General features: G+C 43.4%; 3 protein-coding genes across 3 annotated transcripts in view; 2 read left to right on the top strand and 1 right to left on the bottom strand.

Annotated features, from left to right (window-relative positions):
• Nucleotides 1–1,724, top strand: part of REC8 (REC8 meiotic recombination protein) — a 241,705-nt gene extending 239,981 nt beyond the window's left edge. Inside the window, exon 19 of the mRNA XM_075828870.1 lies at nucleotides 1,389–1,724. Coding sequence (XP_075684985.1) covers nucleotides 1,389–1,480 — 92 coding nt within the window. The 3' untranslated portion in view covers nucleotides 1,481–1,724. The remainder of the gene's footprint in view (nucleotides 1–1,388) is intronic.
• A 52,249-nt stretch (nucleotides 1,725–53,973) lies between these two features.
• On the bottom strand, nucleotides 53,974–266,738 carry IPO4 (importin 4). Its single transcript, XM_075828866.1, has 30 exons — nucleotides 266,562–266,738; nucleotides 250,261–250,347; nucleotides 227,011–227,090; nucleotides 218,677–218,718; nucleotides 213,373–213,502; nucleotides 212,781–212,960; nucleotides 212,616–212,681; nucleotides 181,834–181,935; nucleotides 170,381–170,464; nucleotides 167,698–167,862; nucleotides 161,050–161,103; nucleotides 139,608–139,717; nucleotides 123,227–123,335; nucleotides 121,379–121,508; nucleotides 119,680–119,793; nucleotides 119,359–119,472; nucleotides 119,075–119,198; nucleotides 118,421–118,532; nucleotides 114,393–114,499; nucleotides 108,699–108,776; nucleotides 108,249–108,306; nucleotides 107,781–107,886; nucleotides 107,112–107,305; nucleotides 106,998–107,036; nucleotides 66,318–66,443; nucleotides 65,280–65,488; nucleotides 58,703–58,835; nucleotides 58,166–58,270; nucleotides 57,113–57,182; nucleotides 53,974–54,225 (listed from the first exon to the last, which is right to left on the bottom strand). Exons 1-30 carry the CDS (start codon nucleotides 266,625–266,627, stop codon nucleotides 54,095–54,097), a joined length of 3,225 nt encoding a protein of 1,074 aa, XP_075684981.1. The 5' UTR covers nucleotides 266,628–266,738; the 3' UTR covers nucleotides 53,974–54,094.
• On the top strand, nucleotides 88,405–106,685 carry LOC142653773 (uncharacterized). The gene is made up of 2 exons (XM_075828868.1): nucleotides 88,405–88,885; nucleotides 105,251–106,685. Exons 1-2 carry the CDS (start codon nucleotides 88,741–88,743, stop codon nucleotides 106,012–106,014), a joined length of 909 nt encoding a protein of 302 aa, XP_075684983.1. The 5' UTR covers nucleotides 88,405–88,740; the 3' UTR covers nucleotides 106,015–106,685.
• Nucleotides 266,739–288,358: the final 21,620 nt, after the last annotated feature.

The raw sequence follows: 288,358 nt of genomic DNA, 5'->3' as shown, positions 1-288,358 counted from the left end.
AAGAAGGACACTTTCACCCCATTAAAGGAGATGTCTTGACGTTCTCTAGCTTTCCTCAGGATCTTGTCTCTATCTTTATAATGTAGAATCTTTATCAGCACTGGTCTCGGCGGCCTTCCCGGAGGGCCAGGTCTGGTCGGCACCCTGTGCGCTCTCTCCACCGCAAATAAAGGGGTCAATTCCTCTCTGCCAAATGTGTCTATCAGCCACTTTTCAAAGAAGTCATCCGGATTCGTTCCCTCCACTCTCTCCGGAACCCCCACAAGGTGCACGTTATTCCGTCTCAGCCGATTTTCCATATCGTCTGTCTTAGCCAGCAATGTCGCCACTGCCTGCGAGTGTGCCTGCACATCCTGCTTTATGTGAGGAATCGCATCCTCCATGTCTGAGACTCTCCCTTCCACGGCAGTGGTGCGTTCCGCAACTTTCTGCAAATCATTCCTGAGCAGCAAAATGTCCTCCTTCAATCCACCCATCTGGCATGCTAAGGTATTAAGGACCATAGAATTTTGCTTCACCGCTGCCAAAATGTCCTTTAGGGAGGGTTCCTCCTTCCTCACTCCACTTTTCCCTCCAGCACCTGGCTGATCCTGCATGGCGCCACTCATCTCCTCCTCCTCCTCCTCCTCCTCACTTCTCATGTCCCCCGCCAAAGGAGAGTACCTGGATCCATAAGATGGGCCTCCAACTGCCTGTTCTCCAACCGACTTTCGTTGCTGTGCAGCCGCCCCCCCTGCTCTCGGCGTGCGGGCGAACCTCTCCAGCTTTTCCACAACTTCCTGCCGGAGGCCTCTATTGCGGCCTTCCTTCTCCTCGGTGCCATTTTGAGCGCGGGACCCGGGACTCGCTGGCGGCGACTTCTGCTTCTTGGAGCGCGTCATTATGGCCGGGTACTCGTGCTCCTCCACCTCCAGCCTCTGGTAAGACCCTGGGGAAGCTATTTTCCCCGAATTTTACGGGATATATGGACCTTATAGGATGAGTACAGCAGGAGCTCCGGTCACACACGTCCTCTCACATTCACCGCTAGGCCACGCCCCCTGTAATGAATCTATATAATATATGAGCTTCACTTTTTGAATTGAATTACTGAAATAAATTAACTTTTTGAATATATATTATATATATCAGACAAAGTATGCCCTGCCTTGATGTCAGTTATAGTTAATTGGATTCTTATGCCTTGATTCTTGGTGAGTTGGCAGGTTTACCTGCCATGGTCTTGTCTTGTAAATTAATAACAGCATCAGAGTTTCACAGATATGCTGTTTTGTCATAAATGGGAATTTTAATAAATGGGTCTAGTAAAGAAAAATGCCAGGACCTGCTAAAATTACATTTATGAATAATTATTCTCTAGTATTACATATGCAGTTTTCTTTTCATAGTGCTCCACACACAGCAAGTTATCCACCTGGAGCAAACCGAATCATATGGACGAATAGTCATCACACCAGGAAAAAACTATTCACAGGACTGAGGATACAGTTTTATCAACTGATTCAGTTTTTTTTAATGCTTTATCTAATATGAACTAGTTTATATGATGCATTCTTTTATAGGACAGTTATAAAGTTTTAAACAAAAATAAAGAAATGGCCTTGCATTTCAATTTGACATAATGGTGTGAATGGTCCAGTTTATTTCAGCCTTGAATTTAGACTCTTCCCCTTTCCTATTTACTATGTCTTCACCAGATCTTCTAATTAAAAAAGACTTTAAGTAACTAAGTTATAAAATAATGATGTTATTCAAGACAGACATGAAAACTTACAAAATGAGGAATTTAGCTGTGGCAGAAGCAGGTTCAGGAAATGATTATTGTAGCTGTTTTCAAAGAACTTACAGACTAAAGTGTGCGCACACATCTATCCTATGTACTGTGTAACTGTGAACGCTACTGAGCCACTAAGGTAATATTAGGATGCAGGAAACGCAAGTTCATGGCCAAATCGGAAAGGTATGGTTATATAGCACAATGTTCCAACCCATTAGGGCACCTACTGTCAGGGCTGCTTTAACCATGGGGCAAACGATGCACTTTCACTGGGCCCCTTTGGCAGCGGCACCCTTTTCAAATGTATCCGCATCCTCAGGACGGGGATACAGTTGAAAACTATGGTGGAGCAGGGAGCCTCGCCATTCTCGACGGGACACAGTGCTGGGAATACAATGAGTAAGGAAGGAGCCATCAGCTCCCTGCTCCATAATTTACCCTGTGATGCCTGCCATAAGAAGCTTGGCGCAGACAAGTGTGAAGCAGTGACATCTTGACACCTTTCTGCGCCAAGCCACACACAGGACAGACCGGAAGAGACCTCTAAGAGGGATCTCTTCTATTCGTCGTGGGAACAGGGCTAGATGAGTATTTATTTTATTATCTTTTGGAGGCAGTATAAGGGTGCTTTACATACTGTGTGTGGGAGGCACTATGGGGGCATGATACTGTGTGAGGGGGCACTACGAGGGCATGATACGGATGTAGCCATCTTCATCTTGACTCTTAACGCATTAAATACACAGTGGCAAGAAACTTTAACTTGACTTTTTCAATGGCTTTTGTTGTTATATCACGCCACAGCAAGTTATCAGAGTCAAGATAAACTTGGCTACATCTCATACCTCCCAACTTTTCAGTTTCGTAAAGAGGGACAATGGAAGCAGCGCGCATACCAAATTTTTCCCATTAGGCCACACCTCTAACCCTGCCCATTCAGCCCACACAGTACAATGCTCCCATAGAACCCCCTACACAGTATAATGCCCCTATAGCTGACCCCCCACACTGTATAATACCCCAGTGCCTTCCACACAATATAATGCCCCCATTGCTGCCCCGACACAGTATAATACTGTGTGGGACTAATGCCCCCATAGTTCCTCCCATACAGTAGAATACCCCATAGCTGCCCCCACACAATATAATGCCCTCATATTTTCACCAGTACAGTATAATGCCCACACAGATGCCCCAATACAGTATAATACCCCCATAGCTGCAGTGAATCGCTGGCCTCAGCGGTCACGTGCCGTTCATGGCAGCATCACCGCTAAGGCCAGCAATTGCCTGCAGCGGCACGTGACCAGTTAAGGATCTGAAACATCATATATTACAAATTAAAGGGGTTTTCCCCACAAACACATGTATCCCTAATCCACAGGATAAGGGGTTAAATGTGTGATCGCTGGGGGTCCAGCCACTGGGGCACCTAGCGATGAGGAAAACCGGGGGACCAAAATTCCACTGAAGTGCTACATAAGAATGGAGAGCTGGTGCTCATGCTCAGCCAGCGCTCCATTAATGGTCGAGCATGCGCACTAGCGCTCCATTCTAATGGAGCACTTCGAGGGACTTTCGGTTCCCCGTTCTCCTCATCGCTGGGGGTCCCAGTGGCCAGACCCCCAGCGATCACACATGTATCCTCTACCTTGTGGATTAGGGATACATGTTTGTGAGAAACTCCCTTTAACTCCATATGGGGCATGATCCACTCAGGCCTTTTTAAATTTAATATAATAACCTATATATATATATATATATATATATATACTCATAGCCAATTCATTAGATTCAAGATGTCACATAATCCATGTATATTAAACCGAAAAGAAAAATCTCGACATAATAATATTATATCAAAATATTTTTATTTTTACTTTATTACACATCAATAAATACAAAACATACAAAATTAACCCCCCTCCCAAGTATATACTATAGACATATAAAATATAATTAAAAGAATGTATACCAGTTCACAAAATACAATATCAAAAATTATATATAGAGAAATAATTCCTCCCAATAGAGACTCACATCCCAGGTAAGTAATAGCTTATATCATATGTATGAGTATCAGACTGACAGGTCCCCTCCAATCAATAAAGTATAGCAACCATGCTTATGATAATGGAGACCTAATCAGAGACAAGCTATAGGCAGTTAGAAATAGAACACAATACCTGTTGAGGACATGATACTGGTGGGATAGGACACCTGGACACCAAGCACCTCCACGCGCGTTTCGCAACCTTCGTCAGGAGGTGTAGTAACTACTCTGAAGACTCAAGTTTAAATACGGTGTTAGAGGAAAGTCATAGACCAATAGTGTGCACCAAGCTGCTCACACCCCCTGACGTTCAATCATCAAAGTCATGGCACGCATCGCTGCGTGTCAAACACATTAGCGATGCGCGTCAAGCCAATCAGGGTCGCAGGCCACTCACACCCCCTGACATCTGGTCTAAAAAATCATGACACGCATCGCTGCGTGTCAAGCACATTAGCGATGTGTGTCAAAGGCATCAGCAAAACAAAAAAGTTTAACTGGATTAATCCCGGCCAGGGAGTAGTGAATATCACAGTGCACAGAACTTAAACCTATGGTGTATAGCAGGCCATTCACACCCCCTGACATCTAGTCACGTATCGCTGCGTGTCAAGCACATTAACGATGCGTGTCAAAGGCATCAGCAAAGCAAAAGAAGTTTAACTGGATAAATCCCGGTCAGGAAATAGTGAGTATCGCATTACACATAAACAATGTTACCCAAAAACACTCAGTAAGTTAAGTAACTGAACTGAATCATTTATCATAAATAAAACAAATTCATATCACGAACATAATTCAACAGAAACCAGACATCAATCCACATCTCCTTCGCGCCATAAATACCCGCACAATACATTTGCACACAAAGAAATATATTAACAAATACCCATATAACCAATATCCAGTAAAAAACATATATATATATATATATATATATATATATATATATATATATATATATATACATTTAAGCTCATGCTCAGCCAGCGCTCCATTAATGGTCGAGCATGCGCACTAGCGCTCCATTCTAATGGAGCACTTCGAGGGACTTTCGGTTCCCCGTTCTCCTCATCGCTGGGGGTCCCAGTGGCCAGACCCCCAGCGATCACACATGTATCCTCTACCTTGTGGATTTGGGATACATGTTTGTGAGAAACTCCCTTTAACTCCATATGGGGCATGATCCACTCAGGCCTTTTTAAATTTAAGAAGCCAGTGCCTGGAAAAAATAGCGTTTCTTAAATCATAAAATAAATGTCATTCATTTTATGATTTTAGAAACACTAGTGTCTCTAGGAACTCTGTGCTTTTTTTTTTTTACAGCACTTGTCACACCTTTTCTCTACTCACAGTAGTATGTCTGTTTTTTAGTGACTGGTGGCTCGGTGCCGTGCTGCCTGTTGAGCGCAAGTCCCGCTCCCTCACTTCGGGCACACAATGCTGTTGCGCCGAGCGACGTACTCACGCTGGGCGCAGGCAGCTGACGAGTCACGGTCTGTCCACAGTCAAATCATGACTCATGAGCTGCCTGCAGTAAGGAAGGTCAATGTAAGCTAATTCAATTTGCTTTACATTGAGGGCCTATTCTAGCTTTTCTGCTGCCTGAGGCGAAAATTTAAATGGCAACCCCCCAGGCTGTTCTACATCACTAGCATCCACCTCATACCGATGCGCCATTGCCTTATACTTCCCTGGCATGCGCAGTGCAGCAATGAAGTCGGGCAAAAAAATGCCTCACTGCACAGTGCATGCCCATGCAATGGCGCATCTGGGAAAGTTAGAGGATACTGGTAGTGATGTAGAACAGCCAGGGGGATGTCAATCAAGCATGGAAAGGTGGGTTTGGAGTCAGGACTGTGTGACTCTTCAGGATAGCGGCACCAACCCATGACCCTTTAAAGAGTAATTAGCAAATGGTATGCGTTGTTTTAATCAGATGATTTGATATAATCTGCTGCATCTGAAAAAAAACATACAGGGTAATTTTTGGAAATATTGTCAGGTCATCTATTACTGCATGGTGGAGGGGATAAAACTACTTGACAGGTTCCCATTAAATATACAATGAATTGAAAACAATTCCATCTGCTCTGCAATTTTGTTATTAGAAATATATCCCATATAATTACAGCACCAGAACCAAGCTTATATATATATATATATATATATATATACAGCACTAGAACCAAGCTCAGTACATATATACAGTACCAGAACAAAGCTCAGTACATATATACAGCACCAGAACCAAGCTCAGTACATAAATACAGCTTCAGAGCAAAGCTCAGTGTATATGTATATATATATATATATATATATATATATATATATATATTTATATATATATATATATATATATATATATATCAGCCTAAATACAGCTCAGTACAGAGATCATTTGCAAATTCAGTTTAATCCCTGCCGTATAGGTTTGTACGGCGTAAAATTACAGCTCCCAACGTGGCCTGAACAATGGTAAGGATATGGTGGGAGATGCGGTTTCACAAAAAAATTATAATGCCACCCATCATCTCGCTGCAGATTTAACAGTGACTACAGTACTGATTAGAGGAAGAATATACATTTACATTGACTGACTCACAGGTGACGACTTCTCGGATTCTAGCCATTCTTTTTCTCTTATCTTCGAAAATACACACACAGTGCCCCCTGTAAGGTACATACCCAGTAGTAACATGTGATATAGATACTAGGTACTACTTTAATATACAACAAATCTCTAAGAATCAAAGGATAACAAAATTAGAGTATAAATATCTGTATTACTAATCCATTAAAAACAAGAACAGTTGTACACAGACAATTCAAATCAACAGGGTAGTAGGACAATGGGGTACACAGCAGGTTTGATATGTATGAATACAATGCCTGGGAGCAGTATATACTGACACAAATACAAAAAAAGATATATAACCCAAATATTATAGTACAAAGAAGAAGAGTAGGATTTAGGCTATACACATGTATATAATAATACTCAAAAATTAATCATCACTCACAAATGTGTACCTTTTTAGGTAGGTCACTAAATGAATTTTTTCTTGGAAACAAAAGTTCTGCAGACTGCCCTTTTGCTTCCATAAAAAAAAAAACAACGAAAACCTAGCAAACGGAAAGCAACTGAAACAAAAGAATTACCATTGAAATCAATGGAAATTCTAACGGAACCAATGCTTTCCGTTTAATGTTTTGATCCTCTCTTCCACTGATGGAAGAGAGGCAAACTGATACTAACGCTAGTGTTAAAGGGAATGTGTCGCGAATTAAACCTTTTTTTTCTTTGTAGATATCTACAGGGGGGCTGTATGGCGTTATCTACAGGGGGGCTGTATGGCGTTATCTACAGGGGGCTGTATGGAGCTATCTACAGAGGGGGGATGTATAGCGCTATCTACAGAGGGGGGCTGTATGGCGTTATCTACAGGGGGGCTGTATGGCGTTATCTACAGAGGGGGGATGTATGGCGCTATCTACAGGGGGGGCTGTATGGCGTTATCTACAGGGGGATTTATGGCGTTATCTACAGAGGGGCTGTATGGCGATATCTACAGGGGGGGCTGTAAAAAAGGCATTATCTACAAGGGGGGTTGTGTGACACCCAGGGGAGGGGGGGCCCCAGTCAAAAGTTTGCTATGGGACCCAGTCTTTCCTAGTTACGCCCCTGGCCGCAGCCATGGATCGGTGAGCGCTGGTCCGCATCTCCTCCTCAGGAGACGCCAGCGCTTACTTCCGCTTCACTCTGGTGTGTCCCGTAGGGTGCGCGCGCAGGCTAGTGCTCGGTCTTAAAGGGCCAGCGTGTAGACCTAAATCTGTTACCAAATTTGCCCATGATCCTGGACTATAAGAAGTGCCCTGCCCCTTCCTGCCTTGCCTGAGCGTTGTGGTCGTTTACCTATGTTCGTCTCTGCAAATGGTCCCTAAAGTGTTTTCCAGTTCCCAGTGTTCCCGTTCCTGCTACCTGTATGCCGTGCTATCCTGTTCCAAGTGCTATTTAGAGATGGAGTCGTGTTGTGCGGAATACTACGCCTGCCTTGTCACAACACGCCTGGTGTCTGCCTGCTGCCAAGGTCCCATCCAAGCCTATCTTGCTACTGTCTGAAGTTATCACAGGTACACCTATTCGAACTATAGACTTTGCTGGAATGGTTTTTGGGTGCCATTTCACATTTGCAGACTCCCAGGGGTACCAGAACAATGGAAACCCACCAGAAGTGACCCAATTTTGGAAACTCCACCCCTTTAGAAATTCATCTATGGTTGTGTATCATTTTGACCCCACAGGTATTTCACAGAATTTGAATTGGGCTGTAAAATAAATAAAAATAATTTTCCCAATAAAATCTCATTTTGACTTAAAGGGGTTGTCCACTACCGGACAACTGATGACCTATCCACCGGATAGGTCATTAGTATATCATCGGTGCGGGTCCGACACCCGGACCGATCAGCCGCTCCGGTGGCCTGTGGGCACCGGATGTTATGGCACATTATGCTATGTATGGGAGTCGGAAGCAGTTGGCTCCGTACATAACATAGCGGTCGTGCGGCAGAACTCCAGCTCTGCTCCTATGCACTTGAATAGGAGCAGAGCTGCAGCTCAGCCGCTATTCTGTGGCTGGAGGCCACTGCTTACGGCATGTACTTCCGGTGGCAGCCAGTGGCTTAACGGTGCAGAGTCTGGTTGTCGGACCCCCACAGATCATGTACGGATGACAAATCCGGTGGATAGGCAGTGGACAACCCATTTAACATTTTTATTTTTGACAGAGAATAAAAAAGCCCCTTTTGTTATGCCATTTAGGACCGCCATTTAGCTTTTGGAGCTCAGATTTTGCTGGAATGGTTTTCGGGTGCCATGCCATGTTTTAAAAGCCCTTGAGGTGCCAGTATAGTAGAGACCCCTGAGAAGTGAACCCATTTTGGAAACTACACCCCTCAGAGAATCAATCTAGGGGTGTAGTGAGCATTTGGACCCTGCAGTTTTTTCACAGAATTTATTAGCGTTGGGCCAAGAAAATAAAAAATTACATATTTTTCTCAAAATATGTAGCTCTACCTCAAACATTTTCCTTTTTACAAGGAACAAAAGAGAAAAGGCACAACACTATTTATTAACCAATTTCTCCCGGGTACAGCAACACCCCACATATGGACCTTATCTGCTGCCTAGTCACACGGCAAGACTCAGAAGGGAAACAGCACCGTGCAACATTTGAGGCCTACTATGGTTACATTTACTGCATTGTGCCATGATTACAGAGGCAGAGGTGTTGAAATAATAAAAAAAAAAAAAAGAAATGACCCCATTTTGATGTGTTTAGGGCGCACTTGATTGTGAAGAGTAAAAATTTCAATTTGTGCTCAGCTTGTGCTACCACCAAATTTTAGATGACTCCAAAAATACCAGCAACATTTCAATTAGCGGAATATTGTATTGTGTTTTTTTAAATTATGAATATAAAACAGGCTAATGAGGAAACAAGGTTTCCATAAATTTGAAGTATGGAGAAGGCCTACATTAGTAAATTGTAAACTATTTGCAAATCTGTAACAAGGGTGTATAAATGGGAGTGGGACTAAAGAAGACGTGTAGAATATTGTTAGTACCAAAATAATCACTTTCAGTCTAATAGTATTTTTTCCTTTGGTTATATATCTGTGACATAAAATAAAAAAGTGTCTTTATTTACGTGACTGGCTTTATATTTCACAGTGACACAAAAGATCAAAAAGAAAAGGTATTAAAAATGATGCACTGTGTGGTAGATTTTATAGCATTCAGATACATAGAGCTGGCTTTGAAGGGCAGTGTGGACAAAAATAGCGAAAGTCACTTCTTTTGCCCCTCTTGGAGCACACACGGCATGCTCTATGGGGATATCTTCTTGTCTCTCTGTGAGTCTTTTAGCATCTTCACAATCTACTGGATGTGAGGGGATTTTTTTTTTTAAACAAGAGGTCCTCAATAACTTTCTCTTGGTAAGTGAGGAATGTGTCAGTAGCGCCAGACTTTTTGCGCAGCACAAAGGAAATGTACCTGGCTACTTGAAAAAGGTAGATGTCCATTTTTTTTATACCAAGCGTATGACTTTCTATTACTAGGTACGGCTGGATAGCTTGGTCGGCCAGATCCACACCACCCATGTACTTGTTATAATCTAAAATACAAACAGGTTTTTGCTACTGACTGGTGGATCCCCTTTCTGTTACTCCCAGGGTGGCAACTGAGTGTACATTACTTAAAACAAAAACATATTTTATGTCTTTGTACCTGGCTACAAGAAGCTCACCACTGCGGAGGCAACTTGACTCCACTTTTTTAATTTAAGGCTGCCAAGTGTTTGTGGGAACCCCAGATGATTTTTTCAGACTTTTAAAAAGGGGTATATTAGTATAAAAATTGTCAGTGTACAGTTTATACACCTTTTGCAGAAATGGGATGATTAGCTCCCACACAATTTTGCCATTTGTCCCCATGTATGGAAGGCAACCCAGTGGACTTAGATTTCGATCCTTGCCCTCATAGATCCTAAAAGCAGATGTATAGCCGGATGAGCTTTCGCACATTTTATATAATTTTACTCCGTATCGAGCCCTCTTTCCAGGGAGATATGTTTGAAATGAAGCCTCCCTTTGAATTTCACCAGGAATTCGTCTCTTGAGATGTTTTGTGTGGGAGTATAGAGGGTCAAATATTTATCTGAAAACATGCTGAGAAGAGGTCTGATTTTATAGAGCCGGTCAAAGTCTGCAGCATTGTTTTGTGGGCAATTTGGGTATGTTCACACGGCAACGTCAAATACGTCTGATATTTCAGGCGAAAACAGCTCCTGAATTTCAGACGTCTTGACACGTGCACGCATCTTTCGCTGAGTCTTTTATGGACGTAATTGGACCTGTTTTTCAATGCAGTCAATAAAAAACGGCTCCAATTACGTCCCAAGAAGTGACATGAACTTCTTTGAGGCGGGCATCTTTTGACAGCGGTGCGTAAAAAAAAAGCCGGTCTGCACAGAACACTGTAAGACCCATTGAATTCAATGGGCAGACGTTTGCAGACGGTATGGAGCCGTTTTTTCGGGAGTAATTTGAGGCGTAAAACGCCTGAATTATGTCTGTAAATAGGGCGTGTGAACATACCCTAACTATTATAGATGAAAGAAATGAAAATGCGGCACTCACCCGTTTGCAAATCTTCTCAACTTTATTGTGTCACCTTGGCGAGGGTAAAAGCATTACAGGGAGGACAGCTGGTTGTAGCTGTAACCTACAACTAGCTGTCCTCCCTGTAATGCTTTTACCCTCGCCAAGGTGACACAATAAAGTTGAGAAGATTTGCAAACGGGTGAGTGCCGCATTTTCATTTCTTTCATCTATATTATACTACAAGACCGTCTGTTTTTATGCTGAGCACCGCCCGAAGTTTGCTTAAATGAGAAAAACCCTGATTCCACTTGCATCTATCTGCCTGTTCCATGCTGTGAGGATTGAGAGTGGTGCCGACTTCCTTCTACTGTGCTTGATACCCTATTATCGTTAAAATGGAGAAATCTCAAAAGGATTTCATAGCCATTTCAGCTCATTACTGTAGAAAAGGTGGGAGTACAGTGCACAGATCATGAGGCCCAGTATGATCGGATGGTCGATTTTCTGACAAGACCCATTGACAGCGTTTTTTTCATTAATATTTGTTGGGGTCCACGCATTTCGTCTGGCATAAGATGAGTGAGGTTTTTATTCTAAATACTGACTGGCATATATGTTTGTGTGAAAACCAGTGTCCTCTAATAAATCATTGCTTATAAAGAGCTGAAAAAAATCAATTGGGCCAAAACCCTCCACATTGGCATTTATTCCAGGGACGGCATTACAATCTGGCACAAATGGGGTGGCAGAATTTTGAGGGTCTCATCTGGGAGATGCTACGATGCTATTTCTGAGGGAATAATAATTTGGCCTAGTAGATCGTGTGAAATGTCTTGCACTCCCTCACTTGTACTTGGCATGTAAGACATGTTAATATCCTGATGTGCATGGCTACTAGTTCATTGTGGCGATGTGTGGTCACTGCATCTCAGATTTTTAACGGATGGACCAGATTCCCCATCGCTTTCAGTGCTGTCTGTGCCACTGTCGTCTAAACCCTGGAAGGGACTATCATCATCTGATACAGCACTTTCATAGCCAGAATACAAGAGAGAAAAATAAAAAAAATTTAATGTATTTTTTTAACTTTTTTTGGGTAAAAATTTAAATAAAAGTAACAGAAAGAAAAAAGTCCACTAATCAATTGATCAATAAATTTATGAACGACCCTAGCAATTAATTAGTTAGGATCTAGAATTAATAGAAGTGTAAAATATAAGAAATAATTTTATCTAAATGTGTATATATGTATAAACTAAATAAGACATGTATGTATGTATATATATATATATCAATTGAATCTTTACAGCTAATCAGTTGAATGACTAATAATTACTTAATGAACGACCCTAGCAATCAATTATTTGATAGGTGGAATTAATAAAATTATTAATTTACATAAATGTGTGTATATATACATGAGCAAATATCTATACCACATTTTATATATATATATATATATATATATATAATTAATTAAATGATCACAACTTAAATGATGAACAACTCTAATAAGTAATACATTTATGAACGCCCCTAACAATGAATCAATATATGAAGAAATTTATATAAGTGTATGTGTATACGTATATATTACATGTACGTATATATATATATATATATATATATATATTATGTTATAGATATATAACGTCCCTAATACTTATTTAGTATTAATAGAAATTTAAAATATGTCTATATATTACATATATATATACATGCATATACACACACATATATGTATATATATACACACACACACACACACACACACACACACACACACACACACAGGGCCGGACTTAGGTTGGATGGCGCCCTGTGCGGCACTCTCTATTGCTGTCCCCTACATAAACAAAAAATTAACCACATATATAGTACAGATAATGTAGTAGATGTTACCTGCAGTCCTATGTAACACCACAGATAACACACACAGTGATAACTCTCTCAGTACAGATAAAGTTGTAGGTTTCACGTGCAGCCCTATATAACACCACAGATAACACACAGTAATAACAGAGCAGATAATGTAGTAGACGTTACCTGCAGTCCTATGTAACATCGCTGATAACACACAGTGATAACTCTGAGTACAGATAATGTCGTAGATGATAACTATACCTACAGCCACATATAAACACACACACAGAGGCATATATAGAAGGGCAGCAGGGTTTATAAGGAGCAGCAGGTTAAATAAGGGGCAGCAGGGTATATAGGGGGCAGCAGGCTATCTTGGTTTTATCTGTTCTACTTTAATATTGAAGACATACTTTTACAAAGAGACAAACACATGCATGCATGCGTACGTACGTACGTACGTACGTACGTACGTACACACACTAACATATACACATACAAACACAGAGACACATGCTGTATACACACAGAGACACATACTGTATACAAACAGACACATACTGTATACACTAGGGATGCACGATGCATCGAAACTTCGATACGGTTTCGATACTCTGCATCCCCAAACGGTTCGATACCGTAATTTCATGTATTTCGATACTTAGCTGTGCGTCCGCACAGCTCAGTATAGTAATACATGAATGTATGTGAGAGTGGGGCTGCGGCTGTGTAATGCAGTCATTCTCCCGCTCCTGAGTCCTGACATGTGCACGCCATCAGGATGATTTGATGCGGCCAGCGCTGCACTAATGAGCGGCGGCACTGAAGACAGAACATGGCGGGCGCATTGCAAAACACCCTCCTGTTCTGTCCTCGCTGCCTCTACCGTCGGCGGCGGCTGCATCACCTCATGCTGACCGCGCGCATTCGTTGTCAGGAGCGGGGCAATGGCTGTATTACACAGCCGCAGCCCCGCTCTGTAACGGCGGAAATCAGAGAAATCTCTCATCTCCGCCGCTATTTCCCTGAATGCTGCAATCAAAGCTGACTGCAGCGTTCAAGAGGAAGTGAGAAGGGGGGATGCTCCTGGATCGCGTCACAGAAATTCCCTGTGACGCGATTAAGGGACATACCATATATGGGCAGACAGCCCAGGGTCCATTAAAGGACCACAGGGCTGTCTTACCATATTTCCTGTTAGGACATACTTAGGTATGTCCTAACAACTGCCTGTGTACTATCAGTACACAGGCTAATGTACTGGCATATAGATATATACCAGTACATTAAAGTTTAAAAATAAAGTAAAAACAAAGTTATGTTAAATTTAAAAAAAATACACCTTTTTTACAATAAACGTTAAAATAAGTGTCAATACATAAAATATTCACATATTGGGTATTGGCGCGGCCGTAATAACCTGCACAACAGATTTTTTGCATCATTTATGTGTACGCTGTAAAAAAATAAAATAAAAACTGCTTTCTATCACTTATTGTGGGGTACTAGGTGTGATGAATTTAACCTCCATGTGCCTCACATTAATAGTAATTAACCCCGTCATGTACCTTACACATTAACTCATTATGATTGAGAAACATAATTGGGAATAATTACTATTAATGTGAGGCACATGGAGGTTAAATTCATCAAACCACACGCCTCACATCAGAAAACGGAAGAACTTTTTTTTTTTATTACTGTTGGCAAAGTATCGAAATCGCAATACTAAACGAAGTATCGGTATCGAAGTCCAAATTCTGGTATCGTGACATCCCTAGTATACACACACATACTCACTCTCTCTCCTTGCTGACAGGATCACAGGCTTTATGCAGGACGGCTTGTGGGTGGAGCTCCCGCCTCATCTCTTGCTCTTCTATACTCCGTGTGTAACTAAAAACAGAGCACAGAGTAGAGGCAGAGCCCAGTGGCGCCCCCTACATGCTGGGAGGGTGCAGCGCTCGGTGTGCTCGCACACCCCTAAGGCCGGCCCTGTACACACACAGTGTATCTATATTATTTTATAGATATAGATACACATTAGAAGCCCTAATTGATTAATAATTAACTGATAAATTATCCTAATCTGAACTATGTACTAGCTAAAATTTCTACCTAACTAAAGGGGGTTTTACACAGGGCAATAATCGGGCACACGATCGTTCATAGAACGCTCGTTGCCGATAATTGCCCTGTGTAAACAGGGCAACGATCAGCAGATGAACGAGCAAATGCTCGTTCATCTGCTGATCGTATGTTTTTAAAAAACTGAAATATTATCGTTGTGGGCAGCACTTCTCCTTGTGTAACCGCATACATGGCTCCTTGTGACAGAAGCAGACAAGCGCCGATTAACGAGCTGCCGTGTAACAGGCCTTTAAAACTACCTGCCTACACTAAACTATGTACAGTATGTGGGGTTTTTTGACGGTTTTTGTGTCTTTATATTAGGCACACAGAAGCACGCTCGTCACAGTGCTTCTTCTCCCTCACTGTCCGACAACCATTTGACAGGCAGGGAGGAGAAAAATTGGAACTAGCAGTGCAAAAGTTTGTTGCTGCAACAAACTTTCATGTGATCACCATGATTGGTTTATCATGGTGATCATGTCATCGGGACTGGCACCAATCCGGTCCAGATGTCTTCCCTTAGTACTAAGGCTGCTAAGTAGCAGCCTGTACTGAGAGACTTAGGGCATAGGTAAAGTGCTGTGCATAGATTAACGGGCTGCAGGCACAATGACCAGAGCTGCAGCCCGTTAATTTACGTAGGCTGGTCGGGAAGGGGTTAAAGTGACTCGTTAAAAGGTACGATGTTAATGGATACTATAAAAGAGTACCTCAATATGGGGGAATAGTAACTTGGGAGATGATTATTTCCTCAAACCCCTTAATACAGAAGGTATATGAAACCTTAAAGACCAAGCTATACCAGTAAAAATACTTTTTTTTTCAAAATTATTTGTTTTTGTGCCGCCATATGTCAATGCTGTCTGTGTCACAGTCCCTTCCAGGGTTTTGACGACCATTATCATGTGATACAGTACTTTCACAGTCAGAATACAAGAGAGTAAATGTCTCTTCAGTAGTATATAACTTGCGTGCCAATTTTTTAATGTATTTTTTTTTTACAAAAAATGTAAATGAAGAGTAACAGAAAGAAAAAAGTCCCCTAATCCATTGTTCAATAAATTTATGACAAACTAACAATGAATCAATTAGTATCTAGAATTAATAGAAGTGTAAAATATAAGAAATTATTTTATCTTAATGTGTGTACACCGCATTCCAAATTATTATGCAAATTTTATTTTTCCCTGATTTTCCTAAATAGTTGATGCAAATGACAGTCAGTATAATCTTCAAGCCATCAACCGTTGGAGTATAATGCAAATTTTATTGAACAAATCTCCTAATGATAACAGATTTTTTTTTAGAAGTAAAAAAACTCAAAATGCACTGTTTCAAATTATTATGCACAACAGAGATCAAAACATTTTAAAGGTTGTAAAGAGAACTAAAATGGTAATTTGTTGAATTTGCAACATCAGGAGGTCATATTTACAGAAATCAAAAGCTCTTTCAATAAAAAAAAACTTAACAGGCCAAGTTACATGTTAACATAGGATCCCTTCTTTGATATCACCTTCACAATTCTTGCATCCATTGAATTTGTGAGTATTTGGACAGTTTATGCTTGAATATCTTTGCAGGATGTCAGAATAGCCTCACAGAGCTTCTGTTTTGATGTCAACTGCCTCCCCCCTCATAGATATATTGCTTGAGAATGCTCGAAATGTTCTCAATAGGGTTGAGGTCAGGGGAACATGGGGGCCACACCATGAGTTTCTCTCCTATTATGCCCAGCCAATGACACAGAGGTATTCTTTGCAGCATGAGATGATGCATTGTCATGCATGAAGATCATTTTGCTACGGAAGGCACGGTTCTTCTTTTTGTACCACGGAAGAAAGTGGTCAGTCATAAACTCTACGTACTTTTCAGAGGTCATTTTCACACCGTCCGGCACCCTAAAGGGGCCTACCAGCTCTCTCCCCATGATTCCAGCCCAAAACATGACTCCGCCACCTCCTTGCTGCTGTCGCAGAATTGTTGGGACATGGTTGCCATTCACCAACCATCCACTACTCCAACCATCTGGACCATCCAGGGTTGCACGGCACTCATCAGTAAACAACACGGTTTGAAAATTAGTCTTCATGTATTTCTGAGCCCACTGCAACCGTTTCTGCTTGTGAGCATTGTTTAGGGATGGCCGAATAATAGTTTATGCACACTTGCAAACCTCTGGAGGATCCTACACCTTGAGGTTCGCGGGACTCCAGAGGCACCAGCGGCTTCAAATACCTGTTTGCTGCTTTGCAATGGCATTTTAGCAGCTGCTCTTCTAATCCTATTAATTTGTCTGGCAGAAACCTTTCTCATTATGCCTTTATCTGAACGAACCCGTCTGTGCTCTGAATCAGCCACAAATCTTTTCACAGTACGATGATCACGCTTAAGTTTTCTTGAAATATCTAATATTTTCATACCTTGTCCAAGGTATTGCACTATTTCACGCTTTTCGGCAGCAGAGAGATACTTTCTCTTTCCCATATTGCTTGAAACCTGTGGCCTGTTTAATAATGTGGAACGTTCGTCTTAAGTAGTTTTCCTTTGATTGGGCACACCTGGCAAACTAATTATCACAGGTGTCTGAGATTGATTCCAATGATCCAAAGACCCCTAAGACACAATACCATCCATGAGTTTAATTGAAAAACGAATAATTAAATGTTTATTACACTTAAATCCAATGTGCATAATAATTTGGAACACGGTGTATATGTATAACTTTTTTATTTTTCTTCTGACGCACAGACGTAGCCAAGTTTAACTTGACTGATAACTTGTTGCAGCGTGATATCACACAACAAAAGCCATTGAAAAAGTAATGTTAAAATTTCTTGCCAATGTGCATTTAATGCATTAAAAATCAAGATAAATATGGCTACATCTGTAGCTGTATGAGGACTTTTTTTTGCGGGACGACTTGTAACAGAAGAAATGTTCCCCTCGGGCCTGCACATCTGCATATTTTTTTCTTTCTTGAATTATGGGAGCCATAACTTATTTTATTTTTTCATAGATATAGTGCTATATGGGATGGTTCTGCGGGACGACTTGGAGATTTTATTGTAACCATTTTGGAGTACATGAGACTTTTTATCAAAAATTTTTGAAGGCATGGGGGCGTGGCTTGGACATGGCGCTGACCAGACGTGCTGCTTGAGAGCTCCGTTCCTGCACTTCCCTAACCCGAACATAAGCACATTAAACCGCTAAATTTCACTTACCTGATGGTCAGGAAATCCAAGGCCACCACTGGGACTCTTTACTGTACGAGGCAGATGTCTTCAGCCGGCTCCATTCAGCGTTTCCTCACGGACGCTGCTGCTGGAGTGCCTTCCAAGATGGCGCCGCTGAAGGGGAGACGAGATGGCGCCGGGACTCCGCTTGCAGAGGGGATTTAATCTGCGGCCGCCGCTGCTGCATCAGGTACCGGCTGTACCCTCTCCTCTGCTTCTGGTCCTCTGGGGCAGTTTCCTTCCCTGCTGGCTGGGGAAGAGATGTGTTCTTCTGGGGCTGTCATGGCGCCTCCTGCTTTGGACCGCTCGCCATGTGGTGCCTGTCATAGCGTCCTGGTCTCCCCTTCTTGCTCCCCTCGTGTGCTGGGGCCTGCATTGCTGCCTACCATCTCTCCCAGGGATCAGGATGCCCATTTATCTCACCATCTAGCTGGATCTGCTGTCCTTGGGGATGATTTACAGGGCTTGAGACAACAGCTATCTGCACTGCCCACTAAACAGGACATGGAGCGTTATGTAAACCGCCTGGAGACAACTTATAAATCAGAGATACAATCTCTCACTACTAATCACTCAATTGTCTGATCAAGTGCAGCGTATAGAAGGAGATATTTCAACTGTTTCACTACAGCAGGTTTCACATGCAGATCGTTTGGATCAACACTCCCATCAGATTCATATGCTCTTTAATTTGGCTGAGGATCATGAAAATCGGAATCGCCGTAATAATATTCGGCTTCGGGGCATTCCCGAGGATATTTCTCCTGGGCAACTCAAACCCGCTTTACAGTCGGTTTAACTCCTTGCTGGAGCGCCCTGCTGGTGATCCTCTGGAGCTGGATAGAGCTCACAGGACTCTTGGTCCTCGTAATCCGGATCCTGACAGGCCTAGAAATGTTCTATGCCGTGTTCGTTTTCTTTTCTCTCAAAGAGAAGATCATCAGGAAAGCACGTGATAAAGGTGAAGTTTTATTGAATGGTGTCAAGATTCAACTGCTGTCGGACTTGTCCAGGATGACTTTGGACAAACACTGAGTGCTGCGTCTTTTTCTGGACTTACTGAGAGAGCATGAGATTTCTTATTCGTGGGGTCACCCCTTTCAGTTGCAGGTTCACAAGGATGGAGTGTTGCTGATTGTTAGAGACCCGGGGGATGTTCCGGATTTTTGCGCTGCTCTCCATTTGCCTAGGATTTCTCTTCCTGATTGGCCTTATGTTCCTCCTCCACCTCCACGATCACGCAGGCGTGGTCGATCTCCTGCATCTCCTATGGGGCGTCATGGTGATCCGGTGTGATACCTTCCCGATGTCTCCTCTGCGGCCTACTGTTGGACTTTATTTTTTGCATCAATCATATGAGGCTGTTGTCTGCTGTGTTCAAATGTAGAGAATGCCGCCTGTTCTTTTCTTTTGTTCTAGGTGGATACTTCTGGATAACAGGTTGGCCACTTGCTAGTGGTCGATTGCTGCTGATGGGCTATAGGATCTACTTCAACGTGAATGTTTAATTTTTTTTATTTTTATATGCCTGTATGTACATTTATGCTGACAATGAATGTATTTAGGGTGGTTCTTTGTTGGGGTTTCTCTATGTTCCTGATAATGCCATATACCATTTGTCATTTATCTCGGGATATAATTCCAAATACCTTGGTTTCTTTTCCTTTTTTATTTTATATCTTTATTTAGCTATGTTTTATATTATTGCTGGGTTGGGGGGTGCGGGGCGCTGGCTAGACCTTGTCCTGACACTTCTCCTCCTAGGAACTCACTGGTTGTATCCGGTGTATATTGGATTGTTTCTCCTTGATTAGATCAAGGAGTGGGTGATTGTTTCGCCCGTTTGTTTGTCTTTGTTGTCGTGGTTCCCCTTCCTTGTCTGTCTTGTCTTTTTCTTCGCTGCTTTAGTGCATCTTATTGGCTTGATCATTCTGATTGCGGTGGAGATAGCACAGTTGAAAGTTTGTACCTTTAATGTTAGAGGGCTTAATGTCCCTGAAAAACGCTCGCAGGTACTGTATAACATGCACAAAGAGCGGGTACATATCTTGTTCTTACAAGAGACTCATTTTCAGGTGGGCCATACACCAGCTTACTAATCGCTATTATCCAGTCTTGTTCCACAGTGCCAACCCGGAATCCAAGTCTAAGGGTGCTAGTATTTGTATACACAAATCGCTTTCTCACAAGACCATAGATGTCCTTGTTGACCCGGGTGGTCGGTATGTTTTTCTTAAACTGTCCATTAGGAATAAGATCTTCACTTTGGCTAATTTCTACCTTCCTAATCAGGATCAGGCTCGGGTGTGCCGATTGTTTTTGAGAAAATTAGAGGAGTTTTCGGAGGGTGTTTTAACCCCTTAATGACCGGGCCATTTTGCACGTTAATGACCAAGGATTATTTTTTGTTTTTTCATGGTCGCATTCCAAGAGTCGTAACTGTTTTTGTATTCCGTCGACATAGCCGTATAAGGGCTTGTTTTTTGCGGGACGAGTTGTATTTTGTAATTGTACCATTTTTAGATGCTTATAATATATCGATTAACTTTTATTAACTTTATTTTAGGAGAGAATTTAAAATAAGCAACTATTCTAGCTGTAAAGGGAAGTGTCCATATATATGTATATATATATATATATATATAGCAGAAGAAAATTTGCAGCACTCCAACATGAAAAAAATGGTGGTTTATTCAATCCAAACTAACATGTTTGGATTGAATAAACCACCATTTTTTTCATGTTGGAGTGCTGCAAATTTTCTTCTGCTATATATCGTTATACGTCCTAGGATCGGGACGTTTTGCTGGGCACCTGGTCGATTATTCATTAGTGAGTGCTGCTGTCTTCTTGTGTGCTATATATATATATATATATATATATAATGTAGTATGTATGTATACAGTGTGTGTGTATATATATATATACACATATATATAATATATATGTGTATGTATAGTACATATAATGTATCATGAGCCAGGGCTGTAACTACAGCAGCCCTAGTCATGAATACGGTTGGAAGCAGAGCAGGACAATTAGCATGTCCCTGCTTTGTTAGGAAACCATGGAGACAAGGGATAGTTATCCCCTGTCTCCATTTCAAGTCTCCCGCGCGCACGGACTGTCTGGTGCGGGCTCTCATGAGTCGGCTGGTGATACATTATCACCATGCCGACCCATGCTAGCCTGGGGCAAGCGCCACACTCCCCGCTGCAAGCGTACCGACAGGGTTAAATAGCCCTGCATCGGTACGCTCAGGAGCGAGCTCAGGAGCCGAAGCTGAAGAAGATCAGCTGTGAGCTGCCTTCACCAACCATCGACGGCTCACCTCTCTCTCTCCTCCAAAGACCTGGGTTCCTGCTGCTGCCTCTGCTGCTCCAAAGTCACGCTAAGTATCAAGTGTAGCAGCAGCTACACTTAACCCTGTCTCTCCCTGTCTCCTCCTGCTGTAACCCTTGCTTCCCTGAGTTAACCCCTTGATCTCCCTGAGTACTGTCCCTGAGTTAACCCTTGCTTCCCTGAGTTAACCCCTTGCTCTTCCTGAGTCCCTACTGTCCCAGAGTTAACCCTTGCTTCCCTACTGTCCCAGAGTTAACCCTTGCTTCCCTGAGTTAACCCCTTGATCTCCCTGATTACTGTCCCTGAGTTAACCCTTGCTGTCCCAGAGTCCCTGAGTTAACCCTTGCTGTCAGAGTCCCTGAGTTAACCCTTGCTGTCCCAGAGTCCCTGAGTTAACCCCTTGCTGTCCCAGAGTCTGTCCCAGAGTCCCTGAGTTAACCCTTGCTTCCCTGAGTTAACCCTTGCTTCCCTGAGTTAACCCCTTGCTCTCCCTGAGTAAGTTAACCCCTTGCTCTCCCTGAGTAAGTTAACCCCTTGCTCCCCCCAAGTTAACCCTTGCTGTCCCAGAGTCCCAGAGTTAACCCTTGCTGTCCCAGAGTCCCTGAGTTAACCCTTGCTGTCCCAGAGTCCCTGAGTTAACCCTTGCTGTCCCAGAGTCCCTGAGTTAACCCTTGCTGTCTGTTTTACACAGTAACCCATTCCCCTTGTTCCTCCTTATCCCGTATTAACCCTTAGTGTATAGGGAAAGTTATATTAGGAGGGAGTGGGATAGAGATAGAGAGCGTGTGAGAATCACAAGTAACTTATGTTTATTGTGTTGTAACGTAACTGTATTCTGTGTATGTTTATGTAAGTGGGTGGCGGTATAATATCTTGATACCGTGTTTATACTGTACGGTGATTAGTTACTGTATTATACATATGAGAGTGATTACTGTATGTTAATAAATATTACCTTTATTTACTATACGGTCTTATTCCCTTGAGTAGCCGCTAAAGCAATTAGATCGACGTTAGTATAAGGAAAAGGTAGGGGAACTAGGCATAACCCTAGTGACCCTAATTATAAAGGCGGTAGTAATAGTGGGTGCCACTAACCAGTGAATCCCGCTATTACTCCATCCCCTTTAACATTGGCGAGCCAGCCAGGAGGCTATATGTGTATATATATATATATATGTATATGTATATATATGTATATATATTTTATATATAGCCCCTTTAACATTGGCGAGCCAGCCCATACTGCTTTCAATTGTTTCTGTCTTTTGTACAATAAAGTTGTGTTAAAACGTGAACTGCAGATAGGCGGCGAGGCGTGGACAGGTAACGTACATACACGGTGTAGTGTTGGGTTATACTGTGCGCCTAGACCTTTTTGAAGTTCAGACGAGTAACACAATTTTATTTAAGGCTTGATACAGGATATAATTGATCAGCGAACCTATTGTTTTTTGTTTTATTTTCTGAGGTATTAACGTCTTTTATTTTGCTTTGCGGCATGCTGCTCTACGGCGACGAATCGTCGGGCGAGCGAGCAACTTATACAAAGGTGTTTGCAGAAGTTTTAACGTCGGTGTTCTTCCGGTGAAGTCCAGCTGATCGGGAAAAGGCGTTCCGGAAGAAAAGGACCTTTTTCAAAACAGCGGGTGACAAGGAGGACAACGCAGACGGAGATGACTTCTGGAACAGTGAGTATGGACTTCTCCACACTTAAACACCTCGCCAAAAACAGTAAATTTAAACCAGTAACACCCACGACATACAAGTCAGCAGGAATGCTGTGGTCCACTCTGCTGGACGAGGCTTATGCACATGATAAGTTGTGTATTAGCAAGAGGAGTGTTCTTAACAAAACCTCCAAACGTCTCCACATGCTCGCTAAATTAATCTGTGTGTATGAGGAGACGTGGAAGCCTGATAACTCAGAAATGAAGAGTGATTCCCCAAATCTTCACTGCCATTGTTGTGCCAACAATGTGAAGCAGGTTTGTGATTTGCAGACACAACTGGCAGAGAATGTCCAATGTAGAGATCAGCAAATTTGCATGCTGGAATCGCAGGTGATAGATTTGAGAAATCATGGTGATGATATTGATGCACAGCTGACTGGGTCTTATGCTGTGATCAATGCGTTTAAGGATAAGGCGGCCTCTACGGATGCCATCATTGCCAAGTTGAATGATGAGCTTGCTGCTAGGTCACAATTGGTTGCCAGTATGCAAAACATCATAAAAGATTTCTCAAAAATGTTACCGGCCTTGTCTTTTTCAAGGCCTGATTCTGCTGTAAGTTTGCCCTCTACAGGGCAAAAAGGGGGGAGTAATAAGAGTGATGGATCAGATGTCACAAATCGTGATCCCATCCGGAATCCTGAAGGTAACATTGTTACGAAAGTGTTACGCAGATGTAAGCGTACGATATTTAGAAGTGCGTCCTTAGCCATGCAGAACTTTAAGAGATCATGCACTGCTGACTGCCCTAAGTCCAGCAGAGCATGTACTGTTAAATGTTTTGCATGTGCCGGATCAGGCCACATTGCGAAGTACTGCGAGTCTTTGAGTACTAAGAAATGTGGTCCTGTTAAATGCTTTAAATGTGGTCATGTGGGACATATTGCGAGGAACTGCCACGGCATAAGCAACCATGGAAAGCCCAGTGAAATTGCAATAGAAAATGGCCACGTCAGAACAAAACGTGGATTTAGACAAAATGGCTGCACAAGAGTCTCCTTACAGCCTTATGTGCTCCGCCACGTGCTCAAGGGTCTAAATGACCAACCACAACCAGGGAGGTGTTTAGGAAGTTGGCCATAAATTGCATGTTCAGTCTGGTGTTACGTCTGTAATGGTTGTTTATGGTCTGTTGTGTTTGTCCCCAGTTGTCCGTTTGTTTTCATTTGTGTTTTTATTTTGTGGTTCTTTCACATATTCTATTGTGGTATATCCCTGGTTATCAGTAATATGTATTTATACTATATGGGTGTTGCCTGTATTTATAATGCATAATTAGAAAACCACTCCAGGAAAACAACTGGAGAATCAACCATTGGATAGGGGTGTATTTGCGCCCAATGTTTTAATTGCTCTCTATTAGGATAACGTTGAAGTTGTTATTATACTGTGAACTCAGGTTGGGCGGTGCGGACAGGTAACATAAGTTCACGGTGTAGTGTTTTATGTTATTCTGTGCACCTAGACCTGGGGGGGTTCAGACAGGTAACACAACTTCATCTGAGGCCTAATGCGAGTGCAATTAAATACAGCGAATAACAGTATGGCTCATTCTTTTGTGTTTAACTGGAGTTAGGAAACTTTGTACAGGGGGAGGTAACCCTGGCATTACACCCATATCTTGATTTTAAGATAATGGGTTTGCTAAGACAGGGATATAGTTCTACAAACCTGAGAATTGTGAGGAACCACAAAAACAGTGCTTCATCCACAGCTCCCTTCGGATATCCTGACCTACACCAGTGTTGGGATACCGAGGGGTCCTGTGATATGAAGGCTAATCCAATGCCCTCCTCAAGACATGGGTCAAGGATATTGGTGCTGGTATCTAATGCAGAATGCCACGCGACTAACTGCACCGAAAGAGGCATACTCCTCCCAGGAGCATACTGTACCCTTAATCCCGTATTAGGCGTTGATGTGGCGGATCAGAAGGGAAGAACTCCAGTGACACCTGAAAAAAAGGCTCGACATCCGTCCAGACACCCCTGTGAGACTCCAGACGATTCCTCTTGGGTTTGGCATCGAACTAAGAAATCTCCTGCTAGACTTCAATGAGGAAGAGGATATCGTGGAGAAACTGAAAGATTCCCAACACCAAGCCACTATTCAGTTGGAACATGACACTAAAAAGATCACAGGAATTGTGAACAACCTTGACGCGGACGCGGAAGTGTCTTGGTGGGAGAGCTTGTTTGGATATAGTCCCAAGGCCACTTCCTTCTTCAACTTGCTCATCCACCCAGTGATAATCCTTCTCACTCTTGTGGCGATTATGTACGTTGGACTGTTCTGCGTGTACTGACGAATGAAAGGACTGGTTGAGCAAATACAACGAGGTCAAGCAGAAAGCCACGAATACATTCGTAGACAGGGTCTAAGGACATAGTGATACAGTCCTGCGACCCAGAATTGTTTATTATTGTATGTGTATATATATATTTGTAAAGTGTAAATCTTAATCAATGGGTCGTACAAACTTTTCAAGGTGTACATATAGACATTCTAGGTGTTGATATATGTCCGCAACATAGGCATACTCAGTGAGGACGTGCCCGTCCCACAGCGAGTATGTACAAGGAGGCGGGCATATATTTACAGCCTGTTGTAGTAGTGTGAGATGCTGTTTGAGCATGAATCTCTATATGTACATATACCTATGGTTGGTAGGGGAATATTTTTGTATGTTTGGTTATTTTTCACTTTGTTTGTATGATTGGGTAGTGTGTAGGAACCCTTAGGGACAGGTAAGGTATTCACACACCCTTGTAGGTATTTGCCACCTCAACCTGAGAACTGGTATGGTCAATATGATGATGGATTGAATGTCAGAGGGGAAATGGAAGGCGATGCTCCACCCCACAGTAGATTCCTGGGTACCAAGACCTCACCTCCTCCTCGGGGATGATAACCTGCCATGATGAAGACCTGGATATCGGCCCACAAAGATTGTTTCGTCTTCAATCAAGATGCTGGGAAAAGTTGGAAAAGTAATGGATCACGTACAAAAGGTTGTTGAAAGGCGGACTAAGCCATTCCAAGGCTGACCATATGAGGGCACAAGTAGCCTTACACGGGTCGGCATGCTAAAATTGGATCGGCCACTGGAAAGACCTGCTGACGCCACTTAAGAGGAAGAAACTCCAAGCAAGAAAGAACAAGAAATCTGCGGTTCATGGACTTTGAGATTTTCAAATGAGCTTTGTTCGTTTGATGAGCTTTGAGGCTTCATTCTATGGACTGTGAGTTTATTTTCAACTTCGTCTGATGAGCTTCGAGGCTTCGTTCTATGGACTATGAAGGTTTCTTCGTTCTATGGACTATGAAGGTTTCATTTCAACTTCGTCTGATGAGCTTCGAGGCTTCGTTCTATGGACTATGAAGGTTTCTTCGTTCTATGGACTATGAAGGTTTCATTTCAACTTCGTCTGATGAGCTTCGAGGCTTCGTTCTATGGACTATGAAGGTTTCTTCGTTCTATGGACTATGAAGGTTTCATTTCAACTTCGTCTATGGACTATGAAGGTTTCTTCGTTCTATGGACTATGAAGGTTTCTTCGTTCTATGGACTATGAAGGTTTCATTTCAACTTCGTCTGATGAGCTTCGAGGCTTCGTTCTATGGACTGTGAGTTTTATCTCAACTTCGTTCTATGGACTAGGAGATTTAATTTCATCTTCATTCTGTGAACTTTGAGGTTTCGTTTCTTTGGAGACTCCAGAGTCAGAGGACTGGCGGGAAGGTGTCCTTGAGGAGATAGCTGATCTCGAATATCTAGGTCTAATAGTATACTTCCTTCCATCTCAGACCATTACCAGTAACCGGGGAGGTTGAGGGGGTAAATAGAACCCCACAAACACTTCCCCAAATTGCATTGTCGAGTCCCTGACAACAGGGGGATTGTAAAGGGAAGTGTCCATATATATGTATATATATATATAATGTAGTATGTATGTATACAGTGTGTGTGTATATATATATATATATATACACATATATATAATATATATGTGTATGTATAGTACATATAATGTATCATGAGCCAGGGCTGTAACTACAGCAGCCCTAGTCATGAATACGGTTGGAAGCAGAGCAGGACAATTAGCATGTCCCTGCTTTGTTAGGAAACCATGGAGACAAGGGATAGTTATCCCCTGTCTCCATTTCAAGTCTCCCGCGCGCACGGACTGTCTGGTGCGGGCTCTCATGAGTCGGCTGGTGATACATTATCACCATGCCGACCCATGCTAGCCTGGGGCAAGCGCCACACTCCCCGCTGCAAGCGTACCGACAGGGTTAAATAGCCCTGCATCGGTACGCTCAGGAGCCGAGCTCAGGAGCCGAAGCTGAAGAAGATCAGCTGTGAGCTGCCTTCACCAACCATCGACGGCTCACCTCTCTCTCTCCTCCAAAGACCTGGGTTCCTGCTGCTGCCTCTGCTGCTCCAAAGTCACGCTAAGTATCAAGTGTAGCAGCAGCTACACTTAACCCTGTCTCTCCCTGTCTCCTCCTGCTGTAACCCTTGCTTCCCTGAGTTAACCCCTTGATCTCCCTGAGTACTGTCCCTGAGTTAACCCTTGCTTCCCTGAGTTAACCCCTTGCTCTTCCTGAGTCCCTACTGTCCCAGAGTTAACCCTTGCTTCCCTACTGTCCCAGAGTTAACCCTTGCTTCCCTGAGTTAACCCCTTGATCTCCCTGATTACTGTCCCTGAGTTAACCCTTGCTGTCCCAGAGTCCCTGAGTTAACCCTTGCTGTCAGAGTCCCTGAGTTAACCCTTGCTGTCCCAGAGTCCCTGAGTTAACCCCTTGCTGTCCCAGAGTCTGTCCCAGAGTCCCTGAGTTAACCCTTGCTTCCCTGAGTTAACCCTTGCTTCCCTGAGTTAACCCCTTGCTCTCCCTGAGTAAGTTAACCCCTTGCTCTCCCTGAGTAAGTTAACCCCTTGCTCCCCCCAAGTTAACCCTTGCTGTCCCAGAGTCCCAGAGTTAACCCTTGCTGTCCCAGAGTCCCTGAGTTAACCCTTGCTGTCCCAGAGTCCCTGAGTTAACCCTTGCTGTCCCAGAGTCCCTGAGTTAACCCTTGCTGTCTGTTTTACACAGTAACCCATTCCCCTTGTTCCTCCTTATCCCGTATTAACCCTTAGTGTATAGGGAAAGTTATATTAGGAGGGAGTGGGATAGAGATAGAGAGCGTGTGAGAATCACAAGTAACTTATGTTTATTGTGTTGTAACGTAACTGTATTCTGTGTATGTTTATGTAAGTGGGTGGCGGTATAATATCTTGATACCGTGTTTATACTGTACGGTGATTAGTTACTGTATTATACATATGAGAGTGATTACTGTATGTTAATAAATATTACCTTTATTTACTATACGGTCTTATTCCCTTGAGTAGCCGCTAAAGCAATTAGATCGACGTTAGTATAAGGAAAAGGTAGGGGAACTAGGCATAACCCTAGTGACCCTAATTATAAAGGCGGTAGTAATAGTGGGTGCCACTAACCAGTGAATCCCGCTATTACTCCATCCCCTTTAACATTGGCGAGCCAGCCAGGAGGCTATATGTGTATATATATATATATATGTATATGTATATATATGTATATATATTTTATATATAGCCCCTTTAACATTGGCGAGCCAGCCCATACTGCTTTCAATTGTTTCTGTCTTTTGTACAATAAAGTTGTGTTAAAACGTGAACTGCAGATAGGCGGCGAGGCGTGGACAGGTAACGTACATACACGGTGTAGTGTTGGGTTATACTGTGCGCCTAGACCTTTTTGAAGTTCAGACGAGTAACACAATTTTATTTAAGGCTTGATACAGGATATAATTGATCAGCGAACCTATTGTTTTTTGTTTTATTTTCTGAGGTATTAACGTCTTTTATTTTGCTTTGCGGCATGCTGCTCTACGGCGACGAATCGTCGGGCGAGCGAGCAACTTATACAAAGGTGTTTGCAGAAGTTTTAACGTCGGTGTTCTTCCGGTGAAGTCCAGCTGATCGGGAAAAGGCGTTCCGGAAGAAAAGGACCTTTTTCAAAACAGCGGGTGACAAGGAGGACAACGCAGACGGAGATGACTTCTGGAACAGTGAGTATGGACTTCTCCACACTTAAACACCTCGCCAAAAACAGTAAATTTAAACCAGTAACACCCACGACATACAAGTCAGCAGGAATGCTGTGGTCCACTCTGCTGGACGAGGCTTATGCACATGATAAGTTGTGTATTAGCAAGAGGAGTGTTCTTAACAAAACCTCCAAACGTCTCCACATGCTCGCTAAATTAATCTGTGTGTATGAGGAGACGTGGAAGCCTGATAACTCAGAAATGAAGAGTGATTCCCCAAATCTTCACTGCCATTGTTGTGCCAACAATGTGAAGCAGGTTTGTGATTTGCAGACACAACTGGCAGAGAATGTCCAATGTAGAGATCAGCAAATTTGCATGCTGGAATCGCAGGTGATAGATTTGAGAAATCATGGTGATGATATTGATGCACAGCTGACTGGGTCTTATGCTGTGATCAATGCGTTTAAGGATAAGGCGGCCTCTACGGATGCCATCATTGCCAAGTTGAATGATGAGCTTGCTGCTAGGTCACAATTGGTTGCCAGTATGCAAAACATCATAAAAGATTTCTCAAAAATGTTACCGGCCTTGTCTTTTTCAAGGCCTGATTCTGCTGTAAGTTTGCCCTCTACAGGGCAAAAAGGGGGGAGTAATAAGAGTGATGGATCAGATGTCACAAATCGTGATCCCATCCGGAATCCTGAAGGTAACATTGTTACGAAAGTGTTACGCAGATGTAAGCGTACGATATTTAGAAGTGCGTCCTTAGCCATGCAGAACTTTAAGAGATCATGCACTGCTGACTGCCCTAAGTCCAGCAGAGCATGTACTGTTAAATGTTTTGCATGTGCCGGATCAGGCCACATTGCGAAGTACTGCGAGTCTTTGAGTACTAAGAAATGTGGTCCTGTTAAATGCTTTAAATGTGGTCATGTGGGACATATTGCGAGGAACTGCCACGGCATAAGCAACCATGGAAAGCCCAGTGAAATTGCAATAGAAAATGGCCACGTCAGAACAAAACGTGGATTTAGACAAAATGGCTGCACAAGAGTCTCCTTACAGCCTTATGTGCTCCGCCACGTGCTCAAGGGTCTAAATGACCAACCACAACCAGGGAGGTGTTTAGGAAGTTGGCCATAAATTGCATGTTCAGTCTGGTGTTACGTCTGTAATGGTTGTTTATGGTCTGTTGTGTTTGTCCCCAGTTGTCCGTTTGTTTTCATTTGTGTTTTTATTTTGTGGTTCTTTCACATATTCTATTGTGGTATATCCCTGGTTATCAGTAATATGTATTTATACTATATGGGTGTTGCCTGTATTTATAATGCATAATTAGAAAACCACTCCAGGAAAACAACTGGAGAATCAACCATTGGATAGGGGTGTATTTGCGCCCAATGTTTTAATTGCTCTCTATTAGGATAACGTTGAAGTTGTTATTATACTGTGAACTCAGGTTGGGCGGTGCGGACAGGTAACATAAGTTCACGGTGTAGTGTTTTATGTTATTCTGTGCACCTAGACCTGGGGGGGTTCAGACAGGTAACACAACTTCATCTGAGGCCTAATGCGAGTGCAATTAAATACAGCGAATAACAGTATGGCTCATTCTTTTGTGTTTAACTGGAGTTAGGAAACTTTGTACAGGGGGAGGTAACCCTGGCATTACACCCATATCTTGATTTTAAGATAATGGGTTTGCTAAGACAGGGATATAGTTCTACAAACCTGAGAATTGTGAGGAACCACAAAAACAGTGCTTCATCCACAGCTCCCTTCGGATATCCTGACCTACACCAGTGTTGGGATACCGAGGGGTCCTGTGATATGAAGGCTAATCCAATGCCCTCCTCAAGACATGGGTCAAGGATATTGGTGCTGGTATCTAATGCAGAATGCCACGCGACTAACTGCACCGAAAGAGGCATACTCCTCCCAGGAGCATACTGTACCCTTAATCCCGTATTAGGCGTTGATGTGGCGGATCAGAAGGGAAGAACTCCAGTGACACCTGAAAAAAAGGCTCGACATCCGTCCAGACACCCCTGTGAGACTCCAGACGATTCCTCTTGGGTTTGGCATCGAACTAAGAAATCTCCTGCTAGACTTCAATGAGGAAGAGGATATCGTGGAGAAACTGAAAGATTCCCAACACCAAGCCACTATTCAGTTGGAACATGACACTAAAAAGATCACAGGAATTGTGAACAACCTTGACGCGGACGCGGAAGTGTCTTGGTGGGAGAGCTTGTTTGGATATAGTCCCAAGGCCACTTCCTTCTTCAACTTGCTCATCCACCCAGTGATAATCCTTCTCACTCTTGTGGCGATTATGTACGTTGGACTGTTCTGCGTGTACTGACGAATGAAAGGACTGGTTGAGCAAATACAACGAGGTCAAGCAGAAAGCCACGAATACATTCGTAGACAGGGTCTAAGGACATAGTGATACAGTCCTGCGACCCAGAATTGTTTATTATTGTATGTGTATATATATATTTGTAAAGTGTAAATCTTAATCAATGGGTCGTACAAACTTTTCAAGGTGTACATATAGACATTCTAGGTGTTGATATATGTCCGCAACATAGGCATACTCAGTGAGGACGTGCCCGTCCCACAGCGAGTATGTACAAGGAGGCGGGCATATATTTACAGCCTGTTGTAGTAGTGTGAGATGCTGTTTGAGCATGAATCTCTATATGTACATATACCTATGGTTGGTGGGGGAATATTTTTGTATGTTTGGTTATTTTTCACTTTGTTTGTATGATTGGGTAGTGTGTAGGAACCCTTAGGGACAGGTAAGGTATTCACACACCCTTGTAGGTATTTGCCACCTCAACCTGAGAACTGGTATGGTCAATATGATGATGGATTGAATGTCAGAGGGGAAATGGAAGGCGATGCTCCACCCCACAGTAGATTCCTGGGTACCAAGACCTCACCTCCTCCTCGGGGATGATAACCTGCCATGATGAAGACCTGGATATCGGCCCACAAAGATTGTTTCGTCTTCAATCAAGATGCTGGGAAAAGTTGGAAAAGTAATGGATCACGTACAAAAGGTTGTTGAAAGGCGGACTAAGCCATTCCAAGGCTGACCATATGAGGGCACAAGTAGCCTTACACGGGTCGGCATGCTAAAATTGGATCGGCCACTGGAAAGACCTGCTGACGCCACTTAAGAGGAAGAAACTCCAAGCAAGAAAGAACAAGAAATCTGCGGTTCATGGACTTTGAGATTTTCAAATGAGCTTTGTTCGTTTGATGAGCTGAGGCTTCATTCTATGGACTGTGAGTTTATTTTCAACTTCGTCTGATGAGCTTCGAGGCTTCGTTCTATGGACTATGAAGGTTTCTTCGTTCTATGGACTATGAAGGTTTCATTTCAACTTCGTCTGATGAGCTTCGAGGCTTCGTTCTATGGACTATGAAGGTTTCTTCGTTCTATGGACTATGAAGGTTTCATTTCAACTTCGTCTGATGAGCTTCGAGGCTTCGTTCTATGGACTATGAAGGTTTCTTCGTTCTATGGACTATGAAGGTTTCATTTCAACTTCGTCTATGGACTATGAAGGTTTCTTCGTTCTATGGACTATGAAGGTTTCTTCGTTCTATGGACTATGAAGGTTTCATTTCAACTTCGTCTGATGAGCTTCGAGGCTTCGTTCTATGGACTGTGAGTTTTATCTCAACTTCGTTCTATGGACTAGGAGATTTAATTTCATCTTCATTCTGTGAACTTTGAGGTTTCGTTTCTTTGGAGACTCCAGAGTCAGAGGACTGGCGGGAAGGTGTCCTTGAGGAGATAGCTGATCTCGAATATCTAGGTCTAATAGTATACTTCCTTCCATCTCAGACCATTACCAGTAACCGGGGAGGTTGAGGGGGTAAATAGAACCCCACAAACACTTCCCCAAATTGCATTGTCGAGTCCCTGACAACAGGGGGATTGTAAAGGGAAGTGTCCATATATATGTATATATATATATAATGTAGTATGTATGTATACAGTGTGTGTGTATATATATATATATATATACACATATATATAATATATATGTGTATGTATAGTACATATAATGTATCATGAGCCAGGGCTGTAACTACAGCAGCCCTAGTCATGAATACGGTTGGAAGCAGAGCAGGACAATTAGCATGTCCCTGCTTTGTTAGGAAACCATGGAGACAAGGGATAGTTATCCCCTGTCTCCATTTCAAGTCTCCCGCGCGCACGGACTGTCTGGTGCGGGCTCTCATGAGTCGGCTGGTGATACATTATCACCATGCCGACCCATGCTAGCCTGGGGCAAGCGCCACACTCCCCGCTGCAAGCGTACCGACAGGGTTAAATAGCCCTGCATCGGTACGCTCAGGAGCGAGCTCAGGAGCCGAAGCTGAAGAAGATCAGCTGTGAGCTGCCTTCACCAACCATCGACGGCTCACCTCTCTCTCTCCTCCAAAGACCTGGGTTCCTGCTGCTGCCTCTGCTGCTCCAAAGTCACGCTAAGTATCAAGTGTAGCAGCAGCTACACTTAACCCTGTCTCTCCCTGTCTCCTCCTGCTGTAACCCTTGCTTCCCTGAGTTAACCCCTTGATCTCCCTGAGTACTGTCCCTGAGTTAACCCTTGCTTCCCTGAGTTAACCCCTTGCTCTTCCTGAGTCCCTACTGTCCCAGAGTTAACCCTTGCTTCCCTACTGTCCCAGAGTTAACCCTTGCTTCCCTGAGTTAACCCCTTGATCTCCCTGATTACTGTCCCTGAGTTAACCCTTGCTGTCCCAGAGTCCCTGAGTTAACCCTTGCTGTCAGAGTCCCTGAGTTAACCCTTGCTGTCCCAGAGTCCCTGAGTTAACCCCTTGCTGTCCCAGAGTCTGTCCCAGAGTCCCTGAGTTAACCCTTGCTTCCCTGAGTTAACCCTTGCTTCCCTGAGTTAACCCCTTGCTCTCCCTGAGTAAGTTAACCCCTTGCTCTCCCTGAGTAAGTTAACCCCTTGCTCCCCCCAAGTTAACCCTTGCTGTCCCAGAGTCCCAGAGTTAACCCTTGCTGTCCCAGAGTCCCTGAGTTAACCCTTGCTGTCCCAGAGTCCCTGAGTTAACCCTTGCTGTCCCAGAGTCCCTGAGTTAACCTTTGCTGTCCCAGAGTCCCTGAGTTAACCCTTGCTGTCTGTTTTACACAGTAACCCATTCCCCTTGTTCCTCCTTATCCCGTATTAACCCTTAGTGTATAGGGAAAGTTATATTAGGAGGGAGTGGGATAGAGATAGAGAGCGTGTGAGAATCACAAGTAACTTATGTTTATTGTGTTGTAACGTAACTGTATTCTGTGTATGTTTATGTAAGTGGGTGGCGGTATAATATCTTGATACCGTGTTTATACTGTACGGTGATTAGTTACTGTATTATACATATGAGAGTGATTACTGTATGTTAATAAATATTACCTTTATTTACTATACGGTCTTATTCCCTTGAGTAGCCGCTAAAGCAATTAGATCGACGTTAGTATAAGGAAAAGGTAGGGGAACTAGGCATAACCCTAGTGACCCTAATTATAAAGGCGGTAGTAATAGTGGGTGCCACTAACCAGTGAATCCCGCTATTACCCCTCCCCCTTTAACACTAGCATTGATTTTCACGTTACAAATTTACGCTGTTTACTATGCAGCGTAAATAACATGTTCACTTTATTCTATGGGTCGGCACAAATACGGGGATACCAAATATGTAAGGGTTTTATATGTTTTCCTACGTTTGCACAATAAAAAGCCTTTTAGAAAAAAATTACTTGTTTTTGCATCGCCGCATTCCAAGAGCCGTAACGTTTTTATTTTTCCGTCAATGTGGCCGTATTGGGGCTTGATTTTTGCGGGCCAATGTGTAGTTTTCATTAGTACTATTTTGGGGTACATAGGACTTATAGATTCATTTTTATTTAATTTTTTATGTGGGGAATTTGAGAAAAGAGAGAATTTTGCCATTGTTTTTTGCGTTTTTTTTGGACGCCGTTCATCCGGCGGTTTAATTAATGTGTTCATTTTATTGTTCACGTTGTTACGATCGCGTGGATACCATATATGTGTATGTGTGATTTGTTTTGACACTTTTACTAAATAAAACCACTTTTTGGGCAAAAAAAGTCGTTTTATTTGATTTTCACTGTAATTATTATTTTATTTTTTTTCACCAACTTTATTTAACCGATTGCCATTTTTTTTTTTAGTCCCACCAGGGGACTTCACTATGCGATGTGCCGATCGCATATATAATGCTTTGGTATACTTAGTATACCAAAGCATTATTGCCTGTCAGTGTAAAACTGACAGGCAATCTGTTAGGCGATGCCTCCGACATCGCCTAACAGGCAGATGCTGAAGGCAGACCTGGGGGTCTTTGTTAGACCCCCCGCTGCCATGGAAACCCGACGGCGACCCGCGATTTGCTTGCGGGGGCGCCGATGGGGTGACAGAGGGAGCTCCCTCCCTCTGTCAAACACATTAGATGCCGCAGTCACTATTGACAGCGGCATTTAATGGGTTAAACTGCCGGAATCGGAGCGCACTTAGATTCCGGCAGTTGCCAGGCTGTGTATAACAGCCGTGCTCCTGCCGCTGATCACATGGGTACAGTGACAGTACCCGCGCCATCAAAGGACGGATATATCCGTCCTCCTGCACGAACTAGCAGCTGCTGAGGACGGATATATCCGTCCTTCGGCGTTAAGAGGTTAATTGTAGGAGGTGATTTCAATTTGACATTTGACTCCAGGCTTGATACCTCCTCGGGCAGGTCTGCTGTTCCTAAGTCGCAGTTGCTGGCCCTGATAACTACGATGCACTCCATGCAATTGATTGACGTGTGGAGGATTCGATATCCTCAGGTACGAGAGTATATTTATTTCTCCCCCTTACAGAATATGTACAGTCGATTAGATGCCTTTCTCGTTAGCCACCACTTGCTTACATGGCACCCTACTTCTAAGGTGGGTCCTATGTTTTGGTCGGATCATGCTCCAGTCTTTTTGTCACTTACCTTTCCTAATTCGGTGCCCAATTTCCAGTCTTGGAAGATTAATGACAATCTATTCTGCGACGCGGTATGTGTGTCAGCTCTTAATGACACGCTTGAATTTTTTTTTTTATGTACACACGCGTGACTACTCCTCTACCACTCCAGTGGGAGGCATTGAAGTGTGTGGTTAGAGATGTCCTGATACAGCAGGGGGCACGATTAAAGCAGGAAAAAGGGGTAGCTATTGCGCGGCTCCTTACTCAGATACAGGATTTAGAATCCTGTCATAAACGCGTTCCTTCCTCACAGGTTTTTTCGTACCTTACTACAGCGAGAGAATCATTGCGTTCTCTGCTAGACCAGTCACATGCTAGGTTTCGGGATCGGATGCGGAAGCATTCTTACGAATTTGCGGACAAATGTGGCAGGTCTTTGGCAAGGATTTTACATCCCCGTACACAAGTGTCATACATTCCTAAAATTACATCTCCCACTGGCGGTGAGGTTCATGATCCGGTCGGCATTACTGACTGTTTCAGACAATATTACTCTGCCTTGTACAATCTCAAAGGACATTTTCATGATATGCAGGCTGATGCGTTACGGGACAAAATTGACCATTATGTACAGGACACTGCTTTGCCGTCCTTGGGGGATTGGAGGCTTTGGGACTTGAGGAGGATTTTTTTGGAGTCGGAAGTGGACTGTGCAATTGGGGACTCTCCCTTGGGCAAAAGTCCAGGACCTGATGGATTTAATAATAGATTTTATAAGACATTTAAAGATCAACTTGCTCCATTTTTGACGAAAGTCTTTAATTCTGTGTCTTCCTCTTTCCCTTTGCGCCTCAGTCCCTCGAGCTCATATTACCCTTTTACCAAAACCGGGTAAGGATCCAACGACATGTGCAAACTTCAGGCCCATCTCATTGATTAATGTCAATGTGAAGCGTTTTGCAAAATTGATTGCTTCTCGCCTCTCTCCGTTATTACCTGACTTGATCATGGATGATCAGGTGGGATTTGTACGTGGTAGAGAATCTCGGGATAATACTAACAAAACCCTTCTTTTAACATCATATTGCCATGCATGCAAGATACCGATTTGTTTTTAGTCTTGGTCGATGCCGAAAAGGCTTGATAGGGTGCACTGGGTGTTTCTCCGTAGTGTCTTGACTCAGGTTGGCCTTGGCACCACTATGGTGGATAGGATTATGGCATTATACCACGGGCCTACAGCTCGAGTTTGAGTTAATGGTCTTTTGTCTGACTCTGTCTATTACAAATGGCACGAGACAGGGGTGCTCACTCTCGCCTCTGTTATATGTTTTGGTCATGGAACACCTGGCCGTGGCACTGCGGAGAAACCCTAGCATCAATGGCATATGTGTTGGTGCACAACATCACAAACTAGCACTCTACGCTGATGATCTTCTCTTGTACATCACGACTCCTATGATTTCCTTGCCATCTTTGACTGGGGAGTTTGAGCGATTTGGTCATTTGAGTAATTTTAAAGTTAATTACTCTAAATTGGAGGCGTTGAATATATCTTTAGACGCCCCTCTTGCTGCTCATCTCGCTCGGGTTTTCCCGTTTAAGTGGCAATCCATGTCCTTAAAATACTTGGATACATATCCCCACACATTTGTCTGACTTGTTTGCCTTGAATTACACAACTATCCTACAGCGTACCTTACGGGAATTGGTGGCGTATGGAGGGAGCCACATGTCGTGGTTTGGGCGTATTAACGCTGTTAAAATGGATATATTGCCCAAATTTCTGTACATTTTTCAGATCGTCCCTATTGTAGTGCCAGCGGTTTTCTTCTGGACCTTACATAGGGCCATAACTAAATTTGTGTGGGGCTCTTCTAAGCCTCTCATTCGATTTTCTGTCCTTAGCCGGCCGAAAGTGGAGGGGGGCACGCGTTTGCCGGACTTTAAACGTTACCATCAAGCTGCGATCCTCATGAGATTGGTGGACTGGTTCCGCTCAGATGCGGGTAAGCAATGGGTGCGCATTGAAAAGGGTATGTCTTCCCTTGCATTGTCCTCTTTGCCTTGGTTGACTGGCTCCCAGCGACCAACATCTTCTCTGCCTTTCCTCACACGTCAGTTTCTTGTAGTTTGGGAACGGATCATTGGTACTCTGGATCTTGCTCATCGTCCGGGTCCTTTGACTCCTCTTTTTGTGCAACATGTAGAAATGAAAAATGGTTGGAACTGCCTTAGCTTGCAATGACAGTCTTTGTCTGGCGGTGCTCAGTGCATGTTGAAGTTAGTTTCAGCAAATGACATGTAGAAAAGGAGACAGCACGGCACTCACCATTTCCAAAAGGTTTCTCTTTATTCCAAGATTGAGGCAGGCAATACGGGATTCAAAAGACAACAGAGCCAACTGTTTCACGTCCTTCAGACGCTTTATCAAGGCATACTGGGATTCAGTGCACACACACTTAAATAACCACAACTTGTCTCATCATAGCACTTCCTCTACTCACAGTAATACTGTAAAGGATCTGCCAGGTACAGCTTCTGTGTCAACGCCCATAGGTAATCAGTCTGCACCTGCTTCTATGTCTGTGAGACTGACTCCATCTTCCACCACTCAGGATGGCAGGCTTAGTAGTGGGAGAGCCTATCACAGCCTGGCCAGACGGAGCTAGCTCCCACCCTCTGTCTATTTATACCTGCCTTTCCTGTTCCTCCTTGCTTGTGATTCTTCTTGTTTGGTTTCCTGGCCCTGCTGCAGCTTCTGAACGATTTGACCCTGCTTCATATTGACCCTGGCTTACTGACTACTCTCCTGCTCTGCGTTTGGTACCTCGTAAACTCCTGGTTTGACTCGGCTCGTTCACCACTCTTGTTGCTCACGGTGTTGCCGTGGGCAACTGCCCCATTTCCCTTAGCTTCTTTGTACCCTTGTCCGTTTGTCTGTCGTGCACTTATTGAGCGTAGGGACCGTCGCCCAGTTGTACCCCGCCGCCTAGGGCGGGTCATTGCAAGTAGGCAGGGACTGAGTGGCGGGTAGATTAGGGCTCACTTGTCTGTTTCCCTACACCCATCATTACATAATCACAAGCCCATATACCTAGTCTACCCTGGTCCCTCACACTACTATGGACCCCCTTGAGACCCTGGCTCAGCAAATGCAGGGTCTCTCCCTACAGGTCCAGGCCCTGGCTCAGAGGGTCAACCAGCCTGATGCTACCATGGTAGCGCTTAAGTGATCATCGGGGAGGTCACTTGGGCGCACAGGTATTTCCCGTAAATATGAAACGTAATAAAATTTTGCTTCCCTTTCAGGTCTCTTTTGGTGGTAGGTCTGCTACCGGCAGTGCCTTCATGGATTCAGGGTCTTCTGCTAATATCATGTCTGTGGAATTTGCTATGTCTCTAGCTATGCCTTTGATTGATTTGCCTAAACCTGTCCCGGTAGTGGGTATCGACTCCACTCCTCTTGCTAATGGTTATTTTACACAGCATACCCCTGTTTTTGAACTCCTTGTTGGCTCCATGCATTTGGAGCAGTGCTCTGTACTGTTGATGCAGGGATTATCGTCCGATTTGGTTTTAGGCCTTCCCTGGTTGCAGTTGCATAATCCCACGTTTGACTGGAATACTGGGGAGCTTACCAAATGGGGTAATGAATGCTTGACGTCATGTTTTTCTGTTAATTCTATTTCTCCCCCTGAGGAGGTGAACACGCTACCTGAGTTTGTTCAGGACTTCGCTGATGTTTTCTCTAAGGAGGCCTCCGAAGTGTTACCTCCTCATAGAGAATACGATTGCGCTATCGATTTGGTACCAGGAGCTAAGCTCCCTAAGGGTAGGATATTTAATCTCTCTTGTCCCGAACGTGAAGCCATGAGAGCGTATATCCAGGAATGGCCAAGGGTTACATTCGCCCCTCTACTTCTCCGGAAGGTGCTGGCTTCTTCTTCGTAGGGAAGAAGGATGGTGGTCTTAGGCCATGCATTGACTACCGTAACTTGAATAAGGTCACTGTAAGGAACCAATATCCCCTTCCTTTGATTCCTGATCTCTTTAATCAGGTTCAGGGGGCCCAATGGTTCTCTAAGTTTGATCTACGGGGGGCGTATAACCTTATCCGCATCAAAGAGGGGGATGAGTGGAAGACTGCGTTTAACACGCCCGAAGGTCATTTCGAATACCTCGTCATGCCCTTTGGGTTGTGTAATGCTCCCGCGGTCTTCCAGAATTTCATAAATGAGATTTTAAGAGATTACCTGGGGGTATTTCTTGTAGTGTACCTTGATGACATACTTGTGTTTTCCAAGGACTGGTCCTCCCACATTGAGCATGTCAGGAAGGTGCTCCAGGTCCTTCGGGGAAAAAAACTGTTTGCGAAGACCGAAAAATGTGTGTTTGGGGTGCAGGAGATACCATTTTTGGGTCAAATCCTCACTCCTCATGAATTCCGCATGGACCCCGCCAAGGTCCAGGCTGTGGCAGAATGGGTCCAACCTGCCTCCCTGAAGGCATTACAGTGCTTCTTTGGGTTCGCTAATTATTACAGGAGATTTATTGCTAACTTCTCGGTCATCGCTAAGCCTCTTACGGACCTCACTCGCAAAGGTGCTGATCTCCTCCACTGGCCTCCTGAGGCTGTCCAGGCTTTTGAGGTCCTTAAGAAGTGCTTTATCTCGGCCCCGGTGCTGGTTCAGCCCAACCAAATGGAGCCATTTATCGTGGAGGTTGACGCGTCCGAGGTGGGAGTGGGGGCTGTCTTGTCCCAGGGTACCAGGTCCCTCACCCATCTCCGTCCCTGTGCCTACTTCTCCAGGAAGTTTTTGCCCACTGAGAGTAACTATGATATTGGCAACCGCGAACTCTTAGCCATTAAATGGGCATTTGAAGAGTGGCGCCACTTCCTGGAGGGGGCTAGGCACCAGGTAACGGTCCTTACTGACCACAAGAATCTGGTTTTCCTAGAATCTGCCCGGAGGCTAAACCCGAGACAAGCTCGATGGGCGTTATTTTTTACCAGATTCAACTTTTTGGTTACCTATAGGGCTGGGTCTAAAAATATTAAGGCTGATGCACTGTCGCGTAGCTTCATGGCCAGCCCTCCTTCGGAGGAAGATCCTGCTTGTATTTTGCCTCCAGGTATAATCATTTCCTCTATTGATTCTGATTTATTCTCTGAAATTGAGGCTGATCAAGGTTCAGCTCCCGGGAACCTTCCTGAGAACAAGCTGTTTGTTCCCCTGCAATTCCGGCTAAGCGTACTTAGGGAAAATCATGACTCCGCACTATCTGGTCATCCAGGCATCCTGGGTACCAAGCACCTCATTGCCAGAAACTATTGGTGGCCTGGGTTGCCTAAAGACGTTAAGGCCTACGTCACCGCTTGTGAGGTTTGTGCTAGGTCCAAGACTCCCAGGTCCCGACCAGCGGGCTTACTACGTTCTTTGGCTATTCCCCAGAGACCTTGGAACCATATCTCCATGGATTTTATCACCGATTTGCCTCCATCTCAAGGCAAGTCGGTGGTGTGGGTTGTAGTAGACCGCTTCAGTAAGATGTGCCACTTTGTGCCCCTCAAGAAACTACCCAATGCTAAGACGTTAGCTACCTTGTTTGTCAAACACATCCTGCGCCTCCATGGGGTCCCTGTCAATATTGTTTCTGACAGAGGGGTACAATTTGTTTCATTGTTTTGGAGAGCCTTCTGTAAAAAGTTGGAGATTGATCGGTCCTTCTCCTCGGCCTTCCATCCTGAAACTAATGGCCAAACTGAGAGGACTAATCAGTCTCTAGAACAATATTTAAGGTGTTTTATCTCTGACTGTCAATATGATTGGGTCTCATTCATTCCCCTCGCCGAATTTTCCCTTAATAACCGGGTCAGTAACTCGTCAGGGGTCTCCCCCTTTTTCTGTAATTTTGGGTTTAATCCACGGTTCTCTTCCGTTTCACCTGGTAGTTCCAACAATCCCGAGGTAGAGGTCGTTCATCAAGAACTGTGCACAGTCTGGGCTCAGGTTCAGAAGAACCTAGAGGCGTCCCAGAGCATACAAAAAACTCAGGCAGATAGAAGACGTTCTGCTAACCCCTTGTTTATGGTCGGGGATCTGGTGTGGCTATCGTCAAGGAACTTGCGCCTTAAAGTCCCGTCCAAGAAGTTTGCTCCCAGGTTTATAGGGCCGTACAAGGTCATTGAAGTCCTCAATCCTGTCTCCTTCCGACTGGAGTTGCCCCCATCTTTTCGAGTACACGACGTGTTTCATGCCTCCCTCCTTAAACGCTGCTCCCCGTCCTTGGCTCCCTCGAGGAAACCTCCTGTCCCCGTTCTCACCCCTGAGGGGGTGGAATTCGAGGTGGCCAAGATTGTGGACAGCAAGATGGTCCAAGGCTCCCTCCCGTACCTGGTCCATTGGAGAGGATACGGGCCTGAGGAGAGGACTTGGGTACCCGCCCGGGATGTTCACGCTGGGGTATTGGTCAGGAGGTTCCACCTTCGTTTCCCCAATAAACCAGGTCCACCTAGAAAGGGTCCGGTGGCCCCTCATAAAAGGGGGGTACTGTAAAGGATCTGCCAGGTACAGCTTCTGTGTCAACGCCCATAGGTAATCAGTCTGCACCTGCTTCTATGTCTGTGAGACTGACTCCATCTTCCACCACTCAGGATGGCAGGCTTAGGAGTGGGAGAGCCTATCACAGCCTGGCCAGACAGAGCTAGCTCCCACCCTCTGTCTATTTATACCTGCCTTTCTTGTTCCTCCTTGCTTGTGATTCTTCTCGTTTGGTTTCCTGGCCCTGCTGCAGCTTCTGAACGATTTGACCCTGCTTCATATTGACCCTGGCTTACTGACTACTCTCCTGCTCCCTTGCGTTTGGTACCTCGTACACTCCTGGTTTGACTCGGCTTGTTCACTACTCTCCTGCTCTGCGTTTGGTACCTCGTACACTCCTGGTTTGACTCGGCTCGTTCACCACTCTTGTTGCTCACGGTGTTGCCGTGGGCAACTGCCCCATTTCCCTTAGCTTCTGTGTACCCTTGTCCGTCGTGCACTTATTGAGCGTAGGGACCGTCGCCCAGTTGTACCCCGTCGCCTAGGGCGGGTCGTTGCAAGTAGGCAGGGACTGAGTGGCGGGTAGATTAGGGCTCACTTGTATGTTTCCCTACACCCATCATTACAAATAAAAACATCAAATATTTATAGGAACACATACACGTTACATGTAACATGTATGTGTTCCTATAAATATTTGATGTTTTTATTTGTATTACTGTGAGAAGAGGAAGTGCTATGATGAGACAAGGTGTGGTTATTTAAGTGTTTGTGCACTGAATCCCAGTATGCCTTGATAAAGTGTCTGAGGGACGTGAAACAGTTGGCTCTGTTGTCTTTTTAATCCCGTGTTGCCTGCCTCAATCTTGGAATAAAGAGAAACCTTTTGCAAATGGTGAGTACCGTGCGGTCTCCTTTTCTACATGTTGTCATTGACTCCTCTTTTTGATAACCCTTCCTTCCCTCCGGCAGTGGGTGTGGACACATTCCTCTGTTGGGGGGAGACAGGACGGTGGATATTTGGCTCAGACCCTTACACCTGATTGTGCAATTTTGTCGCTTACTGCTGTCTCTGAGGCCTGCCCGGGGAGACTATCAATATGGTGGTCCTATTTTTCAGTTGCGTTCATATCTCTCTTCCATGGGTGATTGTCTGGTGTTGTTACAGGATAAGACTCCTTTGGAACATTATCGGTCTTTGACTTTTGCTCCTTCGCATGTGCTGTCCTATTTACATGGAATCCTCCACCCTGGATACTCTTATTCTCAGTTGATATTCACCACAGCTTGGGATGAGGACATGGGGGTTCGACACTCTGAGGAGGACTTGTTTCTTCTTGGCTCTTAAGTTACCGACTTCTTGTTTTGCTCAGGAGAAAAACTATAAAATACTTACCAGATGGTACCGCTGTCCTTCCTTTTTACATAAGATATTTCCTGATGTGTCTGCCGATTGTTGGAGGTGTGGGGAGGCTCCTGGAACTATGTTGCACATTTGGTGGGATTGCCCTAAGCTCCGTCCCTTTTGGGAAAAAATGTTTGATTTGGGAATAAGCTTTTTGACACGGACGTTCCTACCTCGCCTTCTATTGGATTGCTTTGCATGGTTCCTGGATCACTTCCACACCTCAAAAAGGGTGTCTTTAGGCATTTTCTGACGGCAGCTAGAAGTGTAATCCCACGTCATTGGAAGTCTAGTACGGTGCCTTCTTTACAGGAATGGGTAACGGAAATTAATGGGATTATGAGAATGGGGGAGTTGATGTCTGCTGATCGGGGTAAATCCGAGATCTTTGTTCAAACGTGGTCAGTATGGTCCATATTCCGGGGTGGTGCGGACTTGCCTCTCTGGTTGGATGGCCTCTTTTGAACCCTCATTTCGCCAATTTTGTGTGCTTTTGTCCATTTGTGTTTCCCTTTGTTGTCTTGTGTTTATGTAACTTTGTGTTGAATTCACACTTCACTACTCGTTTCTGGGACTGGTTTCCCTAAATATTGCACTACTTTTGCTGTGGTTCTGGTACTGTTACTTACCATTAGATTTTATTATTTACTTCCTTTTGATTTGGATGTTTGGGAGGCTACCTCCTACCATTGTTCATATGTCTATGTAACATTTTCTACAGTTTGAATTTATTGCACTGCGTGCAAACTTTTGAAATTTTGTGAGATGTTTTATATGCTCTGTTTTATCTTCTAATAAAATTCTTGATAAAGTAAAAAAAAATTTTTTGGAAGGCAAGGTGAACAGAAAACACCAATTCTGGCATTGTTTTTTTATTTTATTTTTTAAGTTTTACCTTGCGGGTTAGATAATGTAATCGTTTTATAGTTGGGGTTGTTACGGACGCATGGATACCAAATATGTGTAATTTTTTTTCATACTAAAGCATTTTGTAAGGGGAAAAATTGGGTTTTTCGTTTTGTTTTTTTTACTTGGGATTTTTATTTATTCTAAACGTTTTTTTAACTTTTTTTTAGTCCCACTAGGGGACTACACTATGCAATCATTTGAGCGCTTTTATAATACACTGCAATACTTCTGTATTGCAGTGTATTTTGCCTGTCAGTGTAAAACGGACAGGCGTCTGTTAGGCCATGCCTCAGGCATTTACTAAAGGCAGACATGGGTGCCTTTGTTAGGCCCGCGGCTGCCATAAAACCCATTGGCGCATCAGGGGTGCCGATCAGGTGAGAGAGGGAGACCCCTCCCTCTAAAACCACTCAGATGCCGAATCTGAGGGGTTAAACGGGCTCACACGACCGGGGACCACTGCTATTGGTCTCCGATCGTTGCCCTGAAGCCTGAGCCTGTTAGCAACAGCCTGGGCTTCAGATGCAGGGCGCCCAATTCGGGGGAAAAACTGTTAACTTGTGAAAAAGCAACGCTTCATTAAAACTATCCTGAGCGGACACCGTAAAAACACTATACGGCGGTCGTTAAGGGGTTAAAGAGTACAAGTTTCAGAAACAAAGAGGTATCAATGAACTGGGACAGATATATAGGGAGGGAACTATAAAAATATTCCAAGACCTATGTATGAAATATGGAATTAAGGATAAAAAAATACTACAGTATTTACAACTTAAGCATGCTCTGGGGAATAAATGGAGGAAAAATTATTATGAACAAAATGAGGATCCACTCGTATAAATGGGGATTGAAAAATATGGAAAAAAACTGTCAACTGTCAAGAAAATATTAACCCATAGCCGCACCACTCCGTAACTATAAGTCGTCGCGGGAGGTTACTGAGCCTCTGGCTGGTCCTCATAGGCTTGTTCACAGAGTGACTGTGACGTCACACTGACAGTTGGAATACATTACACTTCTAGGTAGTGTAATGTATTCTAGCTGCGATCAGAGCTGCAGGTCAAAAAAGAAAGTGTAAAAAGTAAAAAAAGTTAATAAAAATGTTTTAGACAAGTGTAAAAATAAACGTTTTTCTTTTTCCTATAAGAAGTCTTTTATTATAGGAAAAAACCCTGAAAACTTTAAAAAAAAGTACACATATTTGGTATCACCGCATTCGTAACGACCCAAACTATAATGTTATTTTTCCCGCATGGTGAACACCGCAAAAAAAATAAACGAGAAACTATGCCAACATCATTATTTTTTGGTCACCACCCCTCCCAAGATATAGAATAAAAAGTGATCAAGAAGTCGCATGTACCCCAAAATAGTACCAATAAAAACTACAACCCGTCCCGCAAAAAACAAGCCTTTACACAGCTTTCTTGACTGAAAAATAAAAGTGGTATGGCTCTCAGATTATGGTGACAAAAAAGAAATAAATGTTATAAAAATTAGATTTTATTGTGCAAACGCTGCAAAACATAAAAAAAACAATATACATATGGTATTGCCGCAATCGTACGGACTTGCAAAATAAAAACATAATTTATTGCGCACGCGTCAAGAAGTTGTATGTACCACAAAGTGGTGCCAATAAACTCTACAGCTCGTCCTGCCAAAAATAAGCCCTCATACCGCTCAATCGACCAAAAAATTAAAAAAAAGTTATGCCTCTCAAAATGTGAGTATACAAAAATATTTTTTTTTTTCAACGAATAGTCTTTTCTTTGTAAAGGTAGTAAAATATATAAAAAAAAACAATATAAATTTGGGATCACCATAATCGTATTGATATGCAAAATAAAATTAACCGCACGGTGAAAGACGTAAAAACAAAACCCCAAAAACAATGGAGGAATCAGTTTTTTTCCAATTTCAGCCCGCAAAGAATTTTTTTTCCCAGTACATCATATGCTACTTTAAATGGTGTAAATAGAAACTACAATTCCTCCTGCAAAAATTAAGCCCTCACACCGCCCTATTGATGGAAAAATAAAAAAAGTTATGGCTCTTGAAAGGCGGGGAGTGAAAAACGAAAAAGCAAAAAAGGATCAGTTCTGCAAGGGTTAATTAATTTCGAATAAAAAACCATTTATGACTACATATGGAGTATTGCCGTACTCGGGAGAAATTGCTTTACAAATGTTGGGGTTCTTTTTCTTTTTTATCCCGTGTGGAAATTAAAAAATGCAACATTTTAGTGGGAAAAAATGTCGATATTCATTTTCACGGCCTAATTCCACTAACGTCTGCAAAAAAACCTGTGGGATCAAAATGCTAACTATACCCCTAGAAAAATTCTGTGAGGGGTGTAGTTTCCAAAATGGGGTTACTTTTGGGGGGTTTCCACTGTTTTGGTCCCTCCAGGGCATTGCAAATGCGACATGGCACCGAAAACCATTCCAAACAAATCTGCGCTCCAAAATCCAAAAGGCGCTCCTTCCCGGCACTGCAGTGGGTCAAAACATCAGTTTATGACCACATATGGGGTATTGCCGTAATCGGGAGAAATTGCTTTACAAATCTTAAGGTGCTTTTTCTACTTTATTCCTTGTAAAAATGAAAAAAATTCTATGTTTTAGCAGAGAAAAAGTAGATTTTCATCTTCACAGACTAATATATCTGCAAAAAAAACCTGTGGGGTCAAAATGCTAACTAGACCACTAGAAAAACCCCTTGAGGGGTGTAGTTTCACAAATGGGGACACTTTTATTTATTTTTTCACTGTTTAGGCACCATAAGACCACTTCAAACCTGACATGGTGTCTAAAATATATCCTAAAAAACAAAAGGCCCCAAAATTTACTAGGTGGTCCTTTGCTTCTGTGAGCGATGCTTCAGTCCATTACCACACTAGGGCCACATGTGGGATATTTCTAAAAACTGCAGAATCTGGGCAATAAATATTGAGTTGCGTTTCTCTGGTAAAACCTTCTGTGTTACAGAAAAAAAATGTATTACAAATAAATTTCAGCAAAAAAAATGTAATTTGTAAATTTCACCTCTACTTTGCTTTAATTCCTGTGAAACGCCTAAGGGGTTAAAATACTTTATGAATGTTGTTTTGAAAACTTTGAGGGGTGCAGTTTTTAAAATGGGGTGATTTATGAGGACTTTCTAATATATAAGGCCCTCAAACCCACTTCAGAACTGAACTGGTCCCCGAAAAAATAGCCTTTTGAAATTTTCTTGAAAATGTGAGAAATTGCTGCTAATGTTCTAAGCCTTGTATCGTCCTAGAAAAATAAAAGGACATGAAAAAAACGATGCAAACAAAGTAGACATATGGGAAATGTTAACTAGTAACTATTTTGTGTAGTATTACTATCTGTTTTACAAGTAGATACATTTCAATCTAAAATTTGTCGTTTTTCACAAATAAATATTGAATTTATCGGCCAAATTATTTCACTAACATAAAGTACAATATGTCTCGAGAAAACAATCTCAGAATCGCTTGGATAGGTTAAAGCATTCCAAAGTTATTACCACATAAAGCGACACGTCAGATTTGAAAAAAATCATCTGTGTCCACAAGGCAATAACAGACTGCGTCCTAAAGGGATTAAAGGTAATGTGTCGCTAGAAAAATTTTTTTATTTTTTTTTAGTTAAACAGTTAGTGTATAAGTGATTAAACACTGTTCTAATTTTTTCACGAGTCAGGCAATATTATAAATTAGATTCTAATTTATAACATTTCCCAGTGCTGGTCACTAGATGGAGCAATTCCCAAAATTGCAGCATTGGCATGTGGTAAAGCAACCACATTGCTTTATGCTGCAAAATTTGAGAATACACACTCGCTCTAGCGTCCTCAAACAATCCCCACTCCTTTGTCCTGGCTAGTGCCAGGAGAAAGGAGGGGATTGAACGGTCAAACCTCCTACACTGTGTGTCGCCATTTTTTGAGCTAACACACAGTGTAGTAGGTTTACATACAGTAGTAATCACACATTAAAACACGTACATACACAGACCTAACTTACCTGCTCCTGCCGCCGCCGCTCCCTCCGGTCCGTCCGCTCCGTCTGCTCACTCCACTCCAAGTGCACAAGTCCGGAAGCCGCGACCGGAAGTAGTAATCTTACTGTCTGGCAGCGGCTTCCGGTCCACAAGAAAATGGCGCTGGACGTCGCTCGGCCAAAGACCTTCAATTTGGACTGTGTGGGAGCGGCGCATGCGCCGTTCCCACACAGACGGCGTACAGCATAGTGGATGGAACGGGCCCCGTTCGCATTCACTATGGGGCTGAATTTGCCGTATTCCATGTTTGTATGTGTCGTTAATCGACACATACAGAGATGGAAAAAAAATGGCAGCCCCCATAATTCTATTGAATGTTCCGAAGGTTTCCTTTGGGCCGCAATTTACGGTACTCAATTATGTATTGTTAATAGGGCACATTATTCTCCATATAGATTGGCAATTGGGGTGAGATGCACTATGCCCAAAATGTGGGGGAAAAAAAGGTGATTTAACCCCTTAGTGACCAACAATACGCCTTTTCACGTTCGTCACTACGGGGCCTTAGGCTAGGCTGACGCCTTTTTACGTGAGCCTAGTCTAAGTTCTGCACGGGTCTCCCGTGCAGGCTGGAGCCGGGGCTCAGCTGTCTTATGACAGCTGAGCTCCTGCTCCAACGCCCGCGATCAAAGTTTACTTAGATCGCAGCTGTTTAACCCGTTAAATGTCGCCGTCAATAGCGACCGCGGCATTTAACTTGTTTACAGAGGGAGTGAGCTCCCTCTTTCACCCATCGGCGGCCCACAAATGCAATCGCGGGTCTCCGATGGGTTGTCATGGCAGCCGGGGGTTGATAAAAGCCCCCAGGTCTGCCCTGGACATATGCCTATTAGGACGCGCTGGAGGCACGACCTAATAGATTGCCTGTTATGATTTACACTGACAGGCAAAAATGCTCTGGTATACGAAGTATACCAAAGCATTATAGCAGCGATCTGAAGATCGCACAGTAAAGTCCCCTAGTGGGACTAATGAAATAAATAATAAATGTGAAAGATTATTAATAAAAATTACAGTAAAAAAATAAATAAAACCATTTTTTTTCCATAGAAAGTGGTTTTATTTAGTAAAAGTGTAAAAAATAAATAAAAGTACACATATATGGTATCGCCGCGACCGTAATGACTCCATTAATAAAGTTAATATGTAAATTAAACCGCAAGGTGAACACCGTAAAAAAAAACCCGCAAAAAACAATGGCGAAATTGCAATTTTTTTCCATTGCCCCCCAAAAAAGTCAGAATAAAAATGAATCAATAAGTCCCATGCACCCCATAACAGTACCAATCAAAACTATGTCTCGTCCCGCAGAAAACAAGCCCAAAAAAATCGCTACATTGATGAAAAATAAAAAAGTTACGGCTCTTGGAAAGCAACGATTCAAAAACAAATAATTTTAGTTCAAAAGTGTTTTTATTGTGCAAAAGTCGTAAAACATAAAAAACCTCTACATATGTGGTATCGGCGTAATCGTAACGACCCATAGAATAAAGGTAACATGTTATTTATGCCGCACAGTGAACGGCGTCAATTTAAAAACGCATAGAACAATGGTGGAATTTCAGTTTTTTTTTTATAATCCCCGCAAAAATAGTTAATAAAAAAATTAGATGTACCCTAAAATGGTGCTATTAAAAAGTACAACTAATCCCGCAAAAAACAAGTCCTCATACAGCTATGTAGACGAAAAAATTACAAATTTATAGCTCTTTGATTGCAACTAAAGAAAAACGAATAAAATAGCTTGGTCATTAGGGCCTAAAATGGGCTGGTCACTAAGGGGTTAATACATATGATGTGGTTATGTCCACAAATAAAGATTTTTTTGGGAGGAAATGATATTCTAGAGAACTATAAAATTGAAATACCATTGGATCAAGTTATGTGTGTATTAGGGCATGATGGATTTAAGACCCAGAAAACAATAAATGGATAATAATGAAACCTATATACTGGGAACGCAAGACAATTATGACCAAATGGATTGAAAAAGAACCCCCTACTAATGGTTTGTGGAAGCTGTATGTAGAGAGGATGTTGCAGTATGAAAAAATAGACTATAGGCAATGCTCACACACGGCGGATTTGTTGCGTAACAGTACACAGCCTAGCCCAGGGGTCTCAAGCACGTGGCCCGCGGGCCGCATGCGGCCCCTGGGGCTGTCATCTGCGGCCCGCGGGACACAGAGCCGCTAGTATCGGCTCTGCTCCGAGACTCTGGAATTCCCTGACATCGCTGTCCACATATGAACAGCGATGTCTGGGGCTTCCCCAGAGCCGGAGTCCCGAGAAGAGCGCTGGTGTCGGCTCTGCTCCGGGACTCTGTGGAATTCCCTAACATCGCTGTCCACATATGAACAGCGATGTCTGGGGCTTCCCCAGAGCCAGAGTCCCGGGCAGAGCGCTAGTACAGGCTCTGCTCCGGGACTCTGTGGAATTCCCTGACATCGCTGCCCATATATGGACAGTGTGTCAGGGTCTTGCCCAGAGCGGAGCAGAGCGCTGGTGTCGGCTCTGCTCCTGGACTCTGTGGAATTCCCTGACATCGCTGTCCACATATGAACAGCGATGTCTGGGGCTTCTCCAGAGCCGGAGTCCCGAGCAGAGCGCTGGTGTCGGCTCTGCTCCGGGACTCTGTGGAATTCCCTGACATCGCTGCCCATATATGGACAGTGTGTCAGGGTCTTCCCCAGAGCGGAGTCCCGGGCAGAGCGCTATTATCAGCTCTGCTCCGGGACTCTGGGGAAGCCTCTGACATCACTGTCCATACATCAACAATGATGTCAGGGGCTTCCCCAGAGCAGGAGTCCCAGTGATGTCAGGAGCACAGCTGAAGTCCCAGGAAGAGCCTACTAGCGCTCTGCCTGGGACTCCAGCTCTGGGCAAGCCCCTGACATCACTGGGGCAGCCTCTACAGAGGGCACTGGGGCAGCCTCTACAGAGGGCACTGGGGCAGCCTCTACAGAGGGCACTGGGGCAGCCTCTACAGAGGGCACTGGGGCAGCCTCTACAGAGGGCACTGGGGCAGCCTTTACAGAGGGCACTGGGGCAGCCTCTACAGAGGGCACTGGGGCAGCCTCTACAGAGGGCACTGTGGCCTTATCTACAGAGGGCACTGTGGCCTTATCTACAGAGGGCACTGTGGCCTTATCTACAGAGGGCACTGTGGCCTTTTCTACAGAGGGCACTGTGGCCTTTTCTGCAGAGGGCACTGTGGCCTTTTCTACAGATGGCACTGTGGCCTTTTCTACAGATGGCACTGTGGCCTTATCTACAGAGGGCACTGTGGCCTTATCTAGGGGTGTGTTGCATTATCCACAGAGGGCACTGCAGCAGCATCCACAGAGGGCACTGCGGCAGCATCCACAGAGGGCACTGCGGCACTATCTAAAAAGGGGCTGCCCAATCTTGGCATGTGTGCTAACTGAGCCGCCGGACTGCATTTAGCGACACTTAAACTGGAAAGCTGGATTGTTGAAATAAGCACGTGGAGAAATATCTCACATTTTAAACCTAGCGGTATTATTATAGTAATGTAGTATTATTATTCTAGTAATATAGTGTTCTAGTAGTTCAAATAACTAATTGATTAACAATAATTTTGTATTGTATCAAATTTGAAAGTAATGCGGCCCGTCAACTTCCCATTTTTTCTATATGCGGCCCACTTACCCGGCCGAGTTTGAGACCCCTGGCCTAGCCTATCTGGAACCCGCAGAGTTGTGGTGCAGTTTCTAGGCCGAAATGTCCCCTGCAGAAAAAAAAGCGGTAAAAAAAGCCAAACCAACGTGATTGGCTGCAGCAGTCACATGGGATGAAAAGTCATCCCAGGAGGCCAGCCTGGACGGAAAAGTATAGAGATCTGGGTAAGTCTAAGTTTTTTTTTGTTTTTTTTCTAAGTTGTGATATTTGCAGCAGAATCGCAGCTTTTCGGGCGCAAAAATCTCACCATTTGCGATTTGTTGCGGGTTTTACCACCACACTGAAATTAATCTGGAAAACTCCGCTGACTGACTAAGGATTAAAAATCCTGAAAAACAACAGTGCCAGATCAAATGAACCTAGCCAAAGTCTCGGTTGGATATTATTTGGATTCGGATTGCTGTCACAAACAAATTACATCTCAAATAAAATTCAGTCAGTTGTTCTACTAGCCCTGCATCACTTTATTATACCATGATTCCGCTTCCTAAAACTGGAAAAGCCCTATAAATATACCCCGATTTCTTTGATTTAATGGTAAGTGGTATCTCACCAGGCAAATTTTTATTTTTTTGGTTTGCCATTGGTTCTGCTACGACATTCTTTTGTTGTAATTTGTTTTTTAGAGATCTTTCGAAAACAGTTGTGAAAGACGTGGACTCCAAGAATAGTGTGGAAGTCTTTTATGATCAGAACAAAAAAAAATAAAAAAAATTTAATTGCTTTAGTTTCAACAGCAAAAGCAGAGCTTCTTTGGCAAAAATTTATTACATTCAGACCTCCATATTGATGTACAGAACCTTGACACTCGCGCCTCTCAACAAACACTTCTGATGAGTAGGTGACATACTGTCTTCTAGGTCCAAGCTGTAAACTATCTACTGCAACTTGAACATAACTGGAAACCATACTCCCCATTTCTCCGGAGGTCAAGAGACACATGTTGGCATTGCAGGATTTATTGAGGAACGATTACAAAATCAGAATGAGAAGTTTATTTGAAACAACAAATAGTTTGTTTGCGTCTGTCACAATATCAAGGCAGACTTACTGAAACATGCTCCTTAGTCTTGGCTAAGAGCTGTACGAAGCTTGGAAGACATTTCATCAGGAAGAGACATCACAGCATTCTGCAATTCCTGGGGGAAACGCTGGGCTAGATTCCTCAATAAAATAACTAAGGTCTGCTCCGTGTCTGCAAATGTCATATGAATGAGAAAAAACAACAAAAAAGCAGATATGAATTTATACTGTGAAGCAGGACAAAAAAATTATAATACCTGACGAACATGTACCACACTTTGATTACGGGGTCAGTTAATCCTATGTTGCCAACTTTTAAAAGTACAGCCCTTTACAACCCTTTTCCATATGCCCTATTACAGTACATGGAAGTAATGGAGGGGTGCTCCGCTCAGGAACCTCCTCTATAAGCCACAGTGGATTAACAAATGCTGACTCTTGCTTTGGTGGACCATGTCCATCCATTAATATGTGGATGGCCATTCATTTGAACTGCCGCATGTAATACTATATTTTGTCACCCACTGCAAGCGAAATAAGCAGCCAACTGGAACTTTTAGAGTCAAAATCAACTTTTTGCAACAGCTGAACTCCTGACCAGGGATGGATTTTGGCGAGTGTGGGGACCTAAACTACCCAGCCATTTTTTTTAAAATTTGGATTTGATTTGCATTCAGCGATGCAAATCATATTCCATATACTGTGTAACACCTGGCTTGAAATACCGCTCCTTGCCTAAGAAAACCGGTAAGTAAATACATAAAAGGCTCTGAATGGATTTTTATTCTTTTGATCTGGTGTGGGGTCTGAATTAATTTTGTGGTCTAGTCTGAGGGCTGGATTTATTTTAGGGTCTGATGTGGAGTCTTAATTTATTTACGGGTCTGGTTAATTAATTTTCGATTATCAATCTTTTAAACTGCTCAGGAAGAGCGCATAATGCAGCTAAATTGAGAATTTAAAATAGTTACGCAAGGTGTACACAGGGTGGGTGCCCAACAGAGCGTAGACACACCAAGCACTAATCTATTTTCCTCCTGTCACAAATGCATTGTTAAAAGCAATGACATGTACTGCTTTAAATTCATTATATGGATCAGTGATTTTGTATTTCACCTGAGACACACACACAATATATAAATATACATACAAACATACAGTATGTAATCTGTGGTTTTAACGGATACAGGATGGGATCTACAAATGTTTAGTGTGTTCGCATATTTCAAGGAAAATTGTGCCTGCAGAAAAGGATTGACATATATAGGGCGACAGAATCTTAACCCCTTAGTGACCACCGCTTTTCTAATGACAGCCGGGCTCCTGCTCCAACAGCCGCGATCGAAACTTACTTTGATCGGGGCCGTTTAACCAGTTAAATGCTGCGGTCAATAGCGGGCGCGGCATTTAAATAATTTACAGGAGGGAGGGAGCTCCCTCTCTCACCCATCGGCAGCCCACAAATGCAGTCGTGGCCATCCGATGTGGTGCCATTGCAGCCGGGAGCCTGATAAAGACCCCCAGGTCTGCCCTGGGTATATGCCTATTATGACGTGCCAGAGATTGCCTGTCAGTTTTAGGCTTCGTTCACGTCTGTGCTAGGACTCCATTCCGACGTTCCGTCTGAACGGAGGCCTGACAGACACATTTATTTCAATGGTGACGGGTTCAGTGCCAACAGTTTCCATTTGTCTCAGTTGCGCAAGGGTTCCGTCGCTTTGACAGAATCAATACCGTAGTTGACTATGCTATTGATTCCGTCAAAATGACTGAACCCTTGCACAACGGAGACGAATTAAAACCGTTGGCACCGGATCAGTCACCATTGATCCAATGGTGATGGAAATGGAAACCTATGGTTTCTGTTTGTGTCAGTGAGGGCTCTGTTCCGAAGGAAAGCTCGGACGGAACGGACCCCTAGCGCAGATGTGAACGAAGCCTAACACTAACAGGAAATAATGGTTTGTATACTAAGTATACCAAAGCATTATAGCAGTGATCTAAAGATTGCATAGTAAAGCCCCCTAGTGGGACAAAAAAATAAAAAATAAATGTGAAATAAAAATTATTAATAAAAATTACAGTAAAAAAATTATTTTTTTTCCATAGAAAGTGGTTTTATTTAGTAAAAGTGTAAAAAATAAATAAAAGTACACATATATGGTATCACCGTGACAGTAATGACACAAAAGTTAATATGTCATTTAAACCGCAAGGTGAACACCGTAAAAAAAAACAGCAAAAACCAATGGCGATATTGCTATTTTTTCCACTGCCCCCCAAAAAAGTCATAATAAAAGTTATTCAATAAGACCCATGTACCCCAACACAGTACCAATCAAAACTACATCTCGTCCCGCAAAAAAACAAGCCCACATATCACTACATTGACGGAAAAATAAAAAAAATTACGGCTCTTGGAAATATATTTTTATATAAAATAATTTTAGTTCAAGAGTTTTTATTGTGCAAAAGACGTAATGTGTTGTTTATGCCGCACGGTGAACGGCGTGAATTTAAAACACATAGTACAGGGTTTTTTTCTATTCCCCCCGCAAAAAAAGTTAATCAAAAAATTATATGTACCCAAAAATGGTGCCATTAAAAAGTACAACTAATCCCACAAAAAACAAATCATCATACAGCTATGTAGACGGGAAAATATGAAGTTTATAGCGGTTTGAATGCGACTATAGAAAAAGGAAAAAAATCATTAGGGCATTAGGTCATTAGGGCCTAAAATAGGCTGGTCACTAAGGGGTTAAAAAACATTTTCAATATATATTCAAACACTGCTTGTCCTGTTTTTGTCCCTCACATCACTAATGGCTAGGATGGAATTCGTATATATAACTAAGTGGCTCTGGGGCTTTTCTCAAAACTGTATGCCGCACTCTAAATTGCAAAAGTAAGGACTGGTGGATAAAGCAACGATGTAATGGAATATTTCAGAATCTACACATGAAGAGTTATGTCAATTATCTAATCACCTACCAATGTCCAGAACATATTGTTTTATAACAGAAAAAAAAGCAACCAATAAATGTTTACAGTCGTACCTGGCTTAATTTCCTTTGTTCCCAAGACATGACCAAAAATTCGAGCAATGTCCTTCATGTGTGCGGCAACCTGTATTGAAGAATCATTGGTCATAAAAGAGAAGGCAAGCATTTTGTATGCACAATATCGGAGCTAAACATGCTAACTCTTTTCTCTTCTCATGCTGCAGACATATCGTTTCAACAAGTGACTGTTAACATGCTCCTCGCTGCAGGTGAAATAAACACCACAGCTTCTGGTGGCACCAGTTAGACAGGTATTTTGTCACCCAAGAATCAACACCACCAATTTGCTGTAACTACACGAGAGAATCAGGTTAGGTTGTGTTCACATCAGCGTTCGTTTCCGCTGAGGGTTTCCGTCGGGTTAACCCCTCAGCGGAAAGGCAGACGAAAACCTCAGCTTCTGTTTCCCTCACCATTGAAACCTAGCTAATGGGTTCCGTCATTTAGGACGGAATCAAATAGCTCTATGGGTTCCGTCCCAAACTAGGGAAACCAGTCGTTTTGGATGGAACCAATCACACCGTAGTTTTCAGCAGCAAAGCGCCTATTAGATTAGTTAGGAGATCGGGAATTAATAAACTGGTGAAAGAATCCCTTTAACAGGTTCATGGTTTCTATGTAGCTTACCAACATTACCTACATCAACAGCTCATGTAATATAAATAGAGACTTTTCACATCACACCTATGTGTCATAAGAAACGTATGCAATGCAATTCACAGTTACCTAGAATTTAGGAGGAAAGTCAGGGGTCTAAGTCAAGCAGCTGATCTTAGCATGTTACCGGTCAACTGCATCAGCCGATTTAGGTTTTATTTCCACAGTAGCAGAATTGACCTGTTTGAGGAACTGATCAAGGCAGAAGTTCTATAAATGGGTCCCGCACATTCAATGAAATGTTTTTAGGAAGCCTGATGTAGAATCAGATACAAGTTGAGAAGAGCTGATTGGAGTATTGAACGTAAACTACTGTAGTGTTCCCATTTTATAAGGTGTGATAAAGGTGTATTCATGTGGTTATGGCTTCCATTGATGTATGTAATATACCTGTGAAGGGTTTTTCTCATACAAGAATGCTATACATTTAAACACTGTACAGTTTTCCTCAAAATCTTCCTTCAGTGGCATTGATCGAAGTAACACTGGAAACACCTAAAAGGGCAGAGGTAAAGAAAAAGCATTAAATGGATCAATGAGTAAATTATAAAGCCCAGCTCTTGTTACTGTGTCAGTAGTTAAGTTTGAATTAAAGACCATTTGTCTTATATGGCAAAAATAACAGTACTGTAAAAAAAAACAAAAAAAAACAGGTCTCTTGTCAATGAAGCTCTAGACAGAAAACTAAGCAGAGAAATATGTCTAGGACTCTGTACCAGTAGTGTCTGTTGCCAGTATTCTTCTGATGCCTAGCAAGTACATTGTAGGCAGGGATTATAGTCTGGGGGACTAATATTCATTCATATGTTGACAGGGAGAGAAAACAGACACCAGTGAAAGATTATGTGATCTTTCAGCATATTCCCAAATATCATTTCTCAGGACGGGAAAGGGAATAATAAGAATTCAACGTTTAGAAACCCTTACCTGTCCCACAGGAACACCTTCTGGGTTTCTCAGTATCATACGACTTACTGCCCCACACACATTGTCCTGGGTTCGTGCATTCTTCTCAGTGCTGATTATAGAGGATAATATAGAAAGCAGCTTTGGGAAATTTCTTAAGATGTGTCAAGGAATAAACAATTATTATAGGTCAAGAATAGAGACACATCAAAATGTAAAAATCTGAGGTTCTTATCCTATGGTAAGTAAGATACCACTCCTAATATTACCAGACCAAGCATGTGATGTCTTCATGTAGCGCCACCCATGATATCACTACATACAGCAATAAAGTATGCTACCAGACAGCTGACTGGTTGATCTACTGTATGTCAATATTTTAAATTAGGAATTGAGATTATATAGTAAAAGTAGGTTGTAAAAGGTCTGACCATGAACTACCACAGGACATTTTAAGTGCAAAAGATCATGGATAGTAAGTGTCCAATGTTTCCAAGTCTGTCCTCAGTTTAGAAAACTGTGCTAAGTTGCCCTTTGAAATCCTTTAAAGTAAACCTCATTCTATTACAGAGGCGAAATGTTAAAAATGATCAAATAGTCAGTATGGGAGCCAGAAGAAGCAGAAAACATATTGAGAAAACTTGATCTACACCAATAAAATGTATCACTTCTTCGTGCCTTTACAGCTTTGGGGAATAATTGCACTGGTTTTCCAGAAAGCCTGGTGTTGGCGATATATATATATATATATACACACACACACACATACAACACAATTACTCAACTGGGACGTCCTTCATATGCAGCTTAACCAATTAACCTACTTAAAGAGCCAATGTGTCATCATACAAATGTTTAAATCAAATTAAAGTTACCTTCATTTCATGTTAAATGCTATGTAAACCTTTGAAAGTGATTTTTTTTTTTTTTTAAATAAATATGTCAACTGTGTGTTTGGTGCAACTTTCAAATTGGTTTTTATTAAAAAAATAATTTTTACTTTTTGAAGTACAGCTGCTCTGTATCCTGTATACAGAGCAGCTGTATTTTACGCTGAATCCTGTAGCCGTCATGTCCTCGGGACGGACGGGTTCAGTGAAAGCGGGTCCTGCGTGTCTTTGACATGCAGGATCCACTTGTTATCCATCACATCTAAGTTCATAACTAAGATGTGATAGATTACAGATGGACCCTGCATGTCAGAGATATGCAGAACCCATTGACACTGAACCCGTCAGGTCTGCAGGACTGACGGATTCAGGTCTCAGCAAAAGATACAACTGCTCTGCATACAGTATAGAAGCAGCTGTATTTCAAAAAGTAAAAATAATTTTTAATAAAAACTAATTTGAAAGTTGCACCAAACACGCTGACTGAAAATTATATTAAAAAATAAAATTTAAAAAAAAATCACTTTCAAAGGTTTAAGCAATTTATAGAACGTTAAAAGTAAAAAAAAAAAAAAATCTGTTGCCCTTCAAAAAGTGGCATGAAGCAAAGGGGGCCACACAGCAAAAATCAAAATTGAAGCCTCGCTAGTTCATGCCATTACACCTCACTATTCTGGTACAGGACAGCCCAGTGCTTTTTGTCTGACCCTATCCATCTCTTGTAGAAAAAAAGGCAGTATTATTTGCGGTTTGTTTTCCATTAGCAGTAATTGTGAAGTTCACAAAATCCATAGGAAAGATATAGGGCAAGCTTGAGCTTGGCCCCATCTTTTAATAGGCTCTGCGATGTACGCCCTTGCCTTCATGAACCCTGGTATAATGTGCTGTGCAGTTGGGCAGATGCCAAGTTTAATATATTTTCACTGTGTGAATAGTAAATAGTCATTTTTAATTCTTTAGCGTATGATGTATTATGTGTATACATTAGTGTTCGGTTCCATCGTTTGTTTTTGCTGGTGTTACATCACGATTGACAAAATTTACATATGTCACTCAAGCACCTTCTCTCCAGTCTAAAATGGAGGACAAGATGGCTGTCACTCACCAGTGCTGGAATAAGGGTAACTTTGTATGTCTAAAGGAATCTCTGCATGTTTGGGGGAGGAGGGAGAGTGATCTCTTCAATTTCTTTACAGGGATTGTTGGGAGAGATAAGTAAGGCTAAGTTCACACTAGCGATAATATACATTTCCCTCTCTTCTGTCAGAAGAAGAGAGGATCAAAACATTAAACAGAAAGCAATGGTTTCGTTAGAATTACCATTGATTTCAATAGCAATTCTTTTGTTTCAGTTGTTTTCCGTTTGTCTCTGTTCGCTAGGTTTCCGTCTTTTGAACATAAACAAAAGTGCAGTCTGCAGAACTTTTGTTTTTATTCAAAAAGAACGGAAACCTAGCGAACGGAGACAAACGGAAAGCAACTGAAACAAAAGAATTACCATTGAAATCAATGGTAATTCTAACGGAACCGTTGCTTTCCGTTTAATGTTTCAATCCTCTCTTCCTCTGACGGAAGAGAGCGAAACGTATATTAACGCTAGTGTGAAAGAAGCCTAAGTTCATACTACCGTCATCTTTCGTTTAGCTCATTTCCGTCAAAGGAAGAGATGACCGAAAGCTTAAACGGAATGCATCATATCCGTTTGAATTACCATTGATTTCAATAGGATTTTTTTTGTTTCAGTGGCATTCAGTTTGCTTCCGTTCGCAGACTGTACTTTTGCTTCAGTGAAAAAAAACGGAAACCTAGCGAACGGAGGCAAACAAAATGCTACTAAAACAAAAGAATTACCATTGAAATCAATAGTAATGCAAACGGAAGCTTTGGTCTCCGTTTGGCTTTCCGTTCATCGGTTCCTCCGACGGAGAGGTCAAAAGGAACCCATGAATGGAAGCCCGACGAAGTAGTGAACACACCCTTAAGCTTTCGGTCATCTCTTCCTCTGATGGAAGAGAGTAAAGCAGAAGATGAAAGTAGTGTGAACTTAGCTCTCAAGATTGCTCTCATTGCAATATTAAAAAGTATTATTTTTTTAGCTAAAAAGTGTATTAATACATGAATGATATGTACAAGGCATTCAGAAAGTCTTTAGACCCTTTCACTTTTTGTTATGTTGAGGTCTTGTGCTAAAATAAAAAAAAATTCCCCATCATTCTGCACGCAATACCCTATAATGTCAACGTGAAAACAGAATTTCATAAATTTTTGCAAGTTTATTAAAAATGAAAAACTCAATTTCACATGGACATATGTATTCAGACCCTTTGCTATGACACTTATTTAGCTCTGGGGGCCTCCCATATCTTTAGATCACCTTTGAAATGTTTCTACACCTTGATTGGAGTCCACGTGTGGACATGATTTGGAAGGACACCCCCGTCTATATAAGGTCTTACAACTGACAATGCATATCAGAGCAAAAACCAAGGCTATGAGGAGGAAAGAACTGCCTGTAGAGCTCACAGACAGGATTGTGTGGAGGCACAGATCTGGAGAAGGGTAGAAAAACATTTCTGCTGCGCTGAAAGATCCCAAGAGCACAGTGGCCTCCATAATTCTTAAATGGGAGAAGTTTGGAAAAACCAGGACTCTTCCTAGAGCTGGCCGCCCCACCAAACTAAGTAATCTGGGGAGAAGGGCCTTGGTAAGAGAGGTGACCAAGAACCCAATGGTCACTCTGGCTGAGCTGCAAAAATCCTGTGTGCAGATGGGAGAAACTTTCAGAAGGTCAACCATCACTGCAGCACTCCACCAATCTGGGCTTCATGGCAGAGTAGGCAGAAAGAAGCCTCTCGTCAGTAAAATACACATTAAAGCCAGCCTGAAGTTTGCAAAAAAGCACCTGAATGACTCTCAGACTGTAAGAAATAATATTCTGTGGTCTGATAAAATCAAGATTGAACTTTTTGGCCTCAATTCTAAGCGTCATGGAGGAAACCAGGCACTGCTCATCACCTGCCCAATACTTTCCCTACAGTGAAGCATGGTGATGGCAGCATTATGCTGTGGGGGTGTTTTTCAGCGGCTGGAACAGGGAGACTGGTCAGGGTTGAAGAAAAAACTGAATGGAGCAAAGAACAGATATATTCTTAATATAATCATGATCCAGAGTGCTTTGGACCTCAGCCTGGGCCGAACGTTCACCTTCCACAAAGACAATGACCCTAAAGCATACAGCCAAGACAACACAGGAGTGGTTAGAGACAACTCTGTGAATGTCCTTGAGTGGCCCAGCCAAAACCCTGACTTGAACCCAATCGAACATCTCTGGAGACCTGAAAATGGCTGCTCACCAACGGTCCCCATCCAACCTGACAGAGCTTGAGAGGATCTGCAGAGAAGAATGGCAGAAAATCCCCAAATCCAGGTGTGCAAACCTTGTGGCAGCATACCCAAGAAGACTGGAGGCTGTTATCGCTGCCAAAGGTGCTTCAACGAAGTACTGAGTAAAGGGTCTGAGTACTTATGTCAATGCAATATTTTAGTTTTCCCTTTTCAATAAATTAGCAAAGATTACTAACATTCTGTCTTCACTTTATCACTATGGCGTATTGAGTGCAGAATAAATGGGGATAAACTTGGTATTTTTTTTTTTTAATTCAAATTTAAGCACAAGCCCTCAACATAACAAAATGTGAAAAAATGTAAAGGGTCTGAAGACTTTCTAAATGCACTGTACATATCAGTCTTTTGCTAAAATGTGCCTCCAGTTGTACTGTCCCGCCTGAACATCGGTCATGGAGAGACGATTCTGCATGCTGGGCGGTAGAGTTGCTGTGGCAGCAGTAAGATTATCAGAGGGTATCGTGCACGGGTCTAATTATAAGAAAGCGTAAACAATACGCCCTGGGCGTCGTGCGGTTGCCACAGCAACTGTAGCACCCAGTGTGCAAGAGCATCTCAACGCCCGATGTCAGATCATGTGGGAGAGTCTACCTGGAGGGACACTAACTACACAGGATTTGTGAGAATCTGGACTTTCAGATAAGTTCCTCTGTAATAAAGAAGATATGAACACATTAATAGCCATTTACTGTACACAAAAATCTCTATGTACGTAGCATATCCATACGCAAAGCATCATGTATGCGCATATGTACACAAAAACACATCCATACAGCAACGATCACATTGATCTCAGCTTATGAGACTGGATTTCAACTAAATGTAAATTAAAAAGATTACAATACTTTCATTGTTAGAACAAAGAGCAGCTGTAAGTGAATCACAGAGGACTCGTGTGAAACTTAGTGAGTAGTCATTAAATGATTGATATATCCCATATGATGCATCTGCAAAGAGAATGATGTCACTTTGGTTAGAACATTATATCAATAGACAAAGAAATCAAAGGAGGAATATGGCATAGTAGAAATCAAATTCTATTTTAGTCAGCTAGATCCGCCTGTTATTTGATGTTAGACTGTAATTGTTAGAACGCATTACCTAATAACCAGTCCGCCCCAATAGTAGGAGTACTTAGGAGCCTAGTCTGCCCCCAGACAAATAAGATTTAATCCTCATTGAACATTTGCTTTACACTTAGCTTCTTAAATGTTACCCAGTGATGCGTGTTTCTTCTACTACAACTGACAGAGTTTTGAATAGATGGTCCCAGGCTATGATGATCCTGCCCTCTATTTCTACGGAGGATCATGCGGAAATGCTGGGTGCCTTGGGTAGTCCATTGATGTCCGCAAGAGATCGACTAATTCAAATGAAATTATTTCACCAAATTTACTACAACCCTTCTAAATTGTTTCGGATGGGGAAGCTCCCTTCTCCTACATGCCCAAGGTGCCAGAGGAAGGTTCCTTCCTTCACATGTTTTGGGAGTGCCCGATTATCTCGGCCTTCTGGTCCGAAGTGTTAGAATTTATTGAATCCAAAGATGGACTTCCCCGTATATTAGACCCTAAAGTCTGTTTACTTTTACTGGTAGAAGATCTTATTCATGCTGTTCCCTGCAGATCCCTTATGATGTTATTATTGTCCCAAAAAGGTCATACTCCTGAACTGGAAACATCCTGAAGTCCCTACGTTACAGGCATGGACCCAATTAATTAACTCCAATCTCCCTATTTTCAAACTTACTTATGAAGTGCGTAACTGTCTGGATAAATTCCTGAAAATCTGGCAGCCCTGGATTGCCAACCTACTTCCTAAATATCATTAGTGCGTCTAAGGTATCTCTCACTTTTTTCTTCACTGACCACCTTGTATGCATTGTTTTTCACTGGCTGTTACTTTCCCCTTTCTGTAAACTGATGGAAACAGTTTTGTTTTTAGTTTCTTACTGTATGTTGTACGCTTAAAAAAAGATGTATCATAATGTATAGGTTGTTGCATCATTGTATTTAAGCATGTTCTGTGCGCTATCTTTTTTTCTCCTTGTAAGAACCTATGTCAGTATTCCTATGTTTTCAATAAAATGTATCTTTAAAAAAAAATTAAATGTTAATCCAGTAGTACAGATGGCATCTTTTGTACCGATTTGCAGGAATTAAGACTTCCTGTGTACCCCACATTTTAAATCTGATGCATCACGAAGAACAGAACTTTTTATCACAGGACAATCTGAAAATGCATGTACACTTTAAGACAATGCAAACATTAGGCAACAGCAGACATATATAAACTAAGGATACTTAAGCATGGCTGCACCACCATGTTCTGCTAGGACCCCAATTCCAAACACTGAATTACTTCGAACTTCATTATCTTCATCCTGTGCTCCAGCAATGAAAGCAGGTAGTAACTGTGCTACAAACTGAACAGTCGCCTCTCCCAAGCTTTCAATTGATTCAGCAAGAGTACCCACGGAAAAGGACTTCTCTGCAGGAGAGCAAGTGGACTTCTGTATTGAGAGGAAAATTCACGGGTGTTCAAGTGTTATGTCATGAGACGATCCCTTTTAGTTGAAAGGGAAATTATTTAAAATAAATAAATTGCAAGTTGCTATACATTCAAATATATATATCTATATACACTCACGCACGCGACGGACACCATTGACTATAATGGGCTCCGTCGGGTTTCCGTGGTTTACTGGAAACAATAGTCAGGCCAGATCTGTGACGCAGGTCCCTAATGGAGTCTCCAAACGCAGATGTGAACTAGGCCTAAGACTGACTACAGCGTTTACAACAAATTATATCCCTAAGGGGGGGCCACATTAACTATCCTGAAAAATAGAATACACCTGTCAGGGGCCCTTGTCAACACTCCTTCCCCCAGGGTGTTCAGTGCTCACCAGCATTTTTCATCCTCATCTTCTGCATGCTTAGTCTTCTTTTCTACTCGTCACCTTATTCCTCTCTCCAGCAGCGAGTGTGCTGATAGAGCCCTGCCAGAGCCAGCGTGGGACTGCCATCGAGCTGCTAATGACGTCGCACAGGTGCAACAAGAGCCGATGACATTAGGAGCCACCTGGCGGTGCTGCAGTGTGAGAGTGTAAAGCATCACATAAAAAGAGGTTTTAAGAACCGCATTTTATGCACTTATTATACCTCTCATACTGAACCACGAGCACTGTCCTCCCACACGATGTGAAATCAGTCTCATGCGTAAAAAAATACGCATGGGACTGATTTCAAAGCTTTCAGGAGCCTTTTTCAGTAGAGGCGTTATTGCCACCTCTGATATAATTAATATATAGATATAGTCATATACAGCTCAGTACTTACAGTTTTATTAAGAAGTAGTGGAAGAAAACCTGCAAAGTATGGAGCGAATGTCACACCACCAACTGTAGCAGCGACCAAAGGAATTCCCTCTCCTGCATATTCCATCAACATTGCATCCATCTCTGCCTGAAAGTAAAAAGACAAGATATCGCTTTCTGCCCTTTACTTACAACATAGGCTTCGTTCACATCTGCATTGGGACTCCGTTCAAGGGTTCGGTCTGAGCTTTTCATCAGTGGAACCCCTGAACAGAACCCAAACTAAAACAAACGGAAACCATAGGTTTCCGTTTGCATCACCATTTGCACCGGATCCGTCACCATTGAAATCAATGGTGATACAAGCCGAAACCTATGGTTTCCGTGTGTTTTAGTTTGGATTCCGTTCATGGGTTCCCCTGACGGAAAGCTCAGACGGAACCTATGGAAGGAATCCCAACGCAGACGTGAACGAAGCCTTATAGGTACACAATTTCCTGCACGTTGGATATTTACTTCTGGGCACTTCGAGGTACTGATCAACTAATGTTGTGGCAAACATAATATATATGTATATATATATAAATATATATATATATATATATATAGAAGCATAGAACACAGCAACGGCACCAGGACTTCAGAGTAGATGAAAGCAAAAAGTGGATTTTATTCACCTCAATACAGCAACGTTTCGGTTCAACAGGAACCTTTCTCAAGCCATAATGAACTAACAGAGTGTCAAATATTTATAGGAGGAGCATACATAAATCAGCAATAAAACAATTACATGTATATTTCCATCAAAACATAAAGAATAAAATATCTCAATCTTGTGACAATGCATTCAAAAAGTGCACAAAGTTCCTCTACTATAGATCATATAGGAGCTATACAGTATACATAACAGGTGCACTAGTAATCATATAAAACACTGTAAACCAAGGCAATTGGAAATGATTGGAAGCAGGCAGAAGCTAATTATAATTAGGCATAATTAAGCAAAGAAGTACTTACTGTACAGCGTTCAGTCTTGCAGGAAATAGGAAAATGCGCCTGACACACTCGTGTGTGTCTACTGCGCATGTCTCAAGATGGCGCCCATACCGGATATTAAATCCGGTGGAACGCATCAGGAGTCACATCGCCACCGCGCATGCGCCACGATGGAGCTTGCGTTCCACCCCTACTGCGCACGCGCTGGCCGGGATATGTTACAAAAATAGAGCAGAGGGATAATTTACTATGGCATCAAATAGATGTTTAAACACACTCTCCATGATGTAGTGGATCACAAGAGCGATCCCCCCCGAGAATTATATAGGTTTTAAACCAAATTCTCAAACATCGGGAGGTTAGATCCAAAGTCATACAGACAGATTATTGTAAATGTAGTATAGCACCCCCTAGTGGTAAAAATGTAGATATATGTCATGATAACTCATCTAATTTGTCTGTAGACATCAATAGGGCAGAGTAGAGATATTATACATAAAGGAAAAATGAATATTCCAAAAAGGATATCAAACATTCATATTTGTATGCATGGCAAAAGAATGCAATTCCCAAGATAAGGCTGCATATATAAATGTCAATGCTAACTAACGGCCCATACTAGAAAGAAGACCATAATGGACATACATAAACATGACCAAAGAGGAAGTGCTAACATCCACAACAAAAAAAAAACTGCTTTGGTCTAAATACACATTTTCGGATAGATGCTATTTTTTAATCAGTTATCTCATAGAGGCTTAATGAATATAAATTCTCTCCAAGCGTGACATGAACGTTTTTTGAACATGAAGACTTCTGCCGCTTTCCAATACCATTCCAAAATTGCTTGACATGTGGTTTTGTGTCTAAAACATACGAAAAAAATGTGACAAGAGAAAAAGGGGGCGTCTTCAATCACCCACAAACTGGCCAGCCAATTAACATAAAAGGTTTTTTCACGTGTCAATCCTCTTATGTCATTTATTTGTTGAGTTGCCCATGTGGTCTTCACTATGTGGGTGAGACCACTACAGAGGTACGTCTCAGGATGAGAAATCATAAATCAAATATTAATACCAAGAGGCAAGATCTACCGGTGTCAAGACACTTTGTTGAGAAAAAACATAGCTTATCACAATTGAGATTTAGAGTGATTGATTCGGTGCCTCAGTTGAGACGTGGTGGGGATAGGGGTCTGATACTCAAAAGAAAAGAGCTCGAGTGGATTTTTAAATTGGAGACTATGTCTCCTAAGGGGTTGAATATCGAATATCCCTGTGGCCCACATATCTGAGATAGGGATGGGACAACTAGTCTCTTCAAAAGATCCATTGAGATAGGATTGGTTGACGTTCTCGAAGGTGTAATTTGTGTGTATGATGTGTGTTTCAACTGAGGTCTTATTTTGACCTTTTTTTGAACATACAGATCTTTTATTCTGTTTTTATATTTCACATATTATGTATATTAACATATTTTCCTTTTTCTCTTGTCACATTTTTTTCGTATGTTTTAGACACAAAACCACATGTCAAGCAATTTTGGAATGGTATTGGAAAGCGGCAGAAGTCTTCATGTTCAAAAAACGTTCATGTCACGCTTGGAGAGAATTTATATTCATTAAGCCTCTATGAGATAACTGATTAAAAAATAGCATCTATCCGAAAATGTGTATTTAGACCAAAGCAGTTTTTTTTTTTGTTGTGGATGTTAGCACTTCCTCTTTGGTCATGTTTATGTATGTCCATTATGGTCTTCTTTCTAGTATGGGCCGTTAGTTAGCATTGACATTTATATATGCAGCCTTATCTTGGGAATTGCATTCTTTTGCCATGCATACAAATATGAATGTTTGATATCCTTTTTGGAATATTCATTTTTCCTTTATGTATAATATCTCTACTCTGCCCTATTGATGTCTACAGACAAATTAGATGAGTTATCATGACATATATCTACATTTTTACCACTAGGGGGTGCTATACTACATTTACAATAATCTGTCTGTATGACTTTGGATCTAACCTCCCGATGTTTGAGAATTTGGTTTAAAACCTATATAATTCTCGGGGGGATCGCTCTTGTGATCCACTACATCATGGAGAGTGTGTTTAAACATCTATTTGATGCCATAGTAAATTATCCCTCTGCTCTATTTTTGTAACATATCCCGGCCAGCGCGTGCGCAGTAGGGGTGGAACGCAAGCTCCATCGTGGCGCATGCGCGGTGGCGATGTGACTCCTGATGCGTTCCACCGGATTTAATATCCGGTATGGGCGCCATCTTGAGACATGCGCAGTAGACACACACGAGTGTGTCAGGCGCATTTTCCTATTTCCTGCAAGACTGAACGCTGTACAGTAAGTACTTCTTTGCTTAATTATGCCTAATTATAATTAGCTTCTGCCTGCTTCCAATCATTTCCAATTGCCTTGGTTTACAGTGTTTTATATGATTACTAGTGCACCTGTTATGTATACTGTATAGCTCCTATATGATCTATAGTAGAGGAACTTTGTGCACTTTTTGAATGCATTGTCACAAGATTGAGATATTTTATTCTTTATGTTTTGATGGAAATATACATGTAATTGTTTTATTGCTGATTTATGTATGCTCCTCCTATAAATATTTGACACTCTGTTAGTTCATTATGGCTTGAGAAAGGTTCCTGTTGAACCGAAACGTTGCTGTATTGAGGTGAATAAAATCCACTTTTTGCTTTCATCTACTCTGAAGTCCTGGTGCCGTTGCTGTGTTCTATGCTTCTGTCTATCTCTTTGGGGAATTGATTCAACCCCAGGTAACGAGCACATGGCCTGATCTCCTGGAAACCATTGGAGTGCTGTGTTCATCTACCTTTGGACTGTATATATATATATAGAGAGAAAAGCAGAGGAATGGAGCAGCACTATGAACAAATGCCTGACTAGGCTGGTGCAAAGCTTCAAAAATAAAGGAGTGACCTCTCCTTATGTGTTAGATATCCAAAAAAAGAGAACGTGACGCAGCACTCAAATAAAGTGAATTTATTCATCCAACATGGAACCACCACGTTTCACCTCCTCTATGAAGGCATTGACTTGAAAACACACACACACACATACACTACCGTTCAAAAGTTTATGGTCACTTAGAAATTTCCTTATTTTTCAATGAAGATAACATTAAATTAATCATAAATACAGTCTATACATTGTTAATGTGCTAAATGACTATTCTAGCTGCAAACGTCTGGTTTTTAATGCAATATCTACATAGGTGTATACAGGGCCATTTCCAGCAACCATCACTCCAGTGTTCTAATGGTACATTGTGTTTGCTAACTGTGTTAGAAGTCTAATGGATGATTAGAAAACATTTGAAAACCCTTGTGCAATTATGTTAGCACCGCTGTAAACAGTTTTGCTGTTTAGAGGAGCTATAAAACTGACCTTCCTTTGAGCTAGTTGAGAATCTGGAGCATTACATTTGTGGGTTCGATTAAACTCTCAAAATGGCTAGAAAAAGAGAGCTTTCATGTGAAACTCGACAGTCTATTCTTGTTCTTAGAAATGAAGGCTATTCCATGCGACAAATTGCCAAGAAACTGAAGATTTCCTACAACGGTGTGTACTACTCCCTTCAGAGGACAGCACAAACAGGCTCTAACCAGAGTAGAAAGAGAAGTGGGAGGCCCCGCTGCACAACTGAGCAACAAGACAAGTACATTAGAGTCTCTAGTTTGAGAAATAGACGCCTCACAGGTCCTCAACTGGCAGCTTCATTAAATAGTACCCGAAAAACGCCAGTGTCAACGTCTACACTGAAGAGGCGACTCCGGGATGCTGGCCTTCAGGGCAGAGTGGCAAAGAAATAGCCATATCTGAGACTGGCTAATAAAAGGAAAAGATTAATATGGGCAAAAGCACACAGACATTGGACAGAGGAAGATTGGAAAAAAGTGTTATGGACAGACAAATCGAAGTTTGAGGTGTTTGGATCACACAGAAGACCATTTGTGAGACGCAGAACAACTGAAAAGATGCTAGAAGAGTGCCTGACGACATCTGTCAAGCATGGTGGAGGTAATGTGATGGTCTGGGGTTGCTTTGGTGCTGGTAAAGTGGGAGATTTGTACAAGGTAAAAGGGATTTTGAATAAGGAAGGCTATCACTCCATTTTGCAACGCCATGCCATACCCTGTGAACAGCGCTTGATTGGAGCCAATTTCATCCTACAACAGGACAATGACCCAAAGCACACCTCCAAATTATGCAAGAACTATTTAGGTAAGAAGCAGGCAGCTGGTATTCTATCTGTAATGGAGTGGCCAGCGCAGTCACCAGACCTCAACCCCATAGAGCTGTTGTGGGAGCAGCTTGACCGAATGGTACGCAAGAAGTGCCCATCAAGCCAATCCAACTTGTGGGAGGGGCTTCTAGTAGCATGGGTGAAATTTCTCCTGATTACCTCAACAAATTAATTGCTGCAAATGGATCATTCTTTGACGAAAGCAAGTTTGAAGGAGAAAATTATTATTTCAAATAAAAATCATTATCTCTAACCTTGTCAATGTCTTGACTATATTTTCTAGTCATTTTACAACTCATTTGATAAATATAAGTGTGAGTTTTCATGGAAAACACAAAATTGTCTGGGTGACCCCAAACATTTGAACGGTAGTGTACATATACGCACGCACACACACACACACACACACACTTTTCAATGAATTGGTGAATTGGAATATCATCAAAAAGTTAATTTATTTCAGTAATTCAATTCAAAAAGTGAAACTCCTATATTATATAGATTCATTACACACAGAGTGATCTATTTCCAGCAACTAGGCTATGTTACATCTGGAGCAAAGTTTTAGTTTGGTGCTCATCCCCCGCAAAGTAATACATCCATATCCCTGTATACGGACATGCATACATGGATTTATAGTTCAGTGGCTCAATTATCATCCTATCCTGGCACTGCTGCTGGTGGGTGTCAGACAGACTCTTCTCCATCATGCAAAGTGAGCCCCTCCCCTAACTCCATGCACATGGCCGAATTATGGCTTTGTGCATAAGATGTATATTTAGACGGGATCGAAACCATGTAAAACCAAGAAAGCCTTTCTTGAAGAAATACTCTGCCCCCGTTCCCGTGAATGTGATGTAGTGCAAAATAGTCATGTATACTGGCTAACTTGGTACTGTTTTTTACGGGAAGCCACTCCGTTCCGGGCCGCCTTTTGGTAATGTGATCTCCATTCTGGCTCCCTAAATCAGAAACTTGCATTGAGAGTGACCTCCGGTTCCTACAGCAGACACTGTGGGATTCAAGAATGGAGCAGCTACCCGTGAATTAATACACATGACTACCTTGCACTACATCAGGGGTCTCAAGCACACGGGCCGCATGCGGCCCCTGGGGCTGTCATCTGCAGCCCGCGGGACACAGAGCCGCTAGTATCGGCTCTGCTCCGAGACTCTGGAATTCCCTGACATCGCTGTCCACATATGAACAGCGATGTCTGGGGCTTCCCCAGAGCCGGAGTCCCGGGCAGAGCGCTATTACAGGCTCTGCTCCGAGACTCTGTGGAATTCCCTGACATCGCTGCCCATATATGGACAGTGTGTCAGGGTCTTGCCCAGAGCGGAGCAGAACGCTGGTGTCGGCTCTGCTCCTGGACTCTGTGGAATTCCCTGACATCGCTGTCCACATATGAACAGCGATGTCTGGGGCTTCCCCAGAGCCGGAGTCCCGAGCAGAGCGCTGGTGTCGGCTCTGCTCCTGGACTCTGTGGAATTCCCTGACATCGCTGTCCACATATGAACAGCGATGTCTGGGGCTTCCCCAGAGCCGGAGTCCCGAGCAGAGCGCTATTACAGGCTCTGCTCCGAGACTCTGTGGAATTCCCTGACATCGCTGCCCATATATGGACAGTGTGTCAGGGTCTTGCCCAGAGCGGAGCAGAACGCTGGTGTCGGCTCTGCTCCTGGACTCTGTGGAATTCCCTGACATCGCTGTCCACATATGAACAGCGATGTCTGGGGCTTCCCCAGAGCCGGAGTCCCGAGCAGAGCGCTGGTGTCGGCTCTGCTCCGGGACTCTGTGGAATTCCCTGACATCGCTGTCCACATATGAACAGCGATGTCTGGGGCTTCCCCAGAGCCGGAGTCCCAGGCAGAGCACTAGTACAGGCTCTGCTCCGAGACTCTGTGGAATTCCCTGACATCGCTGCCCATATATGGACAGTGTGTCAGGGTCTTGCCCAGAGCGGAGCAGAGCGCAGGTGTCGGCTCTGCTCCTGGACTCTGTGGAATTCCCTGACATCGCTGTCCACATATGAACAGCGATGTCTGGGGCTTCCCCAGAGCCGGAGTCCCGAGCAGAGCGCTGGTTTCGGCTCTGCTCCGGGACTCTGTGGAATTCCCTGACATTGCTGTCCACATATGAACAGCGATGTCTGGGGCTTCCCCGGAGCCGGAGTCCCGGGCAGAGCACTAGTACAGGCTCTGCTCCGAGACTCTGTGGAATTCCCTATCGCTGCCCATATATGGACAGTGTGACAGGGTCTTGCCCAGAGCGGAGCAGAGCGCAGGTGTCGGCTCTGCTCCTGGACTCTGTGGAATTCCCTGACATCGCTGTCCACATATGAACAGCGATGTCTGGGGCTTCCCCAGAGACGGAGTCCCGAGCAGAGCGCTGGTGTCGGCTCTGCTCCGGGACTCTGTGGAATTCCCTGACATCGCTGTCCACATATGAACAGCGATGTCTGGGGCTTCCCCAGAGCCGGAGTCCCGAGCAGATCGCTGGTGTCGGCTCTGCTCCGGGACTCTGTGGAATTCCCTGACATCGCTGCCCATATATGGACAGTGTGTCAGGGTCTTCCCCAGAGCGGAGTCCCGGGCAGAGCGCTATTATCGGCTCTGCTCCGGGACTCTGGGGAAGCCTCTGACATCGCTGTCCATACATCGACAATGATGTTAGGGGCTTCCCCAGAGCAGGAGTCCCAGTGATGTCAGGAGCACAGCTGGAGTCCCGAGAAGAGCCTACTAGCGCTATGCCTGGGACTCCAGCTCTGGGGTTGCCCCTGACATCCCTGTCCATATATGGACAGTGATGTCAGGAGCAGAGCTGGAATCCCAGGCAGAGTGTCAGAAGCGGCTCTGCTCCGGGACTCCAGATCTGGGCAAGCCCCTGACATCACTGGGGCAGCCTCTACAGAGGGCACTGGGGCAGCCTCTACAGAGGGCACTGGGGCAGGCACTACAGAGGGCACTGTGGCAGCCTCTACAGAGGGCACTGTGGCAGCCTCTACAGAGGGCACTGTGGCAGTCTCTACAGAGGGCATTGTGGCAGCCTCTACAGAGGGCACTGCGGCAGCCTCTACAGAGGGCACTGTGGCAGCCTCTACAAGTGGGTGTGTGGCAGTATCTGAAGAGGACACTGGCATTATCTATGGGTGTGTGGCCTTATCTACAGAGGGCACTGTGGCCTTATCTACAGAGGGCACTGTGGCCTTATCTACAGAGGGCACTGTGGCCTTATCTACAGAGGGCACTGTGGCCTTATCTACAGAGGGCACTGTGGCCTTATCTACAGAGGGCACTGTGGCCTTATCTAGGGGTGTGTTGCATTATCCACAGAGGGCACTGCGGCAGCATCCACAGAGGGCACTGCGGCAGCATCCACAGAGGGCACTGCGGCAGCATCCACAGAGGGCACTGCGGCAGCATCCACAGAGGGCACTGCGGCACTATCTAAAAAGGGGCTGCCCAATCTTGACATGTGTGCTAACTGAGCAGCCGGACTGCATTTAGCGACACAAACTGGAAAGCTGGATTGTTGAAATAAGCACGTGGAGAAATATCTCACATTTTAAACCTAGTGCTATTATTATAGTAATGTAGTATTATTATTCTAGTAATATAGTGTTCTAGTAGTTCAAATAACTAATTGATTAACAATAATTTTGTATTGTATCAAATTTGAAAGTAATGCGGCCCGTCAACTTCCCATTTTTTCTATATGCGGCCCACTTACCCGGCCGAGTTTGAGACCCCTGCACTACATCATATTCGCAAATGCCGGAGTGCATATTTTTAAAGCCTTCTTTGGTAAAAAAAAAAAATAAAAAAAAAAAAAAAAAATGATTTTACATTACAGGAAACAATAATAATAATAAAAACCAATAACTACATGATAAAATGAAAAAACCATTAACATATATGAGCACTTTATGTCTGTGAATCAGGACACTGTCAGGTGCATTTTAACAAGCGCATGACACATCTTTGCAAATAAGAATCGCACTTCTTTGCATGCTTAAGTGACTAAATAACACTTTAACCTATAGTTGTATTCTGTTGTTTTAGGTAGTTTTAGGATTAGGGGATTTTTTGAGAACTCACTGTAAAATCCTTTTCTCATCCAGTCCATTGGAGGGACACAGACCGTGGGTTTATGATGTTGCCACTAGGAGGCATGACATGAAGAATAAAAAAAAAACCTCCTACAGTATATGCCCTTCCTACAGGAACTGAGCTAGTCAGTGTGTACAGAAGCAGTAGAAGAAGAACAACACAAGGTTATACAAACAATAACATTAGAACCAAATAAGAGAACCATCTCTGAAGGACGACCTAATCAACTTCATAACAAAAGGGTGGTTACTGTGTCCCCCAACGGACTGGATAACAAAAGGATTTTACGGTGAGTAGCCAAAAAAATTCCCTTTTCTCGTTGGTCTTATTGGGGGACACAGACCGTGGGACATCACAAAGCAGTCCACATGGGTGGGAACCAACGAAGAAAGGACACACGTATATGTTTTACATATGCCTGCTTTACTTTGCGACCAATGAAAGCATCCACAGAGGCAGAAGTGTGTACCCTGTAGAATCTGGTAAATGTGTTCAGAGATGACCAGGTAGCCGCCTTGCACAGTTGAAGCTCAGAATCCTTTTGGTGCGGAGCCCAGGAAAAACCAACTTCCTGGTGGAATGGGCCGTAATCCAGAACGAGGGTTCGTTCCCCTTGACCCGGTAGACCTCGCAAATATCCAACCGCAGCCATTGAGCTATTGTAGTCTTAGCGTAGTCTTAGGGGTCACCAAACCATCACGAACAAGGAGTTGGATTTACGGAAAGAGGTGTGGTGCAAAAAAAAGACCTGCAAGACGCAAAAAAAACAAACATCTAAATTGTAAAGAGAGCGTTCCGTAGGGTGGAGTTTTAGGATGACAAAATAGAGCTTCAGCTCAGAAACCCTACGGATGGAAGTCACAACCACAAGGAACACACACCACCTTCCAAGTGCGCAGACGCAACAAAATTTCTTGAAGCGGTTAAATCGGAGCCAACTGCATGGCAGAAAGAGTCCATAGGGGGGCACCGCGTGTGAAACCCTTCTAAGAAAGTCTGGACATTGGATTTAGACATTAAAAGAATGGACAATACAAAAACTTGCTGCTTTAGAGAGGGGAGGGCAAGACCACGATCTAACCCCTCCTGGAGGAATGGCAGAAACCTAGGCAAGGAGAAAACCATGAGAGGAAATTGCAGATCTTTACACTATTGCAAATATGTTTGCCAAGTGCAGTGATAAATATGAACCGAAAGTTTCAGAGTCTTCAACATGGTGTGGATCAACCACTGCGATAAGCCTCATGCCATCAGCACTGCGGCTTCAGAAGTCACGCCATTAAAAATAGCTACTGTAAATTTGGGAGGAAAAGAGGAGACCAACAATGATGCGGCCAATCCAAAAGACAAGGATGGCTGGAATCCCGTGTCTTAATCCTTCTGAGGAGCTTGGGAAGAAGAGGCAGATGGGGATACAGGGAAATTAGGCTGAATGAATTCCATGGGGCCACGAGAGCGTCTACTGCATATGCCCTGGCATAACGATACTGGAAACTGAAGAGGGGATCCTGGCAATTACCAACAAGTCCATGTCCAGCGTGCCCCATCTGAAAGAAATTTGGTTGAATACCTCGTGATGAAGGGTTCATTCCACTGGTACCTGTCAGTGACTGAGATAATCCGTGACCCAATTGTCGGCCCCGGGAATGTAGACTGCCGATTGAGCAGAAACGTGAAGCTCTGCCACTCCAGTATCTTGGATGCTTCCATCATTGCCACATAACTCTGCGTCCTGCCTTGGTGATTGAGGTAGGCGACTCCCGCCATACACAAGAGTGACTGAGACAGAGGAAATACTAAGTACCAAAATGTTGATGAAGACTGGATTCCAGGAGCACCTGCCAGCGGAGAAGGAAAAATGAGAGGCCCTGAGGGAATTGCTGGGCAGGAGAGCAATCATTAGAGAGACCTACGCACAGTCTGTTGAAGTCTGATTTGACGGTCCAGGGACTGGTTCCACCGGGAGAGGATCACCCACTGAAGTGGGTGAGTGTGAAACTGGGCAAAGGGAATGGCCACCATGGTGCCAAGAGCCTTCTTGCAAATGTAGAGAGAAGTACGAGCGCACTGCCGAAGAGATCAGACTACCTGCTGAAGGGTGAACAGTTTCTCTGGTGAAAAGGACACCCAAGTTGAGTCGGTGTTGAAGACGATTAGAATGATATGTTTCCAACAAAGAGTCAGACAGGACTTGGACTGGTTCACAATCTATCTGAAGAATGCCATGGTATTCAAAGTTATTTGCAGACCGGCCAGATTGTCCTCCAGTTTGGGGACAACCAAAAACACTTGTAAACGAAGAAATGCCATTACCACTGATAGAAATTTAGTGAAAACCTGCAGGGCCAACGACAGGCTGAATAGGAGCTCTACAAACTTGTAGTGATGAGAGAGAACTGCAAAGCGCAGGAAGCGCTGGTGGGACAGGCAAGTGGAGACGTGTAGGTACGCATCCCTGATGCTCACGGAGGATAGAAAGGTTGGCAAATACAGTGGGACTCCATGCAAAAATTACAGATCTTGGTAAAGGCGTTCAATTATTTGAGGTCCAGGATGGGATGAAATAATATGTCCTTCTGGACTACAAAAAGATTTGAGTAAAGAGCGAGTCTATTGCCTTAAAAAAGGCGACTGTCCTTGCAGGTGACGGTGGTGGTGTGGACTAGAAGAACCTATTGGGTGGAAGGTGTACCAATGCAATCTCGTACCCTGAGGAGACTGCTTCTCACACCCAGGCGTCCCAGATGTGAGAGAACCAGATGTCCTTGATAAGTAGAAGTCTGTTTCCCCATCCGAGACCCGGGGTCTCAACGTTAGGTGGAACTGGTCTTACCCTTACCCGCTGCAGGTTGAGAAGCCTGAGGGCGGAGGCGCCAAAAGGAACGGGTTTGAAGGATAGTTTATTTTTTTGAGTCATGGTAGGATGTTGCCCGGATGCCCATGGACCGAGGAATCTGCGAAAGGGGCAAAAACGAGGACCTAGTTTCCTGGCAGCACGAGAAATCTTCATTTGAGGCAGGTGAGTGCTCTATCCACCTGTTGCTTCCGAGATTATTTCGCCCAAACGAGTTCCAAAGAGATAGGAGCCAGCGAAGGGAAGAGCAGTCTATGAGCGATTAGAAGCAGTGTTAAAGGACCAGAAGTTTGGAACACAGTGACAATGGAAAAGGAGCCACAAGGTGACCTGCATCCAGGGAGGCTTCACACTGATACTCGTTAGCGCTAGACAGCTGGTGAGAGGTTTACTAGATATTCAGTGGGTGCTCCAGAGTGGAGGCAGTGACGGAGTTGGCGAGCCCATTCAGTAGAGGCTCTACTCACCCATGCAAAAGCGAAAATCGCCAAGGGATTGTGAAATGAGGCGAAGTCCACCTTTAAAAGAGTAGTGGTCTTGGCCAGACGAGAGACAGGAGGCTCCACGGCAGGAGGCTTTGCCCATTTTGAGGAAATATCCTCCAGAAAAGGATAAATAAGAACCAGACGAGAGGTCTGTGCAAATTTCTTGCCAGAATGTTTCCACTTCCTGTTCAGACTCTGAGTGAGGGGGAAAAGGTCTATGAGATTGTCTGGAATGGAGGAAAGCAATCATCTCTATGAGGGGAGACAGGTCTGCATTCCTGAGATGTAAGGTGTCTATGACCGCAGTGATGAGACTGTCCACCATAGAGGACAACTTGGGAGGATTGCACTTCATCCAGTTCTTCTATGAGGGTGCCAGATTGGTACCCTAGAGGGGGAGGGGAGACTTATGGGGCAAAGGATACAGAGAGTGGATGAAACCACGCAGATCTGACCCGTTTGGGAGGCCTGCCAGCTGAGGAAGATGTGAACAAGGAGTCCCCCGAGGCTGGTTGTAAAGGTGGACCAAGATACCCATCATGGACTGGGTGACATTAGAGGGGTCACCAACGACCCTGCCAAGGGAACACGTTCATTGCGGTTCGGCCTGTTCAGCACTAGGCCTGGGTAATGCTGGGGCTGAGATGGCTGGGATACAGGGTGGGCATCCACAAATGCTGGTCTGGAGGCTGGCATGCAACACACAGAGGGGTAGTGAGACACACAAGGTACCTATCAGGTTCCTTACTAATAACTGGGGGAAAAAAAAATAGTGACTGAGCCAACTTAAGATACTACAAGAGGCAAGGCCATAAACGCCTTTGAAATTATGTAATGGCCGCCTGAGGTTACCTAGAATGTTCTAGGTATATGTCCCTCTGCTTTAGTTCACTGGCTCAATGTCTGAGAGGGGACTAGAAAAGGAGGGGATACCAAAGGCTGATTTTACCCCCTTTGCAGAGTGTTCCTAGCACCAACAGCTGCATACAAGCGGTCCTGTGTGCAGTTTCCTTGAGAAGCAGAAAGGGGGAGAAAAGGATCCGCCTTTTCTTCATACAGATATTGGTTGTCAGAGGTTACATGACGGCCGTGTACTAATCACTGGCTAAGAGCAGAAGCGCAACAGAGAGCTGGAAAATGGCCGTCCGCTGATGAAAACGATGGGCGGTACACGTCGGGACATAGAGGACTGTGTCCCCACCTAAATATCCAAATGAGGAGCCATGCGGCCCACCTTTAGCAGCAATAGAAGAAAAAAAGTGGTGTAAGGGGAGGTGCACCAGAAAGATGTGCTAGAAATCACCACTTAGTGGGGTGGGGGGAGAGAGGTAATACTCACCTGTCCTGAAGTTCAATTTACTCTTAAATATGTAGGACCTGCAGGTAAGTCCCTTCTGTGTGCTAGCTGCGGTGAGGTGGGAAACAAAGGGTAACAACCCTGAGGCGGGCGGGCGACGGAAAAACTTGCACTCTTGTCTTCAGTGTGGACACAGTTCTCACACCAGAAGTCGGGGAAAGTAGGGGGACAGCATTGCCCTGGTTTCCCCGCTAGAAGGAAAAGAAATAAACATGCATTAAAAAAAAAAAAAAGGCACGATACAGCCTGCTGTACAAATAGGGATGTCTGCCTCCTACCGATACTAAGCTAAGACTGACTAGCTCAGCCTCAGTGCCTGTAGGAGAGGTATATACTGTAGAGGAGGCCAAAACCTTTTTTATTTTCAGACTGGCCATAGATTATAGATAGCTTTCGGTCAACAGCTATTCCTCCCGACTCCCCCATACAAATGCATGCTCAGCCGACCGTGCATGCGTTATCAAAAGGAGTAAAGCCGTTGTCAGACGCCTCTGGCAGTAGCTTATCTGCTTGCAAACAAAAGGATAGGGCATGTTGGAATTCAACACACTTGCTCCTCTCCCCCGACATCTGCCGTGAGGAAAGATTATATGATCGGCCAGTTCCACCAAAATTGGCTGGTTCGGCCGACATGTTTATGGGAACGTTTAGGCCCAATGCACACAACCATAATTTTAATCCGTAATTACGGAATCCATAATTACGGATGAAATTGCGGGCCCATTAATTTCTATTGGCCACGGACACCTTTCCGTATATTTACAGATAGGTGTCCGGGCTGTAGAAATGTTCCGCAAAATATAGAACATGTTCTATTCTTGTCTGCAATTGCGGCACAGACTCGCCTATAGAAGTCTATGGCCACTTCTGCAACTTGCGGACGGCTACGAATGTGTATTCTTAGCTGTCAGATCTGTATTTGTGGAGAGTAAAAACCATCACGGTCGTGTGCACGAGGCCTTAGTGTCCCACCTCCTAGTGGTAACAACATATACCCACAGGCTGTGTCCCCCCAATGAGACGAACGAGAGAAAAATGTTTCTATAGTAATCCCTTCGAGTACCAGGGCCACCATTGCAGTTGTCACTATGAACCCCTGAACATATGTATATTACAGCTTTGAGAACCATACAACAGAGTGATTTCTCTTTAAATGGTAAAAGTGACGGGGGCGTGGCCTGGACATGGCGCTGGTGAGACGCGTGGTGTAAGAGCTCCTGTTCCCTGACCGTTCCCAAGCCCGATTAACAGCGTCTATTTGCGACACACATCGCACTAATGCGAAGGGGATCACGCACCAAACCCCCGACACCCGCGAGAAGCGACCAGACAAGGAGGAGGAGGAGTGGCATACCTCATTATTTCTCGGACCCGGGCCTGCCTGCATCTCCGGCCCGTCTCTCCAACATGGCGGACCGTACCGGCGCCTCAGAGACACCGCCTCAAGGAAAGACAACTCCTCCAGCCCAGCCGCAGGATAGCTCGTCGGAGCCTCTGAGGGTTGAGTTAGCCTCTAACCCGGCATCAGCACTTATTATGGGCCCTGAGCTACAGGCACTTACGGCACAAATGGCGGCCATACCCACTAAATGGGACATGGAGGGTTATATTTCCCGCCTTGAAGCAGTTTGCAAGAATGAGATCCGCTCCTTGAAAGAGGACATTACCCATATTAATGGATCTGTGGAAGCCATTGAGGTGCAAACACAGGAGCTCCAGCAGCATCAGGCCTCCCAGCAAATTTTATTGGATCAACACTCTGCACATATACAAATGCTGTTTGATATGACGGATGATGCAGAGAACAGAAATAGGAGGAACATCAGGGTCAGGGGTATCCCAGAAGCCACGGGGCCCCAGGACCTCGTTCACACATTACAGGGTATATTTAACATGTTGCTGGAAAGACCTGCGGATTCCCCAGTGGAAATTGACAGCGCTCACCGCACCCTGGGTCCAAAAAGCACAGATTTGGCCAGGCCGCGAGACGTGGTGTGTAGAATCCACTTTTTTCAACTTAAAGAATCTATAATGAGGCAAGCTCGTAACAGGGGTACACTGGACTTTGATGGGGCTCCGATGCAATTACTGGCGGATCTATCTCGTTCCACTCTGGCAAAAAGGAGAGCCTTACGACCCCTACTTGTCGCACTTAGGGAAAAAGATATCCCGTATTCATGGGGGTACCCTTTCCAACTACAAGTTCGCCGTGGATCCTCCATGTATTCTGTCTATTCTCCGGAAGATATCCCTGATTTCCTCGCTGCCCTGGATCTCCCACAGATTTTCATCTCAGATTGGCCGTATTTCCCTCCTATGCCGCAGCGTACGCCAAGACGTAATTATCAGATGGATCATTCCTTGACCCCTGCGAGACGCAGAAGAGTGCAGGGCCCGGGGGCTCCCGCTCATGAATCTTGAGGTTGCTCCTTTGTTGCGCCGCCGGTTGTCTCCCTGCCTCCATAGTGCCTTACTGAGCTATGCAGCGGTCATGATAGCCATGGTCGCATATGTTGGACTCGGTTCCTCGGGTCCCGAGATGTGACCTCTCTGTCAGGTATATTACAGGACTTGCCTGCCCCGCGGAACTGTCTATGGTGACGCACAGATGGCTGCTACCTCGATATCGGCTGCGGCCAGGTCAAGATTGCTGGAATAAGATGTTGGGACATTCTGCTTCGCCGATAATGAGTGGTTTGGGGTTACTCTTTTTTGTCCTAATATGCTGCATTGGGGATGGGGGGGGGGGGGAAGGGGAATACATTGTGGATTTATGTTTTATTCATTACAGATTAGGGTGGGCTCCTAAATCGGGATCATGGGTACAAACCTCCTCCCATGCAATTGGCCAGGTGGGCTTATATAGACCACCTCACATCATGTCTGCAGACTCTTTGGATATGGTGGGAGGGAGATGGCAGAGCTTATGGTCTACGTGTAGTCCCTATAGACATTTCCCCCCCCCCCCCCCCGGGTAGGACCCCAGACAATAGCCAGGTACGGGCTGTTTCTGACCATTATTGTTTGACGATGTGATAATTTAAATGTGTGTCTATACAAGGCTTCGGGCATTTGGGAGTTGGTTGGGAGCTTCCTTCTTCTATAGTCCAGTCAAACCCACACTTAGGGCGTGTTCGGTTGAACACTTTACATTAACTTCTTTCCCCTAAAGAGTAGTTTTGGGGCTGGATCACTGTCTGTAGTGAATCCATTAGTACACGGATTCTTTCTTTCTCCTGTTCCCTCTTACCCTTCTCCTTCCTAGATGGAATCCTTAAAATGTTGCTCATTAAATGTTAGGGGATTTAATACCCCGCAAAAACGTGCTCAAATTCTATATCATATGCACAAACAACGTGTTCAGATTTTACTTTTGAAGGAGACTCATTTCAGGACCGACCATGTGCCCACTCTGAAACATCGACACTATACGCAGTGGTTCCATAGTACCAACCCTGATGCGAAATCCAGAGGAGTGAGTATCGCTATACATAAATCTCTTCCGGTCTCTGTTGTTGCTACCCAATATGACACCCAGGGACGCTTCGTGTTTCTGAAACTTCGAATCTGTGAGCGACTGTTCACTGTAGCGAACTTGTATCTCCCTAATCATGACCAGGTGCGCGTATGCAGGAGTTATTTAATGGAACTCTCCAAATTTGCAGAAGGTCTCCTGGTAACTGCAGGAGATTTTAACTTCACAATGGACAGGGTTGCAGACTCCTCCTCGGGCAGATCCTCCGTTTCCACTTCTCAATTGGCTTCCCTTAAGTCTAAGCTGTTCGCCATGCAAATGGTAGACGTCTGGTGGATTCTCAACCCCCAAACATGGGACTACACCTTTTACTCTCCGGTGCATGACATGTACAGCAGGATAGATTTGTTTCTTATTAGCCATCATTTACTCTCCTGGTCCCCGAAGTCTCAGATTGGACTATGATCTGGGCTGATCATGCGCCTGTTTACTTGTCTCTTACCCTCCCAGACACTAAACGGTGGGAATGGCATTGGCGGTTGAACCCTCATCTTTTGGGGGATGCGGTTTGCCAAACGGCCATTAATAGATCCATTTCGGAGTTTCTGGATTATCATGAAGTGGACTCCACTCCTCTTCCGGTTCAGTGGGAGGCGTTGAAAAGTGTATTAAGAGGTATATTTATACAGCAAGGCTCGAGACTAAAAAGGGAACGGGCTTTCAAGATTGAAAAGCTCTTGTCCCAGATACGGACTCTAGAGACCACTCACAAACAGTCCCAACACCCCCAGACTTTGGCGGAGCTACTAGAAGCTCGAAACTCGTTGAGAGAAGTATTAGATCAGGCGCATGCGTCTTTTCGAGATCGGATGAGGCGTTTCGCTTACGAACATTCCAATAAATGCGGTAGGGCGTTAGCTAGATCATTACACCCACGGGCTCCTCAGTCCTTTATACCGGTGATAAAGACGACACAGGGTGAGGACAAACATAATCCAGAAAACATTGTTAATACATTTAGGGACTACTATCAGGCCCTGTACAACCTTAAGGGGCCTTTGGCAGATATGTCTCCAAGTGCCCTCCAACGGAGGATTGATTACTATGTTGCACAGACGGCGTTGCCGACTATAGAGGAGACCGAGACTGCCTCGCTAGGGGAGGCCTTCTTGGAATCGGAAATACATGCAATCATAAAGTCAGCTCCGTCGGGTAAAAGTCCGGGTCCGGGTCCGGATGGATTCCCGGCGTCCTTCTACAAGACCTTTGTAACTAAACTTCTTCCCTATATGACTAAGGTATACAACGCGGTTTCAACCTCCATGCCATTCACTCCGCAAACGTTAGCGGCCACCATTACTGTGATTCCCAAACCAGGGAAAGATCCCTCTGTCTGTTCTAATTACCGTCCACTCTCCCTGATAAATGTGGATGTCAAACATTACTCTAAGGCCATTGCAAATAGACTAGCCCCACTCCTACCACGTTGTATCCACGGAGATCAGGCGGGATTTGTTCGTCACAGAGAGGCGAGGGATAATACAAATAAAACCACCCTCTTAATATCCTATGTCCTGAAAAAGTCTTTACCCACCTGTTTAATATCGGTTGATGCGGAAAAAGCCTTTGATCAGGTACATTGGGGGTTCCTTAAATCGGCACTAACCCAGGTAGGGCTTGGCCCCATTATGCTGGATAACATACTGTCCCTATTCCGGACACCTACTGCACGAGTTAGGGCAAATGGGGTACTTTCAACACCATTCTCGATTGCGAACGGCACTAAACAGGGATGCCCCCTGTCTCCCTTACTCTGTCATCACGATGGAGCATTTAGCGGTGGCTATCCGTAATTCCCCTGATATAGCAGGGATAGGAATAGGCGGAGATTGTCATAAATTGGCTTTATATGCCGATGATCTCCTGCTCTTTGTGACGAACCCCGTGATTTCCTTACCAGTGCTCATTAGAGAATTCGAAGTATTTGGCCAGGTCAGCAACTTTAAGGTAAACTATACGAAAACTGAAGCACTCAACATTTCCTTATCTTCTGAGACACTGGAGCTCTTAAAGTCATCCTTTAATTTTAAATGGCAGGTGAGGTCAATCAAATATTTTGGAGTCCAGATTCCTAGGGACCTAGTAGATCTTTACACACTCAATTATCAGCCTTTACTGCAAACCACTCTCAAAAACCTACATTCATATGATCGAGCGCAACTCTCATGGTTTGGCCGCATAAACGCTATCAAAATGGACATCCTCCCTCGGTTTTTATATCTGTTTCAGGCTCTTCCAGTATTAATCCCTGGAACATTTTTTAAGGCTTTGGAGAAAGCCTTTCGGAACTTTGTGTGGGGCACTTTGAGGCCGCGCCTTAATCTGAAGTCATTGTCCCGTCCAAAACTGAAGGGGGGGAGCTGGACTCCCGGATTTGCCCACTTATCAGGCCGCGGTACTCGCAAGGGTAGTGGACTGGTTTCATAATGGATCCAAGAAACAGTGGGTAGGGATTGAGCAGTCCATAGTCGCGCTCTCACTTAGATCGTTGCCATAGATTCTTCCTGATTATAGGCCGGCGCTTGCAACCCTGCCATTGCTAACCCAGCACTGTCTCACTCTGTGGGACAGAATGATGGTTAGAAAGGGCCTTTCACATAGACCCGGGCTTCTTAGCCCGCTGTTAGATAACCCGGAATTTCCACCAGCTGTCAATACGAATAATTTTCTGATTTGGTCCTCTTCTGAAGACACGAGACTATGTCAGGTAATGTCGGATGGGGGGAGGCTCCCTCCTTTGTCAGAGTTGCGTGGGACTTGCCCGGGGAGGACGCTTTCTTGGATGGAACATACCCAATTGTCCACCTTTTTACGTTCGGCCCTACCGGGCGGGATGCATATCGTCACTAGCACTGCATTTGAGTCGTTGTTGCTTCAAACCGAACCTCCGGCTCGGGTGATATCTAACCTGTATACCTTACTTCTAGAGGCCTGTGACGACCAGCCTCCTGCATACGTCAGAGGATGGGAGCGAGAACTTGGAGTAACCCTGGCACTGGCAGATTGGGACCGAATATTCTTTCTGTTTCACAAAATGCCTATGGCTTGCCATGCACAGGAAAAGAATTTTAAGATACTGACTAGATGATACAGTTGCCCACAGATTCTAAGCAGAATGTACCCTGAGGTGTCAGACTTATGTTGGCGGTGTGGGACTGAGACCGGAACAATGTTGCACACATGGTGGTCATGTCCAGTATTGCAGACCTTCTGGAAAGCGATTTTTGAAATCTACACAGAAGTGGAGGGTACACCGCTGGTGCCCACTCCTCAGATAGCTTTGCTATCCCTAATTCCTGGCCTTTTGCCGAGTATTAAGAAGGGGCTACTACGGCATTTCTTGACTGCGCTACGAACAGTTATTCCTAGACATTGGAATCTTCAGTTGGCGAATGGGTGGTGGAGATGGATTCTTTATGTCAAATGGAATCTCTGGTTGCAGAGGACAGTGATCGCTTTGGTAAAGTTCTTTCTCTGTGGAGTGCATGGTCGTCCTTCAAATCTGGTCCACACTTTGCTAAATGGCTAGGCGGAACCCCCCCATAGAGGGGTCGGTCAGGAACAATCTGCTACTACAGTGGCTTCCGTCTGGGAGAGGGGAATCCTATTTTTCCCTCCCCAGTCCTTCCTCTCTTTGTCCCCACTGGGTGGGTGGGACACAGGGAGTCTTTTGCTGGCTCAGGTCTTCTAGCTCTGGGCTTCTATCTCTTTCCTCACTACTCTCTTTCCCTATCTTTCTTCCTTCCTCCCTTCGTGAGACTTGGAATGATATCACACACTTTACACAAAGCCTTGGATTTACTTTTATGATGAGACCTTATTAGGGAGAGATTATGCCTATAGTTTGAGACGTGAATTTCGCAGATAAGGTGTGTGTGTAATATGTTGAAACATGCTAATGTCTTACCTAGGAGAACTGCAGACAATGCAAATAATAACATGTATGTATATGTATAATAACATGTATGTATATTGAGATGTTTTCTTTGGCTTGTTTGCTTTTGTATTTGTTATTAAAAAAAAATGGTAAAAGTGACAAGCGTTCTTAATGAGAATAGTTCTGTGTAAATGAGCAATCGCACTTGAGATGTGATCTGAAAATGGATTGTGCATGCATAATTATGAATGCTATTGAGCTCCCGACTTTTTTCTTTAAAATCCCAGTAGTTACTTCAAATTGCATAGTTCTTAAAAAATAATACTCTACGTTAGAAGAATATCCTACACAAATCAAAGAGGAGAAAAGAAGTGATCCGTTAACTTGCTGGGAGGGACAATAAAAAGGAAGTATTATATGCTTCTAGCCATTCCTAGTATGACATTTCATAATATCCCTGTACATGTGCCAGAGCTGGAACCTGTCAGGTGGGTGTGACACCAACAGCCAGTTTATGACCTATAGGCGTTGCTAAGAGGCAGCCAAAGTGGAACGAGACAGCCTCCAACTGATCTGGCTGATCTACCTGCTCTACAGGATAATTACCTTTAAAGCAAATATGTTAAGACTAAGCTCAGAGAAAAAACAACTACACAGCAGTTCATAGTTCACTTGATGGAACCCTTTCAGGAGAAAAACTGCCACAAACCAACCAAAAAAAGATACTCTTGATTTGTTAATGAGAAAAAAGACAATTGTTTTCATGACCAGAGAAGGGGAGTGAGAGGAGAGAAGGCAAAACAAACCTAGACAAATAAGAAACACTAATGTGACACTGAAAAAACCTGGGCAGATAATCATGAAGTTGTGAGAGTTTTGTATCTACTGGCAAGAAACAGAAGTAAGCGTGAATGAGAACACGGTGAGAGTTCAGAATGGAAATACAAGAGACTGTCCTATGTATTCTGCTTGGAAAATGCTTCTTCAATTTCTTGCCATTTCTATTCCTACAAGAGGCTCAGAGTCAGTCATCTATCATTTCGCTGGTCATCCTATTAATGACGGATACAGTCGTCACAGGTAAGAATGTCTTTACGTCTTGCAGCTTAGTTTGTACAAGATTTCCCATACTTAATTTCTCGATCAAACCGTTCAAAGACTGTTTTAGACATTCTGTAATTTAAAGGGCTTGGGGGTGCTTATGTTAATCAGTCATATTGGGACATTTGCATTAACAAAGTCTCAGCACCTGTATTATAAACATAAACGGTTTCTAAAGAAAACTATTTGACTGCACAGTAAACTTTTCCTATTGTACTTCTCAAAACTGAATGCTGAAGAGACAAATGCTGTTCCTCCAGCCACCTGTGCCAATAGAAATCTGAATAAGCAGTCTTTGGTTTAACCAACCATACACGACCTTCTATAGTAAGTTGTGCACTATCACACATATTTAATATGTATGACCGTATTTTAGTATCTAATTACCATTGCTGGTGAGACCGTTCAATGTATATACTGCAGGTTTTATAACATTCATTAATTTGGACGTTCTGAGAATCCACATGAAGTCATGGTAGAGCTCAGCAGACAGTAGCGGTAACAAAATCCAACTCTATTGCAGCAATTATTATATGTGAACAATGCATGACAGTTATTACTTGTGAAGGGACTTCCTGATAAATCTGTTTGCAGATCACAATACCCTAAAGACCTCTAATATGAACTCGGAAGCTACAATTGGATAATTTTCATTACTATGCCAACATCATAGCTAAAAGGACCGTTAAAATAGGACTCCCTTGGTACGTTCAGTATTCTGGTTTACCTTGGCAACACATGCTAATCTGGACTTTGACTCGGTTCTTATCTTTATTGACCTACACTCTGGAAGTCTTTTGCCTTCCTGATATTTTAATAGATATATATTATTACATTATCCCCTAATTTACTAAATATTTTTATTTAAAAAAGTACATTGAACTATAGATGCTATATGCGAAAAATTTTGTGATATCAGGTATCAAAGGTTTATGTGGGATTAAACAACACAATGTAATTCTAAATTGATCAAGAGCAAACACCTTTTTAATTTGGGAGAAGAATAAGGACCTCAGTTGTGTTACCTGGCCATTATGTATTCGAATACAGCATTATCTTGGATTAAAGTACATTGCAATAAGACGACTGTTAGTGACCGCCAATACGCCTTTTCATGGCGGCCACTAATGGGCTTTATTCCGATGCATACGCCTTTTCCCGGCATTGCATCAGAAAAAATAAATAGAGCAGGGAGCCGTTAAATCTCCCTGCTCTGGTAGCAGCCTTACTCCAATGGGCGAGATCAATATCAATACTGATCTCGCCGGTTTAACCCCTCAGATGCAGCGCTCACTAGCGAGCGCCGCATCTGAGTGGTTTTGGAGAGGAGGTAGCTCCCTCTCTCACCCTACCGGCATCCTGCGATAAGATCGCAGGATGTCGGTGCTTTCTATGGCAGCTGGGGGGCCTAATATATCCCCCCAGGTCCGCCACTAGTTATGCCTGCTAGGCCATGCCAGATGCATGGCCTAGCAGATGCCTGTCCGTTTTACACAGACAGGAACTAATACACTGCAATACAAAAGTATTGCAGTGTATTATAAATGCAATCGGAGGATCGCATAGTGAAGTCCCCTAATGGGACTAGCAAAAAAGTAAAAAAAAGTTTAATGAAGTTAATAAAAAAGAAATAAGTGAAAAAAAATGAACACCACATTTTTTCCCCTTACAAAATGCTTTATTATTAAAACACAACACAAACTAACTAAAAAAGTTACACATTTGGTATCGCTGCGTCCGTAACGACCCCAACTATAAAGTTATTACATTATTTAACCCACACTGTGAACGCCGTAAATAAAATAAAAAAACACTGCAAAAATTGCTGTTTTCTGTGAATCCTGCCTTAAAATATTACAAGACAGCATCTACTCCAAAATTATACCAATAAAAACTACAAGTCGTCCCGCAAAAAAACAAAAACCCTCATACAACTGCATCGGTGGAAAAATAAAAACGTTATGGCTCTTGAAATATGGAAATAATTTTGAAAAAAAAGTGTTTTTACTGTGTAAAAGTAAAACATACAAAATCTATATTAATTTGGTATCGTTGCAATTGTAACAAAACGCTGAATAAAGTTGTTGTGTTATTTATACCACACGGTAAACGGCGTGAATTTAGGATGGAAAAAAGTGTGGCGAAATTGATGTTTTTTTCTATTTCAAACTAAAAAAAAAAGTTGATAAAAGTTAATCAATAAATTCTACGTACCCCAAAATGGTGCTATTAAAGAATACAACTTGTCCCGCAAAAAAAAGAAGACCTTATACAGCTATGTCGACGAAAAAATAAAAAAAAGTTATAGCTCTTTGAATGAGACGATGGAAAAATGTAAAAAATAGCTTGGTCATGAAAGCCTAAAATAGGCTGGGCCCTAAGGGGATAACCCCTTCCCGACATATGACATACAGTTACGTCATAGCCGGGTAGAGGAAGTATGGAGCGGGCTCACGGAGTGAACATGCCCCCTTAAGATGCTGGTGTCAGCTAAAAACGGCGCGCAAAAAACCATGGAGGAATCGCTGTTTTTTTCATTTTCTACCCCACAAATAAATTTTTTCCCGTTTCCTAGTACATTATATGGCAAAATAAATGGTGCTACGAAAAACTAAACCAATCGTCCCGCAAAAATCAAGCCCTCATAGTACTAGATAGACGGAAAAATAAAGACGTTATGGCTTCTGGAAGGTGGGGAGGAAAAAAACGAAAATGAAAATCTGAAAGTTGTTTACGACGGGAAGGGGTTAACCCGTTAGTGACCGCCCATAGTGTTTCTACGGCGGTCACTAACGGGCTTTATTCCGATTGCAATAGTCGCTGCATCGGAATAAGTAAACAGAGCAGGGAGCTGTCAAATCTCCCTGCTCTCAGCTGCCAGAGGTAGCTGAGGGCTGGGGGCGTCCCTGCTCGAACATGTGAGATCGATATTAGTATCGATCTCATCCGTTTAACCCTTCAGATGTGGTTCTCAATAGCGTGCACCGCATCGGAGTGGTTTTGGAGAGAGGGAGGGAGTGTCTGTGTCTCCGATGGCAGCCGGGGGCCTAATAAAGGCCCCCAGGTCTGCCTGTAATGAATGCCTGCTAGATCATGCCTCCGGCATGACCTAGCAGATGCCTGTCCGTTTTACAAAAGTATTGCAGTGTATTATAAATGCGATCGTATAATCTCATAGTGAAGTCCCCTAGTGGGACTAGTAAGAAAATTTAAAAAAAAGTTTAATAAAATGTGAAAAAAAAAAAAGTGAAAAAAAACCCGAAAAACACACTTTTCCCCCTTACAAACTGCTTTATTATTAACAAACAAAATAAAGTAAAAAAGTTGCACATATTTGGTATCGCCGCGTCCGTAACTACCCCAATTATAAACTTATTACATAATTTAACCCGCACGGTGAATATCGTAAATAAAATAAAAAATCATGCAAAAATTGCTGTTTTCTTTGAATCCAGCCTTAAAAAAAATGTGATAAAAAGTGATCAAAAAGTCACATCTACTCCAAAATGGTACCGATAAAAACAACAAGTCGTCCCGCAAAAAAAAAGCCCTCCTAAAATTGCATCGGCGAAAAAATAAAACCGTTACGGCTCTTCAAATATGGAGACACAAAAACAAATAATTTTGAAAAAAAAAGTGTTTTCACTGTGTAAAAGTAGTAAAACATACAAAAACGATACAAATTTGGTATCGTTGCAATCGCAACAATCCACTGAATAAAGTTAGTGTTATTTCTACCACACGGTAAACGGCGTAAATTTAGGACGCAAAAAAGTGTGGCGAAATTTCTGTTTTTTTTCTATCCCCCCCCCCCAAAAAAAAGTTAATAAAAGTTAATCAATAAATTCTATGTACCCCAAAACGGTACTATTAAAAATTACAACTTGTCCCGCAAAAAACAAGACCTTAAACAGCTATGTCGACGCAAAAATAAAAAGTGTATAGCTCTTTCAAATAGACGATGGAAAAACGTAAAAAATGGCTTGGTCATTAAGGTCTAAAATAGGCTGGGTCCTGAGGGGTTAAAGTACTTTGCAATAAAACGACTCATGTGGCTTGGGAAAATATATTTCTCTAAATATATTTATAACTGAAACTCCGTACTGTAATGTAACTACTGAATAGGTTGCATATTGTAGTGACACACTGCTTACAGTTTACGTGTTAAACACAATGAAAAACAGGTACAGGCCCTTTGTTTACAATAGTAACATTGTTCACGTTATTGTTGTGGCAGAGTGCAATACATACAAGGCTGTTCCTGACTGACACAATTGAGACCTGAGACCAGCAATAATTAATGGTCTTATATCGACTCACCTTCAATGAAACAAATTCTTCTCTAACACGGGTAAGAAGGAAAAGGTGGTAAGATTAGACATCAACTTAAAGGGGTTGTCCAGACAATGGGGGGGTTTTTCATACTGATGACCTATCCACAGGATAAGTCATCAGTATATGATCATGGGGGTCAGACACCCGGACCCGCACTGATGAGCTGTTCCCGCTGCCTTCTACCACCGGATGTTTTGCAGTGGTCGGTGGCGGAATTAGATATTTATATTACACATGCTGCTAGAAAAATTGATCGAACGTTTAGTTACGCTTTAAGGCCTAAAATAGGCTGGGCCCTAAGGGGTTAAAGTACTTTGCAATAAAACGACTCGTGGCGTGGGAAAATATATTTCTCTAAATATATTTATAACTGAAACTCTGTACTGTAATGTAACTACTGAATAGGTTGCATATTGTAGTGACACACTGCTTACAGTTTACGTGTTAACCCCTTCCCGACATTTGACGTACATGTACGTCATGGAAAGCATTGACTTCCCGCAAAATGCTGTACATGTACGTCAAATGTTTGGCACCGGCTTAGAAGCTGAGTCGGTGCCATCATCGTCGGATCTCAGCTGTATCTTACAGCTGACATCCGACTGTAACGGCGGGGACCGAAATTAGCTTCGATCCCCGCCATTAACCCCTTAAGTGCAGCACTCAAACGCGATCGCTGCACTTAAGGTGTTTGCAGCTCATCGGAGCCCCAGCAATGAAATTGCCGGGGTTCCGGTGGCTGCAATGGCAACCGGAGGCCTAATACTGGCCTCCCGGTCTGCCTAGCACCGAAGCCGGTCAAGATCCGTCCGGCGGCGGAGCCTGATCGGCTTCCGTAGATGCCGGCAAGATGGCGCCGGGTCAGGAGCTGATCCGGCGTCATCAGCGGTGGAAGTCAGCTGACATCCACCTGTAACGGCAGGAACCGGAGCTAGCTCCGATCCCTGCCATTAACCCCTTCGATGCAGCAATCGAAAGCGATTGCTGCATCGTAGCGGTTACTAGCAGATCGCCAGCCCTGAGAGGCAATCGGGACTGGCGACTGCTGTTATGGCAACAGGAGACACAATGGTCTCCTACTCTGCCATTACGGAAGCCGATTTAGGCCCCGCCGGGAGGCGAAGCCTAATCGGCTTGCTGTCAGTGAATGACTGACAGATCTAATACATTGCACTACATAGGTAGTGCAATGTATTAGAAAAAAAAAAATCTGACCGTTGGACCTTCAAGTCCCCTAGTGGGTCTTGAAGAAAAGTGTAAAAAAAGTATAAAAAAGTGTAAAAAAAAGTGCAAAAAATAAAAGTTTGAAAACAATAAAAGTTTCAAGTAATCAAATAAAACACAATCCCCCTTTTACTCTTATCAAGTCCTTTATTATTGAAAAATAATAATAAACCATATGTATTTGGTATCGCCACGACCGTAACGACCTGAGGTATCAAAATATTATATTATTTATTGCACGCGGTGAACAGCGTAAAAAAAAAACTTAAAAAACTTTACCAGAGTTTCTGTTTTTTGGTCACTTTGCCCTACAAATATTAGAATAAAAAGTGATCAAAAAGTCGCACGTATCCAAAAATGGTACCTATAAAAACTATAGCTCGTCCCGCAAAAAACAAGCCCTCATACACCTCCGTCGACAAAAAAATTAAAAAGTTATGGTTCTCACAACTTGGCGACAGAAAAAATACATTCTTTTTACAAAAGTAATTTTATTTGGCAAAAAGTTGTAAAACATAAAAAAGTGCTATAAATTAGGTATCGCCAGAATCATACTGACCCGCAGAATAAAGTTAACATGTAATTTATAACGCATGGTGAACGCTGTATAAAAAAAACGAAAAAAGCTGTGCCAGAATTGCGTCTTTTTGTTTACCTGGCATCCCAAAAAATAGGATAAAAGGTGATCAAAAAGTCACATGTACCCCAAAATGGTATCAATAATAACTACAGCTCGTCCCGCAACAAACCAGCCCTCATACCGCTACGTCTATGAAAAATAAAATTAGTTATGGCTCCAATAAGTCAGGAAATAAAAAAATATGCAGTTGTGCCCGAGGGGAACATTTCTTCTGTTTCAAGAGGCAATTTATCAAGGACCTAAAATTAGGGAACCAGGAAGGGGAGAGCCCAAACATATCCGCTGGAAGCGACGGTGCCCGTATTATACCAGGACAACACTTTCCCAACAAAATTCTCCAAACTACAAAAGGTGCGGAGTGTGGACCAAAAGGGGGATAAGAAATGACACCATTTATCAGTGCGACACTGGCCTGTGCGGAAAGGATTGCTTCACAGCGTAGCACACATCTATGGATTATTTTATTTTTTTATACCCCCTGACTATGCCCCTTATACACTCCGCCCCGCTTACATGTACCCCCACATTATAAAACACCAGCAATACTCAAACAAATATAGTACCAAGCAAAATCCGCTCTCCAAAAGCCAAATGGTGCTCCCTCGGCTCTGAACCCTACAGCATGCCCAAACAGCAGTTTCCTTCAACATATATGGCATCGTCATACCCGGGAGAACACTTAATTTTTGGGGTGTGTGTCTCCAGCGTCATAAGCTTGGCATGACATATTTGCCACTGAATGGCATAGCTAGGGAAAAATATAAATTTTTAATTTGCACCATCCGCAGTGCATTCATTTATGGAAAAGACCTGTGGGGTGAAAATGCTCACTACACCCCTTAATAAATGCCTTGAGGGGTGCAGTTTCCATAATGGGGCCACTTCTCAGGGGTTTCTTTTTATTATTTCACATCTGAGCCTCTGCAGTTGTGAACCAATACTTTGTAAATCGCCAAATTAGGCCTCCACTCCGCATGATACTCTTCACTCCTGAGCCCTGTCATATGTCCAGGCAAAAGATTCGGGTCACATGTAGGGTGTTTCTAAAACCGGGAAACACCGCATAATAATTAGAGGGCTGTCTTGTTATGGTGGCCCAAGCCGGGCACCACATATTGGCATATCTATGGAAAAAAAATCCCATTTTCACTCTGCAACATCGAGTGAACACTAATTTCTACAAAACACCTGCAGGGTTAAAATGCTTACTACACCCCTTGGTAAATGCATTGAGGGGTGTAGTTTCCAAAATGGGGTCACTTCTGGGGGTTTTCCACTGTTTTGGGCCCACAGGCGCCCTGAAACCAATCCAGCAACATCTGCACTCCAAATGGCGGTCCTTCCCTTCTGAGCCCTGCCGTTTGCCCAAACAGCAGTTTATGACCACATATGGGGTATTGCCGTACTCGGGAGAAATTGCTTTACAAATGTTGGGTTCTTTTTTCCCTTTATTTGTTGAGAAAATGAAAAAATTTGCGCTAAAGCTACGTCTTATTGAAGAAAAAGGACTGTTTTTATTTTCACTGCCTAATTCTAATAAATTCTATGAAACATCTGTGGGGTCAAAATGCTTACTACACCCCTAGATGAATTCCTCAAGAGGTGTAGTTTCCTAAATGGAGTCCCATTCCTGCTAAATGTGATCTCAAAAAGCCAAATAGTGCTCTTTCCCTTCGAAGCCCTGCCGTGTGTCCAAACAGTCGTTTATTACCACATGTGGGGCATTGTTTTACTCGGGAGAAATTGCTTTACAAATTTTGTGGTGCTTTTTCTCCTTCAGTCCTTGTGGAAATGAGAAAAAATTAGCTAAACCTAGATTTTTTTTTGAAAAAATGTAGATTATTATTTTCAGGGCCTACTTCCAATAATTTCTGCAAGAAAACTGTGGGGTCAAATCGCTCACTATACCCCTAGATAATTTCCTCAATGGGTGTAGTCTCCAAAATGGGGTCACTTGTGGGGTGTTTCCACTGTTTTGTCCCCTCAGGGGCTTCGTAAATGTGACATGGCCTCCGCAAACCATTCCTGCTAAATGTGGACTCCAAAAGCCAAATGGCACTCCATCCCTTCTAAGCCCTGCCGTGTGTCCAAATATCAGTTTATTACCACATGTGGGGTATTGTTTTACTCGGGAGAAATTGCTTTACAAATTTTGTGGTGCTTTTTCTCCTTCAGTCCTTGTGGAAATGAGAAAAAATTAGCTAAACCTAGATTTTTTTTGAAAAAATGTAGATTATTATTTTCAGGGCCTACTTCCAATAATTTCTGCAAGAAAACTGTGGGGTCAAATCGCTCACTATACCCCTAGATAATTTCCTCAATGGGTGTAGTCTCCAAAATGGGGTCACTTGTGGGGGGTTTCCACTGTTTTGTCCCCTCAGGGGCTTCGTAAATGTGACATGGCCTCCGCAAACCATTCCTGCTAAATGTGGACTCCAAAAGCCAAATGGCACTCCATCCCTTCTAAGCCCTGCCGTGTGTCCAAATATCAGTTTATTACCACATGTGGGGTATTGTTTTACTCGGGAGAAATTGCTTTACAAATTTTGTGGTGCTTTTTCTCCTTCAGTCCTTGTGGAAATGAGAAAAAATTAGCTAAACCTACATTTTCTTTGAAAAAAATGTAGATTATCATTTTCACAGCCTACTTCCAATAATTTATCCAAAAAACCTTTGTAGTCAAAACGCTCACTATACCCCTAGATAATTTCCGAAATGGGTGTAGTTTCCGAAATGGGGTCACTTGTGGGGGGTTTCCACTGTTTTGTCCCCTCAGGGGCTTTGTAAATGTGACATGGCCTCTCAAACCATTCCTGCTAAATTTGAGCTCCAAAAGCCAAATGGCGCTCTTTCCCTTCTAAGCCCTGCCGTGTGTCCAAATATCCATTTATTACCACATGTGGGGTATTGTTTTACTCGGGAGAAATTGCTTTACAAATTTTGCGGTGCTTTAGTCCTTGTGGAAATGAGAAAAAAAAAATCGCTAAACCTACATTTTCTTTGAAGAAATGTTGATTTTAATTTTCACGGCCTACTTCCAATAATTTCTGTAAAAAACCTGTGCGGTCAAAATGCTCACTACACCCCTAGATAATTTCCTTGAGGTGTCTAGTTTCCCAGATGGGGTCACTTTTGGGGGATTTTTACTGTTTTGTCACTGCAAGAGCCCTTCAAACCTGACATGGTGCCTAAAATATATTCTAACAAAAATAAGGCCCCAAAATCCACTAGGTGTTCCTTTGCTTCTGAGGCCGGTGCTTCAGTCCAGTAGCAAGCTACGACCACATGTGGGATATTTCCTAAAACTGCAGAAACTGGGCAACAAATATTGAGTTGCATTTCTCTGGTAAAACCTTCTGTGTTATAAAAAAAATTGTACTAAAAATTTATTTCTGCAAAAAAATATGAAATTTGTAAATTTCACCTCTACTTTGCTTTAATTCCTGTGACATGTGTAAAGGGTTAAGACATTTTCTAAATGCTGTTTTGAATACTTTGAGGGGTGAAGTTTTTAAAATGGGGTGACTTTTTGGGGGTTTCTAATATATAAGGCCCTCAAAGCCACTTCACAACTGAACTGCCCCCTGTAAAAATGGCCTTTTGAAATTTTCTTGAAAATGTGAGAAATTGCTGCTAAAGTTCTAAGCCTTGTGATGTCATAGAAAAATAAAAGGATGTTAAAAAAACGATGCCAATCTAAAGTAGACATATGGGGGATGTTAATTAGCAACAATTTTGTGTGGTATAACTGCCTGTCTTACAAGCAGATACATTTAAATTGAGAAAAATGCTAATTTTTGCAATTTTTCGCGAATTTTTGGTGTTTTTCACAATTAAATACTGAACATATCTAGCAAATTTTGCCAGTAACTTAAAGTGCAATTTGTCACGAGAAAACAATCTCAGAATCGCTTGGATAGGTGAAAGCATTCCGGAGTTATTACCACATAAAGTGACACATGTCAGATTTGAAAAATGAGGCTCTGTCAGGAAGGTCAAAAGTGGCTAAAGAGGGAAGGGGTTAAACACAATGAAAAACAGGTACAGGCCCTTTGTTTACAATAGTAACATTGTTCACTTATTGTTGTGGCAGAGTGCAATACATACAAGGCTGTTCCTGACTGACACAATTGAGAACTGAAAAGGCCTATCGGCGGTCATTAAGGGGTTAAAGGGGCTGTCCAGGCAATGGGGTGGTTTTTCATCCTGATGACCTATCCACAGGGGGTCCGACACCCAGACCCCACACTGATCAGCTGTTCCCGCTGCTTCCGACAACCGGATATTTTGCAGTGGTCGGTGCCGGAAGTAGATGGCTCTGCACACTATGTAGCGGCCGCGCCGGTTTACCGCAGCTCTGCTCCTATTTACTTGAGTAGGAGCAGAGCTGTAGTGCTGCAGCATGACCGCTATACTGTGACAGGAGCCATCTGCTTCTGACACCGACCACCGACCAATTACTTCAGGTGCCCGGAGGCAGCCAGAACAGCTAAACGGTGCAGGGTCTGTGTGTCAGGCCCCCACTGATCATATACTGATGACTAATCCTGTGGATAGGTCATCAGTATGAAAAACCGCCCCATGTCTGGACAATACCTTTAACTAACGTTATAGGAGGAAGTGGAAATAGACAACTACCTCATGCTTTAATAACCTCTCCGAAAATAAAGTGTAAGGGTATGTTCACACGAGGGCGTCCGTAACGGCTGAAATTACGGGGATTTTTCCGCCTGAAAACATCCCCGTAATTTCAGCCGTAACGGCATGTGCAGGCGCTTGAACGCCGCGTCCATTACAGACGTAATTGGCGCTGCTATTCATTGGAGTCAATGAATAACGGCTCCAATTACGGCCAAAGAAGTGACAGGTCACTTCTTTGATGCGGGCGTCAATTTACGCGCCGTCATTTGACAGCGGCGCGTAAATATACGCCTCGTGTGAACAGACAAACGTCTGCCCATTGCTTTCAATGGGCAGATGTTTGTCAACGCTATTGAGGCGCTATTTTCGGACGTAATTCGGGGCAAAAACGCCCGAATTACGTCCGTAATTAGTGAGTGAACATACCCTAAAAGTGTTCCTGTTACTTGAAAGTGTGCAGAGGGAACCCAAAAACCTGTGCCCTGATGCTCTGCATTATAATGGATGTGGCATCACATTAAGGCCTAGTTCGCACAGTTTTTTTGCAGGCAGATTTTGTGAGTGTTGTTTTGATGCTTTTTTTCTTGTTTTTTGCCCGCGGCCGTTGAATCTAATGCAAAAACGGCAGCAAAAAACAATCAAAATAAGCACCACAAGATTTATTTTTTGCCTCCCACCGATTTCAATAGTAAGTCAGAGGCGGACACCGCTTGAAAAAGGAGCATGCCACTTTTTTTTTCTGCAGTCGGCCAAGAAGGGAAAGAAATGCATCTGCATCCCACTGAAATAAATGGGTGGAAATTTGGGCTGTTTTTGGCGCCGATTCGGACGTAGTTTCCGTGTCAAAAAACTCTATTTGAACTGACCCTAAATTTTCTCCATTTATATACATAGTTGATTTCAAAACCCTGCTGTCAGACATGTGAGCTAACAGTTTAAAGGCTTTGTACATCTTTGAAAGATTTTTTTTCTTAAAATAAATTAATGTTTTATGTGATTATAAAAAAAAAAATTCAATTGACTTTTAATATAAATTTGCTTTAGTATTTACAATACAGCTTTTATGTATCCCGTATACATAGACGCTGTATCATTTGCTATCAGCCAAATCCATCAGCGAAGTGAACTGCTAGCTCTGGGCGCCTCTAACACACAGGATCACCATAATATCGATCACATCTAAGTTGATCCACTTAGATGTGATCCTAATTATGGTGATCCTGTGTGTTAAGGGGGTTTTACACTGGGCAATTATCGTGCAGACAAGCGTTCATATAATGCTCGTTGCCAATAATTGCCCTGTGTAAACAGGGCAGCGATCAGTAGATGAACGAGAAAACGCTCGATCAGCCGCTTGTCGTATGGTTTTAAAAAACTAAAAGATTATCGTTGTCGGCAGCACATGCCGACATGAAAATAATGTATGGGGACGAGCGATCGGAGTAACGACCGCTCATCCCCACCCATAGCTGTGTGTGACAGGAGCAAACGAGCACCGATTAACGATGTCTCTCAGTCGAACAGTCAGTTCAGCTGAACTGATGGAATCGTCTGATAGCGAACTATATAGCTTCTATATAAGAGGAGACACAGAAGATGTATCGTAAAAACGAAAGAAAATGTTTGATAAAGGTCCATTGAAAAAAGTTTATCACATAAAACATTGATTTAATCATTATCTGGGCTCCCACAATGCACTGCTCTTCAGTACCTGGTAACTAGCAAAATTATGAATTTAGCTTTAGACATAATTTGAGAAGAAAACATCAAGCACAAGATACGTAAAACAAGTTACTCAGCATTTTATGTCTATTTTAACTACTGTGGATTATTGTAAAAATGTTGTTTAAAGGGTTGTCCAGTGAGATAAAATTGATTGCCTATCCTCAGCGCTGCGTCCCCTTAAAGAGACTCTGTCACCACATTATAAGTGCTCCTATATAAGGACATCGGAGCTAGAATGTAGGTGACAGCAGAGCTTTTTATTTAGACAAAACGATCTATTTTAAACCACTTTATGAGCGATTTTTAGACTTATGCTAATGAGTTTCTTAATGCCCAAGTGGGCGTGTTTTTACTTTAAACCAAGTGGGGTTGTACAGAGGAGTGTATGACGCTGACCAATCAGCGTCATGCACTCCTCTCCATTCATTTACACTGCACTAGCGATATAGTTATATCGTTATGTGCAGCTACATACACAAACACTAACATTACTGTAGTGTCCTGATAATGAATATACATCACTACCAGCCTGGACATGATGTTTATTCAGAATCCTGACAGGTCTGTAGCGTCTTTTTGAGATTTACAGCAAGGCAAACGTAATCTCGCGAGATTACAATGTAACCTTTCATTTCAAACGAGATTACGCTGCCTTGCTGGAATCTCACAGAAAAGATTCAGACGTGCCAGGATTCTGAATAAACATCACGTCCAGGCTGGTAGTGATGTATATTCATTATCAGGACACTGCAGTAATGTAAGTGTTTGTGTATGTGGCTGCACATAGCGATATATCTATATCGCTAGTGCAGTGTAAATGAATGGAGAGAAGTGTATGACGCTGATTGGTCAGCGTCATGCACTCCTCTGTACAACGCCCACTTGGTCTAAAGTAAAACACGCCCACTTGGGCATTAAGAAACTCATTAGCATAAAGCTAAAAATCGCTCATAAAGTGGTTTAAAATAGATCGCTTTTCTAAATAAAAAGCATTACTGTCACCTACATTATAGCGCCCATCTCCTTATATAGGAGATGGGGCAGTTATAATGTGGTGACAGAGCCTCTTTAACTCCTTACACTGCTCCATACTGTACAATGCCGTCACACTCGTAATGGCAGAGCGGAGTAGAGAAAGCTGTAATACTATGCTCTGCCGTAAAATGTACTGTATGTGCTCACAATGCAGTTGCAATTCTTTTGTTTTTCAGCATTAATTCTCCAGTCTCCATTTTTTTTTCAAAAGACAGATAGTATTCGAATTGTTTGTTCGCTGTCTCTAACATCATGTCTTCCCTCTATCTGAAACGGAATATTTCTCAAATTGAGCTCCTTGTGTTCCTACCATCTACCAAAACCCGATGTCTCCATCTCAGTGTGGCACTACCATAACTCCTAGGCAGAATGCCTGCAGTCTTGGGGTTATTATTGACTCCGCTCTTTCCTTTACTTCACACCAATCACTTTCACGCTCCTGTCACCTTCACCTCAAAAACATCTCCAGAATTTGCCCTTTTCTTACTGTGGAAACAGCCAAATCTCTCATTGTCACGCTTATTCACTCTCATCTTGATTACTGTAACTCCTTACTAGTCTGTCTTCCCCTCACTAAACTCTCCCCTCTCCAATCTATCCTTAACCCCTTAGTGACCAGCCCATTTTAGGCCCTAATGACCAAGCTATTTTATTCGTTTTTCTATAGTCGCATTCAAAGAGCTATAACGTTTTCATTTTTTCGTCTACATAGCTGTATGAGGACTTGTTTTTTGCGGGATTAGTTGTGCTTTTTAATAGCACCATTTTTGGGTACATATAATTTTTATATTAATTTTTATTAACCTTTTTGGGGGGGATTACAAAAAAAAAATGAAATTCCGCCGTTGTTCTATGCGTTTTTAAATTGACGCCGTTCACTATGCGACGTAAATAACATGTTACCTTTATTCTATGGGTCGGTACGATTACGGCGATACCACATATGTAGAGGTTTTTTTATGTTTTACGACTTTTGCACAATAAAAACACTTTTGAACTAAAATTATTTGCTTTTGCATCGTCGCTTTCCAAGAGCCGTAATTTTTTTATTTTTCCATCAATGTAGTGATTTTTTGGGCTTGTTTTCTGCGGGACAAGACGTAGTTTTGAATGGTACTGTTTTGGGGTGCATGGGACTTATTGATTCATTTTTATTATGACTTTTTTGGGGGGCAATGGAAAAAAATTGCAATTTCGCCATGGTTTTTTGCGTTTTTTTTTTACGGTGTTCACTTTGCGGTTTAAATTACATATTAACTTTATTAATGGAGTCATTACGGTCGCGGCGATACCACATATGTGTACTTTTTTTTTTTTTTTACACTTTTACTATTACACTTTTATGGAAAAAAATGGTTTTATTTATTTTTTTACTGTACTTTTTATTAATAATCTTTATTTCACTTTGATGACTTATTTTATTAGTCCCACTAGGGGACTTTACTGTGCGATGTTCCGATCGCTGCTATAATGCTCTGGTATACTTCGTATACCAGAGCATTATTGCCTGTCAGTGTAAATCTGACAGGCAATCTGTTAGGACGTGCCTCCGGCGCGTCCTAACAGGAATATGTCCAGGGCAGACCTGGGGGCTTTTATCAAGCCCCCGGCTGCCATGACACCCCATCGGAGACCCACGATTTCATTCGCGGGCCGCCGATGGGTGACAGAGGGAGCTCACTCCCTCTGTAAACAAAGTTAAATGCCGCGGTCGCTATTGACGGCGGCATTTAACGGGTTAAACGGCCGCAATCGAAGTAAACTTCGATCGCGGGCGTTGGAGCAGGAGCTCAGCTGTTATCAGACAGCAGAGCCCCGACTCCTGCCTGCACGGGAGACCCGTGCAGGACTTAGACTAGGCTGACGTGAAAAGGCGTCAGCCTAGCCTAAAGCCCATTAGTGACTCACGTGAAAAGGCGTATTAGTGGTCACTAACGGGTTAATTCAGCAGCCAGACTCCTCTTTCTGACCAACCGCTACACCAATGCCCCTACCCTGTGCCAGTGACTGCACTGGTTGCCCATCCCCTTCAGAATTAAATTCAAACTTATTACTCTCACCCACAAAACTCTCCACAGTGCTGCACCTCCTTACATCTCCTCCCTCATCTCTGTCTACCACCCCACTCGCGCTCCACGTTCTGCCAATGACCTTAGATTAACATACTCCATAATCAGAATTTCCCACTCCCGTCTCCAAGATTTTTCTCGTGCTGCACCAGTTCTCTGGAACGGTGTAGAGAATCAGATTAATTCCCAACATCCATAGTTTTAAGTGTGCCCTAAAAACACATTTTTAGACAGGCCTATGACATTCCCTAATCTGACTTCTTTCCCTGTCCCCTCTTTTACACTTTGTCATCAGAACCTGACCCCCTCATTCAGCAGTATCCCCCACACTCCTTGCACCCTAATGCACTTAATAACGGTCATACACAGACACTGGCTGGTGACCGGCTCATGCAGCTTTATATGTACTACCTCATGTGTATAAAAGATGGCTGGACCATTAAACAAGAACTTTTTACATTTTGTGTCTCCCCTATTTGCTCATAGATTGTAAGCTCTTGCGAGCAGGGTCCTCAATCTTTCTGTTTGAATTGTGTATTAGTTTTGTCACAATGCAATGTCTGATATTGTCCGTACATGTTCCCTCTGATTTGTAAAGTGCTGCAGAATATGTTGGCGCTATATAAATAAAGATTACAGATTATTAATTATATTCTCTATTCTCATCTCTTACAGGATTCTTGCTATGTTTATGGTTTGGTGGCTGGTTACTATCTCCTAGCACAGATTTGGTTTTCCTGAGATTTCTATCCTTTCAAAATGAGACCTATCGATCTATCCCTCTGCTGCTCCCGTGGATATGCTTCAGTGAGGAGTGGAGTCGATCACGTATGAACAAGTGGGGTGGCGGACCCATTGGTGATACACACCTCTCTGTACAGTCTCGTCTTCTCAGTTTGACTTGTTGGCTAATTGCTGCTTTATATGGCAAGCATATGATTCCGGATTTTTTAGAAACACTACCAGAATGTAACCATTGGCAGTGGCAGTGCCTCTTTACATATATTAATGCAAGAACCACCTTTGATTGGCTTCTTCTTTCAATTGGACTAGTACTTGGGACCACCTTATTCCAGAGCACGACAGAGAACAGGGAATCATTATTAAATATATTTTTTATAGAAAATAGACCTTTCAAGGCTCTAGTGACACCTCTTTTACTAAGTGCAGGCACCATAGTCTCATTCTACTTTCTTCCTCCTTTCTTCGCTGTATGCTCATGGTCTATTTTGGCTTTGGATAGTCTGTGCAGCATCTTAAGGTTTCCCATTTTTCGGCCACTAAGAACCGTGTACAGTGCACTAGAAGATGTGCAAGTCAAGGCAGAGAAAACCTCATGCAGTCAAAATATTACCATTGACAATTCACAAAAAAATCCTCTACGGATTTTAGAACATCATTTTTTAGTGTTATTAAAAAAAATCAAATCCCTTAAATAAAGAAAAACAGGGTTTTTTAAGACTATAACTAGGGGGCAGCTCACCACTGCTAGTAGTCTTCTGTAAGTCGAAAACATTACTATTGATTTAAAAAGTGGTAACATTTTGCTTAGCTCTGTAAATAATTTAGATAATTTGGAAATCCAGACACATGAGAATCTTTGTACTTGCTTATAGGAAGCAACCAATAGGAATTTTGCCAGGATAAGATGGGGGATTGCATGGGGTTTAACAATGAGCTATCACCCTTAAAGAGCTGCTAAATAACTCAAATTGGCCTTGCACTAGCATACAGGCCCAACATGAAGTCAATTTGACCAAAAAAGGGTTTGTTATTACTGTCAAAGGGGTTTTCACATCAGAGACATTTATGACATATCCACAGGATACGTCATAAATGTCAAATAGATGCGGGTCCCACCTCTGGGACCCGCACCTATCTCTAGAACGGGGCTTCCTAAACCCTGTTCTACTACTCTGTGTTGTGGTTGAAGCGTGAGATTTCCGACAATGAATTACAGAAACAGCGTACCTCGCTGAGCTACGCTGTTTCTGTAACTTCCATAGTAGTGAACGGCAGTTACAGAAGCAGCAAAACTGTGACTTACAGAAACAGCGTAGGTCAGCGAGCTATGCTGTTTCCGTAATTCATGGTCGGAAATCACACTCTTCAACCACAACCCAGAGCAGTAGAATGGGGAATAGGGGGCCCCGTTCTAGAGATAGATGTGGGTCCCAGAGGTGGGACCCGTATCTATCTGACATATCCTGTGGATATGTCATAAATGTCTCTGATGGGAAACCACTTTAAATATATTTAAATATTTGTTTTGTTGTTTAGTAAAAAAAACAAAAAAAAACTGTTTAATAGAAAAAAAGTTAAATTTTTCATCAACGATAGAAATAATGTGTTCGTGAAAGAAAAATATGAAATAAAACTATTTATACCGACTTTATGGAAAGGGAATAAAAAAAATGCCTACCTGTTGCTCATCATCTTCAGCTTCATCCTGACATGCGGTCTGCGAATAGAAAAAAAATTACATGTGATATTTATTATCCTGCATTGTTTAGATTCTGGTATTGAAGTCACATACTTTGCTCTGCAACACTGCTTTGATGACATCACATATTTTTTCAAGCTGCTCAGGTCCTCTCACACAAGGTTCCTTTATATCTTTTAGTACATTGTTTAAAGACTCTAGAATAGCCATCACCACTTCACGTTCTTTATCTTGCACTGCCCCCTGCAGATAGGCAGGGATGACGACTTCCAAAAGGTGAAGTAGAACTGTTGTAAAAGACGGAGATGAGGAAATAAAAGGAAAATGAAACAAAAAACTTGGATGCTCTGCATATATAATACACACACACACACACACACACACACACACACACACACACACATTATTTTGCATGCTTATGTGTAAACAAGTTAAAGGGACTCTGTCACCTCCGAAAACCCCCCTAAGCTACAATAATCAGTTGAAAGATGAAAAGACAATGATTTCGAATCTGTTGTATCTTTCTACTCACTTGCATTACCTTGCAAACGGGCTGTGCGCTGCATGCTGATGACAAGTCCTAGGAGTCCTCTCCATTATATCGCCAAGCTTAGGAGTCCATTTTTGCATCAACATGCAGCGCACGGCCTGTTTGAACGACAAAAAATACAAATACGACGACTTTTAGGCTATATACTGATTATTATAGTTCAGGGGGTGTTCAGCAGTGACAGAGTTTCTACATTTTATTGCACACCTCACCTTTGGCATTGGGCTCACTAGGGTTCTTTTGACACACAAGATGCATTGAGCGCACAAATTTTCCTACAGCTTCATATGCTGATTTTCGAACACTGTTATGCGGTGACTGAGACAGAGGAAAGATTCATTTAAATTTACCTCAAAATGAAGACAGTACAAGAATAAGAATCAGAAACTTAGCCAGAAGAGCCAGGCTCCTTGAGTTAATGCAATGGGATTGCTTAAGTGTAATGTAGAGATAGTTTTAACTATCAACTCACATTCCAGCACATTAAAACAGTCTTTAGAATGTAGATTTTTTTCTAATAATAATTAAAAAAAAAAAAAGATTTGCATCTTGATATTTTAAATACCATAAAGAACAAGCCGAGTTACTCACTCAAACTTTTCATCTCATTAATTAGCTCTGGGTGACTCAGAAATCTATTTTTACATGCAATACAGATAGTAATACTAACCGATTCTTACCTCAATGTGTTTAAATACTTCCTGGAAGCATAAGTCAAGATAAGGGAAAAATGAAGAGCTGAAGGAAAAATGTAAAGCAAAATGTGAAGAAAAAAAAAACAACAAAATAAATTGCATTATGTGAGGCAAACCAACAAAGTATGAAAAGAAAGAAAATAATGCACAGTGAAGGAATGAATGTGTACCGGCAAATGAGAGAATGCAAGAATTTGAATGGAGTAGGGAAAAAATATAAAAGCAGGAAAAACAAGAAAATCAAGATAAGCCAGCAAGTATAGCGCTCATGTAAGCAAATACAAAACGGAGGGGAGAAAAATAACATTAATATTACCACTTAAAAAAAATTTCTTAAAGGGTTTTCTTAGGATTGGAAGAAAGAAAAGGACATGAACCAGGAGGGACAGAAGGAAGGAGAGGTTGCTGGGTAAGTGAAGGAGAATGAAACGTTACCTGGCATGTAATGCTATCACCGCTAGGGAAGAGCATGCCTCTTCTTTCTCATCAATAAATGCATTCTCCACAATAAATCTGCAGATACACAATTAATAAATCATAATAAGGCACCGGCCACTAGATTTGTTACCCATTCTTATGACAAAGGTATGTTGAGTTTACTGGTAAGGCTTCATGCACACGAATGTAAAAAGAAGGTGCCCGTGCCGTTGAAAAATATAGAACATGACCAAGACAACGGCCGGGTAAGAATGAATTTCTTTTACTTTTACTGTGGAAAGGGCTGTCCCTTCTCTCTATTCTGCACTGATAGAGAGAAGGGCTGCCAATTACTGCAGTGCAATTTTGCAGCAAAAACGTGCCCGTAAATACGGGTGGAATACTGGTGACACCAGACCCGTATTTACGGGCACGGGTCCGTAAATACTGGTGCAATACGGGTCGAATACGTGTGACCAAGGACCCGTATTTATGCCAGTATTTACAGGAGGACAAAAATACGTTCGTGTGCATGAGGCCTAAATGTCAGTTTTTTTCCATTCCCCGATAACAATTCCTTGTTATCTAGCCAATATGATTACCGAAAAAAAACTTTTTTTATTACTTTTAATAATATCATATGAATAGTCATATGAATATCAATGCCAGTAAAACGACAACGAAAAACAAACATTAAAAAAAAATAATCAAAAAAGAAGCATTTCAGGGACAAAAGTCCAGATAGTAAAATTAAAACAAGCTAAGAATATCATTTTTCTTACAATGAGCAGCTATTGTATCCAGGGAGTAATTAACATTCATGACTTGTTGGGATCAGTTCACATTACGTTTGTGAACTACGGTCGGCAAATATACCGGAAGCTCGGGGGCGTGGCATGGATCTGAATGTGAGCGATCGCACGGAGTAAGAGCTCCTAATCTGCATTTATCCTAGGACACATTTATCCTGTTTGATACTGTTGGTTGATGCTCACGGACGTCTTCTGCACAGCAGGCAAGGTACAGGCATTCTTTGGTGGTCTTGGCACGCTGTTCTTATAAACCACACTAAGAAATCCCTTCTTGATGGAGGAGACCGCATGGCACAAAATGGCGCAGCCGTCGGCTCTCAAACTCCTCGGCAGCAGAGACAGGCTGAAAGGGCTGCGGAGGCAGCGATTCGTTTGGAGCAGTATGCTAGGTCTGCCACGGCCAGCAAGGATAGAACGGTGCTTGCAGCGGCTGATATGCTGGTGGAGGCGGTGGATGACGCTGGTGATGAGGGTGAGATAGAGGAGGAAAGTGCCAGGAGTGTTCAGGGCTCAGGGACGGCCATGTTGGAGCATACTGGAAACTGCCCCATTACACCATTAGTACAGACCCTAATAAATCCGGCCACTGATCCAACCCTGGGAGATATTATGACGGCGGTTACTACATGTAATACCAATGTCTCTACACTGGTCTCGCAGATGGGTAAAGTGACCACCGACATTACTTTTTTGAGACAGGATGCAAAAAAAATCTCTGAGTGGACGACTGAGGTTGAGGGGAGAATGAGTGATGTGGAGGATGCCCTAACACCTGCCTTGCAGGATATACGCCATTATGACCAAACTATTGCGAGTCTGGTAGCCAAAGCAGATGACCTGGGAAATAGGCTACGCCGGAACAATGTGCGCATCGTGGGAATGCCAGAGAAGGTGGAGGGATCGGATCCCACTATATATTTTGAGTCTTGGCTTCTGGATACATTTGAGAAAGAGACTGTCGCCATTATATGCTGTGGAACGGGCGCACAGAGTACCAACCAGGCCGTTGCCGGAGGGAGCTCCGCCGAGGACTGTGAGGGCCAAACTGTTGCATTATAGAGTTCGAGATGCTATTCTGAAAAAGGCCAGAGAAATGTCTGCTATATCTGTTAATGGTTGCAGATATATGGGACTGTGGCTGCCGTATTCCATGTCTGTATGTGTCGTTAATCGACACATACAGAAATGGAACAAAAAATGGCAGCCCCCATAGGGAAGAAAAAGTGTAAAAATAAGAAAAAGTAAAACACAAACACACAAATAAATATAAACGTTTTTAATAAAGCACTAACATCTTTAACATATAAAAAAATAATTTGTGATGACACTGTTCCTTTAAGGTGGTGGGTGCTGGATGAACATGATTCCACGCTAGATTTGTTGCGACATTATACACAGTGTGATAGGCTATTTGCAGCTTTGGAAAATGTAAGACTCATACTAAGAGAATGCCCAATTTGTATCAAATGCATAAGGTGTGGGGGAAGGTAAAGGATCTCTTGGGAATACAGGGCCATACTCAGGTCACTCCTCTTTGGAATAATCCCTGGTTGCCGTAAGTTGCAAGTTTGGAAGGCTTCGAGAGATGGAATTACAAGGGTATTTGGTGGTTAACTCAGCTCTATAAAGGGGGAAATATGAAAATGTTCTTTGATCTTCAATCTGAGTTCGCTTTGCAAAAAGATTCCTTTTTTGAATATTTGCAGATGAGACATGCATTAGGAAAGGAGACTACTGTGGGTGATACTCGCACGTGTACTGTGAATCCAATGGTCACTCTCATTAGGGATAGAGTGGAATCCAAGGGGCTTATCTCAATGGTGTACAACTACTTTTTGCATAGAGAACATTCTAAAATTCCTCTAGGGGTCAAAATCAAATGGGAAAGAGATGTTGGTCCTATTGAGGATGGGCAAGGGCAGGATACAGTGGCATACACCCCTAGATTGTCGCTTAGTGAGGCCCATAGACTGTCACAATTATATCTTTTGCACAGGGTGTACAAACACCTCAGTTCCTTTTTGATATTGGCCTGAGAGATAGTCCCTTGTGTAAAAGATGTAAAACTCACAATGCTGATCTCATTCATATGATGTGGTCGTGTCCAAATCTTGACACTTTTTGGAGAGAGGTTGTAAGTGTAATTAATGGGGTGTACTCTGCTGATATTTAATTGAGACCATATATATGTATCCTAGGATATTTGGATGATCTGAGGGGTTCGGAGATTTTGAAAACTGTAGCAGCATGTTTACTCTATATGGCAAGGAAGTTGATCGCTCAACGATGGTTGCAGGAGTTACCTCCCACTCGGTCAGAGTATATTGCTAAAGTGAACTGGCTTGTATCTATGGAAAAGCCTACATACCTAAAAAGGGGTGCTTTAAAAAAATATGAGGAGATGTGGGCTTCTTGGCTGGATGACTCAGGTTTGGCCACTGCTGCACTCAAAAGAGAGAGAGGTATATTTAGAAATCCTGTTTAGATTATAGGTTACCATACTGGGATTGTACTTCTATAAGTGTGCTAATGGTAAAGTGTAAGGCTGCTGTAAGTGGGGGTCTAGTTGGGAGCTGCTAAAATATGTGAGGTCGCAATGTTTTTACGGATTGTAGGAAGTTACTTCTCGGGTGGACTGGGGTGGGGGTATGGCTGGGGAATGTTGGTATTTTTTATGTGAGTGTTTCTCTTATTGCAGGTACTGCAAGTGCTTGTAGGGGATGGAATACGCTTGTACTGTGGAAAATGTAAAACTTGTTTGTTTTAATAAAAAGTTACCTGATTTAAAAAAAAAAAAAAGTACCGGAAGCTCCTTGTGCAAACATTGAACATATCCACGTTTGTCCTTTTGGCATACACCGGGACAGTATGAGTCCGCATACCTTTTTTATTTTCGCTGTGTAGAATGGTGTAGTGGACTACGCTATCTATACAATGGGAACCTATTGGCGACTTATGACACTGTATGCCAATACAATGGCCTACATCAGATCCTTTTGGTAGAGGTATACGTCGGGAAATCCTCCCTACATACAGCTCCAACATAGGACTGTAATGTGAACAGAGCCTAAGACCATTAATAAATCTATCCCTGCTGGATAAGAAACATAAACAATGACTCACACTATCAAACCTATGTAAAAAAATAAATAAATAAAATTATTGTAGTAACCTTTTTTACTGTATGACTCATACGACAGGTCTAATAGAGGTTCACAAAGGTTTGCAACAATGGCTGTTAGGCAAGCCCGATATACCCTAGGTTCTCAACCTGTGGTATGTGTACCCCAGAAAGTAGGCCATGTCTCTAGAGAGTACTCGTACTGTACTTTTAGTAGGCAGAACAGTGTATGATCATAGCCTTGTAGGTACTTTGGTGCATGTAATTTGTTTGAGCAGGGGGTACTTGGCTTAGGAACACCGTACTATACAACTCAGGAGACTAAACTGCCTAGTCAATGAACTGGCTGAGCAGGTGGTGCAGTGTAAGCAAAGTAGACTAGAATGAAAGGGCTGCAGTGCTAGTATAGTACAGCAACCCCTTCTTTTTTTTTCTATGCATAAAGTTGCTTCCGACACAGTGCTGTGCAGGTAACTCTATGCATCCCGGCCAACGCAGTTGGGTGCCAGCTGTATAAAACAGCCAGCACCCAATGGGTATTGTGCGAGCTCAGCTCCTGAGCCATTTTGACAGAGCGAACGTACGCCATACTGTGGATCGCGCTAAAAGGTTAAAAGGAAATCTATCGTCACAATAGGCTAACATTTTCTGTATTGTACAGATGACCTTTCAGTTTGTGCTGTGTACACTGGGCAGAGTAAGCAGTCACCTCATTATCATTAGAGAGCAGGATTACAATGAACGGTATAAACTCTATTATACAGCTGGAGGCAGATACCAAAGTATCACACCATTGAATAGATAATGGGGCCCCTCACTGAATACTGCACGACACAGAGCATGCCCACAAAACGCTCCCAAAATACGTTAATATTTAAATTTTTCTTTTTTTTTTTTAATGTCCAGGTACCTGCTGTAATGTTAATGTCTGCAGCTGCTGTTTACAGCTCAGACTAAATGACTGCCCCCCCTCCCAAATTATGTATTCGAAGCAAAAAAAGATGCAATAAGAAAATAAAAAGGAAAAGACATATATTCAGTATATACTTAGAAATATGATGATACATGTCATTTCTGTGGCTGATGATTTGATGTTCATGTTTCTGCTAGAAGAGTAGGGAGTGGTACAGGACCATGGAGGAGGTGTGTGTTGTATTCGTGGGATACTGTGGACAGTACATTTGTACATGCTTTTCTCTGACTAGCACATTGGAAAATGCACTGCTCTGGTTGAGACAGTTAGAACAATTCAAGGGAGTCATTTGCGTCACAAGCGCCAGGCACTCAGGCTCAGAATATAGGATTGTCTTGAGGTTGAGTGTTGAATTGAGAGGAGTAGCCAGGAGAATAAGTGGTACGCTTAGGGTGGTCTTCAACGGACAGACATGGGCCAGGTAAACGAGCGCCGATGAACGAGATAGCTCGTTGATCGGCGATCGTTTGCTGCTTTTACAAGGAGCCATGTATAGTGACGAGCGCCTGTTATTTCGATCACTCGTCCCCATACATTTCTAACATGTTGGCACCAAATCTTCCTGTTTACACAGGGAGATGTGCTGCCGACCATTATATTTTTGGCACTTAAAACAATACAATCAGCCGATGATTGATGAGCGTTCTGTGAACACTCGTTTGCTTGATAATTGGCCAGTGTAAAAGCGCCCTTAGTCTCAATCATGTAAGCATAAAGGCAAATTTATACTACCAAAAGACAGCTAGTTGGCCATATGTTCCATTTGTCTATAAAACAGAGATTTGCTTCAAGTAAATGTAGCTTACCCTTCAATGTCTGGATCTCCCTCCTCTTCATCATCATGAATGACAACATCCTCTTCATCTGTTTCATCATCAAACAACATGAAGGAGCGATTCTCATTGTATTGGATCTTTTGGTTTAAAGGAATAAATTAAGAAGAGGAAGTGAGGCTAGCTGTAACCAAGAGTTTTTTAAAGCACATTTTTCACGTACAAGTGATGAATACAACCATATCAAAGGTTGCATGAATTTTTCAATCAGCTTATATTTTTATATCTGTAGGACAATGGTGTATGCATTGTTCATTAACCACTTCCCGCTCCTTGGTGTACTATTCCATCATGATGAGCGCATCGTTTGCGCTCAGTAACGGAATAGTACGTAACAGGAGGAACGGTCATTTCGGCCCTACTTCCGGCACATACAGGAGCTGTGACAACTGCTGTCTCGTACAGCAGTTACTGGAGCTCCTTCAGCAAGGACTGATCGCGGTGGTCCCCGCTGATTAACCCCCTTAGAAGCCGCATTCAATAGCAATTGTACCATCGACGTCCCGCAACATGATGACAGGCGCAGATGGTTGCTATGGCAACCGGAGGCCTAACAATGGCCTCCGGCTATGCCATTTACGGAAGCCTAGTGGGTCCTGACTGCATGTGGTGCAGTGTATTAGAATTGCAATCAGGGCCTCCTACATTCAAGTCCCCTAGTGGGACGGAAAAAAAAAAAGTAAAAGACAGTTGTATAAAAATAAAAAAAATAAAAGTTTAACAGTAATACAAGTAAAAAACACCCTTTTTCCCTGATCAGTGCTTTATTATTTAAAAAATAAATAAACTATACATAATTGGCATCGCCGCGTCCGTAATTGCCTAAACTATAAAAGTATTTAGTTATATATCTCGGACGGTGAACGCCGTAAAAGAAAATAATAATAAACCAGACCAGAATCACAATTTTTTGGTCACTTCACCTCCCAATAAACGGTACTGATCGAAACTGCAGTTCGTTACGCAAAAAACAAGCCCTAACACAGCTTTCTTGATGGAAAAATAAAAAAGTTCTGGCACAAAGAATATGGCACACAAAAAGTAAATGATTTTTTATAAAAAGTATTTTATTGTGCAAACGCCATAAGACATTAAAAAAACTATAAACATATGGTATCGCCAAGCAGAATTAAGTGAATGTCATTTATAGCGCACTGATCAAATAATCGCATGCACCCCATGAAAACTCCAATGAATTCCTCAAGGGGTCTAGTTTCCAAAATAGGGTCACTTTTAAGGGGTTTCCCCTGTACTGGTATCTCAGAAGCTCTGCAAATGCGACATGGCGCCCAGAAACCAATCCAGCAAAATCTACATGCCAAATAGCGCTGCTGCCTTTCTGAGCCCTGACGTTTGTCCAAAAAGCAGTTTATGACCACATATGGGGTATTGCCGTAATCGGGAAAAATTGCTTTTCAAATATTGGGGTGCTTTTTTTCCTTTATTCCTTGTAAAAATTAAAAGCTTACACGTTTTATCAGAAAAACATGTGATTTTCAATTTCAGAGCCTAATTTCACATAATGCAGCAAAAAACCTGTGGGGTCTAAATGCTCACTATACCCCTCGATAAATTCCTTGAGGGGTGTAGTTTCCCAAATGAGTTCACTTTTGGGGGGTTTCTACTGTTTTGGCACCACAAGACCTCGTCAAACCTGACATAGTGCCTAAAATATAATCTAATAAAAAGGAGGCCCCAAAATCCTCTAGGTGCTCCTTTGCATCTGAGACCTGCGTTTCAGTCCATTACCACACTAGGGCCATATGTGGGATATTTTAAAAAAACTGCCGAATCTGGGCAATAAATATTGAGTTACCTTTTGGTTTTCAAATTTTTTTTTAACAAAAAGGATTTTCTGCATAAAAAATGAAATTTGTACATTAAGAAACTTTATAAATGCAGTTTTGAATACTTTGAGAGGTCTAGTTTTAAACTGGGGTGATTTATGGGGGGTTTCTAATATATAGGCCCCTCAAAGCCACTTCAGAACTGGACAAGTACCTAACAAAAAAGGCTTTTCAAATTTTCTTCAAAATATGAGAAATTGCTGCTTATGTTCTATGCCTTGTAACATTCTAGTAAAATAAAAGAATGTTCAAAAAATGATGCCAACATATAGTAGACATATGGGAAATGTGAACTAGTCACTATTTTGTGTGGTATTACTATCTGTCTTACAAGCAGATACATTTAAATTCAGAAAAATGATAATTTTTCCAAATTTTCTCTCAATTTTGCTCTTTCACACACAAATACTGAATATATCGAGCAAATTTTACCACTAACAAAGTCTAATGTGTCACGAGAAAATATTCTCAGAATCGCTTGGATAGGTAAAAGCATTCCAGAGTTATTACCACATAAAGTGGCATGTCAGATTTAAAAAAATGGGCTCTGAGCCTTAAGGCCCAAACTAGGCTGTGTCATTAAGGGGTTAAATACCGTTTAAAAAAAAAAAAAAAAGACTGGGATATATCTTGGTTGGCATCTTCCTTCATTTTAAAGCAGCCTGCAGTTTCCTCTCTCTGTAAGGCTACATTCACACAAGCGTGAAAAACGCTTGTGAATCTTGTCCGTTAGTTGCGTTATGCATCAGTGTGCTTTGTGAGTGGCATGAGTTATTCCCGCACTCGCAAAGCACATCCTTTTTTTTTTCCCAAAAGAATTGATGCGCAAATTGCGCACCGCACACGGATGTGCATCTGTGTGTGGTGCGTGGTTTTCACGTACCCATTGACTTCAATGGGCGCGTAGGTGCATGAAAACGCACTAACATAGGACATGCAGTGAGCATGAAATCAATGGGTCTGTGTGCTGTGCGTGATTTCCATGCGCAGCACACGGACGTTATTCAAGTTCGTGTGAATGGGCCCTAAGGGTCAGTTCACATGGCGTTTATGGACGCTGATTTAACGCTGAAAATCGCCAAGAAACGCCCCAAATCACCCTTCATTGATTTCAGTGGGAGGTAGAGGCGTTTTTTCCCTGGGCGGCTCTTGGCTGTTTGCGGAACAAAACGCAGCGAAAAAATGCATAACAAAAGTGTCAAACAGCGCTGATCATTAAAAAAAAAAAAAATTCTGCTTGCTAAAAAAACAAAAACTGTGTGAACTAGGCCTAGATGTTCAAAATCCCCTTAAGTCACTAAACAGCTAGTCTTTGGTAACATAGTAATAGAAGACAGAGAGGAAAGGGAGGGGGTGATGCTGCAGTCTCTATGCCTTAACGCCCTTTCACACGGACCAATGATCGGGCAAACAAGCTTTAATATGAACGCTCGTTCCCGTTCATTGCCCTGTGTAAATAGGGCAACGATCAGCCGATGGAAGAGCAAACTCTCGCTCATCGGCTGATCGTATTGTTTATGCGCATGAAATATTATCGTTGTTGGCAGCATATCTTCCTTTGTAAACAGGGAGATGTGCTGCCGAGATTATGGAAATGCATGAGGACGAAGCGATTGTAGAAACGACTGCTCGTCCCCACACATAGCTCCTTGAAAGGAGAAAACGAGCACCGATCAACATTATTGCCGATAATTAAACAGGGCAGCTATCAGCAGATGTGAGCAAACGCTCTTTCATCTGCTGATCATATCGTTTTAAAAAAGTAAAATATTATTGTTGTCGGCAGCACATCTCCCCGTGCTGCCAACATGATAATAATGTATGGGGACGGGCTATCGTATTAACGAGTACCAGTCTCCATACTAGCTCCTTGTGAAAGGAGCAAACGATCGCCGATCAACGAGCTGTCTCGTTGATCGGCAGTCGTTGACATGGCCCAGGACGGGCCGTGTAAGAGGACCTTTAGCCTCCCTCTATGTATCTCCTGCTGTGTAAAAGGAGGGGGAGGCAGCCGATAGGGTTTTTAATGTAATCCAAGTTTGGTTCAGTCGAACTGCTAGGTGTTTTGCAATGGTAATACATAGCCTAAAATGAAGCCATCTGATACTGGTATAAGTCAGATGCTTGAAAACAGTTTTCCTTAGTTAAACTCACCACTATTCCTTCCTTTGACTTTAGAGACAGTAGCATCATAGTTGTAATTTTTTCCAGATGATAAGAAATATTATCTTCCATAACTCCAGAAAGAGCAGCAAACAGACTATAGCTGTAACAATACAGATTATTGTCTTTAACACAAATGCAATCTTACAACAAAATTGAAAGAAGATAAAGCACTGGGGTTGTACAAATGTATCTTTTTAAACAGCAGTTATCGGTTTTTGCAAAAATGAAAAACTCAGCATGGCCGCCATTACAGTTCCACCATCATTCATCGCCAAACTTTGTAAGACTGTCAGGGTCAACCATGAAAAGTGTTCAACGAGGTAACAGAAACATCAAACATCATAGACGTGAGACAAATAGAGATCAGAGAATCATATTCAGCTAAAACAAGCAGTAACTGACTATGCTACTCTAGTATTCATGGGATGTGGTTCACATGTCGCTTATACCCAATATATACAACACTATTTTAATGTATCCTATTTAAAACGGTTGTATACAAAGAACCTTTTACTATGGAAAATTCATATGCCCAAAAGCAAAACACGAAATTTTCATAAATCGTATTAACGACTCCAGGATAGAATGAAAAAAAGAAACTTGGGCGCCATCTGGAGCCCTGTGAGGTGTGTTGTAACTTACGCGCAGCTTCTCAAATTTGGGTCATCAATTCTGTCACATAAGTTGAGTCCTAGGAGGCAACAGTCTTCTGCCAAGGGTAGGAAGGTTTCTTTACCGAGAGAGTAGACCAAAACCCCAAGGGTTTCTGGGAATTAGAGACGAAAATAGACATTGATAAGAAAAAAAAAATTACAAGAAGATAAAAAGGTGCAAGTGAGGTGAGACAAATTAATATTTTAGATAATTTCTAATGTCTTTTTTTATTTATTTTTTAAACTGTAAAAAGTTTCATCCTTTCTACTCACCTAAACACTGAATCTGAACTGGTCTTCCTTCTTCTGCGGTCTGCATCAGGTGAACCTTCAATACTTCCATTATGGAAGGGAAATATGGTCGAAGCAATTGCTCTGCCCCATTGGCTGACAAAAAAATATATATATATATTAAAGGAGTCGAAGCAGGGTTCTAAGTAAATTAGTAAGCCGGAAAAGACAAACCTTAATAAGATGGTGGTTACATTTTGGACAGAAGAAAACATTCTGTGTTTGCAGGAAATTAGCAACTGTAGGAAAGAATGAGGTACTGGGCCAAATAAAATAAAAAAAGCTTGAAGTATGCATACTCACCGATGGCACCCAGTGCGCTCACGGATAGTTCCATCAATCTGGCATTATTGGAGCTACTCAGAGACCTCAATATCCGCTCCATCAAGGTGGGGAGGTAGGGCTCAATCTTACTACCTGTAGTATAGCATTGCATAGCTCTGTATTAAAAATCTCATTAAACTATCTGGTCACATTATCAACCAGTTAATCCTACACAAGCATTATATAACAGGTTACCTGTTTAAAAGATTTCTTATGCCATCAAATGCATAAATCCAATGCATTCCCACTGCCTGTTCAACCCCCCCCCCCCCCCCCCTCACCAGGTAATGAGACACCCTGGGGGTGGAAGCCATAAGCAGTGAACAAATCCTGTATTTCCAGGAAGCAGAAGTTCCCACTGCCTGCCCCCCTCACCAGGTAATGAGATTCCATGGCGGAGCCATAAACAGTCCCATGCCCCCCCCCCCCCTTGCACATGCATGAACGTGTGATGTCACACAGGTATAAAAGGGTCAACTGGGCATGCTGCTCGCTCTCTTGCTGCTGCCTCCCTCAGACACAAACTCTTGTTCCTGCCTCCCTCAACAGACACCAACTCACCAACTTTGGACCACATGAACGGCTAAGTATCCATGTGTAGCAGCAGCTACACGTAACCCTCTCCCCCCTACACACTTAACCCTTCACCTCTCTCCCCCTATACACTTACCCCTTACTTCTCCCCCCTACACAACGAGCTGGTGCCCCATCTTACCCATCTGCCTACACAACACTTCCCTGGTCAACCCTTTCTCAACTGCCTGCACATTACCTGAACCCTTTACACTGCAACCCATTCCCCTTGTTAACCCTTTATCCGCCTTATTCTATGATAACCCTTTAGTGCACAGGGACAGTTATCGCTAGGAGGGAGTGGGATAGAAACAGTGAGCATGTGTATTGTATTGTAACGTAACTTCTATGTAAGTGGGTGGCGGTATAGATTAGGATTGTGATACCGTGTTTATACTGTACTACGTATAGTGTGAGTATACTCAGTATATATTAACTTGTTATATGTATTGGGGTATACTGATACTATACTGTGATCGGTTACTGAGTTCTGAGTTTGGTGTATTTTATATGTAAGTGAGATTATTGTTAGTAATAAATATTACCCTTTTCTTTACTATACAATTTTATTTACTATACGGTCTTATTCCCTTAAGTAGCAGCAAAAGCAATTAGAGCGACGTTAGTATAAAGGAAAGGTAAGGGAACTAGGCATAACCCTAGTGACCCTGATTATAAAGGCGGTAGTAATAGTGGGTGACACAAGTAGGTGAACCCCACTATCACCCCAGCCCTTTAACAGATTGCTGCTTTCATTTTCCAAAGGGTCTCTGCAAAATGAAAGGTGGAATCTGACTGGCTGCTGTGGGCAACTGCTCCTCTTTTTATTTAATAAATCTTCCTCAATGGCTCTTGTTGCACAACAGCTTCAGCAGCATCTGCGACTTGTACGCAAATTTTTATAATTTAGTATCCTATGTCGTTCTTATTGTTATATTTGTTGCATGACTGTTGCTTGAAAACCTCATGGAAGCTGGATGTGTATGTCTCAATGTATTGACAATGTATTTTTCTTTGAACTACAGCTATCGTCTGTATGTAATCCCAGCCCCCTAATCATGACACAATCACACATACAAATACAAGTAACAGTCTCAGCTCTTACCAAGGTTTTCCACAAAGTTCTCAAGCGCATAGTAAGCTTTGGTGAGATGAGCTGTATGAGATGGATCCAAACGAGACAAATACTCCAAGAGCAATGGAAGCACAGAATCTGAATAACCACTTATGTCCGGCTAAGAAATACAGAGGTTAAAATTAAAACTAGGAAGAGTAGGTAGAAGAATGTATGTCAGAATGTAAATAGCACAAGAAAATAAATTAAACAGGAACAAAACAGCCTGGAAATTAACGAAAGAACATAGTAATAGGTAATGACAATTCAGCCAAATCGATCAAAATTGAGTGATAGCCAGTGCTTCTTTGGTGACAAAACATATTGGGGGAGCGGGATATACCAAAAAGTTCACGCCAGTTTTCTGGTGTAAAAAGTCAAATATTTTGGCCCTCGCCATATTGCGAGAAAAGGGGTGGGGCTTAGCCAAAGGGGGCGGGATTGCCACCGAGATGACAAATTTTTTGTAATTTACGTCAGAAAATTGGTACAAGTTACAGTGTGGCGTTGATTTCAGCCTGTGGGCTCGAAACAAAGTAGAGGTCCATGTCGGGCCACGTACTTTGCACTCTCCGACCTGACTACCCCCCCTTTTCGGACACAAAAAAAATTATATATTATATATACATACATATATATACATATATATATATATATACATATATATACATACATACATACATATATATACATATATATACATACATACATATACATATATATACATACATATATATACATACATATATATACATACATATATATATACACATATATATATACACATATATATATACACATATATATATACATATATACACATATATATATACATATATACATATATATACACACACACACACACACACACACACACTCACACACACACACTCATATACTTACCTCACTGCTCTGCTTCTCTTTTCACTACTGGGTCTCCTCCGGCTCTCTCATCATCATCATCATCATCATGATGCGGCTCATTTAAGGTACTGATGCCGAGCAGCATCAGAACCTATGCAATGCAGCACCCAATGCAATCAGTGCTGCGTGGTCGCATAGGTACTGACACTGCCCTGCGTCAGTCCCTTAAACGAACCGCAGCATGAAGATGAAGCCTCTTACTGAAATGCCAGTCTAAATAAATCTGCCCCATTGGCGCCAAATAATGAAAACCCTCTCTACGGGTCTAAAACGTATCAGACCTGCTTTTTAATATATCTTCATAACTAATTATTCAGGATCACCGGTTAATTTACATTGTATATGTAAAATTAGATCAATCTTGGCTAAAATCACAATGACTTTCCATGGTCCTTGCCTCTTCTTGACTTAGCTCAACTATGGATTACAGTCCCTATATCTAGTTTATAGCAGGGCCATAGACCTTAAAGAGGTATTCCCCTCTTAGACATTTTTGGCATATACTGTGGGTATGCTATAAATGCCCCATATGTACAAGTCCCTCCTCTGGGGTCCTAGCTTTCTGGGAGAATGGGGATTCTGCAAATCCCGTTTGCCAATTCAAAGCATCTGCAGTGCCAGCTTTTGCCCAAATTAATGGAGAGGTGGCTACCGCTGCACGCGGCTCTCTCTATTGAAACACATGAGATTTACGGAAAGAGCCGAGCAAGCAGCACTTGCAAAGAATTTTAAGCTAAATGCACTTATCTTGGAAGAGTGCTGGTAGCCTCTGTGTTCTAGAAATTGACAGCAGTCCCAGTTTACGTAAATCCACTAATGCAAACATCTGATCTATCACTATGATATCTCAGACGTTAACTAAAACTCAAATGCACAAAAAGCATAAAAAAATGGTTAAGAAATGTTATAATTTACCTGTAAATGTTCAGAAAACTGTCCCAAAGCATAGAGTGCTGCATTCCTGACAACGTGATTTTCATTGGTGATAGCCTGACATACCAACTGTAGCATAGACTGAAGATGTCTGCAGAAATATAGACAAAAAAGGCACAATTAGTGGAAAGCTGGTAGTACTAAAAGGTATTGCAAGGTGAACCAGAAAAAAATATTGTTATACTAACAGCCGTTCAAAATGTAAGTACGGCAGAGTTTGAAATAAGAAAAATATATTAAAGAGAACCTGTCACCTGCCCAAAAAATTGCAGCTGACATCTCAGTTAGGCCTCATGCACACGACCGTAAAAACTCCCGTTATTACGGGTCGTAATCACGACCCGTAATAACGGGCTCATAGACTTCTATTGGCGACGGGTGCCTTCCCGTTTTCTCACGGGAAGGTGCCCGTGCCGTTGAAAAAGACAGAACATGTCCTATTTCAGGCCGTAATAACGGCACTGACAGTCCATAGAAGTCTATGGAGCTCTCGTAATAACGGGTGGCTACATGTGTGCACCCGTCATTACGGCAGCGTTGCTAAGCGACGTCAGTAAATAGTCACTGTCCAGGGAGCTGAAAGAGTTAACTGATCGGCAGTAACTCTTTCAGCACCCTGGACAGTGACTACCGATCAGTATAAACCTGTAAAAAATAAAAATAAAAGACGTTCATACTTACCGACAACTTCCTGCTTCCTCCAGTCCGGTCTCCCGCCCGTTGCCTTGGTGACGCGTCCCTCTCGACATCCGGCCCGACGTCCTGGATGACGTTTCAGGCCATGTGACCGCTGCAGCCAATCACAGGTCAATCACAGGCTGCAGCGGTCACATGGACTGCCGCGTCATCCAGGGATGTCGGGCTGGATGTGAAGAGAGGGACGCGTCACCAAGACAACGGCCGGGTAAGTATGAATTTCTTTAACTTTTATTACAGAAAAGGCTGTCCCTTCTCTCTATCCTGCACTGATAGAGAGAAGGGGCTGCCGATTAGTGCAGTGCTATTTTGCCGCCAAAAACGTGCTCGTAAATACGGGTGGAATACGTGTGACACCGGACCCATATTTACGGGCACGGGTTCGTAAATACTGGTGCAAAACGGGTGGAATACGTGTGACACCGGACCCGTATTTACGCCAGTATTTACGGGTGGGAAAAAATACGGTCGTGTGCATGAGGCCTAAGATTGTAGGCGCCTCACAGATTCTGCCGCTTTTACTTTTTTTCTTCTAGCCCCCACCGTTGCCGATATCGGTGCCAGTAGTTTTAGTGCCCGATATACAAATGAGGCCTTTGACTGTCAAGTGGTTGGGTAAAACCTGTCACTTGATATGGGGTTACCGCCCACTTCACAGTCAAAGGCCTCATTTGCATATCAGATACCAGAACTAACGACCCCGATATCTCAGGAACAGTGGGAGATAGAATCTAACTGAGATGTCAACTGCAATTTTTGGGCAGGTGACAGATCCTCTTTAAGTAAACCAATAAGCTGTGTATCTACTTGTTTCTGTGCACGTGCGGTCTTCATACTATTTGAACAGACATGGAGTGTTTTCTTGGGGGAGAAAAAAATAAATCCTTTTTTTCTGATCCTCGACAACCACTTTAAGTGTGAAAGGAAAACAGGACTTTTTTTTTAGTACTCACCGTAAAATACTTTTCTCGTCCAGTCCATTGGGCACGTGCGACAACTTGCAAACAAAAGCCTCCTCTGGGGTCCTAGCTTATTGGGAGAATGGGGATTCTGCAAATCCCGTTTGCCAATTCAAAGCATCTGCAGTGGCAACTTTTGCCCAAATTAATGGAGAGGTGGCTACCACTGCACACGGAAGGCACGCAGCCCAGGAAGCATCAAGTGCCCTAGTGGAATAGGCCCTAATCCGGCATGGGGTATCCATCCTGTTGAAACTCCAGACCTCACGAATAGTCACCTGCAGCGATTGGGCAATTGTAGCCTGAGAGGTTGCCAAGCTTCCTGGGACCTTCCAGGACCACAAACAAGAATCGTAGTGGCAAAAGGAAGAAGTGACCAAGAGAAATACCTGCAAGCTGCAGACCGCATTCAAATTGCAGAAAGAAAGTTTTTTTTTTAAGGATGCACTGGAGGAGGGCAGAAAGTTGGCAAAATGACTTCCTCGTTAAGGTGGAATAGGAGACCACTTTGGGCAAAAAAAAAATGAAGGGTACAATGCGGAGCACCGCCTTATCTTGATTGAGAGACAGATATTGAGCGCGACAAGACAGCACCGTCAGATTGGTAAAACCTCCCTATGGAGGTAAGGGCCCATAAACCGAACCGTAAAACCGCGGACCTTAACACTGTCCACGGTTTTAAGTACCCATTCAGTTCTATTGGCCGCAGACACCTTTCCTTATCGCTATGGATGGGTGTCCGTGCCATAGAACTGTGCCGGGAATTCTGGCGCATGTCCTATTTTTCGTATTTTACAGGCCGTGCTCCGGGAACTTCGGGATGCCGAGCCCACACATCAGAGTACCAGCCACAGAGCGGCAGATGCCGGGCAGTCAAAATCCTCTCGGCCCAGATATTCCTGAGGATCCTGGGAGGAATTTTTGCAGATGACACCAAGCTATGTAGTATTAAGATGTTCGTAAATTGCAAGCTGATTTGAACCAACTAAGTGTTTGGGCATCCACTTGGCAAATGAGGTTTAATGTAGATAAATGTAAATTTATGCATCTGGGTACCAACAATCTGCATGTATCATATGTCTTAGAGGGAGCTATACTTGGAGAGTCACTTGTTGAGAAGGATCTGGGTGTACTTGTAGATCATAAACTAAATAACAGCATGCAATGTCAAACAGCTGCTCCTAAGGCCAGCAATATATTGTCGTGTACTAAAAGAGGCATGGACTCACGGGACAGAGATATAATATTACCACTTTACAAAGCATTAGTGCGGCCTCATCTAGAATATGCAGTTCAGTTCTGGGCTCCAGTTCATAGAAAGGCTGCCCTGGAATTGTAAAAAAAATACAAAGAAGAGTCACGAAGCTAATAATGGGCATAGAAAATCTAAGTTATGAGGAAAGATTAAAATAATTAAAACTATTTAGCCTTGAAAAGAGATGACTTAAGGGGGTACATGATTAACTTATATAAATATATTAATGGCACATACAAAAAATATGGTGAAATCATTATCCATGTAAAACGCCCTCAAAAAAACAAGGGAGCACTCCCTCCGTCTGGAGAAAAAAAAGTTCAATTTGCAGAGGCAACAAGTGTTCTTTACTTTGAGAAATGTGAATCTGTGGAATAGCCTACCGCAGGAGCTGGACTCCGCAGCTACAGTAGATGGCTTTAGAAAGGGTTAGATAATTTCCTAGAATGAAAAAGTATCAGCTCCTATGTGAATGTGTAGAATTTTTGTTTCATCCCTTCCCTTTTTCTCATCCCTTGGTTGAACTTGACAAACAAGTGTCTTTTTTCAACAGTAATAACTATGCAACTATGAAGAGAGGCTATGGAGTAAACATATAAATCAGGCTGAAATCATGTCATGAAGCCACTAGAGCATCGACCACTTACGCTTCGGGATACCAAGACCGTAAGAAAAAGAGGGAAACCTGCCCATATAGAGAGGCAAGACGCCAGCAAACTTAAGTCTGAAATTCCCCACTTGAAACAGATTTGTTCGAGCACCTCGAGATGAAGTGGACTACAAAACAGCAGGATCATAAAATCCCACCCAGGTCGGAAGGAGCGGCCCTGGGGGATTGCCGGGGAGGACAGCCACCAGAGGAGAGACCAGCGGATGATCAGGTGAAGCAGGATTCTGTTTGCCAGAGAATCTGAGAAGCAGTTCCACCGAGAGAGAATTGCCCTCTGAAGCGGACACTTGTGAAACTAGGCAAAAAAATGCCCAAGATCAAAACCACCGAGGTGCCCAGCAGAAGCAGGGATGGGGTGCCCCGTCGCTGGGCATAGACTCCTTGTTGCAGGGCGGACAGTTTCTCAGAGTGGTTAAAATGTACTCTCGGGACGAGGATTTTACTAGGATGTTGTCCAGGTATGGAACAACTGAGATTCCCCTGGAACAAAAAAAGTGTCATCATCACAGAGAGGATATTTGTAAAAACTTACGGGGCCAATGACACACCAAAGTGGAGCACCACAAATTAGTAGCGATGAGGGACAACTGCAACGCGCAGGGCACTAGTGGGATGTGCAAATGGGGACGTGTAAGTACTCGTCCTTGACGTCCACTGAGGAGTGGAAGCCATGCAGAAATTACTAACTTTGACAAGGCATTCAACCAGCTGCCCTGGTAGGTGATGGAGTAGAACAGTACTGTAAAACTTTTTCAGGTGGGAGCTGTAAAAACTTGATCTTGTACCCTGAGGAGACTAAGTCTCACAACCAGGCAACCAAGATGTAAGAGAGCCAGATGTCCCTCAAACACAGAAGTCTACCTCCTGCATGTGACCTCCATGTGATGCACCGTCAGGCAGAAGTTGTCTTGCCTCCTGCAGGCTTAGAAGCCTGGGGTGAAAGCACCAAGAGAAACTGTCATTAAGGAAGGCTTATTTTTGGATGGGATTGCTGACTAGATGTCCGAGCCTCGAGGAATGTATGAATGGACGAAAAACTAAGGCTTGGTTTCAGGGGGTGGGTAGAAGCATGACGAGTCTTAGTTTGAGACAGGTGAGTGCTCTTTCTGCATTTCCCTTCTGAGATCATCTCATCCAGGTGAGTTTCAAGGAGATTGGATCCAGAACGAAAGGGCCATCAAGAAACGTCTTAAAAACAGTGATGCCAGACCAGCACTTTAGCCACGCCGTACTATCTGGGCTATCAGGATGCTTCCAAGAGATGGAGACTACCTCCATCCACTCCAATGGGAGTGATGAGTCTTTTGAGCTCGTCTGAGGCGATGAAAGATGACCGTCTCTATAGAGGGAGATGGCTCAGCATTAGCAATATGTAGGCGTCTCTGACAGCAGAGATGAGACTGTTCACCATAGGGGACTGCTTGGAGGATTGCTTCTTCTCCAGTTCTGCACTGGAATCAGGGAGTACACCCTCGGACAAGGGATCCCTGTGAGGGGAAAAAAAGAGGACATGGGTTAGTCAGCAAGGCAAACGAAGATGCTCATCAGAAAAATGGGGTCCATGTACCTACTAAGGCAGCTCGACCATAGAGAGGTGTCGGCAGTCCATCGACAACATTGATGTAGAGACGACGCACAGAAAATAAAACACTGGCCGATGTCGCGAAAAAGGTGGACGCTATCCCTACTAAGACATCTCGGTTGGGAGGCGTCTGCTTCTGTAGTTAGGTTGCAATCAGGCCCTAAGTTTGTGGCCAAAATGGGCCAAAAACTGTAAAACATTGAGATTGTTGGGGGAACGAGCAAGAGAGGGTATCATACTCACCTGTCTGGACGTTCCTCTGATAATCCAAGATGAGGGAGGTCAGCAGTAAAAACCCCTCTGTGTGCCAGCTACGGTTGTACACGGATGGAGCAATAGGTGGATTACCCTCAGGCTGTTGGGGGGCGACAGTGGAGCTTGCGCTCTTGTCTGTCTTGTCTTCAGCATGGCAGGGGGACAACAGTGCATTGGAACACTGAGCGACCGTAAGATGTTGGGTAAAGTAGGGGGGCCTGCATCGCCAATGTTACCCCGTGGGAATGGAAAAAGAGAAAAAAAATAAACTAACATAAAAAAAATGCAAAGGCAGCTAGCTGTACCTGGAAGGGTTTCTGCCTTCTACACACACTAAGTTAAGAATGACTAGCTCATTGCCTGTAGGAGCGGTATATACTGTAGGATTAGTCAACACTTTTTTTTTATTTTTAGTGTCATGCCTTTTAGTGGCAACAGCAAATACCCATGGTCTGTGTCCCCAATGAAACAAACGAAAAATTATTATTATTTCATCCTGATGCTTTGGAGGGAAAAAATATATGGTGAAATGCTCTTGCTCTCCATTTTATAATTTTTACCTACAAAATAAAATGTTAATCTTATCTGTTCAAAACACTTCACAGATAAAAATATTAAGCTCTGTTACATAAAAACCTTTCAGTAATTTAAAGGGATTGTCCCAGAATGAAAAAAAAAATTAGATCTATTATAGTGCATGACAATTTTATTTCTAACAAAGCTAAAACCATTCTTATCTTATATATATCTGCATCTATAATATATCCAGAGATCTCCCAACTCATTGATCATATTGCTCTGCTAGATTCTCTTCAGGTTGGCAGCTTAGGGGGCGTGTCCTTTCTGCTGCAGCTTCCTGTGAGTCTCCATCTACACTACAGGTTGTGTTTTTGAATAAAAACTTCTTCACTACTTCTTTACTGACAAGCAGAGAAGGTATTTTCTATTTGGCTTGTGGGAGTAGGAGAGTGGATCTCAGCATTTGCATCCTCCCTCATTCAGCTCAGTAGGAGGACGTGCATATTACTATGCGGATTGATCATCAGTGGGCACCATTATAATGAAGTAAAGGGAATATCTCGCAACTGGAGCATTTTTGCAACATAAGGCAAATTAGAAAACGTATTCATTTGTACAGTTGAATTATATTGCAATAATATTTAATACTGGGACAGATACACTGTGTGCAGCATTTTAATAGAAAGATCAAACAAATGGATACTCTTTTAGTACAATAAATAGATTTCTATGTTTTTACTGAATCTAGCAATAATCATGTTACTTGCAGCAACTCTTTATTGACAATTTTAATTGAAACTAAAAACAGTCAAGTTAATTGTGTGTGTTGTCAGTAGAGCCCTATTATTTCATGTGTCGTTTTATGTTGCCATCATAGGAATGAATGCCCTTCTATCATCAATCTCTGATAAATTTATAAAGAAACTATGCTATATATGTGACCCATACACACTTTCTTTTCTGGGTTGCTTTATGTAAAATATAGCAAATGCAATTAAAAGCAAATGTGTCTATATCTAGGAAGTTTCTAGTCTTTTTAGCTCACAAACATTTGAAAACAATTTTAAAAGGGTTGTCCACGACATTTTAAAGAGGGGCTATTTTAAAATAACAAAATAAGCGTTATTCGTCTGGTAAATCACCCACCGCTCCAGTGCTCCCTGCATGTCTTTGCTGCTGTCCAGCAACCACTGTCCTCAGCTGACACAAGCCAACCATCACAGTGATAAGCTGCAGCAGTCGTAACGTCATCACTGCTGGACAGCAAAAGAGAACGATGGGCAGCACTGGAGCGACAGTGCTGAATTGGCAGGGATTTACCAGGTGAGTAACACTAATTTTGTTATTTTATGACTTCCCCTGCGTGCAGTCAAGTCTTTTAACCCCTTGGCGACATGTCACTTAACTGTACATGACAGCCGCCAAGGGGAATAATGGAGTGGAAATATTCCAATAGATGTGCAGCACAAGCCTATGCCCATTTTGCCCATAATGTAATTGAACTCATTCGGTAAACGCCGTAAAAAAAATAAATGTAAAAACACCCAAATTGCTGTTTTTTGGTCACCTTAACTCCTCAAAATTTTTTTATAAAAAGTGATCAAAAAGTTGCATGTACCCCAAAATGGTACCAATTAAAACTACAGCTCGTCTTGCAAAAAATAAGCCCTCATACTGGCAAATCGTCAGAAAATTAAAAAAAGTTATAGCTCTCAGAATGTGGCAACAAAAAAAATATATATATTTTTTAGCAAAAAAACGCAATATAAATTCGGTATCTTCGTAATCGCATCGACCCATAAAATAAAGTTAACATGTAGTTTTTACCGCACAGTATATGCCGTAAATACGAAATCCAAAAAACAAAAGGTGGAATTGCTGTTATTTTCCCATTCCACCCTACAAAGATTTTTTTTCCAGCTTCCCAGTACATTATATGGCCCATTAATTCTGTGAAAAGCTACTACTTGTCTCGCAAAAAACAAGCCCATATACAGCTATGTGAACAGAAAAATAAAAAGACGAAAATATTTTTTTTTTACTGCGTCTCCAAAGTTAATCCCTTAAGAACACGGGCATTTTTTTATTTTTCATTTTTCAAATTGGAAAAAACTGAGATTCCTCCATTGTTTTTTTGGGGTTTGTTTTTACGGCTTTTACCGTGCCGTAAAAACGACAACTTAACTTGATTCTGTGGCTCAATACAATTACAGTGATACCAAATTTATATAGGATTTTTTTTTATATTTTAAGGGCAGATTCAGACGAACGTTGCGTTTTTGCGCGCAAACAACGGTGCGTTTTGCGCGCGCAAAAACATTTGACAGCTGCGTGTGTCATCCGTGTATGATGCGCGGCTGCGTGATTTTCGCGCAGCCGCCATCATAGAGATGAGGCTAGTCGACGCCCGTCACTGTCCAAGGTGCTGAAAGAGTTAACTGATCGGCAGTAACTCTTTCAGCACCCTCGACAGTGAATGCCGAACACAATATCGAGAAACCTGTTAAAAAAAAAAAAGAAAAAGTTCGTACTTACCGAGAACTTCCCTCCCGGCCGTTGCCTTGGTGACGCGCCTCTCTTGACATCGGGCCCCACCTCCCTGGATGACGCGGCAGTCCATGTGACCGCTGCAGCCTGTGCTTGGCCTGTGATTGGCTGGAGCTGTCACTTGGACTGAATTGTCATCCCGGGAGGTCAGACTGGAGGAAGAAGCCGGGAGTTATCGGTAAGTCAGAACTTGGTCTTTTTTTACAGGTTCATGTTTATTGGGATCGGTAGTCACTGTCCATGGTGCTGAAACAGTTTAACTCTTTCAGCACCCTGGACAGTGACTATCTCCTGACGTCGCGTACCGGAAATTTTTTTGCCGGGTTCGGCCAAAACGAGTTCGGCCGAACCCGGTGAAGTTCGGTTCGATTGTCCGGGTTCGCTCATCTCAAAGACACTCCATTTGGATGTTTGGAAACAGAAAAGCACGTGGCGCTTTTCTGTTTACATTCATCCTTTTGACAGCTGATCCGCTGTTTCAGTCGGTTCGCACGGAAGTGCTTCCGTGCGACCTGCGTGGTTTTCACGCACCCATTGACTTCAATGGGTGCGTGATGCGCGAAATACGCTGAGATATTGAACCTGTCGCGTTTTGTACGCAGCGAACAAACGCTGCGCACAAATCACGCACTGTTTGAACTGCCCCATTGACTTCTATAGGGCTGTGCGTGGCGCGCAAAAAATATGCGGCCTGCACGCACGAAAATCACGCTCGTGTGAATCCCCCCTAATACTTATAAAAAACTAAAAAACTTGCAGCCCCAATTACAGTGGAAAAAGATGGTGTAAAAGAAAGAAAAATTATCTATAAAGTCCCCCAAAGGTCTTTTCTGACCTTTGAGGGACAGACCATAGTAATGAAAAAAATAAAAGTAGGCACATAAGGGCGTGGCTTAGGCATGGCGGAGTGAGGACGCGTGCAGCAGCAGCTCCAGACTCACCCCGCCGAATATCGCCCGACAGGGCTCATCTATCAGCCGCCTGACACCAGCATGACCAGGGGGAAACACCGTCGGCACCGCCCGGACACTTCGGGCACCCCAAGCATCGGCCGGTTCCTCCGGTCGGCTCAGGACGGCCCGCCGCAGCGATCCTCCTAGTCACCTCCAGTAGGCCGCAATCAGCCTCCCGCCTTGCCGCGGAGACACACCCCGCCTCCCTCACTCTCCGGCCAGCAACAGCCCAGCGCCGGCACCGACGGATCTGGAGGAGGGATGCAGCCGGCAGAAAGAGGTCAGTGTGGGGCAGGACACACAGGGCCACTGCCACCGGCCCAGTCAGGGATGGTCCCCCTTCTACAGAGCCTCCACCAGCCCGTTCCCAGACATGAGGCCCCTAACATGGCGCCCACAGGCAGAGCATGTGAGACACCCCTACCATCACCGGCCCAGCGGCCCACACCAGTGCCAGGCAGTCAGCAAAGCCAGGGGCTGCCGGTTATCTTCAGGGAGATCCCCTCCCCCACCCCGCCAGTGCACACAGGAGACCACTATGCAGGCCTGTCCTCGGGCCCACCGCTCTCCATGGAGCGGACCCTGGCAGAACTTTGGGAGATGGTCAAGGTACTGCCCACTAAAACGGATTTAGACCTCCGCCTCGCACGACTAGAAGAGAAACACGACAGGGCCATCGTGGAGGTCACACAAGAAGTACGGGCCCTAGCTGTGAGAGTGGACACCTTAGAGCGCCAGCACTCCGTCGACTCTCTGGACATATCGGTCCTCTCCCAGTCCTTGGCTACCCAAGCAACGCAACTCCGAGATCTCTCCCTACACTTAGACGATGTCGAGAATAGGGGAAGGCTTAATAATTTGAAACTGAGGGGTTTGTCCGAGTCTGTACCCCCCGACGGACTTTACGATGCTGTGACCCACATTTTTAACAAGCTCCTGGAACGCCAGCGAGATATGCCCATAGAGATGGACAGAGTTCACAGACTAGCGGGCCCCAGGAATGGAGACGGCAATCGACCGAGGGATGTGATCTGTAGGGTGCATTTCTACAAGCAAAAAGAGGAGATCGCCCGCAGAGCCTGGGAAAAAGGGGCCGTCCCATACAATGGCGCCGACATCACCGTCCTGCCGGATGTTTCCAGATTGACGCTTTCCATGCGTAGAATTGTTCGCCCATTATTGGAAGCAACAAAGGCGGCAGGCGCAACATACAGGTGGGGACACCCGTTCCACATCATCCTTCGAAAGCAGGGAATGTCGTTCGCTGTCCGCTCTCCTGACGATCTGGAGGAAGCATTCCGGTTCTTGGAAACCTCGCCGGTGCGGTTACCAGACTGGACCGAACCACCGCCACCTATCGCTCCCAGAGGAGGCCCGTATCCGGACTATGGGTCCCGTCAGCCAATCAGACCTGGAACAGAGCCACCTGACCTTCGACCTTTGGAACGTCGATCTCCACGCAGAGACAGAGGGTCGGGATACGTTGACCTCCATCCTCCTGGACGACGATCGCCGCGGAGGGACTGAATGTGCACAGCTGCCTTAATGTGGACGTTTTCCTGGACTACATTTTGCACTTTCGTTATCTCTTTTTCTCACAGGGTTCCTGAAGGACTGTCAGGAACGCATGGCTGGAACTGCCTTACAGCTGGTTGTATCACTGTGGGTCAAGGGGGCGGGCGGATACGCACCGGTTGGGGGAGGCTTAAATAAGTTTACCGGCTTTAATAGTTTTACCGGCCCAATCTGAGTTTTCACATAGGGGAAGGTGGATACTGGGAATGTTAACCGTTAATAGGGTGAGTCCGGGGCTCTAAAGCAATTTGGTTAATTGAATTTTCTAGTTGATATTTTAACTGTTGTTACGCTGTCTTTGCACTCTGGTCTTTCCTTGTTCCCTATTAGGGTTCCGTGTAGCTGTGTCGTGTTTGAGGTTTTCCGACGGGCGACACAGCTCGCGTTGAGTAGTGGAGAGGTATTGCACTCCAACTTTAGAGAACTTGCTCTGCACAGTTCTTTTTCTTCTTTCTCTCTTTTTCTTCCTTTCCTTTCCCTCCCCTTCCCTTCGGTCCACTCCGGACATTTCAGTGGCCATGTCTGACATTACGGTTGTCTCCCTAAATGCACAGGGTCTGAATGTTCCGGAAAAGAGGTCCTCCATTCTCCGTCTCCTATGGAAACGGAAAGCACACGTGGCCTTCCTTCAAGAAACTCACTTCCGGGCAGACAACATCCCAAAGATTACAGACTCCAACTACCCCGCGGGGTATCATAGTGCGTCTTCTGACTCCAAGACCAAGGGAGTCTCCATCCTGGTCTCCCGCTCCCCACACTGGGAACACGTGGACACCTGCGTAGATGAAGCGGGACGGTACCTTTTCGTAAAGGGTAAGTTGGATAACGCACTGTACACACTGGCCTCATACTACCTCCCTAACTCTGGTCAGGTGGCCTACCTGGACAGAGTTTTGAGGGCTCTGGAAGGCTTTCTGGAAGGTACCTTAGTCATGGGGGGGATCTAATTGTCTCCCTAGACCCCGCTTTAGACACGTCACGAGGACACTCCTCCCTACCCAGGGCAGCACACCGTCGTATACGGCGATTGCTGCATGAACATCAACTTGTGGATGCATGGCGAGTTATGCATCCCTCAGTCAAAGACTACACATACTACTCGGCGCCACACAACTCCTATTCCAAGTTGGACTACTTTTTCCTAAGCCATGCACATCTTCCCAGCCTGACATCATCCTCCATAGATGACATAACGTTATCTGACCATGCCCTTATTTCCCTCACCCTAGCCCGTCCATTGGCCCATCCCACCCCCTGGCAGTGGCGATTGAATGAGTCCCTCCTGCAGGACACGACAGTGGTCTCTGAGGTACGCCGAGACCTGGTGGAATACTTTGATAAAAACGACACACCGGGGATGGACCCGTTCTGTATATGGGAGGCGCATAAATGTGTGGTGCGAGGTTCCCTTATACGGATGGGAGCCAAACTCAAGAAAGAGCGGACGGCTCACCTCAGAGACCTACTGTCACGCATACACAAACTGGAACAGTCCCACAAGATAACACAGGATCGGTTACTAGGGGCAGAATTAGGGCAATTGCAGGAGCAAGTGCGATCACTCAGGCGAAGGCCACACTAGTCAAATGTAGAAGGCATTTTTATGAATTCAGTAATAAGCCCAGTAGGACATTAGCCCGCGCCCTCCAGAAAACCTGTTCGCGTACATACGTACCGCACATCACAGGTGCCCAGAATAAACGACTGCAACTCCCACATGACATCTCAGAGACCTTCCGTGCCTACTACCACTCTCTCTACAATCTCCCAAAGGCACCCTCCTCACAGGATGGCGGTAGCCAACGGGAGAGGATCGAGGAGTATCTCCGATCCTCGGGGATGAAATCCATCCCACTTGATGATCTAGCAGCCTTGGAGGCCCCTATCTCACCGGAGGAGTGGTCGTGGGCACTGAGGGACTCACCCACGGGGAAGGCCCCGGGACCGGATGGCCTTTCTCTGCCGTACTATAAGACCTACTCAGAAGTGCTCGAACCCCACTTTATCCGGGCCTTTAATTCGCTAACCGAAGGGGGCTCCATTCCCAGGGATACACTGAGGGCACATATCACGGTTATACCCAAGGAAGGGAAGGACCCATCCCTATGCCAGAGTTATCGTCCTATTTCCCTATTGGATGTAGACTTGAAACTCTTTGCCAAGATTCTGGCATATCGGCTGTCTCCGCTCCTTCAAACAGTCATACATACTGACCAAGTGGGTTTCATGCCCCTACGGGAAGCGCGAGATAACACCACACGGGCAATTAATTTAATGTACCAAGCGGCAGTCACGTCACTCCCCACTTGTTTTTTGTCAACAGACGCGGAAAAGGCCTTCGACAGGGTTAGTTGGGACTTTATGTTGGCCACCTTACGACACATCGGAATAGGGACTCATATGATGTCCTGGATCTCTGGTCTCTACTCCTCCCCGTCAGCTCAGGTCAATGGACACCTCTCATCCTCCTTCACGATTACTAACGGCACGCGCCAAGGCTGCCCTCTATCGCCTCTGATCTTTATTTTATGCCTGGAGCCCTTGCTGTGCCATATCCGCTCCAACCCCGACATTACAGGCTTGGACCTGGGAGGCAGAGCCCATAAGGTTGCCGCCTACACGGATGATCTGCTGTTTTTCCTCACAGCTCCTAGAATTTCCTTGCCTAACCTGATGGCGTAGCTGAGTAGATACTCGAGATTATCCAATTTCAAAATAAACTACCAGAAGTCGGAGGCCCTTAACATCTCGTTACCACAGACTCTGGTCGCTGATCTGTCGGAGTCCTTTTCATTCAAGTGGGCAAGGGACTCGCTTAAATACCTGGGAGTTCGGCTTCCCGGTGATCTATCTCGCCTTTATGCGGTGAACTTCCCTTTGCTACTTCAACGTATAAAGGCGGACCTAGACACATGGACATCAGGCACATTCACCTGGTTCGGTAGGTGCGCAATTTTTAAAATGAACATCCTACCACGGATTTTGTACCTCCTACAGGCCCTACCGATACATATCCCACGCCCGTTCTTTCAGTCCCTACTTTCCCTAGTGCACAAATTCATATGGGCAGGGAAAGCAGCACGTATCGCCCGATCGTTGCTATTTCGTGTAAAGGGGGAGGGGGGCATTGGTCTTCCGGACTTTGTCTCCTATCACCACGCCTCCCACTTGACACGAATCTTAGATTGGTTCCGGCACGGCGGGATGAAAGAATGGGTGTCCATGGAACAGGCGTTTACATCCATCCCACTACAGGCCCTGCCGTGGTTGGGCAGACATGTTCCCAGGGTTGTGCGGTCCCACCCGACAATCGGTCCCACCCTAGCAATCGCATTGCGGGTGTTTCCTCGGGCGGAATTCTCGCCGTCCCCCTCCCCGCTATTTCCGATTTTAGGTAACCCTGCATTTCCACCGGGACTGAATAGTGGCCCATTTCAAGTATGGTTGCGGGCGGGTAAGGGGCAGGCCCTACAATTTCAGCAGGAGGGGAGGTGGATGACAAGCGATCAAATACGAGCTCTGTCGGATCCGGTCTCTTTCTCGGCGTGGCAGGTTACCCAGTTGCGACATTTCCTGATGTCACTAGAACATCCTGGAGTGCAGCAACGGGACTGCTCCGCGTTTGAACTCCTGTGTACAGGCACAGGCACGATCCGACATGCTTTGTCCAGAGTCTATGGGTTCTTGATCTCGCCCCCCAATCTGCCGCCACCTCCGTATTTGCGTAACTGGGAAAGGGACTTGGGCGAAACATTCACCCCTGAACAACGAGACCACCTGTTCACCATGACACATAAGTCCTCCATGGCCAGTAGATTTCAAGAGGCAGGATTTAAGATATTGTCCCGTTGGTACAGGGTGCCTTCCAGATTGCATGCAATGATCCCGGCGGCCTCGCCACTATGCTGGAGATGTGGGGACCAAGTGGGTACAATCATGCATATTTTCTGGGAATGCCCACTCCTGACTGGGTTCTGGTCCGAGGTGTGGAGCATCTCCTCAAAATTCACGGATTGTCCTCTCCCGCGATCTCCGGGCCTCTTCCTGCTTCATTTGTGCGAGGTCCCACTGCCCTTGTATAGACGTTCGGTAGTTCGACACCTGGTAAACGCGGCTAGGGCATGTGTTCCTGCACTGTGGAGACAGTCCTGTCCGCCGACGGTGGGCATGTGGTTCGGCAAGATCCAGGAGATCATGAGAATGGATGACCTCACGGCATCAATGAAGGGGACTCCTGCCTCCTTCCTAAAAACATGGCGTGAATGGATTCGTTTTCAAACGACCGAGGAATATAAAACCATCATGGCCTCGTGAATTCCCGTCTAGTCACGGTATGTCAGGTCAGCTCCCCCCCCTCCCCCTCCCCTCTTTTTTGTTTTCTCCCCTCATTTCCTTCTCTTTCTTTCCTCACTATTTTGTCTTTCGTTCTTTCTGTCTCTGCATCTCTCTTCTCCTTTGATGCACCTGTGTGCACTCAGGATATATCATGCACGCCTGCGGGTTCAGGGTGCATATCGGAGATTCCTTAATTAACTGTATTTAGCGACATGGTACTATCAGGTGACCCCATGTACATAGGCGGGGCAGATAACTGACCTGTAAAACGTTGACTGTTTTTCATTGCCTTTTTTCGCACTGTGTTATGCATATTCTGTACGATTTGTAATTTTTAAAAAAAACACAAAATGACAAATAAAAGAATTTATAAAAAAATAAAAAATAAAAAAAATAAAAGTAAAGTGCAACTAAAAATTTATAATAAATACATTTTTTTGAACTTTTGAGATATATATATATATATATATATTTATTTTCATTACTAAAAACTTTATTTTACTTTTTTTTTTTACACATTCTATTAGTCCCCCTAGGGATTAGTACATAAATACAACTGTATTGCAGTATATAGTCATTTTTACAGGCTTCTGTTAAGAACAGGCAGGGCTTAACAGAGGCAGAGTAAAGGACCGGCGCCACATGATCGCATTGTGGGCCACCCCCTCTTTATAACCCCTGTGATGCTGAGGTCGCGATTGACCGCAGCATTTGAGGGGGTTAAACAGCCAGGAACAGCGCGATCGCTGTTCCTGGCTGTTAGTCCCGGGTGTCAGCTGTAAAACAAAGCTGACACCCGCAGCATATGGAGCGCACTCCATACTTCACCCCCTGTACCAGGACGTACTGGCAGCCTGTGGATAAAGGGGTTAAATGTCCCAGTACAACCCCTTTAATAACTGCCTTAGGGTCTATTCACACGATGCAGTTAAATCACGACAAAATGAAGCAACATGTGAATATACACTTAGAATGATTAATTCCAGATTAAAAAAAAAAGAAGCTTGTTGTACATACTTGTTCCGGATGTGATCTGCACAGCCCTCACTTAATACAGCAAGACACATAAGACCAGCTTTGCGCTCATAGGGATTCAAACTAAGAAGACATGGCTCCATGAGTGGAGACTTGGAAAGAAAAGTTGCAGAAAGGATACACATTACAAAGCACAGAACATTTGATCCTTCAATAAATACAATTCCACATGATAATTATAATAAAAAAAATAATTGGGAATGAAGACAGGATAAGGAGAGAGTAAGAATAGAAAAAAACCTAGTCAGATAAATAAAGGTTTCAGTGAGGAGTTTTAGGAAAATAGACTGATAAATTGAATGAATTGAATAGTTTTTCACTACGGGACAACTGATGAGCTATCCACTGGATAGGTCATCAGTATATGATCAATACATGTCCGACACCCGGACCCCGAACCGATCAGCTGCTCCGGCTGCCTGTGGGCCCCAGATGTCATTGCACACTATGCAGTGTACGGAGCCGGAAGCAGTTGGCTCCGTACATCGTAAAGCGGCCGAGCTGCAGCTCTGCTCCTATTCACTTGAATAGGAGCAGAGCTGCAGTACTGCAGCTCGGCCACCATTCCGTGAACGGAGCCAACTGCTTCCGGCATGGACGTTCGGTATCCCGAGCAGCTGATCGGTGTGTCATCATATACTGATGACCTATCCGGTGGATTGTCCGCTAGTGGGAAAACCCCTTTAATTGCTTAGTTATATTGGATAAAATCCTTTCCTGGTCACGTGACAATCACACAAGCTAATGGTTTATTACAAGACACAGCTCTGATAACTTTACTGTACCTAGAATGAGCCATGCACCTGTGTGATAATCACATGACCAGGACAGATTTTCATCCTCTGGAAGTAAACCATTCAATGACTACAATCAGATGTTGAAAACCATGATTAAAACAAAGTAATTACTATAGAAATAGTTGTCTATTCTATGATAAAGCACCAATTACTGAAACCTGAATTCATCTTTACATCAGAACTAAAGGATATGTAAACATTTGAAGACTTTTTTTTCTAAAACAATGTATTATAGTGTTTAGTGCAACTTTGTAATTTGTTTTTATTAAAAAAATGTTTTACTTTTTGAGATACAGCTTCTATGTATCCTGGATACATACAAGCTGTATCTTGCAATTTTTCATCTCTCAAAATGTTAAAAAGTGCAGGTTAAAAAAAAAAAAAAATCACCTTATTTCCTTTATTATTGAAAAAAAAAATCAATAAATAAATACTATACATAATTGTACCACCCATCATATATTGACAGTGACAGTGACGTTGGCAGCAGTGCTGGAGTCCCCGGGCAGAGCATCAGCTGATGTTCTGCTCTTGAACTCCAGCGATAGGAAACCCCTGAAGTCACTGACCAAATGTCGGGAACAGTGATGGAGTCCCGAGCAAAGCGCTATCTGATGCTCTGCTCGGGGGCTCCAGCAATAGGAAAGGTGGCAGACCCTTGCGGTCATGCGATTGATAATACGCCGACACGAACAGCACAGGAAGCAAGCCCGCAGTGACGTGGGGATGCGTCGGCCCATCACCAATATTAGAAAAGCCACAGGACTTCCAGGAACAATTCACCGGGTTTGAACTGCATTTAGTACCGAATTTTAAATTAGAGTACATTAGTGACTTATTTTTATATAAAAACATTAATGCAATCTTTGGTCCCCGGATAACCCCTTTAACACGTAATTTATATCGCAAGCTGTAAAAAAAATAATGACAGAATTAATATTTTTTTGTCACCTCTCCTTTCAAAAATAGAATAAAAAGGTCGCATGTTCGCCAAAATGATATCTGTAAAAACTACAGGTCGTCCTGCAAAAAACAAGCCCTTATATAGCTACGTCAACAGAAAATAACAAAAGTTATGGCTCTCTTAAGGAGGAGATTAAAAAATATATATATTTTTGATACTCGCAGTAAAAGCGAAAGAACAGCAGGGACCGCGCATGCGCGTTTCTGGCTGTATAACCGAACAGCCCATACACGGCATGTCCCTAGTGACGTGCCGTCTACCAGGCAGACACTTTTTGTTTGACCACGTTTGACCACGATAGTTATATGGCTCGTAAACAGAGGGGGCAAAGAGAGTGACGTCACCAGTCATGTGCCCCATGGCAGCATTGGGAAACGGGGTCAATTTTGATACAGTAAGTGCATTACAAATGTAATCACATTCAAAGGTTAAAAGCACTGACACATAAAAGTGTTAACTCAGAAAACCCCTTTACAGGTAGAATTTATGTTAGACAGATTATCTCTTTTGATAAATGGTGTAACTGACATGCTATGAAGACATCCACCTTAGGCTTCGTTCACATCTACGCCAGGGTCCCGTTCCGACGGAAAGGGGCCCTGACTGACACAAACCAAAGGCTTTCAATGGTGACGGATCCGGTGCTAATGGTTTCCGTTTGTCTCAGGCTCCAATCCCATGGAAAGCTCAGACGTTCCGTCGGAACGGAGCTGTGGGGGAGATGTGAACGAAGCTGTACTCGCTACCATAGGAGGAGTAATTGTGTTATGCAGATTACCACTTCCAGCTAGGTGAAACGGATATGAATATGTAGCTTTTGCGAGCTTCAGGTACCCACATTACCCCATTCAATAGGCAGAGTAATTGCATCATGCAGATTACCCCTTCCGAACTAAAGGTGTAACTTATGAAGCACAATTCTTGTCTCTGGGACTGGCTAATTTTGTTTTCTAGGTCTTCCAGTTCATGTTGGGAATTCTGGGTTCCTGGGGGCTGCCTACTGAAACTTAGTGGTACAGACTCCCCCCACCCACATATTAGAGGGGGAGGTCTCCATTACCGAATCGGACTTAGATACTATACAGCTCCTTAAAAAAATGTCTGTCATAATACGCAGCTTTAATGCAGAAGTCCAGGAGATGCTCATATCGAGACACAAAGACCCACCCACTCGAGCCTTGAGGGTTTCTTTTTTCAAGGATTATTGTTCTATCTAAGTGTTTCCTATCCACTAGGACATTGACAAAGTCCTCTGAAAGAGTGGAAGCACCAAGACAGGAGTTTCTCCCACTCCAAGCGGCCGTATCTAATGTCCTCCTGGCCAAGGCCCATCTTGCCTAAAGTAGACCTAGTGGTCTCTTGTCTGACCAAGTCTACGTCTATCCCCACACTACTTTGGAATCATCAGGGCATATTGTCTGGAGACCCCAGGAGAAATTGTCATGGCATATCAGATTTTTTTTCCTCTAGAGTAAAGTAACCCAGTGAGACTTCTCTTGCCGCAGAAAAATGTTGGTGCCATGCTCTCTGAATCAAGGATGGGGCAGCTGATCCGGCTTTCAAGCGCTCTGTTCTGACTCCCAAGTCTTTGGCCCAGACGGACGGATTATCTCGCGCCATAGTAATTGTGATACCTGGTACCTCCTGAAATAGCTATTTCTCAATTTCAGTCCTTTTGGCCTTTTTTACCCCCGCCCCATTCTACAGGGGAATGCAGCTCCATGCCCTCCTTGATGCCACATCCAACAAAAATGAGTTAAGGCATGAATCTCCACTGTATGTAGGTCAGCATTCACTCGGGCCTGCTTAAGTACTTGTTTTCTGTCGTTTTGGATCAGTAAAACCTCAGACACATGGCTCTGCGAAGTAGGCCATTTGGGCCACAAAATAGTGTTAGCCTCAGTTCCTTTAGACCGCTTCTTTTACTCCAGTTTTTTTCCAGGGTTCCCAAGGAAGACAGGTTCTGCTGCTCTATCCAAGGATCTAAACTAAATCATTCATTTTTGGCAGGAAACAACACTGATGGATGGAGTCAGTGTTAAAAGTGCTAACATTTATACATGGTATTCAGATTGGAGACAGATTACATTGCATTTCCCTCTATGCAGATTATATTGACTCTGGAACAGCCAGAATCTTCACTAGGAGCAGCCCTGACACTTATTGAGGAATTTGGAGTTTTGTCAGATTATAAAATTAATATGGGGAAATGTCAGGTTTTACCCTTGAATTGTGATAATGCGAACCTATTGTCAATGCAATCACATTTTTCTTTGGATTGGCAACAGAATCAAATTAATGGTTGATGTCTCTTAAATTTATATCACAATGTCTAAAATGTACGCTTCATTAGGAGTCGGCAATGAAAACTATTCTCAGATGGTACTATACCCCAGATGGACTCCATCACATGTTCCCTGGATCGTCTCATTTATGTTGGAGATGTGGGAGTAGGGGCACTGTTCTACACATTCTGTGGGAATGTCCATTGCTTGTGCATCTATGGACGTCTTCCTTTGAATTACTTTCGCAAATAGTAGGAGTGCAGATTTCTTTGTCCCCATCCATAGCTTTACTTTTTCTAAATCTTGATCTTATTCCACCAGGTTATAGAGTTCTAGCGGCTCATATTTTCCTTGCTACAAAACTGGTTATCACTAGGTACTGGAAAAGTCCAGTGATTCCTCGTCTTCAAGAAAATATTACCCATGTTAATAGTACATGCTCCCATGAGAGAATGGTAGCATACAACGATCATTCTTTTTCGAAATACGAGAAATTGTGGGGTCCTTGGTTATGCAGTGCTCATAACTGTATATCCTAATTATACTACATAATTGTATTATAAAAACCTTCTTATCCTAGTGCACAGGTTTGCTCGTCCGAGATATATATTTTATCCCTTTGCACGTTAAGTTTTCATTTAGCACACATAGATACGTGGTATTTCTGTTTTCTGTGTTATTTTGTTTCACTTTTTTTCTGTTTATGGCCTGATATGTACAGATTTATGGACTATGTGTATTACAAAAGATTACTGTAACATGTACATACGATTCTGAATGTCTGGATTCTTGGGAAATATTATAAAAGTTAAATAAAATGTATTGATTTAAGAAAAAAAAAAGTAATAACATTTTCCATCCATGGTTTATATTTATGGCAGTCCTCCAGCACCCTCAGAGTAGCAGGTCAATTCCCTCTGTCAGTTTGTAGCTCTTTCCGGAAGCCTGACGACTGCTCCTTGTGTCCGCACGTAGGTGCTCACCATGACCATGGCAGTTCTCCGGTGTGGGAGCGTTTCAGTCATACATATCTGGACCCTATCCTAATGAAGGCAGTTACTTCACAGTTTTTGAACCAACCTAGACACCTTTGCACCTCGCCCTCTCCATCCTGGCTAATAATCTTCCAAGCCATGGTACTCATTCCAGCCTCCTCTAACTTTGCTTGATTTCACATTTCCCACTGGACCCATACGTCGCTCTGTGAAAAGAGACACCATCCTCCTCTTCCTTTTTCCTGGTCCAGGTCTTTGTCTTTTCTGCCACAGGGTTTAGATGTGGGACTTGACCTTTTTTTTCCTCCCGGATATCCAGAATTTCCTTCAAGGGCTCACCCATCGGCTCCACTGTTTGACAGTGCACAGGCCATGCTCACACTTTTTTTCCCACCTCTTTTCTCGTCACGTTTATTGGGGGACAGCACCAGCCCAACTTTTGCCTTTTTAGGTGCTATGATTGTTCTTCACCAGGGGAGTTTTTCCTCTGGATCTCATGTGGTTAAACTAATGAGCTCAGTGTCTGCAAGAGGGGTAGAACTGGTGGTAGGAGCTAATACTTTTTTTAACATAGTATACGTCTTCTAGTAGCAGCAGCCATTATCAAGGTTATCATCCATGTCCCCCAATTAACACGATGAGAAAAGGATTTTATCGTAACAAAAATCTAAATTTTTCTCGTCACGTTCATTGGGTAACACAGATGACCTTGGGTATAGCTGCTGCCACTAGAAGGTGGAAACTAAGTAAAAAATTGTTAGCTCTTATAACCATGATATACCCCTTGTGCAAACACTGTACTAATTAGTTTGTACATAAGCAGTAGGAGGAGAGAGAAAACCTAAAACGGCTATAACAATTAAATCAACAAACAATATAAGATCAAGAAGAAAAAACTCCCCTGGATTGGAGAACAATCATAGCATCTAAAGAGGAAAAAATTGGGCGGGTGCTGTGTCCCCAAATGAACATAATGAGAAAAGGATTTTCTGGAGTTAAAAAAAAAAATTAAAATCGGGGGACAAATATGATGAACAAGGGACATTCAAAAGCAGTCCCCAGGAGTGGGAAAAGAAGAGGGAGCTCAATCCGTGCTCTATCGCACGCAAAATCATGCAACAGAGAAAGAAGGCACAACACAAGGTATTGAACCTTTAGAACACAGTAACTAGCTGTGCGTCGTAAAAGAAGACTGAGCCGTGAGTCGGAAAAGGAGAGCTTATCTGCTTGCAGCGCAAAATGCAATGCAAATAGCCATATTGATCCCTAAAATATAGTAATCTTATGAATGACAGGTGTGTGACTTTACTTATCCCTATGTTTACTTTTTTCATTTTGTATGCTAGGCTTATGTATATAGATTACCTCACAGCCTCACAAAGCACTGCTTCCAATATGCTTTCATGGACATTTGTATACAAATTCGGACATATACTGTTTGCGCAGATATTTTCTGTCAACTGTTGACTGTGGAACGTTATTATGTTTTTCTTTGTATTTTAAAACGCAAAAAAAAAACCTTTTAAAAAAAATATATATAGTAGTCTTGGATGCAGTCCTGGAAGTTGAAAAGACAGTAGGATGATTGGTGTGATGAGAATGTTTAAAACAGATAAGTCCAAACTGCTGCAAGCACCTAAAGAAGGAGTAGTACGCATTCCCTAGAATGGGAGAGAGCATCTTCTGGCAGAAAGGAGGGAACTGGATGAAGAACAGAAGGAAGAAACTGCTAACTCCTAAAACATGATTGGTGGAAGACACAGCCAACATAAAGGCTACCTACCAAGAAAAAGCTGGGGAGATGAGATCTCCCATGGCTGCAGAACCAGGTTGAGGTCCCAAGGAGTTGGGAGTTTACATAAGGGGAGCCAGATGGGTGCCACGATCACAGGGTATGTGGACCCACTAGGCGGCTCTGCAGTAGCGGAGAAGCAGCTGGCCTAGTCACAGTCTATGCAAGAGTCTATAGCAGTTCGTAACACAAGGGTACCTGAAATAGTCCAGACAGTGGCCGAGGCTTCAGCCCGGATGGAGGTGGGTGCAGAAGGATGCCCCAGATGTGGCGGATAACACTGGAAGTGGCAGACGACAGAAGGTGCAGTAGGACACGACTCCAACACTAATAAGCTCAGGAACAAGAACACTGCACAGGATACAGGAACAGGGCACGGGTAACAACAGGAACGGGTTAACACTAAGGGACCATTTGCAAGGCTGACATGGGATACACGAACAACGCTCAGGCAAGGAGTAAAGGGGCAGGGCCCTTCTTATAGTCCAGGAAATCATGGGCAGTTGATGATGATGATTTCCTCCTGTGTGCGCGTTGGCCCTTCAAGGCTGGGCACGAGAGTGCGCGTGCACCCTACAGGACACAGCGGACCGTAGCTGAAGTGAGCGCTGGCGTTTCCTGGGAAGGAGACGCAAGCCAGCGCTCACAGATCCATGACTGCGGCTGCTTGGGGGTGAGTAAACCTGACGGTCCGCGGCGATGGACGATACAGTATCCCCCCGTTACGCCCCCTCTTCTTGGGGCCGGAGCGACAGAGGAATTTCTTAATGAGAGCAGGGGCACGGAGGTTCTCCACCGGCTCCCAGGACCTCTCCTCAGGACCAAACCCTCTCCAGTCCACCAAATAGAAAGTCCTTCCTCCTACCCTTTTGCAGTCCAGGATCTCACTCACCTCAAGCACATCACATGAACCGCTGGGAGCAACTGCGGGACCTACGAGTCTTACTGTAGCGGTTCAGGACCACAGGTTTCAGGATGGACACATGAAAGGAGTTAGGGATTCTGAGGGTAGGAGGCAGCCGAAGCTTATAGGAGACAGGGTTTATCGGTTGCAATATCTCAAAAGGACCGAGGAACCTGGGAGCAAACTTGTAAGAAGGCACCTTTAAACTAATGTTACGTGAGGGACAGCCAGACATTGGTACCTGGAAAATACTGAGGGGGCTCTCTTCTTTTTATATCCGCTTTTCGCTTTATGCGATCGACTGCCAGCAAAATAGAGGACCGGGTCTGTTGCCAGAAATGCATAAAGTACCCAAATGCAGAGTCAGCAGCGGGTACCTGAGATGTAGTCGACACAGGGACTCTAGAATGTTGACTTTACACAATGTAGAATGGTGTGGAAGTGGTGGACTCACTTGTGTGGTTCTTATACAAAAACTTGGCCCATGGAAGAAGCTGTACCCAGTTATCATGCTGCAAGGAGATGAAGTGGCGGAGATAATTCTCCATGACCTGGTTGATCCTCTCGACTTGCCCATTGGACTGGGGGTGATAGGCTGAGGAAAAGTCAAATCTCACATCCAGAATTTTTAGGTAAATTGAACCCCCCGATCGGACACGATGTGAAGGGGGAATCCATGCAAGCGGAAGATGTGCTGAATGAAGAGACTCGCCAGTAGGGGAACAGAAGGTAGGCCGATCAGCGGGATAAAATGTGCCATCTTCGAAAACCGGTCCACCACCACCCAGACAGTGTTGCATCCAAGGTAGAAGGAAGGTGGTGGGCTGCAAGTTCGTCCTTGATGTGCGAGGACAGTCCCTGGCAAAAGGTCGTCACCAGTACATCATTGTTCCATGTCAACTCTGCTGCCAGGGGGTACGGTAGGAGATGGCACACTCCCCTACTGTGGAACCTTCTTGCTTGAGGGTCAACAGAGTGGCTGCAGCAGATGATGTTCGGCCCGGCTCCTCGAACACAGCACGGAAAGAATGCAGGAACAAGGCTAGATCCGAGGATACAGGTCCTTGTTGTTCCAAGTTTGGGTTTGCCCGAGGGCCTTGCCAACGAGGAGGGAGATAATAAACGCTACTTTGGCCTCCTCGGAGGGGAAGAGATGAGCCCGTAGCCTAAAATGAACCGTGCATTGGTTGATGAACCCTCTACAGGCTCTGGGATCACCGTCATAGCGAGGAGGATGAGGCAGTGGAACTGTGGATCCGGAACAAACAGGGAGAGCAATGGGCAGTGGCACAGCAACAGCCTCTGGAGGAAGAACAGGAGGTGGAATAAGGAGTGTACAGGAATATAGAATTTACAGCCTCAAGGAGTTGATCCGGACGTGTGCGTAGGTCATGCATCTCCGTCTGTATCTTTTGAACTGCGGTCTTGGGCTGGCCAGCGGGTTCCATGGCCTGAGCGTACTGTCACAATCCCAGGGTATGTGGACCCACTAGGCCCCTCCGCCGTAGCGGAGAGGCAGCTGGCCTAGTCACAGTCTATGCAAGAGTCTATAGCAGTTCGGGTACCTGAAAGAGTCCAGACAGTAGCAGAGGCTTCAGCACGGATGGAGGTGGGTGCAGCAGGTTGTGCCAGAAGTTGCGGATAACACCGGAAGTGGTAGAGGATACTGGACGTGGCAGACGACACTGCACGTGGCAGACGACAGCAGGTGCAGAAGGACACGACTCCAACACTAATAAGCTCAGGAACAAGAACACAGCACGGGATACAGGTAGCAGGGCACGGGTAACAACAGGAACGGGATAACACTAAGGGACCATTTGCAAGACTGACATGGGATATACTAACAACACTCAGGCAAGAAGTAAAAGGGCAGGGCCCTTCTTATAGTCCAGGAAATCATGGGCAGTTGAGGATGATGATTTCCTCCTGTGTGCGCGCTGGCCCTTCAAGGCCGGGCACGAGCGTGCGTGCCCACCCCACGGGACACAGCGGACCGGAGCGGAAGGGAGCACTGGCATCTCCTGGGAAGGAGATGCAAGCCAGAGCTCCCAGATCCAAGGCTGCGGCCGCCGGGGGGTGAGTAAACCCAACGATCCGCGACCATGGACGCTACAGTGGGATACCCTTTGGAGAAAATTACGCCCCAGATTCAAACCCTGCTGAAGAATAGACAAAATCCCAGACGAGAAAGAAGGAGTTGCTCCTCGTACATGCGTATGACGACTTCTATATCATGTAGTAATAAGAGATAGCAAGACCTTCTGACCTACAGCATAGCGGATGACCTGTTTGGAGAAACACAAGATCGCCGGAACGTGGTTTGAACAGTCCTGGTGTTCAAGTTGGTGACTCCAAGGAGCTGGTAGAAAACTGAACCCTGAAAAAGTAGGTAGTTCCTGAAAGGCAGATGGCAGAAGAATTATAGCATGCTGAAAAGGCAAGTTCGGTGTCACCAGGCTTGTTGGAATGTCATATGCCTTAATCTGCCTAAAAAAGCTGGGGAGAAGAAATATATCCCAAAAAAAAAACAGAGCGCCTATGGTTCCAGCAAGAGGGTGAAGGGACCACTTTTCTGGATCCAAAACAACTTTTGCTGGGTAAGTCCACAATCTAGTAGCCTACTCCTGGGAGGCGGAGCACAGATAAAGCCTTAACCAGACTCTCATAGGCCCACAACAGGATTTTAGCGGATTCTAGCAAAACTGCTGACTTGTGGGACCAAAGGGGAAAAGAGCCTCATGTTATATTATTTAAATTATTAATTCTTGCCCAGGTGTACACCACCTATATAATTCATAGAAATTATGGGTATTCGAAGAGGAGAAAGAAGGGGAAAGAATAATGAATATTGAGTCTCCTTCAATTGTTATATAGATTGATACCGACAGTTATAAGGAAAGACGGTCGGTATCAAATCGATATAATAATTGAATGCGACCCAATATTCATTATTCTTGCCCCTTCTTTCTCCTCTTTTCCCATACCCATAATTTCTATGACTTGTGGGACCACCTTAATGGTCCAAATATGTGACCTTAGTGGTTTTGATAACCCACACATGATTGGACACCTCTCTAGAAGAGGACTCCAGAGAAGAAAAATATGGGTACAAAAACCCATAGTTCTTAGAAGTTGATTGGAAGCACTGTCTACCCTGATGACCAGGTGTCCCATATTGTCAACATTGTAAGAGTGCCCTTCAGCCCAGAAGGCTGTCTAATGGGAAAACCGAAAAGCAGAGCTGGGGAAGGCGTGGCCCTGAGGAATGGCTAAAACGGAGAGCCTCCACTGGAGAGTATGACATACCGCCCGGGAACGAAGAATAGACTAATCCAGAGAGACTGGAAAATGATCTTACCTGCCAGAATAGCCGATAAAGTGAGGGGTGAGACACTGAGCGTAAGAGGAGATGGTCTCCATGAAGGGAGGATTCCAGGATGACGATTTAATGAGTACCAAGGCTAGGAATATTATCCGCCTGGATGGAAAGGGTAGGTATGTTATGACCGAAACCCCCCTGAACCGGAGAACTGCTTTGGCCGTGGCAAATAGCTCTGAAAGCACACGAGGAGCAGTTTCAAGGCTTCAAAGAACAGCAGACGGGATGAAACTGCAAATCTGAGAAAGCACTGGAGGACTGTCCTAGCTATCCACCGTGGAAAGAAAACTTGATCACTGACCACCAAGACTCCAGTAGAAAAGTGTGGGCCCCTAACCAAAACGTTTGTTGCACTTTTTATCCAGGATAGAGCTGAAAAGACCCCTCCTCCTTGGGGCCAACAAAAAATAACTAGATAGAAAGAAGCAATCTGTAGGCATGAAAACAAGCTCTAGATGGTAGACCGAAGGGCCTACTTTGCACATCCATGTGTTAGAGATGGGACTAAAGAAAAAGCCTAGGAAAGAGGAGCCTGTCCCGTACCGGAGCATGCCCAAGTGACCTACATGCAGGGGAGGGCCCTGCGGAACTAGTTTTTGAGGATGTAGCGCTAGGAAGGAAATGGCAAGAAGCTGCATTTCCCCAATGCAAAAGGGGTTAAAAATAACCAAAAAGACAAGAAACGAGAACCAGATATCCTGGGAGGTACTGGGCGTCGCGATTACTCTGGTATTAGTGAGAAGATTTGCGACCAGGAGCCTCAGAGATACTCAGTCTTGTCCTGAACCAAAGACATCGAAATCAGCATAGAGGAGATCCATGAGAGAGCATTTTGAAGCTGGATCAGCTGCCCAAGTTTCAGCCAAAGAGCGTGGCTGATCGCCACCATTTGCTTGAGGCCAGAGAGGCCTTGCGCAAGTACTTTCCTTCAGAAGAAAAAAAATTGATGAGCCAGGTTTGTCAATTTCCCCTGGTGGGTGCCCCACCAGATACTCTGGTGATTCCAAAGAGGTAGCGTTTGCTCTGGCAATAGAGGTATGCTCGGTCAGACAACAGTCCAGTGGGTATAGGTGTTTGGAGAAAGGCCTGTCTTGGTGCTTCCACTCCCTTAAGAGTAATCTATATTGTGGAAAAAAAAAGGAGATGCACGGCGCCACATAGTGCAGGTAAAACAGAGAAAATAATAAAAAGGTAGCAATGGCATTGTGCGCACCTATAAGAGTTGTGCTATTTAGACACAACTCTAATGTACACGAGGGTTAAATAGCCAAAGGGTATGCTTCTGCCATAGTCCAATCCAGTAACCAGGTGTTTCCACAAACACAAAAGGAAGAAAAGGAGAAAAAAGGGACCACAAAACGGCGCTACTATACATATAATAAAGGGTCAATGTTGGTTAAATAATTACAAAGGATTTATTCAAACAGGCTACGCGTTACGACATCTAACTGATGTCTTCATCAGGCCATAGATATGATAAACAATACTGCATCTTAAATACAATTTGTTCACGTAAAAAAACAAATCTGCACAGGTCAAGGAGTAGTCATGACGTCATGCAGAGGGCTCACAGTGATGCAAAGAGAATCCACAAGTTAAAAGGGAAAGTTGTAATTAAAAAATAGAAGTATATATATATATATATATATACACACATATATATATATATATATACACACTACCGTTCAAAAGTTTAGGGTCACTTAGAAATTTCCTTATTTTTGAAAGAAAAGCAGTTTTTTTTCAATGAAGAGAACATTAAATTAATCAGAAATACACTCTATACATTGTTAATGTGCTAAATGACTATTCTAGCTGCAAACGTCTGGTTTTTAATGCAAGATCTACATAGGTGTATACAGGCCCATTTCCAGCAACCATCACTCCAGTGTTCTAATGGTAAATTGTGCTTGCTAACTGTGTTAGAAGGCTAATGGATGATTAGAAAACAATTGAAAACCCTTGTGCAATTATGTTAGCACCGCTGTAAACAGTTTTGCTGTTTAGAGGATCTATAAAACGGACCCTCCTAGTTGAGAATCTGGAGCATTACATTTGTGGGTTCGATTAAACTCTCAAAATGGCTAGAAAAAGAGAGCTTTCATGTGAAACTCTACAGTCTATTCTTGTTCTTCTAAATGAAGGCTATTCCATGCGAGAAATTGCCAAGAAACTGAAGATTTCCTACTACGGTGTGTACTACTCCCTTCAGAGGACAGCACAAACAGGCTCTAACCAGAGTAGAAAGAGAAGTGGGAGGCCCCACTGCACAGTTGAGCAACAAGACAAGTAAATTAGAGTCTCTAGTTTGAGAAATAGACGCCTCACAGGTCCTCAACTGGCAGCTTCATTAAATAGTACCCGCAAAACGCCACTGTCAACGTCTACAGTGAAGAGGCGACTCCGGGATGCTGGCCTTCAGGGCAGAGTGGCAAAGAAAAAGTCATATCTGAGACTGGCTAATAAAAGGAAAAGATTAATATGGGCAAAAGCACACAGACATTGGACAGAGGAAGATTGGAAAAAAGTGTTATGGACAGACGAATCGAAGTTTGAGGTGTTTGGATCACACAGAAGAACATTTGTGAGACGAAGAACAACTGAAAAGATGCTGGAAGAGTGCCTGACGCCATCTGTCAAGCATGGTGGAGGTAATGTGATGGTCCTGGGGTTGCTTTGGTGCTGGTAAAGTGGGAGATTTGTACAAGGTAAAAGGGATTTTGAATAAGGAAGGCTATCACTCCATTTTGCAATGCCATACCCTGTGGACAGCGCTTGATTGGAGCCAATTTCATCCTACAACAGGACAATGACCCAAAGCACACCTCCAAATTATGCAAGAACTATTTAGGGAAGAAGCAGGCAGCTGGTATTCTATCTGTAATGGAGTGGCCAGCGCAGTCACCATATCGCAACCCCATAGAGCTGTTGTGGGAGCAGCTTTACCGTATGGTACGCAAGAAGTGCCCATCAAGCCAATCCAACTTTTGGGAGGGGCTTCTGGAAGCATGGGGTGAAATTTCTCCCGATTACCTCAGCAAATTAACAGCTAGAATTCCAAAGGTCTGCAATGCTGTAATTGCTGCAAATGGAGCATTCTTTGACGAAAGCAAAGTTTGAAGGAGAAAATTATTATTTCAAATATAAATCATTATTTCTAACCTTGTCAATGTCTTGACTATATTTTCTAAATCAATCCAATTTTATTAACATGAACAATAAGACATTGACAGTCATACATCATTTGTATCAACATCATATACAATAGTTCCAGCATGACAGAAAGAAAAAAAAACAACATTTCCCCCCCCCCAACCCCAGCACAGCCCCCAACAGTATCTCTAACAGTAACACTTGATACATAAAAGAAAACAGTTCCATTAGCAATATCCCTCCCCACCCCCCATCTGCTCTGAAAGTGACCATTGCTGTTCCCTTAGAGGACTTGCATCCGTATTCTGCTCAGTTCAGAGGACACCACCCCAGGACAGGCCAACCATTTGCCCCACTGCTTATAAAATTTCTTCTCATTGCCCCTTTTCGAAAATATTTTATACTCCATCAGAATGTTATGATTTAGCATTCCCACAATTTCCCTCTGCACTGGTGGTTCCGCGTCCAGCCAATGTTTAGCAATACACTTCCTAGTCTGATATAAAATTTTTGCAATTGCCAGACCTTCCATCCTGTCACTCTCCTTGACTATATTTTCTAGTCATTTTGCAACTCATTTGATAAATATAAGTGTGAGTTTTCATGGAAAACACAAAATTGTCTGGGTGACCCCAAACTTTTGAACGGTAGTGTTATACATATACACATACTAGTCCTTCTCAATGAATTAGAATATCATCAAAAATTTTGTTTATTTCAGTTATTCAATTCAAAAAGGGAAACTCATATCATATAGACTCATTACACACACAGTGATCCATTTCCAGCATTTTTTTCTTTTAATGTTGATAATTATGGCTAACAGTTAATGAAAACACAAAATTCGGTCTTCCAGAAAATTTGAATATTAAATAAATGTTGGCCTACTGAGAAGTATGTACAGTACATGCACTCAATACTTGGTCAGGGCTCTTTTTGCCTAAATTACTACATCAATGCGGAATCACATGGAGGCGATCAGCCTGTGGCACTGCTGAGGTGTTATGGAAGCCCAGGTTGCTTTGATAGTGGCCTTCAGCTCGCCTGCATTGTTGGGTCTGGTGTCTCATCTTCCTCTTGACAATACCCCATAGATTCTCTATGCGGTTTAGGTCAGGCGAGTTTGCTGGCAAATCAAGCACAGTGATACTGTGGTTATTAAACCAGGTATCGTACTTTTGGCAGTGTGGGCAGGTGCCAAGTCCTGCTGGAAAATGAAATCAGCATCTTCATAAAGCTTGTTAGCAGAGGGAAGCATGAAGTGCTCTAAAATTTCCTGGTAAACGGCTGCACTGACTCTGGACTTGATATAACACAGTGGACCAATACCAGCAGATGACATGGCTCCCCAAACCGTCACTGACTGTGGAAACTTCACATTGGACCACAAACAACTTGCATTGAGATCCTCTCCACTCTTCCTCCAGACTCTGGGACCCGGATTTCCCAATGAAATGCAAAATTGACTTTCCTCTGAAAACAGGACTTTGGACCACTGAGCAGCAGACCAGTCCTTTTAAAGGCTTAGGAAACCTTTGCAGGTGTTTTGTGTTGATTCGCTAATTAGAGTTTGACACCATGAGTCTACAATCTTCAACTTTTACCCAACATTCAAATTTTCTGAAAGACAAAATTTTGGGTTTTCATTAACTGTTAGCCATAGTCATCAACATTAACCCCTTTGCGCTCCCGGACGTGCTATCACATCGGGGGGGGGGGGGGTGATGTTTGGAGCGCACTCCATATGCTGCAGGTGTCGGCTATTTTACAGCGGACAACCCGGGACTAACATCCGGGAGCAGCGATCACGCTGTTCCTGGCTGTTTTAACCCCTCAAATGTTGCGGTCAATCGTGACCGCAGCATCTGAGGCGTTGAAAAGAGGGGGGCGGCCCCCTCCAACAGCTTATTCCCCCCCGCAGTGAGGTCGGGGGGTGGCGACGGTTGTTATGGCAGTCCAGGGCTTAACAGAAGCCTGAAAAAAAGGCGTTAGTATTGCAGTATTTTGTACCAGCGATCTAACGATCGATGGTTCAAGTCCCCTAGGGGGGGAAATAAAGTGTGGGAAAAAAAAAGTGAATAAAAGTTTTTAGTAGTGAATAATGAAAAAAAAAATTAAAAGTTAAAAAAAAAAAAAACCCTTTTCCCATTTTTCCCCTAAAGTACTGTAGAAAAATAAAAATGTAAACAAAATTGGCATTATTTAACGCGCGCGGTGAACACCATAAAAAATAAAAACGTAAACCTCCAAAATCGCTGTTTTTTGGACAACTTAGATCTGAAAAAAAAAATGTAATAAAAAGTGATCAAAAAGTTCTACGTACCAGAAAATGGTACAGATAAAAACTACAGCTCGTCCCGCAAAAAATAAGCCCTCACACCGCTCAATCAGTGAAAATATAAGAAAGCTATGGCTCTCAGAATGTGGCGACACAAAACTTTTTTTTTTTTAACAAAATGTTTATCAATAAAACTTGTAAAATATAAAAAAAAACTATATAAATTTGGTATCACCGTAATCGTATTGAGCCACAGAATAAAGATAAGTTGTCGTTTTTACCGCACGGTGAAAGCTGTAAAAACGAAACCCAGAAAACAATTGAGGAATCACAGTTTTTCCAACTTCAGCGCGCAAATAATTTTTTTTCAGTTTCCCAGTACATTATATGGAACTATAAATGGTACCAAAAGAAACTACAACTACTCCCGCAAAAAAATAAGCCCTCACACCCTTCTATTGACGGTATAAAATAAAAAAGTTATGGCTTTTGGCATGCGGGGAGTGAAAAACTAAAATGAAAAATAAAATAATGGCTTAGTCACAAAGGGGTTAAAAGAAAAAACCGCTGGAAATAGATCACTGTGTAATGAAACTTTATAATGTATGAGTTTCAGTTTTTGAATTGAATTACTGAAATAAATTAACTTTTTGATAATATTCATGATAATTCATTGAGAAGGACTAGTATATTAGGCTGAATAATACAAACACTTTAAATGAATACATGAATATAAAGAAGTAAACCTTGTTGGTTAAAACTGGAGTTGGTTTGACCCCACCCTCATCTTCCGTAGTTCGTCTGTTACCTTGACTCCAGGGATGCTTTCTTGCGATCGCCTGTGTATTAGTGTAATAGCCTACAGAGCGCATTTACCCTAGTTTTTTCCTTGTTTCCTTTTAATTTCCTGCGGATAACATGTGAGTAAATGACTATTCCTTCAAATTATAGTATTTTCCGAGTTTGATGCTTGTACTAGCCGATATTACTTTTAAATAAATGGAAATGTCAGCTCACCCTCCCAGGTGCACGAAGAAGACAGCGATCTCCAAGCTATAGGAACAACATTCAGGAGCCATAGGCTATCTATGAGTAATGGCTCTTGTGAGCTAGAAACGCGTCAGAGGGGAAGGACGCTTTATGTATTTTGTCCACTTCAAGCTGTTCAGCCTTTCCGCTGGCTATTTCAATAAATAAAGAAGATTTATTTTTCAAATTCCACAAGGAGTGCTGATCTTTTCCTCCTCAATGATATTACTTTTACATCGCTCCTATCATGTACCACACCGTACCCCGTGTAAACAAGGTTTACTTCTTTATATTCACGTATTCATTCACCTTTATAAAGTGTTTGTATTATTCAGCCTAACATATCTCCCTCTCTCACACACATACAGATATATATATATATATATATATAACTTCTGTTTTTTAATTACAACTTTCCCTTTTAACTTGTGGATTTTCTTTGCATCACTGTGAGCCCTGCATGACGTCATGACTGCTCCTTGACCTGTGCAGATTTGGCATTTTTTTTTTATGTGGAAAAATTGTGTTTAAGATGGAGTATTGTTTATCATATCTATGGCCTGATGAAGACATCAGTTCGATGTTTGAATAAATCGTTTTTAATTATTTAACCAACATTGACCCTTTATTTATTATATGTATAGCAGCGCCGTTTTGTGGTCCCCTTTTTCTCCTTTTCTTCCTACTCCCTTAAGAGGACTTTGTCAAAGTCCAAGAGTATACAAAAAACGTAAGGAAAATGATAGCCATCCGAAAGGAGAAAACTTCACAACTGGTGTAAAGGGTCCAGGGGCCTCGATTTGAAGCATATTCCGGACTGCAACATTAAAGATGTCTTTTATTACAGCCACTTTGGGAAGCTGTTTAGTATCGAAGTGTGATTCAGTAATGGAGACTTCCCCCTCTAATAAATCTTTACTCGCAAACCTCCATCGGATGGTTGGGGGATTCAGTCAAAGCTGCCTCCTGAAAAAGGATTGGTTGGTTAGGAGGCCTAGGATTAGGATGCCCATCATGGATTGGTAGACTTAGAAAAAAACTACACCCCCCTTGATAAATGCCTTGAGAGGTGTAGCTTACAGACATGGGTCACTTCTCAGGGGTTTCCACTTTACTTAGGGGCTCTGAAAATGCCCAATCAAAAGTTTAGAACTACAGTGGGGCATTTCTCGGGAAAAATTGCATAACAAATTGTGGCGTGTTTTTTTTCTCCTATATGCCTTGTGCAAAATAATTTTTGGGCGTTAAATCTACATATTATTGGAAAAAAAAACGTACTTTTCCATTTTCACAGCTCATATCTAGTAGAGTAAAAATGCTCACTACACCCCCTAGAGTAATTCCTTAAAGGGCCTTTTTTTTTTTTTTAATCAGCGGCAGGGCAGGGAATGGTGTCAAATAATAAACTAGCACATACCCACCCTCACGTGCCATTGATGGCAGCATCACCGCTGAGGCCAGCAATAAGTTGCAGCGTCACATGACCGATTCAGGAGCTTCAAGTATTGGAGCCGAGGAGAACAGGGTCTCGGCGCTGGAGCGGGGCGCACTTCAGGGGGTGAGTATCTGCTAGTTTACTATTTTATCCCCTACTCTGCTGCTGCATATCCCCTGTAAAGTGTAATTTCTAAAACGGGGTCTTTTTCTGTATTTTGGGGGGGGGGGGAAAAAAAGCCATTTCTTTAAATTCACCTCCACTTTGCTTTCATTTCTGTAAAAGTTTAAAGAGTTAAACTCTCTAAATGCCTCAAAGGCACTTCAGAACTGAATTGGTCCCTAACAAAATAGGTTTTGCAAATATTCTTGAAAATGTCAAAAATTGCTGCTAAACTTATAAGCTTTCTAAAGTCCTTAAAAATGATGCCAACATAAAGTAGACATGGTAAATGTGAATTATGAACTAGTTTATATCCTATGACTGTCTCATAAGCAGAGAAATGAAAATATTGAAAACGGCAATTTTTTTTTACATTTTTGATAAATGTAGTTTTTTTAATTAAATAAACACAGAATGTATGGACCAAAAATGACCACTAAATGAAAGTACAATTTGTCACGAAAAAAAACAACTCAGTCACTTGGATGAGTATGAGTAAAAGCATCAAAGGATATTACGTTTTTCCATCGTCTCATTTAAAGAGCTATAACTTTTTTATTTTTGCGTCGACATAGCTGTATAAGGACTTGCTTTTTGCGGGACAAGTTGTATTTTTTAATAGCAACATTTTGGGGTACATATAATTCATTGATTAACTTTTATTTGGATGGGAATATAAAAAACAAAACAGCAATTTTGCCACACTTTTTTGCGTCCTACATTTACGCTGTTTACTGTGTGGTATAAATAAACCCAATAACTTTATTCAGTGGGTTGTTACGATTGCAACGATACCAAATTTATATCGATTTTGTTTGTTTTACTACTTTTACACAATAAAAACACTTTTTTTTTCAAAATTATTTATTTTTGTGTTTCCATATTTGAAGAGGCATAACTTAATTTTTCTGTCAATGCAGCTGTATGAGGGTCTTTTTTTGCGACTTTTTGATCACTTTTTATCACATTTTTTTTTAAAGGCAGGATTGCCACAAAGCAGCAATGCTTGTATTGTTTTTTATTTTACGCCGTTCGCCGAGCATATTAAATCATGTAATAACTTTATAGTTGGGGTCGTTACGGACGCAACGATACCAAATACGTGTAACTTTACTATTTTTTTTAATAATAAAGCATTTTGTAGGGGGTAAAAGTGGGTTTTTCATTTTTTTCCGTTTGAATTTTTATTTATTTACTATTAACTTTATTAATTTTTTTAAAAACTTTTTTACTAGTCCCACTAGGGGACATCACTATGCAATCATACGATCGCTTTTATAATACACTGCAATACTTCTGTATTGCAGTGTATTACTGGCTGTCCGTGTAAAACGGACAGGCATCTGCTAGGCATTAACTAGAGGCAGACCTGGGGGCCTTTATTAGGCCCCCGGCTGCCATAAAAGACACCGGCACCCTGCGACCTTATCGCAGGGTGCTGGTGGGGTGAGGGAGGGCACTCCCTCCTCCTAAACCACTCAAAACCGGAGATAGCTGAGAGCAGGGAGATTTAACTGCTCATGTCTGCGTTTATTTATTCAGATGAAGCGCCGTAAAAAGGCAACTGCATCGGAATAAAGCACGTTAGTGGCCGCCCTAAAAGCACTAATAGGCGGTTTAACGAAAAAAAAACAACAAAAAAAACACCAACATATGTGATTTTAAGCAAGTTTTAAATTGGTTCTGATTACAAAATTGTTTTACTTTTTGAGATACAGCTTCCATGTATCCTGTATACATAGAAAATGTATCTTGCCGAAAAAGCAGATTCCGTCAGGTCAGAAAAACTGACAGCTCCGCAAAAAGCTGGTCCTGCCTGTCTCTGACACGCAGGATCTACTATCTAGCTACTATCACATCTAAGATCATGAACTTAGATGTGATCGATAACAACTGGATCCTGCGTGTCAGACACACGCAGGACCAGCTTTCTGCCGAGCCATCAGTCCTGCTGACCTAACGGAATCGGGTTTGACGGCAAGATACATCTATACAGGATACACCGAAGCTGTATTGAAAAAAGTCTACATTTTTTTAATAAAAAACAATTTAAAACTTGATTAAAATCACATTAATACATTGTGTTATATAACAAAAAATTTAGTGCAAAGGTTTCATATCCTCTAAAATGTATTCTTACTTTAAGTGACACTTCAGATTTTAAAAATGGGAAGGAGTTAAAAAAAATATATAAGTAGTGACTACAACGGACAAAATACTGTAAAAGTAAGAAATCGTGTTTACATACCAATTGTGTAAATAATTTCTCCGCAGGTAGATGAAGTGCCAATATATCAATCACCTGAAATACCAAAAACAACACACTGAAAATTCTAAACTAGTAACAAGCCATTATCTCTGATTAATCCCTGCCCTGGATAGTTTTCAATTAAATTTACTAATTAACCAGTGCAAACACAAATATTTCATTTTTACATGAAGCCTATTAACCGATTACACATTTGCACTGTTGGAGGAAACCATGGTACTTCATTAAAGGGGTTGACCCATGATAAAAATTCATCACTTTCCTACAAGATAGATGATAAATGTATAATTGCTATGAATTCAACCACTGGGATCCCCAGGGACCACGAAAACAAGGGTCCCGTCTCTCACGTTTGAATAGGGCGGCAGTCATGCGTGAACACTTTCACTCCATTCATTCTGCATGGGATTGACAGAGAGATAGCCGAGCGATGTACTCTGCTATTTCCATCAGTGACAGAGTATGAATGGAGCGGTACTGCGCACGCGTGACCACCCATCCTTAACCCCTTAATGACCGGGCCATTTTGCACGTTAATGACCAAGGATTATTTTTTGTTTTTTCATGGTCGCATTCCAAGAGTCGTAACTTTTTTTTTATTCCGTCGACATAGCCGTATAAGGGCTTGTTTTTTGCGGGACGAGTTGTATTTTGTAATTGTACAATTTTTAGATGCTTACAATATATTGATTAACTTTTATTAACTTTATTTTAGGAGAGAATTGAAAATAAGCAGCTATTCCAGCATTGATTTTCACGTTATAAATTTACGCCGTTTACTATGCAGCATAAAGAACATGTTAACTTTATTCTATGGGTCGGCACGATTATGGGGATACCAAATATGTAAAGGTTTTATATGTTTTCCTACGTTTGCACAATAAAAACCCTTTTAGAAAAAAATTACTTATTTTTGCATCGCCGCGTTCCAAGAGCCGTCATTTTTTTATTTTTCTGTCGATGTGGCCGTATGTGGGCTTGATTTTTGCGGGCCAATGTGTAGTTTTTATTAGTACTATTTTGCGGTATATAGGACTTATAGATTAACTTTTATTTTATTTTTTATGGGGGGAATGGGAGAAAAGAGAGAATTTTGCCATTGTTTTTTGCGTTTTTTTTGGACGTCGTTCATCCGGCGGTTTAATTAATGTGTACATTTTATTGGTCAAGTTGTTACGATCGCGGGGATACCATATATGTGTATGTGTGATTTGTTTTGACACTTTTACTGAATAAAACCACTTTTTGGGCAAAAAAAGTAGTTTTATTTGATTTTCACTGTAATTATTATTTATTTTTTTCAACAAACTTTATTTAACTGATTGCCATTTATTTTTTTTTTTTTAAAGTCCCACCAGGGGACTACACTATGCGATGTGCCGATCGCATATATAATGCTTTGGTATACTTAGTCTACCGAAGCATTATTGCCTGTCAGTGTAAAACTGACAGGCAATCTATTAGGTCATGCCTCCGGCATCGCCTAACAGGCAGTTGCGGAAGACAGACCTGGGGGTCTTTGTTAGACCCCCGGCTGTCATGGAAACCCGACGGCGACCCGCGATTTGTTTGCGGGGGCGCCGATCGGGTGACTGAGGGAGCTCCCTCCCTCTGTCAAACACATTAGATGCCGCTGTCACTATTGATTCCGGCAGTTGCAGCAGGAGCCAGGCTGTGTATAACAGCCGTGCTCCCGCCGCTGATCGCGTGGGTACAGTGACAGTACCCGCGCCATCACAGGACGGATATATCCGTCCTCCTGCGCGAACTAGCAGCTGCTGAGTACAGATATATCCGTCCTTTGGCGTTAAGGAGTTAACCGGGAAACTCGTTCTCGTAATAGAAAAGGGTCCTAGCGGGCAGACCCACCCAGGAGGCACCAACAGCAAGTGTAGAATGGGTAGTGACCCGAAGGGGAGGAACTTTACCCTTGAACCGACAAGATTCTGAAATCACAGACCGCATCCAACAAACAATGGTGGACTTGGACGCAGCTAAGCCGTTCAGGAAGAATGAAAAGAGAATCGATGACGGAACGACTCCATCACAGTCAGATACTGTAGATGTGGAATGCTCTTACAAAATCAGGACATTGCAGGGCCCGCTCCCTCAGATGAGATGGGGAGAAGCAAAAGCAAGGGACGACTATCTTTTAAAAGGAAGAATGGGCGGGACAGGGCTGAACACCATTTTATCCCTATGGATGACCAGAAAAGGAGACTTGCAGGAAAGAGCTAGTTCCAAAATCTGTCAGATGGAGGTAACCGCCACCGGGCATGCAACCTTTTAGGAAAGGAAACAAAGCGAAATGTCCCTCAAGGGTTTGAAGGGAGCTACCTGAAAAGCTTCCAAGACCAAATTAGCCCCTTAAGGACCAGGTCTATTTCGGCCTTAAGGACCAAGCATTTTTTTTTGTTTTTTCCTCCCCGCCTTCCAAGAGTCATAACTTTTATATTCTTATGTCGAGATAGCCATATGAGAGCTTGTTTATTGCGGGACAAGTTGTATTTTTAACTGCACAATTTTTGGGTGTATATATTGCATTGCTTATCTTTTATTCATTTTTTTAGAGAAGGAATTAAAAAAAAAAAACAGCTATTCCAGTTTTGTTTTTCATGTTTTACATTTACGCCGTTTACTATGCGGTGTAAATAACATGTTAACTTTATTCTATGGGTCAGTACAATTATGAAGATACCAAATATGTATAGTTTTTTTATGTTTTCCTACTTTTGCACAATTAAAACACTTTGAAACAAAAAATGTTTGTTTTTGCATTGCCGTAACTTTTTATTTTGTCAGTCGATGTCGCCATATGAGGACTTGTTTTTTGCGGGACGAGATGTGGTTTTGATTGGTATCATTTTGGGGTACATGGGACTTATTGATTAACTTTTATTAAACTTTTTGGTGGCGGGAATGGGAAAAATGGGCATTCATCCGGCAGTTTAATTAAAGAGTTAACTTTATTACTTGGGTCGTTACGATCGCGACGATACCATATACGTGTGTGTTTTGTGTTTTATTGCACTTCTAGTAAGGGAAGTTATGGAAAAAAGTGGTTTTATTTAAATTTTTACCGTAATTTATTTATTTTTTAATAAACTTTATTTAACGGTTTTAATTTTTTTTTTTATTAGTCCCAATAGGGGACTTTACCATGCGATCTTCTGATCGCTTTTATAAGGCTTTGGTATACTTAGTATACAAAAGCATCATTGCCTGTCAGTGTAAAACTGACAGGCAATCTATTAGGCCATGCCTCTGGCACGGCCTGATAGGCATACAGCCAGGGTAGGCCTGGGGGTCTTTGTTATGCCCCCGGCTGCCATGGCAACTCAGCGGCGGTCGCCGATTGCATTCGTGGGCCGCAAATCGGTGACAGAGACAGCTCCCTCCTGTCAAACAGCTTAAATATCGCGGTCGCTATTGACCGTGGCATTTAAGGTGTTAAACGGCCAGGATTGGAGGTTTCTCCAATCCTAGTAGTTGCAGCGGCGATCGTGCAGGCATAGCTTCTGTGTCCGCACGATCTCCTTCACGTACATGCATGGCGGAATGTGCCAATGGCTGGATTCTATGCCGTGCATGTACGTGATTCTGCGACAAGGGTTTAATGAGCCCACGGCGCAGTAGGTTATCTGAAGGGCGGGACAGCATGAGTCACCCCTTGCAAGAAAGTATTCACCTCAGAACGAAAAGGCCAAAATGATGAAGGATGGACAAAGCAGAGACCAGAGTCCCTGTTCAACGACTGATTGCAGGAAAGACAGGATTCTAGGTGTAGAACGTACCATAGGATGAAAACTATGATGTTCACACCATCAAAAATAAGCCTTCCACGTACGATGGTACACCTTGGCTGATTGAGGTTTTCTGGCCTACATCATCATCTGAATGACTGGTTCAGAGAGGTACCGGACTCTAAAAATCTCGCCTTCAACAGCCACGCTGTTAAACTCACCTGAGGTAAAGTGGGGTAGAATAGAGGATCTTTGGAAAGGATGTCAGATCGAGGTGGAAGACGCCAAGGTTTTTTCGCAAGTACGTTGACCTGGTAAGCGTACCAGGTCCGGCAAAGCCAGTCCAGTGCTGCCAGGATTGTGGGAATGCCTAAATTCTCATTTCGGGCAAGAGTGGAAGGGGAGGAAAGCGATATAGGGGAGAAAAACAGTTTCACGGAGTGACTAGGGCGTCGACTGTGATCCCAAAACTGTGGTCATGTAGATTGGAACCTTGTGGTTGAGACGAGACGCGAAGAGAGTCCAATGGGAGAGGGCCAGAAAGATTGCCTTGAATTCCAGAAGGTTGATCTGCAATGTTGTCTGTTCTGGCGCCATGGACCCTGTGGAAGTTAAAAACTGCACCCCAACCGAATAGGCTAGCATCTGTCGAGATGATGGGCCACTTGAAGGGAAGAAAAGACCAACCCAGAAATATCTACCATCAGCGTAATTCATGGCAAATCCGAGAGGGGAGAAGTATCAACTTGTCCAGTGAATCCCAGGACTTGTCCCAGCACAAGAGAACCGCCCTCCTGGAGAGGCCTAGAGTAGAATAGCGCATAAGGAGGTGCCTTGAAGGTAGACACCACCCTGCACAGGACCCGCATGCAAAAACAGATGGAAGAGGGAGTGTTCGGGTGAAGGAGAGCCTTCTTGGCTCGTATGGTCTTGATCTTGGATGCAGGGAGATGGACCTTTGCTGTCCTGGTGTTGAAGATAATTCACAGAAACCCCATGCACTGAAGTGGGACTAAGGAGGATTTCTCCCTGCTGATAATCCACCCGAAACTATTCAACGTATCTAGGGTAATGTTGAGACTGGGAAAAAAATTATTTTCTGAAGGGGTCCTCCACCAAGAGGTCAACAAGTTAAGGGATAACAGCGACTGCCTTGTAGCAGAGAAGCACAATTAGAGTTGCAAGGACCTTGGTGAAGATTCTTGTAGCCGTGGCAAACCCGAATGGGTGGGCGACATATTGAAAATGTTCAGAACCCATAGCGAAACGAAGGAAACGCTATGCATAGCCAATATTGATGGAAGAAAAGTACTCTCCCTGTTCCGAACATGAACGAAGCGGTTTACCTTCTTTAAAACAAGGATGGGCCGGACTGATCCATCTTTTCTGGGGACTGCATATAAATTAGAGTAGAACCCCTTAAAACATTCCGACTGAGGAACTGGGACAACAACTGCCTTGAGGAGAAGGGAACGAACAGCCTGCGAGAAAGCAGAAGAGCGATTGAGAGCGTGAGGCAGAGTTGACAGAAAAAAACTAACTTGAGAATGGATCGAGAACTCTATCTTGTATTCTATTGACACCACATCTCGAACCCAGGCATCATCCACACGAGTGAGCAAGGTCTCCTAAAAAGGAAAGAAGTCGTCCCCCCGACTCAGGCAGCCGACAAGAGTTGGAAGACACCTACAGACTGAAGATATCTTGGAAGAGGGGGGCTTCTGGGCCCTAGGGCGCTCTTACCATGCAGGTTTTGCTTGAAAGATGGGCACCTGGATATGCAGGGATGGCTAGTTCACTTGTCTGAACTATGTGAAGAGAAAGACCTATGTTAGGAAGAGTTAGGAAATGACCGAAACCTCTGAGAACAGGGAGAAGGCTTACGGACAGTTCTGAGACAGAGGAGAACTTTTACCACCAGTAGTTTTAGAAATAATTTTGCCTAGACGTTTTCCAAAAAGTCTGCCCCGGACCAAAAGGAAGGCCAACCAGAGCCTTATTTTTTAGAAGCCTGATCGGCCACCCAAAATTGCAGCCAAACAGAGCGTCGGATAACTATAAAATTAGCTGATGCATGGGCATTGAAACGGACTGAATCAAGGAAAGCCTCAAACACGAATTTTGAAGCGTGAATAACCTGTAAAGCAAAATCAGCCATATCCTGCTGCGGGGCTCATTGCAGGATCCCGCGGTGCAGTTACTTTGTCCAAACTAAGCAGGCCTTGCACACCGAGGCAGATGCAAACGCTAGACGAATAGCAGAACCTGCGGCCACATATGCAGAAACCAACTTCTTGTCAGTAGAGTCACTAAGTGATGCTGCATTTGACAGTGGCAGAGTGGTGCTCTTTGAGTGTCATGAAAAAGGCAAATCCACATAGGGAGAAATAGATCATTGTAGGACTAAGACCCCCTGGAAAGGAAACAGAGAATTCATACATTTTACTGTGGTTCAGGAAGCACAACTGTCAACTGTGAGTCCTGATCTGATTCTGAATCGGAAGGTTCACTAGAGTAAAAAAACAAAATTCTTGATTGGAAACAGCTTCCCTATTAATGAACCTAAGAGTAAACCCTTGGAAAAAAGCTGAAGAGAAGCGGGACTTATCCCTGGAACTTCTGCATCTCTTATGTGACCTACCACGATAGGCAGACCGTATTATCCAAGGAAGGGGAAAGAAAAGTATTCATTTCAACCATTATTCGGAAACGCAAACCCTTCAAATACTCTGGAAACATCCACTAAGGCCAGAGCAAATGATTCTGCTCATGTTTTACCTTGGACAACCAGTTTAAACATCAGTGTAAATATACCGAGCTCCACAAGCAAAACTTTGTGTAAATCATTTACATTATATGTAAGTAAATTTATATTTTAACAGACCTGAACTGCATAGTGTTTGGGCAACTGAACTTCAGTTTCTTCTTCCAACAATTCATCATCATCCTCTTCGTCTTCTGGGTCCAACTGCCCAGTAGGTGGCTCAGCACACATGATGGGGAAGATAGCATTGAGAATCTGAGGCAGCAGCTTTTGCTTCAAGATAGACTAAAAGATAGATATAAAATATTAACAGTACATAAAACCTGAGAACATCCTAGTGCTCCTTATCTTTTAAGAGGTTGTCTGTTTTAGACAATCCTCTCTTGTTAGAAGGGTCTCCTAATGATAAGCTGATGACAGGGTGTCCCGCTGCGGGGATCTCGAGCAGCATCACAGAGAAAACAAAGCATTATACAGTGCCCATTAAGGACAAAATAATGTACATGTTATGCAAGGATGTGTGAGTTCTACAGAGGGAGAGATGTCCTGGAATCTTGGACTTCCTATATCAACTCAGAATTTCCTAATAGGGTATTTGAAAATAGATTTACTAAACCAGACAATCCCTTTAATGATAAATGAAGAAAGAATAGCTCAGAAAAATCTTAAAAGAAAATTACCCAGTAAAGGGTCTAAATACTTATGTCTATGCAATATTTTAGTTTTTCCTTTTCAATAAATTAGCAAAGATTACTAACAGTGTGTTTTCACTTTGTCATTATGGGGTATTGAGTGCAGAATGATTGAAGAATACGTTTGTTTGTTTTTTTATTTTAACACGAGGCCTCAACATCACAAAATGTGAAAAAATTTAAAGGGCCTGAAGACTTTCAAAATGCATTGTATTAAAAAAAGAATACGTAAATCTTGCTGTTTTCACTCTGGCCACTGAGCCTCACAATAGACTGAAACTTCCTGTTCTGTAGAGATCACTGATCAGCAGTCATCTCATTATCATCACAGGCAGGATGACTATAAAAGGTAAAGGCCCTACTACCATTTTGGCCGATGCAGTGAGCGCCGATAAACGAGACATCGTGACATGTTTTTGTTACATGGTCTTGAGATCTTTGGAGAAAAGTACATTGTGTTGTGTGTTTTGTAATAAAGGGTCTGTGTGCCCAGATTTATTGTTATTTCTCTGTCCATATATATTGAAAATTTAATAATGCTATTTTCACGAAAAAAAATAAAAACTACTGATAAGTAAGAAATATAGCGTTGGAATCAGGGTCTCTGGCACTACTTTATACTCATATAGAGCAGCATTAACCTGGTGACAGATTCTCTTTAATTTGTAGGCTTCTGGAATGAAAAGGAGAATTTAATATATTTTATTACATCAACAATATGTTTTGGTTGCAAGGTTTATTATAAGCACTTACTTAATACTTTGTAGGGCCACCTTTTGCCCATACATTGTAATGTACAGCATTGTACTGTACATTGAGACTTGGTCCCTTTATCTTTACATAATTCATTTGAATAAGGGAATGCATTTTTTTGATGAAATTACGCACAGTCACACCTTTTTGAGCCGCCCACCCAAAATTGCACAGAAAAATTGTCTTTTATGGGGCTGGTCCTCTCAAAGAAGAAAATACACAGTGTGTAATGCAGTCAGCAAACATGTACAGAACACAAATAAACAGCCCTCTAATTCTTAATATTCAGCATGGCTCCCCCTCAAATTCCTAGTCCCCGGATTGGATCACACCTCAATCGTAGTCCCCGGAATGGACCACCCCTCAAATCCTAGTTCCCAGCATGGCCCCCTCTAATTCCTAGTCTTCAGCATGCCTCCCATCTTATTCTTAGTCCCCAGCATGTGTCCCCTCTCATTCCTAGTCCCCAGCATGGTTCTCCTCTCATTCCTAGTCCCCAGTATGGTTTCCCTCTCATTCCTAGTCCCCAGCATGGTTCCCCTCTCATTCCTAGTCCCCAGAATGGTTACCCTCTATTTCCTAGACCCCAGCATGGTTTCCCTCTCATTCCTAGTCCCCAGCATTGTTCCCCTCTCATTCCTAGTCCCCAGCATAGTTCCTCTCTTGGTCCTCACAGCATGGCCCCCCATTAGGACCCCCCTCCAATTCCTGGTCCTCTTTAGGGCTCCCCCTCTAATTCCTATTCCCCAGAATAGCTCCCTCCTCCTACTTATACAGTACTCCCTTGCTACAAAATCCTGCAGGCTGTTCAGTGCAGCATGACGCGTGATGAACCCTCCCATTCCCTGCCTCCTTTCCTTTGATGCTCCAAAGTGCTAGAAATGCTCCTCCTTCTGCTCGCTCTGCCCAAATGACGCAGCACAATGTTGGCAGCTTTTCTCCCCTGATGTGCCAAGCAAGTCTACTCCTCCTGCTCTCTCTGGACTGATGAATTGGTGCTGCCCACACCCACGTCACAATGATTTACAGCTAATGTAACTCCAATTTGCGTTTGTTTTTAATGTGATTTCCACTTAAAAATGCGCTAAAAAAAAAGTGGACTTTGGTTGGATTAGAAGGTGGTCTGCTTATAGAGGGACAGCTTCAAATAACTAATGGGGGGGGGTGTAAAACTGGTCACCGAAAACTTCAGTCTAGAAAGGGGGGTCTTCTCAAAGGGGTGGCCTTCTTGGGAGGTTTCACTGTATTTCAAACAGTTGTTTTAATTGTGTTATAATGCACAGATTACTCGTTAATGACCCATTCAATTCTGTTGCTTTTCACTTACTTACATGAAATGTAAACATTACACAACTCACTTTGCTTTTTAGTTTGATGAGGAAGCGAATACAGTAAAGTGACTTCACACGGAGGTTATCAGACAGTGATGTATTTATAGCAATCTGCACAAGGAAAAACAGAAAACAGTCACATTTAACCAGATACAGTGCTTTGCGAAAGTATTCACCAGATTTGTGTTTTTCCTGTTTTGTTGCGTTAAAACCTGGAACTAAAATGGATTTTATGTAATGAAACTGACAAAATAGTCCAAATTGTTGCAGTGCAATGACAAAAAATACCTTGTTTTAAAAAAAAACAACAACAACAATTTAAACAAAATCCAAAGCTGTCAGTGCATATGTATTAACCCCCTTTGCTATGAAACTTCTAAATAAGTCCTGGTCAAACCTATTAACTTCCGAAGTCCTCCTATATCAAAGTGTCATATGATCTGTTTCATGGTGTTTAGTATAAATGCACCTGTTCTGAAAGGCCCATGAGTCTGCAATGAGATCTCCAAACAGGTCAGAGGCAAAGTTGTGGAAACACATAAAACCCAAACGCATCCCACGCTTTATACCTCCCACAGAGCACCATTAAATCCATTATAACAAAATGGAAAGAAAATGGCACAACTACAAACCTAACAAGAAAAAGCCGTCGCCCACCAAAACTCAGATGGGGCAATAAGGGGTTTAACCAGATATTTAACAAAGACACCAACGATAACACTGAAGGAGTTCCAAAGATCCACAACAGAGATTGTAGCATCTATCCATAGGACCACTATAAGCCATACACTCCACAGAATTGGGCTTTATGGAAGTGTGGCCAGAAAAAAGTAAAAAAAACACGTTTTGAGTTTGCCAAACACCATGTGGCACTAGAGTGGTTTAAGGGGAAACATTTAAATGCCCTGGAATGGCCTAGCCCAGACCTAAATCCAATTGAGAATCTGTGGCATGACGAAGATTGCTATACACCAATGCAACCCACATAACTTGAAGGAGTTTGAGCAGTTTTGCATTTAAGAATGGGCAGACAGTGTATTTTTTGAGTACTCGCCGTATAATACTTTTCTCATTAGTCCATTAAAGGACACAGACTGTGGGGGTCTATGCTGTTGTCACGAGGAGGCATGACACCAAGAATAGAAAAGTGTTGGCCCCTCCTACAGGATATGCCTCTCCTTCAAGCACTGAGCTACTAAATCTGTACAAAAGCAGTAAGAGAAGCAGAACACAAGGTAATAGAAACAAGAAGTTCAAAAACAGAGAAAAGAATCATATTCGAAGGACAACCTTATTAACCCCTTAACGCTCCATGACCTACTATTAGGTCATGCTAACTGTAGCGTTCGCGCTCAGTGACCTAATAGTAGATCATGGAGTAAACACGGCGCCATTCGCGCGGGGCGCGTTCATGAGCTGTGATAGCTGCTGTTTCCGACAGCAGACTATCACTGCTCAATGTGCCGGGACCGATCGCGGAGCTCCCCCGCCGATTAACCCCTCAGAAGCCGCGTTCAATAGCGATCGCGGCTTCTTAGGGGTTAATCCGCCATCACCGGCCTGCTACACGATAGCAGCCGGCGATGGTGACTATGGCAACCGGAAACCAAACAATGGCGTCCGGCTATGCCATAGACGGAAGCCTTGTGGGTCCCGACAACGTCAGGACCCACTATGCTTGCTGTCAGTGAGTAGCTGACAGTTCTAATACACTGCACTACGCATGTAGTGCAGTGTATTAGAATAGCGATCAGGGCCTCCTGCCCTCATGTCCCCTAGTGGGACAAAGTAAAAAAGTAAAAAAAAAGTAAAAAAAAGATGTGTAAAAATAAGAAAATAAAAGTTTTAAAAGTAATAAAAGTAAAATCCCCCCTTTTCCCTTATCAGTCCTTTATTATTAATAAAAATATATAAACAAACAAATAAACTATACATAATTGGTATCGCCGCGTCCGTAACGGCCTGAACTACAAAATTATTTTGTTATTTATCCCGCACGGTGAACGCCGTAAAAAAAAATATTAATAACCCGTACCACAATCACAATTGTTTGGTCACTTCACCTCCCAAAAAATGGAATAAAAAGAGATCAAAAAGTCGCATGTACCTAAAAATGGTACTGATCGAAACTACAGTTCGTTACGCAAAAAATAAGTCCTGGCACGGCTTTATTGATTGAAAAATAAAAACGTTCTGGCTCTTAGAATAAGGTAACACAAAAAGTGAATGATTGTTTACAAAACGTATTTTATTGTGCAAACGCCATAAGACATAAAAAAAAAACTATAAACATCTGGTATCACCGTAATCGTATCGCCCCGCAGAATAAAGTGAATATGTCATTTATAGCGCACGGTGCACGCAGTAAAAAAAAATAGAATAAAAAAACAATAGTAGAATTGCTGTTTTTTAGTCACCACGCCACCTAAAAATAGAATAAAAACTGATCAAAAAGTCGCATGCACCCCAAGAAAACTACAATGGATTCCTCAAGGGGTCTAGTTTCCAAATTGGGGTCACTTTTGGGGGGTTTCCAATGTTTTGGCACCACAAGATCTCTTCAAACCGGACATGGTGCCTAATAAAAAAAAGGGCTCAAAATCCACTAGGTGCTCCTTTGCTTCTGAGGCCGGTGCTTCAGTCCATTACCGCCCGAGGGCCACATGTGGGATATTTCGCAAGACTGCAGAATCTGGGCTATACATATTAAGTTGCGTTTCTCTGGTAAATCCTTTTGTGTTATAAAAAAAAATGGTATAAAGAGGATTTTCTGACAAAAAAAAAAAGTAAATTTCACCTCTACTTTGCTCTAAATTTCTGTGAAACACCTAAAGGGTTCATAAACTTTCTAAATGCTGTTGTGAATACTTTGAGGGGTCTAGTTTCTAAAATGGGGTATTTGATAGGGGTTTCTAATATATGGGCCCCTCAAAGCAACTTCAGAACTGAACTGGAACCTAAAAAAATAAATAAATGAGGCAATACTTCGCTTCTTACATTATACTGATAATGAGCCGTGCCCACCCCGAGCTGACCCCAGTTTTGACCGTTTGTATAAACGGAGACCCCTATTAGACCGTTTCAGTGCCCGGTTTTCCCAAGCATACACCCCCGAGAAGTGTATTTCTATTGAGGAGTCCCTGGTACATTTTAAAGGGAGGGTTCAATTCCGCCAGTACCTGTCGGGTAAGAGGGCAAGGTATGGCGTGAAGATGTATAAGCTGCGAGAGTGCATCAGGGTATACCTACAGATTTAGGATATATGAAGGAAAGGCCACCCCCAAACCAGACTGCATCCTGGACTACAATAGGTACATGGGAGGGATGGACTTGTCAAATCAAGTCCTGAAGCCCTACAGCGCCATGCGGTGTGGTATAAGAAGCTAGCCGGGCACATCATACAGATGGCTTTGTACAATGCGTACGTGCTACGTCGATGTGCAGGCCAGAGGGGAACTTTCCTGGAATTTCAAGATCTAATCTTTAGGGACCAGGAAGGGGGGGCACCCAGTACTTCTGGAGGCGAGGCCACACGCATCGTACCAGGGCAACACTTTCCAGGAGAAGTTCCCCAAACCGGTGGAAAGGGAAAGAGTCAAAAGAGGTGCAGAGTCTGCTATAAGAGGGGGATAAGGAAGAACACAATATACCAATGTGACACGTGTCCCGAAAAACCAGGGCTCTGTATAAAAGATTGTTTTAAAATGTATCATACATCCCTTGATTTTTAATTTACCCTGATGCACTCCGCACAGCTTACCCCCCTCATCTTTCCCTTCTGAGCCCTGCCGTATGCCCAGGCAGCTGATAACAGCCACATGTAGGGTATTGCCGTACCTAGGAGAACCCACATTACAATTTAAGGGGTGTATGTCTCCGGTGGCGCAATCTGGGCACAATATATTGGACACTGAAATGGCATATATATATATATATATATAAAATTGCAAATCTCACACTGCACCATCTGCTGCGCATTATCTTTTACACAGTACCTGTGGGGTCAAAATGCTCACTACACCTCTAGATGAATGTCTTAAGGGGTGTAGTTTTTAAAATGGGGTCACTTCTCGGGGGTTTCAACTGTACTGGTACCTCAGGGGCTTCTGCATACATGACTTAGCACCAGAAAAGCTCCAGTAGGCCAAATGGTGGTCCTTCCCTTCTAAGCCCTGCCGTGTGCCCAGGCAGCTGATAACAGCCACATGTAGGGTATTGCCGTACCCAGGAGAACCCACATTACAATTTAAGGGGTGTATATCTCCGGTGGCGCATGCTGGGCACACTATATCGGACACTGACATGCCATATATATATATAAAATTGCAAATCTCACTCTGCACCATCTGCTGCGCATTATCTTTTACACAGTACCTGTGGGGTCAAAATGCTCACTACACCTCTAGATGAATGTCTTAAGGGGTGTAGTTTTTAAAATGGGGTCACTTCTCGGGGGTTTCAACTCTACTGGTACCTGTGAAAAAACTGTGCGGTCAAAATGATAACAAAAACTATAAATGAATAAAAACTATAAATGAATTCCTTGAGGGGTGTAGTTTCCAAAATGGGGTCACTTCTGGTGGTTTTCCATTGCTTTGATACCTCTGGGGCTCTGCAAATGCGACATGGCACCCGAAAACCAATCCAGCAAAATCTGGACTCCAACAAACACATAGCGCTCCTTTCCTTCTGAGCCCTCCCATGAGCCCAAACGGCAGTTTATCACCACAAATGGGGTATTGCCGCACTAAGGACAAATTGGGCAACAAAATGGGGTATGTTGTTCCCTGTGAAAATAAGAAATTTTGATCAAAAATGACATCTTATTGGAAAAAATATCATTTTTTTCATTTCACAGCCCAATTCAAATAGGTGCTGTGAAAAAACTGTGCGGTCAAAATGATAACAAAAACCATAAATGAATTCCTTGAGGGGTGTAATTTCCAAAATGGGGTCACTTCTGGTGGGTTTCCATTGTTTTGATACCTCAACACCTCTTCAAACCTGGCATGCTGCCTAAAATATATTCTAATAAAAAAAAGAGGCCTCAAAATGCACTAGGTGCTTCTTTGCTTCTAGGGTTTGTGTTTTAGTCCACGAGCGTACTAGAGCCACATGTGGGACATTTCTAAAAACTGCAGAATCTGGACAATACATATTTAGTAGTATTTCTCTGGTAAAACCTTCTCTGTTAAAGAAAAAAATTGAATAAAATTGAAATTCAGCAGAAAAAATGAAATTTGCAAATTTCATTTCCACTTTGCTTTAATTCCTGTGAAATGCCTGAAGGGTTAAAAAACTTTCTATATGCTGTTTTGAATACTTTGAGGGGTCTAGTTTTTAAAATGGGGTGTTTTATGGGGGTTTCTAATACATAGGCCCCTCAAATCCACTTCAGAACTGAACTGGTACCTTCAAAAAAAGGCTTTTGAAATTTTCTTAAGAATATGAGAAATTGCTGTTTAGGTTCTAAGCCTTGTAACGTCCAAGAAAAATAAAATAATGTTCAAAAAACGATGCCAATCTAAAGTAGACATATGGGAAATGTGAACTAGTAACTATTTTGGGTGGTATAACCGTCTGTTTTTCAAGCAGATGCATTTAAATTCTGAAAAATGCTATTTTTTGTAAATTTTCTCTACATTTTGCAATTTTTCACAAATAAAGACTGAATATATCGACCAAATTTTACCACGAACATGAAGTCCAATGTGTCACGAGAAAACAATCTCAGAATCGCTTGGATAGGTTTAAGCATTCCGACGTTATTACCACATAAAGTGAAATATGTCAGATTTGAAAAATGGGCTCTGAGCCTTAAGGCCCAAACTAGGCTGCGTCCTTAAGGGGTTAAAAAAAAAAAAAAAAAAAAAAAAGGTAGGAGCCTTGTCCCCCTAATAAACTGTACGAGAAAAGGATTTCACGATGAGTACTCAAAAAATCCTCTATTCTCATTCGTCTTATTGGGGGATACCAATTAGGCATCCCAAAGCAGTCCATATGGGTGGGAACCGAAGAAGGACATAAGTATCCACTTCACAGATGCCTGCAATATCTTGCGACCAAGGGCAGCATCTGCGGAAGCAAAAGTATGCACCATGTACAATTTGGTAAATGTTTGCAGTGACGACTAGGTAGACGCTTAAGCTGCAGTGCAGTAGCCTGGTGGCGCACAGCCGATTAAGCATCAACCTCCCTAGTGGAATGGGCAGTAATCCGGAACAGGGCTTCCTTCTCCTTGACCCAGTAGACCTTGTGAATGGTCAACCATAAAACCCTTTCTATGACCATCCAGAACCATGAACAGGGAGTCTGATTTGCTGAAAAAGGAAGTGTGCGAGAGGTAGAACCGCGAGGCAGGGACAACATCCAAATTGTGAAAAGTGTGTTCCTTGAGAAGCAGTGGAGATGGGCAGGAAGACAGCAACGGTTATTCTCGTTAAAGTGGAAAGAGAAACCACCTTTGGCAGAAAAGAATGCACAGTACAGAGCACTGTATTATCCTGGTGGAAAGTTAAAAGGGGTTATCTAGATTCCTAAAAATGTTTACTAATGGCTGCAAATGAGATGAATTAAAAAACAAGAAATACCCACCCATGCTTTCCCCCGGAGATCCAGCGCTGATGCTCCAGTGGCACACCAGGTGATTGTTTACATACAGGCAGCATGTGACCGCCGGAGCTAGTCAGAGGGCTCAGCGGTCATGTGTTGTATTTGTATTTCTAGCATTATGCCAGAAATATGATTAGTCACCACTGAGCCCTCCAATTGTCTGCAATGGTCACATGCTCGATGCATGTAAACAATCAACGCTAGTGCTGCCGGAGCGTCAGCAGACTCCCTGATTTAGGGTGAATAGTTTCTATGGAGGAAGGTACACCTGAGCCGACTCTGTATCAAACACAAGCCTCTGAAAAGGAGTCAGACTTTGACTGGTTCACAATCCATTCAAAGAAAGCCAGGGTATCCAGAGTGATTTGTAGACGAGCCAGATTGTCCTACTGGGATGGGGACTTGATGGGTATATCGTCCAGATAGGAGACAACTGAAATCCCCCTGGAATGAAGAAATGGAATCACCACTGATAGAATTTTGGTGAAAACCTGCAAGGACGAGGATAGGTCGAATGGAAACGTCACAAACTGTTACAGGGAGAACAGCAAAGCGCAGAAACTGCTAGTGGGATGGGCAAAAATACACATCCCTGATGTGCACTCAGGAGAGGAAGTCCCTCCCTCTTCCATGGACGCAAAAAAAAAAAAAAAAAAAACAGACCGGAAGGACTCGATGTGAAAATGATAATGTAAAAACATTCAAACGTTTGAGGTAGAGGATGGGACTGATCCGTCCGAACTGGAAACGACAAAAAGATTAGATAAAAATCCTTGGAACTCGGATAATGACTCCTTGAGTCTATTGCCTGTAAAAAGCCTGCCCTGGCAGGTGATGGAGAAAGCGTGAACTGGAAGAACCTGTCAGGTTAAAGGTGCACAAATTTGATCTTGTACCTCCCCCCCTGAGAACTTCACGCACCCGGGCGAGATATGAGAAAGACAGACTTCCTTAAATAGTAGAAGTCTGCACCCACCCAAAAAACAATTCTAGTGCCAACAGTAGCAGCTCCTTGCAAGAGGTATTTTGTGCCATGTCCCCGGCATGTATATGAGAAGCAAGGAGCAGGAGAAGAGGACCCGTCCCTTCTCTCTATAGCAATTGGTTGCCGGCGGTCACATAGCAGCTGTGTGCCAATCACTCACTAGAAGCAGTAGCGCCCCCTACAGGGACCCTGGAAAATGGCAGCCCTTGATAAATAATAGCAGCCGGGAGACCTGGGACATATGGAGACTGTATCCTAGTCAGAGATACCTAGAAGAGGAGCCTCGCGCGCGTATGTAGTGGAGCTAGGAGGAAAAAGTGTCGCCCTACGATGGAGTGCCGTAAAAGAAAGGGTGCACCAGAAATGCGCTTGAAAAGCGCCAGGTGCACGGAAAGGGCCCACTTGCTGCTTGGGGGGAATGTAATACTCACCTGTTCTGAAATCAAGTTAAATTTCCCCCCAAATATGTAAGACCAGCAGGGAAGCCCCTTCCGTGTGCCAGGTGATGTGGGGCACTGGTGGTGAGCAAAGGGAAATGACCCTTAGGATGGTGGGCGACAGCGGAGCTTGCACTTCTATCTTCAGTGTGGCAGGGGGACAACAGTGAATAGAAACACCGAGCGCCAGACAGAAATTGGGGAAAGTAGTGGGACAGCATCATGCTTGTTTCTAGGCTAGAAGAAAAAAAAGAGAGGAAAAAAAAAACATTTAATAAAAAAAAATAACAGCCAGCCTGCTGTACAAGCAGGGGTGTCTGCCTCCTCCTACAGGGAGTGGCTGTATAACACTTTTTTATTCTTATTGTCACGCCTGCTAGTGGCAGCAGAATATACCCACAGTCTGTGTCACCCAATGAGACAAATGAAAAAATCCCAGTCTCTAGATGTGCTAAGCTAATAGAGACATACATCATCAGGAGACTTGCATCTGTAATTGCTGCAAAAGGTGGCTCCAAAAAGTATTGACCTTAAGACTGGATTCACACGAGGTCATTATGTCCGTAATTGACGGACGTATTTCGGCCGCAAGTCCCGGACCGAACACAGTGCAGGGAGCCGGGCTCCTAGCATCATAGTTATGTACAATGCTAGGAGTCCCTGCCTCGCTGCCGGACAACTGTCCCGTACTGTAATCATGTTTTCAGTACGGGACAGTTGTCCGGCAGCGAGGCAGGGACTCCTAGCGTCGTACATAAGTATGATGCTAGGAGCCCGGCTCCCTGCACTGTGTTCGGTCCGGGACTTGCGGCCGAAATACGTCCGTCAATTACGGACGTAATGACCTCATGTGAATCCAGCCTAAGAGGGTGAATACTTACGCACATTAAAGTTCTTTGTCTTCATTATTGCTTGTGACCCAGATAAAAAATATTTAGCAAATTAAAAAGTGGTAGGCATGCTGTGTAAATCAAATTATACAAATCCCCCAAAAATCTATTTAATTCAAGGTAGTAATGAACAAAAACAAACAGGTAAAACAGGAAAAACACAGGGGGGGGGGAGGGGGGGACACAAGGCACTTATCTACTTTATCCCTAATAAATACATAGTTTCACAATGCAATAATAAAGTGAGCTTTCAAGATCATAAGGGGAGATTTTACTTTTAGGCCCCGTGCATACGGCCGTGCCTGTAATCATGGTCCGTGATTACAGGTATAGCCGGCCGCATTTGCGGGCCGTGCCCCCATTATAAAGTATGGTCCGTAAAATCAAAAACATAGGACATGTCCTATTTTTTACGGATGCTTCCTACAGCCCGGACATCCTTCCTGTAAATATACGGGAAGGTGTCCGTGCGCCATAGAAATTAATTGAACCATATTTTGATCCACAATTACGGACCATAATTGCGCACCAAAATTACGGTTGTGTGCATGGGGCCTTAACAAGTAGTGCAAAAAGACAAATGGCTACAATTTGAAGAAAAATAAAAAATAAATAAAAGAGTAAGAAATAAAATTTACACGCCTCAACATTGAAATTGCAACACCAAGAAGGGCAAGCCGTAAGGTTATGCCAATCGAGGAAGTAGCAGGTATCGCAAAGATCTGAAAATGATAAAATTTTCAAATACCTAGCTCCAATCTGTGGCATGTGGAACGGGCATAAAATCCAGATTGAAAGCAAAGTTTTTTAGCAACATGAAACCTCAAAAAACGGATACTGTGGTGTGGGATGATTGTGTGATGCCTCCTGTTCATCAACGTGCCAGTTAACGCCATTTGTCGCAAACGGAGAGGGACAGAATACTTGAACTGTGAGACCTTGGTTTATCACTCCGGCAGATCGCTACGCGCCTAGGCCAAGATGTCAGTACTGTTCAATGTTGCGTATCCTTGAGGTTGGGAGAACAACAAGCGAGAATGACTGCAAGGGGTGCGCGGAGGAAAACTTCTGCAGGGACAGATCGTCTGATTGGAAGAACGGCGCGTAGTGATCCATTCTGTACTGCAAGTCAAATTGGATGTCACATCCCAAACCTAAGGCGGCAACCAGTGTCAACACAAACCATGAGAAGGCGTTTGCATGAAATGGGCTGAGCCAGATGTCCAGCTACAGGCATTCCATTGACCACACACCACCGCTCTGAAAGGCTATCATGGTGCACACCAAGACGGCAATGGAGGCTGGAACGGAGGTCTATCCTCTACAGCGATGAGTTCCGCTTTTGCCTCGGGCGCAGTGATAGCCGGAGATTGGTCTGGAGACCACATGGGCAACACCATGAAGAGGCCTTCAGAAGGGAAGGTCACACCGGTCCTACTCCCAGTATTATGGTGTGGGGTGGCATAATGTACGGTTGCTGGACCCCCCAACTCTTCATTTCAGGTACACGAACCGCTCGGCGTTACATTGATTTGGTCGTGGAACCAGTGGTACGGCCATTTCTATAAAGTGTCCCATAAGCATTTTTTTTTAGCAGGACAATGCCAGGCCGTATGTTGCTCATGCTACTGTGAGCAGCCTACGTGGCCTAAACGTGCTACCATGGCCTGCAGCTTCTCTGGACTTGACTCCCATCGAGCACATCTGGAACGTCATTGGTCGGCAATTGCAAAGGGAGCTGCCAGCAGCCAATCTTGAGGATTTGCGTGCCCAGATGCATTCAGCGAAGCATAACATTCCTCGGACAGCCATTAATAACCTCATTGATAGAATGGCAAGGCGTGTAAGTGCGTGTATTTCTGCATGTGGCGCTCATACTCGATACTGAATGATGTTTGAAATATTTTGTTTCCATTTTTTTTTATCATTTGCATATCATTAACATTTCTATTGATCCTGTGATTTCCACAATTCCAAAACTTTTCCTTCTCGGTATTGCAATATTAATGTTGAGAAGTGTATGCTGAAATAGCATTTTGTAGGATACTTGTAAAGTATATAAATACAAAACGCTGAAAAGAACATCCTCCTAAAATTTCCTTTTGCTTCAATAAACTTTGATAACCTGGCATCATCATGGATGTCTTAAAGAAAATTAACACTAGTTTTGCTCTTCTGAAGCCATAAGTGTATGGACGTGGAGGTTTACAATATTAAAACCTGCCTTTAACAATGACAAATGGAGTTTAGAAATTTAAAGAAACGAATTTCTACTGTTCTTGAGATCTCCTACATGGCTTCTCTAGGGCAAAGTCTCTATATGAGGAGAGTTGTGGGGGCAATGTGATTTGCATTGATACAGGAGGCACTCACCGACACCGTCATGAGGGCACTACAGATACCAATTTTATAAGGTTCTATTATGGGGCACTGACTGTGGCTGATAATGTTAAGGGCACAGAATGTGTCCAACAAGTGCACACGTTTTTGTCCTTGCGCAAATAACCACCTAATTCTGCATATGCTCCTGTTTGAAACAACAGGTTTATGACTTACCTCAAGACAGAAGTGGATAACATCTGACAGATAATGAACAATAACCAACACTTCACTTTCCATGAGTTCATCAAATACTTCCATTGCTTCACAAGCATGGACCTGAAAAAAAGTGGAAATGGAATTTATACAAGTGGTGAAGCTATCATGTCCATCGATGATAATGTTATCAGTTTTAAAATGGTAACCATAAACTGCTGGTTTAGGGATAAAAAATAAAGCTTCCCAGATCAGGTCCTGCTTTACTGGTATTCACACATGGGTTCTTTGGATTCTTTGAGGACAAACTTTACAACATTCTTTAATAACACTCGACCATAAAAACAGTATTTTTTCAGTTGCTCAGTTCAGTGGTTGCTGAGAGTTGCTTATAAACAAGTAGTAGTGCAGTGACATGGCAGCAAAAATCTGCTGCATAGCTGGAACATGTAAATGTATATAAAACATTCAACATTGAAAGAGGGTTGTTCATAACCTATAGATATGCAACACGTTTCTCAAGGAAAAAATCTCTTAATATAGCTAGATTACAAACCCACTCGTTCATCCATAGGAAAACCTTCCCATGACCTGGCCAGCAGGTGCTGGCTGCAACTCCTCCTCCTCACCGGGCTACTAGGATGTCACGTCAGAAGAAAAAGCAAACTGAATGGAGAGTGTGTACTGCAATATTATTATGTTGTATCGTATCAGGGAAGTAGTCTGTATTATACAGACTACTGTACTAGCCTGATTCTGTACCGTAGCCGAATCGTCGGTTGGGGTAGGGCCACCAGTCTTTGTCTGTATATGCTATATACAAAAGGATTATATGTTTATAGTATCACTGTAGCAGTCTGTGTATACTACAGAGTTATTCAAAAAGGATGGTGCAAAATTATAGCCTCAGTATTTATAACCGAGAGAACATAACACTAATTTATTAACATGAAAAGACACTATCCAAGTTTTATCTATACACAAAAAATGTTCAAAGTGATTTCCATTGGTGACACGAAGATGTCTAAACTGCAGTGTAGTTCTGTCCAGACCCGTGCCAGAATATCCTTGGATATGGACTCCACTGTTTCAGTGATGCGTTGTCTCAGGTTGTTCAGACCCTGTGGCTGGAGGGGAAGATGCACTGAGTCCTTGATGTAGCCCCACAGAAAGTCACAGGGTGGTAGATCTGGCGATTGCGGAGGCCAGCGGAAAATTAGTGAATCGTTGTTTTCGACACAGCCGATCCAATGTTTCGGTAGTTTCATTCAGGTATCGAGTTGCTTCAACCAAATCGAAATGCAGTTTCTATGTGAAGCACATTTAACAAATTTATTCTGAAAGTTTCACTGTACTGTCACAACAGACCCCGTTCTTGCAAATTCCAACACGCAAAACATCTGCTCATTTTTGAGGTGAAGGGGTTTAATTTTTTTTATATCCCCCCCAATACCACCAACCAGTCCCTGTTCCCCACACATCTCCCTGCTACTGCCTTGGTGCATACATCGCTAATCAGCATCTTTTTCTTTTCTTGGGGGGTTCAGTGGGAAGGGATTTTTGTCTTGGGACTCGGGTGTGCGTTTCATGAAATTTCTTATTTGCACCATCTCCTTGTATGCGGCCACTGAGTGCCGATTAGTGATCATTTTTTGACGCAGGTTTTTATTTTTACACCGCACCATCTCCCTGTGTGCATTCTCGTTCTGCTGAGTGTTGATTAGTGACGCACATCACTGATCATCATGTGTTCTCAATAGAGGCGCAGAAAGTTTTTTTTTATATATATATATATATATATATATATATATATATATATATATATATATATATATATATATATATATATTAACCCCTTAGTGTCTAAGCCTGTTTTGGCCTTAAAGGGAATGTGTTGCCAGAAAAACATGTTTTTTTTTTTTTTAAATTAAACATTTAGTGTGTGGGTGATTAAACATTGTTCAAATTTTTTTTATTTTTTTCACGAGTCAGGAAATATTATAAATTAATTCTAATTTAGAATATTTCCCATTTCTGGTCACTAGATGGAGCTATTCCCAAAATTGCAGCATTGCAAAAGTGGGTAAAAAGCCCTCGCTCTAGTGAGCTCTCAGCATCCCCCCCCTCCTTTATCCTGGCTAGTGCCAGGATAAATGAGGGGTTTGAACGGTGTAACCTCCTACACTGTGTGTCGCCATTTTTTGAGCTAACACACAGTGTAGTAGGTTTACATACAGTAGTAAACACACACAAACACGAACATACATTGAAATCTCTTACCTGCTCCTGCCGCCGCAGCTCCCTCCGGCCCGTCCGCTCCGTCTGCTGCCGCTGGTCCAAGTGCACAAGTCCGGAAGCCGCGACCGGAAGTAGTAATATTACTGTCCGGCCGCGACTTCCGGTCCACAGGAAAATGGCGCCGGACGGCGCCAATTTCAAATTGGACTGTGTGGGAGCGGCGCATGAGCAGTTCCCACACAGACGCCGTACACAGAAGTGAATGGGACGGGAGCCGTTCGCAGTCCCTATGGGACTGTGGCTGCCGTATTCCATGTCTGTATGTGTCGTTAATCGACACATACAGAAATGGAACAAAAAATGGCAGCCCCCATAGGGAAGAAAAAGTGTAAAAATAAGAAAAAGTAAAACACAAACACACAAATAAATATAAACGTTTTTAATAAAGCACTAACATCTTTAACATATAAAAAAATAATTTGTGATGACACTGTTCCTTTAAGGACCAGACCATTTTTTTCAAATCTGACATGTGGTAATTACTTTGAAATGCTTTTATTTTTTCAAGTGATTCCGGGATTGTTTTCTCGTGGCACATTGGACTTTAAGTTAGTGGTAAAATTTGGTTGACACATTCAGTGTTTATTTATGAAAAACATTAGCATTTTTTAAAATGTAAATGTATCTGCTTCTAAGACAGATAGTAATACCACACAAAATAGCTACTATTTCACATTTTCCATATGTCTACATTATGTTTGCATTGTTTTTTGAACGTCCTTTTATTTTTCTAGGACGTTACAAGGCTTAGAACTTGAGCAGCAATTTCTCATATTTCCAAGAAAATTTCAAAAGCCTTATTTTAGGGACCGGTTCCGTTCTGAATGGGTTTTGAGGGCCTTATATACTATAAACCCCTATAAATCACCACATTTTAAAACCGGAACCCCTCAAAGTATTCAAAACAGCATTTAGAAAGTTTCTTAACCCTTAAGCGTTTCACAAGAATTAAAGCAAATTAAAGGTGAAATTTACAAATGTAAATTTTATTTTGTTGCAGAAAATCAGTTTTAATCCATTTTTTTCTGTAACAGACGATTTTACCAGAGAAACGCTACTCAATATTTATTGCTCAGATTCTGAAGTTTTTAGAAATATCCCACATGTGGCCCTAGCGTGCTACTGGACGGAAACACAGGCCTCAGAAGCAAAGGAGCACCAAGTGGATATTGGGGCCATATTTTTATTAGAATATATTTTAAGCACCATGTCGGTTTGAAGAGGTCTTGTGGAGCCAAAACAAAGAAAACCCCCCAAAAAAGACACCATTTGGCAAACTACACCCCTCAAGGAATTTATTAAGAGGTATAGTGAGCATTTTGAGCCCACAGGTATTTTGCTGAATTTAGTGTAATTATGCTCTGAAAATGAAAATCTACGTTTTTTCTAATAAAATACAGTTTTATCTCAGATTTTTCCATTTTTACAATAGATAAAAGGAGAAAAAGAACCCCTACATTTGTAAAGCAAACTCTTCTGAGTACGGCAATACCGCATATGTGGTAATAAACTGCTGTTTGGACCCACGGCAGGGCTCAGAAGGGAAGGAGCGCCATTTGGCTTTTGGAGCTCAAATTTTGCTTGATTGTTTTTCAGGTGCCATGTTTCATTTGCAAAGCGAATGAGAGGCCAAAACAGTGGAAACCCCCCAAAAGTGACCCCATTTGGGAAACTACACCCCTCAAGAAATCTATCTAGGGGTATAGTGAGCATTTAGACCCCACAGGTCTTTTGCAGAATTTATTGGAATTAGGCCGTCAAAATGAAAATCTACATTTTGTTCCACTAAACTGTAGAATGTCTTCAATTTCACAAGGGATACTGGAGAAAAAGCACCCCAACATTTGTAAAGCAATTTCTCCCGATTACGGCAATACCCCACATGTGGTCATAAACTGCTGTTTGAACACATGGCAGGGCTCAGAATGGCAGGAGCGCTATTTGGCATGCAGATTTTGCTGTATTGGTTTTTGGCCACCATGTCGCATATGCAAAACCCCTGATGTACCAGAGTACAGTGGAAGCCCCAAGAAGTGACCCCATTTTGGAAACTGCACCCCTCAAGGCATTTATCATTTGCCTGGACAAGACAGGGCTCAGACGTGAAGAGCACCATGCTCATTTGAGGTATATTTTGGTGATTTTCACAGCATTAGCCCACAATTGCAGGGCCCTGTGGTCAAATAGTAAAACAAACCCCCAAGTAATGACCCCCATATTGGAAACTACACCCCTTAGAGCATTTTAAAGAGTGTAGTGAGCATTTTGACCCCACGGCCCTGTCTTACGTGACCAGAAGTAAGTAGTCGAATGGCCAGAAGCACGAACACCGCAACCGGAAGAGACGTTATGTGCGCTACACATGGAACGCACACTGGAGAAGCTGCAGGAAGGAGGGCATCCCCCTCTCTAGCTGGATGGAACACAGATGGGGAAACCGGAGCTGGCACCGGAGGTTTCGCTTTACCCCGGGGGGAGAGACCAGAAGCAGGATCAGCGATGCAAGAGTCCGCAGAATGGATCCTTACGGTGAAAATCCCTGCTTAACTCCCATAGAAAGTGCTACCAGGAGTAGCAGCAATCCTATTGCAGGCCCTAATCAGGACATGAAAAACACTGAGGATTGTGAGGTGGGGGGGCAGACTATTTAACCTCTTGCTGTTTCCTGTCCCTATTAGAGGCGGAGCCCCAACCTCTTGTGGTGTCCTCATGGAGGGTAAGTTGAGAATTACTAACTATAAGCTGAAAACTTCACGATTGCACAAGAGTGTGTGTCCTAAACAGTGCTAGGAGTATAAAAATACAAAATATAAAGTGCAAATGCAATACAAACCCATTATAATGGGAACGAAGTGTACTTTTACATTTTATGGCATTTTGAAGTTACATTGTATGTGTAAGAACCAGCAATAAGTAAATAGTATAAATGACCCAGTAGAGGCTGCAGTATGTGGTTCCTCCCCACGCATATCGCTGCCTCCATGTGCAGATATTTTGGGGGTTAAAGGTATGAACAAAGTATATATCCTATTTATATACACCATAATCAAATGTAATTCGAATAAACAAACATATTAAGAGAGGCTGCGGTGACCTCCTCCTGGACTCCGTAAGGATCAGCACTCAATGTGCTGTGAGTGACGTCTCGAACTTGCGACTGCGCAAACTCAGACACAGTGGCTGACACATGCACTGACACATGCACTAACACATGCACTAACGAATACCCCCTTGGAAAGAGTACAACTGCCAAAGTGGGGATGTAGCGCATGCGCAAATGGGTTACAGGTTACTATGGTTACGCAGAGAGGCGCAATGCCCAACTGCCAAATAGAAAATTAGCGCATTCGCAAACAAAATAGAAGTCGCTATATTTACAGGACGCTCAAGAGGAGGGCGCAGATTGCTGTAGTTACCGAACACCAGTGGCAGATAACAGTGAAAAAGAGCCAACACAGGAAACTGATCGACCTATAAAATAATGGCCAGAGCATAGAGCCAACCCCCTTTGTATCACATAGTTATACAAGTTCACATGCATTTTAAATCACCAATGCTCTTGCCGGGATTCCGCTCCTGGAGGAACCCCATACCATATATGATGCGCTTCCCGGGGAGACTCCAGCCCTGGGGAAGCTCCCCGAGGGTATACGTTTAACATATACCTTTGAATAATGCCATACATAGGCTTTGTTGTTGTAAAAGAAAACAAACAAAAAAAAAAACATACAGCGCAGTATACTTTTTTTTTTGCGGGATCCCTGAGGATAGAGTAGTGTAGTCTAGGGTCGTCATGTTACCAGAATTTGGACTTTAAAGAGGCTCTGTCACCAGATTTTGCAACCCCTATCTGCTATTGCAGCAGATAGGCGCTGCAATGTAGATTACAGTAACGTTTTTATTTTTAAAAAACGAGCATTTTTGGCCAAGTTATGACCATTTTTGTAGTTATGCAAATGAGGCTTGCAAAAGTCCAAGTGGGTGTGTTTAAAAGTAAAAGTCCAAGTGGGCGTGTATTAGGTGCGTACATCGGGGCGTTTTTAATACTTTTACTAGCTGGGCGCTCTGATGAGAAGTATCATCCACTTCTCTTCAGAACGCCCAGCTTCTGGCAGTGCAGACACAGCGTGTTCTCGAGAGATCACGCTGTGACGTCACTCACAGGTCCTGCATCGTGTCAGACGAGCGAGGACACCGGCACCAGAGGCTTCAGTTGATTCTGCAGCAGCATCGGCGTTAGCAGGTAAGTCGATGTAGCTACTTACCTGCAAACGCTGATGCTGCTGCAGAATCAACTGTAGCCTCTGGTGCCGGTGTCCTCGCTCGTCTGACACGATGCAGGACCTGTGAGTGACGTCACAGCGTGATCTCTCGAGAACACGCTGTGTCTGCACTGCCAGAAGCTGGGCGTTCTGAAGAGAAGTGGATGATACTTCTCATCAGAGCGCCCAGCTAGTAAAAGTATTAAAAACGCCCCGATGTACGCACCTAATACACACCCACTTGGACTTTTGCAAGCCTCATTTGCATAAATACAAAAATGGTCATAACTTGGCCAAAAATGCTCGTTTTTTTAAAATAAAAACGTTACTGTAATCTACATTGCAGCGCCTATCTGCTGCAATAGCAGATAGGGGTTGCAAAATCTGGTGACAGAGCCTCTTTAATACCGATGCGTCGTGTAGTACTGCGATTCTCGATACCAAAACGATACCTAAGGACAGAATCATTTTTTTTGTTTTTTTCCTCATTGCGTCCACCATCTAATTTTCCCTTTGAATGCCACGATCAGCTTTGATTGCGGCATTCTAGGGGATAGTGGCAGAAATCAGAGTTTTCTCTGATCACCGCAATTAGAGCAGGGCTTCGGCTGTGTATTACAGCCATTGCCCCGCTCCTGATTGCGCGGGCACACTTACTGTACCAGTGTGATCAGCATGATGTTATGCGGCCGGCACTGCACTAATGAGCGGCAGGCACCGAAGACAAAGAACATGGGGGAGTAGTGCATTGCGCACACATTGTTCTATGTCTTCAGGGCCGCTGCCGCCGGTCATTAGTGCATCACATCAGGCTAGTCATTAAATTCATATATTACAATACTAAGCCATGCGGGTGCATTAGTATCGAAATACATTAAAGAGGCTCTGTCACCACATTATAAGTGCCCTATCTCCTACATAAGGAGATCGGCGCTATAATGTAGGTGACCGTAATGCTTTTTATTTAGAAAAACTATCTATTTTAAACCACTTTATTAGCGATTTTTAGCTTTACGCTAATGAGTTTCTTAATGCCCAAGTGGGCGTGTTTTTACTTTCGACCAAATGGGCGTTGTACAGAGGAGTGTATGACGCTGACCAATCAGTGACCAGTCAGCGTCATACACTCCTCTCCATTCATTTACACAGCAGCATCGCGTTCTTACTAGAACACGATGTGCAGCCACATACACACACATTAACGTTAATCAAGTGTCCTGATAATGAATATACATGACCTCCAGCCTGGACGTCATGTGTATTCAGAATCCTGACACTTCTGAATCTTTTCTGTGAGATTCCAGCAAGCGACGCGTAATCTCGCGAGATTACGAGGTAAACGAGATTTTGTTTCCCTTGCTGGAAATCTCACAGAAAAGATTCAGAAGTGTCAGGATTCTGAATACACATGACGTCCAGGCTGGAGGTGATGTATATTCATTATAAGGACACTTGATTAACGTTAATGTCTGTGTATGTGGCTGCACATCGCGTTCTAGTAAGAACGCGATGCTGATGTAAATGAATGGAGTGCATGACGCTGATTGGTTAGCGCCATACACTCCTCTGTACAACGCCCACTTGGTCGAAAGTAAAAACACGCCCACTTGGGCATTAAGAAACTCATTAGCATAAACCAAAATCGCTAATAAAGTGGTAAAAATAGATTGTTTTTTTTAAATAAAAAGCATTACTGTCACCTACATTATAGCGCCCATCTCCTTATGTCTGAGATAGGGCACTTATAATGTGGTGACAGAGCCTCTTTAATACATGGTATTGAACCGTTTGAGGGTGAACAGCATCCAAATAGTGTCGATATTTAGATGCATCGTGCAACCCTAGCGTAGTCTACTGCACTATTGCATCCTCCAAAAAAGTTATACTAACATGTATAAGCCCAACGGAGGCCAAAAAGAAATTTTTTTGGTTTCAGTTGGGATAATGGAGTTCTAAAGACACATTTAGCGTGTACGTCGGGAGCTTTCAGATGTACACGCTAAATGTAGGGCTAAAACATGATGTGAGCTAGGCCTTATTAGTGTAACACCTGCCCCGATAAACCTGGGCTTGTGCAAAAAAGGACTACTTTAAAGCATACCACACATTTATGAATTATTAATTTTATTATTTATGTACCTTGTTATTATACCCCCCCTATAATACCCAGATGTAAGCTGTGTGGAGTACATATGCCCACACATCATAAATTGAAATACTAGTAAAACCCCAAACAAAACTACTATTATTATTATACCTTTAGATTCCCTAAGGGGTGTATTTTCCTCAATGGGGTCACTTTAGGGTGGGTTTCCAATGTTTTGTTCCCTCATGGGCTTTGCAAATGACATGGCACCCAAAAAACAATACAGCAAAATTTGCACGCCAAATAGCGCTCCTTCCCTTCTGAGCCCTGCTGTGCGCCCAAACAGTAGTTTACGAACACATATGGGGTATTTCCCTGCTCGGGAGTAAATTGCTTTACAAATGTGGGGGTGCTTTCTCTTATTTATGCCTTGTGGAAATATTTATTTTTATTTTTTTAGCTAAAACGACATTTTATTATAAAAAGAAAATTAGATTTTTATTTTCACAGCCTAATTCCAATAAAATCTGCAAAAAGCCTGTGGGATCAAAATGCCCACATGCAAATGTGACATTGCGTCCGCAAACCGTAACCGCTAAATTTAAACTCCAAAAGCCAAATGGCGCTTCTCTTCTTCTAAGCCATGCCATGTGTCCAAGCAGCAGTTTATGACCATGTGTATCTCCATACTCTGAAAAATTGCTTTACAAATTTGTGAGCGCTTTTACTCCTTTATTCCTTGTGGAAAGTTTTATTGGAAAAAAAAATGTGGATTTTCGTTTTCACGGCACAAGTCTAATAAATTCTGCAAAAAAATATGTGAAAATGTTCATTATACCCCTAGATGAAATCCTCGAAGGGTGGAGTTTCCCAATTAGTAGAAACCCCTTAAAAGTGACTTTGTTTTGGTTCCTCACGGGCATTGCAAATGTGACATGGCCCCCAAAAATAATTTCAGAAAAATTTAAGCTGCAAAAGTCAAATGAGGCTACTTCCGTTCTGAGCCCTGCTGTGTATCTAAACAGCAGTTTATGACCACATATGTGTTATTGCCATACTTGTAAAACATTTCTCTTCAAATGTTGGAGTAGTTTTTCTTCTTTATCAGTTGTAAAATTGGAAAAATTTGAGCTACAACTACATTTTATGTCCCGCACAAAACAAGCTCTCATACGGCTATGTCGACAAAGAAATAGAAAAGTTATGGCTTTTGGAAGGCAGGGAGGAAAAACCGAAAATAAAATACTCAAATTAGCCTGGTCTTTAAGGGGTCAATGCTATAAGCCTTCTAACGTCATGGAAGAATAAAAGGATTTTCAAAAAACAATGCCAACATAAAGTTGACTTATGGTAAATGTTAATAAATATCTATTTGGTGTGGTATTACCATCTGTAATACAAGGATGTGCACTCAAATTAAAAAAATAAAGATTCTCTAAATGTTGCCATTTTTCACTAATAAACACTGAATGTAACGACCATATTTTACCACTAACATAAAAAACAATGTGTCGCGTGAAGATTATCTCAGAATTGCTTGGCTAAGTAAAAACATTTTAAAGTTATTACCACATAAAGTGACGCATCAGATTTGAAACATGGCCTGTGTCCAAAACTGGCTGTGTCGCCAATTAATGATAAAAGTAAACAGGAAATATATTTGCCTCCACAGGTTGGTTTCCTGTTGATCTGTTTAATTTTCGGCTCGTAGAGTGGCTGAAGGGACGGAGCTTAACCGCTACGCGCACCAGAACGCAACTGTACGTCCTGGCGGGAAGTTTCTTTGCGCACCAGGGCATACAGTTACTGAGTCCTACCCGATGCACACTGTCGGTGACAGTATGCACTGGGAACCGAGAGCTCAGCCGGCTCCGACAGATGACACTCCACTGTTGCCGACCAGAAGTCCATCGCCGCTGATTTCGGCAATTAAACCCTTAAACACGGTGATCCATTTCCGCATTTAAGGGGTTTGTAAAAGATTGGCAACCAAATGCGATTGCGGGGGGTGCCGATGGTTGACATGGCAACCGGAGGCGAGACAATGGCCTCCGGGTCTGCCATACATGCAATGGCCTCCGGCTGGTCCGGATAGGCTACCTGTAAGTGTGAGCAGAGAATAGAATACACTATGTTGGTAGCGTAATGTATTATAGCAGCGATCAGTGCTGCAGGTCTTCAAGTCCCCTAGTGGGACAAAAAAAAAAAGGTAAAAAAAGTGTAAAAAAAAAAAAAAAGTGTCACAAAAAAGTGTCAAAAAAAAAGTACAAACAAAAGTACACATAGAAGTCTAAATAAAGCTGTAAACAAATGTGTAAAGAAAAATGTCAAAAAAAAGTGTTAAAAAAGTTATAAGCTAAAGGGGTTTTCCACCGTCTGACAAGGTGCGGGATGTGTATGAACACTGCATGGAAAGGTGCCTGCTTGTCTTTGCTGAAAAATACCTAAATTTGGAGATATTGTATCCACTTATTTTAGCGAACAACATGGAGGTGATTGATCACCAATATCCGGATAACCAGCGAGTGATTATATTACATTAGCCATAACTGGTCTTACATACCATGGATTTGAGCATAAACAAATGACAGCTTTTCTAATTGCCCACATGGATGAACACTGAGCAATTGCTCTTGAGGCGGCATGCTTGTGTACATATATACCTGCCAGAATATACATCCGACGGATGAGTATACAACCCACTTATATTACTCATCTACGTTGAAATGCTAGCGTGGTATCTACTTGAATCATCTACTCCTCAATCTACGGGGCATTGTTTCCACGCATAATCTATTAGGTTGACTAGGACCCTATACTAGGGTTAAGGGTCTCTTGCAAATCACCTGCATTAAGATTGTTACCACATGCATTTCCTTTCTGTGCTATAATAAAATTTTGTGGTCATTGACTTGTAGTTTCAGCCACGGTCGTCCAGTATTGAATTGCTGTCATACTGCATCTACACCGCGTTCCAGATTATTATGCAAATGTTATTTTTCGCTGATTTTCCTAAATAGTCAATGCAAATGACAGTCAGTATAATCTTCAAGCCATCAATCGTTGGAGTATAATGCGAATTTTATTGAACAAATCTCCTAATGATAACAAAACTCAAAATGCACTGTTTCAATTTAATATGCACAACAGAGATCAAAACATTTTAAAGGTTGTAAAGAGAACTAAAATGGTAATTTGTTGAATTTGCAGCATCAGGAGGTCATATTTACAGAAATCAAAAGCTCTTTCAATCAAAAAAACTTAGCAGGCCAAGTTACATGTTAACATAGGACCCCTTCTTTGATATCACCTTCACAATTCTTGCATCCATTGAATTTGTGAGTATTTGGACAGTTTCTGCTTGAATATCTTTGCGGGATGTCAGAATAGCCTCCCAGAGCTTCTGTTTTGATGTGAACTGCCTAACACCCTCATAGATATTTTGCTTGAGGATGCTCCAATGGTTCTCAATAGGGTTGAGGTCAGGGGAACATGGGGGCCACACCATGAGTTTCTCTCTTTTTATGCCCATAGCAGCCAATGAGACAGAGGTATTCTTTGCAGCATGAGATGGTGCATTGTCATGCAGGAAGATAATTTTGCTACGGAAGGCACGGTTCTTCTTTTTGTACCACGGAAGAAAGTGGTCAGTCATAAACTCTACGTACTTTGCAGAGGTCATTTTCACACCGTCAGAGACCCTAAAGGGGCCTACCAGCTCTCTCCCCATGATTCCACCCCAAAACATGACTCCACCACCTCCTTGCTGACGTCACAGCCTTGTTGGGACATGGTGGCCATTCACCAACCATCCACTACTCCATCCATCTGGACCATCCAGGGTTGCACGGCACTCATCAGTAAACAACACGGTTTTAAAATTAGTCTTCATGTATTTCTGAGCCCACTGCAACCGTTTCTGCTTGTGAGCATTGGGGTGGCCGAATAATGGCTTTATGCACACTTGCAAACCTCTGGAGGATCCTACACCTTGAGGTTCGCGGGACTCCAGAGGCACCAGCGGCTTCAAATACCCATTTGCTGCTTTGCAATGGCATTTTAGCAGCTGCTCTCCTAATCCTATTAATTTGTCTGGCAGAAACCTTCCTCATTATGCCTTTAGCTGAACAAAATCGTCTGTGCTCTCAATCAGCCACAAATCTTTTCACAGTACGATGATCACGCTTACGTTTTCTTGAAATATCTAATATTTTCATGTCTTGTCCAAGGTATTGCACTATTTCACGCTTTTCGGCAGCAGAGAGATCCTTTTTCTTTCCCATATTGCTTGAAACCTGTGGCCTGCTTAATAATGTGGAACGTCCTTCTTAAGTAGTTTTCCCTTGATTGGGCACATCTAGCAAACTAATTATCATAGGTGTCGGAGATTGATTACAATGATCCAAAGCGCCCTAAGACACAATACCATCCATGAGTTTAATTGAAAAACTAATAATTAAATGTTTATGACACTTAAATCCAATGTGCATAATAATTTGGAACACGGTGTATACATGCTCCTCTCCACTTGAACTGTGTTCAACTAGGCTGTCTTGTTTTGCCACATTTACCTTGTTCCCAGTCGGTTTTGTACTGTACTTAACTTGTATCCGTCTCCCGGCCGGGCGTGTGTTTGTATATTGCGATATAGGATCACCCTAGACACGATTTGTCTCTTTTATATTTTGAATGAATAAAGAATTATATATATGTTTTTAAACAATGAGTCGAGCTCCTTTTCATTACCAGGTTTATCCTTGTTTTTTTTTCTTTATATTCAATATCATGGTGGCACCATATTACTTATATTATACTCTTTTTTTTTTTTAAGCTGGAGACTTTTTACCCCCCCCCCCTTTTTTTCTATCCTCATAAATCACCCTATTTTAAAAACTGCACCCCTCAAAACAGCATTCAGAAAGTCTCTTAACCTTTTAGGCGTTTCCAAGGAATTAAAGTACAGTAAAAAATAGTGTAGTACCGTGTGAGCCAGAAACAATATGCAATGTTAAATACTTTTGTGTCAAAAAAGACAAAAGTATAGTAGGTATGATGCAGATGATAAAATTCCAGTCATAGACACAAGGCCTCAATCTAATACCTGGATTCATGAGCCACTACATGGACACACGTCACATCCCCCATCAGACTGACTCCAGATGCCTTAACTCCTAAGTCATCACCCCTATAACCTCAGTTTTATTGCCCCGGCTTATCTTAATGATATATTACTTCATGTACTAATTGTCTTCGTGTAACATCTAAATGTTGTGCTTTTTTTTCTCAGTCATTCATTTGTAAACTGCCTGAAGAAGGGGCCTCTGTGCTCTGAAAGCCGCATATAGAACTTTTATGGTTAGCCAATAAAGGTATCATACCTACTATACTTTCGTGTTTTTTGACACAAAAGTATTTAACATTTCATATTGTTTCTGGCTAACACGGTACTACACTATTTTTTACTGTACTTCGTGAAAATGGAGGATACTCCAATGTACCGAACACAGATGGATCCTAAAAACCTAATGAAGAAACTGGCACAACTGAATAGCGACATATTCATCCTAAAAATGAGAATCTTTTCCCCAAAGGCCTCACGATCAAGAATCCAACTGAATATACCTACAACACTCACTTTTCACAGAAACTTTGCTACAGATCATCTGAAAGACTGCAGAATCACTTTATTGGATTTTTTTACAAGAAGAAGAGAACCGTCCAAAATTAGAGTAATTCCCTAAGTGATACAATACGAGGACCTGAAGCAAGTCTAACCAAGCAAGTATTAACAGGTTCCCGACCGCTGGCCGTAAATATACGGCCAGCGGTCAGGGTCTCTAAAGTCCGGCGTATAGTATATATACGGCCGCACTTCAGAGACTGTGCACGCGCGATCGCGTGCACACAGCTCTATGCCCTGGCTGTTGCTAACAGCCATGGGCACTGGGCAGAATGTCAGTGGTCAATCTTTTGGCCCCTGAACATGTGATCGCTGTGACAACCAATCACAGCGATCACATGCATTTCTGCATAGAAAACAGTGTGCACGCGATCGCGTGCACACAGCCCTGTGCCCTCGCTGTTACCAACAGCTCTGGGCACTGGGCAGAGTATCAGGGACCATTCTGATGGTCCCTGAACATGTGGTCGCTGTGACAACCAATCACAGCAATCACATGCATTCCTGCTTATAAAACAGGTCCCTGATCTGATGGTCCCTGATCATGTGGTCGCTGTGAAAACCTATCACAGCGACCACATTTGTTTTATTTTGACTTTTCTGGCAGTAAATCTCCTGCCTCTTTTCTTCTCCTCAAACATTGTTTCAGTTTGAGAAGAAGAGACTCGGGAGAATTGCTGCCAGAAGATTACAGTTACAAAAAAATACAGTTACACTCTAAAACATTCTCTGTATAGATAGATTTCTATCTATCTATACAATCTATCTATCGATCTATCTTTTTTTCTATCTATCTACCTTTCTTTCTTTTATTCTATTAGAATAGGCAGGTAGGGAGTATATAATTATATATATATCCACATATATATAATATATATAGCAATAGCGGTTTATTTTTTTGTTAGCGGTAGTGTAGATATATATAGCAGTTAGTTTGTGTGTTTTATAAAAAAAAATAAAAAAATAAAAATTTGTTTAGTTAGTGTTAGTGTTAGTTACGTTATGGCGAGGAAGTTGTTTAGCGCCGAGGAGGCATACGCCATGCTGTGGTCTGAGTCGGAGACCGCATCAGAGATGGCGTCCGAGATGGAACCTGTTTTAGGTAGTGACGATGACAGCGTCACTTCAGGTTCATCTTCAGGGGACGTTGTCCCTGATGCAGTCGAAACTGCAGAACATGAAAGCGCAGGGCCAAGTAGCGCTGTAGCACGGGACAGCCTGGTCCCTTCAGTCCAGGCTCTTGTATGGGCACCTGCCCCATCTTTTGGGCCTAGAATCCACGGATTTACGGCCACTCCTGGCATAACCGTGGACAATACAAATTTTGTCCAAATGGATTACTTCCATTTATTTATAACGGACGACATCCTAAATCAGATTGTCCACGAAACAAATTTATATGCCACGCAATATATAAGGCAGAAACCTTCATCCACCCATGCCAGAGATTGGACGCCCACCAATTTGCAGGAATTAAAAAAAATTTTGGGGCTCACCCTAAATATGGGTATTGTCAAAAAGCCCTCCATTAGGTCTTACTGGTCAACAAGACCCGCCCAAGCCACCCCAGTATATTCTGCAGTAATGCCCAGGTCTCGTTATGAGACAATAATGAGGTTCCTCCACTTCAATGACAACGCACAGGCCCCCCCAAGTACCGATGCAAACCGGGATCGGTTGTTCAAAATAAGACCGCTAATAAATTCCCTGAATAATTTATTTCTGCAACTCTACACCCCTGAGCAGAATGTAAGTGTGGACGAATCCCTCCTGAACTTTCATGGCAGACTTAGCTTTCGCCAATATCTACCTTCCAAAAGGGCAAGATATGGCGTTAAGCTCTACAAATTGTGTGAAAGCGGGTCAGGATATACCACCGCCTTCAGGATTTATGAAGGGCGGGACCGCACAATAAATGTTCCTGGATGCCCCCCTGATCTTTCCACCAGCAGTAAGATTGTGTGGGAGATAATGCAGCCTCTGCTTCACAAGGGGTACCACCTGTACTGTGATAATTTTTATTCGAGTGTGCCCCTGTTTAGGCATTTGCATGCTGCAAGGACTGGGGCATGTGGTACCATGTGCAAAAACCGAATTGGTTTTCCACAGCAATTAGTGGGGAAGCGCATGGTAAAGGGGGACTCCTGTGCTTATGCATCTGAAGAATTGCTGGCGGTCAAGTTCAGGGATCGCAAAGATGTGTATGTGCTAAGCACGATTCATACCGCAGGAACAGTGGCAGTGAGGGAAAGGGGGGCAACATCTGACAAGCACAAACCAGTGAGCGTGTCCGAATATACGTGTCCGAATAAGACCGCTAATAAATTCCCTGAATAATTTATTTCTGCAACTCTACACCCCTGAGCAGAATGTAAGTGTGGACGAATCCCTCCTGAACTTTCATGGCAGACTTAGCTTTCGCCAATATCTACCTTCCAAAAGGGCAAGATATGGCGTTAAGCTCTACAAATTGTGTGAAAGCGGGTCAGGATATACCACCGCCTTCAGGATTTATGAAGGGCGGGACCGCACAATAAATGTTCCTGGATGCCCCCCTGATCTTTCCACCAGCAGTAAGATTGTGTGGGAGATAATGCAGCCTCTGCTTCACAAGGGGTACCACCTGTACTGTGATAATTTTTATTCGAGTGTGCCCCTGTTTAGGCATTTGCATGCTGCAAGGACTGGGGCATGTGGTACCATGTGCAAAAACCGAATTGGTTTTCCACAGCAATTAGTGGGGAAGCGCATGGTAAAGGGGGACTCCTGTGCTTATGCATCTGAAGAATTGCTGGCGGTCAAGTTCAGGGATCGCAAAGATGTGTATGTGCTAAGCACGATTCATACCGCAGGAACAGTGGCAGTGAGGGAAAGGGGGGCAACATCTGACAAGCACAAACCAGTGAGCGTGTCCGAATATAACAAGTACATGGGGGGGTACAAAAAGGTGGCCATTTATTTGTTACAGGTGGCCATCCACAACTCATTTGTGCTCTATAAAAAAAACAGAGGCAGAGACACATACCTGGATTTCCAGGAAAAAATTATTGAAGGCCTCATTTTTGATGTTCAGGACACCCGAGAATGCCCCCAGTCTGAGGATGTCACGCGACTGACTGAAAGACACTTCATCAGTCGGATTCCCCCAACAGCAACCAGAAGCAACCCCCAGAAAAAGTGCCGCGTCTGCAGAAAAGACGGGCACCGCAAAGATTCCCGATATTTCTGTCCCTCATGTCCCTCGCAACCAGGCCTGTGCATTGAGCCATGTTTTAAAAAATACCACACTGTTCTGAATTATTAGATTTTAGTTAATTTGTTGAAAATATATTTGCCCTACATTACGTTTTTATTTTTCCCCTGATTTTACTCCAAGGGTGAGGGAGGGAATGGGTGGGTGGGGGGTGGATGTCATGTTTGCATATTCTCTAAAGTTCATCTGCTGGAGAGCTCCATTTGCATTAACCTGCAATTTCTTATTTTAGAAAACCCCAAAAAATAAATTCCCATTATACCCCTAGATGAATATTTTGGGATTTCTGCTTCAAGAGCAGATATTTTGGAAGTGTTATAGAAACTCTGTTGAGTTTTGTAAAACCAGCTTTGAAAAAAAGCGATTTGTGAAATAATCTTCTTCTATCCTCCGCCCTCCTACATCTCTATGTGATAAATAAGGCCACATATTTGGTATCCCCGTGCACGGGAGAAGTGGCAGAATGTGAACGGAGATTAATTTTGACCGTGGTCTATGCCGTGTGTGAAAAATGCTGGTATAAACTGACGCATTTGCTAAAAAATTGCTAATTTTATTTTGATCCATCTTATTCAAGAAACTTTCAGAAGAAAACTGGACTGTCTAAAAATATGATAAACCCCTTGAAGGAAACCTTGTGGGGTCTACTTGTGTGAATGAAGTCATTTATGGGGTGTTTCCAATGTTTCAGCATAATTAGGCCCCCCAGAAAACAGTATGCTGCTATAAAATCAAATGCAAAATTCCTGGACCGAAAAGGCCAAAAAGCCTCCTTTTATGCCAAGCCCTGGCACATGCCCGCACAGCGAATAAGGCACACATATTTGGTATCCCCATGCACGGGAGAAGTGGAAGAACGTGAAAGGAGATGAATTTTGTCCGTGGTCTATACCGTGTGTGAAAAATACTAGCCTAAACTGACGCATTTGCTAAAAAAGTGCTGATTTTATTTTGTTCCATCTTATTCAAGAAACTTTCAGAAGAAAACTGGACTTGCTAAAAATATGATAAACCCCTTGAAGGAAACCTTGTGGGGTCTACTTGTGTGAATGAAGTCATTTATGGGGTGTTTCTAATGTTTCAGCAGCATTAGGCCCCCCAGAAAACAGTATACGGCTCTAAAATCAAATGCAAAATTCCTGGACCGAAAAGGCCAAAAAGCCTCCTTTTATGCCAAGCCCTGGCACATGCCCGCACAGTGAATAAGGCTCACATATTTGGTATCCCCATGCACGGGAGAAGTGGAAGAATGTGAAAGGAGATTAATTTTGGCCGTGGTTCATACCGTGTGTGAAAAATGCTAGCATAAACCGACGCAATTGTTAAATTCTTGCATTTTTTTCCAATTTTGCCCACTTTAGAGAAAAAAAAAAAAATGATATATACTGACAAATGCCACTAAAACAAAGCCCTATCTGTCCTTTAAAAAGAGTGTAAAATTCAAAGATGAACTTTATTCACCTGCTGAGTTATAGTCATCTAAAGAAGCGCATAGCAAAATTGTGAAATTTGCTCTGGTCATTTAGCTGTAAAACAGCCTGGTCCTTAACCGGTTAAAGGAATTCTACAATAAATTACAAAATCAACTTATCATCTGCAAACAGAGCTCAACAGACTAAGGAAGAAAGTGGGTCTCAAAATACAAGAAGGGAAGCAAAATCCACATAACCATTTGGATATACCATCCTATGTTGTAAACCTCTCTCAGTATGAACCAAGCAAAATGGAAATGAATGTTCTGTCTAAAGGACTTACATTTTGTCCCACTAAACCACTTGACAGAGCCCAGTTTTGCAATGACGTGGAGGAATACTTCCGCAGATTGCGGCTGAAAGAATTATTTTCTGACAAAACAGATATGACATCACAAGATGGGATGGGAAAAGAAACATCAAGAAAGAAGACGACAAACTGGACCCCACAACCTGGATACACTCAAACTCTGGATTACTACATTGACTGCTTCAGAAAAAAAGTTAAATCTGAGATCTTGGACCAACAGCACAAAGTAACACACAATCTCAGCATGGAGGAAAGGAACGCCACAAAATCACTAAAATCCAACAGAGACATCATATCATCAAACCCGCTGATAAAGGAGACGCTGTAGTAATTCTGAATAGATCTGACTACATCCAGGAGGCACATAGACAACTCTCAGACAAAAAATACTATACCCTGCTTAACCCCTTTAGGACACAGCCTGTTTTGGCCTTCAGAACACAGCCGATTTTTTCAAATCTGACATGTGTCACTTTATGTGGTAATAACTCCGGAACGCTTTTACCTATCCAAGCGATTCTGAGATTGTTTTCTCGTGACATATTGTACTTTATATATTTATTGTTTATATATTTACTTTATATATTTATTTGTGAAAAACTTCAAATTTTAGCAAAAATGTGCAAAAATTAGCATTTTTCTAAATTTAAATGTATTTGCTTGTGAAACAGATAGTAATACCACACAAAATAGTTACTAGTTGACATCCCCCATATGTCTACTTTATGTTTGCATCATTTTTTTTCACATACTTTTATTTTTCTAGGACGTTACAAGGCTTAGAACTTTAGCAGCAATTTCTCATATTTTCAATAAAATTTCAAAAGGCTATTTTTTCAGGGACCAGTTCAGTTCTGAAGTGGCTTTGAGGGCCTTATATATTAGAAAGTCCCCATGAATCACCCCATTTTGAAAACTGCACCCCTCAAGGTATTCAAAACCACATTCAGAAAGTATTTTAACCATTTAGACGTTTCACAGGAATTAAGGCAAAGTAGAGGTGAAATTTACAAATTTCATTTTTTTTGCCGAAATTCATTTGTAATAAAAAAAAAATCTGTAACACAGAAGGTTTTACCAGAGAAACGCAACTCCGTATTTATTGCCCAGATTCTGCAGTTTTTATAAATATCCCACATGTGGCACTAGATAGATATAGATCAGCAGCACAGGATAAATTTTTCAAGAGGGTGCACGTCTCCTGGGTCACAGTCCGAGTGACCCCTCAGTCAAGACAAAGAAGAAATGGAGACAGCACTACCGAATTTTCAAAGTGAAGATCCTTTTATTCCACGGTGCACCGTGGAATAAAAGGATCTTCACTTTGAAAATTCGGTAGTGCTGTCTCCATTTCTTCTTTGTCTCCACATGTGGCACTAGTGTCCTAATGGACTGAAACACAGGCCTCAGAAGCAAAGGAGAACCTAGTGGATTTTGGGGCCTCCTTTTTTTAGGAATATATCTTAGGCACCATGTCTGGTTTGAGGAGGTCTTGTGGTACCTAAACAGTTGAAACCCCCAAAAAGTGACCCCATTTTTGAAACTACACCCCTCAAGGCATTTTTCTAAGGGTATAGTTAGCATTTTGACCCCACAGTTTTTTGCAGAATTTAGTGGAATTAGTCTGTGAAGAAGAAAATCACCTATTTTTACAAGGAATAAAGGAGAAAAAGCCGCCCAACATTTGTAAAGCAATTTCTCCCGATTACGGCAATACCCCATATGTGGTCTTAAACTGATGTTTGGACCCACAGCAGGGCTCAGGAGGGAGGGAGCGCCTTTTGGATTTTGGAGCGCAGATTTTGCTGGATTGGTTTTCAGTGCCATGTCGGGTTTGCAACGCCCCGGAGGGACCAAAACAGTGGAAACCCCCCAAAAGTCACCCTATTTTGGAATCTACACCCCTTAAGGAATTTTTCTAGGGGTATAGTGAGCATTTTGGCCCCTCAGGATCTTTTTTAGAGCTAAGGTGACCAAAAAACAGCAATTTTGGCGCTTTAAATTCTTTATTTATTACAGCGTTCACCGTGCGCAATAAATTACGTTTTAATTTATTCTGCCGGTCGGTACGATTACGCCGATACCATATGTGTATAGTTTTTTTTACGTTTTGCAGCGTTTGCACAATAAAATTAAGTTTCTATAAAATAATTTATTTTCTGAGACACGCTATTCTGAGCCGTAACTTTTTTATTTTTTCGTCAAAAAAGCTGTTGGAGGTCTTGTATTTTGCGGGAAGGGTTGTTGTTTTTATTGGTACCATTTTGGGGTAAATGCGACTTTTTGATCACTTTTTATTCTATATCTTGGCAGGGGTGGTGACCAAAAAATAGCGATGCTGACAGCTTTCCGTTTATTATGTTTGCTGCGTTCACCGTGCGGAAAAATTAACATTATAGTTTCATAGTTTGGGCCGTTACGAACGCGGCGATACCAAATATGTGTACTTTTTTTAACGGTTTCATTTTTTCCCTATAATAAATGACTTATTATAGGAAAACAAAACCTTTTATTTTTACACTTTTATAAAACATTTTTATTAACTTTTTACACTTTATATTTTTGTTTATTAACTGTTTTTTTTACTTTTTACACTTTCTTTTTTTGACCTGCAGCTTTGATCGCTGCTAGAATACATTACACTACCTAGGTAGTGTAATGTATTCCAACTGTCAGTGCGACGTCACAGTCACTCTGACAGTTGGTCTACGTGGATCAGCAGAGGCTGATCCTCATAGGCTGACATACATGGCAGACTCGGGGGTCGTTGTCTGGCCCCCGGGTGCCATCACAAGCATCAGAAGTCCCCACAATTGCATGGGGGCTGCTGATGCGCTACAAACCCGCTACATGCGGAGATCACAATCGAGCCCCGCATGTAACGGGTTAATTGCCGAAATCAGCGGCGATGAGCCGCTGATCGGCAACACTGGAGAGTGTCAGCTGTCGGGGACAGCTGATCTCCAAGTTCCCGATGCACACTGTCGCCGACAGTGTGCATCGGGTACGGCACAGTGACTTTCTGTCACTCTGACAGGAAGCCTATCAGGACCAGCCGAAGGTTGGTCCTGATGGGCTTCCGTCCATGGGCTTCCGTCCAAGCCATTGTTTGGCTTCTGTTTGCCATACTAACTATCGGCAGACCCCGCGATTTCGGACTGCTAGAAACCCCTAAAATTCGGCGATTGCACCCGATCGCCGAATTTAAGGGGTTAATTCGCCAAAATCAGCGGCAAAGGACCGCTGGCCGGCAAGAGGGGAGTGTCAGCTGTCGGCAACAGCTGACCTCCCGGTTCCCGGTGCACACTGTCGCCGACAGTGTGCACCGGGAAAAACTCAGTAACTATACGTCCTCGTGCGGGAAGTAACCTCCCGCAACGACGGACAGTTACGTCCTGGTGCGGGTAGAGGTTAATGAAGACCCCACCAAACAATACACAGAGGAACTTGTCCATATCATCAATAGCTTCAACGCTGCGTCAGACAGTTTACTGGACCTTATACCGGACAATCCCAGAATGGGTACATTCTACGTGTTACCTAAAATACATAAAGAAGGCAATCCAGGGAGACCAATCATTTCAGGTGTTGGGACTCTAACTGAGAATATTTCTGGTTGGGTGGAAAATCTTGTAAAGCCCTTGGTGAGGTGCACACCCAGTTATGTCCAGGACACCACAGACATCCTCTGCAAACTCTCAGCCCTAAGTCCACTACCAGAGGGAACAATATTGGCAACTATGGATGTGGAGTCTCTGTATTCTAACATCCCCCATGAGGATGGTATAGCCGCATGCCAACACTTTCTTCAAAAGAACAATCTAGCGACAGAGCCAGCCCTACAACTCCATCACAATTATTTTTTATTTGACAAAGACATATATCTGCAATGTATGGGTGCAAAATGTCACCACAATATGCTAACCTGTTCATGGCCAAACTAGAGGAGGAATTTTTATCAACCTGCGCAACTAAACCTCTAGCATATTTCCGGTACATTGATGACCTGTTGATAATCTGGACAGGCTCTGAACATGAACTGCTTTCTTTCCATAAAAACTTCAACATGTTCCATCCTACTATCAAACTCACTCTCAACTACTCAAAATCTCAAATACATTTCCTGGACATGACCATATACATGAGAAGCAATACCATACAAACAACTATCTACCATAAACCTACAGGCAGTCCAGCATATCTGAGATGCAACAGCTTCCATCCGAGACACAAAGAAATCCATCATCTACAGCCAGGCTCTGTGCTACATACGGATCTGTTCAGACAGTGAAGAAAGAAAACAACAACTGCTATCACTGAGGTATACATTCTTACAACAGGGATACCATCCAAGGATTATAGACGATCAGATCTACAGAGCAACAAGAATTCCAAGGGGCAATCTTCTGTAGTACAAAAAGGAGGAAGACAACAGCAGGGTGCCCCTAGTGGTCATATACAACCCACAAATGAACACCTTGAGAAAAATTGCTGCTGATCTCCAACCTATGTTTAACAAAGAATAAACTGAAGGAAATATTCTCTGATTTACCTCTCCTTACATACAAACAACCATCAAACCTAAGGAATCTCCTGGTCAGAAGTGCCCTCTCCTCACCATCAGAGACTGGCACTTTTCCTTGCAACAGTAGAAAATGCAAGACCTGTACCAACATCTTGTCATCAAACACCATCCACATACCAAACACGCAACAGGACTATAAAATCACTGGCACGTTCTCCTGTACATCCTCCAAGGTAGTTTACATGATCCTGTGTACAAGGTGCATCAATAAAGGAATCTACATTGGAGAAACCATACAAAAACTACAAACCAGGATGAATCTTCACAGACATACAATAAAACAGGAGGTGGATACACCCGTGGGAAAACATTTCTCTGGACCTGATCACAGTTTGGCATATTTAAATGTCCTAATTCTGAAGGGTCACTTTAAAAATAACAGAGAAAGAAAAATTTGGGAATTCAAGCTGATAAAATTCCAGTCATTGACACAAGGCCTCAATCTAATACCTGGATTTATGAGCCACTACATGGACACACGTCACGTCCCCCATCAGACTGACTCCAGATCCCTTAACTCCTAAGTCATCACCCCTGTAACCTCAGTTTTATTGCCCCGGCTTATCTTAATGATGTACTAATTGTCTTTGTGTAACATCTTAAAGAAGCTCTGTCACCAGATTATAAGTGCCCTATCTCCCACATAATCTGATCGGCGCTGGAATTTAGATAACAGCAGTGGTTTTTATTTTGAAAAACAATCATTTTTGAGCAAGTTATGAGCAATTTTAGATTTTGTTTCTTAATGCCCAACTGGGTATGTTTTTACTTTTGACCAAGTGGGTGTTGTAAAGAAGTGTATGAGGCTGACCAATCAGTGACCAATCAGTGTCATACACTTCTCATTGTTCCAGCCCAGCATGATCCACAGCACAATCTCACTGTGCTGTGGATCATGCTGGGCTGGAACAATGAGAAGTGTATGACACTGATTGGTCACTGATTGGTCAGCCTCATACACTTCTTTACAACACCCACTTGGTCAAAAGTAAAAACATACCCAGTTGGGCATTAAGAAACAAAATCTAAAATTGCTCATAACTTGCTCAAAAATGATCGTTTTTCAAAATAAAAACCACTGCTGTTATCTACATTCCAGCGCAGATCAGATTATGTAGGAGATAGGGTACTTATAATCTGGCGACAGAGCCTCTTTAATGTTGTGCTTTTTTTTCTCAGTCATTCATTTGCAAACTACCTGAAGAAGGGGCCTCTGTGCTCTGAAAGCCGCATATAGAACTTTTATCGTTAGCCAATAAAGGTATCATACCTACTATACTTTTGTCTTTTTTAACACAAAAGTATTTAACATTGCACAAGGAATTAAAGCAATGTACAGCTGAAATTTAACAAATTACATTTTTTTGTTGCCGAAATTAATTTGTAATAATTTTTTTCTGGAACACAGAAGGTTTTACCAGAGAAATGCAACTCAATATTTATTGCCCAGATTCCGCCGTTTTTAAAAAATATCCCACGTGTCCCTAGTGTCCCAAGCACAGGCTTTAGAAGCAAAGGAGCACTGAGTGGATTTTGGGGCCTCCTTTTTAGAATATATTTTAGCCACCATGTCAGGTTTGAAGAGGTCTTGTGCTACCAAAACAGTGCAAACCCCCCATTTTAGAAACTACACCCCTCAAGAAATTTATCTAGGGGTATAGTTAGCAATTTGACCCAGGTTTTTTGCTAAATTTATTGGAATTAGGGCGGATTTACACGAACGTGTAATACGTCCGTGCAACGCGCGTGCTTTTCACGCGCGTCGCACGGACCTATGCTAGTCTATGGGACAGTGCAGACTGTCAGTGATTTTTGCGCAGCGTGAATCTGCTGCGTAAAACTCACGACAGGTCCTCTATTTCGGCATTTTTTGCGCATCACGCACCCATTGAATTCAATGGGTGCGTGAAAATCACGCACACCACACGGAAGCACTTCCGTGGGACGCGCGTGATTCGCGCAACAGCAGTAACACTACGAATGTAAACAGAAAAGAACTACGTGCTTTTCTGTTTACAAACATACAGAGTGTCATAATGAAGGCGGCTGCGCGAAAAGCACGCAGCCGCGCACCATATGATCATGACACACGGAGCTGTCAAGTACCTTTAGGGCACGCAAAACGCCGCGTTTTTTGCGTGCGCAAAACGCACACGCTCGTGTAAATCCGCCTTAAGTCTGTGAAAATTAAAATCTTTTTCTAAAAAAAAAATAGCCCATCTGTGGTAGTAAACTGCTGTTTGGACCCACGGCAGGGCTCAGAAGGGAAGGTGCCCCATTTGGATTTTTGAGCGCAGATTTTGTTGGAATGGTTTTCGGTGCCATGTCGTGTTTGCAATGTCCAGGAGAGACCAAAACAGTAGAAACCCCCAAAAAGTGATCCCATTTTGTAAACTACACCCCTCAAGGAATTTTTTCTAGGGGTATAGTTAGCATTTTGTCCCCACCGTTTTTTTTGCAGAATTTAGTGGAATTAGGCCGTGAAAATTAAAATCTACCTTTTCTCTGAAAAAATGCAGAGTTGTTTAATTTCTACAAGAAATAAAGGAGAAAAGAACCCCAAGGTTTGTAAAGCAATTTCTCCCGATTACGGCAATACCCCATATGTGGTAATAAACTGCTGTTTGGACCCACGGTAGGGCTCAGAAGGGAAGGAGTGCTATTTGGCTTTTGGAACTAAAATTTTGCTGGAATGGTTTGTGTTGCGACATGTCGCATTTCTAAAGCCCCTGAGGGACCAAAATAAGGGAAAACCCCCAAAACGACCCCATTTCGGAAACTACACCCCTTGAGAAATCTATCTAGGGGTGTAGTAAGCATTTAGACCCCACTGGTCTTTTGCAGAATTTATTAGAATTAGGCCGTGAAAATGAATATCAACATTTTTTTCCACTAAAATGGTAAATTTTTTCATTTTTGCAAGCGATAAAGGAGAAATAGCAACCCAGCATGTGTAAAACTATTTCTCCCAAGTACGGCTATACCCCACATGTGGTCATGTTCATATAGAAATTAAAGGGGTTGGCCAGGAATACATTTTATTTTAACCTAATGCGACATGTACATTTACTTTTCTAATATAACGTTTGTTTATATATGGCAGCGTTACCTACTATTTTGCGGTTACGTGACCGCACCCAGAGAAAATGTTTATTTTCCGGTGACAATCCGTGTCTTTGCTCAGCCAGCACTAGGCACTTGAGAGCTCCGCCTCTGGTCCCACTGCCTGTAGCCATAGTTGATGACGCGCTGTGCCTCTGTTCAGTCGGAAGTGCTGGCTGGGCAAAGACACGGAGCGTCATAAATTATAGTACACGCCCCCACCTCCTTCTACACTCTGGTTGATTACATAAATACAGGGCTGATGGGGATACATGACCCCCATCATCCCTGTGTATTACCCTCAACATCCCTGTGTATTACCCCCAACATCCCTGTCTATAACAGCCATCATCCCAGTATAGGATGATTGGGGTTATACACGGGGATGTTGGGGGTTATACGCGGTGATGTTGGGGGGTTATACGCGGGGATGATGGGGGGTTATACGCGGGTATGATGGGGGGTTATACGTGGGTATGATGGGGGGTTATACGCGGGGATGATGGGGGGTTATACGCGGGGATGATGGGGGGTTATACGCGGGGATGATGGGGGGTTATACGCGGGGATGATGGGGGTTATACGCAGGGATGATGGGGGTTATACGCGGGGATGATGGGGGTTATACGCGGGGATGATGGGGGTTATACGCGGGGATGATGGGGGTTATACGCGGGGATGATGGGGGTTATACGCGGGGATGATGGGGGTTATACGCGGGGATGATGGCGGTTATACGCGGGGATGATGGCGGTTATACGCGGGGATGATGGCGGTTATACGCGGGGATGATGGCGGTTATACGCGGGGATGATGGCGGTTATACGCGGGGATGATGGCGGTTATACGCGGGGATGATGGCGGTTATACGCGGGGATGATGGCGGTTATACGCGGGGATGATGGCGGTTATACGCGGGGATGATGGCGGTTATACGCGGGGATGATGGCGGTTATACGCGGGGATGATGGCGGTTATACGCGGGGATGATGGAATTATATCATCCCTGTATATCACCCCATCATCGATGCATATACATTGTGATTCCTGTGTATTACCTCATCATCCCTGTGTATTACCCCCAATATACCTGTGTGATTATTAGTGTGTGTGACACTGTGCAGGGAGGTAGCTGTGTGCCTGTAATTTAGAGAAGAAAATTACCATGTGAACATAGAGGGGCGTGGCAGTATGCAAATAGCTGACATGCTGTGGAGGGGGGAAGGAGGGATGTAAACTGTCTCCTCAGATGCAGCAGGGGATCATGGGTATGGTGGGTTACAAGACAGGAAACAGCCAGGACCAGAAACAAGGGATGTAAACAAACAGAAACAGCAGCAGTGACGATTTAGATCAAACAAACTCGTTAGAAGGTTAATACGGGGTATTAGGGAAGGCAAACCAAGGCTGGGGGACCGTTTTTAGGGGAAAAAAAATCCTGGACAACCCCTTTAACTAGTAACTATTTTGTGTGGTATTACGGTTTAGAATAATTTTTGGAAATTTTCTCTACATTTTGGTGTTTTTCACAAATAAGTATTGAGTATTAAGTATTATGGACTACACAAAGCACACAATTGTCACAAGAAAACAATCTAAAAATCGCTTGGATTGGTAAAACCATTCCAAAGTTATTACCACATAAAGTGACATTTCAGATTTGGAAAAATTGTCTGTGTCCACAAGGCCAAAACAGGCTGTGTCCTGAAGGGGTTAAAGGTTATGTAATCCTTTGAACTTTTTTTTTTAAATAATGTGATTTTAAGCAACTTTTGAATATTTCAAAAAGTAAAACTTTTTTTTTAATAACAAGCTGTTTATGGCTATATTCACACTGAGTTTTTTTGCAGGCAGAAAATTCTGCCTTAAAATTCCATCTGGAATTTTGAGGCAGATTTTTATCTGCCTGCACACCGTTTGCCGCATTTTTTGCCCGCGGCCATTGAGTGCCGCGGGCAAAAAACTTAGCAAAATACACTTTCCCTGCCTCCCATTGATGTCAATGGGAGGTCAGAGACGTAAACGCCCGAAGATAGGGCATGTCGCTTCTTTTTCCGACGAGCCGGTTTTTCCGCTCGCGGGAAAAACCCGCCTCCGCCTCCCATTGAAATCAATGGGAGTATTTTCGGCCATTTTTTGGTGCGTTTTCCGACGCGGTTTCCACATCAAAAAACGTGTAAAAAAAACTCAGTGTGAACTGGCCCTATAAGTTGCTTAAAATCACATAACACATTGTGTACATAGCCTTTAACAATCTTTTTTGTTCTACTGCAGCCAGGGCAGTGGGTGGGGCTCCTTCTCCAGCCAGTTGTCTTATGAAACGCAATACAGCAAGGAGGCACGGCTATGCTCCTAGGACACAGATTTCTTTAGATATTTCTCAATTTTATTTGTAACATGAGACAAATGGGATCAAAGGAAAGGAGGTGATGAATGGAGGAAGTGCTGGGATATAGACTATATGGACTAAAGTATTGGGACGCCTCTTATTCATTGAATTCAAGTGTTTCATTCAGTCCCATTGCATATATTGTATAATATCAAGCACCTGGTCATGCGGTCTGGCTTTACAAACATTTTTGAAAGAATGGGTTGTTCTAAAGAGCTCACTGAATTTCACTCTGGTATTGCGATAGGATTAAACAGTCAGTTACTGAAATTCCATGATCAACTGTGAGTGGTATTCTTGCAAAGTGGAAGCATTTAGGAAGCACAGCAACTCAGCGACAAAATGGTAGACCACGTAAAGTTACAGAACGGGGTCGCCGGGTGCTGAGGCGCATGACTCAATAACTGAAGTTCCAAACTTTCTGTAGCGTTAACATACACAGAAAAACTGTGCACCAGGAGCTTCATGGAATGGGTTTCCATGGCTGATCAGCTGCATGCAAATGCAAGCCTCATATCACCAAGAACAATTCAAAGTGTCTGATGGAGTGGTGTAAAGCACACTGCCACTGGACTATGGAGAAGACTGATGGACGAGTTCAGGTTTGGCAAATGCCAGGAGAACACTACTTGCTTGACTACATTGTGCCAACTATTACATTTGGGGGAGGAGGGATAATGCTATGGGGTCGTTTTTCAGGGGTTGGCCCTGGCACCTTAGCTCCAATGAAGGGAATTCTTAATTCTTCAGCATACCAAGACATTTTGGACAATTGTATGCTTCCAACTTTGTGTGAACAGTTTGGAGAAGGCCCTTTTCTGTTCCAGCATAATTGTGCCTAGTGCACAAAGTAACGTCCATGAAGGCATGTTTGGTTGAGTTTGGTGTGGAAGAACTTGACTAGCCCACACAGAGCCCCGACCTCAACCCCATCGAACATCTTTGAGATTAACTAGAACAGAGATTGCGAGACAGGCCCTCTCGTCCAACATCAGTGTCTGACCTCATAAATGCTCTTCTGGATTATTGGGCAAAAATTCCAGAGACACTCTCTAAAATCATCTAAAAAGCCTTCCCAGGAGAGTGTAAAGCTGTTTTGGCTGGAAAGGGCAGGGGGTGGGGGCAACTCCATATTAATGCCTATGGCATTAGAATAGGATGTCATAAAAGCTCCTGTAGGTGTAATGTGTAAATGTCCCAATACTTTTGTCCATATAGTGTATTTTTTGTGCATTTTTTAAGTTTACTTTCCCTTTAAGCTTGATAAAGGACGCTAGCCGTCAGAAACATTGCTGCTGTGACTATTGTGACATTGCAGCATCAATAAACATGAAGCCAATAAAAGTTATTAAAAATAAAGCATTACCTCATTAATTTGTATCAACTGTTTTATTGCTGTTACCAACTTTGGGATCAAAGGCCTCAGTAGGTTCTGAACAAAACCCAAAAAATTAAGAGAAAGTGAAAGTATGAATAAAGTAGTATTAGAATTACAAGTAACTTAATATGTTTGCCGATGCAGAGTACTTACAGTTTCATTACCAACCAGCTCAGGCACCATACTTGTGAGAGATTGAATAGTATAGAACAGCAAAGGTCCATTCTGAAGATCAGCAAGAGTATGGTTGAAAAGTTTGATTAAATCTTGGAAGTGGGGCCGAAAGATTTCAGCAGTGAGATCTAGAGCACAGCGCAGAACCAAAAGACCAACCTGAAATGAAGAAGAATAATTGAGTGCACACACTAATGCCTCTGGTTCCCCCACCCAGCCCTTACCAAGCATTCTAAAGCATGGTAGCACGGTCCGTAAAATAAATAAATAGGACATGTCCTGTCTTTTGCAGAGGTTTTCTACAGCCCGGACACCTATTGCCCATGGGCAATAGAAGTGAATAGGTTCGTAATTACGGTTGAATTCTACGGTCGTGTGCATGGGACCTCAAAGTTTACCAAAAGTAAAAAAAATAAAAAAAGGAAACAAAATAAAAATGTGGACCCCTTTCTCAAATCAACACTTACAACGCGTGAGAAACCAACAGTCAGATGTGCATAAGATTATCCCAAGGTCAAAGGTGGAGCAAAGCAAAAGCGGAAAACCAAAGGGAGTGTTTTAAAGGACATACCTGTCTCTGTTCTGGAATGTTACTGCGAGATGCCTGCAACACAAACTGGATGAACTGTGGCCAGCGCTCCAACTTCTCACTTCTCAGAATAACTGCTGAGAGCTGTGCAATAGCATAGCGAACTTTGTGCCTGAGACCATAAATAAGATATTCAAGGAAAATTCTGACATGGTGATTACATTTTTGTCCCAACCCTAACTTAGCCCTCATCATAATGCTGTTGTCCCAAAAGATATAAATAACAGTTCTGATGGATGAAATCTCCACTGTGGGGAGGGAGACAGATGACTGGATGGAAACAGCCATATATCATTTATAGGAGACAAGTGACAACAGCACATCACACAGAATGATGGAGATATGTTGTGGTCATCTAATGCAGGTATAAACTATACAATACTCAGGCAAATTCTAGAAGATATCTTATTAACCCCTTCAGGACTGAGCCTGTTTTGGCCTTGTGGACGCAGCCGATTTTTTCAAATCTGACATGTGTCACTTTATGTGGTAATAACTTGGGAATGCTTTTACCTACCCAAGCAATTCTGAGAAAGTTCTCTCATGACATACTGTACTTTATGTTAGTGGAAAAATTTGATCAATAAGTTCAGTATTTGTTTGTGGAAAAACACCAAAATTTAAAGAAAATTTTAAAAAATTAGCTTTTTTCCAAATTTAAATGTATCTGCTTGTAAAACAGATGGCAATACCACACAAAATAGTTACTAATTAACATTTCCCATATGTCTACTTTATGTTTGCATCGTTTTTTTAAACATCCTTTTTTTTTCTAGGACGTTACAAGGCTTTGAACTTTAGCAGCAATTTCTTACATTTTCAAGAAAATTTTCAAAACCTATTTTTATAGGTACCAGTTCATTCTGAAGTGGCTTTGAGTCGCCCAATTTTAAAAACTGCACCCTAAAAGTTTTCAAAACAGCATTTAGAAGGCTTCTCAACCGTTTAGGTGTTTCACAGGAATTAAAGCAAAGTAGAGGGGAAATTTACAAATTTCTTTGTCAGAAAATCCATTTTAATTCATTTTTTTCTGTGACTCAAAAGGTTTTACCAGAGAAACGCAACTCAATATTTATTGCCCAGATTCCGCGGTTTTTAGAAATATCCCACATGTGGCCCTAGTGTACTACTGGACTGAAGCACCGGCCTCAGAAGCAAAGGAGCACCTAGAGGATTTTGGAATATATTTTAGGCACCATGTGAGGTTTGAAGAGATCTTGTGGGGCCAAAATAGTGGAAACACCCCCAAAAAGACACCATATGGCAAACTACACTCCTCAAGGAATTTATCAAGGGTTACAGAGCATTTTAACCCCACAGGTTTGTTGCTGAATTTCGTATTTTATGGTGTTTGCACGATAAAATTACGTTTTTTTTAAAAATATTTCGTTTTTGTGTCGCCATATTTTAAGAGCCACAACTTTTTTATTTTTCCATCAAGAAAGTTGTGTTTGGGTTTGTTTTTTGCGGAACAAACTGTCGTTTTTATTGGTACAATTTTTGAGTACATTCGACTTTTTGATCCCTATTTATTAAATTTTTTGGGAGCTGAAGTGACTAAAAATAGCGATTCTTGTATAGTTTTTTTATTATTTTTGTTATGGCTGTCACCGTGCGGGATAAATTACATTATATTTTTATAGGTCAGGCCGTTTCGGACGCGGCCATACCAATTATTCTTAGTGTAATTTTATTTTTTTCTAATAATAAAGGACTTTATAAAAGGGAAAAAAGGCGATTTTTTAATTTTATTATATTAAAATTTTACTTATTTTTTAACTTTTTCTTTTTTTTCAGTCCCACTAGGGACTTGCAGAACCAATTGTTGGATCGTTGTTATAATACCCCACAATACTTATGTATTGCAGGGTATTATACCTGTCAGTTTCATACTGACAGGGGGCATATTAGGTCCTGCCTACGGCAGGACCTAATCGCCTTCCATAGATGGCAGACCGGAAGCCTTTCCGGTTGCCATAGCATCAATCGGCCCCCGAAATCGCGTAGCGGGGTGCCGATATTGTTGTAACAACTTAAAATGCGGCAGTCGCTATTGACTGCCGCATTTAAGGGGTTAATCGGTTCGGATCACCGTTGGGATCCGACCCAATGTTTTCCCCCAGTACGAAGGCTCCTAGTAGCAGCCTGTACTGGGAGATGCCGGCTGTCGGGAGCGCCTGTGTGTTCTGTTAGGAGCACATGTAGATTAATGGGCTGCAGGCACAAGGACCAGTGCTGCAGCCTATTAATCTACGTGGGGTGGTCGGGAAGCGGTTAATCAAAAAGCAGGAAAAAAGGGCAATGGTTAAAGTGAAAAACACAGTAGGTAAAAAAATAGATGAATTCTATCTACCGATGATTTATTTTTTGTGAGTCCTCTATGACAAATGCCCTTTGACCCGAATAGGAGCAGGAAACAGAAAGGTTAAAAGCCCCTCCCCTTGCTGGCTTACCACAGAGGGATGGAATGTAAATGTGCTGTCCTGGAGTACTCATGAAAACAGAACGATCGATAGGCTAATTTATCTTTTACACAGCGTCCCCCCATGACAGCACCACCAGAGAAATCACCAAATTACAGTATCAGGGAGGGACCACAGCATAGAATACATTTCTCCCGATTGCTAGGTCTTGGGAAGCAGCCACATCAAGCTTAAAGTGTTTAAAACCATACGGCTATATACGTTCCAACTGGCGATGCCCTGTGCAGTTGTCCTGTATATAAACGTTGGCAGCCTGGAACGGGGTTTAATGAGCGAAGTGCTGCTTCATTGTAAGCAGCACTGCACTCATGTCTGCCGTTGCTTTGAGAGCCCCGGAATAGACCCCCCCCTCCTGTAGATCATACCACCTAAGCTCCCTCTCGGAGCAGAATCCCTGGTCAGATCGCTCTGGCCGGGAATTACATTGCTAGAGGAAGCCCCTGACGTCTCCGTCCATGTATGGACAGTGACGTCAGGGACTTCCTCTAGTAGCGGAATCCCTGGCCAAAGCGTCGGCAAAGCTCTGGCCGGGGATTCCGCTCCTAGAGGGAGCCCCTAACGTCACTGTCCATATATGTACAGAGACGTCAGGGGCTTCGTCTAGCAGTGGTATCCCTGGCTAGAGCGCTCGGACAGTGGATTCCTCTCCTAGAGGGAGCTTAGGTGGCACTATCTACAGGGGGGGGGGCCTGGTGCTATCTACGGGGGGGTCTGGTGCTATCTACAAGGGGTTGAGCGATCTATAGGGGTGGTGCTCTCTGCAGGGGATTGTGCTATCTATATGGGTGGTGCTATCTACAGGGGGTTGTGCTATCTATATGGGTGGTGCTGTCTACAGGGGGTGCTATATACAGGGGGTGTGGCACTATCTACATGGGCACTGTGACACTATATGGGCACTACCTACAGGGGACACTGTGGCGCTATCTACATGGGCACTATATGTGTAGCAATATCTACAGTGGGCACTGTGGCACTATCTAGAGTGGGCACTGGCACTATCTACAGTGGGCAATGTGGCACTATCTACAGGGGTATTGCGATACTATCTAAATGGGCACTGTGGTGTTTTCAGGGGGTTGGTACAAAAAAAAAAAAAACTAACATAAAATTCCACTATTATTTTTAACGGCCCTGAAAAACGGGTGGCAAATGGCGGTTTAAAACGGTCACACGGACGGGAAATGGATTAAAATTTTGAGACACACTGATGCAAAATTGCCAAGAAAAAACGGATAGTTGATACGTTGTTAATTGCCCTTTTTTTCACGTTGTGTGACTATAGCCTTATAGCCCTCTTCCCTCTCAGCGATCCAGGCTGACAGAGAGAGAAGACAACTAATTGTTACAGAGCTGCAACAGTATATATTACACATTGCAGCACTCCAGCAAGGTACAGTAAAAACAATCTGTGGTTTTATTTGCCCATGTTTAGAGCCAAACTTTTTTTTAGAGCCACAGATTTTGTTTTTACTGGACCTTGCTGGAGTTCTGCAATCTTTTATTTTTCTTGTATGGTATATACACATGCATTTATCTATATTATATATGTATGTAAGTAAAAATTACAAAAAGTGTATTTTTTCACATTTTTTGTGATTTGACTGCTCATAATAAAAATTAAAAACATGGGATTAATTAAAGAAATCTAGAGAACGAAAGCCTCAAAAGTCTCGTAAAAAAAACGAAGTAAAAGTAGTTATGATATTCAAAGAGCTTGCAAAGATATTATCGTTTAACAAAGTGCATATCAAAAATGGAAAATTTGACCTGGCCACAGGGGCATTAATGACCCTTGGTCACGAAAGGGTTATTAAAGGATTGAGGATAGGACCAAGCAGCTGCTTGAAAAATCTGCTCTAGAGAGGCTGCAGGCCTTTTAGCCCAGAAGAATGTGTTTTAATCTTGCTATGATCCGGGGTCATACCGCCCCATTTCTTTGCTTAATAACGACATCAAAATTTTAGCAAAGATTTTGGCGACTTGTTTGAATGGAATAATGAATACCCTTCATTTCCTTTGCTGCTCACACTGTGAATCGTCGACACACTTGTAGCGGCGGTTCACAGTATTACAACCATTTCCCATTGAAGTGAATGGGAGACGGCTGTAATACTGTGAACCGCTCCTACAAGTGTGCAGACGACTCGCAGTACGAGCAGATAAGGAATAAATGAGAAAAAGCAGAGATCAACAGCTGGTGGACAGGGGTGTCGGGAGACAGACACTGACCGATCAGACATTGATGGCCTATCCTGAGGATAGGCCATCAGTTTTTTGGGTCTGGGTCTGGACAACCCATTTAACTTCTATTAGAGTTACGGAAACAGCCGAGCACAGCAAGCTCAGTTGTTTCTGGAATTCCCGGTAAACCCTCCAATGAATCTTTGCCTGGATGCAGCAGTCACCTCGTCTCACCCCCCTTCGAGAGATAGGAGCGTGTCCCAGAGTTGGGACCCGTATCTATCAGACATTTATGGCATATCCTGTGGATATGTCATAAATATCTAATATTTGGATAACCTTTAATTGCAACACTGGACAATATTACAGGTTGTAATTGCTGAATTTTACTAGACACAGCACAGCTTGTTTGGTGTTGTAGAAATATCACGAGCGGAGGCCCTAATTTCTCATGATTGTCAAGATCACACCAATGAGTCTTTAAAAGCACAGAACCTATTTAAAATAATAGAATCCGTTACACTTCCAAAAATATATTTGTGTATTTTATCCAGGAATAAAACAGCTTATTGTGTTTGCATAAACAGACTAAAACTAGTAACTAATAATTGTCACTCACTCTGGTTCCCTTGGAATAGCTTCAAGCAGAAGAGACTTCACACTGAATAAAGACAAAATCTGATTAATATTATTATTATTATTATTATTATTAATAAAAAAAAAGTATACATATATATCCGTAGATCAAAGCAACAGCACCAGGACTTCAGGATGAATGGAGAAGAGTTGGTTTATTCACCGCAAAGTGAGCAACCGAAATGTCACTCACTTTGAGGTGAATAAACCAACACTTGTCCATTCATCCTGAAGTCCTGGTAGTGTTGCTTTGGTCTACGGTTACCTTCACCCATTTCCAGTCAAGGGATTGAATTATCCTTTGTGGTAGCGTGCACATGGCTTGATTTCCAGCTTCTTAGGCATGCCAAGTTCCTTCAAAATATATATATATATATATATATATATATATATATATATATATAGACACATACACACACACACACACACACACACAGGATGGGCCATTTATATGGATACACCTAAATAAAATGGGAATGGTTGGTGATATTAACTTCCTGTTTGTGGCACATTAGTATATGGGAGGGGGGAAACTTTTCAAGCTGGGTGTTCACCATGGCGGCCATTTTGAAGTCGGCCATTTTATATCCAACTTTAGTTTTTTCAATGGGAAGAGGGTCATGTGACACATCAAACTTATCGAGAATTTCACAAGAAAAACAATGGTGTGCTTGGTTTTAACGTTACTTTATTCTTTCATGAGTTATTTACAAGTTTCTGACCACTTATAAAATGTGTTCAAAGTGCTGCCCATTGTGTTGGATTGTCAATGCAACCCTCTTCTCCCACTCTTCACACACTGATAGCAACACCGCAGAAGAAATGCTAGCACAGGCTTCCAGTATCCGTAGTTTCAGTTGCTGCGCATCTCGTATCTTCACAGCATAGACAATTGCCTTCAGATGACCCCAAAGATAAAAGTCTAAGGGGGTCAGATCGGGAGACCTAGGGGGCCATTCAACCGGCCCACGACGACCAATCCACTTTCCAGGAAACTATTCATCTAGGAATGCTGGGACCTGACACCCATAATGTGGTGGTGCACCATCTTGCTGGAAAAACTCAGGGAACGTGCCAGCTTCAGTGCATAAAGAGGGAAACACATCATCATGTAGCAATTTCAGATATCCCGTGGCCTTGAGGTTTCCATTGATGAAGAATGGCCCCACTATCTTTGTACCCCATATACCACACTATACCATCAATTTTTGTGTTCTAACAGTCTTGGAGGGATCTATCCAATGTGGGTTAGTGTCAGACCAATAGCGGTGGTTTTGTTTGTTAACTTCACCATTCACATAAAAGTTTGCCTCATCACTGAACAAAATGTTCTGTCTAAACTGAGGGTCCTGTTCCAATTTTTGTTTTGTTTTGCCCATTCAGCACATGCAGTGCGCACATCCTCATTGAGATGCTGCAGCAGCTGGAGTTTGTAAGGGTGCCATTTGTGAGTAGCTAATATCCGCCGAAGGGATGTTCGACTGATGCCACTCTCCAGTGACATGCGGCGAGTGCTACGCTGTGGGCTCTTGCTGAATGAAGCTAGGACAGCCATTAAAGTTTCTTCATTAGTGACAGTTTTCATGCGTCCACATTTGGGCAAATCCAACACTGAACCAGTTTCACGAAACTTGGCAAGCAGTTTGCAAACTGTAGCATGGGAGATGGGTGGTCTCGTAGGGTGTCTTGCATTGAAATCGGCTGCAATAACCCGGGTACTGCGTTCTCCAGACATCAACACAATTTCTATCCGCTCCTCACGTGTTAACCTCTGCGACATGTCAATGGCTGTAAACAAAGCGAAGCTTGTAAATAACTCATGAAAGAATAAAGTAATGTTAAAACCAAGTCTTTTTTTTGTCAGGTTTCTGTTGCTTTTTCACAGCCAGGATAGAGTAGCATTCTGCGCTTTTCTATGCAGCATAAACAAAACATCATAGTCAATGAGATCCATCAGTATCCACTACAAAATGCATCGTAAAGGACCTATCGTGGCTCCTGCAAAAACTGAACCAATGAAAGCAGTGTGAACGCTGTTACAAAATGCAAATGACTTATCAAGATACTAAAGAGTCCGTTTTTAACGTATAGGTTAACCTTGGGAACATCATTTTCAGTTTACATCAAGATCCCTAAAATGAACATTATCCTTGTTAATGCATTGCAAGCGCTGTGGCAATGGCACCATTGCAATAGTGACATTATTTGCATATAAAAAGCTGACCTGCGAGTGGGTTGGGGATAGTCCTAATTAATTTTATTTATTTTTTTAAACAGTGTATTTTAGTGTTTAGTGCAACTTTGTAATTTGTCTTTCTTAAAAAATTGTTTTACTTTTTAAGATACAGCTTCTATGTATCCTGGATACATAGAAGCTGTATCTTGCGCTGAAACCCAAATCCATTAGGTCAGCGGGACTGACTGCTTCCGTGACTGCGGGTCCACCTGTTATCAATTACATCTAATGAACTCAGAGAAACGCAAGACCCAATGTAACCAAAGCCATCAGTCTTGATGACCTGACAGATTCACCTTCTATATATCCGGGATACATAGAAGTTGTGTCTGAAAAATTACAATTCTTTTTAATAAAAACAAAATTACAAAGTTGCACTAAACACTAAAATACACTGTTTTTGTAAAAAAATTAATAAAAAAAAAAGCCTTTAAATGTTTACATAGCCTTTAACCCCTTCCCCCTGCTTGCATTCTGGGCCCTAATGACCAAGCCATTTTTTACGTTTTTCCATTGTCACGTTCGAAGAGCTAACTTTTTTATTTTTGCGTCGACATCGCTGTATAAGGTCTTGTTTTTTGCGGGACAAATTGTACTTTTTAATAGCACCATTTTGGGGTACATTGATTAACTTATTAACTTTTTTTGCGCCCTAAATCTACGTCGTTTACCGTGTGGTATAAATAACACAATAACTTTATTCAACAGGTTGTTACGATTGCAAAGATACCAAACTTGTATAGATTTTGTATGTTTTACTACTTACACAGTAAAAACGCTTTTTTTTTCAAAATTATTTGTACTTGCGTCTCCATATTTGAAGAGCCATAACTATTTTATTGTTAAAGAGGCTCTGTCACCAGATTTTGCAACCCCTATCTGCTATTGCAGCAGATAGGCGCTGCAATGTAGATTACAGTAACGTTTTTATTTTAAAAAAACGAGCATTTTTGGCCAAGTTATGACCATTTTTGTAATTATGCAAATGAGGCTTGCAAAAGTCCAAGTGGGTGTGTTTAAAAGTAAAAGTCCAAGTGGGCGTGTATTATGTGCGTACATCGGGGCGTTTTTAATACTTTCACTAGCTGGGCGCTCTGAAGAGAAGTAACATCCTCTTCTCTTCAGAACGCCCAGCTTCTGACTTACCTGCAAACGCTGATGCTGCTGCAGAATCAACTGTAGCCTCTGGTGCCGATGTGGCCGTCACGATGCAGGACCTGTGAGTGACGTCACAGATCTGCACTGTCAGAAGCTGGGCGTTCTGAAGAGAAGAGGATGTTACTTCTCTTCAGAGCACCCAGCTAGTGAAAGTATTAAAAACGCCCCGATGTACGCACATAATACACGCCCACTTGGACTTTTACTTTTAAACACACCCACTTGGACTTTTGCAAGCCTCATTTGCATAATTACAAAAATGGTCATAACTTGGCCAAAAATGCTCGTTTTTTAAAAATAAAAACGTTACTGTAATCTACATTGCAGCGCCTATCTGCTGCAATAGCAGATAGGGGTTGTAAAATCTGGTGACAGAGCCTCTTTAAGCCGATGCAGTTGTATGGGGGCTTTTTTTTTTTTGCGGGAAGACTTGTCGTTTTTATTGGTACCATTTTGAAGTAGATGCGACTTTTTGATCACGTCTTATCATATTTTTTTTAAGTCAGTATTAACAGAAAACCGCAATATTTCCATAGTTTTTTATTTCATTTTTTACGGCGTTCACCATGCGGGTTAAATAATGTAACAGCTTTATAGTCTGGGTCATTACGGACGCGGCGATACCAAATATGTGTAACTTTTTTGCTTTATTGTGGTTTTTTAATAGTAAAGCAGTTTGTAAGGGGAAAAAGTGGGTTTTTCATTTTTTTTTTTTCACTTTATTCAACTTTTTTTTTACTTTTATACTAGTCCCACTAGGGGACTTCACTATGCAATCATCCGATCGCTATTATAATACACTGCAATACTTTTATATTGCAGTGTATTACTGCCTGTCCGTTTAAAACGGACAGGCATCTGCTAGGTCATGCCTCTGGCATAGCCTAGCTGGCATTCACTACAGGCAGACCTGGGGGCCATTATTAGGCCCCTGGCTGCCATCGGAGGCACAGACACTCGGTGATCTTATCGCCGGGTGTCAGTGGGATGAGAGGGAGGGAGTCTCCAAAACCACTCAGATGCGGTGCACGCTATTCAGCACCGCATCTGAAGGGTTAAACGGGTGAGATCGATACGAATATCGATCTCACCCGGTCGAGCAGGGATGCCCCCAGCTCTCAGCTACCTCTGGCAGCTGAGAGCAGGGAGATTGGACAGCTCCCTGCTCTGTTTACTTTATTCTAATGCAGCGCTGTGGAAGGGGCGGCGCTGTAGAATAAAGCCCACTAATGACCGCCGTGAAAAGGCTTATCGGAATTCATTAAGGGGTTAAATTAGGAATTAAAGTGTATCTGTGCAATATGAGAAGATCACATTGACCTGAGCTCAAATCTGAGATCTGCCACTGACTTAAATGGACATTTGCTTAGAATCCTGTCAGGTGTTAGAGTACTTCCTGGAGACCAGAGGTGGTTCACCAGTATGAACCGAGGGGTCATTCTCACTGGAAAAGGTGCATGTGGCTGGCACATGGGGGAGCCATTGAGAGTGGCACTGTATAAGATTGACATCAATCTCTCACTTACTCTTCAAAACAAGGTTCCACAACATCTGAGGTATGTCATAAGGAATACTGTACTCCAGGGGCGTTACTAGGAAAGACCCCATAGCAAACTTTTGACTGGGGGGCCCCCCTCCATGGGTATCACACAACCCCCCCTTGTAGATCGTGCCTCCCTATAGATTCCGCCACACAGCGCCCCCTATAGTTAGCACCATACAGCCCCTTGTAGATATCATATAGCCCCCCTTGTAGATAACACCATGCAGCCCTCCCCCTGTAGATAACGCCATACAGCCCTCCCAATGTAGATAACGCCATACAGCCCTCCCAATGTAGATAACGCCATACAGCCCTCCCAATGTAGATAACGCCATACAGCCCTCCCAATGTAGATAACGGCATACAGCCCCCCCCCTGTAGGTAACGCCATGCAGTCCCCAACCCCCCAAAAAAAAAACTGCCTATAGTTTGTCTTACAAAAGACATGCATCCCCTATCCACAGGATAGGGGATACATGTGTGATCGCTGGCAGCAATAAAAGGAGAACGGGGGACCGAAAGTCCCCCAAAGTTCTTCCATGACAAACCTCAGACTCCCGGGGTCTGCGCAGTTCAATAAAAATTAAAGGAGCGCTGGTCACGCATGCGCACAAGCGTGACTGGTGCACAATTCATTTCTATGGAGCTGCCGACACAGACCCCGGAAGTCCGAGGTCTGTCATGGAGAACTTCGAGGGACTTTCGGTCCCCTGTTCTCCTTAGCGCTGGGTGTCCCAGCGATCCCACATGTATCCCCTATTCTGTGGATAGGGGATGCATGTCTTTTGAAGGAACAGGTATTAATTGCGGCAGGGGAAAGAAGGGAAAGACTTGTGATTCAATTGAACAATTGAAAAAAAACAAAAAACTATTTATACCCAAATTTTATGAATATTTAAAATTATCCAATGCAGGTCCAATTGTATTGTAGTGCAGATGACCCCCAATCCTACACTATTAAAGGACACAATTTTCCTCATAAATTGTATGTTATTCAATGTTGCTATCTGGCAGTGAATTAGTGTAAAACAACCAATAAATATTTCTGCCAAGAGTATCAGTGCAGGTTGCAAGGTAAGATAGTATCAATGTCTGAATGTCTCCCTTTTATATTAGTTGAAACATGCTTAGACCCTTATTTGTGTCTTTGTTATTATAGACACAAAGTGACATTGAGTGATAGAGTTTTAGGTCATGTCAGCCTGCTCCCTTGTATAGGAGCTGTAGCAGCTGTGAGCACGAGGAACAGTGCGTGACTTAGTGATCAGTGCCATCGCCGTGCTGCAGTCACTGAGTCAAATATCAAATCATCCACACTGCCGAAGACGGGAGGAGCGACAGGCAGCAGAAGAATGAAGTTCCCGGGCTGTGTGAGTGATATAAGCCGCTGACGTGATCCTGAGCCTCTCGTACTGTGAGAGGTTCTCAGCTGTCAGTGATGCACGATCACCTGATAGTTTCTCTTGTTGCCCTTCAGTGGCGTCGCGCTGTAGCAGCCATAGTGGTAGTTACGCCACTGCTGTACTCCCTAGTATTAATTATTATAGATATCAGAAGTCACCTTTAAGTTCCATAATTTGTATAAAAGCCCATGGCTGGTATGTACAGTTAGGAGTACATGATTATATATAAGGGCCTGTTCACATCACCGTTCGCATTCCGTTCCGGGCTTCTGTCGGAGGTTTCTGTCGGGTGAACCCCGCAACGGAAAGTGAAACCACAGCTTCCGTTTCAGTCACCATTGAGATCAATAGTGACGGAAACAGTCGACTCCGCTATTGATTCAGTCGGAAAACCGGAAACCTGCCGGAATGGTGACGAACGGAAACCATTAGCGATGTTTCCGTCACCATTGATATCAATGGTGACTGAAACGGAAGCTGTGGTTTCACTTTCACTTTCCGTTGCGGTGTTCACCCGACGGAAACCTCCAACGGAACCCCGGAAAGGAAAGCAAACGGTGATGTGAACAGGCCCTTATACAATCCACAAATGGAAGCCGCATTCCATGATATAATTCAGTTTTTTATTCACCCAGTGTAATGCTCGCATTGAGAGGGCGAAACGTCGCTTCAGTGGACACTGGGTGAATAAAAGTTTTTTATTGGAGTATATCCTGCAAGGCAGCTTCCATTTGTGGATTGGATTTATGTTATAGGTGAAGCAGTCCTTTGCCTGGAAGCAAGCACCTGCCATTTAGGCTTTTTCTTGCCGTGCAGCCGTATTACTTGGTGTACATATCCATATACACACACGAATTATAAATATAAATATATATATATACACACACACACACACACACACACACAGTCGTGGTTACTGAAATAATATGAAACTGACTAAAGTAATAATACATTTTAATTTACTGAAAATCAACTAATGTAAATCAGACATTGCTTTTGAATTGTGGTTCAACAGAAAAATTAAAAAAAACAAAAACGAATTAAACTGGCCGGAACAAAAATGATGGTCCCCTTAACGTAATATTTTGTTGCACAATCTTTTGAGGCAATCACTGCAAACAAATGATTTGTGTAACTCTCAATGAGACTTCTGCACCTCTCCACAGGTATTTCGGCCCAGTCCTCGTGAGGACACTGTTCCAGCTGTCTCAGGTGTGAAGGTGCCTTCTCCAGACTGCATGTTTCAGCTCCTTCCACAGATGTTCTATAGGATTTAGATCAGGGCTCATAGAAGGCCATACAGAATAGTCCGATGCTTTGCTCTTAGCCATTCATGGATGTTTTTAGCGGTGTATTTTGGGTCATTATCCTGTTGGAGGACCCATAACCTGCGACTGAGACTAAGCTTTCTGACAAGCTTTCTGACACTGGGCAGCACATTTCGCTCCAGAATGACTTGATAGTCTTGAGATTTAATTTTACCCTGCACAGATTTAAGACACCCGGTGCCGGATGCAGCCCCAAAACATAACCGAGCCTCCTCCATGTTTCACAGTGGGTACAATGTTCTTTTCTTTGTACGCTTCATTTTGGCGTCTGAACATAGAGCTTATGTGACTTGCCATAAAGCTCCAGTTTTGTCTCATCTGTCCAAAGGACATTCTCCCAGAAGCTTTTTGGCTTGTCAATATGCATTCTGGCAAATTCCAGTCTCACTTTTTTTATCATAAGCTCTATGTTCACAGACGCAAAAATGAAGCATACAAAGAAAAGAACATTGTGACTACTGTGAAACATGGAGGAGGCACGGATATGTTTTGGGGCTGCTTTGCTGCATCTGGAACAGTTATATTTTTGACGAATATGTCATTATTTCTGGGGTACTACTAGATGAAGTGTGATCTGATAAAAAAAAAGTGGAAATTACCAGGAGATAGGCCAGTCTGATCATAAATTGGCGGGTTCTCATGTACTCACCTTTCTTGTTGATCTACAGGCATCATTTTCGATCTTTTAATCAAACGTCTACGTAATAAAACTGCTGCAAACTGCCGAATCTGCATCAATTAAATGTACAAGATTTAAAAGTTGTAATGGTCAATACAATTTTTTCCAAATGAAAATATATTGCATATACAGTAAAACCTCTTCAAAAGACCACCTCTTTGTGAAGGTCACTCCTCTATCTAGAACCAGATTTCCTGTGACAGATTTCAGTCCTAATATATACTGTGAATCTTCTTTGAGTGGACCACCCTTTTATAGATATATTTTTTGCAGCTCAGATGCATATGTAATCATGCACACGACCGTATTTTTTCCCACCCGTAAATACGGGTCCGGTGTCACACGTATTCGACCCGTTTTGCACCAATATTTACGGACCCGTGCCGGTAAATATGGTTCCGGTGTCACCCGTATTCCACCCGTATTTACGGGCACGTTTTCGATGCAAAATTGCACTGCACTAATCGGCAGCCCCTTCTCTCTATCAGTGCAGGATAGAGAGAAGGGGCAGCCCTTTCCGAGGTAAAAGTAAAAGAAATTCATACTTACCCGGCCGTTGCCTTGGTGACGCGTCCCCCTCTTGATATCCAGCCCGACATCCCTGGATGACGCGGCAGTCCATGTGACCGCTGCAGCCTGTGATTGACCTGTGATTGGCTGCAGCGGTCACATGGACTGAAACGTCATCCAGGGATGTCGGGCCGAATGTCGAGAGGGACGCGTCACCGAGGCAACGGTCGGGAGACCGGACTGGAGGAAGCAGGAAGTTCTCGGTAAGTATGAATGTCTTTTTTTTTTTTTTTACAGGTTGCTCTATATTCTGATCGGAATTCACTGTCCAGGGTGCTGAAAGAGTTACTGCCGATCAGTTAACTCTTTCAGTACCCTGGACAGTGACTATTTACTGACGTCGCCTAGCAACGCTGCCGTAATGACGGGTGCACACATGTAGCCACCCGTCATTACGGGAGCTCCATAGACTTCAATGGGCTGTCCGTGCCATTATTACGGCATGAAATAGGACATGTTCTATCTTTTTCAATGGCACGGGCACCTTCCCGTAAGAAAACGGGAAGGTACCCGTGGCCAATAGAAGTCTATGAGCCCGTTATTACGGGTCGTAATTACGACCCGTAATAACGGGAGTTTTTACGTTCGTGTGCATGAGGCCTTAATGCGTTATTTGCTGAAATCAGGATGCTCCAAGGCAGATCCACTTAACCCCTTCCCTCTTTAGCCACTTTTGACCTTCCTGACAGAGCCTCATTTTTCAAATCCAAGCGATTCTGTGATTGTTTTCTCGTGACACATTGCACTTTAAGATACTGGCAAAATTTGCTCAATATGTTCAGTATTTAATTGTGAAAAACACCAAAAATTAGCGAAAAATTGCAAAAATTTGCATTTTTCTCAATTTAAATGTATCTGCTTGTAAGACAGGCAGTTATACCACACAAAATTGTTGCTAATTAACATCCCCCATATGTCTACTTTAGATTGGCATCGTTTTTTGAACATCCTTTTATTTTTCTATGACATCAAAAGGCTTAGAACTATAGCAGCAATTTCTCACATTTTCAAGAAAATTTCAAAAGGCTATTTTTACAGGGGCCAGTTCAGTTGTGGAGTGGCTTTGAGGGCCTTATATATTAGAAACCCCCAAAAACTCACCCCCATTTTAAAAACTTCACCCCTCAAAGTATTCAAAACAGCATTTAGAAAATGTCTTAACCCTTTACACATTTCACAGGAATTAAAGCAAAGTAGAGGTGAAATTTACAAATTTCATATTTTTTTTGCAGAAATAAATTTTTAATACAATTTATTTTATAACACAGAAGGTTTCACCAGAGAAATGCAACTTAATATTTGTTGCCCAGTTTCTGCAGTTTTAGGAAATATCCCACATGTGGCTGCAGAGGGCTCTTGCGGTGCCAAAACAGTAAAAATCCCCCAAAAGTGACCCCATCTGGGAAACTACACACCTCAAGGAAATTATCTAGGGGTATAGTGAGCATTTTGACCGCACAGGTTTTTTACAGAAATTATTGGAAGTAGGCCGTGAAAATGAAAATCTACATTTTTTCAAAGAACATGTAGGTTTAGCGATTTTTTTTCTCATTTACACAAGGACTAAAGGAGAAAAAGCACCACAAAATTTGTAAAGCAATTTCTCCCGAGTAAAACAATACCCCATATGTGGTAATAAACGGCTGTTTGGACACACGGCAGGGCTGAGAAGGGAAAGAGCGCTATTTGGCTTTTGGAGCTCAAATTTAGCAGGAATGGTTTGCGGAGGCCAGGTCACATTTACAAAGCCCCTGAGGGGACAAAACAATGAAAACGCCCAAAAAGTGACTCCATTTAGGAAACTACACCTCTTGAGGAATTTCTTCTAGGGGTGTAGTTAGCATTTTGACCCCACAGATGTTTCATAGAATTTATTAGAATTGGGCAGTGAAAATAAAAACAATCCTTTTTCTTCAATAAGACGTAGCTTTAGCGCAAATTTTTTCATTTTCTCAACAAAGGAAAAAAAGAACCCAACATTTGTAAAGCAATTTCTCCCGAGTACGGCAATATCCTGTCATAAACTGCTGTTTGGGCAAACAGCAGGGCTCAGAAGGGAAGGACCGCCATTTGGAGTGCAGATGTTGCTGGATTGGTTTCTGGGTGCCTGTGGGCCCAAAACAGTGGAAACCCCCCAGAAGTGACCCAATTTTGGAAACTACACTCCTCAATGCATTTACCTAGGGGTGTAGTAAGCATTTTAACCCTGCAGGTGTTTTGTAGAAATTAGTGTGCACTCGATGTTGCAGAGTGAAAATGGGATTTTTTTCCATAGATATGCCAATATTTGGTGCTCAGCTTGTGCCACCATAACAAGACAGCTCTCTAATTATTATGCTGGGTTTCCTGGTTTTAGAAACACCCTACATGGGGCACTAATCTTTTGCCTGGACATTCGACCAGGCTCAGGAGTGAAAGCATACCATGTCAAATTGAGGCCTAATTTGGCGATTTACAAAGTATTGGTTCACTACTGCAGAGGCTCAGATGTGAAATAATAAAAAGAAACCCCTGAGAAGTGACCCCATTATGGAAACTGCACCCCTCAAGGCATTTATTAAGGGGTGTAGTGAGAATTTTCCCCCTACAGGTCTTTTCCATAAATGATTGCGATGCGGATAGTGCAAAGAAAAAATTTACATTTTTCCCTAGATATGCCATTTCAGTGGCAAATATGTTGTGCCCAGATTGTGCCACTGTAGACACACACCACAAAAATTGTTAAAAGGGTTCTCCCGGGTATGACGATGCCATATATGTGGAAGGACACTGCTGTTTGGGCACGCTGTAGGGTTCAGAGCGGAGGGAGCACCATTTGGCTTTTGGAGAGCGGATTTTGCTTGGTAGAAGATTTGTTTGAGTATTACTGGTGTTTCCGTTTATAATGTGGGGGCATATGTAAGCGGGGCGGAGTATATAAGGGGCATAGTCAGGTGGTATAATAATGGGGTAAAAAAATAATAAAATAATCCATAGATGTGTGTTACGCTGTGAAGCAATCCTTTCTGCACAGGCCGGTGTTGCACTGATATATAGCGTCCTTTCTTATGCCACTTTTGTTCCACACTCCGCACCTTTGCAGTTTGGGGAATTTTGCTGGGAAAGTGTTGTCCTGGTATAATACGGGCACCCTCGCTTCCAGCAGATATGTTTGGGCCCTCCCCTTCCTGGTTCCCTAATTTTAGGTCCTTGATAAATCGCCTCTTGAAACAGAAGAAATGTTCCCCTCGGACCGGCAGAACTGCATATTTTTTTATTTCCTGACTTATTGGAGCCTTAACTAATTTTATTTTTCATAGACGTAGTGGTATGAGGGCTGGTTTGTTGTGGTACGAGCTGTAGTTATTGGTACCATTTTGGGGTACATGCAACTTTTTGATCACCTTTTATCCTATTTTTTTGGGAGGCCAGGTAAACAAAAACACGCAATTCTGGCACAGCTTTTTTAGTTTTTTTTATACAGCGTTCACCATGCGCTATAAACTTCATGTTAACTTTATTCTGCGGGGTCAGTCCGATTCCGGCGATACCTATTTTATAGCACTTTTTTATGTTTTACAACTTTTTGCACAATAAAATTACTTTTGTAAAAATAATGTATTTTCTCTGTCGCCAAGTTGTGAGAACCATAACTTTTTAATTTTTTTATCGACGGAGCTGTACGAGGGCTTGATTTTTGCGGGACGAGTTATAGTTTTTATAGGTACCATTTTTGGATACGTGCGATTTTTTGATCACTTTTTATTCCAATATTTGTAGGGCAAAGTGACCAAAAAACAGAACGTTTTTTACGGGTTTTTTTTACGCTGTTCACCGCGTGCAATAAATAATAATATTTTGACACCTCAGGTCGTTACAGTCGCGGCAATACCAAATACGTATGGTTTATTATTATTTTTCAATAATAGAGTACTTGATAAGAGTAAAAGGGGGATTGTGTTTTATTTTATTACTTCAAACTTTTATTTTTTTCACTTTTTTTAACACTTTTTGTCAAGTCCCACTAAGGGACTTGAAGGTCCAACTGTCAGATTTGTAGTGCAATGTATTAGATCTGTCAGTCATTCACTGATAGCAAGCCGATTAGGCTTCGCCTCCCGGCGGGGCCTAAATCGGCTTCCGTAATGGCAGAGCAGGAGGCCATAGTGTCTCCTGTTGCCATAGCAGCAGTTGCCAGTCCTGATTGCCTGTCAGGGCTGGCGATCTGCTAGTAACCGCTACGATGCAGCAATCGCTTTCGATTACTGCATCGAAGGGGTTAATGGCAGGAATCGGAGCTAGCTCCAATTCCTGCCGTTACAGGTGGATGTCAGCTGTAATATACAGCTGACTTCCACCGCTGATGACGCCGGATCAGCTCCTGACCCGGCGCCATCTGGCCGGCAGCTACGGAAGCCGATCAGGCTCCGCCGCCAGGCGGATCTTGACCGGCTTCCGTGCTAGGCAGACCGGGAGGCCAGTATTAGGCCTCAGGTTGCCATTGCAGCCACCGGAACCCTGGCAATTTCATTGCCGGGGTTCCTTTGAGCTGCAAACACCTTAAGTGCAGCACTCGCGTTTGAGCGCTGCACTTAAGGGGTTAATGGCAAGGATCGAAGCTAATTTCTGTCCCCGCCATTACAGCTGTCAGATACAGCTGAGATCCGGTGATTATGGCACCGACTCAGCTTCTGAGCCGGTGCTAAACATTTGTCGTAAGTATACAACATTTTGCGGGAAGCACTGACTTTCCATGACGTATACTTACGACAAATGTCGGGAAGGGGTTATCCAGTTTATTTTATTATTATTTTTACTTCTTTGTATAAAAGGAAATCACACAGTTTTCTAATATACATGTATTAGAAATTCTGCTAACATACATTTATTATAGTGTATGAGGCCACTGTCACAGTGGAATTTTGTAGCCCACAGATTATTAGCTCCATTCCCATCATATAAAAAATGCCCCATAAAAAAGTATAATGCCCCTTTAGTTCCCCCCATACAGTATAATAATAATATATTATAACCCCTCCAAGGACACAGTATTTTGTCCTCTAATTGTGCCCACGCAGTAATATGCCCTCTATAGTGCCCTACACAGTATAATGTCCGCTTAGTGGCCCCCACAGTATAATGCCCCCCTCCCCTGGCTCCCCCCTGTAGATTGTGCCATACAGCCTTCCTTTAGATAGTGCCATATCCCCCCCCACCTCCTCCTTGTAGACCGTGCCATACTGCCCCCCACCTCCCTCATGTAGACAGTGCCATGCAGCCCCACCTCCTCCTTGTAGACAGTGCATTACAGCCCCCCACCTCCCCCTTGTAGACAGTGCCATACAGCCCCCACCTCCCTCATGTAGACCGTGCCATACAGACCCCCACCTCCCCCTTGTAGATCGTGCCATACAGTCCCCCACCTCCCTCGTGTAGACAGTACCATACAGCCCCCATCTCCTCCTTGTAGACCGTGCCATACAGCCCCCCACCTCCACCTTGTAGACCGTGCCATACAGCCCCCACCTCCCCCTTGTAGACCGTGCCATACAGCCCCCCACCTCCCCTTGTAGATCGTGCCACACAGCCCCCCACCTCCCCTTATAGATCGTGCCACACAGCCCCACCTTCCCCTTGTAGACAGTGCAATACAGCCCCACCTCCCTCATGTAGACAGTGCCATAGAGACCCCCACCTCCCCCTTGTAGATGGTGCTATACAGTCCCCCCACCTCCCTCATGTAGACAGTGCCATACAGCCCCCCACCTCCCCTTTTAGATCGTGCCATACAGCCCCCCACCTCCCCTTTTAGATCGTGCCATACAGCCCCCCACCTCCCCCCTTGTAGACAGTGCCCACAAAAAAAACCAAAAAAACTTGTACTCACCTAGGCCCCATTCCCACAATGAACTAAGCTGCTCCACGACGGGATCCTTGCGTCGGCCAGGGTGATCCTGTAGCCTAGTACAGAGTTTCCCAACATTTTCGGACTCGAGGCACCACTGGTGGGGAGTGCCACACAGCCCCCTGGTGGGGAGTGCCACACAGCCCCCTGGTGGGGAGTGCCACACAGCCCCCTGGTGGGGAGTGCCACACAGCCCCCTGGTGGGGAGTGCCACACAGCCCCCTGGTGGGGAGTGCCACACAGCCCCCTGGTGGGGAGTGCCACACAGCCCCCTGGTGGGGAGTGCCACACAGCCCCCTGGTAGGGAGTGCCACACAGCCCACTGGTAGGGAGTGCCACACAGCCCACTGGTAGGGAGTGCCACACAGCCCACTGGTAGGGAGTGCCACACAGCCCACTGGTAGGGAGTGCCACACAGCCCACTGGTAGGGAGTGCCACACAGCCCACTGGTAGGGAGTGCCACACAGCCCACTGGTCGGGAGTGCCACAAAACCCACATGGTCGGTAGTGACACAAAACCCACATAGTCGGTAGTGACACAAAACCCACCTGGCCGGTAGTGACACACTTACCCCTTGCAGGTAGTGACACACTTACCCCTTGCAGGTAGTGCCACACAGCCCCCCCTTGCAGGTAGTGCTACACAGCCCCCTTGCAGGTAGTGCTACACAGCCCCCTTGCAGGTAGCACCCCCCTTCATGTAGATAGCGGCACTGTAGCTCCCTAAAGAAGCGGAATCCCCCTGTGGCCGGGGATTCCGCTCCTGGAGCGCTCAGCTTGAGGTCTCTGTCCATATATGGACAGTGACATCCGGGGCAACTCCTGAAGCAGAATCCCCGTCCACAGCGTTGCTGACGCGGTGACCGAGGATTCCACTCTAGGAGAAGCCCCTGTCGTCTGTGTCCATTTATGGACAGTAACGTCAAGGGCTTCTCCTGGAGTCGGCAACGCTGTGGACGGGGATTCCCCTTCAGGAGGTGCCCCTGATGTCACCGTCCATAGACGGACAGAGACATCAAGAGTAGCGCACCAGGAGCGGAACCCCCGGCCACACAGGGCTTTCGCTCCTTCAGGGAGCTACAGTGGCGCTAGTAGATTACAGAGCAGTGAGATGCCTCCCTGCTCTGCTATAGTACGCCGCCGGCCATGGGGGTCCCGTTCCGACGGGCGGCACGGGCGCCCTCATGCCCTTTGTCGACCCCCATGCCACTTCCTGTTCTCCCAGAAATTTCCTCCTCCTTCCCCCACTGAGCCCTGGCACTTAGTCTCTCCACCTTGCCCCCTGATACCCACCAGCGGTCTCTGCCCTGCCACTCCAAAGAGACCCTACTAGTTTGCTTTTCACCGCTGCTTTACCTCCCACCTTTACTTTGTGCCCGCCCCAATAGTGAGGGGGGCCAGAGACTCCTTGGCTGTATGGGGCCCAGAAATTTCTGACACACACACACATTGATTTTGGCAGAATCAATTGCGTAGTCGACTGCTCTATTGTTACCGCAAAAAAAAACGGAAACCTTACGGAACGGAGACAAACGGAAACCATTAGCAATGGAAGTGTTACCTTTGAAATCCATGGTAATGCAAATGGAAAGCTATGGTTTCCGTCGATGGGTTTTCCTGACGGAAAGGTCTGACTGAAACCACGGAAAAAACCCAGACTGACGGAACCCATGAATGGAACCCTGACGCACATGTGAACGAAGCCTTACCCGCGGTTTTTTACAATTCTGCTGAGGATTTTCTGTTGAAGAAAATATGCAGTATATCGTGCTTCTGGGAACATACCCGAACAGTTATTTTACCCTCCTTAAATAATTAAGCAAAGGAATACGCCAAAGTGCAAGTATCCATAAAACTTCAGTTATTACTATGGTACACAAAACTCTCTAAATTGGTAGGCCATGTGTTAAAGTACTGCACATCTATTAACCGCTTCCCGACTGCTCACAGTAAATTCACGTCGGCGCTTGCTGGGCTCTGTGCAGCGCCAACGTGAATTCATGATGGGAGTTAAAAGCGCGATCCGGGTGTCTCAGAGTAGCGGTGACACCCGGATCGCACTGTTAACCCCTGCCTCTGGTCCCGGAGACATGATCAGGACCTGATTGGTTCAGGTCCCGATCATGTGATCGCAGGGAAACTTTGTTGTAGTAACGAACTGGAAAGTTTGTTACTATAAACAAAACTGCAAAGTTTGTTGCTACAACAAATTTTCCTGGGGACCGATTGCGGGTGCTGCAGTTGGTTGCATGGCAAAACCGGAGGCCATACAATAGCCTCCGGGTCTGCCATGCACGGCAGCCTATGAGTGTGACTCTCAGCGTCACACTGACAGTTTATAATAAGTTACACTACCTAGGTAGTGTAATGTATTATAGCAGCTATCAGTGCTGGAGGTCTTCAAGTAAAACAAGTAAAAACTTTAAAGAGACTCTGTCAACACATTATAAGTGCCCTATCTCCTACATAAGGAGATGGGCGCTGTAATGTAGGTGACAGTAATGCTTTTTATTTAAAAAAAAAGATCTTTTTTCACAAAGTTAGGAGCGATTTAAGTTTATGCTAATGAGCTTTCTTAATGCCCAAGTGGGCGTAATTTTACTTTCGACCAAGTGGGCGTTGTACAGAGGAGTGCATGACGCTGACCAATCAGCATCATGCACTCCTCTCCATTCATTTACACTGCACTAGCGATATAGATATATCGCTATGTGCAGCCTCATACACAAGCCCTAACATTACTGCAGTGTCCTGATAATGAATACACATGAAATCCAGCCTGGACGTCATGTGTACTCAGAATCCTGACACTTCTGAATCTTTTTTTGTGAGATCCCGGCAAGTGAAACCAAATCTCGTTTAGCTCCGAGATCTCGCGAGATTTTGTATCCGTTGCTGGAATCTCACAAAAAAAAGAGTCAGAAGTGTCAGGATTCTGAGTACACATGACGTCCAGGCTGGATGGTCATGTGTATTCATTATCAGGACACTGTAGTAATGTTAGGGTTTGTGTATGAGGCTGCACATAGCGATATATCTATATCGCTAGTGCAGTGTAAATGAAGAGGAGTGCATGATGCCGATTGGTCAGCATCATACACTCCTCTGTACAACACCCACTTGGTCGAAAGTAAAAGTACGCCCACTTGGGCATTAAGAAAGCTCATTAGCATAAACGTAAATCGCTCCTAACGTTGTGAAAAAAGATCGTTTTTTTAAATAAAAAGCATTACTGTCACCTACATTACAGCGCCGATCTCCTTATGTAGGAGACAGGGCACTTATAATGTGGTGACAGAGTCTGTTTAAATAAAAAAAAATTAGAAAAAAGTTTTATAAAAGTGTAAACACAAGTTATAAAGTTACAAAAACAAGTTTTATTATAGGAAAAAAGTGTAAATGCTAAAAAAAAAAATACACATATTTGTTATCGCCGTGTTCGTATCGACCCCAACTATAAAACTATAATATTATTTTTCCCACACGGTGAACACCGCAAAAAAAATAATTAAAAAACAAATGTCAGATCACAATTTTTTTTGGTCATCACCCCACCCAAGATATGAAATAAAAAGTGATCAAAAAGTCGCATGTACCCCAAAATAGTACCAATAAAAATTATAACCCGTCCCGCAAAAAACAAGCCCTTACACAGCTTTTTGACTGAAAAATAAAAAAAGTTATGGCTCTCAGAATATGGTGAAACAAAAAATAAATAATTTTAATGAAAAGTGATTTTATTGCGCAAACGCCACAAAACATAAAAAAAACAACGATATACATATGGTATCGCCATAATTGTATCGACCCGCAGAATAAAGTAAAATGTCATTTATAGCGCACGGTGAACACTGTAAAAAACAAAAGTACAAAAAACATTATCAGAATTTATGGTTTTTTGTCACTTTGCTTGCCAAAAAAATATAATAAAAAGTGATTAAAAAAATAAAATAAATCACATGTACCCTAAAATTATACCAGTGAAAACTACAGATCGTTCCGCAACAAATAAGCCCTCACACAGCTCCGGTGGCAAAAAAATAAAAAAGTTCTGGCTCTCAGAATGTAGCGACAGAAATTGTGCAGTGTCCAAAATCGGATAAGATCGGGCGACCCTGGCCACATATCTATGAATTATTATTTATTTACCGCATTATTATACCCTCTTATTATGCCCTGATGTACTCTGCCCAGCTTACATACACCCCAACATTATAAACTGAAATACCAGCAAAACCCCAAACAAAACTACCACTAAGCAAAATCTGCGCTCCAAAAGCCAAATGGCACTCCCTCCCTTCTGAGCCCTACAGCGTGCCCAAACACCAGATTACGTCCACATATACACTGCATTCCAAATTATTATGCAAATGTTATTTTTCGCTGATTTTCCTAAATAGTCGATGCAAATGACAGTCAGTATAATCTTCAAGCCACCAACCGTTGGAGTATAATGCAAATTTTATTGAACAAACCTCCTAATGATAACAGATTTTTTTTTAGACGTAAAAAACTCAAAATGCACTGTTTCAAATTATTATGCACAACAGATATCAAAACATTAGAAAGGTTGTAAAGAGAACTAAAATGGTAATTTGTTGAATTTGCAGCATCAGGAGGTCATATTTACAGAAATCAAAAGCTCTTTCAATCAAAAAAAACTTAGCAGGCCAAGTTACATGTTAACATAGGACCCCTTCTTTGAGATCACCTTCACAATTCTTGCATCCATTGAATTTGTGAGTATTTGGACAGTTTCTGCTTGAATATCTTTGCAGGATGTCAGAATAACCTCCCAGAGCTTCTGTTTTGATGTGAACTGCCTCCCACCCTCATAGATATTTTGCTTGCAGATGCTCCAAAGGTTCTCAATAGGGTTGTGGTCAGGGGAACATGGGGGCCACACCATGAGTTTCTCTCCTTTTATGCCCATAGCAGCCAATGACACAGAGATATTCTTTGCAGCATGAGATGGTGCATTGTCATGCATGAAGATAATTTTGCTACGGAAGGCACGGTTCTTTTTGTACCATGGAAGAAAGTGGTTAGTCAAACTCTACGTACTTTGCAGAGGTCATTTTCACACCATCAGGGACCCTAAAGGGGGCCTACCAGCTCTCTCCCCATGATTCCAGCCCAAAACATGACTTTGCCACCTCCTTGCTGACGTCGCAGCCTTGTCGGGACATGGTGGCCATTCAACAACCATCCACTACTCCATCCATCTGGACCATCCAGGGTTGCACGGCACTCATCAGTAAACAACACGGTTTGAAAATTAGTCTTCATGTATTTCTGAGCCCACTGCAACCGTTTCTGCTTGTGAGCATTGTTCAGGGGTGGCCGAATAATAGCTTTATGCACACTTGCAAACCTCTGGAGGATCGTACACCTTCAGGTTCGCGGGACTCCAGAGGCACCAGCGGCTTCAAATACCTGTTTGCTGCTTTGCAATGGCGTTTTAGCAGCTGCTCTCCTAATCCTATTAATTTGTCTGGCAGAAACCTTCCTCATTATGCCTTTATCTGAACAAACCCATGTGTGCTCTGAATCAGCCACAAATCTTTTCACAGTACGATGATCACGCTTAAGTTTTCTTGAACTATCTAATGTTTTCATACCTTGTCCAAGGTGTTGCACTATTTCACGCTTTTCGGCAGCAGAGAGATCCTTTTTCTTTCCCATATTGCTTGAAACCTGTGGCCTGCTGAATAATGTGGAACGTCCTTAAGTAGTTTTCCTTTGATTGGGCACACTTGGCAAACTAATCACAGGTGTCTGAGATTGATTACAATGATCCAAAGAGCCCTAAGAAACAATACCATTCATGAGTTTTATTGAAAAACTAATTAAATGTTTATGACACTTAAATCCAATGTGCATAATAATTTGGAACACTGTGTATGACATTTTATATCCGGGAGAACCCGCTCAACATTGTATGAGGTATTTGTCTTCAGTGGCACAAACTGGGTACAACATATTGTGCATTAAAATGGCATATCAGGGGGGCGCGGCTGGACGAGCTGGAGAGCAGACGTGTGTGAGAGAGCTCTCCTTAGGCCTAAGCTAAAACGGGACAGACAGAGCACTTAAATGGGGAAAACCCGATCTAAAAAGGCCCCACGGGGTGCCCAGACCCAAGGGGGTGCAGACACCCCGATTTCTAATTTCTTTTTACCGCTGGCAGCAGGAGACTCGAAACTCGGAGGGAGCCGCGACGCCGCCGCTGATGGAGCCGCCGGCTGGGCGCATGGAGTGCAGCCCCGCCCGGCTCGCTGCCAGCCTGGAGAAGGCAGCGGAACGGGCACCCGGATCCCTGGCAGAGGGCGACGATCGGGAGAGGAGTGGAGGCCACTTACCCGGGTCGGCCGGAGCCTTGAGGAGGAATCAAGATGGCGGCGGCCAGGACCGAGGCAAGACGCTGCCGGTGATGGACGACGCCGAGTGTTCCCCCAGATGCGGGTCGGTACAGCCTGTGGTGAGGCGGAGGAGGCTGCTGTCGCAGGGGACGGAGGAGAGAGAGGAGGATTGGCCGGGTGAGCGCAGCGACAGTTAGGGTAGTCACTTACCTGCTTCTGTCGGCACCTCGTGGCAGAGCCAAGATGGCGGCCGGGACCGGAACTATGTAGTGGCACAGGAAGATGGTGCTGGGGAGGTAAGAGGCCGTGAGGCAGCATGCTCTCCGATACCGATCGCTGGGAGGGTCCTGGGAGAAGTGGTCCCGATGGCTGTACCGGGAGAGGTGCTGGATCGGCAACATCAACAGGCTCAAGAAGACCCGGGGGAAGAGGAGGGGACGGCTCCTTGGAAGAAGGGGGGATACCCCCAGTAACCTGCAGACGGCAGAGAGTCAGGGGAACTGTGGGAGAGAGGTCCTCCCCATTTTCCTCTAGTGGTGGGAGTTTGATGGGTGATCTGCCTCCGTCGGACCGGGCGGTCCAGACGCTCAGAGGTCACCCGGAGTTAAAAGCCTTGCTGGCGCTTCTCCCCTCGAAGAGGGACATGGAGGTGATGGCGGCCGATTTAAAAGTGGCGTGGCGCCGAGACCTGCACGTGGTCCAATCGGAGGTATCTGCCTTAAGAGCTAAAGTAGGTGCATTGGAATCCTGGAAGGAGTCAGTGTCTCTGACTATACAACAGCTTACTGAAGCACAGAGAGCTTCTGGCTCACAGCAGCGACAACTGCAAGGGCAGCTGGACGACCTGGAAAACAGGAACAGGAGGAATAATATCCGTCTGAGAGGTTTGCCGGAAGCAACTAGAACTGCTGATTTAATTTTGACGCTGACAGGTATCTTTAACACCTTACTTAATCGGCCGGTGGACACCTATATCGAGATAGATAGAGCTCACAGGGCATTGCGTCCGAAGAGTGCGGATGCCGCTGGACCACGTGATGTAATTTGCCGTATCCACTTTTATGGCCTAAAAGAGAAGATTCTGCAGAATGCAAGATTAAAGGCCGAGATCGATTTTGATGGGGCTAAACTGCTCCTGTTTCCTGATTTAGCGAGACGCACCCTTAGACAACGTGGGATGCTGCGCCCTTTGCTTTCCGTGCTGCAACAGCGGGGGATATCGTATCGCTGGGGATTCCCCTTTGCCCTGCATGTGCGTGTGGAGGACAAAACGGTCTCGCTGCACACCCACGCTGAACTCCCGGGATTTCTGAGGGCCCTTGGATTGCCTATCCTCTCATTGCTGGACTGGGAGACTTTGCAACTGGATACTTTGCAGGGGCCAGGAGCGCCCCCTCCTGGGAGGTCCACGACTGGGTGGAGGGAGAGATCTGATTCACCATTGCCGCAGAGACCGCGGTGGCGACAGAGAACATCCCCATCAAGATTTCGGGAGCGTTGATGTTTTATATGCTCTTTCGTTAATCCCTTTGCATTACAGGTTGTCACCCATGCCGTGATGCTCGAGCTCATCAATCTTGTGAGTTTGTGAAAAAATAAGTTAATATTCCATGTTGGGATGAGATAGAGCTCTAGTTTGGGTTAACTGTTTGGAGCTTGGTTTTGGGGAGGCTAGACAGGTCCCGTGGTGGGCTTAAGTGAAGCATTTATAGACCCTGTAGTTTGTCTATATCCACATATGGTAGGTCTGTCCCTTCACGTAACTGGTTTAGCAGAAGTTGATATTAAAGGCTCTGGAGTTTAGTCCGATACCTCTACATTTTGTAATCAGTAGTAGTGTACAGCTTGACGGTAGTCCTCTGTGACCCCCACATGGTAATATCGCTGAGACTGGACTGGTTCTAACCAGTGATATAGGTGCTTGGAGGCACAATATAGTACATCGTAGTGACAGGATGTTTTACTTGTCTTCTGTTTGTTTTTTCTTTTCCTTTTTTATCCATGTTATACTATTTATGCTATGGTAATGCAATGTCTGCTTGGAATATCTGGAATGTACTCGCTGTCTTTGAAGGGAAGGTGGGTGTGGCGGCAGCGGCTGGTGAACACAAGTATTTTGTGATTAGATGTAGCTTAGCTCTTTTTGAGTTCAGGGATAATGGCTGATTTCACCATTTCATCCCTGAATGTGAAGGGATTTAATGTTCCGGAAAAGAGGTCTCAGATCTTGTATGCTTCACATAAACAGAGGATCCAGGTACTGTGTATCCAGGAGACCCACTTCTGGGCGGATCAAGTTCCGATTATTCGTAATAAATACTACCCGGTGGGATACCACTGCAGTAATCCAAACGGCAAGACTAGGGGGGGGGTATCTATTTTCCTGCATAAATCTTTTCAGGGTAGGGTGATAGATACCTATATGGATTCTGAGGCAAGATTTATTTTTATGAAATGTGAAGTGGGGGTCCGCATGGTCACGGTAGCAAATATTTATGCCCCTAATACTAAACAAGTTCCTTTTTTTCTGAAGATGTTGGAAGAGCTGAGCTCTTTTTCGTCACCTATCCTATTTGGGGACTTTAATCTAGCCATTAATCCTTTGCTTGATACATCCTGTGGGCGGACTTCCCTAGCATATAATAAGCTGAACAAATTGAGGAAGAGGTTTAGGGATATGCAGCTTTGTGATGCGTGGCGGTTGACTCATCCGGATGATAGGGACTTCACCTTCTATTCGTTTACCCATAACTCCTAGAAGCAGGATAGATTACGTGATGGTTCACCATAGTCTATTATCTTTCCTGGAAGAGACTTCTATTGGTAGTATGCTTCTCTCTGACCACGCTCCGGTGTCTTGTGTTCTGTGCTTTTCGCCGCAGTGTCGCAGAGGCTTTACTTGGCGCCTAAACTAATCTCTGCTGAAGGAACCTTTGTGTATGAGAGAGCTGAAACAAACGGAGAATTTTAGAGGGGATCATGCTGGAGATGACACCGCCCCTGCGATGAAGTGGGAGGCCCTGAAATGCGTGCTTAGGGGGGTCCTCATCAAGAATGGTGCCCGCCTCAAGAAGGAGAGGAGGGGCGAAGCTTCAGACGCTTCTAGTTGAGGTGCAGTCCCTAGAATCCAAGCATAAGAAGTCGCTGCAAGAACGCACTCTTCGGGAACTGACAGACTCGCTATGAGGCTCAACTCCTGCTGGACAAGAACAGTGCTCGACTCCGTCAGGTGTATTCCCGCTATTATTATGAGTGGGGTAATAAGGCGGGGAAGGCATTGGCACGGGTGATGCGTGCGCGGGGGGCGACTTCCTTTATACCCTCGATACGAACGGTTGCGGGGGAGCTTGCGTTTAAGACGGAGGATATAGCATCGGCCTTCTGTGAGTATTATTCCTCGCTTTATAACCTGCCCGCTCCTACTCTGGGTAATGTTCCTCCCGAATCACCGCTCTCTTTATCTGAGTAGATTAGGGACACTGCACTACCTCGGTTGTCCCCCGAAGAGGCTCTGGGCCTGGATTTACCGTTCACCAGAGAGGAGTTACTGCAGGCTATCAAAGCATTACCGGCGGGGAAGAGTCCGGGGCCTGATGGGTATACGGCAGTATTTTATAAATCGCTGGCGGAGGACTTAGTACCGTCTTTGCAAGAGTCGTTTAATTCCATTTCGGAACAGGTGAGGTTCCCCGATTCGTTTTTACAGGCTCATATCACGGTCATCCCAAAAGGGGGGAGGGACCCGCAACATTGTGCGAACTACAGGCCAATATCTCTCAACAACACAGATGCTAAGTTGTATGCTAAGTTAATAGCGAATAGACTGGCTGGGTTTCTGGGGTCCCTGATTCAACCGGATCAAGTGGGGTTTGTCCCAAGGCGCGAAGCCAGAGATAATACGCTGAAGACCTTCTCTCTGATCCATCACGTGAAGAAGAGTGGCATTCCCTGTATGCTCTTGTCGTTGGATGCGGAGAAGGCTTTTGACCGGGTGGATTTGGGGTTTCTGGGAGGCGGCTTTGGACCAGATGGGAGTAGGTCGCTTAATGTTGACGCATATAATGTCCCTTTACAATCATCCCCAGGCGAGTGTTAGGATTAATGGATCCCTATCGGCTCCATTTCGAATTGGTAATCGAACTAGACAGGAATGCCCACCGTCTCCACTGCTGTTTGCAGTGGTGATGGAACATCTTTTGGTAGCTGTGCGGAATAATGCTGACATAAGAGGGGTTCAGGTTGGTGAGATGCACTTCAAGGTGTTGGCGTTTGCTGATGATTTATTGTTTTATATTACAAGCCCACACCTAACATTGCCGCCTTTGATGAAAGCCATCCGAACGTATAGCTATTTTAGTAACTATAGGATGAATATGTCTAAGAGCAAGGCCATGAATGTATCCTTATCGGGGGCGGAAGCTCAGCAGGTGCGCAGTAACTATTCTTTTTCATGGAAGGCGGGCTCGTTGAAATATTTGGGGGTGTGGATACCTGTGTCTCTTGCGGACTCCTACTCTCTTAATTTTCTACCTATTCTTCAGACTCTTAGAACTGATCTGGACAAGTGGGAAGCCAAGGATTTTTCGTGGTTGGGTAGGATAAATGTGATAAAGATGAATATCCTGCCGTGGCTGATGTATATCTTCCAGACGGTCCCGTGTGTCTTGCCTAGGGGGTTTTTCCTTCAATTAAACAAAGCACTGGCTAGGTTTGTTTGGCGGGGTAGAACGCCGAGAATAGCAAAATCTACCCTTTTCAAGAATAAGCGGAGAGGGGGGTTGGGCTTGCCTGACTGTCTGGCCTATTACTTTGCGGAGGTGAGTGCGCATATCTTGGACTGGTTCCATCATGCGGACTCTAAGTTGTGGGTGAGACTGGAGAATCTATTGGCGCCGGTTCCTCTCACTGTACTTCCATGGCTCCGGGTGCGGTATTTTAAGGGGCGGGAAAACACTATGCTCCCTTTGGTAGCGGGACAAGTGCTACTCATTTATAAACGGTACCGAGCTCTGGCTATAGGGATTCCTCCTGGTGGCCCATTGGTGGCAATATCCCATAATGTGGACTTCCCACCTGGGAAGCAAACCCACCTTCTTGACCTTTGCGTCTAGACCTTCGCCACTGACTTTGTCATGTTCTGACGAGTCAGGGCTTGAAGTCCTTTGAGGCGCTTGTCCCAGAGCCAGAGAGATCATCGGTGGGGCGCTGGGATTTATTAAGGCTTGCAACATTTCTATAATGCTAACAAGGCGAGGCTGTCCTTGCACAGGGATCTAACACAGATGGAGCAGCTGTGTGTGGCGTCTTCCCCTCCGGGGAGGGCTATTTCCCTTATCTACAAAATGTTTGCAGGATTTAAATAACGAGGTCCCACCTTCCTTTGTGAAAGGGTGGGAAAGAGAGCTTATTTCGCCCCCGGCTGACTGGGCAAAAGCCTTTGCCCTATGCCATAGCTTCTCCATCTCTTGCAAGGCCCAGGAAACTAACTATAAGATCTTGTCACATTGGTATAGGGTTCCTGCATTGCTTCCTTCCTTTTACCCGGAGGTACCTGATAATTGTTGGCGGTGTTGCAGAGCTGGAGGTACGATGTTGCATATTTGGTGGGGGTGCCCGTTAATCAACTCATTCTGGGCTACAGTGGAGGACCTGATACAGAAAATCTTCTTTCCATGCTCCCTGGAGCGATCAAAAGATACACGAAGACCTTGATTAGTTTTCGCAGCACACACGGTTATTCCACGGCTATGGAAGACCAGTAGCATACCCACTATTACTGAATGGTTCCAGGAGATTTTACATCTGCAGAGAATGGAGGAGGCAACACAGGCCCAGCATGCACATCCTCGATCGGGGAGATTGGTCTGGCAGGAGTTCTGTCAGATGGACGATTACTTACTGTACGCGTAGGCCTTATGGGACGCTTCAGGGGGGGGGGGACTGGGCTTATCCGCCCAGATAGTGGGAGTGCGAGTCCTCTGGGTGTGCCTGTTTTCTTTATCCTCTATCCGATGCAGGGTTTGGAAGTAGCACGTTATCGCATGTTATGGTTCTGATGCCGTCTGTCGCGATGCCCACTGCCCCGGTTGCCTTGTCAGTATTGATTGTAATGAAGTGCTATGTACTCCCGATATCCAGGTGTCCTAGCCACCTTATTACTTCCTCCTCTGCTTGACAGAGGAATTTGTTGCATTGTATGTCAATATCATATGTATAATATGGATTGTTTCATTTTTTGATTTTGCTTCTTGTTCTCTTTTTGTTTTATCATGCCGGCTATGTACGATGGATGCATATATTTTCTGTAGTGCTGTACATTTCTGGCTTGTTTTGTGGAAAATACCAAAAAATAAAGAATGTTTAAAAAAAAAAATGGCATATCAGTGGAAAATTGTAATTTTCACTTTGCACAATTAACGCCTTCGCACACCACGACTTAATAGCATGTCGTGGTGTGGGGGTTATATATGGAGCGGGCCCATGCGCTGCGCCCGCTCCATATTCTGCAGGTGTCAGCTGTGTATTACAGATGACACCGGGACTAACGGACAGGAACAGCGATTGCGCTGTTAAAGGAGCCTGTAAAAATTACATTATACTGCAATACATTAGTATTGCAGTGTATTGTACCAGCGATCTAATGATTGCTCGTTCCAGTCCCCTAGGGGGACTAATAAAATGTGTAAAATAAAAGTAAAAAAAGTTATTAGTGAAAAAAAGATATAATATATTTAAAGTAAAAAAAAAAATCCCCCTTTCCCATGTTTCCTCTAAAGTAAAAAATAAAAAAAATAAACAAAATTGGTATCGCTGCATCCGTAAAAGTCAGAACTATTACAATATACCATTATTTAACTCGTACTGGAAACGCTGTGAAAAATTAAGAATTTAAAAGGCCAAAATCGCTGTTTTTTGGTCACTTTAGCTTTTAAAAAAAAACAAAACATAAAAAGTGATGAAAAAGTTGCATGTAAGAAAACAAAATGGTACTAATAAACCTACAGCTCAACCCTCAAAAAAAAGCCCTCACACCGCTCAATCGACCAATTAATAAAAAAACTGATGCCTCCCGGAATGTGGTGAAACAAAACGTTGTTTTTTTTTTTAACAAATAGTTTTTACTTTGTAAAAGTAGTAAAATATAAAAAAAAACTGTATAAATTTGGTATCAACATAATCGTATTGTCTCATAAAAAATTTAAGTTGTTGTTTTTACCGCAAGGTGAAAGCCGTAAAAAACACAAAAAACAATGGAGGAATCGCAGCTTTTTCCAATTTCAGCCCGCAAAGAATTTTATTTTCAGTTTCCCAGTACATTAAATGGTACTTTAATTGGTGTCACTATAAACTGCAACTCCTCCCGCACAAAATAAGCCCTCACACCACTCTACTGACGGAAAAATAAAAAAAGTTATGGCTCTTGGAAAGCGGGGAGGGAAAAACTAAAATGTAAAAGCAAAAAATGGATCAGTCCTGAAAGGGTTAATTAGTTTCTACTGAAAAAGCATTTATGACGACATGGGGTATTTGCCGTACTTGGGAGAAATTGTTTTACAAATGTTGGGGTGCTTTTTCTTCTTTATGAAAATGAAAAAAATTCAACATTTTTGTGGAAAAAATGTTGATATTCATTTTCACAGCCTAATTCTAATAAATTCTGCAAAAGACTGGTGGGGTCTAAATGCTCACTATATCCCTAGATAGATTCCTTAAGGGGTGTCGTTTCCCAAATGGGGTCAGTTTTGGGGTGTTTCCACTGTTTTGGTACCTCAGGGGCTTTGCAAATGCAACATGACACCCAAAAACTATTCCAGCTAAATTTGAGCTCCAAAAGCCAAATATTGTTCCTTCCCTTCTGAGCCCTGCTGTGTGTCCAAACAGCAGTTTATTATCACATATGGCGTATTGCTGTAATCAGGAGAAATTGCTTTACAAATTTTGGGGTGCTTTTTCTCCTTTATTCATTGTAAAACTTTCACTAAATTCAGCAAAAAAACTGTGGGGTTAAAATGCTAACTATACCTCTAGAAAGATTCCTTGAGGGGTGTAGTCTCCAAAATGGGGTCACTTTTGGGGGCTTTCCACCGTTTTGATCCCTCCAGGGTGTTGCAAAAGCGACATGGCACTGAAAATCAATCCAGCAAAACCTAAACTCCAAAATCCAAATGGCGCTCCTTCCCTTCTGAGCTCTGCCGTGGGTCCAAACAGCAGTTTAGTACCACATATGGGGTATTCCCGTAATCGGGAGAAGTAGCTTTACAAGTTTTGGGCTGCTTTTTATTCTTTATTCCTTGCAAATATAATTTTTTTTTATACTTTTTCAGAAAAAAAAGTAGATTTTTACTTTTGCAGACAAACTCAAATAAATATAGAAAAAGAACTGTGGGGTCAAGATGCTAACTATACTCCTAGATAAATTCCTTGAGGTGTGTAGTTTCCAAAACCGTGTCACTTTTGGGGGATTTCCAATGTTTTGGCCCCACAAGACCTCTTCAAACCTGACATGGTGCCTAAAATATATTCTAAAAAAAGGAGGCCCCAAAATCCACTACGTGCTCCTTTGCTTCTGAGGCCTGTGTTTCAGTTCATTACCACACTAGAGCCACATGTGGGATATTTCTAAAAACTGCAGAATCCGGGCAATAAATACAGAGTTGAGTTTCTCTGGTAAAATCTTCTGTGTTACAGAAGAAAAAGTATTACAAATGAATTTCAGCAAAAAAAAAATATTTGTACATTTCCTTTCTACTTTGCTTTAATTCCTGTGAAACGCCTAAAGGGTTAAGAAACTTTCTGAATGTTGTTTTGACTACTTTGAGGGGTGCAGTTTTTAAAATTGGGTGATTTATGGGGTATATCTAGTACATAAGGCCCTCAAAGCCACTTTAGAACTGAACTGGTCCTTGAAAAATAGTCTTGAAATTTTCTTGAAAATGTGAGAAATCGTTGCTATAGTTCTAAGCCTTGTAACGTCATAGAAAAATAAAATAATGTTCAAAAAACGATGCAAATATAAAGTAGACATATGGAATATGTGAAATAGTAACTATTTTGTGTGGTATTACTATCGGTTTTACAAGCAGATACATTTAAAATGAGAAAAATCATAATTTTTGCAAATTTTCTTTAAATTAGTGTTTTTCACAAATAAGCAATGAATTTATGGACCACATTTTTCCACTAACATAAAGTACAATATGTCACGAGAAAACAATCTCAGAATCGCTTGGATAGGCATAAGCATTCCAGAATTATTACCACATAGATTGACACGTCAGATTTGAAAAAATGGGGCTGGTCCTGAAGGCCAAAATGAGCTCGGACCTGAAAGGGTTAAAGTTTCTTCTACATATTTATTTTTTATTGCAAAGAAGAAGAATTGAAGATTAGCAAATGTTCAAACTGTTCAGCATGTAAAGACGGATTGTCAATATGTAGACAAATGCATCATCTCATGTGTATTACAGAGGTTGTCTGGGCACACGGTGGTTTTTCATGATCGGTAGGGGTCAAGTGAATAGGAGCAGAGTTGCAGTACTGCAGCACGGCCGCCTTATGCTTCCGACACTGGCCACTGCATAACATCCGATGCCCGGAGGCAGCCGGAACAGCTGACCGGTGCGGGGTCCGGGAGTCGGATCCCCACCGTTCATATATACAGATGACCTATCCTGTGGATAGGTCATCAGTATGAAGAACCGCTCCGTGCCGGACAACCCCTTTAACCAAGAGAACAGAGCTTTTCTATTCCATATGATAGTTGCATTAAATTGACCCTTCAGTCCTGCGACAACATTTTTTATGACAGGGTATATGGAGTTATATTATCTGGTGCCCTCCAGTTGCGCGCATCTGCCGTGAATCCGCCGCTTTAGGGTCCCCGCTGTGTTTTTCCAACATGACTGCAGCGCTTCTTAGACTACGAGTCTGAGACACCTCCACTGTTCTCGGCTTGGTCAGAGCTGCTCATGTGAGCAGTTCTGGCCAAGCCGAGAACAAAGGACGTGTCTTGGACTCAGTCTGTAAAGCACTGTGACCATTTTAGAGATGATTCCAAAGCAGTGGATCCAAGGCAGAGGGGCGCAACTGGAGGGCACCAGGTAATAGAACTCCATATTCGCCACCATATTTATAATTTTGTCCTGGGACCGGAGTGCCGCTTTAATTGGCGAGTACACATCTTTTAATATTTTACATTGCATTCCATTTCGATTCCCTTTGCTAAATGCCCTGAAATTTTCCTAAACCCCACTGTATAAAGTCAACATGAACATTTATTCATCAATTACTTGTAAGCTTGCCAATCCTAGGTATAACAACTGTGATGTTTGCGACTGTCCATAATAGCCACTATGGCAATAAACAATCTACGTTAACAAAGTTTTCCCATTTTTTGAGAATACCTGTGGGTCTTGGGCACCTCGTAGTACATCACACAGTGCTGGAACAATCAATGGATCCTTGAAAGCTTCTTTTAACTGAGCAGTGGCCTGCAGAGTTGAAGGGAGAATTACTAACCCAATCTATACAACGTTCTATAGAAAGAAAAGAAACTCTGGACCACTTTTTTTTAGTATAAAACAATAGTGGCCAGATAAACTTGAGATGCCTGAGTAAGTCGATAGGCGCTCAAATCCTTTCATTTTCACGTAGCAATGATCATGAGTGGGTTCGTACAATCATTCGTTCCTCCCCTTCTTATACACTTTACATTAATATCACCCACACATCCCGTTTACACATAGCTGGTGCTGCCGTCAAACATACATTTTTATACCCGCGTAAAAGATTGCTTATGCAGGGCAATGATCGGGAAGAAAAGATTGTTTGATCATCACTTGTATAAAAGGCCCTTAACATGCTGTGCTATACTTTGATCATATCACATACATGTTTGTTATCCAGCCTCTCCCTGTTATAATACAACACAAAAGAATGTAATTCTACCTAATGGCGTCTATGATCCATATATTGTGCTGTGAAAAAGTATCCGATTTCTTGCTAATTTGTCACATTTAAAATGTTTCAAATCATCCAACTTATTTTAATAGAAGATAAAAGACAAGAAGAGTAAACATAAAATGCAGCTTTTAAATGAGAATGCCCTTTATTGAGGATAAATATTAAAAACCTATATCACCCATGAGAAAAAGTAACTTCCCCTCTAAACCTAATAACTGGTTGTGCCATCCTTGGCAGTAACATCTGCAGTCAAATGTTTGTGATAACTTGCGATGAGCCTGTTACATCGCTGTGGAGGAATTTTGGCCCAATCTTCTTTGCAGAATTTATTTAATTCAGCTACGTTGGAAGGTTATCGAACATGAACTGCCTGTTTAACCTCTTAACGCCGAAGTACGGATATATCCGTCCTCTGCAGCTGCTAGTTCGCGCAGGAGAACGGATATATCCGTCCTGTGATGGCGCGGGTACTGCCAGTGTACCCACGCGATCAGCGGCGGGAGCACGGCTGTTATACACAGCCTGGCTCCTGCTGCAACTGCCGGAATCGAAGCGCACTCCGATTCCGGCAGTTTAACCCATTAAATGCCGCTGTCAATAGTGACAGCGGCATCTAATGTGTTTGACAGAGGGAGGGAGCTCCCTCTGTCACCCCATCGGCGCCCCCGCAAACAAATCGCAGGTCGCCGTCGGGTTTCCATGGCAGCGGGGGGTCTAACAAAGACCCCCAGGTCTGCCTTCAGCATCTGCCTGTTAGGCGATGTCGGAGGCATCGCCTAACATATTGCCTGCCAGTTTTACACTGACAGGCAATAATGCTTTGGTATACTAAGTATACCAAAGCATTATATATGCGATCGGAACATCGCATAGTGAAGTCCCCTGGTGGGACTAAAAAAAATAAATGGCAATCAGTTAAATAAAGTTGGTGAAAAAAAAAAAATAAATAATTACAGTGAAAATCAAATAAAACGACTTTTTTTGCCCAAAAAGTGGTTTTATTTAGTAAAAGTGTCAAAACAAATCACACATACACATATATGGTATCCCCGCGATCGTAACGACTTGAACAATAAAATGAACACATTAATTAAACCGCCGGATGAACGGCGTCCAAAAAAAACGCAAAAAACAACTGCAAAATTCTCTTTTCTCCCATTCCCCCCATAAAAAATTAAATAAAAATTAATCTATAAGTCCTATGTACCCCAAAATAGTACTAATGAAAACTACACATTGGCCCGCAAAAATCGAGCCCCAATACGGCCACATTGACGGAAAAATAAAAACGTTACCGCTCTTGGAATGCGGCGATGCAAAAACAAGTAATTTTTTTCTAAAAGGCTTTTTATTGTGCAAACGTAGGAAAACATATAAAACATCTACATATTTGGTATCCCTGTAATCGTGCCGACCCATAGAATAAAGTGAACATGTTATTTACGCTGCATAGTAAACGGAGTAAATTTGTAACGTGAAAATCAATGCTGGAATAGCTGCTTATTTTCAATTCTCTACTAAAATAAAGTTAATAAAAGTTAATCGATATATTATAAAGCATCTAAAAATGGTACAATTACAAAATACAACTCGTCCCGCAAAAAACAAGCCCTTATACGGCTATATAGACGGAATACAAAAACAGTTACGACTCTTGGAATGCGACCATGAAAAAACAAAAAATAATCCTTGGTCATTAACGTGCAAAATGGCCCGGTCATTAAGGGGTTAAAGGGAACCTGTCAGCAGTTTTGAGGGCTGAAAACTGTTGATGGAGCAATAAAGGGGAGGAAGGAGGTACATTTTAAATATACCTTTTGTCTCAGTCATGCAAGTTTGCTAATTCCCCCGTCGCGCCGATCCATGCGCCACTAAGGCGAGACGTGACGTGCAAGTGCTCCTGGATGCTGCAAACCCCACCCCTCTGCTTTGAGTGACGGCTCTAGCGGTCTGCTGATTGCACTTGCGGCCACAGCGCTGGGGGAATGAAACACCGATTTCTCGATCATGACCAATGCAAAAAGGTATGTTTAAAATGCCCTCCCTTTTATAACTCTGTCAGCAGTTTTAAAGCCTCACAACTGCTGAAAAGGTTCCCTTTAAGGTCCTGCCACAGCATCTCAATAGAATTCAAGTCAGGACTTTGACTTGGCCACTCCAAAACTTCAAAGGGAAAACATCTGACAACGTCAGAAGTTGTGATCAGTGGGGGTCCGAGCACTGCGAACCCACCAATCGCTATTACGAAGCGCTGGGATGCTTAGTATATGATCCGCTTTCCTCGGAAAGCAGAGCGAGAAGTACTGGCTCAATAGAAAGGCGAGCTCAGGGAGGACAGAGACCTCCCGTGGAGCAGAAGGGCGGAAAGCCGACCAGAAACAATGCGGCTTAGCACTTACCCGGGTGCTGCTGCCGCTTCATTTTAGCGATCGGTGGGGGTCTCAGTGCTCGGATCCTCACCCATCAAATCTTCTAACATGTTAAAAGTTATTTGAAGTTTACTTACACTTTATGCTCACCTTGCCAATTGTTTATTTATTTCATTTTTTTTTACTTTATTCCTGGCTAATTATACATGTTATGATCATTTCTGGTACCTAGTTGGTACCTTTGATTCCAATAACTGAACAGCTCTGTTGTGCATATGAATAATTCTTTCAGGTGTTAGATTACCCCTAGCCTCCAATATATGTGACCAAAGTATTGGGACACACCTCATAATCATTGAATTCACGTGTATAAAATCCAGCACCTAGCCATGCAGTCTGCAAACATTTGTGAAAGAATGGGTTGTTGTAAAGAGCTCACTAAACTACAGCGTGGTAATGTAATAGGATGCCACCATTGTAACAAGTCAGTTCCTGAAATTTATTTTCTCTTAGATATTCCACAGTCAACGGCGAGTGGTATTATTGTGAAGTGGAAGCGTTTAGGAATTACACCACGAAGCAACAGAGCGGGGTCGCCGAGTGCGGAGGTGCATACTGCATAAAAGTCACCAATGCTCTGCCGACTCAATAACTGAAGAGTTCCAAACGTCCTCTGGCATTAACCCCTAGGCGCACCAGGACGCAACTGTACGTCCATGTGGCCAGTGTCTTAAGGCACAGGGACGTACAGTTAATGCGTGGTTCCCGGTGCACACTGTCGGCGACAGTGTGCACCGGGAACCGGGAGGCCAGCTGTCCCTGACAGCTGACACTCCACTGTATGCCGATCAGCGGCTTATTTCCGCTGATTTCGGCAATTAACCCCTTGATTGCGGTGATCAATTGCAATCACCGCATTCAGGGGTTTGTAGCTCATCGGCAGACCTCACAATGAAATCGTGAGGTTTGCAGATGGCTAGCATGGCGATCGGAGGCCAAGTAATGGCCTCCGTGGCTGCCATGTACGGAAGCCTATCAGGATCAGCTTCCTGATAGACTTCCTGTCAGAGTGACAGGACGTCACTGCCGTTCGCAATGCACACTGTCGATGACAGTGTCTGTGACAGTGTGCATCGAGAACCGGGAGGTCAGCTGTCCCTGACAGCTGACACTCCACTAGTTGCCGATCAGCGGCTCGTTGCCGCTGATTTCGGCAATTAACCCGTTACATGCGGTGCTCGATTGCGATCTCCGCATGTACAGGGTTTGTAGCACATCAGCAGCCCCCATGTAATTGTGGGGGCTGCTGATGCTTGTGATGGCACCCGGGGGCCAGACAACGGCCCCCGGGTCTGCCATGTATGCAAGCCTATGAGGATCAGCCTTTGGCTGGTCCTCGTAGACCAACTGTCAGAGTGACTGTGACGTCACACTGACAGTTGGAATACGTTACACTACCAAGGTAGTGTAATGTATTCTAGCAGCGATCAGAGATGCAGGTAAAAAAAGAAAGTGTAAAAAGTAAAGAAGAAAAAAAAAGTTAATAAAATGTTTTACAAAAGTGTAAAAATAAAAGATTTTTTTTTCCTATAATAAGTCTCTTATTATAGGAAAAAAATGAAACCGTTAAAAAACACTACACATATTTGGTATCACCGCGTTCGTAATGACCCAATCTATAAAACTATAATGTTATTTTTACCGCACGGTGAACGCCGCAAAAACAATAAACTAAACTAAAAACAATGCCAGAATCACTATTTTTTTGGTCACCACCCCTCCCAAAATATAGAATAAAAAGTGATCAAAAAGTCGCATGTACGCCAAAATAGTACTGATACAAACTACAACCCGTCCCGCAAAAAAACAAGCCGTTACACCGCTTTTTTGACTGAAAAATAAAAAAGTTACGGCTCTCAGAATATGGTGACACAAAAAATAAATTTTTATAAAGAAGTGATTTTATTGTGCAAAAACTGAAAAACATAAAAAAAACTATATATATATGGTATCGCCGTAATCGTACCGACCCGCAGAATAAAGTAAAATTGTCATTTGTTAAATTCCAAAAATTCAGTGTAAATAGTAAATGTTAATTAATAAATGTATAGTCCTGCCTAGAAAAACGTTAAAAGTAGTTTTTTTTTTTTTTTTTTTAAATATCCTTTTTATTGTCAGTTTTCACATTTTCTTACAAACATTTCACGTAAGAGTTACATCATGAGTGCGCAGCACTCAACTGTCATGGGATTAACTTTTAAATTAAATTCCACATAACATATAAACACACCAACATAGAAAATATGGCATAATTGTCGATCTTCAGATGGACAGAACAAACATGACTCCCCCAACTCCAACACCACCTAGATCATCAATGAGTTTCCACTCATCCTCTCTCCCCCAGCTGGTTCACAGTTGCATCCTCCCTAAAACGCCTGCCAAGAGCTGTGTGCAGTACCACTTTGTGTACAGAAAAGGCCTAACAATTTCCGCTATTTCGGCTGTTGTACATTGCGTTTCTATAAATACTTGCCACTTATCAAATAGCTTCTTGGTTCCCGTTTCCTTCCGCCTTTCCACCTCCACCCTCTCAAGAACCAATAACTGTTTCAGCCGTGACACAATCATTTCTAACCCCGGCGTGTCTGCCTCTAACCAGTGACTCAGGAGGCATCTCAAAGCTACCAGTAAAATCGTGTGCACCAACACGGGAGGTGATCTCACTCCTCGAGCACCCTCTTCCTCTGGCGGCCGCGCCTGATGGAATAGTAGCGCTTGAGGCGTCATTGGGAGATTCGTTTTCCAATGGTCCTTAATATATTTCTGTACCATCCCCCAAAATCTTTTCGTATGTACACACCCCCACACTCCATGCCACAAATTCGTCAGTGGTGTATTGCACTTGGGACAACTTGTAATGCGATCAGGGAAAGATTGTGAGGGCAAGATATTAAAGCCATATATAGCTGCATGCATCAACTTAAAATAGGTTTCCCTCCAGCTCTCATTTATCACACTCTTCCGTACCGTCTCCCAACCCCCCAGTATGGTCTCTCCTATATCTGGATCCTGAGTCCACCGTTCCCAGCTTTTAAAACTAATCCTTAATTGCGGACGAACAAAACCCTCTCTCAATGCTCTATACATTCCTGAAATGGTCGCCCGCCCAATTGTTGGACCTATGACCTCATCCAGAGTGTGCGTAGTAGCTTCCTTACTCAAATCCCTGACCCTGGAGGTACAAAATGTTCGTACCTGAAGTACTTGCAAAAAATTGACTATCTACTATGGGTCTGAGTTTAGCGGTTATTTCCTCCCCAGTTAACCACCTCTTTTCCTCTGTATGCATAAGATCCCCTGCGCTACCAATGCCTACCCTCCCCCATGAGGCAATTCCGTCCCCCTTGTCCATTCCCGGTAAAAACTCCGAATGACCGCTCAACGGCATATACTTCGATACCAGGTGGGGTAACCCAAACTGCTTACGTACCACTTTCCAAGCTAGAACTGTATCTCTCAATACAATGGAGGTTTTGAGACGGCACGGAAGAGAAGCGATTCTACAATGTAACAAAGCTTTCAGGTTCCAGGGTGAGGAATACTCCCCTTCCAGATCTAAATTGGAATAATTACTTGTTTCATGAAGCCAATCTACTACATGACGCAAAAGACAGACCACGTTATAACCCCTGACATTCGGAAAGTTCACACCCCCTTCTTGTTTACCCATCATGAACTTGGTGAGCGCTATACGCGGCCTTTTTCCTGCCCATATAAATTTAGTGAATGAAGCCGTCAATTTCGAGACATCCACATGCTTCAATAAGAGAGGTAGCGTTTGAAAGGGGTATAGCAATCTAGGAAAACTAACCATCTTGATCAGATGACATCTTCCCAAGAGGGACAACGGCAATTGGCCCCATCTAGTGAGTTCCGCTTGTATTTTTTTAATTAACGGGGGATAATTTAAGCCATACAGAGTATCTGGTACCCTCCCTATTTTGATACCCAGATAGGTAATGCAGTGTTCCACCGGTGATATCCCGCAACCCAAGGATTGCCAAAAGGTCTTTGGCAGTGGCCTGCCCAACTCCAGCAGTTCGCTCTTAGCTATATTGACTTTGTATCCCGAGCATTGCCCAAATTCCTGCAAAAATTGAAAAACCTTCCCTAAATGCTCCTGAGGGTTTGACATAAAAAGTATGACATCATCAGCGAACAGGGCTAATTTCACTGCACAAGATCCCACTTGAATGCCTCTGAACATATCCGATTCCTCCAAGAATCTGGCCATAGGTTCCAGTGCTAGATTGAATAGCAGGGGCGACAAGGGGCAACCCTGTCGTGTTCCTTTATTTAATTGGAAGGGATCTGATAGGAACCCCGAGGAGTGAACACGTGCTTGCGGGCTATTGTAGACTCCCTTCAGGAAGACCCGGAAATCTCCCTGAATGTTCATTTTGTCTAGCACCATCCCCAGCCATTCCCATTGTATGTTATCAAAGGCTTTCTCTGCGTCTTTTGCTAAAAGTGCCGGCCTGGTACCTGGCTGGGGATCGTGCCAGACTGTTTCTAGCACCGTCAATACCTTGCGTAAATTTGTCACTGCAGCCCTGCCCTTTACAAAGCCTACCTGAGATTTTCCCACCAGTATGGGTAGATACATAGCCAGTCGATTGGCCAAAATTTTTGTGAGCAATTTCTGATCTTGATCTATCAGCGAGATGGGGCGGTACGACCCCGGGTCAAGAGGATTCTTCCCCTTCTTGGGTAACACCTTTATATGCGCTACCTTGGCCTCTGCTGGTAAAGCTCCCGTTCCTAGTAAAGTATTATAATATGCCACCAAGGTAGGGCTGATTTCTTCTCTCAGAGATTTGAAAAACTCCCCTGTGAATCCATCCGGACCCGGGGCCTTCCCGTTAGATAATGTTTTAATGGCGCTCCAAACTTCCTCTAGTGTAATCTCCACGCTCAAATGACCATTCTGCTCCTGGGTAAGCCCTGGCAACTTCACCTTCTCCAAAAATTCCCTCCCTTTTTGGAGATCTATGGGTGTTTCTGAGTAAAGGGCTTGGTAATATTCCGTTTCCGTAATATTCCGTTTGATTCTTTAAGTGTTGAAATATGTGCCGGTGCATACCTCCCCTTTGCTAACCGCGCTAATAATTTGCCCGCCTTATTGCCGAAACGCATTAAATCAGCATCAAATTGGGACCGGTAAATACTCTCTCTTTTGTCTAACAATTGATCAAACTGTCGCTTGGCTTCCTTCCATTCCTCCCCCAATAGCATTGATGGCGAATGTAGGAATGCTGTGTACGCACGCCGTAATCTGTCGCTCGCTGCCTTGTATCCTTCGGTCGTCCTACGTTTAAGATTAGACATATACTGCATGATTTTCCCTCTTATTACCGCCTTGGCTGTACGCCAATACAATGACGGTTCCGAGCGATGCGCTACATTATCCCCATCGAATTCCATCCACCACCCCTTAAGCTTCTGTGTAAAGCCCTCATCCTTTGCCAGAAAGGCGGGAAACCTCCAGATAAAATCCGTTCCTCTAGCTACTGTGTCAGCCAATGTAATGGTAACCGGAGCATGGTCCGAAATAACTAGATCTTCAATTGCCGCTTCACGTAAACGTCGCGCCATTGCGTCACTAACTAACAAATAATCAATACGCGACCATGACTGATGAACATGAGAGAAATGTGTATATTCCCGCGCATCTGGGTGTAAACTCCTCTATGCATCTATTAGGGCCGTGTGTCTTAAAAAGTCGGGCAAGATCTTATCTCTATTTCTCTGCGAACTAGTCCCTGCGCTCCTATCCTCCTTTGAAGACCTTACAGTGCTAAGGTCTCCCCCTAAAATCAAAAACCTAGTGCGATCCTGCTGGAGTTGGGTTTCCAAGTGACCAAAAAAACCAGTGTTAACCGTATTTGGGCCATACACATTATAAATACTGATGGTTTCCCCTTCATGCTCCATCACTAGATGGATGCAACGGCCCTCGTCATCCCGCTCCTGGGACACCAGCGTAAACGCAAAGTTTTTATGTACCAGAATTATAACTCCCGCCTTACCCTCCCTTGCCGACGAGCAAAAACCTGACCCACCCAGAACTTTTGCAAATACTTAAACTCTGGCTCGGTAAGGTGAGTTTCCTGCAATAGGGCCACATCAGGATGCAATCGTTTCATGTGCCTTAAAAGTTTGGTCCTTTTCTGTGGGGATCTCAGCCCTTTAACGTTCCAAGAAACTATTTTCATGTTATTGGACCGTGTTTAAGATGAGCTAAAGTGCCTAAAAGTCGTGTGGAGTCCAGGGAGTCAGATCCGTCTTTTCCCAAGAGCCATGTACAAACATTAACATTAACATCATAACCAAACCCTGGCTTGTAAGCCAGAACCAACAAGGCCAACCATCCCTTACCTAACAAAATCATAAAATCACCTGCGGCAAGGGTTAGCAGTCCCTTAATACCCACTGGTGTATGTGACTTCACTTTTTTCTGTTATGCCAGAACGCGCCCCTCCCTCCCCCTCCCCCTCCCCCCCAGCCTGCCTATATGGCTCCTTCCATGAGAAAGTAACACCTGCCCTTGCCCCCTCAGTACCTCTTTGTCGCCTGCGCACCCTTATGTACATTCCCTTATCATTACTTTAACAGCCTAGAGTCCGTTAGGATTGCATCCTCACATTTCCCTATGAACCTTGCTTCGCTTCAAGGTTTCCCTACCTCCGTGTCCCCTATCTCCTACCACAATTTCCCTCAGTCTGCCATTGTAACAGATAACACTAATCCCTTGCGTGGGGGAGGCATTGTATCACTCCCGGTCAATCCCGCCCACCAGGGACAATCTCAGATCCTGATCTAACTCCCTCACAAATATCTTGCAGTGAAAAAGCAGGGAAATATCAGAATGCATATACTTCAACCTTGATAACATTGTAACATTGTAACAATAGGTCAACTATTGACCGGTACATAGTGCTGTATAAGACCGCAAAATATCCCCCTCAATAACTTTCAGATTATCTGTAAACTTATCTGTAGCTGGTCGGAATCTGCAATTGGTCTACAGCGTCCACAAAATCATCATCACAACAGCTTAAATAAAATGCGCCAAAAAGGACTTCGTCCGTCAATCAGGAGACGTGGATCGGGTGCGGTCCCGTGTTCGCCTCTGCGGCTTCGGAGAGTCCCCTCTATTTCCGGCTCGACCCCCCCCCCCCGGGATCTTCCAGGTGTGGGCATTAAGGCTTCTGCCCAGGTACGCTCCATATTTAGCCGGTTCCTTTTGTCTTCTCTTGACTTGCGCTGCGGACTATGTACTGGACTGTGACGCTCCTCTTGCTGTGATCTGTTCCCACAAAGCTCCGCAAGTGCGTCCTCCGCTTCCTGTGGAGTGGTGAAAACCTTATTCCGCCCGTTCTCTTGAAACACCCGCAGGATGGCTGGGTACTGCAGGCTAAAGCGTATTCTCGCTTGGAACAGCGCGGTGCAGATCTTGCTGAAAGCCCGCCTTCGTTTTGCAACCTCTGCCGAGAAATCCTCAAATAGTAGCACTTTCATGCCCATTATTTCCAAAGGACGCGATCTGCTGCGGAAAGCTTTCATGAGTGCCACCTTGTCATTGTAATCCAACAGTTTGAAGATCACTTGTCTGGGACGATGTGAATTGTGGTCAGCTGTTGCTGGGAGGTTTCTGGGGTCCGGCCCCACTCTATGCGCCCTCTCCACCCGGCATGGACGGGGGAGACCTAAGGCTTCCGGCAATGTCCTCTCACACACTCGTTGCAAATCAGCAGATATCACCGCTTCTTTCAGCCCCACCAGTCGCAGGTTGCTCCTCCTGGAGCGGTTTTCCAGATCCTCCACCTTGTCCCCCAACTGCGTAGTAACAGACAGCACCCCTTTGAGTTTGGATTGCAGTCGTTCATTTTCATCCTCCAGCAACGTCATACGCTGTTCTAACTCATCAGCTCTGATAGTGACTTGTGCCAGCTCCGCATGCACGCGGTTTAGAGAATCTTGCACCGTTTTTTCCAGCGCCTTTTGCAGGTCTGGCGCTATCTGTTTGGCTACTTCACGGGCCAGGGTTACATAGTCAATAGCTACTGGAAGAGCGGACAGTACATGCTCTGCCGGGCTTGAAAGCTGGGACTGATGGTGCTGCAGCTCATCTTCCTGTGTGTATAGCAGGGTCGCAGTGGCGGGAAGCGCCGCCATCTTACCTCCCTTTACAACGGCCGCGGCTGATTCCTCCATGGCTGGCTTCTGCGCGCTTCTGAGGAGGTACCTGTCCATACAGGCACCACCGATGATGTTGCCGTGTGCAGGGCTGGTGACTTCCCCGCTGATTATCGTCGCCGTAGCGACTATTGCGAGCTTACAGGCTGGACGGGAGCGGGAGCTCAGTCACTCGCGTCCTGCATCCCCAGCGCCGGAACCGGAAGTCCTAAAAGTAGTTTTATTTGTATAGTATTAAAAATAGGGCACTAAATGCCAAAAGTACTGAGTGTAGGCGTAGGCACACAGATCCACGGTCCCTGATAGGTGTCAGGAAACAGGTAAAATTGAAAAACCTTTCAATCGATATGACACAAGACAGGGGTAGCAGTAGTGCTCCTCAACCACTTGCCATAGCGATGCACAGGTACACAAGCCTCCTTGGAATGTCCTGTATGCACATAGAAACAGACGTGGCACACTCTGGACATGCACAGGGGACCTAAGCAAATATAAATGTGGTCTGGTTACCACAGTAAAGCAACGTCCCAACGCGTTTCTGCAGCCCTGTAACTACAGGGTAGCGTCCTCAGGGGTTAAATTCGCTTATTATATTATAGATGGTATCAGTGTCTGAGTACACGCCGGAGAATACAAAACAAACAGCAGAAAATGTGCTGTTCGGCAGTTCATTAATAATAAGCGAATTTAACCCCTGTGGACGCTACCCTGTAGTTACAGGGCTGCAGAAACGCGTTGGGACGTTGCTTTACTGTGGTAACCAGACCACATTTATATTTGCTTAGGTCCGTAAACGCCTTAAGAAATAAAGAATTTAAAAAGCCAAAATCACTGTTTTTGGCCACCAAAGCTCTAAATAAAATGTAATAAAAAGTGATCAAAAATTTGCATCTACCAAAAAATGGTACCAATACAAACTACAGCTCGCCCTGCCAAAAATAAGCCCTCACACCGCTCAATTCATGGAAAACTAAAAAAAAAGTTATGGCGTTTGGAATGCGGGGAGTGAAAAACAAAAATGAAAAAGCAAAACAGAATCAATCCTGCAAAGGTTAATTAATTTCTATTAAAAAAATAAATTATCACATGTCGGGTATTGTCGTACTCGGGAGAGATTGTGTTACAAATTTAGGGCGACTTTTTCTCCTTTATCACTTGTGAAAATGACAAAATCCAACATTTTAGTGTACAAAAATGTTTATATTCATTTTCACGGCCTAATTCTACTAAATTCTGCAAAAGAGCTTTGTGATATAAATGCTTACTAAACCCCTAGAAAAATTCCTTGAGGGGGTCTAGTTTCCAAAATGGGGTCACTTTTGGGGTGTTTCCACTGTTTTGTTCCCTCCAGGGGGTTGTAATCGCGACATGGCACTAAAAACCAATCCAGCAAAATCTGTGCTCCAAAATCCTAATGGCGCTCCCTCCCTTCTGAGCGCTGCCGTGGGTCCAAACAGCAGTTTATTACCACATATGGGGTATTTCCGTAATCGGGAGAAGATGCTTTACAAATGTTGGGGTGAATTTTCTTATTTATTACTTGTAAATATTAAAAATGTCTATGTTATTTCAGAAAAAAAAGTCGATTTTCATTTTCACAGACTAACTCCAATAAATATAGCAAAATACCTGTGGGGTCAAAGTGCTAACTATACCCCTAGATAAATTCCTTGAGGGGTCTAGTTTCCAAAATGGGGTCACTTTTTGGTAGTTTCCACTGTTTTGGCACCACAAGACCTCTTCAAACTGGACATGGTGCCTAAAATATAATCTAAAAATAAGCAGGCCCCAAAATCCACTAGGTGCTCCTTTGCTTCTGAGGCCGGTGTTTCGGTCCATTATCACACTAGGGCCACATGTGGGATATTCCTAAAAACTGCAGGACCTGGGCAATAAATATTGAGTTGTATTTCTCTGGTAAAACCTTCTGTGTTACACAATTTTTTTTTATTACAAATGAATTTCGGCAAAAAAAAGAGAAATTTGAAAATTTCCTCTCTACTTTGCTTTATTTCCTGTGAAACGCCTAAAGGGTTAAAATACTTTCTGAATGCTGTTTTGAATACTTTGAGGGATGCAGTTTTTAAAATGGGGTGATTTATTGGGGTATTCTAATATATAAGGCCCTCAAAACCACTTCAGAACTGAACTGGTCCCTGTAAAAATAGCCTTTTGAAATTTTCTTGAAAATGTGAGAAATTGCTGCTAAAGTTCTAAGCCTTGTAACGTCCTAGAAAAATAAAAGGACGTTCAAAAAACGATGCAAATATAAAGTACACATATGGGAAATGGTAACTAGTAACTATTTTGTGTGGTATTACTATCGGTTTTACAAGCAGATTCATTTAAATTTAGAAAAATGCACATTTTTTGCAAATTTTCTCTAAATTTTGGTGTTTTACACTAATAAATATTGAATTTATCGACCAAATTTTTCCACTATCATAAAGTACAATATGTCACGAAAAAACAATCTCAGAATCGCTTGGATAGGTAAAAGCACTCCGGAGTTATTACCACATAAAGTAACACATCAGATTTGAAAAAAATAGGCTGTGCCACAAGGCCAAAACAGGCTGCGTCCTAAAGGGGTTAACATCCGCACAAAAACTGTACCCCGGCAGCTTCACGGCACGGGTTTCCATGGCCAAGCATCTGCATGCAAGCCTTATATCACCAAGCACAATGCCAAGCGTCGGATAGAGTGGTGTAAATCACACTGCCACTGGACTCGGAGCACTGGAAACACGTTCTGTGGAGTGATGAATGAAACTACGGTATCTGGTAGTCTGTAGGAGTTTGGGCTCGGCAAATGCCAGGAAAACGTTACCAGTCTGACTGCATTGTGCCAACTGTAGAGTTTGGTGGAGGAGGGATAATGCTATGGGGTTGTTTTTCAGGGTTTGGTCTAGGCCCCTTAGCTCCAGTGAATCGAAGTCTTAATTCTTCAGCATACCAAGATATTTTGGACAATTGTATTCTTCCAACTTTGTGTAAACAGTTTGGGGAAGGTCCTTCTCTGATTCATCATGACTATGCCCCAGTGCACAAAGCAAGGTCCATAAAGGCATGGCTGGCTGAGTTTAGTGTGGAAGAACTGGACTGACCCACACAGAACCCTGATCTCAACCCATCGAACACGTTTGGGATGAAGTAGAACGGAGATTGCGAGCCCGGCCCTCTCGTCCAACATCAGTGTCTGACCTCACAAATACTCTTCTGGATGAACAGACACACCCCAAAATCTTGTAGAAAGCCTTCCAGGAAGAGTGGAAGCTGTTTTAGTTGCAGGCGGGGGACCTCTTTATTAATGCCTATGGATATAGAATAGGATGTCATAAAAGATTCTGTAGGTGTAATGTGTAGGTGTCCCAATACTTTTATCCATATAGTGTTTTTCCTATGGACGTCATAGGAGTGTTCTCCCACTCAGTATTCCCCCCTACTAGCGATAGTGGAGAGCAGCTCCCAATCTTCCAGACTCCGCATAACTATACATTAGTCGTTTATATATAGAATGGGCACGCTTCTATTTTCCTTTAGAGATGTGTTGCTGCCAACAGCTTATTTAATAGATGCAAGTGCCACTGTCATGAAACAGTACAAAAGAAAAAATGAGAGCTCAGTTTTCATGAGCATCTTCAAAAATGAAAGCCGAGCTCTAAGGCTGGGTTCACACGACCTAATTTCGGTCGTAAACGAGGCGTATTATGCCTCGTTTTACGTCTGAAAATAGGGCTACAATACGTCGGCAAACATCTGCCCATTCATTTGAATGGGTTTGCCGACGTACTGTGCAGACGACCTGTCATTTACGCGTCGTCGTTTGACAGCTGTCAAACGACGACGCGTAAAAATACAGCCTCGTCAAAGAAGTGCCGGACACTTCTTTGGACGTTTTTGGAGCCATTTTCTCATAGACTCCAATGAAAACAGCTCCAAAAACGGACGTAAAAAACGCCGCGAAAAACGTGAGTTTCTCAAAAAACATCTGAAAATCAGGGGCTGTTTTCCCTTGAAAACAGCTCCGTATTTTCAGACGTTTTTGGTCACTACGTGTGCACATACCCTAATTGTTTACCACGGGCAACCAGGACAGTTTCAATGATAGTTTTGATAAGTAAAGCCCTTTGGCTTTCTTGTGTTATTTCCAGTACTGACTGGGAACATACTATGTGCCTGCAAATTTGTGAGAGGCACCAAAATACCTCATAGGATGGAAATATAGGCTATGTTCACACGGGGTATTTTGCCGAGTTTTTTGACGCGGAAACCGCGTCGCAAAACTCGGCAGAAACGGCCCGAGAACGCCTCCCATTGATTTCAATGGGAGGCGTCGGCGTCTTTTTCCCGCGAGCAGTAAAACTGCCTCGCGGGAAAAAGAAGCGACATGCCCTATCTTCGGGCGCTTCCGCCTCCGACCTCCCATTGACTTCAATGGGAGGCAGGAGAAAGCGTATATCTCGCTGTTTTATGCCCGCGGCGCTCAATGGCCGCGGGCGAAAAACGGCGCGATAATTGCCGCGAAAATCGGCGTGCAGGGAGAGGAATATCTGCCTCAAAGTTCCCAACGGAATTTTGAGGCAGATATTCCTCCCCCAAAATACTCCGTGTGAACATAGCCATAGATTGTAAAACCAGTAAACATCAGGTTTTTTGTCAGGTTTGCCACCCAGTGGCGAGCTAGTCAGTGGAAGACTATGCAGGACTTTCATGCTACTGAGGAACCCATAGTCCCGACTATACTGCAGAAGGGCTGGTGGCGCACTGCTAATGTCCTTTGGCCCCCGATGCTGTAGCGAGGAGAATGAGGTAAGGTTTAGTCTTTTTATTTGGGCAGAGCATTGAGAGGTAAACAACTGGCAGGTAATGCCCTCAGGGTTTGGTTTGCTGTAAAAGAAATGTGACAAAGTATCAGCTGTGGAGTTGAGAGAAGTCAAACACTGCTGCATAGAACAGCTGCCTGCGTCCTGTCACATTTACTATAGTGTGGTCGCTGCATGCTGCGCCTGCCATGTTCAGTACTCCGCAGTCCTGACACTGTGCCCCCTACGTACTATCCCATCTTCTGCCAGCATCCCGGGACAGACCCTCACTTCCCCAGACACTACCTGCTGGATGACAGCGTTGTCCGGCTGCAGAAGACTTGTTAGTATCGTCTCCAGTATGTTCGCCATTATGATAAACGGCCTCCCAGTTGTACCAGACAAGAACAACGGTCCTGCTAAACGCAGCAACCGGGAACTGCCACTAACCGTCCCTCCACGTGGGTATCAGGTTGGGCGAGAAGCGAGCATAGCGCCATCTGCTGACCGGGAGGTGTAGGGATTAAAGCAGTTGTCGCCGGACAGTGTGTAGCACAGAACTATCTGTCAAAACAAGGGAGACACTTACCAAAGAACTCATCAAAGAGGCCGTGCATAATGGGCTGTCACGTCCGCATGTCACTTGTATTAAAAATGAAATAAAAAATTATATAATAAATATGGTAAACCTTTTTAAAGTATTATTGTATTTAAACACCCTGATAAGGTCGCGCAATTTCTGTCATGCGTGGGTTGTGTGAATCAGGTGCACAGTACAAGATGCCTAACTTTTTTCCGCTCTCCCATAGAACTTACTGCTAATCAGGGGCGTAACTAGGAAAGACTGTGCCCCATAGCAAACTTTTGACTGGGGGTGCCCCCTCCCCTGGGTGCCACACAACTTGTAGATAGTGCCTCCCTGTAGATTCCACCACACATCCACAGGATAGGGGATACATGTGTGTTCGCTGGTACGCCCAGCGATAAGGAGAACGGGAGACCGAAAGTCCCCCGAAGTTTTCAATGAGAAACCTCGGGTCTTTGTCCGGCAACTCAATAAAAATGAAAGGTGCGCCGGTCATGCACAAGCACGACCAGTGCTCCATTCATTTCTACGGAGCTGCCAACACAGATCCCGGAAGTCCGAAGTTTCTCATGGAGAACTTCGGGGGACTTTCGGTCCACCGTTCTCCTTATTCATGGGGGTCCTAGCGATCACACATGTATCACCGATCCTGTGGATCGGGGATACATGTGTTTTGTAGGAACGACCCCTTTAATGGCAGAGCTGGGAGATACCTCCCTGTTCTACCGTAGTGTTCAGAGGCATCGCGCTGTAGCAGCCATAGCGGCTGCTAGCAAAGCCTCCGGCCAGGGCCAGCCTTAGGATAGATGGCACCCCGTGTGAAATGATCTTTCGGCACCCCATCCCCATCATTAAAAAAATTATAATGCCCCTTTAGTGCCCCCATACAGTATAATAATAATAATATTTTATGATATATATTGGGAAACAGTATTTTGTCCTCTAATTCTACCCACAGTATTATTCCCCCTGTAGTACCACTACACAGTATAATGTCTGCTTAGTGGCCCCCACACAGTATAGTGCCCCCCTGTAAATTTTTCCATACAGCCTCCCTGTAGACAGTTCCATAATCCGCCACCTCGTCTTTGTAGATCGTGCCATACAGCCCCCTCCCACACCTCCCCCTTGTAGACAGTGCCATGCAGTCCCCCACCTCCCCCTTGTAGACAGTGCCCCCAAACAAACACAAAAATTGTACTCACCTAGGCCCCGTTCCCACGAGGAACTGAGCTGCTCCCTGATGGGATCCTTGCGTAGGCCGGCATGATCCTGTAGCCCAGTACAGAGTTTCCCAACCTTTTCGGACTCGAGGCAGCACTGGAAAAATAAAATTTTGAGAAAGACACAAAACAGATAAAAACAAGCACTACACTCGTAGGGTATGTTCACACAGCGTTTTTTGTAAGGCAGAAAATATCTTCCTCAAAATTCCTTCAGGAATTGACAGCGTTGTTTGACTTTTTTTTTTTTTTTTTTTCCGTTGAAGCTAATGCAAAAGACGCAGGAAAAAAAGCTCCAAACGGGCGCCGCAGGTATTTTCTGCCTTCTATTAATTTCAATTGGAGGTCAGAGGCGAAAACCACTTGAAGAGGATCAGCCCCCCACTCACAGTAAAATGACCATCAGCCCCCCACTCACAGTAAAATGACCATCAGCCGCTCACTCACAGTAAAATGACCATCAGCCCCCCACTCACAGTAAAATGACCATCAGCCGCTCACTCACAGTAAAATGACCATCAGCCCACCACTCACAGATTCCACATGTAGGTAGTGCCACACAGCCCCATTGTAGGTAGCGCCACACAGCCCCCTTGTAGGTAGCGCCACACAGCCCCCTTGTAGGTAGCGCCACACAGCCCCCTTGTAGATAGCGCTACACAGCCCCCTTGTAGATATCGCCACACAGCCACCTTGTAGATAGCGCCACAGCCCCCTTGTAGATAGCGCCACACAGCCCCCTTGTAGATAGCGCCACACAGCCCCCTTGTAGATAGCGCCACACAGCCCCTTTGTAGATAGCGCCACACAGCCCCCTTGTAGATAGCGCCACACAGCCCCCTTGTAGATAGTGACACACAGCCCCCTTGTAGATAGTGCCACACAGCCCCCTTGTAGATAGTGCCACACAGCCCCCTGGTAGGGAGTGCCACACAGCCCCCTGGTAGGGAGTGACACACAGCCCCCTTGTAGATAGTGCCACACAGCCCCCTGGTAGGGAGTGCCACAAAGCCCCCTGGTAGGGAGTGCCACACAGACCCCTGGTAGGGAGTGACACACAGCCCACAGCCCCCTTGTTGGTAGTGCCACACAGCCCGGTGTCGCCGCTAGCAGCGGCTATGGCTGCTACAGCGGTAGCGACGGCACTGAGGGAAGAAGCGCCTGGCCGGAAAGGAGACTGCTGAGTCACCGGGCCCGGGCGCTTCTGAAACAAGCAGGGGAACGGAGCCAGAGCAGCGCCCCCTTCCACCTGCTGGAGTGATGCACCCTGTGCGAAACGGGCCCCGTAGGAGTTTTGACACCTATGTAATCATTAGTCTTGTCCAAAGGACTGTCTTTTTGTCCAAGCCAAACGATGGATTGGTTTGGTTTAGAGTTAGACCTGTATAATTTCATTAGGAGTTTAAAATTAAAAGTGTGGTTCAATACACGTGATGTAGATACTGATTGTAACAATGTTGACAGGGGATTCTGTCTGAATAGTCTTGGACTATATAACAAAAGTAAATTTCAACCACCAGGTTTAGAACATCCCATAGAGACCTATATGGATTTAGTTAAAAAATATATTGATAAATTGTCTGAGACACCCTAATATCACATCTATGGAAATGTCTTCTATTGATGAACTGGTCCATGACCACGATCTAACCATAAAGCCTGCGGACAAGGGTGGTGCGATCGTGATCATGGACACTATTATGTATATGAGGGAGGCATATAGACAGTTGCAAGATGGGAATGTCTATAGATTACTTACTGGTGATCCAAGATATGACATAGAGAGAAAGATTCTGAATCTAGTTAATCAGGCATTTGAAGATGGGTTTAAATGATCATGCCCTAAAAAAATACCTTATTATTGAGCATCCTAAGACACCTTTTCTCTATTTATTGCCCAAATGTAATGGCAGGGGGTAGGGAGACGGACAAGTGAGCCCTAATCTACCCGCCACTCTGTCCCTGCCTACTTGCAACGACCCGCCCTAGGCGACGGGGTACAACTGGGCGGCGGTCCCTGCGCTCAGTAAGTGCACGACAAACACGACAAACATACAAGGAACACAAGCAAGGAAAAGGGGCCGTTGCCCACGGCAACACCGTGAGCACCCAGAGTGGTGAACGAGCCGAGTCAAGCCAGGAGTGTGCGAGGTACAAAACGAAAAGCAGAAGAGTAGTCGGTAAGCCAGGGTCTGTATGGAGCAGGATCAAAAAAGCAGGAGCTGTAGCTGGGCCAGGAAACCACAAGGAGGGAAACACAAGCAATAACAAGCACCGAGGGACAGGAAGTGCAGGCTTAAATAGACCGAGGGCGGGAGCTAGCTGAGTCTGGCCAGGTTACGATAGGCTCTCCCACTCCTAAGCCTGCCAGCCTGAATGGTGGAAGCAGGAGTCAGTCTCAGGGATGTATTCTCAGGTGCTGACTGATTAGTTCTGGGAGTTAACTCCGCTGTGCCTGGCAGATCCTTTACACCAAAGTCTATAAATGCCTTGTTAACCCCCCAGGTGGCCCGATTGTATCGGGTAGGGACTCTATACTGAATAATATCTCCATTTTTATTGACAGAACATTGAGAGATTTTGCTATTGATACTAGGTCTTATATCAGGGATACCTCAGACTTTATTTGTAAACTTCAACAGGTCACACCGCCTCAGGGGGCAATACTTGCTTCCTTTGATGTGGCGTCACTGTATACATCCATTGACCACAATAGGGGTTTGGAGGCTGTCAAATGTAGATTGCTTACGTCAGTATACAGTCCATCATGTTGCGAGCTGATTATTTCCCTTTTGGAACTTATACTTACTTCTAATTACTTTGTATTCGATGATAAATTTTATCTGCAACAAAGGGGCACGACAATGGCGTCCAATATGGCCCCTACGTATGCCAACATTTTTATGGGCATGATGGAGGAGATGTCGATCTATGTATCCCACCACTTCACGCATGTTTTGAGGTGGTGGCGATACATAGACGACATCTTCCTCATCTGGACTGACACAACAGAATCCCTTTTGGAATTCCACACTTTTTTTAATCAATTCAATTCAGACATTAAATTTACCTATACTTACTCGACTGAGAAAATCCAATTTTTGGATGTCTCAGTAAGCATTAAATATGATGTCTTGTGTACTAGTCTATATACTAAGCAGACTGATCGCAACACACTATTGAAATTTGAGAGCTGTCATCCGAAAAAGATGATACGCTCTCTTCCATATAGTCAGATGCTCAGGGCAAGACGCATTGTGGATGATGATTCAGAACTGGATCAGACTCTGGATCAGATGATCCTAAACTTTAAACAAAGAGGGTATCCAAGATGATTATTGAATACCTTTAAATATCAGGTCAAGAATACTCCTAGAAGTAATCTATTGGTGAATCCTAAACAGCACAAATCTCCTTCCCGTGTTCCTTTTGTTTCCACTTATAACGATCTAAGTGGAGAAGTGTCAAAGATTATTAATAAACATTGGGGTATAATTAAAAATAGTTATAAACACATTGAATCGTTTATAAACGCACCCCTTATGTCATATAGATGTCCACAAACATACAGAGAGTATAGGATTAAACAATTTCTTAAATGCGACTCGGACTTGTTCTCTGGTGCCCATGTTCACTTCTATTTGTCGGTGAGACCTCCTGTGATTTAAGATGCGCTTGAAAAATTACAGATATTCCATACGTAAGAAAAAAAGTGATTTACCGGTAGCGAAACATTTCTCGGACCTGGGACATTGTCACGAAGGGTCTGTGGGACCCACTGGGCTGTACCGCCTTGGCGGTAAGGCAGCTGGCCAACAGGGAGCAGGTGACTGTCTATAGTTCTATAGCTACCTGTGGCAGCTCAGACAGCAGCAGGGCAGGCTCGGCTGGGACTTAGGTAGCAGGCGGACGTCAGGCGAGGTGAAGCAGGTCAGACGTGGATGTAGCGCAGCACGACTTTGGCACAGCTCCGTGCTAGACCAGGAAGGTATGGATTGCTAGGAACAGGAACTGGAAACAAGTATAGGTACAGGGACAGGGACTGGAACAGGAAACACACTAGGAGGCCATCACATAGACAAACTATAGGGAACACAACAACGCTCAGGCATAGAACTAGGGGGCTGGACCCCTCTTATAGTCCAGGGTACTCACGGGTCAAAGTTCGTTCATGAAGTGCGGTGCTGCCCTTTTAAGAGCGGGCACGAGCGTGCGCGCGCACCCTACGGAATCCGGCAGAGGTGAGTGGACGCGAGTGCTGGCGTCTCCTGAGGAAGAGGCTGGGGCCAGCGCTTGCCGACTCGTGGCTGCGGCTGTCAGGGGGAGGTTGGAGCTGACAGCTCTCAGCCACGGACATTACAGTATCCCCCCTCTTACGCCCCCTCTTCTTGGGACCAGAGCGAGAGAAAAACTTCTTCAGAAGAGTAGGGGCATTGAGGTTCTCCTCTGGCTCCCAAGACCTCTCTTCAGGACCAAACCCCCTCCAATCCACCAAATAAAAAGTCTTTCCTCTCACTCTCTTGGTGTCCAAGATCTCCTTGACTTCGAAGATGTCCGAGGGGCCGCTGGAGGTAACCGCAGGGCTGGGATTCTTGGAATAGTGGTTCAGGATCACAGGTTTCAGGAGGGAGACATGGAAGGATTTGGGAATCCTGAGGGTAGGAGGCAGCCGAAGCTTGTAGGCGGCAAGATTGATCGGCTGCAGAACTTCGAATGGTCCGAGAAACCTGGGGGCAAATTTACATGACGGCACCCTCAGTTGGATATTCCTGGACGACAGCCAGACGTTAGTGCCAGGAAGAAACCGAGGAGGCTCTCTTCTCCTTGTGAAGAAAAAGAGCAAAAAACACGGCGCCACCTTGTGCAGATCAATGGGTTAGGTAGGAGAGAGTGTAATACATTGCCATGCTCACCTAGGTCAAATGTATATATCGCAAGGAAGGTCCACAAGTGCTGCTGCCAGATCCGAACCGGTTCCCAGAAGGGACCGCTTAATGAAACGAATAGGGGGATGAAAAGGATCCAAAAATGATCCACTCCTTTTCATCCCCCTATTCTCTTCTCCATGTGTCAGCCTTCTGTTTCATGCGGTCCACTGCCATTAGGATGGAGGATCGAGTCTGCTGCCATATCTTCAAAAAGTCTCTAAACGTGGAGTCCGCTGCAGGTACCTCGGAAGTATCAGGCAACGGGAGAGGAATTTGTGGGTGCTGGCCGTAGACAAAGCAGAACGGTGTATTCCTAGTAGACCCGCTGGTGTGATTATTGTAGGAGAACTCCGCCCACGGGAGCAGCTGCACCCAGTCATCATGCTGCTTGGAGATGAAGTGGTGTAGGTAGTTCTCCAAAATCTGGTTGATCCTCTCAACCTGACCATTAGACTGAGGATGGTAGGCAGAAGAAAAGTCCAACTTCAGGCCAAGAAGTCCGCAGAGGGCTCTCCAGAACCTCGAGGTGAACTGAACCCCCCGATCAGACACAATATGCTGTGGCAAGCCGTGCAGGCGGAAGATGTGTTGGATAAATAACTTGGCCAACTGAGGAGCAGAAGGAAGACCGGTCAATGGAACGAAGTGGGCCATCTTCGAAAATCGGTCCACCACCACCCAGACAGCACTGCATCCAGCAGAGAGTGGCAGGTCCGTGATAAAGTCCATCGCTATATGCTGCCAGGGAGCATTGGGCACAGGCAATGGCTGGAGCAGACCAGCAGGTCTGGAGTGGGTGGCCTTGTTGGCTGCACATAGAGCACAGGAAGAAACGAAGTCCACAATATCCTTGGGCAGAGTGGGCCACCAGAAATGACGAGCAATCAAATCCCGGGTTTTACGTAATCCCGCGTGACCTGCCATTCTAGAGGAGTGACCCCAGCGTAGGATTCTTCCACAATCAGCCAGGCGCACAAAAGTCCTCCCTGGAGGAATGTCCCCAATTTGCAGGGGATTGACCGAGACAGTGCAAGATGGATCGATAATGTTCTGTGGACTCTCAATGGAGTCTTCTGTCTCGAAAGACCTGAACAAGGCATTGGCCCTCACATTCTTGATGGCAGGGCGATAATGAAGCTCAAACTGGAACCTTGCAAAGAACAGTGACCACCTGGCCTGACGAGGGTTCAACCGTTGGGCCGTCTGGAGGTAGGTCAGATTCTTGTGGTCCGTAAAAATCAAGATCGGATGAGCTGCACCCTCTAGTAGATGTCTCCGCTCTCCAATTTGATGGCCAGTAACTCCCGATCCCCAATTGATTCGTTGCGTTCTTTGGAAGAGAAGAGCTTGGAAAATTATCCACATACCCTTGACTTGCCCTTGGGACCTCTCTGGAACAGGAGTGCACCAGCACCGACAGAGGATGCGTCCACTTCCAACGAGAACTGCAGAGAGACATCCAGATGATGGAGGATAGAGGCTGACGTGAAGGCACTCTTCAGGCGATTGAATGTGGACTCTGCCTCGGGAGTCCACACCTTGGCGTTCATACCCTTCTTAGTAAGGTTAGAGATGGGAGAAGTCAGTGAGGAGAAGTTCGAAATAAACTGCCTGTAAAAATTAGCAAATCCCAAAAAGCGCTGTATGGCCCTCAAGCCTTGAGGGCGTGTCCACTCCAGGAAAGACTTTACCTTCTCAGGGTCCATCTCGAGACCACGATTCGAGACGATGTAGCCCAGGAAGGGTAGAGCATCCTTGTCAAATATGCACTTCTCCAACTTGGCGTACAGACGATTCTCCCTTAACCGTAGCAGAACCTGACGGACATGTCTCTGGTGCGTCATAGGATCTGGTGAGAAAATCAAGATGTCATCAAGGTAGACTACAACACAAACATAGAGGAGGTCACGGAAAATGTAATTTAAAAACTCCTGAAAGACCGCGGGGGCATTACACAGGCCGAAGGGCATTACTGGATACTCATAGTGTCCATCACGGGTGTTAAATGCAGTCTTCCATTCATCACCCTGGCGAATCCGGACTAGGTTGTAAGCCCCACGCAGGTCTAATTTAGAAAAAAAAATTGCACCACGTATACGATCAAACAGTTCGGAGATCAGTGGCAATGGATACTTATTCTTCACCGTGATCTGGTTGAGACCACGGTAGTCGATGCAAGGACGAAGAGAGCCATCCTTCTTTTTGACGAAGAAGAACCCGGCTCCTGCCGGGGAGGAAGACTTTTGTATGAAGCACCTTTCTAAGTTCTCTTTCACATAGGAGGACATGGACAGAGTCTCTGACAAGGCGACAGGATACACCCTACCACGGGGAAGGGATGCACAAGGGATCAGATCAATAGGGCAGTCATACGCCCGATGTGGGGGCAATGTCTCCGCCTCCCTCTTGCTGAAGACGTCCGAAAAGGCAGCATAATGACCCGGCAATCCTGCCAATGTCCGAGGCAGAGAATACTGAGCCGAAAGAATCCGCAGCAGGCATCGACCTTGACACTCAGGCCCCCACTGGAGAACCTCTCCAGAATTCCAGTCCAGAACTGGGGCATGCAGTCGGAGCCAAGGCAGGCCCAGAAACACAGGGTTAACAGCTTTGGGAATAGAACGACAGAAGTTCGGAGTGAAGGGCTCCCACTTGGAGCCTCAGCGGCTTGGTCACGGCTATAACTGGGTCTGGCAGAGGTAGTCCATTTACTCAAGCAACTGTCAACAGGCTCTCCAGAGGGGTGGTGGGCAATTGCAGAAGGTCTACCAGATCTCTGCGGATGAAATTAGCAGCGGATCCAGAGTCCAGATACGCAGAGACCTGATGCGTCTTCTTGCCGGACACTATGGTGACAGGTATGGACAATTTAGACGAAAGTCCATCTTTACCCAAGGTCGTCACTCCAAGCAACCCTAGGTTTTTGGGATCTTTGGGGACACAGGCGCACAAGATGACCATCGAGACCGCAATAAAGACAGAGTCCAGATGTGCGTCTGCGTTGTCTCTCTTGAGTAGATAACTTACACTGGTCCGTTATTACCGACTTCTTATGAGGATCGACATCGGGGGACAGCAGGGGTTGCTGCAAAGCAGGGAACCAGACTAGGAAGGGCTCCCTCCCGTTGAACCTCTTGGAGGCGTTCACGGATCCGTATATCAATCCGGGCAGACAATAGGATGAGGTCATCCAGGGTAGACGGCAGATCCCGGGCGACAAGTTTGTCTTTAATTCTGGAAGATAGTCCATGCCAGAATGCAGCCACCAGAGCCTCATTGTTCCATAAGAGCTCTCCCGCCAGGGTGCGGAAGTGGATGGCTTACTCACTCACGGAGGTGTCTCCTTGGCGCAGGTTAATCAAAGTGGCCACTGCAGATGGTAGGCTCCTCAAACACCCGTCCAGGCTCCTCAAACACCTTGTGAAAAGTCCGGAGGAAATCTGGGAAGTCACGGGTCACTGGTCCTTTTCTCTCCCAGATAGGGTTTGCCCATGCAAGAGCCTTGCTGGTAAGGAGAGAAATGCTAAAAGCGACCCTGGCACCATCAGACGAAAAAGTCCTAGCATACAGGCTGAAATGGATCTGGCATTGATTAAGAAAACCACGACAGGTACTTGCGTCTCCATCATAGCGGTCAGGAAGTGGCAAAGAAACACGTGGGTCAATACTGCCAAGAGGTGTAGACTGAGGATCCACATTGCCAGGAGGTGTAGTAGGAGGAACGGCAGCTTGTGCCTCCTGCCGATGTGCAAGAATGTTCAACGCCTGGAGGAGTTGGTCCTGTCGAGACCGGAGGTCCAGCATATCCGCTCGTATCTTCTGTGACGTCGTCATAGTCTTGGATCGACCAGCAGGGTCCATGGCCTGAGCGTACTGTCAGGAAGGGTCTGTGGACCCACTAGGCCGTACCGCCTTGGCGGTAAGGCAGCTGGCCAACAGGGAGCAGGTGACTGTCTATAGTTCTATAGGTACCTGTGGCAGCTCAGACAGCAGCAGGGCAGGCTCGGCTGGGACTTAGGTAGCAGGCGGATGTCAGGCGAGGTGAAGCAGGTCAGACGTGGATGTAGTGCAGCACGACTTTGGCAAGGCTCCGTCCTAGACCAGGAAGGTATGGAATGCTAGGAACGGGAACTGGAAACAAGTATAGGTACAGGGACAGGGACTGGAACATGGACTAGAACAGGAAACACACTAGGAGGCCATCACATAGACAAACTATAGGGAACACAACAACGCTCAGGCATAGAACTAGGGGGCTGGACCCCTCTTATAGTCCAGGGTACTCACGGGTCAAAGTTCGTCCATGAGGTCCGGGATCCGGCAGAGGTGAATGGATGCGAGCGCTGGCGTCTCCTGAGGAAGAGGCTGGGGCCAGCGCTTGCCGACTCGTGGCTGCGGCTGTCAGGGGGAGGTTGGAGATGACAGCCCGCAGGCACGGACATTACAGACATACAGAAAAAGATCTCAGATTCATGATATTGGAAGAGGTCCCTAGCCCTTATAAGGGGGGCAATAGATCTGCATTATTACACAAGTGCGAATTGAAATGGATCTTCTTACTAGAATCATTGAAACCAAAGGGCCTCAATGTTGTGTTCAATGTGACGAGACTCATTACCTAATATGTTGTGTTCCCGTGTCCCCCCCTTTCCTTGCGATGTCTTCCTCAGTGAATGTATGATTTGTATATTGTATATATGTGTATATTTGTATATTGATTTTAATTTTTTACTTTTTTTTCTCTTTGCAAAGGATTATAGGATTTCAGGACCACTCACCAAGACTGGATCTATGTCTTCATATATGATGTGCAATATCTGACACAAGTCTGTCTGTCCACACTAATTTGTACAAATCTATTATCATTATCCTTCATTAATTGATCCTTTGGATTCACGAGAGACATGTGTACATTTAAATTTAGGGATGGTTGAATAAATATAGACCACTAAATATTTTTTTCTGGCTGTTTTCACAGGAGTAATAGGTTCTGCGGTGGCTGTCCCTGTTCATAAACTTGCAATGGGATAGCACACGGACCATATCTCGATCTAACAGTATCCATTTTTCTAAAGGTTCTGTTAGCTCGAGCACTCATGTGCAACCGTGCAGTTAATAATAAATAAATAAAAAATAATTAATGTATTTACCTGTATGATTACTTTCACAATAAACACAAACTCTGATGATATATTTTGTATTTTTGACACATTTCCTTGAACATATGTACCTCGTATCCAATTGACTGGATTACTAGCTAGTACTTTTCTTGGACTATTGTCCTTTTGATGTTGGCATACAGACTCGTTATAATCTATAATTGTATTCTATATTGATGGACCTCCTTATGCAGTAACATTGTATCTGATTCGCAGAGGTTCAATTTCGGACCTCTTGCGCATGCGCAATAAACAAAGTGTCGTTTGATTGCTACGCAACCGGACACGTCTGTGATGACGACACGAGCATGCGCAGTTCTGTTTGGAGGACGCCAGATAGCCTAACTACACATGGAAGCCAGCACGAACAAGGAATAGACTGTTTACTTTACATATCAAGTCAGCGATTGGGGAGTGGCCTGAAGACCTTGCCCCTATACATATGATTGCATTTCTGATTAAGGGATAATCAGGTTTATGTTTGTTTTTAAATGTATGTCCATATTTACACTGGATTTTATCACTTTACACAGTTTTCATAATTGTAATATATGTTTTTTCTACAATTATTTATATCTTGCACTATATTTTTGTCTGTGCACTTTATTAATTATTCATTATGGTAATGAGGCACATGTCTTATATACCTGCATGTATTGTTGTGTCACTATACTTGAAAAAGTTCCTATAGCAGGACGGAAACGTTGCAGGTGTTGACTGAATAAATCACATACTTTTTGGAACCATCGGAGTGCTGTGGGATTTCTTTCATTTATGCCTTATAATCCACGGATCTGGATTACCTGCTTGCACCCATTACCATGTTGGAATTTGGCGCAGAGTGCTGCTTATCTCTATCTATCTATATATTTCTTGAAACAGGGAAAGTTTTTGCAGGTGGAATATGAATTATATCTCTGCATGATTCGGCCTGCTTGATAATTCACAATGTGATTTAATACAGAGAATATGAGCAAATTGACCATCACAGGTGCGTGGGGAGGATCCATAGAGCGAACAAGACGATAGAGGTGGTCCCACAGATGCTCAATTGGGTTCAAGTTTGGCGAATTAGGGAGCCAGGAAAGTACTTGGAAGTCTTGGTCGTGCTCTTCCAATCACTGTCGGACATTTCTAGACGTGTGACACGTCGCATTGTCATGCTGGAAGATTCCATCTGCCCCAAGGAAGACAAACAGCATGTATGGGTGGACGTGATCTGCAACGATGGATTCATACCCAAATCAGTTCAGAGTGCCTTCCGCATGGATGAGTGGGCCTAGAGAATGCCATGAAACAATTCCCCAGTCCATAACGCTGCCGCCAGCAGTTTGTGTTGTCCTAGCCCTGGTTGCAGGGTGTTTGTTCTCTGATGTTTCTTGTCTGACACGCCAACGTCCATCCGATCGATGAAGCAGAAAACGTGACTCATCAGAGAAGGCAACCCTTTGCCAATCAATCAGTCCAATTCCGATACTGACATGCAAATTGAAGCCTTTATTTCTGATGCATCTTTGTTAGCATAGGAGCAGTGACTATCCGTCTGCTTCAGAGCCCCATACGCAGTAGGGTTCGCTGAACTGTTGTTTGACACACATCTAGTAGTCCCCTGGTTGATTTTCACAGTGAGATAATCCACTGTAGCGTGTCGTTCGACCCTCCCACGCATTCGTAACCGACGTTCACCTCTCACAACAATGGCACGTGGTGTTTCCACGTTGACTATTCCTAATAGTGCCATTTGTCCACCCAAAATACACTTTCACCACAGCAGCAAGCGAACAGTTCACACACTACGCTGTTTGAGAAATTCTGCCTCCCTTGGCCCGAAAGCCAATAATCATCCCTTTTTGCAACTTTGATAAATTGCCCCTTTTACACATGGCAACAAAGAGTGACATGTGTTCAGACAGTCTATCGCACACCTTATATACCCAAGCCAGCCCACGACACATCACTTTCTTCATGGGCTACGCGCTGCCGACTTCAATAGTAGGAGGTGGTCATCATAATGTAACTCGACTGTGTATATTGATGTTCACACGGCGGGGGTCCGTAACGGCTGAAATTACGGGGATGTTTCAGCCTGAAAACATCCCCGTAAATTCAGCCGTACCGGCATGTGCAGGCGCTTGAACGCCGCGTCAATTACGGCCGTAATTAGCGCTGCTATTCATTGGAGTCAATGAATAGCGGCTCCAATTACGGCCAAAGAAGTGACAGGTCACTTCTTCTACGCGGGCGTCTATTTACGCGCCGTCATTTGACAGCGGCGTGTAAATATACGCCTCGTGTGAACAGACAAACGTCTGCCCATTGCTTTCAATGGGCAGATGTTTGTCAGCGCTATTGAGGCGCTATTTTCAGACGTAATTCGGGGCAAAAACGCCCGAATTACGTCCGTAAATAGGCCGTGTGAACATACCCTAAGGCTCATGCACACAACCAGTTTTTCTTCAGTGTGGTAGCCACATATTTTTGCAGATAGCACACTAACCTATTCGTTTCAATGGGGCTATGCACACATCCGTGTTTTTAGCAGATTCATTGTCCTGTTGTGCCAATTTTAGAACATGTTCTATACCAGTTTGTAATTGCGGACCCCTGCCGCCGTTAAAGTCTATAAGTCCGCAAACATAACAGACAGCAGACGGAAGCCATCCGTGTGCTGTCCACATTTTGCGGATATTTTGCTAGGAAAGGTCTGGGAAATCTGATCACGGACTGCGAAATAAGGATGACACACAGAAACAATACGGTCGTTATATATGGACGTACGGAACGGTTGCGGAAGCAACTCTGAGGCATTACGGACCCATATACGGACACTAGGATTCGTAGTTTGCGGCCCGATCAGTGGCACCGGTAGCACAATAGCGTGCTTTAGGCCTTAGGAAAACCTCAGTAAGGGCACATTCACATGGTAGAGCACTGTGCACAGAGCCTGTATGTCTCTTTACTAAAGAGCTGTACAGCCCTTATGTACATTTATAGGATTCTTGTTTGAATGTTGATCCAGTCTGATTGCCACCTCTGGTCAGGAGGGAAATGTTTTCCTTAGGGCACATTGGCTCATGCCTTATGTTTTATTTATTTTTTTTTACCTTCCTCTGGCTCACTAGGGGGTGAAGAAAAGTTCTAAAGTTTACCCATACCCAGTTCCTTCATCCACATCCTCTCTCATTCCTTGGTTAAACTTTATGGACATGTCTTTGGTTTTTTTCAACTGTACTATGCAATAGTATTTCCAGGATCAAAACATTTGTACTACTGTCTCTGGTGTGCATAGATTGTTAGAAATGGTTGTGTATGATGTATTAAAAGCCAGTATTTAATGTACAAAAATAGGATGAAGTTATCCTTAACCCCTTCCCGCACCTTGACGTAACTGCACGTCAATGTGTGCAGTAAGTTCGCGCACCTTGACATGCAGTTACGTCTGTGCTTTGACAGTTAACCGCCGCGCGGCACTACACCGCAGCGGCGGTTAACTGTGCAGGGCGTCTGCCCTGCATTCCTCGTAGCCGATCAGCGGCCTATCGCCGCTGATTTCGGCAGTTAACCCCTTAATTGCGGCGTTCGATTTGAACGCCACAATTAAGGTGTTTAGCGCCGATCGGCAGCCCCCATGTGAAATCACGGGGGCTGGCGATTGTACCCATGGCAACCGGACGCCAGACAATGGCTTCCGGGTTGCCATGTACAGAAGCCTATGAGGACCACCCGGAGGGTGGTCGTCGTAGGCTTCCTGTCAGTGTGACTGTTACGTCACACTGACAGTTGGAATGCATTACACTACGTGTGTAGTGTAATGTATTCCAGCAGCGATCAGAGCTGCAAGTCTAAGTGTCCCCTAGTGAAAAAAGTAAAAAAAAAAAAAAAAAAAATGTTTTTAAAAAAAAGTGTAAAAATAAAAGTTATAAGTGACATAAACATGAACTGCTTTTTTTCCTATAAAAAGTCTTTTATTATAGGAAAAACAATGAACACGTAAAAAAAAAGTACACATATTTGGTATCACCGCGTTCGTAACGACCCCAACTATAAAACTGTAATATTATTTTTCCCGCACGGTGAACACCGCAAAAAAAATAAATTAAAAACAAAGCGAGAATCTCTATTTTTTGGTCACCACCCCTCACAAAATATGTAATAAAAAGTGATCAAAAAGTCGCATGTACGCCAAAATTGTACTGATACAAACTACAACCCGTCCCACAAAAAACAAGCCCTTACACAGCTTTTTAGACTGAAAAATAAAAAAGTTATGGCTCTCAGAATATGGTGACACAGAAAATAAATAATTTTCTAAATAAGTGATTTTATTGCGCAAACGCTGCAAAACATAATAAAACGTATATACATATGGTATCGCCGTAATCGTACCGACCCGCAGAATAAAATATAACGGTCATTTATAGCCCAGGGTGAACGCTGTAAAAAATAAATAAAAATCATTGTCAGAATTGATGGTTTTTGGTCACCTTGCTTGCCGAAAAATGGAATAAAAAGTGATCAACAAAATCGCATGTACCCCAAAATGGTACCAATGAAAATTACAGATTGTCCCGCAACAAATAAGCCCTCACACAGCTCCGGTGGTGAAAAAATAAAAAATAAAGTTCCAGCTCCCAGAATACGGCGATGCAAAATGTGCAGAGCGTTCCAAAAGCGGATAAGATCGGGTGCCATTTATAATATAAGTGCAACACTGGCCACATATCTGCGGATTATTATTTATTTACCCCATTATTATACCTTCTTATTATGCCCCTGATTTACTCTGCCCAACCTACATTTGCCCCCACATTATAAACTGAAATACCAGCAAAAGGCCAGAGCTTCTACCAAGCAAAATCTGCGCTCCAAAAGCCAAATAGCGTCCCTCCCTTCTGAGCCCTACAGCGTGCCCAAACAGCCGTTTACGCCCACCGATATAGCATTTTAGTGGAAATAATGTTGATATTAATTTTCACGGCCTAATTCTAATAAATTCTGCAAAAGACGTGTGGGGCCTAAATGCTCACTATACCCCTAGATAGATTCCTTAAGTGGTGTAGTTTCCCAAATGGGGTTACTTTTGCGAGGTTTCCACTGTTTTGGTACCTCAGGGGCTTTGCAAATTCGACATGACACCCAAAAACTATTCCAGCTAAATTTGAGCTCCAAAAGCCAAATGGTGCCCCTTCCCTTCTAAGCCCCGGTGTGGGTCCAAACAGCAGTTTATTACCACATATGGGGTATTTACGTAATCAAGAGAAATTGTTTTACAAATGTTGGGGTGCTTTTTCTCCTTTATTCCTTTTAAAAATTTAACATTTCTAAGTTCTTACAGAAAAAAAGTCAATTTTTACCTTTACAGACTAATTCCAATGACTTCAGCAAAACAACTGTGGGGTCAAAATGCTAACTTTACACCCCTCAAGGAATTTTTCTAGGGGTAGTTTCCAAAATGGGGTCACTATTGGGGGGATTCCACGGTTTTCATCCCTCCAGTGCATTGCAAACGTGACACGGCACTGAAAACTATTCCAGCAAAATCAGAAATCCAAATGGTGCTCCTTCCCTTCTGAGGCCTGCTGTGGGTCCAAACAGCAGTTTATTACCACATATGGGGTATTGCTATAATCGTAAGAAATTGCTTTACATATGTTGGGGTGTTTTTTCTACTTTATTCCTTGTAAATATTTACAATTTTTACGTTTTTTCACAAAAAAAGTAGATTTTCATCTTCACATGCTAATTCAAATAAATTTAGCAAAAAAACTGTGGGTTCAAAATGCTAACTATACCCATAGATAAATTCCTTGAGGGGTATAGTTTCCAAAATGGGGTCACTTTTGGGGGGTCTTTACTGTTTTGGTACCACAAGACCTATTCAAACCTGACATGGTACCTAAAATAGATTCTAAAAAAAGGAGGCCCCAAAATCCACTAGTTGCTCCTTTGCTTCTGAGGCCGGTGTTTCAGTCCATTACCGCACTAGGACCACATGTGTGGTATTTCTAAAAACTGCAGAATCTGGGCAATAAATATTGAGTTGCATTTCTCTGGTAAAACCTTCTGTGGTACAGAAAAAATTTATTACAAATTAATTTTCGAAAAAAATAAATAAATTTGTAAATTTCACCTCTACTTTGCTTTAATTCCTGTGAAACACCTAAAGGGTTAAAACACTTTCTGAATGCTGTTTTGAATACTTTGAGGGGTGCAGTTTTCAAAATGGGGTGATTTATGGGGACTTTCTAATATATAAAGCCCTCAAAGCCACTTCAGAACTGAACTGGTCCCTGAAAAAATAGGCTTTTGAAATTTTCTTGAAAATGAGAAATTGCTACTAAAGTTCTAAGCCTTGTAACGTCCTAGAAAAATAAAAGAATGTTCAAAAAACGATGCAAACAAAGTAGACATATGGGAAATATAAAATATTAAGTATTTTGTGTGGTATTACTATCTGTTTTACAAGTAGATGCATTTAAATTTAGAAAAATGCTAATTTTTGCTAATTTTCTCTAAATCTTGGTGTTTTTTACAAATAAATATTGAATTTATCTAACAAATTTTTGCCCTAACATAAAGTACAATATGTCACGACAAAACAGTCTCAGAATCACTTGGATAGGCAAAAGCATTCCGGAGTTATTACCACATAAAGCGACACATGTCCGATTTGAAAAATCGGCTTCGTCCTAAAGGCCAAAAGAGGCTCAGTCCTGAAGGGGTTAAGAGCTGTGTGCCAATACTTGAGTCCATATAGTGTACATTAAATAGCCATTGCTGTAGTACTGGGATTTTGTCTGTTACAATTTTGTTATTGTAACATACATACAGGGCAGTAAAGAGCAGGTGTATGTGCATGTGTCTAACTACCACTCTTGTATAATCTAATATTACTAATAACTGCATTTTCTAATTTGATCCTCGGTTCTGTTTATTCTAAAAGCCGGATTCTTCCCAGTTGACGTATGTGTGACCACGCTTTCTATACAGATGATAAAGACAGGAGGTAGCAAGATGGTGCCTGGAGGACAGGCGCTGAAAGTAGAGATAAGTGTCATAAGAGAACATAAAGCAAGTATGTGGCACAGGGCTAGAGGGTTTTGTACTATTCGCAAAAAACACCCTAGTTGAAACCTAATGAAGCTCTCAAAGTCAATACCAGACTTCACCTTTTAACACATATTTGGAATCATCTGGTAACCAATGCAAGTCAATAGCGCTGTGCCAAATCTGGTTTCCTGCTATGAACTTGCTGGCAATAATGAACACTACCCGCCTTTGCAATAATCCGATATTTTTGTACCGCAGTAAACTATTAGCAATGTATACTTATTTTTAATATGATTTAGAAAAACTAATCCAATTAATGTCTTGATTAGGCAGGACAGGACCCAGCGAAAATCCAATATAAACTAATCACTGCAGCCAACAACCCATTATGGCAGGTTTGTAAATATGTATAGCAAATATAAAGAAGTCTATATGTAGGTTTGAGCCTACAATAGATAAAGCTCTCTCTGCTTCAGCAAAGAATTGGAGAAAACATTAAAGCTAAACATAAATACCATAAAACAGGACTAACAAGCCTAACCAGCTAGAAAGATTGAATAGATGGCCCTATAATTTTAGGTTGCATCTCTGCTATACGGCAGCAGATTGTACAGGAAGTGATCGCAATGTAAAACCTTTCAAAAAAGGCAATTCTGTAGTTTACAGCCCCACACCGATGTTGCAATATATACCCATCACAAGGTTTGTCCTGAAAGCGAAGCTCGGCTTTTAGTAAAAGACGGGTCTAGATTAAGGTGATAAATTCACAAACGACTAGCCGCATCTCTCGCCGGAAGAAAAGAAGACCTGCATGCATGATTACTTGGATTTCTTTTGACAAGCATGAGCTGGAAAAAATGTCTTCTGATAAGACTAGAAAGTCTATGAGCGCATCCTCAGCCTGATGACGCGCTTATAGACTTTCTATGTGAGCCCGTCTTCAGGCATACTGGGAGCCGATTGTAGCCGAAGACGCACAGTGCCAGGTTGAGCACTTCTGCCAGTTTGTTTTAGCACGCGGTGGAGATCTCTGCACCCAGTCCCTCACCGACCAAAACTTTTGACATGTCACAAGTTTGCTGAAACGACCGTGAACCTCTAAATGGCAATTTTTTTAAATATAATGTTATTATTGAAAATACTTTCTAGAAGTTGCCAAGCAGTCGCCTGAAACCTGTCAAACTCCAGAACGTTGTATCACAGTCTTTGTCTGCTGATGCATTTGTAGGGCAACTGAGGTGAATTTATAGTTTCTCATGGCACTACATGTTAATACTGCAATACTCTCACAGTAAAAACTATATAGGGGGAGATTTATCAAAACTGGTGCAAAGGAAAAGTGGAATAGTTGCTCATATCATGTCGCAGATTTTATTTTCCAAATAATTGGTTGCCATGAGCAACTACTCCACTTTTCCTTTGCACCAGTTTTGATAAATCTCCTCCTATGGTCTTCATTTATCAAAACTGTAACAGTAAAAGAGGCCTTGTTGCCCATAGCAACCAATAAGTGCAGATATCATTTAAGTAAAAGCTGAGATCTGATGCGTTGCTGTGGGGCACAAGATGAATTTTACTGTTAGACCGTTTTCATCAGGTTTTTCCTCTGGAAAGCAACTCTACTTGTAGCAACAAGAACTATCATTTAATACATATGTGCACTGCACTTCAATGGGAATTGTAATCCAATTGTTGTTGTTAAAAAACAGTGCAAACATTTTTTTTTTACTCTGTAGGTCTTAAAATCACAAAAGATGAAAGAATTGCAGATTTTAATGGCTGTTTAAAGGGGTTTTCCCATCAGAGATATTTATGACATATCCACAGGATACGGCATAAATGTCAGATAGATGTGGGTCCCACACCTATATCTAGGACGGGGCCTCATAAACCTTGTTCTACCTTTCTCAGTTCTCGCTGCCTCCCGGGCCACTTCCTGATTTCATGGTCTGAAAGCGTAGCGTAGCTCCCATAGAAGTGTAATGTCAGTTACGGAAGCAGCGTAGCACGCCCATACAAGTAAATGTCAGTTACGGAAGCAGCGTAGCACGCCCATACAAGTAAATGTCAGTTGCGGAAGCAGCGTAGCACGCCATACAATGTCAGTTACGGAAGCAGCGTAGCACGCCCATACAAGTAAATGTCAGTTACGGAAGCAGCGTAGCACGCCCACACAAGTAAATGTCAGTTACGGAAGCAGCGTAGCACACCCATACAAGTAGGCAGTTACGGAAGCAACGTAGCACGCCCATACAAGTAAATGGCAGTTACGGAAGCAGCGCAGCACGCCCATACAAGTAAATGTCAGTTGCGGAAGCAGCGTAGCACGCCCATACAAGTAAATGTCAGTTACGGAAGCAGCGTAGCACGCCCATACAAGTAGGCAGTTACGGACGCAGCGTAGCACGCCCATACAAGTAAATGTCAGTTACGGAAGCAGCGTAGCACGCCCATACAAGTAAATGTCAGTTACAGAAGCAGCGTAGCACGGTCATACAAGTAAATGTCAGTTACGGAAGCAGCGTAGCACGCCCATACAAGTAAATGTCAGTTACGGAAGCAGCGTAGCACGCCCATACAAGTAAATGTCAGTTGCGGAAGCAGTGTAGCACGCCCATACAAGTAAATGTCAGTTACGGAAGCTGCGTAGCACACCCATACAAGTAAATGTCAGTTGCGGAAGCAGCGTAGCACGCCCATACAAGTAAATGTCAGTTACGGAAGCAGCGTAGCACGCCCATACAAGTAAATGTCAGTTACGGAAGCAGCGTAGCACGCCCATACAAGTAAATGTCAGTTACGGAAGCAGCGTAGCACGCCCATACAAGTAAATGTCAGTTACGGAAGCAGCGTAGCACGCCCATACAAGTAAATGTCAGTTACGGAAGCAGCGTAGCACGCCCATACAAGTAAATGTCAGTTACGGAAGCAGCGTAGCACGCCCATACAAGTAAATGTCAGTTACGGAAGCAACGTAGCACACCCATACAAGTAAATGTCAGTTACGGAAGCAGCGTAGCACGCCCATACAAGTAAATGTCAGTTACGGAAGCTGCGTAGCACACCCATACAAGTAAATGTCAGTTGCGGAAGCAGCGTAGCACGCCCATACAAGTAAATGTCAGTTACGGAAGCAGCGTAGCACGCCCATACAAGT

Source organism: Rhinoderma darwinii, chromosome 1 (assembly GCF_050947455.1).
Source record: "Rhinoderma darwinii isolate aRhiDar2 chromosome 1, aRhiDar2.hap1, whole genome shotgun sequence".
In the NCBI taxonomy this organism is placed as follows: domain Eukaryota; kingdom Metazoa; phylum Chordata; class Amphibia; order Anura; family Rhinodermatidae; genus Rhinoderma; species Rhinoderma darwinii.
Note: the sequence above shows the minus strand (reverse complement) of the source record. Positions and strands in the feature narration are given on the sequence as shown.

Bases quoted from the DNA above. Each gene is read 5' to 3' on its own strand.
- LOC142653773 (XM_075828868.1), top strand. From the start codon at position 88,741: ATGGAAATACAAGAGACTGTCCTATGTATTCTGCTTGGAAAATGCTTC. The intron at 88,886-105,250 runs GTAAGAATGTCT...CATCTCTTACAG, and splicing joins GACGGATACAGTCGTCACAG to GATTCTTGCTATGTTTATGG.
- IPO4 (XM_075828866.1), bottom strand. From the start codon at position 266,627: ATGGCGAACATACTGGAGACGATACTAACAAGTCTTCTGCAGCCGGAC. The intron at 213,503-218,676 runs GTGAGTGACAAT...TTATGGTCTCAG, and splicing joins GCTATTCCAAGGGAACCAGA to GCACAAAGTTCGCTATGCTA. The intron at 58,836-65,279 runs GTATCCTTAGTT...ACACATCTTAAG, and splicing joins GGTGGTGCAGCCATGCTTAA to AAATTTCCCAAAGCTGCTTT.